The 208,582-nt window shown below is 45.7% G+C and overlaps 1 protein-coding gene across 2 annotated transcripts; it reads left to right on the forward strand.

Annotated features, from left to right (window-relative positions):
* Positions 1 to 997: 997 nt before the first annotated feature.
* Positions 998 to 196,132, forward strand: ADGRG2 (adhesion G protein-coupled receptor G2). Of its 2 annotated transcripts, none has more exons than XM_033949916.1 (30): positions 998 to 1,050; positions 9,667 to 9,786; positions 29,965 to 30,080; positions 40,684 to 41,298; positions 74,402 to 74,449; positions 76,063 to 76,152; positions 80,158 to 80,199; positions 85,449 to 85,526; positions 86,872 to 86,904; positions 88,707 to 88,763; positions 90,036 to 90,103; positions 93,013 to 93,077; positions 116,016 to 116,052; positions 116,176 to 116,201; positions 119,615 to 119,730; positions 123,176 to 123,242; positions 126,372 to 127,432; positions 144,806 to 145,004; positions 148,474 to 148,630; positions 153,167 to 153,310; positions 156,184 to 156,309; positions 158,118 to 158,163; positions 158,486 to 158,589; positions 162,431 to 162,558; positions 171,429 to 171,700; positions 177,582 to 177,681; positions 186,527 to 186,810; positions 190,311 to 190,412; positions 192,026 to 192,196; positions 195,491 to 196,132. In XM_033949916.1, exons 3-30 carry the CDS (start codon positions 29,966 to 29,968, stop codon positions 195,670 to 195,672), a joined length of 4,533 nt encoding a protein of 1,510 aa, XP_033805807.1. In that variant the 5' UTR covers positions 998 to 1,050; positions 9,667 to 9,786; position 29,965; the 3' UTR covers positions 195,673 to 196,132. The 2 variants fall into 2 exon arrangements, with proteins under 2 accessions (XP_033805807.1, XP_033805806.1); XM_033949915.1 differs by lacking the exon at positions 998 to 1,050 and adding an exon at positions 1,210 to 1,382.
* The last annotated feature ends 12,450 nt before the right edge of the window (positions 196,133 to 208,582 follow it).

A 208,582-nucleotide genomic window follows, 5' to 3' on the forward strand; every position in this document is an offset into this window, starting at 1 on the left:
GTGGTCTGAGCATTTTGTCTTTCACTTGAAACTTTTTGTCTTCCTTTGGCTTTTTTCTAGGGGGAGGGGGGTGTTCACTCTTTCCAGGGGCTCCTGTCCAATTGATGTTTCTTCTCTCTTCTTAAGCACCATCCATCTTCCCTCTGCCTCCCTATCTATTCTGTTCATCCTCTTCTCTCTGTGTCCCTGTCCTTATCCTCCCCATTTATTCAGCATCTGCCCCATCCCTCCCCCTGAGATTAGCATCTCCTCCCCCAATATCCAGCACTGTTCCTGTGTTCCTCTCCTCTTTTTGTCCAGCACTGCCCTCTTTGTCCCTACCCTCTCTCCATGTTAAGCATTTCTTCTCTGTCTCCTTTATCCTCCGCTTCCTCTCACCCCCCCCCACCCAGTATCTCTTCCTACAGCTACTATCTGCCCCCTTCCCCCCATCCACTCGATCTCTCTCTCTCTCTCTCTCTCTTTCTCCTATCCAACATTTCTCCCCTCTCTTCTCCTCCCCTAGTCCAGTCTCTCCCTCATCCCCTCTACTCCCATCCTACCAATCCAGTTCTCTCCATCTCCATCTTATCCGTCCTTTCTTCTTCTTCCTCTTCCCCCCTCCACCAGCCCAAGAAGCCCTCTCCCTATTTGCTCCATCCTCCCTTTTTCCCATTGGGTCTAGCAGCACCTCATCCTGTCCATCCCTTCATTCCCCCTCCAGCAATATTTCTCCCTGTCTGTCCCTTCCTCAACCCCCAGATACAGCAACCCTGGCTGGCTGTCCCTTCTACCTCCTTCTCTCGGGAAGGGGTAAAACGGTCCGTGAGGTCCGCGTTTTACCCCTTCCCCCTTCTCTCTAACACCTTGCAGTCAACACTACCGCAGCCACGTTCAAGCTCCGCAGTTTTTTTTTTTTTTTTTGGGGGGGGGATTCCCCTGATTGACGCGCCCGCCCACGCGGAAAAGGAAAGTGACATTAGAGGGGGCGGGGCGCGTCCTTGGGAATCCCCCATAACAGAGAGGTTTGAACCTCCCTGCGGTTGTGCTACTGGCGACTATGGAGACAAGGTGAGAAGAAGAAGGGACTGTGGGAGGGGGAAGGAAGTGGGAGAAGGAGAAGCGCCGGTGCTTGGGCTGTCCTCCTACTAGGGACAGGGGGAGGGGGAGAAGATCTCACCGGGACAGTGGGGGAGGAGACCTGGGCCGGGAAAGGGAGCGGGGGCAGGGACGAGCCGTCCCCGGTCGGAGATCTCCGGGGAGGGAGAGGAGGAAGGAGTCCGTCCCGACTGCTGCCTGCCCTCCCGGGCGGGAACGTGTGGACCTTGGGACTCTCCGGCTGAGCCGCTCCCGGGAGCCGGCGGGAGGGGATCGGGAGAGACGAGCGAGACTCCCAGCGCCCCGTGAGTACAGAGTGGAAGAGGCTGGGACGAAGTGGGAGCTCGATCCTTTTGCGGAAGCATCATTTGGTCCCAACAGAAGAGGGGGAAGCATTTTTTTTTGGGGGGGGAGGGGGAATTAGGGTTCCCTAGCCCCCGCTCAGTTAACTTTAAGACCCTTTCGACTCTCTCCAAGATCTTGATCGTTAAACTTCAACCCCCTCCCCCCCCCAAAAAAAAAGTATATTTTGACACTATACCTTTAAATAGAAACTTTGTTTCTAAATGAGGGCAATTTTCCATTACAACGCTGGAAATTTGTAAATTGTTCTTTCTTCTTACGAGAAAAAGCGGGTTGTGGAGACTACTTGAGTTTGTGTAACTGTGCAAACCTAGTATTTTGTTCAGCAACTGCTCTTTGCAGCCCCCCCCCCCCCCCAGGCGGCTGCCTAGCTTGGCTAATGCTTGAGCCGCCCCCGGAATGATTTCCTTCTCCTTTCAAAGCTCTCTGTCTATTACAGTAGCTGCCTTCGTTTTTTTTTTTTTGGGGGGGGGGGGGGTTTGTTTTGGCTTAACGAGGTCCAGCTGGCTTCGGGTCTTTTCTTTTCACTGGACCGACTTCACTTTCCAGAGCACCAGGTTAGTGAGATTTCACGACTGCTGGCTCAAGTGGTGACCTGGGTTTCCGATGGAAAACCGGATCGCCTATATGTAGCATGTAAGGATTTCCTTCCTCGTGTTGCTGTGGGGGTTTTTTTTTTTTTAACTTTATCCCGAGGCAGAGTTGCACTATTAAGGAAGGGATTGGCTTCTTGCAGACCTGATCAAATGCTCCCTGGTGTCCTTTTGAGTTTGACTTAGAAAACGTCATTTTTACATGTCTAATACCTGTTAAATTCATCTGGTCAGTGGTTTCCTTTAATAGGTCAAATTAACTTGCAGGGACTTTTTTTTTTTTTTAAACAAATGTGTATTTTGGGTGGGTTTGGCTATAGGAGCTAATGCTCTTGGTCAAATTTCACAATTCTTTACATTAATAATAATAATAATAATAATAACTTTATTTTTCTATACCGCAATACCACAAAACAGTTCAGAGCGGTTTACAGGATAAGAGACTGTACATTTACAGCGAAGTTACAGCTTAGTTATAGCGAAGTTACATCGAGGTTACAGCATGTCGAAAAACAGTTCAGAGCGATTTATACAATGTAGGTGCAGAGAATTAGTTAACAATTATATGGTATAAACCAGTGACAATTACAAAATGATCCAATAATTGTTGCATGGGGGGAGGGGAAGGGTAGGGAGGGAGGCAAGGGATTATTAGTTTGGTCGGGGGGGCGGGGGTTAGAGGAATTATACTAAAGTGGAGACTTTTGAGGTTGATAACCTCTATTACATCTCAAGAGAGGGAAGGGGTAAAACGCGGACCTCACGGACCTGACAGACCTGGCGGATCTAAACCCGTTCGGCCTTAAAAATCTGAGGTCCGTGTCGGTCCGTGTCCCTGCCGCTTGTAGTTTCTGTCGCTGACATACCTTGATGAGATTTTAGCGCTGATGGATCCATCTCAGCATAGGGAGGGAAAAGTGTTAGGATCCGTCAGCGCTAAAAATCTCTTCGAGGTCTGTCAGAGCGGCAGAGCAGAAGCCAAGAGAGCGGGGACATAGGTTTTGGACGTGCGTTATGAAAAAGAAGTCTCCATACTCCAGCACTAGTCTCTGGCTCTGACAGACCTCGAAGAGATTTTAGCGCTGACGGATCCGTCTCAGCATAGGGAGGGAAAAGTGTTACGATCCGTCAGCGCTAAAAATCTCTTCGAGGTCTGTCAGAGCCAGAGACTAGTGCTGGAGCGGCAGAGCAGAAGCCAAGAGAGCGGGGACATAGGTTTTGGACGTGCGTTATGAAAAAGAAGTCTCCATACTCCAGCACTAGTCTCTGGCTCTGACAGACCTCGAAGAGATTTTAGCGCTGACGGATCCGTCTCAGCATAGGGAGGGAAAAGTGTTAGGATCCGTCAGCGCTAAAAATCTCTTCGAGGTCTGTCAGAGCCAGAGACTAGTGCTGGAGTATGGAGACTTCTTTTTCATAACGCACGTCCAAAACCTATGTCCCCGCTCTCTTGGCTTCTGCTCTGCCGCTCTGACAGACCTCGAAGAGATTTTTAGCGCTGACGGATCCTAACACTTTTCCCTCCCTATGCTGAGACGGATCCGTCAGCGCTAAAATCTCATCAAAGTCTGTCAGCGACAGAAACTACAAGCGGCAGGGACACGGACCGACACGGACCTCAGATTTTTAAGGCCGAACGGGTTTAGATCCGCGAGGTCCGTCAGGTCCGCGTTTTACCCCTTCCCCACCCTGCATCCTCGCCATATATATAACTATCATTGCATAGTAAACCGCTTCACCGCATTATTCTGTCCCTTGCATTGCATTTTGCTCTATAAGTCTCTCGCACTGCTTTTTTCCCACTATATAAATATCTCTGCTGTATATGTACAGTCTCCTGCATGGTAAATCTACATTGTTCTTCGCTTTATAAACACCTTTACTGAATATGTACAGTCCTCATTGTATCTTCGCTGTAAATGTACAGTCTCTTACACTGTAAACCGCTCTGAACTGTTTGTGGTACTGCGGTATATAAAATAAAGTTATTATTATTATTATTATAATAGATAAGCGAGCAACTCTTCTCGTGACCTTCAAGACAGAGCTTGAAAAACAAGATATCTTAAAATTATATTTTTTGAAAAAGCAAGAGATGTTTTGTGGTCGACGGGTGATAATTTTCCCGGATGTCTCCAGACAAACTCAGTTTAAAAGGAAACAGTTCCTTCAGCTAAAGCCTAAGGTTTTGGCAATTGGAGCTACTTTCTTTTTGAAATTTCCATGCAAATGCCTTATTTCGTATGGGAGTGATAAATATGTGTTTTATGATCCAGTCCAGTTGGAAGATTTTATTAAAGAGAAACCTTTGTTGAAAGTTGAATTTCTAATACTGGCTTTATTTTTGGAGGATGATGTATAATATATATAAATGCCATTTGCCTGTCCCTAGATAGTAGACAGATAGATTTGATCTTTTATTTTTTTAAATACTGGCGACCAGTGATAATGTGGACTAGGACACGGTTGATTAATTGCCTTATATGTTTTGTTGTTCTTTATATGGAATTTGTATTTTTGTGGTCATTCATGAATATTTGTTATTAAGGCATTGTAACGAATAATCAAATAAATAAAGAATTAAAAAAAAAAAAAACCCCAACAAATTTCACAATTCTGAGTGCATGTGAACACTTTCCTTATTTTATAAGTCAGAAATAGATTTTGCTTATTTGCATACTGAGAAGTCTTATCCAGTTTTACATTTCAAAGCCCCTGAAGCTTATCAAAACTTTGCTTATGGATAAGTCACGCAGTAGCCTTTGCAGGTTCAAATGTCTGGACTCTAAGCCTATACTTTCCATGTTTTTCATTCCTATGCATACTGTTAAATTTATTTCCCTCACACCCCCCTTCCTTTCCGCTTGTTTTAATTTTCCACAGCTCGACAGTTGGGGGCACCACCTTTGGCTTGTTCGGAACTACATAAGTACTGGCATTTTTGAGCTGGCCCAGTGCTAGCTACAGGTGCCCAGAGTGGAATCCTACCATAACTACCCTAGTGAGGGGTTTCTCCATCTGCACACTTGGAGCATCTGCACAACGGTTGAAATTGCAGTATGAGGAGAAAAAAAACCCCAACAAACCTCTGCATGCTCCACAAGCATTCTATGGGTAGTTGGGTTTTTGCCAGGTACTTGTGACTTGGATTGGCCTCCAAAGATGGGATACTGGGCTAGATGGACCATTGGGCTGAACCAGTAAGGCTGTTCTTATGTGAATCAAATATAGGACAATGAAGCCATTGTGACATCACTGATGAGTTTGACTCTTAGGCATTGGTGGAGTGAGGCGTTATGACATCATAGTCTCAGCTCTGTAATATTGCTATTATTTGGGTTTATGTCGGGTACTTGTGACCTGGGTTGGCCATTGTTGGAAACAGGATATTGGGTTTGATGGGCCTTCAGTCTGTCCCAGTATGGCAATTCTTATGTTCTTATGTGAGCCAAATATAGGACAATCAAGCCGTTGTGATATCACCAATGAGGTTGGCTCTGAGGCATCATGACATCACAATCTCAGCTCTGGAATGTTGTTGCTCTTTGGGTACTTGGGACCTGGGTTGGCCACTGTTGGAAACAGGATACTGGGCTTGATGGACCTTCGTTCAGTCCTAATATGGCAACTCTTATGTTCTTATGTGAGCCAAGTATAGGACAATCAAGCCATTGTGACATCACTAATGAGTTTGCCTCTTAGGCATTGGTGGAATGAGGCTTTATGACATCACAGTCTCAACTCTGCTACTCTTTGGGTTTCTGCCAGCTACTTGGGACCTGGGTTGGCCACTGCTGGAAACAGGATACTGGGCTTGATGGACCTTCGTTCAGTCCTAATATGGCAACTTTTATGTTCTTATGTGAGCCAAGTATAGGACAATCAAGCCATTGTGATATCACCAATGAGGTTAGCTCTGAGGCATTATGACATCACAATCTCAGCTCTGGAATGTTGTTGCTCTTTGGGTTTCTGCCAGTTACTTGGTAGGAATTAGCGCACACTGTCATGCAAGCAGATAACCTCCAGGATAGCATTTTCAAAAGTGCTCCCGGTTTCACGCGTAAGACCCAAGAGACAGGCAGAGCTCCAGAGTCTCAATGTGTGGATGGTGCAGGAAGGAGGGTTTTAGATTTGTTAGGAACTGGGCGACATTCTGGGGAAGGGGGGGGGGACCTATTCCGCAAAGATGGGCTCCACCTCAACCAAGGTGGAACCAGGTTGCCGGCATCAACATTTGAAAAGGAGATAGAGCTGCTTTCAAACTAGAAACTGGGGGAAGGCTGACAGTCGTTCAGAAAAGCATGGTTCGGAACAAGGTATCTTTAAAAGATATCATCATAAAAGGGAGGACAGAGCATCCCGATAGTGAGATTGAAATTCAAGTCACGGTAAACCAGGTTTCCTTAAATAAAGAGCAGGTTGATTGTAAAGATTGCAAATTATCCATGCCAACCGCTAAGCAAACTGAAAACAGATATGACAAATATTGTTTGAAATGTCTGTATACAAATTCCAGAAGCCTAAAAAACAAGATGGGAGAGTTAGAATATATTGCACTGAATGAAAATGTAAATATAATCGGCATCTCTGAGATCTGGAGGTAGGAAGGTAACCAATGAAATACGGGGTACAAATTATATCGCTATGATAGGATGGATTGAATTGGTGGAGGTGTAGCGTTATATGTTAAGGAAGGCTTTGTATCAAATGGACTGAAAATTCTATAAGAGCTGAAGCACACCTTGGAATCCCTATGGGTAGAAATTCCTTGTGAAAAGGGGAAAAGGATAGTTATAGGACTGTAGTACCATCTGTCCGACCAGGATGAACGGACAGATGCAGAATTGTTTTCAGAAATTAGGGAGGCTAACAAAATGGGTAATACAATAATAATGGGTGATTTCAACTACCCGATACGGACTGGGTAAATGTAACATCAAGGCGTGCTAGGGCGATAAAATTCCTTGATGAAATCAAAGACTGCTTTATGGAGCAGCTGGTTTAGGAACAGGCAAGAGGCGAAGTAATTCTGAACCTAGTTCTTGGTGGAGCACATGAATTGTTGTGGAAGGCAATGGTGCTGGGGCCGCTTGATGGCAGTGATCACAACATGATCAGATTTGATATAATCCCTGGAATAAATTCACACAGGAAATCCAGTACAACAGCATTTAACTTTAAAAAAGGAGACATGAGGAGAATGATAAAAAAGAAACTTAGAGGAGCAGCTGCAAAGGTCAAAAATTTACATCAAGCATGGATGTTATTCAAAAATACCATCCTGGAAGCCCAGACTAGATGTATTCCATGTATTTGAAAAGGAGGAAGGAAGACCAAACAGCAATCAGCGTGGTTAATGAGTGAGGTGAAGGAAGCAATTAGAGCTAAGAGAGAATCCTTCAGAAAGTGGAAGAAGGATGTGACTGAAAATAATTGTAAACAGCACAAGGATTGATAAGTCAAATGCAAGGGGCTAATAAGGAAGGCGAAGAGAGACCTTGGAAAAGAAGATTGTGCTGGAAGCAAAAACACATAATAAAAATCTTTTTTAGCTATATTAAAAGCAAGAAGCCGGGAAGAGAATCGATTGGACTGTTAGATGACCTAGGGGTAAAAGGGGTTCTCAGGGAAGACAAGGCCATAGCATAGAGATTAAGTGAATTATTTGCTTCGGTCTTCACTGAGGAAGATGTGGGGGAATTACCAGTACCAGAAATGGTATTCAATTCTGATTAACCAGAGAAACTCAAACAAATCTCTGTCACAGTGGAAGATGTAATGAGTCAATTTTAGCAAATTGAACAACAGCAAATCACCTGGACCAGATGGTATACACCCCAGAGTGCCATTTGTTAACTGGTGTGTTAGCAATTTAAAAATAATATTGGAGGGGAAGTGCCATGAGTGCAAATTGGACGTGAAAGGGTAACCAGCTAGTGCGTTCATCTTAGCTTGTGCTAACTGTCTACCGGCAAGTGTATGTACATGGACTGAAGCTGTGGATGAATGATTTTGTTTTTGATGTCAGTGGAGTTTTTTTTCCAGACCTGTGATGATCTGTGCTCTATTGAATATTCTGTTAGTTCAAGAGCCGTGCATTAAGGTCTGTTTTTCTCCACTTACGCACTTTGATTTTCTTTTGCTTTTCAGTCTTTTGGATGAATGTATGAAAGCCCAACAACTACTATAACACAGATGGTAATTTTGCCAAGAGATTTTTTTGTTTATACATCTGGGTCCAATTGTGTGGTGTTTTCATTGTTAATGCTACCAAGTTGAACATAAAGCTGCTTGACAGGTGCACTGAAGGTGGAGGAGGGTCAGCGATAGCTGATGCCAAAAATGCTCAGCCCAGTGGATGCAAATTGTCCCCTCCCAAATTTTCCCCTCCCTCGCAAAATCGGCTAGCGTGCCTTAGGGCTCCTTTTACTAAGCTGCGTTAGGGCTTTAACACGCAGAATAGCACGCGCTGCATTGCCGTGCATGCTAGCCCTTAACGCCAGCATTGAGCTGGCGTTAGTTCTAGCCGCGTAGCGTGCAGTGTAGCGCGCGGTAATTTCCTGCGTGTGCGCTAAAAACGCTAGCGCACCTTAGTAAAAGGAGCCCTGTGCTCTCTTGTCAAAGAATGTCACTGCGGTCAGACTCTGGAAGTACAAAATTTAGCCGTGTGGAGGAGCGTGCCGTGCAAAGATTTCGTCTGATACGGCAGGAAGTGGATTTCGTTGAAGCTCTCTGAAGCAGAGCAAGTAAGTCGCAAAGAGCAGCGTGGGGCTGATTCGATAGACTGTGCCTACATTGGCCGGCACCTAAAAAAAAAATGGCGCCGGCCGCATATCGGTCACACTTAGGCGCCGTTTTACAGAATCGCGGCTAGCGGCGCCTCTATAAAAACGGAGGCGAGTGTTTTAAAGGCCTACATTTCAGGCACCAAAGGTTTTTGGAGAATTGTACTTAGCAGCGCCTAACTCGCGCTCCGCCCGTAAAAATCCTCACTTAGGTGTTAGGCGCCACTAAGCGCCAGGTGATTGGCGTCTATCTTTTATAGAATCAGGCGCCTGTGGCCCAATTACTTTTTTTTTTTAAGCAATTACTGAGCCTATTAAGGGTATTTTGTCAATTAAAACCCCCTTTTACGAAACCGTGTTAGGCTTTATTGTTGCCGACCACGGCGGTATTAGCTCCAACACTCATAGAATTCCTAACTCCCTCTTTTACTAAGGTGCACTAACCGTTTAGCGCACGCTAAATGCGAACGCGTGCATGTTAGTCTATGGACGCGTTAGCGTTTAGCGTGAGCTAATTCGATTAGCGCACGCTAATTGGTTAGCACACCTTAGTAAAAGAGGGCCTATGAACGTTGGAGTTAATACCACCGTGGCTGGCGTTAAAAAAAGGCCTAACGTGGCTTCATTAAAGGCCCTGGGTGTCTAGGGATATTATTTAATTTTGCAACAATTTTCAAAGTTTGACCTTCTGTCAGAAGTAAAGTCACTTGATCTGTGAAATCCGTGCATTGAATATTGCCAATTCCCATGGGGCCATTTTGATATTACAAGGCCTGGAGTCTAACAGGGTTGAACGTAACATGTTTTGGGGATAGTTTTATGAATACGTTTTCCTTTAATTACAGGACAACTCGAATCCAGTCATAGACTTTCCAAAGCCACAAGGGTCATGATGTGAAAGTTGCACACCGGCAAAATTCTCACCTCCACAAGAGAGGAGCTAAGGTGGCAACTGTGTCCAACAGGTGAGGTCATTTGGTTTGCACTGGTCCCTTCCTTAGTGACCCTCTATTGTGTCTTCTGGTTAAATCCTTCTTCCTCTTCTGAGATAAAACCGAGACTTCCTTTTTCGACTATTATTCCCCCCCTCCTAGATACAACATCTGTAAACAATGCTGGTTTCAAAACCTGGTAACCACATATTCTAATCTGACTAAGGAATCCAAAACTAGAGAACAAGAGAACATTTTGTGCCTATCCCCTTTGCGCCAATGCCCACCCACAATTGGCAGTCTGTGTACGGTTCCGAGGCAAAGGAAGAAGGAGGGGCTGCTGCTGAGGATGGCCGAGTAATCCATTGTCAGGCATTAAAAGCCGCTCGCATGTATCCTGACCAGCCCCCGTGAATCCAGGGTGCGTTCTGGGATGGACACTTTGGGCCTGATTCTGGAAGCGGCACCTGCTGCGGTAGGCGCATGCAAAATGGGCGCCTAACGCATGTCAATCACCGGTAGGCGCTGTGTCCAAAATCGCTCCTATTTAAAAAAAACAAAAAAAAAACCCGTGCATCCCGATTGGTCCATTAGAAGGTGGTAGGATGCTTATTACTGACTACAATCTGGATACCATTTTTAGAATCAGGCCCTTTGAACTAGAGAATGACACGGTGACAAAATTCATCACCGTTCCCGTCCCCGCGGATAACCGCGGGAAATAATCTCATGTCATTTTCTAGTGTCTATTTCAACCTCAGTCCTTCTACACCAGCGTTCTTCAAAGCAAAGCTTGCGGGTCAGTGGTTGTGGCCATTCATACTCTGATTCTTATGTGAGCCAAGGATAATGAAGCCATTGTGACATCACTGATGTGATTGGCTCTTAGGCACTAGTGGAATGAGGCATTATGACATCACAATATCTGCTCTGGATAGCAGAGACTGTCATTCTTCAGTGTCTATCTCAACCTCAGTCCTTCTACACCAGCATTCTTCAAAGCAAAGCTTGTGGGTCAGTGGTTGTGGCCATTCATACTCTGATTCTTCCCTCTCTTCTTAAAGAATAACAGGAAGATGGTTTCCCGCGGTTATCCACGGGGACGGGAACAGTGATGAATTTTGTCACTGTGTCATTCTCTACTTTGAACCCAATATGCAGGCTATGGGACCCCTGTGGTTGATGCTGAGTCCGGATATTCAATGCAGGGCCATTTCTGGTGACTGGCATTGAATATTTGGTCTTTTTGGCTACTAAAAACTTTGCCAGCCATGCCAATATTTAGCATTGGCCAAAGTGGTCAAAGATAGACCAGCTATGTAAACGGCCTGATTTGGCCACTTGACTTAACTGGCTAGTGATTAGAATTTCACATGACAGCCGAATATCCGTTATCTGCCCAATGATAATATTCAGCAGCCATCTCACACTCACTATTAGTGCTTAGGTGGCTATATGCAATTTAGCCAGCCGGGAGCTGTTCCTGGATGGCTCAAAGCTCTGAATATAGGACGATTTCTCTCTAGGTTTTGGCTATTAAGTGAGGCCTACGGAAGGAAAACCAAAGACCTGCTCAAAAGGCAGGGTTGTAGCCACAATTTGAAAATAAGTGCAGTTCATCCTCCAATATAGATGTGGTCCAACTAAACTGAAGAATGAATGGTTAGTGCACTCAAGGCAAATTTTTATCGGTAGCAGGAGAGTGTGGGGGAGAGTGTGGCGCAGTGGTTAAAGTTATGGCCTCAGCATCCTGAGGTTGTGGGTTCAAATCCCACACTTCACCTTGTGACCCTGGGCAAGTCACTTAATCCCCCCATTGCCCCGGGTACATTAGATAGATTATGAGCCCACCAATTCATACAAGGAAAAATGCTTCAGTACCTGAATAAATTCATGTAAACCATTCTGAGCTCCCCTTGGAGAACAGTATAGAAAATTGAATAAAAAAATATGTTCAAAACACCTGTAAAAGTACCCCGCAAGTGATTTACCCCTTTTGAAAGCTGAGAGGAATGTCAAATCAGTTTTTAGAGTGGTCATGATGGCTGCGGTATATTTACTAGCATGTCCAAATCTTAAGAAACCTCCCTCTATAGAGGGAAGACCATGAGCTTTTCATGCTGTGTGGGCACGGGAACCAGGAGCCATGGGAAAAGCTAGCGAAAGCCGCCAAAGGAGAGCGCCCTTGAAGAAATGCTTAGATCAGGGGTGTCCAACCTTTTGGCTTCCCTGGGCCGCATTGGCCGAAAAAAATGTTTCTGGGGCTGCACAAACATGCAAACGCTGCAGCAAGACAGAGGAGGGAGCCGGCAAGACGGTAAACACCAGGGGGCAGCGGAGGAAAACACCGCATTGCCCTCGACCGGGGCTGCACAATATACTTCACAGGGCCGCAGGTTGGACACCCCTGGCTTAGATGATCTTTTTCTCCTGCTTTCCTGGGTTTACATTATCATGATGCAAAAATACCCCACTCAAAAGCAGTAGCATAACTCCTACCCCCACCAAAAAAGTTTTTTAATGTATGTGGGGGGGATGATTACATGGGTGGGCACACATTTCCGCTTCCTTCCCTCTGTTCTCGCTCCTCTACCAAAATTAAAGTTTAGAATACCAAGCCCCGCCAGCTGAAGAAATCCAGCGTCCTCTGCCCCAAGTCAGAAAAGCACGACAGTTAATGGCGTCGCTTTGAGCCACCAGCATTGGCACAGAAGCACGTTTGATTCTCGCGCATGAACTGAGACGTCCCAGAAACAGCACGCTCATGGTGCCAGGGTCAGGGGCTCAAAGTGCTGTTTCTGACTGTGGCGCTATTCTGCTTTGGGGGCAGTGGGCTCCCGATTTCTTCATTTGGCAAGGCTAATGGTGCTGGGTGGGCCTGAGGGAAAAGTGAAGTGGCCCAAGCCCACCTGTGGCAGTGCCACTGCTCAAAAGCCAAGCTCACTAATTCATGATTACTTTTCACTGCACTAATACCAGGACAATTGGAAAAGTCCTTTCTGTGGTATTTTTTTAAAATTAGAAATGTGTCAAAGCGCTCTGTAATTAGAATCTAGAAGACATGCAAGATGCAGTATAGAACTTTACTTAGTCACCTCCTCACTACCGCATGACCTTAGGATTCTGCTGAGTCAGCACTGTTGCCCTGTGACACATTGATGTCAAAGGGCGCTTGTAGTTAGATTGTATTATAGCATATCAGGTGCTTTCTCACTCTCTGAACTGAGTATCAAAGGACTACTTTCACGTATTACTGTAAAGCCCCATTTGAGAAAGAATATTGAAATTGTAATTGAAAACTCCTGTTCGGGACATTTATAATTCCAGTAGTCTTTTAGAACAGGATCTGCCGATGTAGAACCAGTTCTAAGGCGCATGCACTGCGTAGCTGTGGTGGGAGCATCCATTTTACAAAGATGACCATGGATAACATCAGTGGAGGAAGCACAGCCACATGGATGTCTACATGTTGACATATACACGTGCATGTGGTTATTTCAGAATGAGGGAGTATATGTGCCGAAAAGTGGAGGGGCTGTTTATATAGTATTTTTTTGTGGGTTTTTTTTCTATAATTTTATATTGGCTACTTTATTACTTTATACTTCTTGGTATTTACTTGGTCATGCATTTTTATTTCTTTGTTTTTCTTAGCTTTTATTTGGCCATTCATTTTTAATTTATAGCTACATGAGTTTGAAATATTTTGATGTGCTCGGTTGGTTGTGGAATTTGAATGACAGTTGCTTGGAACCTAGGTCATCCAGAGGGAGGGAGCTGAAGGCTGGAACAGCTTCCTCTGTAAATTTAATTCATGTTTTGATATGTCTGAATTTTTGTTCTCATGATTTAAATTCATGACATTCTACCTACAAGCTAATTTTCTGACACCATTTTGAAACATTTACTGTGTCTGCTGTAGGTAGGAGGGGGGTCAAGAGCCGGTGAAGATCTTTTCCCTTTCTAGTGCAGTAATTGACATTATTACACACGGGGTTCTGAGGCTCTCCCCTCATTTACAATTGATGTGCATGAAACTTTCAATGAAATTGTGGCATAAGTAAATTATTGCTTGAATATAAGTGAGAAGGTTATAGGAGTTGGATTTTGATTTTCTTTCTCATTCCTGTATAGAAGATTTTTTGGGAATTTCCTCTCCAATAAAACGTGGAAAGTTGCTTCAATTTATGAAAAAACAAAAGGTTGATATAGCCTTACTTCAAGAGACGCACTTATCTGGGGAGGAACATATAAAATTGTGTAAATGGTGGGTAGGGGATATAGTTGATGCTTTGGCAGTGAGAAGGAAAGCTGGAGCGGCCATTTTGTTTCATAAGCATCTGCAGGTTGAGAAGAAACATGTATATTGATAGATCCACAAGGTAGATATATTATGGCTCATATACAAGTGGATAGAAAATCCTTTCTTATTTGTAATTTATATATCCCAAATATTTATGATAAGATTTTTTTTTCAAACTCTAATTGTTAAATTGCAGGGTCAGATAAGTTAGGCACAGTTTAATCATTGGGGGTGATTTTAACTGTGTTGCTGATCCTACCATTGATAAATCTTATCATCCTCGGTCCACTAAGAAGGAAGGAATTAAAGGAGTATCTTTGATGTGTGAAAATCTTGAGGTGGTAGATGCATGGAGGATATTACATCCCACAGTTCATGATTATACCCATTTATCTCGGGCTCACTTAACACAATCCCGTTTAGATTATATACTTATCTAATATAATAAAATGGTAGACGCGCATGCGCACTCAAAAATCGTGTTCCCTGATCCGTCGCAGAAACACGAGTGCGCATGCGCGTGTTTTACGTCACCGATCTCTGTTCCTCCTGCACCATGGCATGCCAGCTATGTCTGCCGCCGGCCTCGAGCTCCTGGGGGCCGGCGGCGCGAGCCGCCCGGCCGGTGCTGAGGCCCCGCCTCCCGCTTCCGCCCTACACGGCGCCGCCAGACCCGGCCCTACAAAACGCTGAGGCCCCGTCTTCCGCTTCCGACCTACACGGCGCCACCAGACCCGGCCCTACAAAACGGCCCTACACTCACATGGAAACAGAGGGGATCAGGAGCTAAACAGAGATTTAAAAAACCAAACAAACAACAGTGTACAAGGACAGAGACACACAGACACTCACAGAAGGACAGGGGGCTAAAGAGACAGATTGAAAAAAATAACAAAACACTAAGGAGAAAGAGAGACACAGGTAAGGAGTGCTGCTGGACAGGAGGAGCAGGGAACAGGATCAGGGGGAGAAAGTAAGGAGTGCTGCTGGACAGGCAGAGCAGGGAAGAGTGACTGGGGAGCAGGTAAGAAGTGCTGCTGGACAGGGGGAGGTAAAAGGAAGGGAGAAGGCCTACTGCTGGACAGGTGGAACAGGCAAGGGGTGATGGTTGACAGCCGAGGAAAGAGAGAGACAGAAAGCGGCCAAGGGGAGAGAGAGAGAAAGAAAGAAAGAAAGACACACACATCTATTCTAGCACCCGTTAATGTAACGGGCTTAAAGACTAGTAGATCATAAGACTTTTAGCCAAACTATAGAGGTTACTATAGGTCCGACAGTTATTTCAGACCATGCTCCAGTATGGATCATAATTAAGGATTCTCAAATAAAGGATAAGGCTCCTTGGCGATTTCCTTTGGAATTGTATGGAGATTATGCTTTCCTAGAATATATACATCAACAGTGGAGTGATTATCAAAAAAATAACGTGGAACATAGGAAAGAGCCTGTTCTTTATTGGGAGGCTGCGAAAGCGGTTTTGAGAGGTCATATAATAGCATATCTTAGTACCAAGCGAAAATTGCGGGATCGTGAGATTTTGCGATTAGAACAAAAGTTGGTAAGACTGAGGAGAGCTTATGGTAGTTGGCCTAAAGAAGGAGTAAGGATTAATCTCATGGCTACACAAGTGGAATTGAATGAGCTGCTTCATCAGAGAGCCAAAAAATCTGATATGTATTATAAATTTCAATTATATCATTTAGCATGCATGATTCATCAGGAGAGAGGTTCACGTTATATTCTGACTCTTCGGGATAGAAAGGGTAAATTGTTACATGATGATAATAAGATATCAGTGGAATTTTGTCATTTTTTTGAGACACTGTATTCCATAGGATTCCCTACGGGATTGGATCACTGAATCAGTTAGGAAGAGGGAGCTGGCTCGAAGATAATGCCGCATCGATCGCACTGTGGACTGGCGGTTGAAGAACACTGGGCTGTCGTGGGCCAGACCCCGCCCATCTCTACCCAGTCTCCACCCCAGACCCCGCCCCATAATAGTACTATTTTCTCCATTCATTTTTCACAGATACACAATATAATCTTATTAACAACACATAATGATTAACCACAAAATTAAACTACACAAAGCACACAGCAGATGTAAACTCTCAAAATTGACATAATTCAATCGCTAAATAAAAAAAATAAAATCATTCCCCCCTACCTTTGTTGTCTCCCTCCCTCCATGCTATGCCTTACCTTCTGGCCTGCTCCCGCCTGGCCATTTTATGCCGCCCCCGGTGTTATCTTCAGGCCGACTCCCTCTTCCTCACTGATTCAGTGCACAAAGCTGCGGGCAGCGGCTCCTTGCGCGTCCTGTGCCTCATCTGGAAGCCTTCCCTCTGACATTGCAATGTCAAAGAGAAGACTTCCGGTTCAGGCGCAGGACGCGCATAGGAGCCACTGTCCGTGGCTCTGTGCACTGAATCAGTGAGGAAGAGGGAGCTGGCTCGAAGATAACGCCGCATCGATCGCACCGTGGACCGGCGGTTGAAGAACACTGTTTTGGGCCTGATGCACGTGCTGGCCCTGTGGACCGGCAGGAAATTTCTGTGGACCAGCACCGGTCCACGGACCAGTGGTTGAAGAACACTGTTCTACAGTCCATTTTGACTTTAATGGTTTTTGATATTCATATTTAATTTAATAGATAGCCATTAAGCTTTTCAGTTTCTTTTTCTTTTTGACCCATTTCCCTCTTCTGCTTTCGAGCACTGCCACTGCTTTCTTGTATATTGGCTACATCCACTGTACTGGCTACTTCTAAAATTTGCCTTCCACATTGGACATGCCACATCCTGGTAATTACAGAGATGGTCTGTGTTTATTTTTTTTGGCTGCCTAATTACCTGTTCTTTCTGGTAACCTTTTTAAGAGTTATATAATAACTGTTATTTTGGATACAGTCTTGTTGAGTGCAATCATTTGTTCAAAATGCTCTTTTTAATATTTGGTTTATTGTATTCCTGGCTTACAGCTATGAACTAAGTTTTAGGGGCGTTTTCAAAACACACAAAAAATGTCCAAACTTCAGGACGTTGACGTTTTTCTTGGCAAAACGTCCAAGGGCCGACAAGCGAAACAAAGAACTTAGATGTTTCGTGGGACGTTCACCCTCCCCAATGTCAAACTCAGAAAGGGGGCGTGTTAGAGGAGTGTTTTGGGCGGGTTGCGAGACGGGTTAGACTTGGACGTTTTGTGGCGCTAATCGAACCTTTTGCAGTCTGTCCTAGATGGAACTTAGATGTTTTAGAAGCATCTAAGTGCCAAAAAAGTTACCCAAACTGACCATATGACTACTGGAGGGATTAAGTATTGACACCCCCTCCCCCCCCCCACACACTCTTCCAGTAGTCACTAACACCCTTCCACCTCACCCACCCCCAAAATATGAATAAAATAGTACATACCTTTCTGAAGAACAGCAGCATCTGGTGTTTTAAGTAGCCTGGTGGGTGGGCTAATGAGCCATAGAGAGGTCCCAGGCCCATAAGACACTCTAATAACTACAAGTGTGAGGCCACAGAAATATCCAAGCTGAAAGCGTCCAAATCTAGATCATTTGGACTTGGAAGGGGCTAACACTATAATGGACTGGCTACATAAACATCCCGACAGAGCAGTGGGGCACCTTTGAGGGCACTGCTGTGAATTTCACATAAAGGGTGCCAGATATACATCTTACCCTGACCCCCTTCTAATGTATGTTGATCCCTCCAAAACTCCCCCAAAACCTGTCTCCCATCCCAATAGCACTTATGGCTGTAGTTCTGATCGACAAGTCGATGAAGTTGTCTGCACAATGCGCAGCGGCGGCAAAAAGGGCGGACAGAATGCTAGGAATGATTAAGAAGGGGATCGCGAACCGATCGGAGAGGGTTATCATGCCACTGTACCGGGCCATGATGCGCCCTTGTCTGGAATAATGCGTCCAGCACTGGTCGCCGTACATGAAGAAGGACACGGTACTACTCGAAAGGATCCGGAGAAGAGCGACTAAAATGGTTAAGGGGCTGGAGGAGTTGCCGTACAGTGAGAGAGATTAGAGAAACTGGGCCTCTTCTCCCTTGAAAAGAGGAGGCTGAGAGGAGATATGATAGAAACATTCAAGAGAATGAAGAGAATAGACTTAGTAGATAAAGACAGATTGTTCACCCTCTCTAAGGTAGGGAGAATGAGAGGGCACTCTAAAGCTAAAAGGGGATTCCGTACAAACGTAAGGAAGTTCTTCTTCACCCAGAGAGTGGCAGAAAACTGGAACGCTCTGTTATAGGGGGAAAACACCCTCCAGGAATTCAAGACAAAGTTGGGCAAGTTCCTGCTAAACTGGAACGTACGCAGGTGAGGCTGGACTCATTTAGAGCACTGGTCTTTGACCTGGGGGGCCGCCGCGTGAGCGGACTTTTGGGCACGATGGACCACTGGTCTGACTCAGCAGCGGCAATTCTTATGTTCTTATGTAGATAGTAGTATAGTAGGATTTTTTTTTGGGGGGGGGGGTTCTGTGGTGTGGGTGTAGTGGCCCTGTGAATTAACTTCCTTCTCATACAGTACACTGCTTAGGTAGCAGTAGGTCATGTGTTTCTCATGTCCAGTGGGTGAATCAATAGTGGGGCCAGATTAATATCAAAACTAGGAACTAGTCTAGGACCACCAACCCGTTGCCCAGAGATCCCTGAATGACTTTTACTTTTCTTTTCTTTTTTTTTTATTCTTTATTTTCATTTTATAGTATTGACATAGTTATTAGTCAAAACAAAGAAATAGTACAATACCAGTACAAACTTTTAAGGTGAGACAATAATCAAATAATAGAAATTACATTAGGAAAAAAAACAAAAGAATTTCTTTTCTCATCATAAAGGTAAAGCATTAAACCAAAATATAAAATTTACTGGTTTGTTACATTAGACCTCAATTAAAGGGGGAGAGAGCAATACAATAGCTGAATCCTCTATTAAACAATACAAAGAAATAAGAGATGGTAGCAAGGGAGAACCAGAACCTGGGTTAGGAACACGGAAGACTGTGAAAACCTGCAAAGGGACCTAACGAGACTGGTAGACTGGGCAAATAAGTGGCAAATGAGTTTTAACGTAGAGAAATGCAAAGTCATGCATGTAGGGAAAAAGAACCCGATGTTCAGCTACAAAATGGGGGGAACACGGCTAGGGGTGAGTTACCTTGAAAGGGATCTGGGGGTGATGGTTGACACATCACTGAAACCATCGGCGCAGTGTGCGACAGCCTCAAAGAAAGCAAACAGAATGCTGGGCATCATCAAAAAGGGTATCACAACCAGGACGAAGGAAGTCATCATGCCGCTGTATCGCGCAATGGTGCGCCCGCACCTGGAGTACTGTGTTCAATACTGGTCGCCGTACCTCAAAAAGGATATGGCGGTACTCGAGGGAGTGCAGAGGAGGGCGACTAAACTGATAAAAGGTATGGAAAATTTCTCATACGCCGACAGGTTAAAAACGCTGGGGCTGTTCTCCCTGGAGAAGAGGAGACTTAGAGGGGACATGATAGAAACCTTCAAAATCCTAAAGGGCATAGAGAAAGTGAATAAGGACAGATTCTTCAAACTGTGGGGAGCCACAAGCACTAGGGGTCACTCGGCGAAATTGAAATGGGACAGGTTTGGAACAAATGCTAGGAAGTTCTTTTTTACCCAGAGGGTGGTGGACACATGGAACGCGCTTCCGGAGAATGTGATAGGCCAGAACTCTGTACAGGGGTTCAAGGAAGGTTTGGATAGGTTCCTGGAGGATAAGGGGATAGAGGGGTACAGATAGAACTTGAGGTAGGTTATAGAAGTGGTCAGGGGCAATGTTAGGAAATTCTACTTTACGGAGAGGGTAGTGGATGCCTGGAATGCGCTCCCGAGAGAGGTGGTGGAGAGTAAAACTGTAACTGAGTTCAAAGAAGCGTGGGATGAACACAGAAGATTTAGAATCAGAAAATAATATTAAAGATTGAACTAGGCCAGTTACTGGGCAGACTTGCACGGTCTGTGTCTGTGTATGGCCGTTTGGTGGAGGATGGGCATGGGAGGGCTTCAATGGCTGGGAGGGTATAGATGGGCTGGAGTAAGTCTTAACAGAGATTTCGGCAGTTGGAACCCAAGCACAGTACCGGGTAAAGTTTTGGATTCTTGCCCAGAAATAGCTAAGAAGAAAAAATTAAAAAAAATTTAAATTGAATCAGGTTGGGCAGACTGGATGGATCATTCGATCTTTATCTGCCGTCATCTACTATGTTACTATGTTACTATGTTACTAGTAACCACTTCACAGGTCGCGGACCTGATGGGCCGCCTCGGGAGCAGACCGCTGGGCAGGATGGACCTCTGGTCTGACCCAGTGGAGGCAACTTCTTATGTTCTTATGTTCTTATTAATGAGCTGACTTGAAACAGAAGTTCTCTCAAGTATTCTAAGTTTGCTCTTTAGCAGAAATAAATTTTGTCAACTGCTGAGGTTCAAAGAAAATAAATGACCTTGATAGGTAAATGTGTAATGACCTTGATAGGTCATTACACATTTACAGGGGAATCTGAGTACAAACGTCGCACCTAACTGCAGAACCCTTGGCCTCAAAATAAGAAATTGTTTTCTTCTCTTTTGGGTCATTCGTGACACGTCTGGATACATTCTCACTATTTTAGTCATGAATGGTACATCTTTAAACTTAAAAAACAATTTAAGCATCCATTCCCTGTCAGCGTCGATGGCAAATTGTACAAGTAGCGTAGCAGTTGCCGGTATCTCTTCACCTGACCTCTCAAGGAAATTTGTCAAATCCAAACTATCAGCAGACAAATTCTGCTGGTTTGGTTTCTGAACAGCTGGTCTAATTGGTAAGTAATATATTTTAGTGAGAGGCGGATAAGAGGTTTCGGGAACTTTCAAAACTTCTTTCAAATACTTTTTAAATGTATCCCGCGCTGAAATAAGTGGTAATTTTGGAAAGTTGGTAATCCTAAGATTACTTCTTCTAATCATATTTTCCAACATTTCCACCTTAAAATTAAACATTTCCACTATCTCTTATCCAGACTGAAGCCTGGGATTCCACTGTCTTTATTCTAATTTAATGTCCATCCACTTTAGTTTCCACGCTGGATAGTCTATTTTTCAATTCCAAATTTTCAGACACAACAGAGGTGTAACGTGTAGTAAGTTGCTGCATTGAATCCCCAAAGAGATTTGCAAACTAGATATTGCTTCCCAAGTTGTCTCCATATTGAAAACCTTGGGCCTCTGCATAGGTATCAGTTCAGAACCCAGACCCTCTGATGAACTTAAAGTACAGTGGTGCCTCACACAACGAACGCCTCGCACAGCGAACGCTGCACACAACGAACTTCATGTCTTGATTCATACAACGAACTTCGTTTCACACAACGAAGTCGCCCGAGCTGCGTTACTCACTGCGCTTAACTGCCCTCTCTCACAGCCCTTCGCCTGGCTCCCTGTGCAGTGGCGGACCGTCGGCTCGCCTCCTTTTATGGAGGGGCCCGGCGCCTACTGCTGATGCGTTGGGGGGGGCGGAGCTACTCTCGCCGCTTCCCCGATGCTAGAAAAAAAAAAAAAAGAAAAGTTAAGTCCCAGTTTTTGCCGCTGAGACTCTGCCCTCTCTCACTGTATACAGTCGTCCTTTTAAGATAAACTCAATATTTTTTATATACTGTATATCATGGCTTCTAAAAAAAGCAGGAAGGTGATTTCTGTTGAAATGAAACGGGAAATAATTAGAAGGAGTGAATGTGGGGTAAAACAGTGTGACCTCGTCAAAGAGTTTGGCCTCAGCAAGACCACCATTTTCACCATTTTGACAAATTTATCTTTTTTTATGTCATCTTAGCATATTTTATGCTGCAGAACGAATTATTTTTTTTAACATGTATTGTTATGGGAAAACGCGTTTCACATAACGAACTTTTCGCATAACAAACTTGCTCCTGGAACCAATTAAGTTCGTTGTGTGAGGCACCACTGTGTACCTGACTTTTACTTTTCTAAGTTCTATTCTCTCTTGAAAAGACGTTCCGATCTCAGACCTTAACCTGAACTAGGGTTACCAGATTTTACATATGTATAATCTGGACCCCCTAGGCCCACCAGTTCCACCCATCCCCGCCCCGTTACGCCCACGCCCCGCCCCAACCTCGCCACCAGCCCCATCCCCTCAGCCTGCTCGTCTCGGTCGGGAGGGCACGCGCAGATGCGATGCGATGAGGTCACGCACATGCGCTCGTGCACATGATGTCGCCACGTTGCATACGTGGATGCCCCTCCCGACGCGATTTGCTTTTCAAATCCCGGACAAAGTGCCAGGTTTTGAAAAACCGTCCAGACGCTCGGACGTGCCCGCTAAAGAAGACAAGTCCGGGTAAAAATCCGGATGCCCGGTAATCCTAACCTGAACCACAAGCTTGCTGATAGTGACTCCAGTTCCCTGGACCTTAATTTTGAAATCTCTAAAGGAATTCAGGCACGAATCTCAGCCTGCCTGCCTGACTTTGCTGCCGTCACTTAAACTGAACTTGGCCAAAACTGAGCTTATTGTCCTTCCACCTAAACCTAGTTCTCCTCTCCCCTCGCTCTCTCTCTGTGGATAACACTCTCATCCTCCTGACAACATTGGAGGAGTGGGCGAACAAATGGCAGGTGAGCTTCAATATAGAGAAATGCAAGGTCATGCATATAGGGAAAAAGAACCCGATGTTCAGCTACAAAATTGGGGGGGGGGGAGGCTGGTACTGGGGGAAAGTAACCTTGAAAAGGACTTGGGAGTGTTGGTGGATACAACCATGAAACCAGTGGCGCAATGCGCGGCAGCCTCGAAGAAAGCAAACAGAATGTTGGGTATTATCAAGAAGGGTATTGCAACAAGAACGAAGGAAGTCATCCTACCGCTGTATCAGGCGATGGTGCGCCCGCACCTGGAGTACTGTGTCCAATATTGGTCGCCATACCTTAAGAAGGATATGGCGATACTTGAGAGGGTCCAGAGGAGAGCGACACGAATGATTAAGGGTATGGAGAAGTTTTCATACGCTGAGAGGTTAGAGAGGCTGGGGCTCTTCACCCTGGAGAAGCGGAGACTCAGAGGTGACATGATAGCGACTTACAAGATTATGAAAGGTATAGAGAGGGTGGAGAGGGACAGGTTCTTCAGCGTACTAGGAGCTACAAAAACACGAGGGCACTCGGAGAAATTGAAAGGGGACAGATTTAGAACCAATGCCAGAAAATTCTTCTTCACTCAGAGGGTGGTGGATACCTGGAATGCGCTCCCGGAGGTCGTAATTAGGACAGACTACATTAAGGGGTTTCAAAGAGGGACTAGATAAATTCCTGAAAGATAAGGGGGTTGAGGGCTACAGATAAAGGAGGACACAGGAGCAAAAAGGGCAAAGATAAGAGGGAAGAAGAGGGTTTTCAGGATATAAGTAAGTAGGAATCCAAGGGTTAGACAAAAGATCACTTACAGGTCATGGACCTGATGGGCCGCCGCGGGAGCGGACCGCTGGGCTCAATGGACCCTTGGTCTGACCCAGCGGAGGCAAATTCTTATGTTCTTATGTCCTCCCTGTCTCGTCTGGTCAGCTCACAACCTCGGGGTTATCTTTGACCCCTCTCTCTCTGTTTCTCTGCACAAATCCAACAGACCGCCAAAACCTGTCATTTCTATCTCTATAATATCGCCAAAATTTGACCCTTCCGCTCTGAGCACACTATCAAAACTCTTATCCACACCCTTATCACCTCTTCCTAGGCTACTGAAACTTGCTTCTCATAGGTCTAAACGAAACTAAAACTTAACCTTATATACCGGGTCTTCAACCAAAGGAAGCTCGACGCGGTTAACAATAAATTAAAAAAATAAAGTGAACTGAAATACAAGAGAGTTAGTTTTCAAAATGTTTAGCGAATAAAAAAAGTTTTTAGAAGTTTACGGAAGAATTGGAAGGAACTGGGACACCTCAAAATTAGGGGAAGCGCATTCCATAATTGGGGGGAGTTTAAACGCCAGAGAGCTGCTAAAATTCTTAACTCCATAAATTCCTTTCCTAGAAGGAAGAGAAAGTTCAAATCGATGAATGCCTCTCGCATAGGAAAATCTAGAAACATTCCATAGCAGAGGAACAAGAGGAGCAAAGATACCATGTCAAATCTTAAAAACAATACATAAACTCTTAAACTGAATTCTAAAATAAACCGGGAGCCAATGGAGAGAGAAAAGCAAAGGTCGAATTTTCTCTTTCCATAGATCCACATAATCATCTCTCTTCCCTTCAATCTGTTCAAAATTCTGCTGCATGACTTATATTCCGCCAGAGTCGCTATGCTCGTGTCACCCCTCTCCTCAAGTCACTTCATTGGCTCCCTACCCAGTTCTGCGTACAGTTCAAACTCCTCTTATTGACGTACAAATGCATTCCCTCTGAAGCTCCTCAATGTCTCTCCTTTTTTATCGCTTGCTATTCTCCTCCCCGGGAACTCCGTTCATCGGGCAAGTCTCTCTTATCAGTACCCTTCTCCTCTACTGCCAACTCCAGACTATATTCCTTCTCTCTTGCTGCATCCGTACGCCTGGAACAGATAACCTGAGTCAGCGCGTCAAGCTCCGTACCTGGCAGTATTCAAATCCAGGTTAAAAGCCCAAGTTTCAAGTTTATTACAAAAATTTTTTATACTGCTTAATCAAATTTCTAAGCGGTGTACAGAAATAAAAAGTGTCTTAAGAACAAATTAAAATTAAATTACTAAACAAAACCAGGTTAGGTTAGTAAACACATTACCGCAAAGATGTGCTGAGAGTTGAGTCGGTCCAGTGAATGGCCACCCGGATGGTCTCAGAACTCAAGGATCTCCCATATGAGGAACGGCTGGACAAGTCACAGTTATACTCACTCGAGGAATGCAGAGAGAGGGGAGACATGATTGAGACGTTCAAATATGTCACGGGCTGTATCGAGGTGGAAGAAGATATCTTTTTTCTCAGGGAGCCCAAGGCAACGAGAGGGCATCCGCTGAAACTCAAGGGTGGGAAATTTCATGATGACACCAGAAAATATTTCTTTACTGAAAGAGTGATTGATCGCTGGAATGATCTTCCACTGCAGGTAATTGAGGCCAGCAGCATGCCAGATTTTAAGAAAAAATGGGATTGGCACGTGGGATCTCTTCATAGAAGAAGGTAGGGATGGGTCATTGTTGTGGGCCGACTGGATGGGCCGTGGCCCTTTTCTGCCGTCAGTTTCTATGTTTCTATGTTATATACTAACTACAAACAATTAGGGAAGAAGGGCGAGAACTACAATCTTAACGAAAAAGAGCACAATTAAGGGAAAAACAATAGGTAAAGGTAAAAGGCTATAAAACTAGGTTTAGTCCTTAAAAGGACAGTTGTTATCCAAAAGCATCTTGGAACAAGAATGTTTTTAATTTTGCTTTAAATTGCTTTAGTACGGATTCGATTTGTAAATGATTTAGGCAGTGAATTCCAGAGAGAGGGTGCAGTGACAGCGAAACTGTTGGATCTCAGCGTATTGATTAATATTAATGATGGTACCACAAGGAGATTCTGCGATGCCTGAGAAACTCCCCAACCTCCCTCCTTGTCCAGTTTGTCTGTTTGATTAGAATGTAAGCTCTACAGAGCAGGGACTGTCTCGTGAATGTTTTAATGTACATTTCTACAAATGTCTAGCAGCATTATATAAATAGTTAGTAGCATTAGCTTTACAGGAGAAGAAATTTAAGTTAAAGTTTGCTGTTCGTGGTAGGTAGAATTATTATTATTATTTTGCACCCAGTGATTTTCCTCCTGCCCTGCTGGTCTTCTGTCTCAATCAAAACCAGAGCTGGGAACAGACACCATGAGCTTGACTTCCTGATTTTTCAACCCCCTTTCAGCTTAACTTTAGTTCTGTCAAATAGTGACAATTATTGTCCTGGAAACACACACACTTCTGGGTCCATAATGCAAAGAGTGTAAATGTTTCCCTCGAGGGGGCTGTGAATGCTGACTCCGTTGAAACCCCAGCCCCGACCAGTGGAAGATTTCAGCAAGGATTCACGTTCTGGGCTACCCACGTGGCAGTCACAGCGTTGGCACCGAGCGCCTGGTCCAGATTCCACCCTGGAGGTTTGCAGGGCAGGTTAGAGCAGCATTTTTGTGAGGTTTTATGAGCACAAGAATCCTGCCTGAAGCCAGGGGTGGATCAATTAACCTTTTGAATTTTTTTCCAGCCCTGGCTGTCTCTGATTCTATGAGGATCTTCTTTCCACATATATTTCTAATTTGCACTTGCCTATATATTTTCCTGTGAGCTATAAAATAATGTAAAAAGATTACACAAATGCTAATAAATAAAATTTTGCCATGTTCGATGGAGAACATTAGAATGCAGGGGACGGATTTTGTGACTGAACTTTATTAGAAATCTTTGCCCCTTACAATGTACATCCCTGGAGAGTGGCGTAGTGAGGGTGAGAGACACCCGCCCCCTTCTCCACATGGAACAGTCTCCCAGAAGAGGTGGTGGAGACACAAGTCCAGCTCATAGTACAATCCCTAATACTAGGTCTACTAGACTATTGCAACATCCTCTATCTCCCTTGCCCTGCAACAATGACAAGACAATTACAAACAATTCAAAACACAGCACTGGGACTCATCTACTCATTGAGGAAACTCGACCACATTACAGAGGCATTCCTCAACTCACACTGGCTTCCAATTCCAGCAAGAATACTATTCAAATTCTATTTAAAACTATAAACGGAGATAGCCCAACCTACCTGAACACCTGTGGACACCCATTTTATAGACTTGCCCTTATAGAGTGTTTAAAGCAGGATTGAATTGCTCTATATATTTATTTATTTAATTTTCTCTACTGTTCTCCCTGGGGAGCTCAGAATGGTTTACATGAATTTATTCAGGTACTGAAGCATTTTTCCCTCTCACAATCTATCTAATGTACCTGGGGCAATGGGGGGATTAAGTGACTTACCCAGGGTCACAAGGAGCAGCGTGGGTTTGAACCCGCAACCTCAGGGTGCGGAGGCTGTAGCTTTAACCACTGCTCAAAATGTAGCAAAAGTGAGCCAAGTCTAGGACAATCAAGCCATTGTGACATCACTGATGAGGCTGGCTCTTATTGGTGGAATGAGGCATTATGATGTCACAATACCAGCTCTGGTTATCAGAGGCTGAAACTCTTCACACTATTTATTTATTCCATTTTCTCTACTGTTCTCCCAGGGGAGCTCAGAATTGTTTATATGAATTTGTTCAGGTACTCAAGCATTTTCCCCTATCTGTCCCGGTGGGCTCACAATCTATCTAATGTACCTGGGCCAATGGGGGGGATTAAGGCCCAAATTCTGTAACCAGCGCCTAAAGCCCCTATTTCGGAGGCGCCCAACCAGATAGGCGCCTATCTAAATTGAAGAACAAGCTCAATTACGCTTTTTAATCAGCACTGATTGAAACCTAGGCGCCTATCAAGAAAGCGCGATTCTGTAACAAGGCGCCTCTAAAAATGTAGGCGGCCTTCAAAAAAAATAAGCGCTATGCACGTTAGGCGTGGGCGTGGCTTCGTGTTAGGCGCCTTGTTACAGAATCCCTGCTCTAAAGCGTGCTTAAGCGCTCGCACGGCCGCCTAACTTTTAGTTGTGCCTAGAGCTGGCCTATTTATTGGGCGCCTCCAAAATAGGTGCCGCTCAGCGGGATTCACTAAACAGCACCCAATTTTACTTGAATCGCGCTAAACAGTGCCTAATTAGGCACCTAACTTTTGGACGCATCTTATAGAATTTGCCCTTAAGTGACTTGCCCAGGGTTACAAGGAGCAGCGAGGGATTTGAACCCACAACCTCAGGGTGCTGAGGCCTTGCTTTCAGCACTGTGCCACACTCTCCCCATGCAGGGTAAATATGTGAGTTACATAAGAACGTGAGAGTTGCCATAGTGGGACAGACTGAAGGTCCATAAAGCCCAGAATCCTGTTTCCAACAGTGGCTAACCCAGGCCACAAGTACCTGGCAGGATCCCAAAGAGTAAGATCATTTTTGCTCTTTAGGGATTTTCAAAACTTTAGGATACTCTATGGCAGTGGTCTCAAACTCGCGGCCCACCAGGTACTATTTTGAGACCCTCGGTATGTTTATCATAATCACAAAAGTAAAATAAAATTGTTTCTTGATCATATGTCTCTTTAGCTATAAATTACAATATTATTATTAAGACTTAGCCAAAAGGAAAGATTTATAAACTATAAAGGGTTTTACCTCATGCAAAATTGTCATCCACTATAATAATTCCCTTAGCGCGCATGCGCACTTCAAAGCTGGTGGGTCCGTGATCCGTGGCGCCGTGCCTGCACATGTGCAGTGCCTGCCTCAGCTGATTTCCTGATCTCCAACGCCGGCTGACTTCTGACTACGCTGTGCTTGCCGAGTTCCCAACCCTGTTCCTTTGAAAACGGAGACGGGGGGGGGGGGGGGAGAGAGGAGAAGCGAAGCCGGCAAGCACTGAGTTAGAGCCCTGGGAGCTTGGCCAAAGTCGCTTCCTGGCTAGGGCGGCATTGAAGGAAGATAGAGCAGGGAGGGAGGCTTCAACCTGCTGCTCCTGCTTGCTTTGGGCCTTCCTCACTGCCGGATCCTGCCTTCACGGAAACAGAAAGTAGGTGGGACCCGGCAGTGATGAAGGACCGAAGTAAGCTGGAGCAGCGAGTTGTGAATGCTGCGCTGCCGACGGCTGTGTGAGAACCGGGAGCGAAATGAGAAACGCTGCTGATGGCTGTGTGAAACCGGGGGAGTGGGGAAATGCTGCCAACGGCTGTGTGAGACTGTGGGGGGAATGCTGCTGCAGCACCCTTTTGGGGAGACAGAGGGAATGAAGGAGAAAGAAGACCAGGGAAGGGGGGAGGAGAGAAATGCTGCTATTGCATAGGGGGGAGGAAAAGAAAGAGAAAAGGGCTACTGCTGGACAGGGGGAGCAGGGAAGGGGTGCTGCTGGACAGGGGGGAGGAAAAGAAAGGGAAAAGGGCTACTGCTGGACAAGGGGAGCAGGGAAGGGTTCCTACTGGACAGGAGAGAGAGACAGAAAGAAATAAATACTGACAGACAGCGGGCAGTAAAACAGACAGACTGGGGGCCATGGAGAGAGACAAAAATAAAGACAGACATAAAGAAAGAAAGGGGGCAGGGAGAGAGAAAGAAAGATATACATACAGAAAGAAAGACAGACATACAGAAAGAAAGAAATGCCTAAGTCTACACATCTATTCTAGCACCTGTTAATGTAACGGGCTAAAAAACTAGTTTCTTTAATAAACCATTAACTATTTTTTACTGAGGCTCTCCAAGTACCTACAATCCAAAAGGTGGCCCTGCAAAGGGTTTGAGTTTGAGACCACTGCTCTGTGGTCATGAATTGGTGTACTTTATAACAGTGTTGGAGCAAGGTGGGTTTGTTTGTTTTTTTGTAGGTTCATGTTTCTTGGATTGGACCAGTGTAAGACTCACCTCGAGACACCACAAAGGTTCCAATCTCTAGATTCCCCAGCTGATCATTAACAGAGGAAAGGTTTCAGTCGTTCCTGAACTGCCACAGTTGAAAGCAATGTATTTGTCTTAATCTGGCCTTCCTGGCCAATACAGTTAAATATATAACTAAATGCTTCCGGTCAGTCTGGGCCTCAGGATTGATCACAGCACTTTGGTCAAGGTTAGAAACTTTGCTTCAGAGAACTGCTGAAAGTCCAGCAGGCGCAGGTTGGGTTCGGGAAGAGTGGACAAACCTTCTGTAGTGACTGGTGTCAGTTCTGTGACCTCGTGGGTGTCTCTGATCTTTAAACAGACTTTAATTCTTTTCCAGAATGCCATCCTTTGGGCTGCAGCACTGCTGTGTCGGCAAAATCAAGAGACTTTTCATGGCATTTAAATCCTCTGGAGTCCTGTTGCTTTTCTTCGTTCTAAGTGTACCGCTGAAAGGTAAGGGATGAGTAAAACCCATCTGAATAGAGGCAATGAGTTACATTTTTAAAGCTGCTCTTAAGTCGGATTTGTCTGTAACTCAGAACTTGTAGATTTGAAGATTCTGCTCCCAGCTGACAAAAGGGCCAACTGTCCCCAGTCCAGTGTTCCCTCTAAGGTACAGCATGCACAACCACACACTGTTCTTAATGTGGCCAGGCATCATCCCTGAATCTGGGTAGGAGTCTCTACCACCGGAAATGCTACTCAGTGAAATCAAATGAAGCTGTGACCACGTTCTTAAGTAGCAACATTTCAGAGCTCATATTGTGATGTCATAATGCCTCATTCCACCAATGCCTGAGCTCTGTCCTCATCTGCACAAGCCTCAAACACTTTAGAATCCTAAGTAGCAACATTCTAGAGCTCAGATTGTGATGTCATAATGCCTCATTCCATCAATGCCTAAGCTCTGCACAAGCCTCACTTTAAAATCATAAGTAGCAACATTCTAGAGCTCAGATTGTGATGTCATAATGCCTCATTCCACCAATGCCTGAGCTCTGTCCTCATCTGCACAAGCCTCAAACACTTTAGAATCCTAAGTAGCAACATTCTAGAGCTCAGATTGTGATGTCATAATGCCTCATTCCATCAATGCCTAAGCTCTGCACAAGCCTCACTTTAAAATCATAAGTAGCAACATTCTAGAGCTCAGATTGTGATGTCATAATGCCTCATTCCACCAATGCCTGAGCTCTGTCCTCATCTGCACAAGCCTCAAACACTTTAGAATCCTAAGTAGCAACATTCTAGAGCTCAGATTGTGATGTCATAATGCCTCATTCCATCAATGCCTAAGCTCTGCACAAGCCTCACTTTAAAATCATAAGTAGCAACATTCTAGAGCTCAGATTGTGATGTCATAATGCCTCATTCCACCAATGCCTGAGCTCTGTCCTCATCTGCACAAGCCTCAAACACTTTAAAATCCTAAGTAGCAACATTCTAGAGCTCAGATTGTGATGTCATAATGCCTCATTGCACCAATGCCTAAGCTCTGCACAAGCCTCAAACACTTTAGAATCATAAGTAGCAACATTCTAGAGCTAGAACGCAGGGAGAGGGGAGACATGATTGAGACATTTAAGTATATCACTGGTTGTCTCGAGGTGGAAGATGATATTTTCTTTCTTAAAGGGCCCTCGTCCACAAGAGGGCAACCGCTGAAAATCAGGGGCGGAAAATTTTATGGCGACACCAGGAAGTATTTCTTTACCGAAAGAGCGGTTAATCATTGGAATGAGCTCCCAGGGCAGGTGATCGAGGCCAGCAGCGTGCCAGATTTTAAGAATAAATGGAATGCCCATGTCGGATCTCTAAGAGGGTAGAGTTAAGGGGATGGGTCATCAGAGTGTGATCTTTCAGAGGGTTAAGGGGGAGGGTCAATAGAGTGGGCAGACTTAATGGGCTATGGCTCTTTTCTGCCCTCAGTTTTCTATGTTTCTATGTTTCTAAATACTTCCCCGTGTAATCTCCTTCTGAAACATTATTGCTCTTCTGCTGTGGATTGTAAATGCTTCCGCACGCAGCTACATGGGCCTCTTAACTTGTAGATCGCCTTGAGCCTGTGATCAAGACATCTTGATTAGTTTAGGTGATTAGCTTATCAATGCTTCAGATCAGTGGTTCTTAACCTTGTTGGAGGTACTGAACCCCACCAGTTTCATATGCGTGTTCACCGAACCCTTCTTTATTCCCTTAGTTTTGCCAGAGCTAGACTAGAATTACTCAACTTGGCATTGCAAATCATGCAATTAGGACACTGACTCCCATCACGTTCCGTTATACATGTGAATCCATATTGTACATATTCGTCCGACCACTTTCGTATTTTGCTCGACATAGTTAGTAAGGGATTAAAATATTAAGATAGGTATCACACGACGTACCATCACAACAGTTACAATTCGACTACTGTGCGCATCAAATCCCCTGCAGCACAGATAGGCCAAGCGATGTTGCGTGATCACCTGCAGCCAATTATGGACGAGCGGGGCGTATCATCACGAATCCTAAGCGCTTCGGTCACGTTCAGTCATCTATCAGTTAAATCACAAATTTTGATCAGGAATTGATTGATGTATATAAGGCGTTAGTTACAGATTGATAGATCAAGAAACCGAGTACACGATCATTGACTCTACATTGTCCTTCAACGATCACATCAACTCCCTAGTAAAAAAATGCTTTTTCAATCTTCACATGCTAAGAAAAGTCAGATCCTGCTTCCACCAACAACATTTCGCTGTCCTCGTTCAATCCATTATTCTATCCAGACTAGATTACTGCAACTCCATCTACCTAAGCCTAACAAAGAAAAGTCTTCTCAGACTTCAGCGGATTCAGAACACCGCAGCTAAACTAATCTTCGCAAAAAGCAAATTCGACCATGTCTCCCCGCTTCTGTCTAAGCTTCACTGGCTCCCAGTCATCCTCAGGGTTCACTACAAATGCGCCTGTCTAGCCTTCAAATCTCTTCACGGCATCCTTCCTCCCCTCTTTCCACTATCTTGGCTCTCCTCGAATCCTAACTCCACCAGATCCACTCAAAAATTCAAACTATCCTTCCCCTCTTTAAAAGGCATATCCCACACAGGAAAACTTGGGACATCCCTCCTCTTCAGGATCACCGAGCTGTGGAACAACTTCATTGCCCCTCTTCGGAGTTCGACCTCCCTCCAACGCTTCAGAAAACATTTGAAAACCTGGCTTTTCTCCAAAATGTAACTACTCCCTCCCTCTCCATTATACTCTTTCCTTCCTTTTTACCAAGCCCTTCTTCTTTCCATTGGAGTTCCTTTCTTTATTAATTCCTGTAAACCGTGTCGAGCTCCACTTCTGTGGAGATGATGCAGTATATAAACTTAAGGTTTAGTTTAGTTTAGTTTAGTCTTGATCAAAATCACTGAATAACTGATAGATGATTGAACCTAACCGAAGCGCTATATGAGTCGGAGGTGTGTTTTGACCTCCGCCGAAACCGTGAGACTGACTCACCGAACCCCTGGGGATCAGTCGAACCCAGGTTAAGAACCACTGTTCTAGATTGTTAAAAAAAAAAAAAATTTCAGTAAAAGTTCACTACTCAAGCAATAATTGCATGAGGTAATCTGTAAGCCAAACCTGAATTCTGATTAGCCATGCTGCCAGATAACGCCCTGCCAGGCTCATTTATATTATAAATCAGATCAAAGTCCAGTGCAGGAGTGTTTCCTACAGATCTACTTAGGTCTTTAATGAAAGCATAATTCTCTACCATCATTCCTAGAATATTAATTTATTTATTCAGTTTTCTATGCCATTCTCCCAGGAGAGCTCAGAAAGGTTTTACACGAATTTATTCAGGTCCTCAAGCATTTTTCCTTCTCTGTCCTGGCAGGCTCACAATCTATCTATTATACCTGGGGTAATGAAGGGGTTAAGTGACTTGCCCAGGGTGCTGAGGCTGTAGCTTTAACCACTGCGCCACTCTAGAAATCAAAATGTAGTAAAAGTAAGCCAAATATAGGACAATCCAGCCATTGTGACATCACTGATGAGGTTGGCTCTTATTGGTGGAATGAGGCATTATGATGTCACAATACCAGCTCTGGTTATCAGAGGCTGGAACTTTTTACACTATTTATGTATTGAATTTTCTATTCTGTCTGAAGGTTGTAAGTAACTTCTGCACCAATTGCAGCTTATAAGGTTGAAAGTGCAAGCGATTGTGTAAGATCTTGATAACTGTGCTTTTTGGGACTTGTATTTGCTGTCATCTTATTTATAAACATATTCCAATAAGGTTTGATTTTGCAGTCGTTAAAGTCAAGTAATGTTTTTGTGGGCATCCTGTAAGATAATGGTTTGTTAGTTTGTGCTATGTTTTTTTGTTATTTTAATTGTATTTTTTTTGTGTGTGATATTATGTATGTTGATTGATACCTGCATAGAATTGTTTGATATGCAGGATATAAATTTTTAAATCAATCAATCCCAGGATGGTTTCTCCCCCAGAAAGGTAGCTTGATCTAAGCCTCAATCTATACCAGGGGTGTCAGAGTCCCTCCTCGAGGGCCGCAATCCAGTCGGGTTTTCAGGATTCCCCCAATGAATATGCATGAGATCGATTAGCATACAATGAAAGCAGTGCATGCAAATAGATCTCATGCATATTCATTGGAGGAAATCCTGAAAACCTGATTGGATTATGGCCCTTGTTCCCCACCCCTGATTTAGGGATTAGGATTTGATATAGCACTTGGACAAGGAGGAAGGAGTGACATAGTGCAGGGATCTCAAAGTCCCTCCTTGAGGGCCGCAATCCAGTTGGGTTTTCAGGATTTCCCCAATGAATATGCATGAGATCTATGTGCATGCACTGCTTTCAATGCATATTCACTGGGGAAATCCTGAAAACCCAACTGGATTGCGGCCCTCAAGGAGGGACTTTTAAATCCCTGGCATAGTGGTTAGAGCTACAGCCTCAGCATCGTGAGGTTGTGTGTTCAAATCCCATGCTGCTCCTTATGACCCCGGGCAACTCAATCAATCCTCTGTTGCCCCCAGATGCATTAGATCAGGGATGTCAAAGTCCCTCCTCGAGGGCCGCAATCCAGTCAGGTTTCCCCCAATGAATATGCATGAGATCTATTAGCATACAATGAAAGCAGTGCATGCAAATAGATCTAATGCATATTTATTGGGGAAATCCTGAAAACCTGACTGGATTGCGGCCCTCTAGGAGGGACTTTGACACCCCTGATCCATACCAAGTCAGAGATGCAGGTAGCGTCTGCTTTAAAATTGGTTTCCTTTTTTACAGACTCATATATGGACCCTGAAAGTGAGGGGCATTCTCCTCTGGAAGATCCCCTCTTGGATCTCGGGGGGGGGGGGGCATCCAATTTTGAATTTAAAGAAACCAGATCATGTTACTCCATACTACAGACAACTCCATTGGTTAAAGCTAAGAATTTAACGTTTTAGCCTTTCCTGTCTGTTGCTTCCCTCAGCGATCTTGCTAAAGAAATAGGTTAAGGAGGTGGTATTGTTATCTAACAATGACTCAGTTATTATTTATAATTCTTATTACTTGCCTACAAGAATGTGGAAGAAAAGTCAGGGTGAGGCAGTTGTGTCATGTTGTTGGCTAACCCTAATGACTATTAAGTTGACTCAGTTGTTGGAATCTAGCCAAGATAACATGTCATCATGAGCTGCTCTTCTGGTTATCTTTTCTATTTGACAAAGGAAGTCAAATGTGTTAAGATCACTTTTTTTTTTTTTTTATAATTCTTTATCAATTTTCAAAACTTCAACAGTGCAATACAACTTTCACACGTTCATAATCAACCATTTTTCTCCCACCCATCCAATAATCATTCAATAAACATAAAAACCTTACCCTATTCTGAATATTGATATCTTCCCACCCATCCCAAGTGTGAATATTCAAAAATCAATTTAAAACATAAATAACCCCCTCCCACCCTTCCCTGGATATGTACCAAAGTAAACAAAAAACTGACTCACAGTCAACAAACAATTATAATGATGCCAATGGGCCCCACATCAATTTAGATATATTACCTTGCCCCAAATTCTCAGGGATTTAGATTATTGTTCTTGATGTTTCAAGGGTTACACAAGCCGTTTCTTCAACTGAAGGCAAAGATTTTAGCTGTAGGTAGGAGGTTTTTATTTTAATTTCCTTCTGTCTTCTAAGGTTTTCCTAATTCAAATGTATTTTTTGAGCCAGAATAGTGACTGTTTTTAGATAAAGAAGCTTCTTAGGAAGTGGATGTTATATCGCATTGCCTAATAATTTGTCAAGTGGATATAAGAACATAAGAATAGCCTTACTAGGTCAGTCCAATGGTCCATCAAGCCAATCCAGGTCCCTAGTAGAGTAGCAACATTCCATACAGAATCTCAAAGAACAGCAAGATTCTGGAATCCCAAAGAGTAACAAAAGATTCCAGAACTCCAAGGAGTAGCAACATTCCATGCTACCGATCCAGGGCAAGCAGTGGCTTCCCCCCATGTCTTTCTCAATAACAGACTATGGACTTTTCCTCCAGGAACTTGTCCAAACTTTCTTAAAACCAACTACGCTCTTACCACAACCTCTGCCAATGCGTTCCAGAGCTTAACTATTCTCTGAGTGGAAAAAAAATTTCCTCCTATTGGTTTTAAAAGTATTTCTGTGTAACTTCATTGACTGTCATTTTTGACGGAGTGAAAAATCGATCCACTTTACTGTCCTGATTTCCTTTGTATTTTCTAAATCTGGTTTCCTTTTTTTCTCTCTCTTGATGTTTGCTTTGATTTTCTGTTAATTGCTTATATTGAATGCTAATTGTACTTCATTTTAAAGTTAAAAATAACTGGAAAAAGAAAACCTCTGTACTAGGAATTCCAAAAGGAAGAGCTGCCTCACAAAGCTCCGTTGTAGTGAGATCTTTCGCGCGCATGCTGCTTCCCTTCCCCCGTACCCCTAACGTTCCTGGTGCGAGTAGCAATCCCCAACCTGCTATCGCACTTGCGTGGGCTCTCGCTTTCTCTGATGTCACCTCCCCCATGAATATGCATGAGATCTATTAGCATACAATGAAAGCAGTGCATGCAAATAGATCTTATGCAGTCGGGTTTTCAGGATTTCCCCAATCACTATGCATGAGATCTATTTGCATGCACTGCTTTCATTGTATGCTAATAGATCTCATGCATATTCATGGGGGAAATCCTTAAAACCTGACTGGATTGCGGCCCTCGAGGGGGGACTTTGACACCCCTGCCCTACAACAACCAGCTGCCCTTTTCAATCTAAACAGGACTTAAGGGTATACTAAGCCACTGTTTATTGCCATCTTATCTACTGGAGCCACCTACCAGCATCTGGAGGTTGGGGAGAACTGTAAATGAATAATAAGTAAGCACTGATATGTTTAACATCTGTCAATATGAAGAGCAGATAATCTAAACTGTGTGCTTGCAAGATCCTCACCAACCCAGTGTCTGGAGAGCGGAGGAAAGAACTTGGGATTCTTAGGATAAGCAGCATAAAATCTGTTTTACTCTTTGGGATCTTGGCAGGTACTTGGGACCTGGGTTGGTCACTGTTGGAAACAGGATACTGTCCCAATGTGGCAATTCTTATGTCAGCCAAGTATAGGACAGTCGAGCCATTGTGACATCACTGCTGAGGTTGGCTCTTAGGCATTGGTGGAATGAGGCATTATGACATCACAATCTCAGCTCTGGAATGTTGCTACTCTGGGTTTCTAGCTAGGTACTTGGTCCACTGTTGGAAACAGGATACAGGGATTGACAGACCTTTGGTCAGCCCCAATATGGCAACTCTTATGTTCTTGTGTTATTAGTCAGAACAACCTACAAAAATGTTTGCCAACAACTTTGAATTAGAGGGGAATGTCAGCATAGCTATTGCTAGCAATCAGCATTTGCAGTTGGCATAACTAATGTCAGCAAAGGCCTATGGGAAATTATATCAATCTGACTCTGGCATGTGAATGCAGATAGACCCTCAGTGCATATGCTAGAGTCGGATTGATATAATTTCCCATAGGCCTTTGCTGACATTAGTTATGCCAACTGCAAATGCTGATTGCTAGCAATAGCTATGCTGACAGGGAATACCACATGGGTCAACCTTTAGAAAAAAAACAAACTATGAAGCCTCAAAGCTCCAGCAGCAAAATGCCGTAAATTTTTGATTTGCTACTATTCATGGAGTCCGACTGTATTATTATTGGGTTCTTAAGAAAAAAGAACATCAGGAAAAACAGAGTAAAAATTCCAGCTATTGGAGCAAAAGTTTGTTCTACAATAACCAGATGTCCTAAGTCTGTAATTACTAATCCCTTCCAAGACAAAACGAAAATAATAAAAAAAAAACCAAAACAACAACACCCCACACACAAAAAGCCCAAAATACAGTTCCAAGATGGGAAAAAATTAATAGGTAAATTTCCCCAAATATATAGGGCTCCTTTTACTAAGGTGCGTTAGGGCCTTAATGTGGAGAACAGCGCACGCTAAACCTTAACGCCAGCATTGAGCTGGCGTTATTCTAGAAGCGTACCGCGCGGTTTGGCGTGCGGCAATTTTGAGCGTGCGCTAAAAACGCTAGCGCACCTCAGTAAAAGGAGCCCTAAGCTGTGACAGCGTTTTTAGCGCGTGCAGAATTTTAGCGCGCGCTACATGGCTAGAACTAACGCCAGCTCAGCGCTGGCGTTAGCGTCTAGCGCATGGAGCAATTTGGCGTGCGCTAAGCGTGCGCTTAAAACTGCTAGCGCAGCTTTGAAAAAAGGAGCGCATAAAGTCTAGCAGCACTGAAAAGAAAAACAAAACAGCCTGGTACTTATCTTCCAGCTGTGATTTTCCACTTTTTTTTCATTCTGTCAGAAATGTTTAGGCTCCCTTGCAAGCTACATGATGCAGATTGGCACGTGAAAATAACCAGCTTCCAAAACTGAGTTTTACACATGTACTGTATGTGATAATACCGTATTTCGCCATATATAGGCCGCGGCCTATAAATGGGTTTTACAAACCTGTCTATGGGACGCGGCTTACTTAAATGGGGCGGCCTATCTAAAACTTTAAAATCATCCCACCCACCCCGGTACCTTTTTAAATCATCCCCCCCCCCCCCCGGGTACCTTTTTTAAATCCCTCTTAAATACGTCCCTCGCTGGACGGATGCCGGCTGCCTCCTCAAATCTCCAGTGGTGCAGGGCAGTTGCGATCTTTTCGGCATCCTGCCTGGCCCTGCACCGCTTGCTGAATGGCTGCCGTCAGTTCTCAAGGGTCCCAAGAGAACTGACGGCAGCCATTTAGCCTAGATGCCAAAAAGATCGCAATTGCCCTGCACCACTGTAGATTCGGTGTCAGGTCAAAAGCGCACCGGGACAAAGGCGCGCCCAGACAATTGAGCGCAGCGCAGAAGCACGCGCCGCTCAAAATTACTGTTTTTAGGGCTTCGACGGGGGGGCGTGGGGGAGAACCCCCCCCACTTTACTTAATAGACATCGCGCCGTATTGTGGGGGCGTTGTGGGGGGTTTGGGGGTTGTAACCACCCACATTTTACTGAAAACTTCACTTTTTCCCTGTTTTTAGGGAAAAAGTTAAGTTTACAGTAAAATGTGGACAGTTACAATCCCCCAAACCCCCCATAACGCCGACGCGATGTCTATTAAGTAAAGTGGGGGGGTTCCCCAACAAAACCCCCCGTCGGAGCCCCTAAAAACAGTAATTTTGAGCGGCAGGCACCTCCGCGCTGCGCTCAATTGTCCGTGCGCGCCTTTGTCTTTCGCGCCGTTGTCTATGAACTGTAGATTCGAGGAGGCAGGTAATGTACCGGTAAGATAAGCCGCGGCTAATACCATGGGGCGGCTTATCTACTGGTTTTAAAATATAGGTCGCCGTTTGCTGCGGACTATACATGGAGGCGGCCTATATGTGGGGAAATACGGTACATATGAACAAAAGAATTGCCGTACTGGAACAGACCCAAGGTCCCTTAAGCTCAGTATCCTGTTTCCAACAGTGGCCAACCCAGATCACAAGTACCTGGCAAGATCCCAATGAGTAAAACAGATTTTATGCTGCTTATCCTAGTAATAAGCCATAAGAACATAAGAATGGTCCTTGCATGGGTGAATCTTGAATAGGGATTCTAAAGTAAGGCCAGCACGTCTTCAGGGAAGTCCTCTCTTTGTAGTAGAACAGAATGGGTCATCCCTAGGAGCCCTAATCAGTGAAGAATTATCATTTAACTGGGGAAGTGAATGAGGGGGAACTAAGCCTCAGAAAACTATTTTAATGTGAGATGAAGTCTGCCAGCTCTGCAGATCTTGATGGGGGAACTTAGAAATACAGGGTGTAGAGGCAGATAAAAAAACCCACAAAAATCTGATTTCTGGTTTCTCCTCATTCTTTCACAACTAGAGATCCTCTGGGCTAATTCCAGGCTTTCTTGAACTATGTCATTGCTCTTGCCTGTGACATCTCAACTAGGTGGGGGCTGTTTGATGCTCACCACCCCACCACCCTTTCTGAGGAAAAATATGGAGTGGAAATTGCCTAAGAAGTAGATATCCCCTGTCTCCAGCTGTGCAGAATCCTAAGGGGTATCCATCAGATCTCCAAAGGAGAAAGAGAGGCCATATGAAGACTGTTGGATTTAACAAAATCTTATTATGTTTATGTTCATTGAAAGCTTCTTTACCATTACTAATGACTGGGGAGTCAATTCAGAGCAGTTCATATGAGCTTCTGTAGTGGTGTTACAATACATGAGCTTCTGTAAAGGTGTTACAATACAGAGTTAGTATTTTCTGAGATGGTTTTCAATACAGACACATTATTATCCTGTACCTTAATGGGGTAAACCTATCTTTTAACACTGCTGTGTCTGTGTGTCTCTTTGCCTCTCCATTCATATTCCTCTATCAAGTACTCGCTACATTAACATATCAAATTTCCTCTATGCGGTCATTATGTAGTTGTTATATAATCCAATAACCCACCTGTCTACATTTTCTTATTTAGCTCAAGGACAGTTCCTGGGAGACTACAAAGCTGTTTTTGAGACTCCATGTAAAGAATCGATGACGACGTCTTCAAAACTGAAAGTACCTCGACTTGAAGATTTCACAGTCTGCGTTCACCTAAAGCTCACATCAGATGGCCCATGGACGGCATTTACTTACAAACAGAGAGCAACTGATTCCTCTGGTGAAGATAGCTATGACCTTGGGCTTGCGGGAGACAGTGGGAATCTGATTATATGGATATTTGGCAACCAAATCACCGTTCCTGGAATACTTAGTTTACATACCTGGTATCAGACGTGCATCATTTGGGAAAGTCACAAGAAGAACATGGTATTTTATATCAATGGGAAAGCAGAAATAAATAAGCGTCTGAAAGGTAAACCAAGCCTGGCCGTTGATGGACTGTTATCGCTTGGTTGCTCCCAGTATCCTAGCATGAGTTCATTTGCTTCTGCTGTGGGACTTACTGGCGAGCTCTACTTGTTTAGGATGTGGAATGGGAAGAAGTTTGACTTTGATGACTGTGTTGATGGTGATGTAATCGGATGGGACATGGCAGATTGGGTCTTCGACAACTCAACATTAAAAAAGGACAATTCTCTACAATGCGGTAAGTCATTGTGTTATGTCGTCTCTTTTTAATTTCCTACTGAACACGTTACAGCTGGTTGACTCTTACAGATGCACTAATTTATTTTAGAAAAAACCCACTGAAGAGTCTTATGCAATATTTCTTTAAGGGATTTAGGTCACACCTTTTTTCAGTTGGAGCTCAAGATGAGTTACATTCAAGATACAATAGGTATTTTCCTGTCCTCAGAGGGCTTACAATCTAAGTTTGTACCTGAGGCAACGGAGAGTTAGTGACTTTTCCAAGACCACAAAGAGCAGCAGCAAGATCTGAACTGAGCTTCCCTGGTTTATCAACCTGGTGTTGAAGACTATTTCAGAGTAGAGAATGACATGATGACAGAATTCATCACCGTTCCCGTTCCCGCAGATAGCCATGGGAAACCATCCCATGCCATTCTTTGGTGCATTTCTCAAGCTCAGTCCTTCGACACCAGCATTCTTCAATGCAAAGCTGGAGGGTCAGTGGCTGGGCCCATTCACACTATGATTCTTATGTGAGCCAAGTATAGGACAGTCAAGCCATTGTGACATCATTGATGAGGTTGGCTCTTAGGCATTGGTGGAATGAGGCATTATGACATCACAATCTCAGCTCTGGAATGCTGCTGCTCTTTGGGTTTCTACCAGGTACTTGGAACTTGGGTTGGCCACTGTTGGAAACAGGATACTGGGCTTGATGGACCTTCGGTCTGTCCCAGTATGGCAACGTTTATGGTCTTATGTAATTATTTAGTGTCTCTCTCAACCTCAGTCCTTCTACACCAGCATTCTTCAATGCAAGGCTTGAGGGTCAGTGGCTGGGCCCATTCACACTATGATTCTTATGTGAGCCAAGTATAGGACAGTCAAGCCATTGTGACATCATTGATGAGGTTGGCTCTTAGGCATTGGAGGAATGAGGCATTACGACATCACAATTTCTGCTCTGGATACCAGAGACTGTCATTCTTTAGTGTCTATCTCAAACTGTCCTTCTGCACCAGCATTCTTCAGTGCAAGGCTGGAGGGTCAGTGGCTGGGCCCATTCATACTCTGATTCTTCCCTCTCTCCTTAAAGAATGACATGGAGATGGATTCCCGCAGTTATCCGTGGGGACGGGAACGGTGATGAATTTTGTCACCAACTGTTTCTAATAAAGTCTTGTTTTGGTTGTAAAGACAATATAATGAATTACAGTAGTCCAGGTGTGGTATTAGGACAGATTGTGCTACTATCCTGAAACTTCCTGGGTTAGGACTGGTCTAATTGTCCTCAGCTGTCTCATCTTAAAGAAGAATCTTTTCACTAGTGTTGAACGATATGTTTGAGTCTAGTGTAACTCCCAGTACTTTGGAAGCATCGTCTATCTTTAGTCTCTTGCCTGTGGACAATTCTAGTTCTGGGTTAGGTACAGAGTTATAGTCTCCGAACCATAAGTTAAGGAGGTAACATCTAGGAGCTGAAACTGAAACTCAGTATGCCTCCGGGCAATCTTTATGCTGTGCACGTGAGCCTATAATTTTATAATTATTTGCGTTTTTGGGAGGGGCGGAATCAAAAGTCTCATGGCTCGCCTGCTGCTCAGCTGTGAAATACCTGCTTTGCAACACCAAACTATTTAATGGGGCTAGGACTATAGAAGACTGTGAAGATTTACAAAGGGACCTGAACAAACTAGGGGAGTGGGCGACAAGATGGCAGATGAAGTTCAATGTAGAGAAATGTAAAGTCTTGCACGTAGGAAACAGAAACCCGAGGTACAGCTACACGATGGGAGGCTGTCGTTGAGTGAGAGTACCCAGGACTTGGGGGTAATGGTGGACAAGACAATGAAGCCGTCGGCACAGTGCGCAGCGGCCGCTGAGAAAGTGAATAGAATGCTAGGTATATTCAAGAAGAGTATTACAGCCAGAACGGGAGAAGTTGTCCTGCCGTTGTATCGGGCGATGGTGCGCCCGCATCTGGAGTACTGTGTCTAATATTGGTCGCCGTACCTAAAGAAGGATATGCCGATACTCGAGAGGGTTCAGAGGAGAGCGACACGCTTGATGTAGGGTATGGAAAACCTTTCTTACGCTGAGATTGGAGAAACTGGGTCTCTTTTCCCTGGAGAAGCGGAGACTTAGAGGGGATATGATGGAGACTTCAAGATCATGAAGAGCATGGAGAAAGTGGAGAGGGACAGATCCGTCAAACTTTCGAAGACTACAAGAACAAGAGGGCATTTGGAAAAATTAAAAGGGGACAGATTCAAAACCAATGCTAGGAAGTTCTTCTTCGCCCAGAGGGTGGTGGACGCCTGGAATGCGCTTCCAGAGGGTGTAATAGGACAGAGTACGGTACTGGGGTTCAAGAAGGGATTGGATGATTTCCTGAAGGAAAAGGGGATAGAGGGGTATAGATAGAGGATTACTGTACAGGTCCTGGACCTGATGGGCCGCCGCGTGGGCGGACTGCTGGGCACGATGGACCTCTGGTCTGACCCAGCGGAGGCATTACTTTTGTTCTTATGTGTCGGGCCTGAAACAGAAGCAGAGGGGAGACTGGGTGGAGTGCGGGAAGTGGCCCCGGGCCGCGAGTTTGAGACCACTGTTTTAAAAGCATCTCCCTGTAACACGTCAGGAGCACGCAGTCACTGGGCAGCAATATCGCGGATCGGTTAGATTACATGATAAAGCAGAGGAGGAAACTGCTTTAGGTGTGCGACAGCTGGTGCCATTGCCTGTCTTGCCTGGAAAATCTAGATTAAGATAAAAACCAAAACTTGTGGATTGATATTCAAAAGCACACTATCCAGAGAAGTGTTGCCAATCAAGATATAAGAACATAAGAACATAAGAAGTTGCCTCCACTGGGTCAGACCGAGGTCCATCTCGCCCAGCGGTCCGCTCCCGCGGCGGCCCATCAGGTCTGCGACCTGTGAAGTGGTTTCTGACCACTTCTATAACCTACCTCAAGTTCTATCTGTACCCCTCTATCCCTTTATCCTCCAGGAACCTATCCAAACCCTTCTTGAATCCCTGTACAGAGTTCTGGCCTATCACTTCCTCCGGAAGCGCGTTCCATGTGTCTACCACCCTCTGCGTAAAAAAGAATTTTCTAGCATTTGTTCTAAATCTGTCCCCTTTCAACTTCTCCGAGTGACCCCTAGTGCTTGTGGCTCCTCTCAGTTTGAAGAATCTGTCCTTATTTACTCTCTCTATGCCCTTAAGGATTTTGAAGGTTTCTATCATGTCCCCTCTAAGTCTCCTCTTCTCCAGGGAGAACATCCCCAGCATTTTTAACCTGTCAGCGTATGGAAAATTTTCCATACCTTTTATCAGCTTAGTCGCCCTCCTCTGCACTCCCTCGAGTACCGCCATGTCCTTCTTGAGGTACGGCGACCAGTATTGAACACAGTACTCCAGGTGCGGGCGCACCATTGCGCGATACAGCGGCATGATGACTTCCTTTGTCCGGGTTGTGATCAGTGTTCCCTCTAAGCGGGCGGGTGTTGTGAGCAAACTTTTTTCACCGTGAGCCAAAAATATCGGGCGCCAGCAAGTTATGAGCCAACTCGCCCGATTCTCCTCTCGCCGCCCTGCCATCTGCCGTACGCCTCTTCCGATTGTGCGCTGTGACGAGAAACGTGTGCGCTGCGATGTAATATTTTGTGCGCCAGCGCAGCTTAGCGGGAACACTGGTTCAAATGGTTTTATTTATTTCCCCAAATTTATTTTTGTTATACGCATTGAAAATATTTGATATTGCGTTTAAATCAAAATCTCAATAAACTTGAAACGAGTGCCCGTGAGATTGTGGGAGGGTTAAATACTCAAAACTTAGAAGTTTTTGCTACGCCAGCTTTCTGGTATCTTTACATACAGTGGCGTACCTAGCATATGTAACATCCGGGGCCCATCATTTTTTGGCACCCCCCCCCATCTGTAAGAAAAACATGATTTTTAGTAACAAACCACACGTCACACATGAGTACCTAGGAAAAGGCAGCATCTTACATATTGCAGTGAGCAGTACATCAATACACCCATTGTAAAACTAAACAAGCCAGACCAGCACAGATCAATCCTACACCGTCAATCCTAACAGAAAACACACAGAACACAGAAAACACCTTCGCCTAGTAAGGAATATGTAATCACAAACTAACCCCTCCCTCTTTTACAAAACTGTAGTGTGGATTTTAGCTACGGAGGTAACAGCTCTGATGCTCATAAAATTCTGAGCATCAGAGCTGCTACCACCAAGGCTGGTGCTAAAAACGCTTCACAGTTTTGTAAAAGGGGGGATAAAATAAAAATACATAGACAAAGGTTAAATTGAACCAGCAAGAAGCTGGACTCTGCATACAATGCTTCACAGAAACAGTGACACATGTCTCCTAAAGCAATAAATAAATAGAAATTTTTTTCTACCTTTGTCTTCTGTGGTTTCTCCTTTCCTCATCTTCTTGTAACTCTCTTCCTTCCATCCACTGTCTGCCGTCTCTCTTCCCCTATATGGCATCTTCTCTCCTTCTATGCCCCTTCCAGAAACTGTATGCCTCCCCCTTCCATCTCTCCTTTCACCCCATTGGTCTGGCATCTCTCTCCTCGCCTTCCCTCTCCCACACCTCTCCTCATAGTCTGGTATCTCCCCTTCCCTGATTCTCTGGCATCTCTCTCCTTTCCTTTTCTTCCATCTTTCGCTCCCCCTCCATGCTCTCACATCTCCCCCTTCCTTTTCCCTTAGACTGGCATACCTTCCTCCTACGCTCCAAGCCCTGGCATCTCCTTTAATTCCCTCCCTCATCTTCCTTCTCCCTCCAGCTGGGTACCGCAACACTCTTCCCTGCAGCTCTGCACTTCCCCACAATTGCCATGCTTCGGTTCCTCTTCTTCCTTCCTTCCTCCCCCCCCCCCCCCCCCGCGGGACCCTGCGGCACCATCAACTCTTACTCCCTCTAATGTCGGCCCTGCAGCTCCAGACTTCCTCGCACCTTCTCCCCTCCCCCTTTGGATCGCTATTATTTTAAATGTTATAGCCGCGGAGCTGTATCCATCAGTGGAGATGTCTAACCTCGGCCTGCCCCGGAACTCTTACTGCAACAGTGACTTCCTGTTCCTGCCTAGACGGGCGGCTGCTGCAGTAAGAGTTCCGGGGCAGGCCGAGGTTAGACATCTCCACTGATGGATACAGCTCCGCGGCTATAACATTTAAAATAATAGCGATCCAAAGGGGGAGGGGAGAAGGTGCGAGGAAGTCTGGAGCTGCAGGGCCGACATTAGAGGGAATAAGAGTTGATGGTGCCGCAGGGTCCCGCGGGGGGGGGGGGGGGAGGAAGGAAGGAAGAAGAGGAACCGAAGCATGGCAATTGTGGGGAAGGGCAGAGCTGCAGGAGCTGTTATAGCCGCGGAGCTGTATCCATCAGTGGAGATGTCTAACCTCGGCCTGCCCCGGAACTCTTACTGCAGCAGCCGCCCGTCTAGGCAGGAACAGGAAGTCACTGTTGCAGTAAGAGTTCCGGGGCAGGCCGAGGTTAGACATCTCCACTGATGGATACAGCTCCGCGGCTATAACATTTAAAATAATGGCGATCCAAAGGGGGAGGGGAGAAGGTGCGAGGAAGTCTGGAGCTGCAGGGCCGACATTAGAGGGAGTAAGAGTTGATGGTGCCGCAGGGTCCCGCGGGGGGGGAGGAAGGAAGGAAGAAGAGGAACCGAAGCATGGCAATTGTGGGGAAGTGCAATCCCCCCAATGCGTCCCCTTACCTTACCTCCCCTTACCTTTGCGACGCGTGTGTGCGCTGTGAAGAGAAACTTGTGCGCTGCGATGTAATATTTTGTGCGCGAGCGCAGGCCAGCGCAGCTTAGCGGGAACACTGAATTTTGCCCAGCATTCTGTTTGCTTTCTTTGAGGCTGTCGCACATTGCGACTCATTCAGTGATGAGTCGACCATCACCCCCAGGTCCCTTTCTAGGTTACTCACCCCTAGCAGTGTTCCCCCCATTTTGTAGTTGAACATCGGGTTCTTTTTTCCTACATGCATGACCTTGCATTTCTCTACGTTAAAACTCATTTGCCACTTTTTTTGCCCAGTCTTCCAGTCTCGTTAGGTCCCTTTGTAGGTCTTCGCAGTCTTCCGTGTTTCTAACCCTGCTGCAGAGTTTGGTGTCATCAGCAAATTTGTTAACCTCACATTTTGTCCCCGTCTCCAGATCGTTAATAAATATATTGAATAGTAGAGGTCCCAGCACCGACCCCTGTGGAACTCCGCTCGTGACCCATTGCCAATCTGAGTATTGGCCCTTGACTCCAACCCTCTGTTTCCTGCCTGCTAGCCAGTGTTTGATCCATCGGTAGATATCCCCTTGCACCCCGTGGTTCCACAGTTTTTTAAGTAGCCGTTCGTGAGGTACCTTGTCGAAGGCTTTTTGGAAGTCAAGGTAAATGATGTCTATGGATTCACCCTTATCCATCTGACTGTTTATTCCCTCAAAGAAGTACAGCAAGTACTTAGAGGCACATTCCGGTCAGACTGTCTCTGACTATCTTTATAGACTGTCTCTGCACTTTATGGATAGCACTGGGGCGGAACCAGGGAGGTTCCAGGATTTATTCAGATAGTAGCAATATTCAGTCTGTAATCCGGATAACCTAGGATAGATAGAAGGTCTTCCAGCGCGATCTGGATAACAGAATAACTGCTGCCACTTTCCAGATGATTTCTGGCAGCACCCTCCTTATTCAGATAGTCAGTGCTTCTCTTATCTTTTGACCACAGCAGCCAATATTTAAAAATAATGCTGACTGTGGTGGCTGAATAATGACCCATGTGTTCTCAGCTTCATCCCCGAGACACATTCAATTTTCTGCACTGTTCTCCCCAGGGAGCTCAGAGCGGTTTACATGAATTTATTCAGGTCCACAAGCATTTTCCCATCTGTCCTGGTGGGCTCACCAGCTATCTAATGTACCTGGGGAAATGGGGGGATTAAGTGACTTGCCCAGGGTCACAAGGACCAGTGTGGGGATTTGAACCCACAACCTCAGGGTGCTGAGGCTGTAGCTTTAACCACTGCGCCACTCTAGAAATCAAAATGTCGCAAAAGTGAGCCAAGTAAAGGACAATCAAGCCATTGTGACATCACTGATGAGGTTGGCTCTTATTGGTGGAATGAGGCATTGTGACATCACAGGATCAGCTCTGGTTACCAGTGACAGAAACTTTTCACACTGTTTATTCAATTTTCTATACTGCTCTCCCAGGAGAGCTCAGAATGGTTTCCCTGTCTGTCCTGGTAGGCTCACAATCTATCTAATGTACCTGGGGCAATGGGGGAATTAAGTGACCTGCCCAGGGTCACAAGGAGCAGTGTGGGTTTGAACCCACAACCTCAGGGTGCTGAGGCTGTAGCTTTAACCACTGGACCACTCTAGAAATCAAAATGTCGCAAAAGTGAGCCAAGTAAAGGACAATCAAGCCACTGTGACATCACTGATGAGGTTGGCTCTTATTGGTGGAATGAGGCATTATGACATCACAGTATCATAGTAGATAGTAACATAGTAGATGACGGCAGATAAAGACCCGAATGGTCCATCCAGTCTGCCCAACCTGATTCAATTTAAATTTTTTTTTTTTTTTTCTTCTTAGCTATTTCTGGGCGAGAATCCAAAGCTTTACCCGGTACTGTGCTTGGGTTCCAACTGCCGAAATCTCTATTAAGACTTACTCCAGCCCATCTACACCCTCCCAGCCATTGAAGTCCTCCCCTGCCCATCCTCCTCCAAACGGCCATATACAGACACAGACCGTGTAAGTCTGCCCAGTAACTGGCCTAGTTCAATCTTTAATATTATTTTCTGATTCTAAATCTTCTGTGTTCATCCCACGCTTCTTTGAACTCAGTCACAGTTTTACTCTCCACCACCTCTCTCGGGAGCGCATTCCAGGCATCCACCACCCTCTCCGTAAAGTAGAATTTCCTAACATTGCCCCTGAATCTACCACCCCTCAACCTCAAAATATGTCCTCTGGTTTTACCATTTTCCTTTCTCTGGAAAAGATTTTGTTCTACGTTAATACCCTTTAAGTAGTTCTGGTTACCAGCGACAGAAACCTTTCACACTATTCAATTTTCTCTACTGTTCTCCCAGGGATCTCAGAATGGTTTACATGAATTTATTTTGGTGCTCAAGCATTTTCCCTGTCAGTCCCGGTGGGCTCCCAATCTATCTAATGTACCTGGGCAATGGGGGGATTAAGTGACTTGCTCAGGGTCACAAAGAGCAGCGTGGGTTTGAACCATTCTTTGCACAATATGGAAGAACATTGATCAGCATACAAATCAAAGATCTACATCTTAACATTATATGCGGCTAAACTGTGATAATTTAAGTCTTACAGCAATCTGTAACTTTCCCATTATTCGTCAGTGAGATAGGCAGCTCAGCTTAAGCCTCATTCTCAGGGTGTGAGCTGATGACTGAACAAGATCGTTTTCACTGCTTTACGGAAGGATAATAAGTTGTGTATTGATCTTTATTTTTCATTATCCTTATCGGAAGCTTCTATACTGCTACTAATGACTGGGGAGTCCATTCAGAGCAGTTTTCAAAGACATCTGTAATGGATATTAAAATACAGATTCAGATGGATCCCACTGTGATTGTTGTCGGCCTCCTAGGTTCTTGGCTAGGGTATCACGTGTGCATTTGCATATTACATTATTATACAGTGGTGCCTCGCATAACGAACGCTGCACACAACGAACTTCATGTCTTGATTCACACAACGAACTTCGTTTCACACAACGAACTTCGTTTCACACAACGAACTTCGTTTCACACAACGAAGTCGCCCGAGCTGCCGATGTATTGCATCCTTCCGCGCAGGCACTGCAGGCAGTCGTTAGTCACTGCGCTTAACTGCCCTCTCTCACTGTATACAGTCGTCCTTTTAAGATAAACTCAATATTTTTTATATATCATGGTTTCTAAAAAAAGCAGGAAGGTGATTTCTGTTGAAATGAAACGGGAAATAATTAGAAGGAGTGAATGTGGGGTAAAACAGTGTGACTTCGTCAAAGAGTTTGGCCTCAGCAAGACCACCATTTTCACCATTTTGACAAATTTATCTTTTTTTATGTCATCTTAGCATATTTTATGCTGCAGAACGAATTATTTTTTTTAACATGTATTGTTATGGGACAACGCGTTTCACATAACGAACTTTTCGCATAACAAACTTGCTCCTGGAACGAATTAAGTTCGTTGTGTGAGGCACCACTGTATATGTATGTATCGTATGTATACTACGTTTACACAAGGTTACAGTTAACCATTCTACGTAAGCTATATTTACACCCTTCTAAATAGGTTAACCTAGGGCAGGGGTGTCAAAGTCCCTCCTCGAGGGCCGGAATCCAGTCGGGTTTTCAGGATTTCCCCCATGACTATGCATGAGATCTATTAGCATACAATGAAAGCGGTGCATGCAAATAGATCTCATGCATAGTCATGGGGGAAATCCTGAAAACCCGACTGGATTGCGGCCCTCGAGGAGGGACTTTGACACCCCTGACCTAGGGTTACCAGGTTTTCTCTCTGGACCCGCTCCCAGGCCCGCCTAGTTGTACCCATCCCCGCCCTGTCCCGCCCCCCAATCCCACCCTGGTCCCGTCCTCTGCTGCCTCCCCCCTCCCCATCATTTATCCTGCATTGGTAGATCAGTAGGCTTGGGCGGGAATGGTACCCCTCTGCTCCTGCCCGGATCAGTGGCAAGAGGTTTTACCTATTATTTGTTTACAGACGATGGAGACGTTAGGGGTCTTTTACTAAGGCGCGCTGGCCGATTTAGCATGCAGTAAATATTAGCGTGCACTGAATGCTAACGCGCCCGTTATATTCTAGGGACGCGTTAGCATGTAGGGCTCCTTTTACAAAGGTGCGCTAGCGGTTTTGGTGCACGCTAAAATGCCCCGCGTGCCAGCCACTACCGCCTCCTGTTAAGCCAGCGGTAATTTCTCGGCTGGTGCGCGCCCATCTCGTGGGTGCGCTAAAAACGCTAGCGCGCCTCTGTAAAAGGAGCCCTTAGCGCGGGCTAATATTTGGCGCACGCCCGTTCGGCTAGCGCGCCTTAGTCAAAGACCCCCCCACCGTTTACGAAGAAGCGGAACTTGAGTCTCAACAAATGTTCTCTGGATTTCATCACTCCTCCGATTCAGACATCTCTCTGGACCCGCTCCCAGGCCCGCCTAGTTGTACCCATCCCCGCCCTGTCCCGCCCCAATCCCACCCAGTCATACATAGAATTACACATAAATTATGTACTATTATCTTTAAAACATTAGAAAATAAGACTCCAGCATTTTTATTCAGACTACTTATCCCATATTCAGTTAAAAGAACTTTAAGATCTAGTGAACGGAACCTTTTATCAATTCCTTCGTTAAAAGTTATTAGCACAAGAAGACAATTTATCTTCTCATGTACAGCTCCCCAGATCTGGAATGCGCTTCCCATGTTTTTACGGGAGGAGAAGGTGTTTGGGAAATTTAAAAGCGAATTAAAAACCTTTTTGTTCAAAGACGCATTTGCAAATTAATTAAATTTTATTATAAAGTGTTATTCTAGCGAATTATTTTTCTATCTTTTGTTTTTTTTTAATTTCCTTATGTATTTTCCCTGTATGTTCTTTCTTTACTATAAAAATGTATTTCACCCCCTCTTACCTTTTGTTTACGTTATAATTAATTAACTGTATGTAATGTTTTCGTTTCCTTACATGTATATTTTATTGTACATCGCTTAGAAATCCGATTAAGCGATTCAACAAGCAAACTAATAAACTTGAAACTTAAACTTGAAACTTGAAACATCAAAACAGACTTTAGGAATCTAAGACAAAATGATTTATAAAACCTCGAGAAATTTAGGAATGAAATCACAATAATTATGGGTACATTTAAGAGGGATGAGTTTATGCTTTATAACGATTTCAGGCTTCTCACCTTCAGGGTGGTAATGCCGGCTTTGTCGGTCATTTTGCGTCTCTCCACGAGACCTCGTTCCTGAAGATTTACCAAACAGGATCTTCCTGCGGAGAAGGACCGCGAGTGAGAGAGGAGCTTCTGCTTTCCCTGCACATGGCAACCGGTTGGAATGTAAACGGATAAATCTGCAGGGAGCAGGTCAAGGATGAGTTAGACTTTCTGAGATCTGGCTAAGCCGTTTGTCCTGTCACTTGTCCGTTCCAATTAGGTCCGGCTGGTGTTAAGGGAAGAATTGAATTCCGGATTTCTGAGCTTTTGTTGCTAGCCTGGAGGATGTGGACAGAAGTGAACCGTGTCGCACAGACTGGGAACAATTTCTTTTTCACAATTATATCTTTTGTATTACCTCAACAGTCACGAGTTACAGCATTGTAAAATCTTATGACCACATTGATTAATATTTATTTATTCAATTTTCTATACCGTTCTCCCAGGGGAGCTCAGAATGGTTTACATGAATTTATTCAGGTACTCAAGCATTTTTCCCTGTCTCTCCTGGTGGGCTCACAATCTTATCTAATGTACCTGGGGCAATGGGGGGATTAAGTGACTTGTCCAGGGTCACAAGGAGCAGCGTGGGATTTGAACCCACAAACTCAGGGTGCTGAGGCTGTAGCTTTAACCACCGCGCCACTCTAGAAATAAAATATAACTAAAGTGAGCTAAGTATAGGACAATCAAGCCATTGTGACATCACTGATAAGGTTGGCTCGTATTGGTGGAGTGAGGCATTGTGACATCACAGTATCAGCTCTGGTTACCAGTGACAGAAACTTTTCACACTGTTTATTCAATTTTCTATACTGTTCTCCCAGGGGAGCTCAGAATGGTTTATATGAATTTATTCAGGTACTCAAGCATTTTTCTCTGTCTCTCCTGGTGGGCTCACAATATATCTATTGTACCTGGGGCAATGGGTGGATTAAGTGACCTGCCCGGCGTCACAAGGAGCAGCGTGGGTTTGAACCCACATCCTCAGGTGCTGAGGTTGTAGCTTTAACCACTGCACCACTCTAGAAATCAAAATACAGTAAAGGTGAACCAAGTATAAAATAATCAAGCCATTGTGACATCACTGATGAGGTTGGCTCTTATTGGTTCAATGAGACATTATGATGTCACAATATCAGCTCTGGTTATCTGAGGCTGAAACTTTTCACACTATTTAATTTTCTATGCTGTTCTCCCAGGGAAGCTCAGAATGGGTTACATGAATTTATTAGGTACACAAGCATTTTTACCTGTCTGTCCCAGTGGGCTCACAGTATTTCAAATGTGCCTGGGACAATGGGGGATTTAAGTGACTTGTCCAGGGTCACAAGGAACAGCGAAGGTTTGAACCCACAACCTCAGGGTGCTGAGGCTGTAGCTTTAACCACTGCGCCACTCTAGAAATCAAAATGTAGCAAAAATCTTAGCCAGCAACCAGCAGCACCTCCTCTCTACTACTCATGCTGTCCTCGGCTCTCTCTGATGTCACTTCCTGTCCGTTCTGCTTGAAATGATAGTGGTTCTCAGCCTAGTCTTCTGGACTCTCTAATGAATATGCTTGAGATGGGGGGGGGGGGGGGGGCGGGGTGTTGCCCACGATCCTATCTCATGCATAGTGTGGTTGTGTCTGGAAACCTAGAGGACATGTCTGGACGGCTTTTCAATACCCGGCACTTTCTCTGGGTTTTGAAAAGCGGTGAGATCGGGGCCGGGGGCTGGAGTGCGATGTGATGACGTCGCACGCATGCATCTGGCATGATAATGTCACATCTGCGCATGCACAAATGCACTCTAACCCTGGCCCGAAGAGACGAGGTTTGTGTGGGGCAGGTTTGGGGGCAGAGCAGGGCAGTCCCGGGGCGGGGTCACGTGTCCTCTTTTACCAGATGGAAAAATCTGGTAACCCTATGTAAACGAGAAACCAAAGAGACACTGTGGAGAGATGATGTTCCTGAAATGGACTTTATTATTAAAACACTAGTCTTTAAGCCCGTTACATTAACGGGTGCTAGAATATATGTATGTCTGTCTTTCTTTCTTTCTGTCTCACTCCCTGCCCTTGTGTCTTTCTTCTTTTCTTTCTGTCTCCCTCCCTCCTATTATTTGTCTTTCTTTCTATTTGTCTCTCTTTCTGCCCCCTATGCAGCATTTATCTCCCCTTGTCCACTTTCCTGTACAGTAGCCATATCAGCATTCCCTCCCCCTCCATTTCCTTGTGCTTCAGCATTTCCCCCCTCCCTACTTCCCTGTGCAGCATTTTCCTCCCTCCCCACTTCCCTGTACAGCAGCTGCAGCAGCATTTTTTCCCTGTGTGCAGCAGTTTTTTGTTTTTTTTTAGAATGCGAGAAGGGACAGCCCCCGGTTGTTTCCTTTGATTAAATGTTCATTAGGGTTCGCCGTTCGCCGCACCGTGAGAGCCGGGTGAGAGCTGTTACCCTCAGCTGGTTTTTTTGTTTGTTTGTTTTTGTAGTTGAAAGCCGCCGCCAGCGCTCAGCCGCACAGTGGGAGCCGGGTGAGAGCGGCGACCTGCAGTTGTGTATTTTTTTTTTTTTAGTTGAAAGCCGCCGCTGCAGCTCCTCTCTCGATCCTGGTGCAGTGCGAGAGAGGAGCCGGTACCATTCACAGTGAGAGGCGGGGGTGAGGAAGGCCGCCGCAGCTGTGTAACTTTTTTTTTTTTTTGAAAGCCGCCGCCGCAGCCAGGGCCGCGCATGCGCAGTCGTGTTTCCGCGACGGATCAGGGAACACGACTTTTGAGTGCGCATGTGCGGCCTAGCATTTTATTATATTAGATACTAGCTGATGCCCCGGCGTTGCACGGGTATTTAATTATAGCAATAACACTGTAAATGGATTCAAATAAAGATACTTTATAGTGGTGAATGAAATTATTTTTTTACAGCTTAATAAAAAGTACAATATTCAAATTATAATGTGAAATATTTGACAAAATGAATACAATACAACTAACGCAAAACGTGATTATAAACAACATTTTTAGTTTCACCTCCAGGAGCAAGAACATATAAATTCTTGGGTGAACCCACCCTTGAGCAAGCAACATAGAGTTGTGGGCCGAGAGACCCCCAGAACATATCACCCCAGGTAGTGAGGGATCTGCATACCAAGTTTCGTTCAAATCGGTCCCACAGCTTTTTACATTTTTTCCATTGACATGAATGGGTGAAATCTGATTTTCTGTTTGTAGCTCCGCCCACGTGTGCAGGTGGGCCGCAAGACCCCCAGAACATATCACCCCAGGTAGTGAGGGATCTGCATACCAAGTTTCGTTCAAATCGGTCAAGCCGTTTTTGAATTACTGTGAGAATGGCAGCTTTTTACATTTTTTCCATTGACATAAATGGGTGAAATCTGATTTTATGTTTGTAGCTCCGCCCACGTGTGCAGGTGGGCCGCGAGACCCCCAGAACATATCATCCCAGGTAGTGAGGGATCTGCATACCAAGTTTCGTTCAAATCGGTCAAGCCGTTTTTGCGTGATCGCGGCACATACACACACACATACATACACATATACATACCTCCGATTTTATATATATAGATATATTCGGTGGTACCTTGGTTTGCGAGCCTAATTCGTTCCTGAAGCATGCTCATAAACCAAAGCGCTTTTATATCAAAGCAAGTTTCCCCTTAGAAAAATAGAAAATAAGGGAAACTTGGATGATTCTTTCCACATCCCATAAAGACCCCCCCACCCAAGGCCACTGGCGCTGCTCACTCCCATCCCGGGAACCGACTTCACACACCCCTCCCCTGCGGCCCATCCCTAAACCCTTAATTTGAGCGGACACCGGCATGCACTGACCTACAGGAAATACGTGTGCCGGAGCCGAAGAGCCTGCCGCTGATCTATGCTGGGCTGCTGCGGGGCCTTGAGCATCTGCGCATGCTCAAGGCCTACTGGCTCCCACCCTCTCTGAGATTCTCATGAGGACCTAGTTCGCTGGGAGCACTGGACCGAACACGGTCCGTGTTTCCACAAGAGAGTCTTCCTCAGGGGGTCTATAAATGATAGTATGTTTTAAGTTTATTAAAAGTTTATCATTTATTTCAAGGTGGTTATACATTTTAGAATAGGGTAAAAACAAATAGAAACTGACGGCAGAAAAGGGCCACGGCCCATCCAGTCTGCCCACACTAATGACCCACCCCTACCTTCCCCGATGTAGAGATCCCATGTACCAATCCCATTTTGTCTTAAAATCTGGCACGCTGCTGGCCTCAATTACCTGTAGTGGAAGAGTATTCCAGCGATCAACCACCCTTTCGGTGAAGAAATATTTTCTCGTGTCACCATGAAATTTCCCACCCCTGAGTTTCAACGGACGCCCTCTTGTTGATGTGGGACCTTTGAGAAAGAAGATGTCCTCTTCCACCTCGATACGGCCCGTGAGATATTTGAACGTCTCGATCATGTCACCCCTCTCTCTGCGTTCCTCGAGTGAGTATAGCTGCAATTTATCCAGCCATTCCTCATACGGGAGATCCCTGAGACCTGAGACCATCCGGGTGGCCATTCACTGAACCGACTCAACTCTCAGCACATCTTTGCGGTAATGTGGCCTCCAGAATTGTACACAGTATTCCAGATGGGGTCTCACCATGGATCTGTATAATGGCAATATGACCTCGGGCTTACGGCTGACGAAACCTTTACGGATACAACCTATGATTTGTCTAGCCTTGGATGAAGCTTTCTCCACTTGATTGGCAGTCTTCATGCCTTCACTAATGATCACCCCCAAGTCACGTTCTGCTACAGTCCGTGCTAGGGTCTCACCATTTAGGGTGTAAGTCCTGCATGGATTTCTGCCGCCAAGGTGCATGACCTTGTATTTTTTGGCATTGAAACTTAGTTGCCAGGTCCTAGACCAATGCTGTCGGGCATTGAGCTTTTGTCAGGGACTGTGCTTTTGTCTGTTGTGCTCTTGCCTACTACATTGCATGGTTTGGTGTCATCGGCGAATAACATGATTTTACCTCGAAGCCCCTTAGCCAAGTCTCTTACGAAGATGTTGAATAGGATCGGGCCCAGGACCGAGCCCTGCGGCACTCCGATGATCACATCCGTCATTTCGGAGGGGGTGCCGTTCACCACCACCCTCTGAAGTCTACCTCCAAGCCAGTCCCTAACCCATGCAGTCAAAATAAACATACAAGATTAGACAAAACAATGACATACACGATTAGACAAACAGGTACAAGTGGAAAAAAGGGGAGAACTAGAATGATTAAAGAAAAGTAAGATATAAAGGTATAAACAAAAGGGCGGGATTAAAAACAAGTAAGCCCAATACGAGTGGATTTATAAAAGATTTAAAAAAAATTTTAGAATCCTTAAAAGGACATTTACACTTGAAAGGCATCTTTGAAAAGGAATGTTTTTAGAAAAGATTTAAATTTCTCAAGATTCGTTATCTCTCTCTTAGAGCATTTGGTGCCGAATTCCAGAGGGTTGGGGCAATGACTGAAAAGATAGTGTTTCTTCTAGTGTTAATATGGTTCAAGGTTGGGATTGCTAATAAATTTTGCTCTGAGGAACGAAGAAAATGTGATGTAATGTATGGTATCAAAAATTTATTAATTCTGGCTGTCCAGTGTTTCTTGTTTTAAAAGCCAATAATAGAGTTTTATAAATGACACAGTGATGGATGGGAAGCCAATGGGCTTTCATCAGAAGAGGAGTTACGTGGTCGAAGTTTTTGGCCTTATAGATGACTTTTACTGCTGTGTTCTGGATTATTTGTAGACGTTTTAACTCTTGTTTGGTAATTCCATGGTATAAGGCATCAGCTTGTGGGGTTTTTGGCCAACTAAAATGTCTTTTATTTCAGAAAGCCTGTATGATTGGGCATAAATGTATTATGCAATTTTGGTTGCAGGAAGAATCTCCAAGTTTTTGGCGTTGGAGGAATCAATTACATCGCTTATTTTTATTTGAGAGTTGGGAGGTTCGCCTAAAAAAACTCGTCTTTTTATGGAGGTTTGGGATCCTTATATTCAGAATCTTTCACCAAAAATATGAAGTTTGGTTATCAATGATTTATTATGAAAATTAGGTTTACTAATTACATTCCAGTTATTTATTTTAATTCTTTATTTTTGTCAACTTTCATCCAGGGTGAGGGATTTCATTTAGTGGAAGATAGTGGGTAGGGGATGGAATTAAGGGGGGTGTAGATAAGATTGAATTAATTCATATGGAAATTAAATTTGAAAGAATGATTTAAATTTGTATGAAACATTATTGTGATTCTTATTGGATTGAATGTATTTTTGTATTATCCTATTGTACCGATTATTTGATTCTTTCAATAAAAATTGTTATACATAAGGCATTGCCATAATCCAGACAAGAAATATTTAAAGCCAATATATCAAGAAATTTAGTTAGAGAGCGTAAACAATAAAAACATTTTCTTATAACTGTACTTATATGATCATGGAAAGTGAGAAATCCATCCAAAGTGATACCTAGAAGCTAGATACTATGTACTATCTGTATTGGAATAGATTTGATTTTAATAGGAGAGAGAGGATAAATATCTTTCTTGAAAGGAAAGACCATTGTTTTTGTGACATTAAGTGATAATTTGTTCGAGTTTAACCAGTCATGAATCTTGTCGAGCTTTTTGTTGATGGAAAGAATATCGTTTGGATCATCTAAGTTGAGGGGATGTATTAATTGGATATCGTCTGCATATGCGAAGACAGTAAAACCAATTGAATGTCCTAGCGTGATTAATGGAGCCAAGAAAATATTAAAAAGAAGTGGGGAGAGTATGGATCCTTGTGGTATACCGTAGTGGTTTGTGAATGTGTAAGATTTGAAGCTGTTGAATGAGGTGCGTTCCTTGAAATATGAAATAAACCAATTAAGGATTTGGCCAGTAATCCCTATTTCCTCTAGTCGATGAATTAGTACAATAATGTAATGATGTGTATGAAATAAAACCCCAGATATATTAGGTAATATAGCAGTATTTGTCTAAGGTTTATATTCTAATAACAGAAACCTTAAGCAACCTTAGAAATTTACAATTTAACCCACTTAAAGACCTCAGCGGTGCAGCTGTGTGTAGATTTCATTCACAGTTTCATTAGCACCAAAGTCTTCATCGGTCTATTTTGTATAGTTATTTATATATATACTAGCTGATGCCCCGGCGTTGCACGGGTATTTAATTATAGCAATAACACTGTAAATGGATTCAAATAAAGATACTTTATAGTGGTGAATGAAATTATTTTTTTACAGCTTAATAAAAAGTACAATATTCAAATTATAATGTGAAATATTTGACAAAATGAATACAATACAACTAACGCAAAACGTGATTATAAACAACATTTTTAGTTTCACCTCCAGTAGCAAGAACATATAAATTCTTGGGTGAACCCACCCTTGAGCAAGCAACATAGAGTTGTGGGCCGAGAGACCCCCAGAACATATCACCCCAGGTAGTGAGGGATCTGCATACCAAGTTTCGTTCAAATCGGTCAAGCCGTTTTTGAATTACAGTGAGAATGGCAGCTTTTTACATTTTTTCCATTGACATGAATGGGTGAAATCTGATTTTCTGTTTGTAGCTCCACCCACGTGTGCAGGTGGGCCGCGAGACCCCCAGAACATATCACCCCAGGTAGTGAGGGATCTGCATACCAAGTTTCGTTCAAATCGGTCAAGCCGTTTTTGAATTACAGTGAGAATGGCAGCTTTTTACATTGACATGAATGGGTGAAATCTGATTTTCTGTTTGTAGCTCCGCCCACGTGTGCAGGTGGGCCGCGAGACCACCAGAACATATCACCCCAGGTAGTGAGGGATCTGCATACCAAGTTTCGTTCAAATCGGTCAAGCCGTTTGTGAATTACTGTGAGAATGGCAGCTTTTTACATTTTTTCCATTGACATGAATGGGTGAAATCTGATTTTCTGTTTGTAGCTCCGCCCACGTGTGCAGGTGGGCCGCGAGACCTCCAGAACATATCACCCCAGGTAGTGAGGGATCTGCATACCAAGTTTCGTTCAAATCGGTCAAGCCGTTTTTGAATTACAGTGAGAATGGCAGTTTTTACATTTTTTCCATTGACATGAATGGGTGAAATCTGATTTTCTGTTTGTAGCTCCGCCCACGTGTGCAGGTGGGCCGCGAGACCCCCAGAACATATCACCCCAGGTAGTGAGGCATCTGCATACCAAGTTTCGTTCAAATCGGTCAAGCCGTTTTTGAATTACAGTGAGAATGGCAGCTTTTTACATTTTTTCCATTGACATGAATGGGTGAAATCTGATTTCCTGTTTGTAGCTCCGCCCACGTGTGCAGGTGGGCCGCGAGACCCCCAGAACATATCACCCCAGTTAGTGAGGGATCTGCATACCAAGTTTCGTTCAAATCGGTCAAGCCGTTTTAGATTTACTGTGAGAATGGCAGCTGTTTACATTTTTTCCATTGACATGAATGGGTGAAATCTGATTTACTGTTTGTAGCTCTGCCCACGTGTGCTGGTGGGCCGCGAGACCCCCAGAACATATCACCCCAGGTAGTGAGGGATCTGCAAACCAAGTTTTGTTCAAATCGGTCAAGCCGTTTTTGAATTACTGTGAGAATGGCAGCTTTTTACATTTTTTCCATTGACATGAATGGGTGAAATCTGATTTTCTGTTTGTAGCTCCGCCCATGTGTGCAGGTGGGCCGCGAGACCTCCAGAACATATCACCCCAGGTAGTGAGGGATCTGCATACCAAGTTTCGTTCAAATCGGTCAAGCTGTTTTTGAATTACTGTGAGAATGGCAGCTTTTTACATTTTTTCCATTGACATGAATGGGTGAAATCTGATTTTATGTTTGTAGCTCCGCCCACGTGTGCAGGTGGGCCGCGAGACCCCCAGAACATATCATCCCAGGATCTACATACCAAGTTTCGTTCAAATCGGTCAAGCTGTTTTTGCGTGATCGCGACACATACACACACACATACATACACATATACATACCTCCGATTTTATATATATAGATATATAGTTTTATCCTTTTATGTATGTAACTCTATCTTTATTTCTAATACTCATCTCTTTCATGCAGCATAACAGAGGGTTCTTCATTCCAACATAGACTATGTTTCGCCCAAGGGGCTTTATCAAGGTATTTCCCCTTTGTTATATCAGTTCCATGAGTGCTATACCGCTGAGGTCTTTAAGTGGGTTTAAATTGTAAATTTCTAAGGTTGCTTATGGTTTCTGTTATTGAAATAAAAACCAACAACAGCAAGTGTGGTGGTGAGTCTGAAGATCCATGTGGCAAATGTGATATAGTGCGAGAATTCAATGGATGTACGGGTGACTGATGATGTATGAAGATGAATGGAGCTGTGAAAGAGTGTAACCAAAAGTGGTAGAGTGTGTCCAAAAAAGGTAAGTGCTACAGCACGATATGAAACGTGTGCTCTTGCTTGCAGAAGAATAAAAATATAATTGGGAAGGAGGGAAAGAAACAAAGGAGAAAACTCGGTACTGGAAGAAACGAGAGGAAATACATACTCTGCTAGTTCTGATGAGGACCAGCCAGCACGGCTTCAGCAAAGGAAGATCTTGCTTGACGAACTTGCTGCACTTCTTCGAAGGAGTAAACAGGAAGATAGACAAGGGTGACCCAGTCGACATTGTATATCTGGATTAGAGGTCTGCACGGGAACGGGGATCGCGGGGATCCCGCGGGTCCCGCGGGGATCCCGCGGGTTCCCCCCCTGGCCCACGGGACTCCCACGGGGACGCCCCCCTGGCCCACGGGACTCCCACGGGGATGCCCCCCTGACCCACGGGACTCCCACGGGGACGCCCCCTTGCCCACGGGACTCCCACGGGGATGAAAACAACCTACCTAAATTCTGGCGATGCAAGCATGCAGCTTACAAGTCTGGCGTCGGGTCGGGAAATAGCCATGTTGAGCAGTGAGCTCAGCACGTACACAGATGAAAGCCTTGCTTGCTGATTGGTCCGGCGGCCCCGCCCCACCATGCCGCCGGACCAATCAGCAAGCAAGGCTTTCATCTGTGTACGTGCTGAGCTCACTGCTCAGCATGGCTATTTCCCGACGCGGGCATTAGGCTGTTTTTTGTCATTTCGGGTGGGGGATGGCAGCGGCAGCAGCAGCCTGAAAAAGAAATCATCCTGGCTGGGTTCGGTGTCATGCTCCGGAGCTTCTACAGCCTTCCTATCTCCCTCTCCCTTCTACCTGCGGCTCTCTTCGGCAACAACGATCGACACAAGCTTCTGGCGTCGGGGCCTACCCTCTGCGAGTCCCGCTTGTTTCAACTTCCTTTTTCCACAAAGGTGGGACTCGTAGAGGGAAGGCCTCGATGTCAGCAGCTTGTCTTGATCACCGCTGCTGACGAGTTGCTTAAGAGAGCCGCGGAGCAGGGGGGTGTTGCCAGGTGCAGGTAGAAGGGAGAGGGCCAGATGCAGGACTCGTGGGTGAGGGAGGAGAAGAGAGAGGGGAGAGAAACAAAAGGAAATATTTCATACTGGGCTGGGCCGGAGTGGAGAGAGGGTGGAAAGATTCTGGCTACAGGGTGCAGTAACAAAGGAAAAGGGGGGAAAGCTGAAAATGGAGATAGTGACACAAAGAAGAGAAAGGGTAAGCAGGACCTTCTGAATAAGGATAGAGATACAGAGGGGACATGAAGAGGAGGTGAAATAGAGACATAGAAGTAATGCTGAAAAAGTGTGTGTGTGGGGGGGGGGGAGATAAAGACATTGAAAGGGCAAATGGTGAATATGGGGTAAAGACAAGGACAGAGACAAATGAAGATTCTGAAAAAGTGGTGAGATACGGATATAGGTGAGATGGACACAAAGAAGGGTGATGCTGGAAAATAGGTGGAATGGTAATTCTGACAGACACAGAAGGGAAATGCTGGATCAAGGAGAGATGGGGCTCAGGCTGGATGGAATGAGGAGAAATGCCTTGTTGGCCCGGAACTTCCTCTCCTACGTCAGAATTGACGTCAGGGAGCGGAATGCTGGTCAGCGCGACGCTTCTGCAGGGAAAGCTTGGGACAGCGGTGGCTTGGGGACTATTCCCCGATGGCGGTGGCAGCAAACCGAGTGGCTTGGGGGAGGGCACGGAGAAAGAAAGAAAGGGGGCAGACAGAGAGACAGAAAGAAGGGGGAACAGGGAGACAGAAAGAAAAAGTTGGGGGAGAGAATGAGGTCTGGAGGAGAGGAAACATACAGGAGGCTGAAAGAAAGGAAGAAAGATTGGATGCACAGTCAGAAGAAGAAAGTGCAACCAGAGACTCATGAAATCACCAAACAGCAAAGATAGGAAAAATGATTTTATTTTCAATTTAGTGATCAAAATGTGTCTGTTTTGAGAATTTATATCTGCTGTCTATATTTTGCACTATGGCTCCCTTTTACTAAACCGCAATATTGTTTTTTAGCGCAGGGAGCCTATGAGCATTGAGAGCAGCGCGAGGCATTCAGCGTAACTCCCTGTGCTAAAACCTACTATTGTGGTTTAGTAAAAAGGGAGGGGGTGTATTTGTCTATTTTTGTATTTTGTTACCGAGGTGACATTGCATAGAGTCATCTGCCTTGGGAAATGTATATGGCAGATATCTTTGTTTTGTGTTCAAAAGAAAAGGAAATGCATTTCTGGTTTTATTTCTACAGTGTTGAAGTACTTGTTGGCCCTTGCTGTGACTGGTGGGGATCCCCAAGCACCGCCAGCAGAGGACCTCCTCTAGAGATGGTCAGAACTCCCCTCCACCAAGCGCAGCAGTCGCTGGCAGCATCCATGAGCCACTGAGGTGCCAGCATCTGTGACTCAGGGACGCTACTGCTGCCTGCCAAGCTTGGCAAAAGGGACCCCAGGCCAACTGCAAAGGAAGTCCTCAGCTGACAGTTTGTGGGTTCTCATCAGCTGAGTATTTATATTTTATATTTACATTAGAGGTTCTGGTAGAAACCCATTTACAAAGTATGTATTCTTCCCAATTAATATTTCCAAATTAATAGTCTCTTTGCTTATTTGTAAATGGGTCTCTACCAGAGCCTTTAATTCAGTAGCATAATTAAATAAAATAACTATTTCTGAAGTTTATAGGGAAGGATGGTGACGGAGGGGATTCCTCGCGGGGACGGGTGGGGACGGAGGGGATTCCTCGCGGGGACGGGTGGGGACGGAGGGGATTCCTCGCGGGGACGGGTGGGGACGGAGGGATTCCTCACGGGGACGGGTGGGGACGGAGGGATTCCTCACGGGGACGGGTGGGGATGGGTGGGATTTTGGCGGGGACGGGTGGGGACGGGTGGGATTTCTGTCCCCGCGCAACTCTCTAATCTGGATTTTCAGAAGGCGTTCAACAAGGTTCCGCATGAACAACTACTTCGAAAAATTGTGAGCCATGGAATCGAGGGTGAAATACTTAAAAACTGGCTGGCGGATAGGAACAGAGAGTGGGGGTAAATGGACAATACTCGGACTGAAAAAGCGTCCTGAGTGGAGTGCCGCAGGGTTCGGTGCTTGGGCCTGTGCTCTTCGACATATTTATAAACGAACTGGAAATCGGCACGACGAGCGAGGTGGTTAAATTTGCAGATGATACAAAGTTATTCAGAGTAGTGAAGACGCGGGAGGATTGCGAAGATCTGCAACGTGACATAAGCACGCTCGAGAAATGGGCCACAACATGGATAAGTGTAAGGTGTTGCATGTCGGTAACAGAAATCTTACACACGAATACAGGATGTCCGGTGCAGTACTTGGAGAGACCCCCCCCAGGAAAGAGACTTGAGAGTACTGGTCGACAAGTCGGTGAAGCCGTCCGCGCAATGCGTGGCGGCGGCGAAAAGGGTGAACAGAATGCTAGGAATGATCAAGAAGGGGATCACGAACAGATCGGAGAAGGTTATCATGCCGCTGTACCGGGCCATGGTACGCCCCCACCTGGAATACTGCGTCCAGCACTGGTCGCCGTATTTGAAGGACATGGTACTACTCGAAAGGGTCCAGAGAAGAGCGACTAAAATGGTTAAGGGGATGGAGGAGTTGCCGTACAGCGAGAGATTGGAGAAACTGGGCCTCTTCTCCCTTGAAAAGAGGAGACGGAGAGGGGACATGATTGAAACATTCAAGATACTGAAGGGAACTTCGGGGGAGTAATGTTTTGTAAAATACAAACTGGATATGACACTAAACCAAGCTGAAAACAAAAGGAATTGACCCCAAAATATCCACAAAGAAGAAAATTCAGAGAAAACCAACAAAACTCTGTGGAGTGACGATGTTCCCAAATGGACTTTATTTGAAAGTATCAAAGTTCCAAAGGTACACTGAAATCATCCACATAAAAGTAAATCATCCACATAAGAGCCTTAAAGGACCTAGTCCGCTAGGGATACAGGACCCAACACGGTCCGCGTTTCGACAAAAAGTCTTCTTCAGGGGTCCCTGGGGGTCCTATAAAGGTGAGTACGTGGGAAACAATTGTGTGGTGAACAGGAAGTGAGACACTGCTTGCATTTGCAATGGAAAGGGGGGGTCAATGAAAAGCAACAAGCAATAAACAAAAGGAATTGACCCCAAAATATCCACAAAGAAGAAAATCCATTTGCCCTTTCTTTTACAAATGCAAGCAGTGTCTCACTTCCTATTCACCACACAATTGTTTCCCACGTGCTCACCTTTATAGGACCCCCAGGGACCCTCTGAAGAAGACTTTTTGTCGAAACGCGGACCGTGTTGGGTCCTGTATCCCTAGCGGACTAGGTCTTATGTAGATGGAATTATTTTATGTGGATGATTTCAGTGTACCTTTGGAACTTTGATACTTTCAAATAAAGTCCATTTAGGAACATCGTCACTCCACAGAGTTTTTTTGGTTTTCTCTGGATTTTCTTCTTTGTGGATATTTTGGGGTCAATTCCTTTTGTTTTTTGCTACTTAGGATTTCAAAGTGTTTGAGGCTTGTGCAGATGAGGACGGAGCTGAGGCATTGGTGGAATGAGGCATTATGACATCACAATCTGAGCTCTAGAATGTTGCAAACACAAACAGTGTCTCACTTCCCGCTCACTACGGTACACAATTGTTTCCCACGTATTCACCTTTATAGGACCCCCAGGGACCCCTGAAGAAGACTTTTTGTCGAAACGCGGATCGTATTGGGTCCTGTATCCCTAGCGGACTAGGTCCTTTAAGGCTTTTATGTGGATGGAATTATTTTATGTGGATGATTTCAGTGGACCTTTGGAACTTTGATACTTTCAAATAAAGTCCATTTGGGAACATCGTCACTAAACCAAGCTGACCAGGCCAAATCACTGGAATTGCACAAGATAATCTTATGCTTTTGGTCCTCGATCGCTGGGAACTTTACAGGCTTGCTTAGCCCATTTGTATTCTAGACAAAGCAGTTTAAAAATAAGTTAAGAGCTCACGTTTTGTTTCAAAATAATATGATTATAGCCCATTCAGATCTTCTGAATGCCACGAGCTCTTTTTCACTTCAGTTAAATCGAGCATCTAAGCAGGGAGAAGGAATTTATCTGTGTTATGATATTGAATGACATCAGCTGTTTCCCAAACCAGTGGGATGGGGGTGGTGGGGTGGTTTTTCTGGCATACCTCAATGGTGAAACTAAAGCCTCTGTCTCACATTCAGTCATTATTACTCTGCCCCTCGCCAGTCTCGAGCAAAGTCACTCCACCCAGAAGATTCTTTCTCAAGGCAAGAATCTCAAGTGACAGAAAAGCACAATCTTTTCTGTATAATGCCTTTCTCATTTCAAAGAAATGTTGCAATAGCTTTTAAGTCTTATACCCTGGAAAAAAAGTCGTCAGAGAGTTCAACGTAGCTGTCTGAATGATAGGGCGAGCCCCACTGGCAATTGTCACTGGGTTTGACCACAGAAGGTGATGGCTCCCCCTGGCCTCTGTGCTGTGTGGTTTCTGTGGATTTAAAATGCACCACATTCACTCTTGTTTTATGACGAGTGCAGCAAAGGAAAAAGTACAATCCCCTAAGCATGTTGCAGACTAAAGAATTACACAGGGAAACATTTTTCTCCATCTCCGCAGGAGCTCAATTTCCCGTCCCGTCCCTGCAAGTTCTGTCGCTGTCCCTGCCCTATAAGCTCTGCCTTAACCGCACAAGCCTCGAACACTTATGATTTTGAAAGTGTTTGAGGCTTGGGCAGATGAGGACGGAGCTTAGGCATTGGTGGAATGAGGCATTATGACATCACAATCTGAGCTCTAGAATGTTGCTACTTAGGATTCTAAAGTGCTTGAGGCTTGTGCAGGTGAGGACAGAGCTTAGGCATTGGTGGAATGAGGCATTATGACATCACAATCTGAGCTCTAGAATGTTGCTACTTAGGATTCTAAAGTGTTTGAGGCTTTAGCAGATGAGGACGGAGCTTAGGCATTGGTGGAATGAGGCATTATGACATCACAATCTGAGCTCTAGAATGTTGCTACTTAGGATTTTAAAGTGTTTGAGGCTTGTGCAGATGAGGATAGAGCTTGCAGGAATGGGGCAGGGACAGAAAAAGAACTCACCAGGATGGGAAATTGAGTTCCTGCGGGGACAGGGAAAAATTTTTCCCCTGCATCATTCTCTATTGCAGACTACTGGGCGCTTCTGTCTTCTCTATGCACTCTCTCTCACAAACTCCACCCCCGTGGTTTGAACGGCCCAGTCAGATGTGAGTTCTGCACCCCAACAGAGGAAAATATTTCCCTCCCTTGGTCATGAGGAGGCAGAGGAAGGCAGTTTGCATAGAGAAAGGGGATTTCTGCTTTTCACCAAGAAAAGAAGCAGAGGTCGTTCTCATCGGCGAGGAACAGAAGCTGCAGAAAAAGAGCTGGAGCCTGGCACAGGATTTACTAGCGAGCCATTCGGCAGTATGACATCACTTCTACAAGTGAAAGCGTGAATTTCCAAAGGCTTCCCCTACGTGCCTAACCGGGATTCATCCCGTGAAAGGGGCAAATAAGGATGGGCAACTGAAGTCCTGCCTTTACATCTGAAAAAATTAAAACCTTGCAGACCCCACATGGTGCGACACCCCTCCCCCCTCCCCCACCACACACACAGCAACCCTGTGTATTTTAAAAGCTGGGAGCAAAAGTAATGCCCACTCGCTCCTGCCTCTGGAAAACGACAGAGCTTCATCATCCCTACCATATTTCTGCCCAAAAAGGGGAACCAATGTAGCCACCTTACATTAAAGCCGTGCACGAAAGCTCAGCACACAGTTTACTGACACAAATATTTTGCTCCCCCAATGTTGTTAGCAAAGAGCACACAAATTGCCACAGCATTTAACAAGCGTACAACGTCACCTGTCTGCTGCGTTGAGGAATAAAATATCTCCTTCCTGTCTGAACATGAGCAGGGATTGGCAGGAACAGATTTATTTATTTTAAACAGACTGGGCTCCTTCAACTTCCTCTGGTTGCTGACTCCTCCCTCCCTCCCCACCTCAAAGATCTCTCTGGTGACCCAGTGGACCCTGGTCACTCACCCCCACCCCATAGATCTCCTCAACTATCTGTCATACCCTAACCCCATAAATCAATCCTTGTTGTCCCAGTGGATACTGGTTCCTGACTCCCACCCAAAGGATTTCCACAGTGGCTCCCTCCCTCCTCAAATTCCACCAAATATAACTCCAGTGCATCTTTGAAAATCGGGAAGCAAGAGTCATGGCCACTCACTCCTACCTCGGTGACGCCATCTTGAAGAAAGGCAGTGCTTGACCCTATGCAGTTCACCCCAATTGTATTGCTACCCAAAATGAATGGGAGTGGCCTAAGAGATCTGGCTAATCGAAAGTCCATTCCCACTCCCAGTGCAACCCAGAATGCACTGCAAATGGGGCCTAAGGTTCCGGTTGGCCCAGATGCCTAAGGCCCCTCCTTTGGGAGGGGCCTTAAGCGCCTTGGCCAATCAGGGCCTAAGATCCCTCCCCAGTGCATCCCATGCAGGCCTGCTATTCGTGAGAAGGCGGGCCAGTCAGCTGGAGGCAGGAAGGATGCCTCCGGCCGGCCAATGTTTTAAGTTAGGAGGGGTTCTGGGGGGATGGAGTGGGGGTCCAGGAGTGGGCTGGGGGTCTGGCGGAAGGGATGCTCGTGATGTTCATGGGGGAGGTTCCAGCAGGAGGGACTGGGCATCCCTTCTGCCAGCGATGTTTAGTGGGGTTGGGCGGCCGCTAAACTTATCACAACAGGGAGATCCTTTGTCATGATAAGCTCAGCAGCCGCATCTGCTTACAATGTACGCATCATTGTATGCATCTACCGCGGGACTAGGGAGGCACATAAGGCCGCCTAGGCCCGCCTAAGGTTACTTCTGGGCCAAGGCATGCCCACGCCTAGCCTTAGGTGAGCCTAATGTAGGCGGCTTGCCTCTGGGGATTTTTTTTTTTTTTTTAAACGTGCGTCCTGATTGGCTGTTTAGGCAACAGTTGGTTGCCTACAATTGGGATGCCGTTTATAGAATTTGGCTCACTGTGTCTTAATTCTAGAAAGCATGGGACAGGTATGTGGGATCTCTTAGGGAGAGGAGGAGATAGTGGATGCTGTGGATGGGCAGACTGGATGGGCCATTTGGCCTTTATTTGCCATCATGTTTCTATGACAGGGGTAGGGAACTCCGGTCCTCGAGAGCCGTATTCCAGTCGGGTTTTTAGGATTTCCCCCAATGAATATGCACTGAAAGCAGTGCATTCAAATAGATCTCATGCATATTCATTGGGGAAATCCTGAAACCCGACTGGAATACGGCTCTCGAGGACCGGAGTTCCCTACCCCTGTTCTATGATATCACAATGCAGGTGTTAAGAGCCTTAGCCAATAGGGAGAAGAGAAGATAATGGATGCTACGGATGGGCAGACTGGATGGGCCATTTGTCCTTTATCTGCCATCATGTTTCTACGTTTCTGAGGTTTCCAAAAGTATGATGTAAGTGTCCTGGAATAAATACACACATACTGTAAATAGGAGAGGCAGATTTGCATACATACTTTTCAAAGTTTGAGAACTGAAGTAAAGTTTGCAGGTAAATAGCACCCACAAACATACATGCTTTATTTGAAAGCTCAACTCCCACCCCTAAGGCTAGTAGGAAATTTGGCAGTCAAACCATTCATTTCAAAACTTCTAGCAGGGCCGAGTGTCCAAGAGACAAATAAGATCATTTATGAGCCTCCTTGAAATGATAGAAAATTTGTCAAGTTTTTAAAAGCTGTGACTCCCTCACCCCCCTCCCCTCACACGGTTCACTAAATCCACACCCAATAAGGTGAAGTAGTCAGAAGAATGCAGTCAAGCGATAAAAAGTTTGAATCAAAAGCCACGTGAAGAATCGCTGTTTCATTTAACGAGGACTCCGTTTGACTGCCGACGTTACTCCTCTGAAGTGGGCCTGGGGATTGTACTTAGAGAATGACACGGTGACAAAATTCATCACCGTTTCCGTCCCCGCGGATAACCGCGGGAAACCATCTTCATGTCATTCTTTAAAGAGAGAGGGAAGAATCAGAGTATGAATGGCCACAACCACTGACCCGCAAGCTTTGCTTTGAAGAATGCTGGTGTAGAAGGATTGAGATTGAAATAGACATTGAAGAATGACAGTCTATGGTATCCAGAGCAGTTATTGTGATGTCATAATGCCTCATTCCACCAGTGCCTAAGAGCCAATCACATCAGTGATGTCACAATGGCTTCATTATCCTTGGCTCACATAAGAATCAGAGTATGAATGGCCACAACCACTGACCTGCAAGCTTTGCTTTGAAGAATGCTGGTGTAGAAGGACTGAGGTTGAAATAGACACTAGAAAATGACATGGGATTATTTTCCACGGTTATCCGCGGGGACGGGAACGGTGATGAATTTTGTCACCGTGTCATTCTCTAATTGTACTCTCTCGAGGCTGAAGGGGAGGAGCAAACAGACCTCTACATAAGAGTAGGGTTACCAGACTTCCAGATTTCCCCAGACCTTTTGAGAACATGTCCGGACAGCTTTTCAAAACCCGGCACTTTGTCCGGGTTTTGAAAAGCTTCTATCAAATCGCCCGTCGGGCAGGAGGGTATCCGCGTAAGGGGTTAGCTTGAGATAGGTCAGGAACTAGAGAAAATGTATCCAGGAAATTGTTAAAAGTTTTATTAAAGAGGGTGGGTATATTCAGAATCTTTCAACTAAGGCAAGAAGTTTAATTCTTAATGATTTACACTGAAGCTATGATTATTTATCTAAAATTCCAGTTCTTTACTTTTATTATTCTTTATTTTTGTCAACTTTCATTGGGTTTGGGGGGGTTTAGTATGATTCTTTCAATAAAAAAGTTAAAAACTAAATTTTGGGGGAGGATAGGGGGAGAGGTTAATAGGAAAAGGGAAAGGAGGTAGGAATTAGGGGGAGGGTATTGAGAGATGTAATGGGTATTTTGGAAATATATTTTGAAGAAATGAAAGATATTTGATGGAAATTAATATGATGAATTTTAATTTAATGACTATTTTATTGTATTATAATATTGTATATTTACTGATTTCTTCAATAAAAATGTTATAAATTAAAAAAAAAAGAGGGTGGAAAAGGGAAGGCTCTGAATGGCGATTCTATTTGTGAACCTCTTCAATTGTTTTCATTAACGTGGGTGGTATATAAAACTTCTATAAATAAATAAACCAGGCCACTTGTCATACAAGATTGGAAGCTCTCATTTTTTTATGTATAACAATTTTTATTGAAAGAATCAAATAATCAGTACAATAGGATAATACAAAAATACATTCAATACAATAAGAATTACAATAATATTTCATACAAATTTAAATCATTCTTTCAAATTTAATTTCCATTTGAATTAATTCAATCTTATCTACACCCCCCTTAATTCCATCCCCTACCCACTATCTTCCCCTAAATGAAATCCCTCACCCTGGATGAAAGTTGACAAAAATAAAGAATTAAAATAAATAACTGGAATGTAATTATTAAACCTAATTTTCATAATAAATCATTGATAACCAAACTTCGTATTTTTGGTGAAAGATTCTGAATATAAGGATCCCAAAACGTCCATAAAAAGACGAGTTTTTTTAGGCGAACCTCGAACCTCCCAACTCTCAAATAAAATTGCTTTTGTGGGTAAATAATTGGCCCTTATGGAGAATAGATGTGTTAATGGTAAAATAAAAAAATAAAAAAAACTCTCTCCAGAGCTGAGTTGTAGATATAAAAGAGTCTTAGATGAGATTTATTTCAACAGCACAGAGAAGTGAAGGCCAATTTCCGGTCTTTCTTTTCGGGGGCTGAACAGTTTCCTCTTTTTCTGGGCTTCCAACTCAATCGGAACCAGCGCTAGAGCTGGGCTCGTAACTAACAAGGTTCCCTCTTATTTTGCCTTTACATCCCCGTTAGTCTGGCTGAGCCCTGCGACTGGGTCGCAGCCGGGGTCTGAGTCACGTATCCGATGCGATCATTTGGGGGTGGATGCTTTCGAGGGCTGCTTCCTCATAATTGGGCGTGATATTACTCAACAAGTCAAAAACAACAAGGAAAGGAGGAACGAAAATTCTCAATGCTACTACAACGCTGCTGTTTCAGCTACAGCGGTAAACACTCAAACGTTAACGGAGGAAAAAGCCTCAGGCTTGAAGAGAGCCGAGCAATCGGCTCAGCTTCTAGAACAGACATGGGAAATTCCGGTCCTCAAGGGCTGGAATCCAGTCGGGTTTTGAGGATTTCCCCAATGAATATGCATGAGATCTATTTGCATGCACTGCTTTCAATGCATATTCATTGGGGAAAACCTGATTGGATTCCGGTCCTTGAGGGCCAGAATCCAGTCGGGTTTTGAGGATTTCCCCAATGAATATGCATGAGATCTATTTGCATGCACTGCTTTCAATGCATATTCATTGGGGAAAACCTGATTGGATTCCGGTCCTCGAGGGCCGGAATCCAGTCGGGTTTTCAGGATTTCCCCAATGAATATGCATGAGATCTATTTGCATGCACTGCTTTCAATGCATATTCATTGGGGAAATCTTGAAAACCTGATTGGATTCCGGCCCTTGAGGACCAGAGTTGCCCATGTCTGTTCTAGAACATCACCGGCTTAAAAAAAAACCCTCCAGAACGCTGTGGGAAAGTAAATTGAGGATAATACAATCGAATGAGCACCCTAAGAAACCCGTTCCCACAGGGAACCCACGTTTCATGGCACAGAACCCCTTCTTCAGGGCAATGGGGTGGAGGCCTGCAGGCCATATCCGGCCCGTTTAGTTTTTTAATCCGGCCTATCAACCATCCGAACCCTGCCGACTGCGAGCCCTACATACCTCCCTCCAGAGCAGCGTCAGGCCGGCAGCACTCTAAACAGGCTGCTTCGCGGCCTTCTCTCGGGGAATTCCCTCTGCTGATGATGACTTCAGTAACATGGCACACAAAAGGCCCCGACGCGAGAAGGCCACGAAACAGCCTGTTTAGAGTGCTGCCGGCCCGACGCTGCTCTGGAGGGAGGTATGTAGGGCTTGCGGTTGGCGGGGTTCGGATGGGAGGGAAGGATGGAGGGTCAGTGGGGGTTTAGCTGCGCAGTGGGGGCGGATGCTCAAGGGTTCTGCTGCACAAGTGATGGGAGGGAGGGAAGAATAAAAGCTGAGCAAGGGTTCTACTGCACAGGGGGTGGGAGGGAGGGAGGGAGGGATGGAAAGATGCTCTTGGTCCGGCCCCTCTGTCAAATTTAAGAACCCATTGTGCCCTACAAGTCAAAAAGTTTGCCCACCTGTGTTCTAGAAGCTGAGCCGATTACTCTGCTCTCATCAAGCCTGAGGCTTTTTCCTCCATTAAAGTTTGAGTGTTTGCCGCTGTAGCTGAAACAGCGGAGTTGTAATAGCTTTGAGAATTGCTCAAAAAGTCACACAATTCAACACCTGTGAATCTTTTTTTTTTTCCTTTTTCTGTACCTGCCAGACAATCAATCATCTCTTTTCAGTATATTTTCTCTTTCTTTTTGTTTTCCAGCAACACGCAATGACCCTCATCCTTCCACCACTGCAGCGCCCAACACAGGTAAGAAAGACGGCTTGATGATTTCACAGGAAGAACTGAGACAACAGCTGGAAAGGAGGAAGAGACAGATGTGCAATAGCTCATCAGGGTTTGGGGCGCTAAGTCTAAAGAGGGGAATGAGGTGGAGGTCTCGGTCACTGCATCACTTGTGGGGCTGCCCAATTACCCAGCTCCAAGAAAGAGGTTTGAGGCCAGTCCTGGATTCCCGACAACCCCCTTCCTGTTGCATTATGGGACCTGTGGTTCTAATTTCAGTAGACGAATCAGACTGAGACTCCCACAGCGCTTAACTGTTTTTTTCATGAAGAGATTCACCCGATGTGGTTAATAATACATCGAATAGTAATCAGGAAACTTGAACCATATGTTATGGCAATAGTAGGTATAGAATGGGCACAGCTCACAATAAGTTGTGCTCATAAGTAGAAGACACACCCATGTCCCACTCATGCTCCTCCCACCTGTACAACCCTTTGATATTTACATGCTAAGGTAGTTATGTACTCACATTATAGAAGACCGCTGAATGCACAGCTCACACTTACGTGTAATTGCACATTATATAAGCATATGTGCTGGTCTCCTATATAATGTGCGCACAAATGATGCCTAATATTATGATGAGCAGGTCACATTCAAATTTATCTTCTGTTTCAAGTTTCTAATTTGATATACCTCCGATTAAGTCAGCTTGTCAGAGTGCTTTACATGTCCTGGTATGGATTAAATGTACTGTCTCTTTTCTGTGGCCCTCTTTATATTATGAGGACAGCGATAAATCAGTACAAGTCATCTATTTCCATAGAGCTACCGTGCCTTTTTGTGGGTGGGTGGCGCCCTCTTGTGTCAAAACATGCAATCAACAACTGGAATTGTAGAGGGCTTCCAAACTCTTTTACCTTGGGACCTTTGAGTTTTCAGGATATCCACAGTCTAAACCAGGGGTAGGGAACTCCAGTCCTCGAGAGCCGTATTCCAGTCGGGTTTTCAGGATTTCCCCAATGAATATGCATTGAAAGCAGTGCATGCAAATAGATCTCATGCATATTCATTGGGGAAATCCTGAAAACCCGAATGGAATACGGCTCTCGAGAACCGGAGTTCCCTACCCCTGATCTAAACTCTCCATCCCATCAGGCAGCTCTGCTCCTTAACGGCCCCACCAGCCGATGACTTCCTCCTGGCTGAAACACTTGCAACCTGGGCAATTGGTGGCAGCGCCCCCAAGCCACTGTCACTGCCAGTCCCTGCACACGATGTCACCACAATATAAATCAGTGGTTCCCAAACCTGTCCTGGGAGACCCCCAGCCAGTCAGGTTTTCAAGATATCCCTAATGAATATGCATGAGAGAGATTTGCATATAATGGAAGTGACAGGTATGCAAATCTCTCTCATGCATATTCATTAGGGATATCTTGAAAACCTGACCAGGTTTGGGAACCACTGATATAAATAAAACACCATTCTACCGTTGTTAAATTTCATACTGTTACCCTAGGAATATTCCAGAATTTGGTTGTCATCCCTGAGAATAGGGTGAGCATTAGTCAGCATATTTTAGTCAGCATGTTGATGCTTCCGGTAACGCCACTCATGTTTCTTTAAAACAGCGGTGGTAAACCTTTTGGACATCAGCTCTGTGGTTGACGTTCTGACCAATTTGGGGATCCATAAAAAAAAGAATGGCTCTGCCCATGACGGTAAGAAGTCATTTTCTGTTGTTGCCTTCTATGAAGATCTATAGCCGACATCCGTAAAATATATTGTAATCAGCTGTCAAAACACTATTAATGTGAAATTCTCAATGTGAAATTTTTGTTTTGAAGGAGGCGCTATATGCGTAGGCACCAAACAAATTACATTACATTAGTGATTTCTATTCCGCCATTACCTTGCGGTTCAAGGCGGATTACATATGATATGTAAATCTTTTTTTTTTTTGAATTTATATGATATGTAAATCTTTAGTATTTAAAACTCCTGCTTTTATCTTTAGAGTTTTAATTCCTTATTCTACTTCTAGATCACTGAGATCACAAGATCAACATTTATTGGCCATTCCCTCATTAAAAGTTATTAATACGAGGCGTCATACTATTTTTTCAATAACTGCCCCTCAGTCCTGGAATGATCTTCCACTTTATATAAGAGAGGAAAAAAAATTTAGATAAATTCAAAACCAAACTTAAAAGTTTTCTCTTCAAAGATGCTTTTAGTGAATAAATAATTCTATTAACTCTTTTTTTCTAATATTTCTTTTTTAATCATTTTTGTCTCCCCTCCCAATGTTTTTACCTTAATATATTGAATTTAATAATGATTGTAACCACTAAATAATTTTCCTTTTGTCTCGATATCGTATGTATAAATTATTTAACTCAAATGTTTTAATTTCTGTATAAGAATGTTTCTTTTTTCTTTTAATTTAATATGATATATTGTATGTTTGTGTAATATGTTACCCATATTTTAGATATTTTTAACAATTTGTACATCGCCTAGAACTTTGAATAGGCGATTAATCAAACTATATAATAAACTTGGAAACTTATGTCAGGACGTTAGAAGTTCAGAGGTACATTAGAAGTACATCAGGAGTTTGTACATTGTTTAAGTTGCTAAGGATTAGAGAGTGTTGCAGGTGATGCTTGGGACAGTTCTGACTGCGTTAGATTGGTTTTATCTGTTTTTTGAATAGACGGGTTTTTATTTCTTTTTTGAAGGTTTTGTAGTCTGTGGTCGTGGTCGATAGATGGTAGATTTGGTAGTCCAGTGTTGCAGCTCAAGTGGCAAGGAGGTTGTCGTATAGTTTTGTTTGGTTGGAGGGTGAGTGAATGGTGCGTGGGTTCTCCTGTGTCTGGTTGAGGTGGATTGAATTAGTCGACTGTTCCAATAGGCTGGGCTGTATTTGAAGAGTATGCCGTGGCATGCCTCTGTGATGTGGTTGAATTTCTTCAAATCATGAAGAGAATAAATCTGAATAAAGGAATTATGTGAGGGAGCGCTGAAAATTTCTCAGCCCAACCAACAAAGTTGGCGCAGTCTCCATTGAGGGCTATACATTTAGTCCAGCAATTTTTCACTTTTTTCGTTCCATATTTTTCTGATGGACCGAAAAAAGTGGAAAATCATTGGATTAACAGAATCTTGCATGATTATAAACTATCTTTCTCGTCACTCAAAGGAATAAAATCTTTACGATGCCTCTCTGGATCTTTTTCACACGCTTTTACATCTATTTGGAATGAACTTCCCTGGAAAAGCGGAGACTTAGAGGGGATATGATAGAAACTCATAAGATCATGAAGGGTATAGTGAAGGTAGAGAGGGACAGATTCTTCAGACTAGCGGGGGCAGCAAAAACTAGAGGGCACTCAAAAAAATTGAAGGGAGATAGGTTCAGAACAAATGCTAGGAAGTTCTTCTTCACGCAGAGGGTGGTGAACACCTGGAATACGCTTCCAGAGGAGGTGGTAGAACAGAGTACGACTTTGGGGTTCAAAAGGGGATTGGACGAATTCATGAAGGAAAAGGGGATCCAGGGGTACAATTAGAGGGTTACTACACAGTACAAAAAGCTGTAAAGTAATAGAATAGTAGAGTAACATCACTACAGGTCATTGACCTGGGGGGCGGCTTGATGGACCTATGGTCTGACTCAGCAGAGGCAATGCTTATGTGCTTATAACTCTTCCTTTTCGTTCAAGCTCTAGGAAATTTCTAAAAACACATCTGTTTAATAGATCTTACTAAGGCTGTGGATCCTGTTAAAAACATCTTTATATTATTGCTCCTTTTCGAGGACATGCCTGGGGGTCCGGATGGCTTTTCAAAACCTGGCTTTTTGAAAAGCTTCCCGTCAAAATTGGGAAGGGGTATCCGTGCAGACGCAACGCTATGACTGCAAGCACACACGCACGTGACATCATTGCGTCCTCGAAAAGGAGGACTGTTTGGGGAAATCCGGACATCTGGTAATCCTAGGCAGGAGATATAGCAGGTGACAGTCTGCTTGAGAAGGACTCCAGTCACTATGGCCAGGATTCACTAATCTGCCCGATCGGGCCCAATGTGGCCAGGTCCAACAAATTCATCAAACTCCAACATGCAGATTAGAGAATGACACGGTGAGCGATCCCCGCGGGGAGCCGCGGTCTGCTGCGGTTTGCCCGCGGGCTATGGAGACTTTCCAGCCGAATCGCCGCAGACACAGGAACAAAACTTTTCACTGCCCGCAAGAACGGTGAAAAGATTTGTCCCCGCAGGCAAATTTACCCCCTTCATTGTGACCCACGAAACCGCGATTTACCGTGCCTGATCCTTTGTTTCCTCCGGCGTGCCATGCTGTCTCCTCCATTCCAGCTCCCCATCGCCGCGTTGCCGCATTGACTCCGCCCCCTTTTAATGTGCTGGCTCCTGATTAGTCACCTCTTCCTGCTCAATCAGTGAGGGGACAAATCGCTACTGCCACACATGATTTGAAAACCCCATTTAATGGGTTGTAGTGGCGCAGCAGTAGCGATTGTGATTTTGGAAAGGAGCTGCGAGGACTGGAGTCGCTGCTGTCTGCTTGGACCTGAGTCACCGCGGACTTGGAGCTGAAACTTCATTTTAGAACTCGTTCTGCTTGCCTGCCCAGGGTTCCCGAGGGGAGGGGAGGGGGGGATGGGTTCGGTTTGGTTTGGTTCGGTTGAGCTGCTCTTGCAGCACGGAGCTGGTTCTTTTTTTAAAAAAAATCTGCTAGTTTAAATCTGCTAGTACAGGTTGTGTTTTGTTTTTGTATAGTTAAGTAAGTTGTAAAGTTGTAAAAAATGTTTATACGTTAATAAAGATAAGTATATAAAATCATACCTGTTTGAGGCTTTTATGGATGCTGCGGTGACGGTGACGGGGCGGTGAATGGGATGGCAGTGGCGGTGACGGAGCGGTGAAAGGGGTGGCGGTGACGGGGCGGTGAAGGGAACGGTGGTGACGGGGCGGTGCAGAGGATGGTGGGCCGGGGATGGTGCAGTGACGGGGAAAGATTTTTTTCCCCGTGTCATTCTCTAATGCAGATGAGGGCAATCGGAGGAACACCCACATCTGAAGGCACGGATCGCGCAGGCCATCTGTAGATGGTCTGAGCATGTGCAGGACCTCCGGGCCATCGGAGTCGGGTTGTTTTTATCTTCTATTTTTTTTTCACTGCGGCATTAGATTTTTTTTTTAAATAGGTGATCGAGGAACTTTTGGGAGCCTGTGGTTTTAACCCGCTTAAGCCCACGAGTTAAAACCACGGGCTTGCAGTGCGGGAAAAGATGGGAGAGTTGGGGCGGGCAGGCAGGGTGTTTGGGTTCAGGGCTGGAAGGCAGGCGTGTTCGGGGCAGGCAGGCAGGCACGTTCGGGGCTGCAGGAGGCGATCGGGGCTGACAGGGCAGAGAGAAGGGCTGCAGAAGGCAGGGCAGTCGCAAAGGGCTTCAGCGACTGGTCCTCCGGAGTCGCTTTTTTTTTTTTTGATCGGCCAGCCCAGTCGATGTTGCAGGGTTTTGTTTAGTGAATCGCGTCCCTGCCTACTTTGCATGCCGTTGCTCTCATTTGCGTGCGCGGATCGGAGGATGGTCAGAAGACGGGTAAGTGAATCGGGTCGGGGTCGCAAACTGATCGGTTTGCTTTGTGAATCTAGCCCTATGTTATGTAATATCTTAAATTATTTTGTCTCCCTTTAGGTACTGACAGCATCATCAAGGCCAATTCCTCTGATGTTATAGGTGAGACTTTTCTGCATTCAGTCAGGGGGTCCTGCTAAGCAGCTCCGAGCTGTTCAGGAATCCTTCCTCGGAAATCCTGATGGCGGGCGGAGGGGTGATGACATCACGCTTTCAGTTATGAGGGATCTGCGATTGGTCACTCTCTTGAGACTGAAAGCACAATGTCATTGCAGCTCCTCCCACCTCCAGGAATGCCAACGGAGGATTCCCACACCGCTCAAAAATAATAAACTTTTACTTATAATGACAGGAGTTGCCATTCAACAAATTACAAGAAATTGGAAAAATTATTACATTACATTAGGGACTTCTATTCCGCCTATACCTTGCAGTTCAAGGCAGATTACAAAAGAGGTAACTGGACATGTCCAGCGAAGTTACAACAGTTTTGGGGTTTTTGGGGGTTTTTTTTGGTTACAAGGGAGGAGAGATAGCTGGATTAATTCCGGAAGAACTTGCAAATTGGATATTAAATTGACTGTACGTTACTGTGTGATATAACAAATAGATTACAGTTAGAGTACAAATAAGATTACGTTACATTTCAGGGATCTGAATACTTGGTTAGTGTTTTGGGGAGGAAGAGATTATTTAAGTGGAGGTTTTGGGAGAGAATTTATCTAGGAGGAGGGGGAAGGGTTGGGTTAAGATATCTGGATAAATTTTTTGAAAAGTAGGGTTTTGATTTCTTTTCGAAAAGTTTTGAAGTCGCCCGTTGCCGTCAACAGGTTGGAGATGGAGTGGTTAAGTTTTGCTGCTTGCGTCGCCAGAAGGTTATCAAACATCTTATGATAGATTAAGTTACAATTTATGGTGGAATTCACTATGTCATATTTTCAAAATGGAGAGGATATTAGCTATTCAGCAGGGACGTTCTAAAAAAATTCATTGATGTTTGGGAGCCATTAACAAATTATTGTAAGGATTGTTTATAATTAATAATTTATTTCTTCCCCTTTATTTATTGAAGCATAGGGTAGGGGGAGGAGGGAGGGATTAATTTTAAATTATCTGAAATTATAAGAATATAATGGAGGGAGGGAGGGAGAAATAGTATTATGATTTCAATATATGTAAGATTAATAAGTTATATTAAAGTGAATATGATGGCATTATTATGTACTTTGTTGAAAGTTTAAAAATGAATAAAGATTAAAAAAAACAAAACTATTTAGTGGGAATCCTGCACACAGCAGTGTTAATGATTTCACACCTACTCTCTGGTACTATCATCCACAACATAGTGAAATGTAGATTATGAGACAATTAAAGGATTTTGCAATTTTGGTTGCAGAAAGAATCTCCAAGTTTTGGGCATTGGAGGAATCAATCACATCGCTTAGTTTTATTTGAGAGTTGGGAGGTTCGAGGTTCACCTAAAAAAACTCGTCTTTTTATGGACGTTTGGGATCCTTATATTCAGAATCTTTCACCAAAAATATGAAGTTTGGTTATCAATGATTTATTATGAAAATTAGGTTTAATAATTACATTCCAGTTATTTATTTTAATTCTTTATTTTTGTCAACTTTCATCCAGGTGAGGGATTTCATTTAGGGGAAGATAGTGGGTAGGGGATGGAATTAAGGGGGATGTAGATAAGATTAAATTAATTTACATGGAAATTAAATTTGAAAGAATGATTTAAATTTGTATGAAATATTATTGTAATTCTTATTGTATTGAATGTATTTTTGTATTATCCTATTGTACTGATTATTTGATTCTATCAATAAAAATGGTTATACATAAAGGATTTTTTCTTCTCATCAAGGAATAATTTACAGGACAGGAATCAGTTAGGCAGGAAATTCCCTAAGAATTTGTCCGTCCATTACCCCTCTCCTTTTCCGTTCATCACCTCTCCTACTCTGTACAATGATATTCATTGCTTCTACATGGTAACCTTGCCGCCGATTGTCCAGCTCTTCTTACTGTAAACCGCCTAGAACTACCATGGCTTTGGCGGTATATAAGAAATAAAATTATTATTATTATTAACCCCCTCTTTTACAAAGGTGCGTTAGCCATTTTAGCGCAAAATAAATCTACGCGCACTCTAAACATTAATGCGACCACAGACTAACATGCACGCATTAGTGGTTAGCGCATGCTAAAATGCTTAGCGCGCCTTTGTAAAAGGACCCCACTGTCAAAATTGTCTGTCTGACAATTGCCCTTCTATATAGAAAGCCTTACTAGAAATGTTTTAGAGCAGGGGTGTCAAAGTCTCTCCTCGAGGGCCGCCATCCAGTTGGGTGTTCAGGATTTCCCCAAAGAATATGCATGAGGTCAATTAGCATACAATGGAAGCAGTACATGCAAACAGATCTCATGCATATTCATTGGGGAAATCCTGAACGCCCGACTGGATGGCGGCCCTCGAGGAGGGACTTTGACACCCCTGGTATAGAATGGGCAACTCCGGTCCTCGAGGGCTGGAATCCAGTCAGATTTTCAGGATTTCCCCAATGAATATGCATGAGATCGATTAGCATACAATGAAAGCAGTGCATGCAAACAGATCTCATGCATATTCATTGGGGAAATCCTGAAAACCCAACTGGATTGCAGCCCTCGAGGAGGGACTTTGACAACCCTGTTTTAGAGAGATCAGAAAATCAAAGGTGTACTGTAGGTTATATTTTCTCAGTCTATGCTTGTTATTTGCTGAAGAAAACCTACCTTTCAACAGGCAAGCTGTAGTACAGTATAGCATCTGTGAGGTTTTTTTACAAATTTTAGTATTTATATACCACTTATAGTCTATGTCAGTGGTTCCCAACCCTATCCTGGAGGACCATCAGCTAGTCAGGTTTTCAGGGTAACCCTGATACATATGCATGATAGAGATTTGCATGTAATGAAGATGATAGGAATGCAGACCTGCTCCATGCATATTCATTAGAGCTATTCCAAAAACCTGACTGGCTAGTGGCCCTCCAGGATAGGGCTGGGGACCATTGGTCTACTCTAAGTGGTTTACATTCAAGTGCTCGAACATATTTCCCTGTCTGTCGCGGTGGTTGAAGGACCATGGGCTTTGCGCCAGTTTCACAGTTTGAAAGCAGTCTCCCTCAAGACTCCAGCTTCATAGAACGTTTGAGCCATTCCAGATTTCATTCTGAGCACACTTGATTAGGCATTTCTGAACAGGTTAGAACAGGGGTATCAAAGTCCCTCCTCGAGGGCCGCAATCCAGTCGGGTTTTCAGGATTTCCCCAATGAATATGCCTGAGATCTATTACCGTACAATAAAAGCAGTGCATGGAAATAGATCTCATGCATATTCATTGGGGAAATCCTGAAAACCCGACTGGATTGTAGCCCTCGAGGAAGGACTTTGACACCCCTGGGTTAGATGGTCTTTGAGGAGATCGGACGATCTTCATCATACCGAAGCAGGCAAGATGTTGTTCAGGATCTTATCTTAATTAAAACTTGATATACCACTGGGTGGCCTATATGGCGTCACTGCAATGTACATAAAATACAAATTTTTAAAAATATATTAAAATACTACACGTAGTATTGCTAATACGATAATAGGTGAGATTATCTTCATCGTAATAGAAGAGATGGTCTTCATGATACCTGAACAGGTGAGATGGTTTTAGCTCTTCCTGAACAGGTTAGAGCAGGGGTCTCGAAGTCCCTCCTTGAGGGTCGCAATCCGGTCGGGTTTTCAGGATTTCCCCAATGAATATGCATGAGATCTATGTGCATGCGCTGCTTTCAATGCATATTCATTGGGGAAATCCTGAAAACCCGACTGGATTGCGGCCCTCAAGGAGGGACTTTGAGATCCCTGGGTTAGAGGGTCTTCATGACATTTGAACACGTGAAATGCCATTTGCCATACCTGTAAAAGTAAAAATTAGGCCGGTGAAGACCTTTTTTTTTTTTTTTTTTTTGCAGTGGGGGGGGGGGGGTGTCTCATGATATCCATTATCTTCTGCTCAGAGGAAAGATATTGTAAGAGATTCTTGAGGAAGTTAGAAGCCACGGGATAGGAGGGAATGTCTTGTTGTGGACTGGAAACTCTTTAAAAAGACAGAAAATAAGAGAGTGAGGTTAAATGGTCAATTATCTCAATTGAGGAAGGAGAATACTGCAGTACTACAGGGATCTGTATTAGGACCAGTGCTTTTTAACCCACACTGCACCTTGTGACCCTGATGAGCAAGTCACTTAATCCCTCCCATTGCTCCAAATACATTAAAAACAAAGAAACAGACGGCAGATAAGGGACAAGGCCCATCAAGTCTGCCCACCCCAATAGCCCTCCCCTACCTTTCCCTATGAAGAGATCCCATTTTGTCTTAAAATCAGGCACGCTGCTGGCCTCAATTACCTGTAGCGGAAGATTATTCCAGCGATCAACCATCCTTTCGGTGAAGAAGTATTTCCTGGTATCACCGTGTAGTTTCCCACCTCTGATTTTCCACAGATGCCCTCTTGTTGCCGCGGAACCCTTGAAAAAGAAGATATCCTCTTTCACCTCAATACAGCCCGTGAGATATTTGAACGTCTCGATCATGTCTCCACTTTTTCTGCGTTCCTCAAGTGAGTACAGCTGCAACTTATCCAGCCGTTCCTTATACGGGAGATCCCTGAGTCCCGAGACCATCCGGGTGGCCATTCGCTGGACCGACTCAAGTCTCAGCACATCTTTGCGGTAATGCGGCCTCCAGAATTGTACAAAGTATTCCAGATGGGGTCTCACCATGGATCTATACAAAGGCATAATGACTTCGGGCTTACGGCTGACGAAACTCCTACGTCTACAACCTATGATTTGTCTAGCCTTAGATGAAGCTTTCTCCACTTGCTTGGCAGTCTTCTTGTCCTCACTGATGATCACCCCTAAGTCACGTTCTGCTACAGTCCTCGCTAGGAACTCACCATTAAGGGTATAAGTCTTGCATGGATTTTGGCTGCCAAGGTGCATGACTTTACATTTTTCGGTATTGAAACTTAGTTACCAGGACCTGGTCCAGCGCTCCAGTAGGAGTAGGTCGTGCACCATACTGTCAGATAGATCGTGAGCCCACAAGGACAGACAGGGAAAAATGCTTGAGTACCTGAATAAATTAATGTAAACCATATAAAAATGAAACAAATAAATTATTTAGTACTGTTAAATCACATGCAGACTGAGAAGATGCAGGAGGATTTTGGGAGACTGGGCATCCGGAGGGTACATAAACTTTAATGTGAACAATACTCTTTGTTTTTATTTAATGCAGCGAGGTTTGCCTCCCTGGCTGTCAGTAGCCCGGTTAGCATTTCGGCGTCTACCACCTCTCCCCATATGAACAAAACCGGTAGGTGGATTTTTAAATTCAGCCTCTACCTCTACCGTAGCTGCGAAACGCTTTGAGTCGGAATAATTTCAGCAGAGAGAACTGCAACGAGCTAAACTGCTAAGAAGAGGGCGCGTTTTAAATAGGGTAAATGTCCGACACTGTCACCCTCTTTTACAAAGGCGCGCTAAGCGTTTTAGCGTGCGCTTACCTAATTAGCGCTAATCGATGTATAGCATGTGCTAAATTAGCGCACGCTAAACGCTAACCCGCCCATTATAGCTTATGGATGCATTAGAGTTTGGCGCATGCTAAATCGGGTACCGCGCCTTAGTAAAAGGACCTGTGTGTGAAGATGAAAAAATATCCTTTTTGACTATTGGACTGATTTTCGCTTTTTAGTAAATGTCATGCAGGGGGTCTTGGGGTCGGCGGGTGGGGGGGCCAATTAGGGGTTCGGGGAGGTTGATCGTGAGATAGGGGTGTGCCGAGGGCAGGAGGGTCTGGGATCCCTCCTGCCCGTATCTTAGTGGGGGTGGGGGGTAGGGGGGTCGCCTGGGCAGGAGGGCTTGGGCTCCCTCCTGCTCGGATCGGATCGGTGGGGTGGGGGCATCACATGGGCAGGAGGGCTTGGGCTCCCTCCTGCCCGGATCGGGGGGGGGGGGTTGCCTGGGCAGGAGGGCTTGGGCTCCCTCCTGCCCGGATCGGATCGGCGGGGTGGGGGGGTTGCCTGGGCAGGAGGGCTTGGGCTTCCTCCTGCCCGGATCGGATTGGCAGGGTGGGGTGGTTGCCGGGCTCCCTCCTGGCCCGATCGTTGCTGGGATGGGGGGGGGATTCTGTAACCAGTGTTCTTTTTAACAGAGACCGGTTACAGAATCCAGCTTTTAGGTGAAGGACTGGCCCTTCCTTTGCCTAAAAGCCCTTGTTTTGGGCGTTTGGGACTTAGGCTTTTTTTAGTTTGATTATATGGTATAAGTTTAGACATAGTAATAGTCTATCGTTTAAACAGCTGAATGTAGAGGCAGGCCATTATAAAAAAAAAAACCCTCCTTTTAGACTGTTTTTTTGACAATGGACATTTTCCCTGCTTCTACTTTCAACATTTAGGGCCTTAGGCCAAAAGAGGACTTAGACTTAAAAAAAAAAAAAAATTATGCCCCTCCACGTATATTGGTATTAGATCCCTTGTATGGGTCGAATTAGGATAAAAACTTGTATCAAAAAAAATTAAAACTTGTAATGTGACTATGTCAACCTGTAACCCGTTCTGAGCTCTTTGGGGGAAAATGGGAGAGAAAACTAATTAAATGAATAAATATTGGTTGAGAACTGTACGTATAAAACTCATTAGTCACTTCCTTTGCAGGTAATTTCAGTTGCCCAGTTCCAGGCTCAGATGGTAAGTTCAAAGGAAATAGCTGTGGGGAAGGCCTTTAAAGGTTGTGGGGCAGACAGTAGCAGGAAGTAGCAATTACAGACCTAAAAAAATAAAAAGGCATTGGTGAGGGGTAACCTGTATGGAATGATAACCCCTTTATTGGGAAGACTGTGTGGACTACACTGGTCTCTACATGCTACTATGGAGCTGTTATGCGAAACAGAGATAGAGTACTGGTTAGAGGCAGTGGTGTGCTGGTTAATTTTTTTCTTAGTTTCATTTTAATGCGGTGTTCGCGGCAATCGTTGTCAGCCATCATTTTGGGGGGTGGTTCATGGTTTTATTGCAATATTTGGACATTTGTATTGGTACGTCATTGGTTTTACCACTCAATACCAAGACTCCTGAGGTAGACCCTTCTGGGTCAAAACACGATCGTGTCGAGTCTGTTTAATAAATAGGATTGAGCACCATCTGGTCTCCTTCGTTGTTGGGTTAATTTTTACCAACACGCTCTCTCTCTAGGCCAGGGGTGTCAAACTCGGTCACATTAAGGGGCCGAAATCCAAAACACAGGCTAAGTCGCGGGCCAGACCCCCACCCAATCTCCACCCCAGACCCCGCCCCCATAATAGTACTAATTGTAACACCATTTTGCGGCATGGACCAGCCGGCTCTTGTTCTTCAGTGTCCCTTGAAGAAGGCACTATGTAGCAGCGCCAAAACAGGGATCCTTGTTGGGACTCTTAACATTTGTACAATTCAAAAAAGACCCATTTTGGTCGATTGAGACATCCACCTTGTCTTTCTCCTGTTTGTGCAATCATATATACACACAATATAATCTTATTAACAACACATAATGGTTAACCACAAAATTAAACCACACAAAGCACACTGTATGCTTCTCAACATTCATTCTTACCAGAACACAGATAACCCGGAGGCTGTGGTAGGCAGGAGCACGTTACAGGGCTTCAAAGAAGGTTTGGATAGGTTCCTAGAGGACATAGGGATTGAGGGGTACAGATAAGAATAGATGTGGGTTATAGGGATAGGAGTAGAGGTAGGTTATAGAAATAGTCAGGGACCACTGCTCAGGCAATAGGCCTGATGGGCCGCCGCGGGAGCGGACCGCTGGGCGAGATGGACCTCTGGTCTGCCTCAGCGGAGGCAACTTCTTATGTTCTTATGTTCTTAACCCCTATGCAAATACGGGACCAAAAACTAAAACATAAGAGCATAAGAATAGCCTTACTGGGTCAGACCAATGGTCCATCAAGCCCGTATTCCGTTCCCATGGTGGCCAATCCAGGTCACTAGTACCTGACCAAAACCCAAGGAGTAGTAACATCCCATGCTAGTGATCCAGGGCAAGCAGTTGCTTCCTCCATGTCTTTCTCAATAACAGACTATGGACTTTTCCTCCAGGAAGTTGTCCAAACCTTTCTTAAAACCAGCTAGACCCTTCCACGTACTATATAAAATTCATGTGACTGTCCCCGTTATGAATCATCTTGAGATAAGGTTTTGTGAAAACATATAATAACACACTGCATATCACATGAGTGGAAGTCAGATTCTGGCATATAGGATGAATCTGAGCCAAGTAGTTTTGTGAATTTTATGAAATATTCCCCCCAAAATGTTCAAAAGATAAAAATGTTAACTTTATACCCATCCTTCATATGTTCCCGTGCAGAAGAAGGGTAAACTTTTTAAAAAGGTTATAAAAGTCAGTGACGCGAGGTCACGCATAACAGAGGCAGATACGTTGGACAAGGTGACAATGGCATGAAAAATATCTCTCTTTTTCTTTCCAGGATTTAGCCCAACCAATAATAATTTGTGTAATATATCAACTCACTGCGGTGATTCTGGTAAGTACGCTCTTTCTGTGCTAAGCTGGAGAGGCAACATCCACTGATCTGTCACCAATTAACCACCTTTGAGCCAATATTCAAAACAAAGAATGCGTCTCAGCAGCTGACAAATGTATAATTTACTTTTCTGTAAAAAGTTAACCCTTTCAGGACCAAGGGACATATTTGTCCCATAACTTTAAAATCCTATAAATTTTGATTGGGATAGTCTACAGTTCTAAATTTGATATGTACAGATTCCATATGATACTGCCTTTATGTAAACAAACTGGTTCCGACATTCATTCATTAGCGTCGTTGCTAGATTGACGAGAAGATTCACTTGCCACACTGTCCATAAGCCAGAAGTGTGATTTTTTTAAATAAAAATAATGATATTTCACAAAAAAATCAATTTTTTGGCATCTGCAAGCCCTTTTTACCATAAAAATGTCGTCAAAACCACAAAAATTGGCCTACGATCCTTATGGTCCTGAAAGGGTTAAGCGATAGCATTGGGCTATTTAAATTGCTGAACAGCCCAAAATATCTGTATAAAAGTTGAACGGATAGGGGAGGTGTCGAGTTAGGATAAAAACTTGTTTCGAACAAACTTGTCCTTTAACTATGGCAGATTGTAACCTGTTAACTGTAGGCACTACTCCCCAGGAATCCCCGCGAATTTTGAAAAACCGCGAATGCGGTTTTTAAGCAGGGGAGACGGGAGAGGGCAGCTGGAGAGGCGGGAGAGGGCAGCGAGAGCGCCGGCGAGTGAAGGAAATCATTCGCTGTATGCTCCGACCGCCTCTTCCTGTACTAAAGTCGGGCCTTAGCAATCAGGAGCTGCGTGTGGACGTGTGTGGAAACTAACAAGAACCAAAGATAACTACAGTGAAGTAACAAAAGACGACAACGGACCCCCCCCCAAACCCAGTTTAAACAAACTACTTTGCCCCCCTATGTCAGCATTCATTTTTTTCATATCTATAGCTGGAGCATAGGTTGGCCACCAAAAAGGAAAATGTAGACGCTCATGATTTTTTTCCAGTTAAGAGTTACCATCCGCATAGCTACCCCAGTCATAATTAAGAAAAGTCGGCATTTATATCGGTCCATGGAGGGCTTTAATATGCACCAATGTTCCACATACGTCAAAGGGGATTGTTGATTCCAGTATGAGATGAATCTGTCCCCGTATTGACTTCCCAAAGTTAAGTATCAAAGGACAATAGAACAACAGATGGGCTTTGCGCTTTTTGATATCCCTTTCTTTGTGGTGTTATTTTACAGCTCTTTACTACGTGAGTATGAAACTGGAATACTTGAAAGGAAAGAATTTCTCAGCGGCTATAAATGCAGTAAGTATTGAAGGTTCTAAGTTGACTCTATTCCCTTAAAGCCCTAAAGCTGTTGACTACATCTGTGATCGTGCAGGCTGACAAACTCCCGTTTAGTCTCATCCAGATGTGAACTGATCAGAATTTTAAAATCAATTGCCCAAATCCTAGTTTCTCCTGCCTATCTTGAAATGAGCTCACGGGCTCCATGTCTCCTACACGATAACCTATAAGATTTTGCTGTTAGTGTTCAAAACTCGTCAATCACTATCTCCAGCTTACCTCAATCAGCTATTGATTTCATATTTACCATCCCGTACCCTTCAATCCCTTCAACAGAATTTGCTTTTTATTGACAAATTACGTATGACTGTTTGTGAAGCCGTATTTTTTTCATTGGCAGATCTCTCTCTTTGGAATGCTTTTCCCTCTTATCTTCGGTTGGATTCCTCATTAGATAGATTCAGATATGCCCTTAAAACATTTCTGTTTAAAGATACATTCAAATAATTGCACCCTCTTTACAATAATCTCTTCCTCTGCTCTGCCCTTTCACCTAACGTTGGCCCTCTTTCTCTGCCCTTCCATCATGTATCTGCCCTTTCTCTTGATATCTCTTCCATTCAGACTCTGCCTTTGGTGCGCCACTGCCCCAACCCATGATATGGCATCTCTGTCCACTTCCATCTCTTCCTCTTTTCTTCCTCTCCCATTCTCTCGCATCTCTTTCCTCCACTTTCCTTCCTTCTTTCCCTCCCAACCCTATTCCTCCCCCTATGGTCTGGTATCTCTGTCTTCTTCCCTTCCCTTCCATTTCTCTTTCCCCTCTGCTTCCCTTCCCTCCCTCCTCCACGGTCTGGCATCTCTCGCTCCTATCCTCTCCCTTCCCTTCCCTTTCCTTTTCTTCCCTTCCCTGGTCTTCCTTCTTCCTTTTCTCCCTCCCAGTTTGGTGGCTTTCTCCTTTACCCCTCCGTCTCCCTAATTGGGTATGACATTTCTCCCCCCCCCCCCCCCCCCCCCCCTCGCCATTGGATGGGTGCCTCTCTCTCTCTCTTTACTCCTTCGGGCCACCAGCAAAATCAGTTGAACACACAACCTTCGACAGCCCTGGATGCTTTTTCCTCTGCTTCAACTTCCTGTCCTGCAGAGTGAAAGCTTCCGAGGCTGCCAAAGGCAACATGTTTAGTTGACTGATGCTGTTGGTAGCCTGAAGATTGCAGGCGGCAGCATAGGGAAGGGACTAGAGCACCTCCACAAACAAGGTAATAATGATTTATTTTATTAATCAGCGTTAAAGACTTAGCATGTTAATCGCATTATTAACGTGCTAAATCTGCAGCCCTAGTCCCAACAACAGAACAGTGCCTCGTATCCCATCACTTTTTCATTTTCTCAGGAGTATCTCATGAGAAACTTTGTCAAAAGCTTTCTGAACGTCTAGACCAGGGGTTCCCAACCCTGTCCTGGAGGACCACCAGGCCAATCGGGTTTTCAGGCTAGCCCTAATGAATATGCATGAGAGAGATTTGCATATAATGGAAGTGGCAGGCATGCAAATCTGCTCCATGCATATTCATTAGGGCTAGCCTGAAAACCCGATTGGCCTGGTGGTCCTCCAGGACAGGGTTGGGAACCACTGGTCTAGATACACTATGCCAGGGGTGTCCAATGTCGGTCCTCGAGGGCCGCAGTCCAGTCAGATTTTCAGGATTTCCCCAATGAATATACATGAGGTCTATTTGCATGCACTGCTTTCATTGTATGCTAATAGATCTCATGCATATTCATTGAGGAAATCCTGAAAACCCAACTGGATTGCGGCCCTCGAGGACGGATTTCCCCAATGAATATCCACATGTTTATTCATACCTTCAAAGAAATGAGGCAGGTTGGTGAGGTAGATTCCTTTTGCTGAACCCATGCCGACTCTGACCCATTAAACCATGTTTGTCTACATGTTCTATCATTTTATTCTTTAAAACAGTTTCCAGTATCGTGCCCAGAACTGAAGTCAGGCTTACCAGTCTGGCTTTACCCTCACTTCCCCAGCCCTAAGGATTCCTTATACTGATCCCAAGCATTTTAGGACTCTAGTACTCTGTAAGCCTCCATCACCTCCACTGGAACCCTTGAGACATGTTTCAAACTTGCATTAGCACAACCATCTTTCTGTGGGACTGATAAAGGACCAAGCCGAGGATAAATTTTAACCTGCTTTCCGGAGAGAAGCAGCTTGGGAATGTCTGTGTCTTTGTCCCTTCTTCCTTGCTAGAGAATTTTTGGCCCACTTGTGTACACAAATGCTGTATTATTTCTCTGTGGAATTTCTTGTTTCAGTCTTTTAATTTTTCGTGATTTATAATGCTCCCCCCCCCCCCCTGCTGCTGACAGCCTCGTACATGTGAGGAACGTCAGACTCCTTTGCTGGTTAGGAGACCTTCCTCCCATTATCTTGAAGGACCATCCGAGTCCTACCCCCATCCCATCAAACACGCTACAGAATGACCCACAGGGCTCGAGCGATGGTTAGATCAGTGTATCACAAACTCTGTGCCTCCTGAGATTTCAGGTGTGCCGCGATACACTGGGGAAGAGGAGAGTTGCCAGCGCCGGCTGACTGTCTACAGGATATTCCTCTTGCGAAGAGACGCACATCCTGTAAGCCGTCTCCCGACGCCGGCCCCTCTTCTCTCTGCCGGCCCTTCTCTCCAGCGCAGGTCCTTCTCTCGGTGCAAGGCCCGTTTGAAGGGCCTTTGCGCAGGAGCTAACGGTGGCGCGCCAAAGCCAAGCATGCGCATGACGGTCATCACGCCGACGCCAGCGCTCTTCTGGGTGTCTCGAGCCGGGGACGGTAGGTTTGGTGTGCCCCAGCTCGAAAAAGGTTGCGAGAGTCTGGGTTGGATTATTGACCTCTTTCATCTCTCTAACAGCTCAATCAGCTACTCAACAAGTCTGGCATCAGCATGATTCCACCTCAATGTTTAGCGCTAATAAAGTAAGTATAATATTTTGAGAGCTTATTGTGTGACGTATAATAATGATATCCAAGGTTGAGCCGATACATTATCTTAAATAAATCGTTGTACGTTGAGTAAATCCCTTTTTCTTTCATTTGAAAATAGAGAGAAATATATTTGTTTTCTTTATATTTTCGTTTAGTTCAAAATTTTTATTGAATTTTGTAATTTAAAAACGAGATAACCATGAATTGATACTGAACATTCAAGGCGAATATATGAAATCTAAACAAAAGAAGTCGAGCTCTCCAATTACATCAAGTTTATTATTGATTCTTAATGAATCGCCTATTATAGATTACTAGGCGATGTACAAAACCATAAAACATATAAAATAGACAATGGTGATAATGTAAAAACTAATTTTTGTTATAAATTAAAAAAGAAAAAAAAAAAAAAAGACAAACAAAAGTACTTACATATTAAAACAAATATTAGTTTTAAACAACAACAAAAAAAAAAAACATACAAGAGTTGTGAGGAAAAATAGGGGAGAAATCATATACAATAAATCACAGTCAAATGAATGAGCACAAGGGCAAAAATGATATGAGAAGTAAGAAAAAGGGTGAAAAAAGAGAAATACGGTGGAACCTCGGTTTGCGAGTGTTTTGCGAGACGAGCAAAACACTCAGCAAACTTTTGTCTCGCAAAACGAGCTCTCACTAGGGTGGCCCAGGGGTGGGTGGGTACCTGTCTGTAGGTGTTGCAGCCCTTGCAGCGTGGTGGTTTCCTTTCCCCCGGATCCCCGTGCGGCTCTTCTTACTCTTCGGCCATGTCTTTGCCTTAACCAGCGCCTCCCGGCTTCCGATTCAAGCCGGCCATCCTCCAGACGCGCGCGTAGGACCTCTGAACCCCCCCTGCGTGCTTGTACGTGGTTCGCGTGTTGTTGGAGCGGCGCCGGCTTGATGGGGGGAGTTCAGAGGTCCTGCGCATGCGTCTGGAAGACGGCCGGCTTGAATCGGAAGCCGGGAGGCGATGGTTAAGGCAAAGGCATCGCCGAAGAGTGAGGAGAGCCGCACGGGGACCCCGGGGAAAGGAAAACCACCACGCTGCAAGGGCTGCAGCACCCACAGACAGGCACCCACCCACCCCTAGGCCACCCTAGTAAACCTTGGTTGTGGAACAAATTGTTTCAGTTTACATTGTGGCCTATGGGGACATATGCTTTGATATTCGAGTGCTTTGGATTACGAGCATGCTTCTGGAACAAATTATGCTCGTAAACCAAGGTACCACTGTAATTTTAATGTTTTCTTTAATTGGTGTTCAAGTGTAGCTTGCTGAGATTGTATCGCTTTGAAACCATGCATTAAAATACCCGTGTAGTTTGCGACCGTGCAGCCTGACAGTTGCCTCTTCAAACTGATTCTGCGCACCTTGCCTCTTGCGGAGTAAATAAAACTTCACACGATGCAAACTGTACGCGCGTTCCACCTGCAGGGCTTCCACCAGCAATCAACACAGAATAATGCTGATCATTTTGCTTTGATTATTAGCCAGGAAAAAAAAAAAAAAATTATGTGCAGAGATGTGGGGTTGCTTTCTGTGCCCCGATATTTCAGCACGGAATGAAGTCTCGTTCAGTGCCCTGCTCCCCCATATCCCTCTTCGGTTTAATCTGGAAACAGACCGGGCAATTTTTAAAGCCGAGATTTCCACAGAAAAGTCTTTGAATATTGCCCCCCCCCCCCCTATTTTCAGAATCTAGTTCTGTAGATTGCAATAAATAAATTTGTGCTATAAATATCAATGTAGAGCTCAGTAATCATAGCAACATAGTAAATGACGGCAGATAAAGACCAACCTGTCCGCCCAACAATACATGCTCCATAAATTAATTTAATTTAAATGGTCCTTTTTCTTAGATATTTCTGGGCTGGAAACCCAGAGCACTATCCAGCAGTGTGCTTAGGTTCCATCTACTGGAAAGTTCTTTTTATTATATAGACTTATACCAAAAAAAGCATTACAATTCAATACATTACAAAGTGACAGCAGCAAATATCATACAAATAATACAAACATAAACTGACATTTCACTATCCCCACACCAAACCTGTACATATGAAAACTAAACATCCCCAAACCCTGTACACAAAATGACTAGAAAACCCCCCCTCCCTCCCAGCAATAAATAAACATAAATACAAAAACTCAGTTAAAACAAAAACTGTAACACGCATCAGGGAGGCCGAAGCCGCACCCCCTTCCACAGTAAACGCCACTGCTGTTCACTCCTCCTTTTTCTCTCTGCTTCTGCAACTTGGCACACTGCCCGCACCACATCCATCGCCACTGTGTCCGGTGCCAGCTGTCGCTGCCTCAGCGACATCTGGCAACGTACCATCCAAATGAAATACTTCAGTATGGATAAAATAATAAAAAAAGTTTCACCATACACCCTCTTCCCCCCCCACCCCCATAAACCCAATCCGTATAACTCAGACTTTCAAACAAACCCACCTGAAACCCCAAATCCCTGGCCACCCTCCTCCCCACCTCAACTGAAAAGGGGCAAAAACACAAAAAATGTTCCATTGTCTCTAACACTCCCTGGCACTCCCCCCTTGGACACTCCCTGTCAGTCACAGGTCTACACTTTAGATTCGCCCGGACATACATCTTGCCATGCAGTGCCAGCCATGCCACATCGAAGTACTTAGGGGGCAGGCGTGGCATCGCCACATAACGGAGTGCCTGCTGTTGACGTATCCCCGGGCAATCCTTCAGCAGAGGTTCCACCGCATAACACTGGTGCAGCACTCTTTCCGTCCAAGTCTTCCTCCCCTCCACCACTTCATCCACCGTTACCCTCCAACTCCTAACTAAACGGGCCATGTCCGCCTGACCCGGCACCTCTGCCAAAACCCCCACCACCCGCTTCTTCCCTATTTCCACTCCCCCCAGCCAGTCTTTCCAAAACACTGTACCCCACGTTTGAACACTTTCTACCCATGCCACCCTTTCCTGCTGTCCCCTCACCAACCCCCCCCCAAATAGAACTGGAGGAAGAGGGAGGAGAAAAAAAGAATGGGGTTCACCATCCCCAAGCCCCCTTGTTCTTTTGCCAAATAAGTTACCCCCCTCTTTATTGGATTTAAGCGGTTACCCCAGAGGCACTGAAAAAAAAGACTGTACATCGTAGCGTGCAACCCCTGCGGGAGCAAACACACATAACGAAGGAATAGGAACAAAGGAACCAAATAAACTTTCATTAGACGCACCCGTTCCAGAAATGTCAGCTTCCAAGCTTCCACCTTCTGCCGCCCTTCCTGGATTTTTCCCTTCCAATTCTCCATTTGATACGCCTCATCCCCACTGAAGACAACCCCCAGCACCCTTACCCTCCCCTCTGGAGGCAAGAACCCACTTGTACTCTCCACCTCCCATGCAGGATCCCTGAGTTTCAACAAATGACTCTTTTCCTGGTTAATGCACGCCCCTGTGGCTCCTGAATACTCTTCCAGTTTTTTCTCCATCCACCTAAACTCTCTATTTGAAGACACAAACATAGAGATGTCATCAGCATATGCCACCTCCCTGACCTTTGTGCCTTCCCCCATATCTATCCCTGTTAAACCCCCACCCTTCTCCAGCCGCTGCAGCAATGGATCGATGGCAAATACATATAGCAATGGACTTAAGGGACAGCCCTGTCTCACCCCTTTCCCAATGGAGAAACGCTCCCCCCTCCACCCATTTACCAAGGGAAAGGTTGCTGCCTCCCTATACAGAGTCTTCAACCCCTCCACAAACTGCACAGGAATCCCATACTTTGTAAGAACCCCCCACAAATATTTGTATGGCACCCTATCAAAGGCTGTGGCTTGGTCCAAACTAACAAGCACCCGCCCCCCCTGGATCCTCCGACCCCTCTCAACTGCCTCTCTTACTGTTACCACTGCTTCTATCGCCCCCCCCTCCCCTGCACGCCACACATCTGTGCTGGTGCCATTACTGATGCCGCCACCTCTCCCAGTCTTGCGCACATCATCTTTGCTAAAATTTTCCTATCTGTATTAAGCAAAGAAATCGGCTTCCAATTTCCCACCCTTGACCCTTCCTTCCCTGGCTTCGCAATCAAAACCAATACCGCCTCCCTCATGGACCTCGGCAGAACAGGCTGACAGCTAAGCTCCGTAAACAGCCGCACCAAGAAAGGTATCATCTGCTCACAAAATGTCTTTTAAAACTCAGCAGTCAACCCATCTGGACCGGGTGATTTCCCTCTGGTCAGGCCGGCTAACGCCCGTCTTACCTCCTCCACCATCCAAGGGCCATTCAGTGCTTCTGCCTGCTCCTCTGTTAACCCTCCCCCCACACCCGGGGTCCCCTCTATATATTCCTCCCACCCCTCCCTTTCCTCTTGCCCAACTTCAAAGAGCCCCCCAAAATGCTCTCCCACCACCCTCAATATCCCTTCTCGTGACTCCTGCTCTATCCCCTCATTGTCCCACAAACTCCCCACCTTCCGCCGCCTGACCCTCTCTTTGCATGCCCTGAAAGGGTCCGGTGAGATGAAATGCCCATAGTCCCTCTCCCACACTAAAGACCTATATCTATCGTACTGTAGTGCTTCAATTTTTCCCTTGAGTACCTGAATCCCCTCCCCCTTTTCACCCCCTTCCACCCTCCAATTTAATTCCTTCCTCAGGGCTACCAGCCTCCCCTCCCTGTTTTGTGATGCCCTCCTACTTATTTTCTTGAAAAAACCCTTGATCCTACCCTTCACAACCTTCCACCATCCCCCCAATGACCCGTATGCGCTTACAGTAGACAGCTGGTCTGTCCAGAACTCTCTAAAGGCCTCCTGTACACTCTCCTCCTGGAGCCATGCATTGTTGAGCCTCCACAGACCCCTACCCATAACTGGGTTCTTCCCCCCTACCTGTATGCTCACCAAAGCGTGATCTGTAAATTCAACATGCTGCACTTGGGGAGGGTCCTGACAGTCTTCCCTCCTTACAAAAAACCTGTTGATACGACTGCGGCATTTCCCCCTGCCAAATGTAAACCCCCCTTGCTTCCCAAAAACTGTATAACTATCAACCAGCCCTGCCCCCTCCCCCACCTGTTTCAAAAATAATTCATCATATCCTAAAGAAAATTTCCTCCCTTCCCTATCCTCCTGCCTCACCACTGCATTAAAATCCCCTCCCCACACCACCCTCCTGGCCGTGTATAAATATGGTCTGATCCAGGAGATTAGAGCTTTACGCTCCCACTTCCTCTGAGGACCGTAGATGTTCACCAACCTTACCTCCTCTCCCTCCACCCTTACATCCAATATCTGCCCCCTCCCCCCACCCAATTCCACCACCCTATGCACTTCCACCGCCCTGGAGTTAAACAGAATTGCCACCCCCCCATAAGCCTCCTGGGCTAATACCCAGTATGACGGCCCCCATTTCCAGTCCCTTTTAGCTTTCCACAATAAACTTGGGTGGTCAACCCTTGTTTCTTGCAACATGATAACATCCAATTGTTTGGAAGCCAGGAACTCATAAACCAGAAACCGCTTTCTCTCCGTTCGGAGACTAGCAACATTCAAAGTTGCAATATTCAAACCGGGACCCCCCATCATGACACTAATTTAGATTTCTTCCCCCCCTTCTCTCCGCTCCCTTCTTCCATTCCCCTCTTCACCACCACCCCTGGCGGGACCGCCTCGCCCTCCGCCAGAATCAACTCTTCCCCAATTCCCTCCCTTTCCTTATCTTCCCCTTCCTTAATCACATCCCTCCCCACCAGCAAAACATCCCCTCCATCTACTTCCATACCCTCCTTCCCACCCACCTCTGTATTTAGAAAAGCCCCTCCCCCATCCCCTTCCTCTCCCACTGTCTCAATCCGCAACCTCTCCAGAATCACCACCGGGTATTCCTGCTGCCCTCCCTCCCGACCTTTATTCCCTTTCCTCTTCTGGGACACCCCACCTCCATCCTCTTCCTCCTATGCCAATACACTAAACCTATTAGTATCCTCAACCCTATCCCCCCTTCTTTTCCTCTGGTGTTTCCCCACCTTCTTACTACGTACCTTTTCCCATGTACCCTCATCCCCACCCCCACCCCCACCCTCTCTCTCCCCCTCTGCTTCCTGCACCAGCCCTTCACCCTGCTTCACCTTTTCCTGGCTATCTTCCTGACCACCCTCCTGATCCCGTTCCTCCTCCTGGGCCCGTTCCTGAGGTTCATCCCCTCCCCCATCATTTTCCTCTCGCCACCTGTTATGTGCAGCCCTCGGACACTTGCTGAACGGGTGCCCCAGACATCAACACAAGTTGCACCGAATGAGGTCACACTCCTCCCCAATATGCCCCTTCCCTCCACATTTTACACACATCAGGGTAGGACACACCATACTTAGATGCCTAAACGATCCACATCGAAAACATACCCTGGGCTGCCCCTTGTAAAAACATTGGATGCGCTCTCTCCCAATGTATGCCACTGGTGGAACATGCTGTATCACATTACCCACTTGACTTAGCTTCATGCTGGCTGTCCATCCATCAGCCCAGACCCTACTCGGGTCCATGATCTTCACTAATGGAGTCCGAAGCACCCCATACCGATTCAACCAGTATGTCAGGTCTGAACTGGGGATGGACTCATTTCTCACCAACACTGTCACTTGCACAAGGTCAGGCTTACTCACAGGTATGGCTTTAAATTCTGCCCACTGCTCCCTCCCCCTCACCCCCTCATATTTTTCCCAAAATAACTCTAAACCCCTCTGTCTCTGGAAACTGATGTCATATTCCGGAACCATTACCAGATGAATACAGGCATACAGGTCCTCAGGGATGAAGCCCAACCCCAGAACCATTCTCAACACCCTGTCCCTTGTTGGCATATTGCCCACCCCCACCCACTTCAACTGAACCACATTTCTTCTCTTGAAAATACCCCCCTCTCCCCCTCCCCCGCTACCCCACCCCCAACCACCATTCCCATTCCCTCCACCATCCTCCCTCCTCCCCCCACTCTCCCCTTGCACATTCCCCCTCCCCCGATTCCTACCCCCCTGCCCCGATCCCCCAGCCACCACATCTGCAAAAGATATTCCCCTTTCCGGGCACCATGCCCACCACCAACAGGTCCCCCACCCTCTCTCACCCCCTCCCCCACACCCCCATTCACATCCATAGGGATCTGTCCTGCATTCAGTTCTTTCAACTTAGAACAAGGCAAAACTTGCTTTGTCCATTGCTGCCGTTGTGGCAGCACAGCTTCATCACCTACAGCCACCTCCTGCTGTATTTCTCTCTGTAGATTCTCAGGTTCCAGCTCCTGACTCCACTCCACTCCTACCAACACACTGGAAAGCACAGTTACTTACCGTAACAGGTGTTATCCAGGGACAGCAGGCAGATATTCTTTACGCATGGGTGACGTCACCGACGGAGCTCTCAGTACGGACCTTTTTAACTAGAAAGTTCTAGTTGGCCGCACCGCGCGTGCGCGAGTGCCTTCCCGCCCGACGGAGGAGTGCGTGGTCCCCAGTTATGATAAGCCAGCTAAGAAGCCAACCCGGGGAGGTGGGTGGGACGTAAGAATATCTGCCTGCTGTCCCTGGATAACACCTGTTACGGTAAGTAACTGTGCTTTATCCCAGGACAAGCAGGCAGCATATTCTTTACGCATGGGTGACAAAGAGGGAGGAGGGATGGTTGGCCATTAGGAAAATAAATTTTGTAACACAGATTAGCCGAAGTGTCCATCCCGTCTGGAGAAGGCATCCAGACAGTAGTGAGTAGTGAACGTGTGAACTGAGGACCAAGTGGCCGCCTTGCAGATTTCCTCGATGGGCGTGGAACGGAGGAAAGCCACAGAAGCAGCCATAGCTCGGACTCTGTGGGCCGTGACAGCACCTTCCAGTGAGAGACCGGCCCGAGCATAACAGAACGCAATACAGGCAGCAAGCCAATTGGAAAGCGTCCGTTTGGAAACAGGACGACCTAGACGATTAGGGTCGAATGACAAAAAGAGCTGAGGAGATGAGCGGTGAGCCCTGGTACGGTCAAGGTAGTAGGCAAGGGCACGCTTACAATCCAGCGTGTGCAGCGCCTGTTCCCCAGGATGAGAATGTGGTTTAGGGAAAAAGACGGGCAACACAATGGACTGGTTGAGGTGAAAAGCTGAGACCACCTTTGGAAGGAATTTAGGATGGGTACGCAGGACCACCTTGTCATGGTGAAAAACCGTGAATGGTGGGTCGGCGACCAGTGCATGCAGTTCACTAACCCTCCTGGCAGAGGTGATGGCAATTAGGAAAAGCACCTTCCAGGTAAGAAATTTGAGCGAAGTTGTGGCAAGAGGCTCAAACGGAGGTTTCATGAGAGCTGATAAAACCACATTCAGGTCCCAGACGACAGAAGGAGGCTTCAGAGGTGGTTTGACATTGAAGAGGCCTCTCATGAACTGGGAAACCAGTGGATGAGCCGTGAGAGGTTTTCCGAGGATAGGCTCGTGAAACGCAGTGATGGCACTGAGGTGGACTCTGATGGAGGTAGATTTGAGGCCAGCATTGGACAGCGAGAGCAAATATTCCAGTACAGTTTCCACCGCTAAAGAGGTGGGATCGTGATGATGCCGTAGACACCACGAGGAGAACCTGGTCCACTTCTGATGGTAACATTGGAGGGTGGCCGGTTTCCTGGAGGCGTCCAAAATGAGATGGACAGGCTGCAATAGATTCTCAGGAGAGGTCAGCCCGAGAGAAACCAAGCTGTCAGGTGGAGCGAAGACAGATTGGGATGTAGTAGAGATTGATGCTGCTGTGTAAGTAGAGTAGGAAACACAGGAAGAGGAATGGGCTCCCTGGAGCTGAGCTGGAGCAGGAGGGAGAACCAGTGTTGGCGAGGCCACCGAGGGGCGATGAGAATCATGGTGGCCCTGTCCTTGCGGAGTTTGGACAAGGTCCGCAACATCAGAGGAAGTGGAGGGAAGGCATACAGGAACCGATCTCTCCAATCGAGCAGGAATGCATCTGGGGCCAGACGATGAGGAGAGAAGAGTCTGGAACAGAAGTGGGGCAGCTGATGATTGTGAGGTGCTGCAAAGAGGTCCACCTGCGGAGTGCCCCAGCGAGCAAAGATGGAGTGGAGTGTTGGAGGGTCCAGCGTCCACTCGTGAGGCTGAAGGATGCGGCTGAGATTGTCGGCCAGGGAGTTCTGTTCGCCCTGGATATAGACAGCCTTGAGGAAGAGATTGCGGGCCGTGGCCCAGGTCCAGATGCGGAGAGCCTCCAAACAAAGGAGGCGAAATCCGGTGCCGCCTTGCTTGTTTATGTAGTACATGGCGACTTGATTGTCTGTGCACAGGAGAAGAACCTGAGGACAGAGAAGATGCTGGAAAGCCTTGAGGGCGTAGAACATGGCTCTGAGTTCCAGTAAATTGATGTGATGTTGACGCTCCTGTGGGGTCCAAAGTCCCTGGGTGCGCAGATCTCCTAGGTGGGCTCCCCATGCATAGGGGGAGGCATCTGTGGTGATGATCATGGAGTGAGGGGGCAGATGAAAGAGCAGACCCCTGGAAAGATTTGAGGAGTTCAACCACCATTGGAGAGATTGCTGAAGAGATGATGTCACAGAGATGGGATGAGAAAGAAGATCCGTAGTCTGTGACCATTGGTTGGCGAGAGTCCATTGAGGGGTTCTGAGGTGAAGACGTGCCAGAGGAAGGACATGTACTGTCGAGGCCATGTGACCCAGGAGGACCATCATCTGTCGGGCAGGAATGGAGGGATGCCTGAGGACCTGACGACAGAGACGGAGCAGGGTCCACTGACGATCGGAGGGAAGAAAAGCCCTCATTAGTGTGGTGTCCAGAACTGCTCCGATGAATTGAAGTCGCTGGGTGGGAAGTAGATGCGACTTGGGGTAGTTGATCTCGAACCCCAGGAGGTGGAGGAGAGAGATGGTGTGATGAGTAGCCTGTAGCACAAGTTGAGACGTAGGTGCTTTCACCAACCAATCGTCGAAGTAGGGGAACACCTGGAGGTTGTGAGACCTGAGGAAGGCCGCTACTACTATAAGGCACTTGGTGAATACCCTGGGTGATGAAGCGAGGCCAAAAGGTAGCACCTTGTACTGATAGTGGCGGTGTAGTACCTGGAAACGCAGGTAGCGGCGAGAATTCGGATTGATTGAGATGTGAGTGTAGGCCTCCTTGAGGTCCAGGGAACATAGCCAGTCGTGTTGAGAAAAAAGAGGGTAGAGGGTGGCAAGGGAGAGCATTCTGAACTTCTCCTTGACAAGATACTTGTTGAGGTCCCTGAGATCGAGAATGGGACGGAGGTCTCCCGTCTTTTTGGGTACCAGGAAGTAGCGGGAGTAGAATCCCTGACCCCTTTGTTCTGGAGGTACTTCTTCGATGGCATTGAGAAGGAGGAGGGATTGAACCTCCCTCAGGAGGAGGGGGGTTTGAGATGAGTGCGAAGCAGACTCTACGGGAGGGTTGTCCGGTGGAAGAGTCTGGAAGTTGAGAGAGTAGCCGTGGTGGATGATGTTGAGGACCCACTGGTCCGATGTGATGACCTCCCAACGGCTGAAGAATATAAGGAGACGACCTCCGATTGGTTGTGGAAGAGGTGGCGAAGGTGGAAGACTGGCTATGCCCTGGAGAGAAGAGTCAAAAGGGCTGAGAAGGTTTAGCAGGAGGGAGAGGCTTGTTGGTTTGATTAGACTGAGAACGAGCCTGTGCCTGGTGCTGGTGCTGCCGGGGCCGCCGAGGTTGTTGAGAAGGCGGATTGAGCGGCCTGGCTGAGAATCTGCGCTGATAGGAGGATTGAGGCCTGAAAGGTCGGGCAGGCGGAACCTTTTTCTTGGGTTTAATCAGCGTGTCCCACCTGGTTTCATGTGCAGAGAGTTTCTGGGTGGTGGAATCTAGGGACTCTCCGAAAAGTTCATCCCCGAGACAGGGGGCGTTGGCCAGACGATCCTGGTGGTTAATGTCCAAGTCTGAGACTCTCAGCCAGGCCAGGCGGTGCATGGCTACGGCCATGGCAGAGGCACGGGAGGTGAGCTCGTATGAATCATATATAGAGCGGACCATAAATTTCCGCAACTGAAGGAGGCCAGAGATGTGTTGCTGAAAAAGTGGAACCTTTTGCTCCGGGAGATATTTTTGGAGGGCGGACAGCTGTTGAACCAAATGTTTCATGTAAAATGAAAAATGGAATGAATAATTGTTCGCCCTGTTGGCCAGCATGGCATTCTGGTAGAGCCTCTTGCCAAACTTGTCCATGGTTTTACCCTCTCTGCCAGGAGGGGTAGAGGCATAGACACTGGAGCCCTGAGTCTTCTTTAAGGTGGATTCAACAAGAAGGGACTCATGAGGCAATTGGGATTTGTCAAACCCTGGAATTGGGATTACACGATAGAGGTTGTCCAGCTTGCGGGGGGCCCCCGTACTGTAAGGGGGTTCTCCCAATTTTTGTAAAAGGTCTCCCGTAGGATGTCATGTACGGGGAGCTTGAGGAACTCCTTAGGAGGTTGTTCAAAATCTAAAGCCTCCAGGAAGGCTTGAGATTTTTTAGAGTCTGATTCCAGAGGAAGGGATAAGGCTGCAGACATCTCCCTGAGGAACTTTGAAAAGGAGGATTGCTCAGGTTTGGAGGTGGCATCGGGTGCTGATGGATCCTCATCAGATGAGGAGAGATCCTCCTCGGTACCGGGGGGGGGATCTTCCCATAAGTCTGGGTCCCGGACCTCTGGGTGTGCATGCCGAGTCACCGGGGTGGAAGGTGCGGTATGGTGAGTCTTGGATAAAGACTTCCCTGAGCGCACCGAAACGGTACCGGGAGAAGAGGACCGGCATCGATCCCGGTCCCGGGAAGTATGGTGCCCTGCCCGGTCCCGAGGAGGATCCGTCGTGGTATGGGAGTGAACCACAGGATGGGCATGAAGTTGCTCGGCCGAAAGAATCGGCATGGAGGTGTTAATTGGTACCGATGGGGTGGATACCGGGGGCTTGGTACGGTGCTCGGGCCGGTCTGATACCGAAAGGAGTGGTGCCAGGATAGTGGGTAACAGGTGCTCGAGCTGATGCTGCAGCTGTTCCTGGAGTTGAACTTGGAGGATGGCCGCAATACGATCATCCAAGGGTGGCACCGGAACCGCTTTCTTTTGCTTCGATTCCTTAGGTGCCGCTCCACGCCCCGGCGATGAGGAGGCCGATGACGAGGCACTCACCGAAATCGGGGCGGAGGGCTTTCGGGGTCGGCGCAAGGCCGGCAAGATCGGTGTCGCCACTGTGGCTGGTGGACGCTCTAGGGAAGAGGGAGGCTTCTTAGCCGGCTTACCTGGCGCCAGAGACGCCGATGTGGGGTCGGGCGTCGTCGAAGTAGACGGTGCCGATTTCGGTGGTACCGCTGTCGATGCCGAGGAGTCCATCGTCGACCCGGTGCCGAACAAAAGGTTTTGTTGGATTTGTCGGTTTTTAAGCGTCCGCTTTTTAAGAGTGGCACAGCGGGTGCAGGAGTCCGCCCGATGCTCCGGACCCAAACACTGTAAACACCAATTGTGTGGGTCAGTGAGGGAGATCGGGCGTGCACACCGCTGGCACTTCTTAAAACCGGCTTGCGGGGGCATGAAGGGGAAAACAGCCTCCGCAAAATCGAACCCCGATGCCTGTATAATGGCAACAGGCCCCGCCGGGGCAAAGTCGAAAAAAGGGGAAAAAAATATAAGTTTTTTTTTTTTTTTTTTTTATAAAGCAAAGAAAAAAGAAACCCGAAGGCAAAAAGGAAGAAAAAATAGAAAAAATCGCGAGCGGGAAGGCAAAAAGTGATTTCAACGGCCGTTGAAAAAACACACGCGTCTTCTTCGCTCCGCGAAAACGAAGAAACTGGGGACCACGCACTCCTCCGTCGGGCGGGAAGGCACTCGCGCACGCGCGGTGCGGCCAACTAGAACTTTCTAGTTAAAAAGGTCCGTACCGAGGGCTCCGTCGGTGACGTCACCCATGCATAAAGAATATGCTGCCTGCTTGTCCTGGGATAAACACCTCTTTGCTGTACTCTGCACTTTGAATTAGGCTGAGTTCCTTCAACAAAGCTCAGAGAAGACTCCACCCTTTTCTCAGTCACACAAAAGATTCCACCCACCAGTTCTTGGGAACTCCTCCCCTGAGCTGCATTCTGGGATTTTCCTTGTCGATGAAACTCAGGTGTTTCCAATCCAGGCTGCTGCTCAATCAGTTTCAAATCACATTCCTCCTCCTCCTCCTCCAAGAATTTTAGCAAGTTACTGGGCAAACTAGTCTCAGCTGCCTGCTGTTCCAGCACTCCCTCAGGTGCTTTTATTAAAGTTTGCGGTAGCTCAATTTCTGTTTGTGGTTTCTCAGTCCCTGTTAATACTTGCTCAAACTCTATATGAAGTTTTTCAGTTCCTGCTTGTTCCAGGTAGTTCACTCTTTGTGTGGCTTTCTTTTTCCTGCGCTCCTTTGTCCGCCCCTCCTCCACTCTGGTTTCTGCTGTGTCTGCACTCTTTTCCCAGCTGTACCAATTCAGGCTGTCTCCCAACTTTTCTCCAGTAGCCTCTGTGGTAGCTTTTTCTTCCACTGCTGTGGGAGTTTCCTGCACTTCTTCCAACTGTCCTGCTTCTGCACAGGGTTCTTCTGCAGAAACTGCTGCCTGTAATTTCCCCTGGTGTCCCTGCAGCCCTGCCATTCTCTCTCTGTTCCGATACACTTCAGCCATGGGGTTAGACACATCTTTTGTAATACCAGCCATCTCTGTTATGCAGTTCTCCACCTGCCGCTGAAGGTATTGCTGTTCTTTCTTATACTTTTTCTTTTGCTGCTCTGGAGCCAGCTTATACAGAGTGGACACCATACGTTGTTTCTTTTGTAAGTCCTGCAGCTTTTTCTCCAATCCAGCCATCCCCTTAACTGTTAGTATGGCTCTTGTGGCCAAATCCATGTCCTTCTCCACCTCATCCTCCCCACTGAAAATATCCTCTGACCCTTGTGAGTCCTCCATATCCTCCACCACTGTAACAGCCTGGGCTTTCTTCCTGCCCATCTCCACCTCCAACTCCCATGCCCTGCCAGACCCCTGTTGTACCTTCATGCTCCTTGGTATCAATTCTGGAACAGGAACCCTTCCTCTAGGAGCTCTGGGGTCTGGCTCTTCTGGCCTCCTCCAGCCTGATGGCCCAGGCTTTTCACCATCTGGTTCCCTCCTTCCTTCCATAGTAGGCCCTCCAAACCAGGACCTTCCCTGGGAAGGGACACCAGGCTTCATAGCTCTGCCTGGGGCACAGAGCTAGGCCCAGCTCCCACCTTCCACAGGCCTCTGGTTCTCAGTTGCAGCTCTCTCTTCAGCTCCTCTCACAACCACAGTCACACACAGACTGGTTCTATCTACTGGAAAGTTCTTTTTATTATATAGACTTATACCAAAAAAGCACTACAATTCAATACATTACAAAGTGACAGCAGCAAATATCATACAAATAATACAAACATAAACTGACATTTCACTATCCCCACACCAAACCTGTACATATGAAACTAAACATCCCCAAACCCTGTACACAAAATGACTAGAAACCCCCCCTCCCTCCCAGCAATAAATAAACATAAATACAAAAACTCAGATAAAACAAAACTGTAACACGCGTCAGGGAGGCTGAAGCCGCACCCCCTTCCACAATAAACGCCACTGCTGTTCACTCCTCCTTTTTCTCTCTGCTTCTGCAACTTGGCACACTGCCCGCACCACATCCATCGCCACTGTGTCCGGTGCCAGCTGTCGCTGCCTCAGCGACATCTGGCAACGTGCCATCCAAATGAAATACTTCAGTATGGATAAAATAATAAAAAAAGTTTCACCATACACCCTCTTCCCCCCACCACCCCCATAAACCCAATCCGCATAACTCAGACTTTCAAACAAACCCACCTGAAACCCCAAATCCCTGGCCACCCTCCTCCCCACCTCAACTGAAAAGGGGCAAAAACACAAAAAATGTTCCATTGTCTCTAACACTCCCTGGCACTCCCCCCTTGGACACTCCCTGTCAGTCACAGGTCTACACTTTAGATTCGCCCGGACATACATCTTGCCATGCAGTGCCAGCCATGCCACATCGAAGTACTTAGAGGGCAGGCGTGGCATCGCCACATAACGGAGTGCCTGCTGTTGACGTATCCCCGGGCAATCCTTCAGCAGAGGTTCCACCGCATAACACTGGTGCAGCACTCTTTCCATCCATGTCTTCCTCCCCTCCACCACTTCATCCACCGTGACCCTCCAACTCCTAACTAAACGGGCCATGTCCGCCTGACCCGGCACCCCTGCCAAAACCCCTACCACCCGCTTCTTCCCTATTTCCACTCCCCCCAACCAGTCTTTCCAAAACACTGTACCCCACGTTAGAACACTTTCTACCCATGCCACCCTTTCCTGCTGTCCCCTCACCAACCCCCCCAAATGGAACTGGAGGAAGAGGGAGGAGAAAAAAAGAATGGGGTTCACCATCCCCAAGCCCCCTTGTTCTTTTGCCAAATACGTTATCCCCCTCTTTATTGGATTTAAGCGGTTACCCCAGAGGCACTGAAAAAAAAGACTATACATCGTAGCGTGCAACCCCTGCGGGAGCAAACACACATAACTAAGGAATAAGAACAAAGGAACCAAATATACTTTCATTAGACGCACCCGTTCCAGAAATGTCAGCTTCCACTGCTTCCAGGCTTCCACCTTCTGCCGCCCTTTCTGGATTTTTCCCTTCCAATTCTCCATTTGATACGTCTCATCCCCACTGAAGACAACCCCCAGCACCCTAACCCTCCCCTCTGGAGGCAAGAACCCACTTGTACTCTCCACCTCCCATGCCGGATCCCCGAGTTTCAACAAATGACTCTTTTCCTGGTTAATGCACGCCCCTGTGGCACCTGAATACTCTCCCAGTTTTTCCTCCATCCACCTAAACTCTCTATTTGAAGACACAAACACAGAGATGTCATCGGCATATGCCACCACCCTGACCTTTGTGCCTTCCCCCATATCTATCCCTGTTAAACCCCCACCCTTCTCCAGCCGCTGCAGCAATGGATCGATGGCAAATACATATAGCAATGGACTTAAGGGACAGCCCTGTCTCACCCCTTTCCCAATGGAGAAACGCTCCCCCCTCCACCCATTTACCAAGGGAAAGGTTGCTGCCTCCCTATACAGAGTCTTCAACCCCTCCACAAACTGCACAGGAATCCCATACTTTGTAAGAACCCCCCACAAATATTTGTATGGCACCCTATCAAAGGCTGTGGCTTGGTCCAAACTAACAAGCACCCGCCCCCCCTGGGCCCTCCGACCCCTCTCAACTGCCTCTCTTACTGTTACCGCTGCTTCTATCGCCCCCCTCCCCTGCACGCCACACATCTGTGCTGGTGCCAGTACTGATGCCGCCACCTCTCCCAGTCTTGCGCACATCATCTTTGCTAAAATTTTCCTATCTGTATTAAGCAAAGAAATCGGCCTCCAATTTCCCACCCTTGACCCTTCCTTCCCTGGCTTCGCAATCAAAACCAGTACCGCCTCCCTCACGGACCTCGGCAGAACAGGCTGACAGCTAAGCTCCATAAACAGCCGCACCAAGAAAGGTATCATCTGCTCACAAAATGTCTTAAAAAACTCGGCTGTCAACCCATCTGGACCAGGTGATTTCCCTCTGGTCAGGCCGGCTATCGCCCGTCTTACCTCCTCCACTGTCCAAGGGCCATTCAGCGCTTCTGCCTGCTCCTCTGTTAACCCTCCCCCCACCCCCGGGGTCCCCTCTATATATTCCTCCCACCCCTCCCTTTCCTCTTGCCCAACTTCAAAGAGCCCCCCAAAATGCTCCCCCACCACCCTCAATATCCCTTCTCGTGACTCCTGCTCTATCCCCTCATTGTCCCACAAACTCCCCACCTTCCGCCGCCTGACCCTCTCTTTGCATGCCCTGAAAGGGTCCGGTGAGATGAAATGCCCATAGTCCCTCTCCCACATTAAGGACCTATATCTATCGTACTGTAGTGCTTCAATTTTTCCCTTGAGTACCTGAATCCCCTCCCCCTTTTCACCCCCTTCCATCCTCCAATTTAATTCCTTCCTCAGGGCTACCAGCCTCCCCTCCCTATTTTGTGATGCCCTCCTACTTATTTTCTTGAAAAAACCCTTGATCCTACCCTTCACAACCTCCCACCATCCCCCCAATGACCCGTACGCGCTTACAGTAGACAGCTGGTCTGTCCAGAACTCCCTAAAGGCCTCCTGTACACTCTCCTCCTGGAGCCATGCATTGTTGAGCCTCCACAGACCCCTACCCATAACTGGGTTCTTCCCCCCTACCTGTATGCTCACCAAAGCGTGATCTGTAAATTCAACATGCTGCACTTGGGGAGGGTCCTGACAGTCTTCCCTCCTTACAAAAAACCTGTCGATACGACTGCGGCATTTCCCCCTGCCAAACGTAAACCCCCCTTGCTTCCCAAAAACTGTATAAATATCAACCAGCCCTGCCCCCTCCCCCACTTGTTTCAAAAATAATTCATCATATCCTAAAGAAAATTTCCTCCCTTCCCTATCCTCCTGCCTCACCACTGCATTAAAATCCCCTCCCCACACCACCCTCCTGGCCGTGTATAAATATGGTCTGATCCGGGAGATTAGAGCTTTACGCTCCCACTTCCTCTGAGGACCGTAGATGTTCACCAACCTTACCTCCTCTCCCTCCACCCTTACATCCAATATCTGCCCCCTCCCCCCACCCAATTCCACCACCCTATGCACTTCCACCGCCCTGGAGTTAAACAGAATTGCCACCCCTCCATAAGCCTCCTGGGCTAATACCCAGTATGACGGCCCCCATTTCCAGTCCCTTTTAGCTTTCCACAATAAACTTGGGTGGTCAACCCTTGTTTCTTGCAACATGATAACATCCAATTGTTTGGAAGCCAGGAACTCATATACCAGAAACCGCTTTCTCTCCGTTCGGAGACTAGCAACATTCAAAGTTGCAATATTCAAACCGGGACCCCCCATCATGACACTAATTTAGATTTCTTCCCCCCCTTCTCTCCGCTCCCTTCTTCCATTCCCCTCTTCACCACCACCCCTGGCGGGACCGCCTCGCCCTCCGCCAGTATCAACTCTTCCCCAATTCCTTCCCTTTCCTTATCTTCCCCTTCCTTAATCACATCCCTCCCAACCAGCAAAACATCCCCTCCATCTACTTCCATACCCTCCTTCCCACCCACCTCTGTATTTAGAAAAGCCCCTCCCCATCCCCTTCCTCTCCCACTGTCTCAACCCGCAACCTCTCCAGAATCACCGCCGGGTATTCCTGCTGCCCTCCCTCCCGACCTTTCTTCCCTTTCCTCTTCTGGGACACCCCACCTCCATCCTCTTCCTCCTGTGCCAATACACTAAACCTATTAGTATCCTCAACCCTATCTCCCCTTCTTTTCCTCTGGTGTTTCCCCACCTTCTTACTACGTACCTTTTCCCATGTACCCTCATCCCCACCCCCACCCTCTCTCTCCCCCTCTGCTTCCTGCACCAGCCCTTCACCCTGCCTCACCTTTTCCTGGCTATCTTCCTGACCACCCTCCTGATCCCGTTCCTCCTCCTGGGCCCGCTCCTGCGGTTCCTCCCCTCCCCCATCATTTTCCTCTCGCCACTTGTTATGTGCAGCCCTCGGACACTTGCTGAACGGGTGTCCCAGACATCCACACAAGTTGCACCGAATGAGGGCACACTCCTCCCCAATATGCCCCTTCCCTCCACATTTTACACACATCAGGGTAGGACACACCATACTTAGATGCCTAAACGATCCACATCGAAAACATACCCTGGGCTGCCCCTTGTAAAAACATTGGATGCGCTCTCTCCCAATATATGCCACTGGTGGAACATGCTGTATCACATTACCCACTTGACTTAGCTTCATGCTGGCCGTCCATCCACCAGCCCAGACCCTACTCGGGTCCATGATCTTCACTAATGGAGTCCGAAGCACCCCATACCGATTCAACCAGTATGTCAGGTCTGAACTGGGGATGGACTCATTTCTCACCAACACTGTCACTTGCACAAGGTCAGGCTTACTTACAGGTATGGCTTTAAATTCTGCCCACTGCTCCCTCCCCCTCACCCCCTCATATTTTTCCCAAAATAACTCTAAACCCCTCTGTCTCTGGAAACTGATGTCATACTCCGGAACCATTACCGGATGAATACAGGCATACAGGTCCTCAGGGATGAAGCCTAACCCCAGAACCATTCTCAACACCCTGTCCCTTGTTGGCATATTCCCCACCCCCACCCACTTCAACTGAACCACATTTCTTCTCTTGAAAATACCCCCCTCTCCCCCTCCCCCCTACCCCACCCCCCACCACCATTCCCATTCCCTCCACCATCCTCTCTCCTCCCCCCACTCTCCCCTTGCACATTCCCCCTGCCCTGATTCCTACTCCCCTGTCCCGATCCCCCAGCCACCACATCTGCAAAAGATATTCCCCGTTTAACCCCTTTCCGGGCACCATGCCCACCACCACCAGAACCCCCACCCTCTCCCACCCCCTCCCCCTCCCCAACACCCCCATTCACATCCATAGGGATCTGTCCTGCATTCAGTTCTTTCAACTGCAGTTCTTTAGAACAAGGCAAAACTTGCTTTGTCCATTGCTGCCGTTGTGGCAGCACAGCTTCATCACCTACAGCCACCTCCTGCTGAATTTCTCTCTGTAGATTCTCAGGTTCCAGCTCCTGACTCCACTCCACTCCTTCCAACACACTGGAAACACCTCTTTGCTGTACTCTGCACTTTGAATTAGGCTGAGTTCCCTCAGCACAGCTCAGAGAAGACTCCACCCCTTTCTCAGTCACATTCTCAGTCACATAAAAGATTCCACCCACCAGTTCTTGGGAACTCCTCCCCTGAGCTGCATTCTGGGATTTTCCTTGCCGATGAAACTCAGGTGTTTCCAATCCAGGCTGCTGCTCAATCAGTTTCAAATCACATTCCTCCTCCTCTTCCAAGAATTTTAGCAAGTTACTGGGCAAACTAGTCTCAGCTGCCTGCTGTTCCAGCACTCCCTCAGGTGCTTTTATTAAAGTTTGCGGTAGCTCAATTTCTGTTTGTGGTTTCTCAGTCCCTGTTAATACTTGCTCAAACTCTATATGAAGTTTTTCAGTCCCTGCTTGTTCCAGGTAGTTCACTCTTTGTGTGGCTTTCTTCTTCCTGCGCTCCTTTGTCTGCCCCTCCTCCACTCTGGTTTCTGCTGTGTCTGCACTCTTTTCCCAGCTGTACCAATTCGTGCTGTCTCCCAACTTTTCTCCAGTAGCCTCTGTGGTAGCTTTTTCTTCCACTGCTGTGGGAGTTTCCTGCACTTCTTCCAACTGTCCTGCTTCTGCACAGGGTTCTTCTGCAGAAACTGCTGCCTGTAATTTCCCCTGGTGTCCCTGCAGCCCTGCCATTCTCTCTCTGTTCCGATACACTTCAGCCATGGGGTTAGACACATCTTTTGTAATACCAGCCATCTCTGGTATGCAGTTCTCCACCTGCCGCTGAAGGTATTGCTGTTCTTTCTTATACTTTTTCTTTTGCTTTTCTGGAGCCAGCTTATACAGAGTGGACACCATACGTTGTTTCTTTTGTAAGTCCTGCAGCTTTTTCTCCAGTCCAGCCATCCCCTTAACTGTTAATATGGCTCTTGTGGCCAAATCCATGTCCTTCTCCATCTCCTCCTCCCCACTGAAAATATCCTCCTCTGACCCTTGTGAGTCCTCCATATCCTCCACCACTGTAACAGCCTGGGCTTTCTGCCTGCCCATCTCCACCTCCAACTCCCCGGCCCTGCCAGACCCCTGTTGTACCTTCATGCTCCTTGGTATCAATTCTGGAACAGGAACCCTTCTTCTAGGAGCTCTGGGGTCTGGCTCTTCTGGCCTCCTCCAGCCTGATGGCCCAGGCTTTTCACCATCTGGTTCCCTCCTTCCTTCCATAGTAGGCCCTCCAAACCAGGACCTTCCCTGGGAAGGGACCCCAGGCTTCATAGCTCTGCCTGGGGCACAGAGCTAGGCCCAGTTCCCACAGGCCTCTGGTTCTCAGTTGCAGCTCTCTCTTCAGCTCCTCTCACAACCACAGTCACACCCAGACTGGTTCCATCTACTGGAGTCTCCATCAAAGCTCACTCCAGCCCATCTTAACCATCCCAGCCATCGAAATCCTCCCCAGCCTGTCCTCAACTGAATGTCTATATACGGGACACAGGCCTTGCAAGCCTGCCCAATACTGGCCTTAGTTCCTTCAATATATACCCAATATTTTCTGATTAGAGATCCTCTGTGTTCATCTCACGCTTGTTTGAATTCTGTCACCGTTTTCTTCTCCACCACCTCCCTCAGGAGCGCATTCCACGCAACAACCACCCTCTCCGTAAAGAAGAATTTCCTTACATTGCTCTTGAGTCTCCCACCCCTCAACCTCAAATTATGTCCACTGGTTTTACCATTTTACCTTTCTCTGGAAAAGATTTTGTTCTACGTTAATACCTTTGAAGTATCTGAATGTCTGAATCATATTTCCCGCATCCCTCCTTACCTCTAAGCCAGGGATAGGCAATTCCAGTCCTTGAGAGCCAGAGCCAAGTCATGTTTTTAGGATATCCACAATAAATATGCATGAGATAGATTTGCATCTCAAGAAGGCAGTGCAAATCCATCTCAAACATATTCATTGTGGAGATCCTGAAAATCTGACCTGCCTGTGGTTCTCGAGGACCGGAATTGCCTGCCCCTGTGTGACTAGATGCATTTACTTCATTGAAAGAAAAGTGTCAAGTGTGGAATAACTTGTAAGTTTGGCTCCACATCGTTCTCGCCTTGGTTGGGCTGAGAACTTTTCAGCAGCTCCTCTCCTATTGTGATGTCATAAAGCCTCATTCCATCAATGCCTAAGAGCCAACCTCATCGGTGATGTCACAATGGCTTGGTTTCTCTATACTTGTGCCCATTTACTAGACCAGGGGTAGGCAATTCCAGTCCTTGAGAGACAGAGCCAGGTCAGGTTTTCAGGATATCCACAATAAATATGCATGAGATAGATTAGCATCTCAAGGAGGCAGTGCTTGCAAATCCATCTCATACATAGTCATGGTGGAGATCCTGAAAACCTGACCTGGCTCCGGCTCTCGAGGACCGGAATTGCCTACCCCTACTCTAGGCTATACACATTCAGGGCTTCCAGTCTCTCCTCATACGTCTTCTGGCGCAAACCTCCTACCATTTTCGTCGCCTTCTTCTGGACCGCTTCAAGTCTTATTATGTCCTTTGCCAAAGGATTTATTTGCTTAACTTTGAGAGCACTGGTCTTGACCTTGGGGCTGTTGCGGGTCCCGGAAGTGACGTCAGCAAGTAGAGGAGCAGGGGAAGCGGAGAGAGGAGGAAGGGTTCCGCGCCCTTAGCAAGACGGCGCCCAAGGCAGTCCACCACCCCTTACTATGCTATTGCTTTGAGCCTAGCGGCACCTAACTGCAAATCAGGCATGTTTCGGGGTACAGAAAGACTTACGCACTGCTGGGCACGATTCTCTAAAGAGGTGCCCCACAGACATTTCGACACCGGGGCGCACTAAGCCCGGTGCCGCGGCCGGAAGGGATCCGGAAGCGTGCGGATGTCGACACGATGACGTCACGTGCATGCATGACATCGTCACGTCGACATCCGCACATAACTTTTAAGCTCCAAAAATTAAGATGAATTTTTAGCTGAAGACGCTCCCAAATTTGTCTGAAAATAGGGTGCAGATTTAGAAGATCCACTTCTTTGAACCCCGAGGCAATAATTCACGTTTCACCTGCACATTGTAAAGTTTCGGCATGTCACATTAATGAATCCCATTTTTTTTCCAGCCCCTCAACAGCCGGTCACTCCACGTTCATGTCTCAGGTGAGCCAGACCCTCTCTTTTGCTTGCTAATTTCAAACCTGTGGAGAAATGACCCTTCAGTGTCTGAGATTCTCTATATTTTCAATTATCTAATTCAGTAACTGTCATCTCTTTCTGTTGTAGGGAGTCTGCATTGAAAGTGATGGCAGGTATGTCTCTAGGTCCCGTTATAAAAAAGGGAACTATTCCTACTGAACGATAATCACAAAGTTGATTGTTTAGTCTGATATAAAAAGGTGTAGCCTGAAATGTGTGCTGATTTTATTACTATGGTAGGGAAAACGGAAGAAAGAATGATATGAATAGCTTGATACTCAAAGACAGATTCAGTGTTCTTCCACTAGAACAGGGGTGTCAAGAGTCCCTCCTCGAGGGCCGCAATCCAGTCGGGTTTTCAGGATTTCCCCAATGAATATGCATGAGATCTATTTGCATGCACTGCTTTCATTGTATGATAATAGATCTCATGCATAGTCATTGGGGAAATCCTGAAAACCTGACTGGATTGCGGCCCTCGAGGAGGGACTTTGACACCTCTGCACTAGAAGCTGCAGTCAGGTCAGGCGATAAGACCAATAACTCACTTGTAAGCCAAATAAATTCACCAAACTCAGTCATCACAATGGCACAGCTTCCAAATTACCTAGTTAGAACATAAGATCATAAGAATAGGCATAATGGGGCAGACTGTCCATCTAACGCAGCTTTCTGCTTCCAACAATGGTCAATCCAATTGCAGCAGTGGCTTAGAAAGGAGGGAGGGGGGAGGGCAGAGGGGGATGAACCGCCCCAAGCGTCGTTTTTGTGGGAGGGGGCTGGCGTCTATCCTGCTCCCTGCCCCCCCCCCGCATACCTCTTTAAATGTTTGCCAGCTCAAGCAGTATCTTCTATTTGCTGCCCGTGCCGGCATCTGCTCTCTTATGACATCACATCCTGGTTGCAAGACCAAGATGTGACATCAGAAGGGAGCTGGTGCTGGCACGAACAGTGAGTGGAAAATGCTGCTTGCACCGGTGAACCTTTCAAGAGGTATGCGGGGGGAGAGGGGGGGTGGAGGGCGCTCAATCAGCGGGGAAGAGTGAGGGGGCTGGAAAAAATAAAGGGGGCAGGCGCCAACCTCCCTCACTACGCCACTGCCTGGCAGAATTCCAAAGTGTAGCAAGATTCTATGCTAGGAATTCCAAGGACAGCAGTGGCTTTCCCTATTTCTGTCTCAATAGCAGAATATGGACTTTTCCTCAAGGGATTTGTCTAAACTTTTTTTAAATCCAAGATATGCTAACCATGGGACACATCTGGTAAGTTCCAGAGCTTGTTAACTCTTCATTGAGTGAAAACATATTTCCTCCTGTTTGTTTTAAAAAGTATTACCAGTGCCCTAGTCTTAGTATTTTTAGAAAGAATGAACAATCTCCCAGGAGGAAAGTTTTAGGCCAGTCCTGGATTTTTCACAGCCCCATCCTGGTGCATTATCAGACCTACAGAACCAATTTCAGTGGGTAGTTTAAAATCAGGACCAGCCAAAAAGTCTCCCTCTTAGTACTGGTAACTTTACCGGACGCCTCTAAGTGCTTTTTTCGGCTACCTGTCTGCTGTGCTAAGTGCTTTTGCCGCTACTGCCACTCGAACCAGTGTCCCATGAGGAAGGTGTTAGATATGCCGAAACTGGGATCCTTGTTGGGACCTTGCTTATGAACGAATAAAGGCTTGTTTTGGGTTGGAAGGATGTCTCCCTTGCCTTTTTTTTCTTGGACCATCTTCTTGTCTCTTTATAAGGCTTTAGATACGTTGAACAGCCTCCTAATACAGCTTGAGGTCAGCATTAAGAATCCATAGTGCTGGGGAAACGAGGGTAAAGCCAGAAATCTAGGAGGGTCTGTGGTATGAACATAAGAACATAAGAAGTTGCCTCCACTGGGTCAGACCGAGGTCCATCTCGCCCAGCGGTCCGCTCCCGCGGCGGCCCATCAGGTCTGCGACCTGTGAAGTGGTTTCTGACCACTTCTATAACCTACCTCAAGTTCTATCTGTACCCCTCTATCCCTTTATCCTCCAGGAACCTATCCAAACCCTTCTTGAACCCCTGTACAGAGTTCTGGCCTATCACCTCCTCCGGAAGCGCGTTCCATGTGTCTACCACCCTCTGCGTAAAAAATAATTTTAGAGCATTTGTTCTAAACCTGTCCCCTTTCAACTTCTCCGAGTGACCCCTAGTGCTTGTGGCTCCCCACAGTTTGAAGAATCTGTCCTTATTCACTTTCTCTATGCCCTTAAGGATTTTGAAGGTTTCTATCATGTCCCCTCTAAGTCTCCTCTTCTCCAGGGAGAACAGCCCCAGCGTTTTTAACCTGTCGGCGTATGGAAAATTTTCCATACCTTTTATCAGCTTAGTCGCCCTCCTCTGCACTCCCTCGAGTACCGCCATGTCCTTCTTGAGGTACGGCGACCAGTATTGAACACAGTACTCCAGGTGCGGGCGCACCATTGCGCGATACAGCGGCATGATGACTTCCTTCGTCCGGGTTGTGATACCCTTTTTGATGAACGTTGGTAAAAAAAAAAAAATTGGCAGACGGAATGGGCCTTGTGGTTTTGATCTGCTATGATGCTCTTTGCTCTCCATGAAGTGAATTTAAAATAAGTTCTTTTCCTTTCTTTTAAGAAATGTGATTAGTTTATCTTGGATATAGTTTTTCAGTCACCGTCCAGTAACAAAGTAGAGACATTTAATTGTGGCTTTGGTAATAAAATAAGACTCCCAAATCCTCTCCCACTAGTCCAATGCGTTCTGAATTTCAATGGTGTCTTCAAAGCAAAGAAGGAAAATGTGACTGGTTTTATTTTTATTCAGTTTTCTATACCGTTCTCCCAGGAGAGCTCAGAACGGTTTACTCAAGCATTTTTCCCTGTCTGTCCTGGTGGGTTCACAATCTATCTAATGTACCTGGGGCAATGGGGGGATTAAGTGACTTGCCCAAGGTCACAAAGAGCAGCGGGGGTTTGAACCCACAACCCCAGGATGCTGAGGCTGTAGCTTGAACCACTGCACCACACTCACTATATCCTTTAGAGCTGCATGAAAGAAAACGATTAACCAGGAAGTATCGCTGATTGGTGGCAATAACCGGCCATTCCCTAACTGGCTAGGTTAGGGGCAGTCCAGTGGCGCTGCAAGGGCAGAGTTTAGATGGAGCTACAATTTAACCCGTTAGCAGTGATATTTTTTTGGCCTACTAACTGACTAAGTAAGTGCATCAATTTAGGACAAGAAAACGGCTGTCCTAACTTTATATGCCAAGTTAACCAGGTACTGGTCTGAATTGGCTGCTCTCCGATTAACTTCCAGGTTGGTGGTTGCACCTGGATATTCAGTGCCAGAAGCCACACATGCTCTGAAATTGAATATCCAGGTATAGATCAACTCACATCTGTAAATGGCGTGGAAGTCGCTTACCACTTCCGATTGACTATTACCCCTCAGGATTATCATTAAATAAGATGGTAAAATGGTTGATCAATACTACAAAATCAAAAGATTGATTGAGATGCTTTTAATTTGCAGCACAATAAATTTCACAGATCTGATGAGGCTGAAAATAGGAACAGATGTCTGTAAAATCATAGCAGATATCGAAAATCAGTTTCGTCTTATAAGCAGGCCGAATATAACAAGCATTGGTGAGTATCATCCAGTCAGATCTTGAAGTTTTTATCACGTTAATTTTAGGCTATGTATGTTTATATGGAAACCATCTAGAAATAGACAGTGTACACGGTTTGAAAATAAATAAATAAATAAATACATTTTCTGCTCAGAAGATTCCCATCAACACGAGCGATCTATAATGTCTGTATGCCTGATTTGGGGTGGGTTTTTTTTTTTTTACTTCATATTTTCTTTAAACTCGTGGGGCTGATGTTCAGTTTGGGGAAGTATCCAGATAAATGCACCACTTATGGGGTCCTCAGCAAACTTTTGTGGATGGGCTCCCCTATGCTAAGGGTCACCCATAATCCAATGCCCTCTTCCCCAGTCCAGCAGCTCCTTCTCTCCCCCCCCCCCCCCCCCCCCCATGGACCAGCAGCACAGCTTATCTCTCTACCAGCCAAGCTCCTCTCCTGGGGATAAAAAGTGACATAAAGGCGTGGAGTCACTATGAATCTGCACCACCGTTGGCTCTACCGGTCTCTAGCCTTCTCCTGCAACTCCACCCATGCCCCATCCAAGCTCTATCCATGAACATGCCTAAATCCAAATCATGAAACATGCATGCATATTTTCAGGACACTTACCAGAGATGCTTGCATATTAGGCCCTATAATTTGAAAAGTAAAAGTCAGGGAGATGACCTATATATGAGCCGAACCATGGGTGTGGCATTTTCTCTTTCTTTCTCTACCCACTCAACCTGAATTCAGCATCTTCCTTTTCCGTTCCACCCTCCCCCCTTTCAGGATCCAGTGTCTCATCTCCCATTTCCCTCCTGTTGCCCCACGGTCAGAATCATCTCCGATTTTTCTTCCCCATGTGGCTACTGTCTCTCTACCTCTCTTGGGGTGGCTGCAAAGGTGCTTTTCATCAGCTTGGGGGTCTTCCTGTAGAGCATTGTATCGCAAACTGTGTGCTTCCTGAGATTTCAGGTGTGCTGCGATGCATTTGCGAGGAGGAGAGTCGTCCACGCCGGCTGACTGCCTACAGGACGTGCCTCTCGCATCTCTCCTCCTCTCCCCGCAAGTCCCGGATCCCTCCACCGAAGCGGGTCACGGCCAGAGGGGTCTCTGCGCACTTCCAGGTGCCTTCCGGCCAGGGCACTGCATTTAGTGTGCCACCAGCCAGAAAGTTTGCGAGACACTGCTGTTGAGGCTCACACTCAAGGGCTGCTGTGTTATGCCCTTCCCCCTCCCCCTCTCCACGGGGCATGCATCATGGGAACTCTTGAGGTCCCTTCCAGACTTATTTCTGTGATTGTTCACTGCTGTCCTTTTTACTTGGTTAGTATTTTGGGCTAGGTTAGGGGTTCAGTTGGTTAGCCTAGAAGGACCTCAGCAGTTAGACTTTCAAAACCATGAGCCATGAGTAGGGTTGACTTAACCATTAGGTGAACTAAGTGGTTGCCCAGCGCAGAAGCTTCTGGTGGGGGGAGGGGCATCAATAACAGCTTCAGTCAAAGTAAAACATTAGATCTGACAACTCAAGGACTGTAGGGTGTCGTTCTGTGTCCAGAAAGGATGGACAGTTTTCAGATAGTTCATTTACTTCTACAGATGATGGTTGGAAATTGTCCTCGTTATGTAAATAACTACAAAACAAACGGAGAAGTCTGTTTTCTGCGGAATTGTTCCGGGAAGGCAGGCGCTAGGGTAGGGGTGGGTAACGAGGGCCACAATCCAGTCGGGTTTTTAGGAGTTCCCCAGTGAATATGCATGAGATCCATTTGCATACAATGGGAGGCAATGCATGCAAATAGATCTCATGCATGTTTATTAGGGAAATCCTGAAAACCCGATTGGGTTGCGGCCTTCGTTGCCCACCCCTGCGCTAGGGAAATCATGATTTTGAATCTAATCTTCAAAATCTGGAGGTGGGGGAAGGTGAGAGACTAGATTTGATAGCAGGAGTGTAGCGGACATGCCAATCTGAGTGGGCCTGAGCCCAGAGTGGGTGGGCGCACACTATGTTGTGAAGCCAAACCAGAACTGGCAGGGATCCCCAAGCCATACCAGGTGAAGAGGTCCTGCTCTGGTGGCCCAGAGCACTCCTCTACCTACTGAAGTCAGCGGCACTCTTTAGGGGCCGCCACTACGCCGGCCTTCCTGTGCGTGCGCAAAACCCAAGTGTGTGCGGGAGAGGGCTAAACCGGTGTAGCAACGGCACGCAGAGAGTGCCACCGGCTGGAGTGAGTGCAGGAGCAGTCAGGGCGGTCTTCAACTACTAGCCTTAACAAGGTTGCCACAATTTTGGGTGGGAAAAGGAGGGCAAAACTGAAGATTTCCCTACAGTGCCCAGGACATACCCCCTGTTGTGAGTAGTCTTTAACTTTGGGGCCAATGCAGAAAGTTAGAACAGATGGAAACGTGTGGTTAGTGTTGACATCTGCCCACTGTGTTCTGGGCATGTAGTGGAGGAAAGAATTAGTGCAGAAACTAATCCCACACAAGCCGCAGATTTAGACACTAGCGTGTGTCCAAAGGAAACTTTTAATGAGTCTGTTAGTTATGCCACTCTGATGCAGAGAACTGCTACAGAGGCAAAACATGGGATTATGGGAAATGAAGAAGGGTAGCTCATTTTTCTGCAGTAGCCTCTGGGGGGGAGGGGGGGTCATGCCTTAATCCCTCTAGTGGTGAACTGGTCAGTGTGGGCGCCTTTATAGCATCTAGACCAGGGGTATCAAAGTCCCTTCTCAAGGGCCGCAATCCAGTCGGGGATTTCAGGATTTCCCCCATGAATATGCATGAGATCTATTAGTGTACAATGAAAGCAGTGCATGCAAATAGATCTCATGCATATTCATGGGGGAAATCCTGAACACCCAAACTGGATTGCTGCCCTCGAGGGGGGACTTTGACACCTGTGATCTAGACACTTTTAAAATAGGTCTAGCTCCATAAATCTAAAAAAAAATTCCAGGACCTTTTGTTAAAGGTTTGATTCTATACCTGACGAGCGTTCGAGTCCTAAGCCCGTCCAAAACACGCCCCCCCTTAAGATTTGGACGCACTGGAGACAAAACAGCCAGAAAGACGTCTAGAAAGTCTGTTTTGAGAATGTCCACTTGGACGTTTTGACTAGTAAGATGTCCAAAAGCTGGTTTATGCTGTGTTTTGGATGTCGATCGTTTTTTTGAAAATGAGCCCCATCGTTTAAATGTGAGCCTAAAATAGATGAGGAGTATGGTTTAATAGGAGGCAGCAGATAATGGATGAGTAGCTCCTGTTTTATATATTTTGTTTGTCATTTTAAGTTATTGATTTATATTGTTCTTGATGTATGTATTTTTGGTAACCGCTTAGGCGGACTTTTAAGTTTTCTTTAAATTAAAGGGTCCATAATTCTAGGACTGAGTAAATGTGCGAAGTGCCAAAGAAAAGTTCCCGATGTCCTCTTCCTTCCTTCCCGTAGACCATTGCTGCTGCTCCACTTTCACCGCGTGTCCGTCCAAGCTGGAGGACTTGAACAAATACTTCTGGTGAGTAAAAGCTAAGGGGGAAATTCTAAAACTGGCACCTAAATATAGGCCCCGTAGGCGTCCTTACCAGCGCCTAAGTTAATTGAAGAACGCCATTAGAAACGTCAAAAAAAATGGCGAGGCTGAAGTGCATGCTGGCACCTAAATAAAAGGCGCTGGAATTGCACCTACATAGGCCGCCGAACGCCAAAGTTGGCATAGCCAACGCTGGAAGTGGCTTTAGGATGCTTAAACCACCTACGTAGGCATGATTCATGCAAAGACAGGTACCTGAAATGTAGACCTGGAAAACTCTGGCCTACATTTACGCCACCTATCTTTCCTGTAGGCACGATTCTGATGCCAATGCACGACTGACACACAATCGGCGCCAGTTACAGAATCCGACCCTAAGCGCCCCCGATTCAAAGCAATGGCATGGAGGAGCAGATTGGATTGGCCACGTGGTCTTTATCCGCCTTCACTTTTCTCTGTTTCGTTATAACTTTGAGAGTTATGTTGCTGAAGCGGTCTTTGAAAATGTTTCTGGGCCGACTTCCTAAACGTTATCCTTGAAATTTCACTGAGCTCAGAGCCACTGGTACAATAGCATGACAATCCTCCATGTCTTGACTGGACATCTGCATTCCTTTCTTCATGTACGTTCAAGAATAGTGTTCTTCAATGGGAGGCCTGGGGGGGGGAGCAATGGTGGCTCCTGGAGACCTTTGGGTGACCCCCATGATTATTCAGGACCTTTGGGGTGACCCCCATGATTATTTTTTGGGGGGGATTGTTTTGTTTTTATTACTGTCTGCCTCTGTACTCAAGCTCATGACAGAAGAGGGAACGTGGATGGAAGAGCCGCATGTTTCAAGGACAAGGCGTTTCTCAATAGATGAGAATGCATTTGGAAACCCCTTCTTCCTTGAGGAATTCCCCCTTCCCCCCCCCAATGAAAAGGTTGAAGGCAGGCTGGTAGTAATGAATGTCTTTGACACACAGTGATCAGCAGTGTCGCGGTCTCCCATTGGGTCATATTTGCCAATTCTCCTTCAGCTTACTTGGATCCAAAGTGGCCCCAGCTTAAACCTATGTCAATAGCGATATATCAAAATGGATTAAGCTTTTCAAAACCCGGCACTTTGTCCGGGTTTTGAAAAGCTTCTAACGCGCAGATGCCCTCCCAATACACGAACAGGTTAAGGGGTGGGGAAGGGGATGGGGGCGGGATGCAGGCAGAACTGGGCGGGTCTGGGGGGCGTGGCCATGGGTCCAGATTTTCTTTTGGGAAAATCTGGTAACCCTAAACCATCCCAACCCATGAGTGAATACAACTGTTCTAGAATTTGCCTGGAAGTGTGGCCTAGTGGCTAGGCCTGCAGCCTCAGCACCCTCAGGTTACAGGTTCAAATCCAGCGCTGCTCCTTGTGACCCAAGGCAAATCACTTCACAGCCCCAGGTACATTAGTCAGATTGTGAGCCCACCAGGACAGATAAGGAGAAATACACTTTTCCCTCCGTATGCGCGGTTTCGAATATTCACGGTTTGTAGCTTGCTGGCTCCTTCCCCCAAATTACATCAGCTTGTATAGAGAAATCGCTGATTCCAAGCGTTTACAGAGAAAATCGCTGATTCCCAGCACTTTCTTCACCATTTTTTGCCTCGCCTTCAGGAACAGGCCAGGTCTCCCACCATGTTATTTGCGGTTTCACCATATTCACGATGGACATGAAATGAAGCTAAGGGGGGGCAAGTTCAGGACCAATGTCAGGAAGTTCTGCTTCACACAGAGAGTGGTTGACATCTGGAATACTCTCCCAGGGGAGATTATTGCGGAATCGACAGTCCTAGGTTTCAAAAGCAAACTAGATGCATATCTCCTTGAGATAGGCATATAAAGATATGGTTGGCTATAAAATAAGCCAGGCGAATACCTAGCAGGGCCTCCGCGTGTGCGGATCGCCGGACTTGATGGACCGAAGGTCTGATCCGGAGATGGCGCTTCTTATGTTCTTATGTTCTTATGTTTTTAATAGAAAGCAGCGAATAACATATGAAAAAGTTATTTACGGTTTTTCTGTATGTGCGGTTCTCTTAATCCCCTATCACAGCGAATATGGAGGGAGAAGTGTACTTGAGTACCTGAATGTAAACTACTTAGGCCTCCCAAAAACCCACTTTTGCTTTGTGAATCCCACTAAATAGAAGTCTGCTGCCGAATCCTTTTATGGTGCTTTTTAATTATACAAATATTGGAGTTTTCTAGGCACTGAGCAGCCTTTTCAGCAGTGATCAAATTCTGTGGCAATTTCTGCATTCTCAAATGTCACGGAGATTAGAAACCTCATTATTATAGTGGGAAAACATATGTTTTACGTAGTGTGGAATACAGATAATTTCTTTTTTTTAAATTCTTTATTCATTTTAAAACTCTCAATAAGTGCAATACAAGATGAAAACAGTTAATATTCTATCAGAAACTAATTCAAATCAAATATCCCACCCCCCAAAAACCCAACAATTATCTTCAGTTTTAAGAAAACAAACATTATCCCCCCCCCCCATCTTGAACATGTATGTTCAAAGGGAAAGAGTAATATTCATTCTTTACAATATTTTGTTAATGGGTCCCAAAATTCTCTAAATTTCTTAAAATGCCCCTATTGAATAGCCTATAGCACGCTCCATTTTTAAAGATATAGCATAAAGAGTTCCACCAAAAATTATAACATAGCCAATCCCAATTTTTCCAATTATTTGTAATATGCTGTATGGCAACCCCTGTAATAATAAGTAGTAACTTATTATTATTAGATGAAATTTGGCTCCTCGCTCTCATTGATGTACCGAATAGCACAGTATCATACGATAAAGCCACCTGATTTTCCAGTAAATTATTTACTTGACTCCATATGGATTCCCAAAAACTATGTATCAGTGGACAATAGAATAATAAATGATCTAATGTTCCAGCTTCAAGATGACAATGCCAGCATCTATTAGACATAGAGCTATCCAACTGTTGTAAACGATCTGGGGTCCAAAATAATACAGATAATTTCTAACATTTCTTGATTCCTTCATTGACTTGAGTACATGAAGATCGGGCATGAATATTAATAGATCTTATATTTGATTTTGTATAGCTATAAAAGGGGTAAACAAATGACCTGTGAACCCATGGGAACTACACCTTCTATGACTTCTCCCAGAATGCCTTCTTCCAATGTTTCCTCAAGCAATTATGAAAGTATTCCCACCACATCAGCTCCTCCTTCCAGTGGTACCTCAAACAACTATGAAAGTACTCCTACCACGTCAATTTCTCCTTCCAATGGTACCTCAAGCAACTATGCAAGTACTCCCACCACGTCAACATCTCCTTCTCCTTCTAATGGTACCTCAAGCAATAGTTCAAGTACTCCTACCACATCAGCTCCTCCTTCCAATGGTACCTCAAGCAACTATGAAAGTACTCCCACCACGTCAACTTCTCCTTCTAATGGTACCTCAAGCAACAGTTCAAGTACTCCTACCACATCAACGCCTCCTTCCAATGGTACCTCAAGCAACTATGAAAGTACTCCCACCACGTCAACTTCTCCTTCTAATGGTACCTCAAGCAACAGTTCAAGTACTCCTACCACATCAGCTCCTCCTTCCAATGGTACCTCAAGCAACTATGAAAGTACTCCCACCATGTCAACTTCTCCTTCTAATAGTACCTCAAGCAACAATTCAAGTACTCCTACCACATCAGCTCCTCCTTCCAATGGTACTTCAAGCAACTATGAAAGTACTCCCACCACATCAACTTCTCCTTCTAATGGTACCTCAAGCAACAGTTCAAGTACTCCTACCACATCAGCTCCTCCTTCCAATGGTACCTCAAGCAACTATGAAAGTACTCCCACCACGTCAACTTCTCCTTCTAATGGTACCTCAAGCAACTATGAAAGTACTCCCACCACATCAGCTCCTCCTTCCAATGGTACCTCAAGCAACTATGAAAATACTCCCACTACGTCAGCTCCTCCTTCTAATGATACCTCAAGTAACAATGCAAGTACTCCCACCACATTCGCTCCTCCTTCCAGTAGTACCTCAAGCAACAATGCAAATACTCCCACCACATTGGCTCCTCCTTCCAATGGAACGTCAACTGAACATCCTACCGCTTCCACAACACCAGTTCCTGGCAGTTCAGGTGAGTATGAATGGTTATGAAATCGCTGCCTCAGATAATGCAGAATTTGTGTCTGTGCTAAACTTTTTTCTTACTGAAAAGCAATCAGGCAGTTCCCGACACCCCGATATTTTCTACCACTAGTATTTCACATTATCAGGTGACATAGAGCAGTTTGTTTACATTCACTTTGTAGACCAATGGTTCCCAACCCTGTCCTGGAGGGACCACCAGCCAGTCGGGTTTCTGGGATAGCTCTAATGAATATGCATGGGGCAGATTTGCATACCTGTCACCTCCATTATATGTAAATCTCTCTCATGCATATTCATTAGGGCTATCCCAAAAACCCGACTGGCTGGTGGTCCTCCAGGATAGGGTTGGGAACCAATGTTGTAGACGGTTCCTAAAGGGGAGAATGGACTACAGACATGGACAACTCCGGTCCTCGAGGACCGGAATCCAATTGGGTTTTCAGGATTTCCCCAATGAATATGCTTGAGATCTATTTGCATGCACTGCTTTCAATGCACTAGCATGAACATGAAAAAAAAAAGGTCTGGGGCGTGGAATTAATAGTAAATGGTTCAGGAGTCCTGAGTTGGTGGTGTCAGGTCAAAAGTGCGCCGAGACAAAGGCGCGCGCAGACAATTGAGTGCAGCGTGGAGGTGCGCGCCACAGAAAATTACTATTTTTACGGCTCTGACGGGGGTGGGGGGGAACCCCCCCACTTTACTTAATAGAGATCGCGCCACGTTGTGGGGGGTGTGGGGGGTTGTAACCCCCCACATTTTACTGAAAACTTCACTTTTTCCCTGTACAGTAAAAAGTTTACAGTAAAAAGTGGAGGGTTACAACCCCCCAAACCCCCCACAACGCCGGCTAGATCTCTATTAAGTAAACTGGGGGGGCTCCCCAACAAAACCCCCCGTCGGAGCCCCTAAAAACTGTAATTTTCTACGGCGCGCGCCTCCGTCTTGCGCTCAGTTGTCGGCGCGCACCTTTGTCTTTCGCCGAGTTGTTTATGAACCGAGTTGGTTTATACGTTTCTGTTTTAGCTGTTAACCGCAATGATTAATTTTCAGCCAGCAGCTGAATAAACCTAACTCAATATTAACTTGAAATGCTGCTTCTGAATCTATTGAATCAGTAAAAAATAACCTGCTGGAATTCTTTACCCAGTCCATACAGAGATATTTCCTCTTGTCAGACAAAGACTGGGCGTCAAAATGGCAGATGACGTTTAAAGCGAGCAAGTGCAAAGTGATGCATGTGGGAGAGAGCTATGTGATATTGGGTTCTATGTGATATTGGGTTCTATGTGATATTGCCCAGGAAAAGGATCTAGGTGTCATTGCTGAGAATACGTTGAAAGCCTCAGCTCAATGTACGGCAGCTGCTGAGAAAGCAAATAGAATGTTAGGAATTATCAGGAAAGGAATGGTGAAAATGCTATAATGCCCTTGTATCGCTCTATGGCAGGGGTCTCAAAGTCCCTCCTCGAGGGCCGCAATCCAGTCGGGGTTTTCAGGATTTCCCCAGTGAATATGCATTGAAAGCAGTGCATGCACATAGATCTCCTGCAGATTCATTGGTTTACCACACGCTGAACAATTTCGGGATTTATGATATCAGTTCAATAGCTCTACTATATTAAAATATATTTTCTAAATACAAAGAGCTATATTTTTTACAAATTTATAAACTAAAATTCCACACATTCATGAATTACTTCTATTTATTTTATACTTTTAAAAAAAAATTGTTCATATCATATAAATGTAATGTAATGTAATTTATTTCTTATATACCGCTACATCCGTTAGGTTCTAAGCGGTTTACAGAAAATATACATTAAGATTAGAAATAAGAAAGGTACTTGAAAAATTCCCTTACTGTCCCGAAGGCTCACAATCTAACTAAAGTACCTGGAGGGTAATAGAGAAGTGAAAAGTAGAGTTAGAGGAAAAATAAAAATAAAATAAACATTTTAACAAGACAGCATTGATCTAAATACTTTGGAAGGTAGAAGAGAGGAGAGAAAGGAATAGAAGCAGAAGGGGGAGCCGTTGAACAGTAGAATTCTGGAGAAATTTAAATGATAGAAATAGAACAAAACAAAGACAAAAGGCAAAACAATAGATAAGATGAAAGATAAATCATAAGCTGGAAAGAAAAATAAAATAAAACTTTGTCTTCAATCCACGGTTTCAGCGTCAGTGATGAAGTGGAGCAAGTAAGTTTAGGAGGAGCGATTGACGTTTCCAGAAAGGGCTTCTTCAGGGAAGAGACTTGGCAGACAGTCCCAGGATGCCTATGTCTCCTCCCCTGCGATGTTCTCCCATCCATGCATTCCCTCCCAGACACACTGCCCGTGCCCCAGCCGCTCCAAGGATACATAAATAACTTACTAAAACTTTCACAACCTACCCAACCAACCAAGTAATTCATGAATGTGTGGAATTTTAGTTTATAAATTTATAACAAATATAGCTCTTTGTGTTTAGAAAATATATGCATATTCATTGGGGAAATCCTGAAAACCCGACTGGATTGCGGCCCTCGAGGAGGGACTCTGCTCTATGGTATGGCCACGACTTGAATACTGTGAGCAGTTCTGGTCACCGTATCTCAAAAAAAATATATAGCGGAATTAGAAAAGGTACAGAGAAGGACAACGAAAATGCTAAAAGGTTTGGGATGACTTCCATATGAGGAGAGGCTAAAGCAGTTAGGGCTCTTCAGCTTGGAGAAGAGATGTCTCAGGGGGATATGATAGAGGCCTATAAAATAATGAGTGGATTGGACAGGGTAGGTGTGAATCGCTTGTTCACTCTTTCCAAAAATACTAGGACTAGGGGACATACAATGAAGCTACTAAGTAGCAGATTTAAAACAAACCAGAGAAAATATTTCTTCACACAATGTGTAATTAAACTCTGGAATTCATTGCAGGAGAATGTGGTGAAATCAGCTAGCTTAGCAGGGTTTTAAAAAGGTTTGAGATGGCTTGGGGAAATGCACTTCTTATTCCTAGGTTACGTAGCATAGAATCTGTTTTACTATTGGGATCTAGCTAGGTATTTGGGACCTGGGTTGGCAACTGTTGGAAATAGGATGCTGGGCTTGATGTCATTGTGACATCACTGCTGAGGTTGGCTCTTAGGCATTGGAGGAATGAGGCTTTATGACATCACAATCTCAGCTCTGGAATGTTGCTACTCTTTGGGTTTCTGCCAGATACTTGGGACCTGGGTTGGCCACTGTTGGAAACAGGATACTGGACTTGATGGACCTTCGGTCTGTCCCAGTATGGCAATTCTTATGTTCTTAAGTGAGCCAAGTACAGTATAGGACAATCAAGCCATTGTGACATCACTGATGAGTTTGCCTCTTAGGCATTGGTGGAAGGAGGCTTTATGACATCACAGTCTCAGCTCTGGAATGTTGCTACTCTTTGGATACTTGGGACCTGGGTTGGCCACTGTTGGAAACAGGATACTGGACTTGATGGACCTTCGGTCTGTCCCACTATGGCAATTTTTATGTTCTTATGTGAGCCAAGTATAGGACAATCAAGCCAATGTGACATCGCTGATGAGTTCGACTGTATGTATTTGAAATAAGAAAAGAAAGAGAACCCTCAGACTTTTTATAAACTTAATTTTCCTCAAATTTAGATTCAATTCATGCGGCAGATATAAATTAAGAATCACGGAGAGGCTGATATTCTAATCTGCCAATTGACAGCTACTTTTTGTGCTAATTAGCCACAGGATTCAAATGAGCTACTGGTTCTTCCAAACCACATAGCTAAATAGCACAGGATAATGATCAGATTCTCAGCTGTGGCAGCACAGGTTAAATTTTAAAAAATGACCCCCCTCACTAGGGTTGCCAGATTTTACTAGAGTAAAATCCAGACCCACTAGATCAGCGGTCTCAAACACGCAGCCCACGGGCCGCATGTGGCTCTCCAGGTTTTATTTGCGGCCCGCGGTCTGGAGGCCATCATTCTCTTCCTTTTGGAGCAGCAGCCAGCTCGTTCGCTCAAAGCCGCGGGTTGGCGGCTCCTTGCACTATCCACTCCTGCATCAGAAGCCTCTCTGATGTCACAACATCAGAGAGGCTTCAGACACAGGCGCGGATCTCGCAAGGAGCCGCCACCCTCGGCTTTGAACGAACGAGCCGCCAGACACGCTGCTGCTCCAGTGGCGTACCAAGGGGGGGGGGCGGTCCACTGTTCTCTTCCCTACAGGGCCGACCAACTCTGGCGGCCCGACGTCAATTCTGACGTCGAGAGGACGTTTTGGCTAGCCAATCGCTGCCTGGCTGCCTGGAATGTCCTTTCCAACATTAGAATTGACATCGGGCAGCGAGAGTTGGTCGGCCCCGTGCAGAAGAGAAGCAGGGAGATGGCCTGTTCCCGATAGCGGCAGCAGCAGCAGCCTATTCCTCGGCGGCGGCAGTGGCATGGGGGAGGGCAGGAAGGAAGGAAGAAAGAAAGAAGGTGGGGTGGGGACAGGGAGCCAGAAAAAAAAGCAAAAAATGGGGCACGGAATCAGAGAAAGACAGACAGAGAAAGAAAGAAAAAGTTGGGGGAGGGAATGAGGTCTGGAGGAGAGGAAGCATAGAGGAGGCTGCAAGAAGGGAAGAAGTATTGGATGCACAGTCAGAAGAATAAAGTGCAACCAGAGACTGATGAAATTACCAAACAAAGGTAGGAAAATGATTTTATTTTCAATTTAGTGATTGAAATGTGCTAGTTTTGAGAAAGAAAAGATATTAAACTTTAAATGTGAGGGCTGCAGAAAAAAATAGAGTACTTGGAGGGCCGCAGAAAAAATAGTTAATGTCTTATTAAAGAAATGACAATTTTGCGTGAGGTAAAACTCTTTATAGTTTATATATCTTTCCTTTTAACTGTTAAAGGAAAGTTTTATAAACTATAAAGAGTTTTACCTCATGCAAAATTGTCATTTCTTTAATAAGGCATTAACTATTTTTTCTGCGGCCCTCCAAGTACCTACAAATCCAAAATGTGGCCCCGCAAAGGGTTTGAATTTGAGACCACTGCCCTAGACCCACCCTCAGGCCTGCCCAGTTTCACCAATCCCTACCCCATTATGCCCCAGTCCTGCCCCCAATCCCGCCCTAGCGCGCCCCCCCCCCCCCCGGACGCAATGTAGAGGAGGCTTTTCAAAACCCGGACAAAGTGCTAGGTTTTGAAAAGCCATCTGGACTCCCAAACATGTCCTCGAAAAGGAGGACTTGTCCGGGGAAATCCGGACTTCTGGTAACCCTACCCCTCACACATAGGAGGCAGTATCTATGCAGGGATCTCAAAGTCCCTCCTTGAGGGCCGCAATCCAGTCGGGTTTTCAGGATTTCCCCAATGAATATGCATTGAAAGCAGTGCATGCACATAGATCTCATGCATATTCATTGGGGAAATCCTGAAAACCCGACTGGATTGCGGCCCTCAAGGAGGGACTTTGAGCCCCCAAGGAACTGGGAACCCATGTCAGATTCCAGCATGCCCCCTCAGGGTCTTCAGGCTTACGGTGGGCTAGTGGTCTCACTTAACTCTTCCAGCCAGGGGTCTCAAAGTCCCTCCTTGAGGGCCGCAATCCAGTCGAGTTTTCAGGATTTCCCCAATGAATATGCATTGAAAGCAGTGCATGCACATAGATCTCATGCATATTCATTGGGGAAATCCTGAAAACCCGACTGGATTGCGGCCCTCAAGGAGGGACTTTGAGATCCCTGTATCTAATCCCACACTGCTGACTCGGTCTTCAAGGAGCAGCTAATCCATTAGGTCCTGAAGCATCTGGTGAGCCTGTGGCCTCACCTAAACCTTCCAAGCTCCACACTGAAGATCAAAGCAACTTATTAAGTCCTGTCCTCCCGAGGAAGTCCCACTTCTTAAAACCCTAATGCAGGCCATCCCCTTGGTCCATCTCACTTATTTCAAACCAACCTCAAAAAGTACAGAATCCTGAAGAGGGTAGGAATAATCCTCACTCCCTACTGTTTTAGCAGTGCCATTTTGAAAAATGGCATCCCCAGCCTCCTAGCAGTGCATAACAACATTGCAGAGAGTCAGATGATCTGTTTTCTCAAAATGGCATTGCTGGTGAAGGGTCAGTTCTGCGACCTTTGGGATAAGTCCAGGGTTGAGGGCCGGATCCAAGATGGCCGCTGCTAAGACGTGCTGGGAAGTACGCACCTTTTCCCTCGGATCTTCTTCTTTCTGCCCTTTGTGGAAACTTATGCGACTCAATTTCCGTACTATGCCGAAGAGGAGAGGCAAGAGCGCTTCTGGTGCCTCGCAGCGTTCTGTTGTGCCGACTCTCGGCAACATTGAAGATCTTTTGCGGCGGATGCAGGGAGTTACAAATCCTGGAGCTAGCCTGCTGAGGGCATCGGGGTCAAGCGAGACCGATCTTGCACCTCCTGGGCCGGATACCACCTTGAGCCCAGACATATGAGCCCCACCCCCGCAGACGCGAATCACTAGCTCTCCAGGGAGTGAGGCAACCCCCGGAGCTGGGGGCGGTCCTTTCTCCAGAGGCAGGTTAAAGCACAGTGGAGAGCGTGGAGGCAGAACTCCCTGTACAGGGGAGTTCTACAGAAGATTTGGAGGCTTTGCCAGCAAGCGGTGGTGGAATAAACCAGACGGAGCAAAGCCAAGGAACTCTTCTTCAGGGTGAGCATTTTTACTTTCAACAAAAATTTTCGGTTCATAGACAACCCCGCGAAAGACAAAGGCGCGCACCGACAACTGAGCGCAAGACGGAGGCGCACGCCAAAGAAAATTACAGTTTTTAGGGGCTCCGACGGGGGTTTTGTTGGGGAGCCCCCCCCAGTTTACTTAATAGAGATCGCGCCGGCGTTGGGGGAGTTTGGGGGGGTTGTAACCCTCCACATTTTACAGTAAACTTAACTTTTTCCCTAAAAACAGGGAAAAAGTGAAGTTTTCAGTAAAATGTGGGGGGTTACAACCCCCCAAACCTCCCACAATGCCCCCAAAACGCGGCGCGATCTCTATTAAGTAAAGTGGGGGGGTTCCCCCCCACGCCCCCCCCCGTCGGAGCCCTAAAAACAGTAATTTTCTGCGGCGCGCACCTCCGCGCTGCGCTCAATTGTCTGCACGCGCCTTTGTCCCGGCGCGCTTTTGACCTGACACCAAAATTTTCTATATGGGAGAAGCCCACTCAGGTGACTCTGGAATCACTATGGGATTTAGTGGCTAATTTTGCTAAGATTATTAGCCCCAATTTCCATTATATAGAGAATAAGTTAATTCAACACACGAAGGAGCTTAAAGATATACAAGAAGATCAGACTGCTTCAAAAACTTTAGTTCAAAAGCTCGACCAAGATGTTATAGCAGTGAAACAATTGCAAAGAGGCCCTAATTAAGGACAATGTAAATCTCAGAAAGAAATTGGAAGTGCTTGAGAATGCTTCAAGAAATAATAATTTGAGACTTATTAATTTTCCAAGAATGACAATGGTAACTCCTAGGGAAAAGCTTAGGAGATACCTGGTAGAAATTTTACAAGTTTCTGAAGAGACACTACCTCCGTTTTCTCAAGTTTATTACCTCCCAAATAAAACTGGGCCTCGTCTACAGAAAAAATCTGATCAAGCAGAGGAGCGCAGAGAGAGGGGGGACATGATCGAGACGTTCAAGTATCTCACGGGCCGCATCGAGGCGGAGGAAGATATCTTCTTTTTCAAGGGTCCCACGACAACAAGAGGGCATCCGTTGAAAATCAGGGGCGGGAAACTACGAGGTGACACCAGGAAATTCTTTTTCACTGAAAGAGTGGTTGATCGCTGGAATAGTCTTCCACTACAGGTGATTGAGGCCAGCAGCGTGCCTGATTTTAAGGCCAAATGGGATCGGCACATGGGATCTCTTCACAGGGCAAAGGTAGGGGAGGGACATTAAGGTGGGCAGACTAGATGGGCCGTGGGCCCTTATCTGCCGTCTATTTCTATGTTTCTATGTTTCTAAGCAGTGTTAAATGTGTCAGAAATTTTGGAGGCGTCTGATAAGGATATGGTAACACCGTCCACATTGATATTGACTGTAGCTCTCTCAATTGATATAGGATGGTTATTGAGGCTTTTCTTTAAAAATAAACAAAAAGAGTTCCTAGGACTAAAAATTCAAATGTACCCTGATCTTTCAAGAGAGACTCAAAAACGACGTCGAGAATTTCCTCCTTTGAGACCAGGGGTCACTTTGTTAGGGGCAACTTATTACCTGAGATACCCCTGTAAGTGTATTATACGCCACCGTTCAGTTAAATATGTCTTTTTTTTTAACCTCATCAATTAACAGCTTTCTTGGCTACGTCCCGAATAGATGGCGGAACAACAACGACAAGTGCTCAAGAGGTTTAATAAGTATCTCCTACCTCAGAACTATGTGTAGCATATTTCCTAATTAATTATAATTTACCTTTTTTCTCGCTTATAAGAATTCTTGGATCTTAAGTTGAGGACTTGTGCCGTGTTAGATGAATCTAATATAATAAAACGCTAGGCCGCGCATGCGCACTTCCTATGTGAGCGCCGGTTTTCCGTGAGCTGCAGCGACACATAGGAAGTGCGCATGCGCGGCTTACGGTCTGTCCTGCTCCCTGTTGAAAGACATGCGCACTCGCGCCGCGTGTTCGTGAATCACAAAAGCTTCCCTGCTCTCCACCTCACAATACGGCCCTACCGGCCGAAGCGCGAGCGAGCTGCGGAAGTGGTGGTGGTGGTGGGCGGCCTCAGGTATCAGTTTGACGTTAGGATGGTGGGGTGGGGTGGGGAGGCCTGCGGAGCCCAGCAACTTTCCGCTGCCCGGGACCCGAGTCATTTGCCGCTCCACCCCCTTCCCTTCACGCGGGCCCGACTGGTGATTTAAGCAGCATGTGCAGCAGTCTTCACAGGGCAGGTGCACAGGGAACTGGTGTGAGGGGAGGGAATGCTGCTTCGGACAGACAGACAGAGGGAGGAAGGGAGACAGAAAGAAAAGAAGAAAGACACAGGGGCAGGGAGATATACAGAAAGACAAACAGACAAAGGGGGCCAGGGACAGAGACAGACAGAAAGAAAGACAGCGGGAGTCGCGTCAGGAGGGGTGCGGGATGGTAGTGGGCAGCCAAGGAAAAAGAAAGACAGAAAGAAAGAAAGACAGAAATACAGAAAGCGGCTAAGGAGAGAGAGAGAAAGAAATAAAGACAGACACACACACATATATTCTAGCACCCGTTAATGTAACGGGCTATAAGACTAGTTTATTAATATCCTTTTAATTTAATTTCCTTTTAAGGACTATCAAGGCATAAGTTTTATACCTTGTGAGAATTGTTCTGTCTAACCAACTTTCTGTACAACTGTTTACTTGATTTGTAAATGTGGAAACTTATAAATAAATTAAAAAAGTCCAGGGTTGAGGGGGGGGGAAGGAAGGTCACAGGGGTAACAGGGGGGCTCACATTAGAATTGTAAAGCACAGAGCTTCCTTGGGAGGTAAGGCTTAGCAAGAGCTAAATCTTTTTAATGTTCCACCCTGGTGGGGACTTTTAAATTGGGCTACTAGCCCACCGGGACCTTAAGGACCACTGGGGGAGTCGCTAGCATGTTCAGTGGCCCACTTAAGACACTGCCTCTGCCTCCTCTTCCACTGGCATCTTAGTAAAAATAACCACATGTTAATGAGGTGTTGGAGGTTTTTATAAGATCTCCTGTCAGAATCACCATGGACGTCAAAGCTGTCAAAGCAATCATGAACAGTGGACAAGTGAGCTTCTATAGATTTCCTTTTGCCGGGCTGGAATGGGACTGGCATCTAACGAAAATTCTTCATAATATGCACGTGTCTATCAGATGTTAGAGGAGTTCCATCTGGGAAAATTTTTCAGCATTAGTATATGCATGTGTTTATCTTGAGGTAGAGGAGCTCCCTCTTGTGGAGGCTTGCGATAAGACTTTGCATTCACTGCATCTGACCTCACAAGGCTGGGTGTGATCACAGACTCTCATTTCAAAGGATGGGACTTGTCTTGACACAGGCCGATGTGATGTGTCAATACCTATATGGATGGAAGATGTAATGTCAATAAGCTGTGCTTGGTGTCAGGTGATATTCCATCAGCATGAAGGAGGGTGGGACTTCTAGTACCAAGCTCCACCCCTTCCCCAGAGCAGCTCTTGCAAATAAAGGAACATTCATTTTTAGTGAGCAGTCTGGAGTGGACTTCTTGCCCTGGAATCAGTTAAACTGCCTGAGTCCAGCTTTAAATCTTACTCTGGACAGCAGCCAGATCCCTACACAGAACAGACACTGCAGAAATCGGATCTTGGAGAGAGACCAAATCAATCACTTCTTTCAGCAGAAACTGCCTCAAATTTCACTTGTAAAGAACACAGAGCATCGTTTTTATGACTCACAAGCAGACAGGAAGAATTTATTTTCTGTTCAGATTGTTGGAAAGCAGAGCGTAGAGCCTCTCTTTTCCTAGAAACATCTGATAATTCCTGAACAGAGTGTACATTTTCTGTTCTTGCAAACCGATCTTGCAAAAGCTGATAATCACCTGTCAATGCAACAATTTCAGCATAGAAGCAAGCAGCTTGAAGGAAAACAACTTTTTCTTCTAAAAAGTGTTTTAAGTCCAGTAAGGAATCCAATTGCAGCCTGTGGCACTGTTTACACAACCCAGACAAGCCTGACACTGCAGTGTCTGCTGATGCCAAATATCAGAAGAGACAGACCCAGGGGACTGAGTAGCTAAGCTAATCAGTTTTGATAGTCGAGTAGTTCAAGTTCTTCCCTGAGAGACACACCGGCATCCACTGAGCGAGAAGTTCCGTTTGTAAGACATGCTTCAAAGCAAAGAGAGAGCAGACCAGCTCAGCTAATGCATCACAAGAGATTTTAGGTGTAGTCTTAGCCAGGTCCTGCAAAACAACTGAGTACGCAGAGCTTCTACTACTGTTTATCATTTCTACAGCGCTGAAAGGCGTATGCAGCGCTGTACAGTTAACATTCAATAGGCGGTTCCTGCTCTGAAGAGCTTACAATCTAATTTGGACAGACAGACAGGAAGTCTCAGGGTTGGGGTGTTTCTAGCACAAGGAATGATACGATGGGCTTAGGTAGCTGATGGTGAGTAGGAGTTAAGAGTTGAAAACAGCGTCGAAAAAGTGAAGACTGCTACAGGGAGCAAGACGCACTGATTCCGGCAGCATGTTCCAGCTTTACGGTGCGGCGGGAAAGAAGGCACGGAATCTGGCATTCATGGTGGAGGAGAAGGGTACAGATAAGATAGATTTACCCGATGAACAGAGTTAATGGTGGGGGAGCATAGGCGGAGATAAACAAGAAGAGATATTGAGGGGCTATAAAGTGAATGCACTTGTCAGTAAGAGGAGTTTGACCTGTATTTGGAAATGGACGGGGAGCCAATCAAGTGACTTGAGGAGAGGGGTGATGTGAGCGTGGCGGCTCGCCAGGAATTTGAGTCATGCGGCAGCATTTTGAACGGACTGAAGGGGTGAGAAAGGGATGAGCGGGAGAAGCAAAAAAGCTGCAAATGAGATTCAGGTGTCAGGTTTGTCTTCGGCGGTTTTGTCTATGAACCATTCAGGTGTCAGGTCAAAAGCGCGCCGGGACAAAGGCGCGTGCAGACAACTGAGCGCAGCGTGAGGCGCGCGCCAAAGAAAATGACTGTTTTAAAGGGCTCCGACGGGGGTGTGTGTGGGGGGAACCCCCCCCCACTTTACTTTATACAGATTGCGCCGCGTTGTGAGGGGTTTGGGGGGTTGTAATCCCCCACATTTTACTGAAAACTTCACTTTTTCCCTAAAAAACAGGGAAACATAAGTTTCCAATATAAAGAGGGAGATTACAACCCCCCAAACCCCCCACAACGCCGCCGCCGCGATCTGTATTAAGTAAACTGGGGGGGGGTTCCCCAACAAAACCCCCCGTCGGAGCCCCTAAAAACACTCTTTTTCTTCGGCGCGTGCTTCCGTCTTGCGCTCAGTTGTCGGCGCACGCCTTTGTCTTCGACGGTTTTGTCTATGAACCGAGATTCAAGATAACCATCTGGTTTTCTAGAAGCGTTTCTAGAAAAAGCTGTCTGTTCCATATCGGGAAAACAAGACCAGAGAGGAAGTAGCCATCTCTAATCACAAACACACAGCGAAGAATTCCAAACGACAGAGAATATGTTCCCCAGGACGATTTCCCCAAACCGTAGCAGGTAATACTTGGTGCAATTATAAAACAAAAAAAAGCACTGAGAGAGTACACTTCTCCCTCCGTATTCGCGGTTTCAATTATTCACGGTTTTTAGCTTGCTGGCTCTTCCCCTCAAATTACATCAGCTTCCATAGAGAAATTGCTGATTCCAAGCGTTTACAGAGAAAATCGCTGATTTCCAGCACTTTGTTCACCGTGTTTTACCTCTCCTTCAGAAACAGGCCAGGTCTCTCACCATGTTATTTGCGGTTTCACCATATTCACGGGGCAGCCAGAATCCATGCAAGTCTTATACCCTTAATGGCGAGATCCTAGCAAAAACGGTAGAAGAACGAGACTTGGGGGTAATCGTCAGTGAGGACATGAAGTCTGCCAATCAAGTGGAGCAGGCTTCGTCCAAGGCAAGACAAATCATGGGCTGCATACGAAGGGGTTTCGTCAGTCGTAAGGCGGAAGTCATTATGCCATTGTATAGATCCATGGTGAGGCCCCACCTGGAATACTGTGTGCAATTCTGGAGGCCGCATTATCGCAAGGATGTGCTGAGACTGGAGTCGGTGCAAAGAATGGCCACCCGGATGGTCTCGGGACTCAAGGATCTACCATACGAAAAACGGCTTGACAAATTACAGCTATACTCGCTCGAGGAGCGCAGAGAGAGGGGGGGGGACATGATCGAGACGTTCAAATATCTTACGGGCTGCATCGAGGCGGAGGAAGATATCTTCTTTTTCAAGGGTCCCACGACAACAAGAGGGCATCCGTTGAAAATCAGGGGCGGGAAACTACGAGGTGACACCAGGAAATTCTTTTTCACTGAAAGAGTGGTTGATCGCTGGAATAGTCTTCCACTACAGGTGGTTGAGGCCAGCAGCGTGCCTGATTTTAAGGCAAAATGGGATCGGCACATGGGATCTATTCACAGGGCAAAGGTAGGGGAGGGACATTAGGGTGGGCAGACTGGATGGGCCGTGGGCCCTTATCTGCCGTCTATTTCTATGTTTCTATGTTTTTAATAGAAAACAGCAAGTAACATATAAAAAAGTCCTGCGAGCTTGTACGTGGTGCGCGTGTTGTCGGGGCGGCGGCCGGCTTGACTCGGGAGTTGAGAGATCCTGTGCGTGCTTCTGCAGGATGGCGGCCGGCTTGAATCGGAAGCCGGGCGGTGCTGGTGGACGGCAGAGGCATTGGCCGAAGCGGGAAGTCACCACACTGAAAGCGCTGCAGCACCCACAGGCAGGTACCCACCCCTGGGCCACCATAGCTGAGAGCTCGTTTGTCGGGACGGTGCTCGGTTTGCCAGACAAAGGCTTGCTGAGTGTTTTGCTCGTGTTGCAAAGCACTCGCAAACCGCGTTACTCGCAAACTGAGGTTCCACTGTATTTGAATAAGAAACCTAAAACTAAACTAAACCTTAAGTTTATATACCGCATCATCTCCACGGAAGTGGAGCTCGGCACGGTTTACAAGAACTTAAAATAAAAGAAGAGAAAGGAAAAGTCTAAAAGACATTTGGAGCACTGAGACAATGCAGCAAATTTCTGCCACTCAGTGGCCACGGATTTGGACTTGGAGGATGAGATGTACAGCATCGGCATCTATGAGGCAGACTTGGTTTTTTTTCTGTTGTATAGAATTTTCTGGACCCCTGTTCGGTTGCAAAAGTTAGATAGTTCTAAGTCAAATAGATGCTGGCACTGTCATCTCGATATAGGGACACTGGATCATCTATTATTCTATTGCCCCTTGATACTTAAATTTTAGAGATCTATATGAGGTCAAACAGTGGCTACCCTAGCATATGTGACACCCGGGGACCATCATTTTTTGACACCCCCCCCCAATCTGTACGAAAAACATGATTTTTAGTAACAAGCCACATGTCACACATGAGTACCTAGGAAAAGGCAGCATCTTACATATTGCAGTGAGCAGTACATCAATACACCCATTGTAAAACTAAACAAGCCAGATTAGTACAGATCAATCCTACACCGACAATCCTAACAGAAAACCATGTCTTTCGAACACACAGAACACAGAAAACACCTTCGCCTAGTATGGAATATGTCATCACAAACTAACCCCTCCCCCTTTTACAAAACTGTAGTGTGGACTTTAGCCACGGAGGTAACAGCTCTGACGCTCATAGAATTCTGAGCATCAGAGCTGTTACCACCACGGCTGGCGCAAAAAACGCTCCACAGTTTTGTAAAAGGGGGGATAAAATAGAAACACCTAGACAAAGGTTAAATTGAACCAGTAAGAAGCTGGACTCTGCATACAGTGCACCACAGAAACAGTGACACATGTCTCCTAAAGCAATAAATAAATAGAAAATTTTTTCTACCTTTGTCTTCTGTGGTTTCTGCTTTCCTCATCTTATTGTAACTCTCTTCCTTCCATCCACTGTCTGCCGTCTCTCTTCCCCTATATGGCATCTTCTCTCCTATGCCCCTTCCAGAAACTGCATGCCTCCCCCTTCCATCTCTCCTTTCATCCCCATTGGTCTGGCATCTCTCTCCTCTCCTTCCCTCTGCCACACCTCTCTTCTGCAATCCCTTTCCCTTTTCCCCCTCATTTTCCTTTTCAATTTATTTTCTGCATCTGTCTAGATTACGTTCTTACTACCCTTTCATCAATGTCCTTTTTTACTGTCTACCTAAAGCTTGCCACCTCTTTCCCTTACCCCTCCAGTGTTTCCCTAACTCAATCCTTTTCTCCCCATCATGTGCCCTCCTTTTATTTATCCCCTCCTTCCATCATGTACCCTCTTTCTCCAACCCTTCTAGTACCTTCTCCTCTCTTTGTCCACTTCCATCCAGCATCTGCTCCCCTCTTTCTCTCCTCACATTTCCTTCCTGCATTTGCTCCCTTATCTCTCCCATCTGCACTTCCATCCATCCATACTTGCTCTGGAGTGGACTCAGCAGCCACATGCTGAAGGTCCCGCGATGACTCCTCTGCTAGCTCTGCTCCAGCAGACGCAGGGAGTTGTGGCAAAGTCTCGCAATGATTGCGTCTACCAGGTCCACCCCCTCCGATGTAACTTACTTCTTCCGGAGCAGAGCTGGCAGATGAGTCATCGCGGGACCTTCCTGCACCTCAGGGCGGCTGCCGACTCTGCTGCAGAGAAAGTAAGTCAGAGGTAACGTGACCTTTTATTTTTTTCATCAAAAGGGGACATCTATTAAATGACTGTGTATCCTTTCTTTCATTTCTTTTTTTCTGCACTCAGGCCCAACAATTGTCCCTTTCTATTCCCTCCCTCCCATGTCCTTAGTGCCCCCAGTGTCTCCTTCCCGTATCCATGGTGCCCCCAGTGCCTCCTTCCCATGTCCATAGTGCCCCCAGTGCCTCCTTCCCGTGTCCTTAGTGCCCCCAGTGCCTCCTTCCCGTGTCCATGGTGCCCCCAGTGCCTCCTTATGTCCCCCCCCACTGCCTTCCAGATTTTATCCTAACCCAAAGCCAGCCTGCCCTCCCCCAAAGCAGCCCCCTTTCCCTCTCCCTGACTGTCTCTCTGTGGCCCCCTTTCTGTATTCCCCCCCCCCGAGCAAAGCTGTCTGCCCCCAGCACACCCCTCCCCCCAAAGCAGCCCTCTTTTCCTCTCCCTGACTGTCTCTCTGTGGCCTCCCTTCTGTATTCCCCCCTCTCCGAGCAAAGATGTCTGCCCCAGCACATCCCTTTCCCCAAAGCAGCCCCCTTTCCCTCTCCCTGACTGTCTCTCTGTGGCCCCCCTTCTGTATTCCCCCCGAGCAATGCTGTCTGCCCCAGCACATCCCTCCCCCCAAAGCAGCCCCCTTTCCCTCTCCTTGACTGTCTCTCTGTGGCCCCCCTTCTGTATTCCCCCAGAGCAAAACTGTCTGCCCCCCAGCACACACCTCCCCCCAAAGCAGCCCCCTTTCCCTCTCCCTAACTGTCTCTCCATGGCCCCTTCTGTCTTCCCCCCAGAGCAAAGCTGTCTGTCCCCAGCACAACCCTCCCCCCAAAGCATCCCCCTTTCCCTCTCCCCCTGGCCCCCTGTATTGTTCCCGTTCTTACCCTCCCTCCATCCTGGCGTCTTCTGGCCTGCTCCTCTTCAAAGCAGCCTGCGATCGTGGCCGGCTTTAGCGAACCTCGCAGGCCGCTCTTCAACTCGGTAGCACGTTCCCTCTGACGTGATCCCGTGCGTCAGAGGGAACGTGCTACTGAGGTTGGAGAGCATCCTGTGAGGTTCGCTAAAGCCGGCCACGATCGCAGACTGCTTTGAAGAGGAGGATCAGCGGCAGCGGTTGGTGAGTGAGGACGGGAGGGGGGAAGCTCCAGAGTGTTCCCTGCCAAGGACGCGGGCAGGGAGATAGCTTGCCTGCGCTTCCTCCAGCGGTTGGTGAGTGAGGGCGGGAGGAAGGGAGTGGCCAGAGTGTTCTCTGCCACCGGGTTCTAAAATAGAATCCGGCCACGGATCAGAAAACACGGCCGCAGGGATCACGAAACCCTAAGTGCGCATGCTTGCTTAGGGTTTTATTATGTAGGATACAATGTTTTGTTTCATACAATAATGATATTGAGCCTTATGGGTCTTAATGTCTTGTCAGTTAAGCGATAGAAGGGCTGAAGGGCACCATTTTTGGGCTGGGTTTAGGGCATCAGTTGGTCTTAATCCAGGACAAAATCAACATTTTAATTTGGTAAAATCAGAGGCAACTAAGCTGACCTGAGATACTGTAGTTTTTGTATGATTAAGTGAACCTTTTATTTAATTATTTATATTCTGCGTATTCTACAATTCTATACTGATTACAAATTATTCAGGTACTCAAAGCATTTTTCCTTGTCTGTCCCAGTGGGCTCACACGCTATCTAATGTACCTGGGGCACTGGGGGATTAAGTGACTTGCCCAAGGTCACAAGGAGCAGTGCAGGATTTGAACCCACAACCCCAGGTGCTGGGGCTATAGCTCTAACCACTGTACCACCTGGCTAAAAATACAGGCTAAGAAAGAGAACCTTACTAGGTGCCTGAGAATCACCTTCAAAAGTAAGCAACGTTGTGGAACTTGTCTGAATTGCAGGGGTGTATCTCTCAAGGGCAAAGAACATCTGCATTTGACCTGACCTGACCTGTTTCTCTTCTGCTGCAGGAGGGATTCTGAATGATATAAATAGTTTGCTAAATTCCTCCCACCTTAATGGAACTGTGGTTGACAAGATGGTGGCCCAAATGGAGCAAATTTTATCAGGAAATGAACCGGTAGACCCTGAACTCGCAGGAACCTTTGTGGATGTAGTCAACAATTTTATGAACATCTCATCTGACCTGCTAGCCCCAGTTGCAAACCGGTAAGTAGCATGGCAAACTCGTGTGCCACAGCACAGTGGCGTGCCCTGAAGAGATTCCGAGTGTGCCATGAGATATTCCAGAATTATACTTTATTTTTAAAAATTCCCTTCATAAGTATACACTAGAATAAATGACATGAACGTTGCATGTGCAAGTCTGACAATGTTATGAGCGTGATTGGTCCTTGAAAACTAACAGCAAGTAATTTTAGTTTTTAGGTTTTTTTTATGCCGCGGTTATCCTAACTTGAGCAACGCCTTGCCAGAGGTTGTGATACGAGCGGATAGCGTAGCTGGTTTTAAGAAAGGGTTGGACATGTTCCTGGAGGAAAAGTCCATAGTCTGTTATTGAGAAAGACATGGGGGAAGCCACTGCATGCCCTGGATCGGTAGCATGGAATATTGCTACATCTTGGGTTTTGGCCAGGTACTAGTGACCTGGATTAACCACCGTGAGAACGGGCTCCTGGGCTTGATGGACCATTGGTCTGACCCAGTGAGGCTATTCTTATGTTCTTAACAAAGCAATCGAGGCTTCTTATCTTTGCGAACTTGGATTTTCAGCTTTGACAGAAATTAAATTGCAAAAAAAAAAAAAGAGAACGACTGAACAAATTGCAGCTCTACACTCTCGAGGAACGTAGGGAGAGGGGAGACATGATCGAAACATTTAAGTACCTCACGGGACGTGTCAAAGTGGAAGATGATATTTTCTTTCTCAAGGGACCCTCGGCCACAAGAGGGCATCCGCTCAAACTCAGGGGCGGAAAATTTCATGGCGACACCAGAAAGTATTTCTTCACAGAGAGAGTGGTTGATCATTGGAACGAGCTTCCAGTGCAGGTGATCGAGGCAGACAGCGTGCCAGACTTTAAGAATAAATGGGATACCCATGTGGGATCCCTACGAGGGTCAAGATAAGGAAATTGGGTCATTAGGGCATAGACCCAAGTGGGTAAGCAGAGTGGGCAGACTTGATGGGCTGTAGCCCTTTTCTGCCGTCATCTTCTATGTTTCTATGACTGCAGATGGTGGATGATGAAATGCGTGTTTGCTTGTCGACCATCGAGCCACATTTTGAGTTAGTTTGCACTCAAAAATAAGCACCTCCATCGCAATGATTAAACTTCAATTTCACCGTTGTTACAATTACCCATACATAGCTTACAGAACTTTAAATAAATAACTCTCAGATTTAATTTTTTGGTTGGTTTTGCAAATTTATAATTTCAATTGGAACGTGCTGCGAAAAACATTGGCTTTGTTTAGTATGCCGGAACTAAAAAAAACTTTGAGAGACGCTGCTCTGCGGCAGACAGCACATATCGTTCCACTGTTTACAGCTGAGCAGACCAAGGCACTGAAAGATAAGGATTAATTTTAGAACATTGTACAGCGGGCCAGAGGTGGAGGGACCTCAAGAATTAAGCTTTGCATTTGTCCTCGTTCTCTGTGCAAGGCACTAGAAAACATGACTTTCTTGTCAGTTCACTAACAGAATCAGACAGAAAGAAGCAAAAAATGAGAGCAGATAATGGCCGTGAGGTAGCTATGGTCAAAGCAATTTAAATGGCCAGAAACTGCTTCTGGCGGTTTAAGGAACTAGTCCAGGGCTAACTGGACTTACCCCTCCTTTTTTCAAGCTGCCCTAGAGGTTTTTTGCGCAGGCCGGCGAAGTTAGTGCTCCGACGCTCGTAGGAATTCTTTAATTAGTAAATCGGTTTCAGTTATGAGCTTTAACACGCTCAAAATAGAAAACATTAAAAATTAATTGGGCGATAGGCACTTATCTTCTTATGCGCGATTCTACAAAAGATAGGTGCCTATCACTTGGTAGGCATGTTTAGGGGTGGAGGAGGACTTAAGTGCTGCTAGGCGCAATTCTCTAAAGAAGTTTTTCAACCTTTTTACACCTATGGACCGGCAGAAATAAAAGAATTATTCTGTGGACCAGCATCGGTCCATAGACCAGCGGTTGAAGAACACTGGGATAAGTCGTGGGCCAGACCCCGCCCCCATAATAGTACTAATCATAACACCATTTCTTCCATTCATTTTTTCATATATACACACAATATAATCTTATTAACAACACATAATGGTTAACCACAAAATTAAACTACACAAAGCACACTGACAGCAGATGTAAACTCTCAAAATTGACATAATTCAATCGCTAAATTCAAAAATAAAATCATTCCCCCCTACCTTTGTTGTCTCCCTCCCTCCATGCTGTGCCTTACCTTCTGGCCTGCTCCCGCCCGGCCGTTTTATCCCGCCCCTGGTGTTATCTTCAGGCCGGCTCCCTCTTCCTCACTGATGCAGTGCACAAAGCTGCGGGCATCCCACGCCTCATCTGGAAGCCAAGGCTTCCGGTCCAGGCGCAGGACGCGCGTAGGAGCCACTGCCCTTGGCTTTGTGCACTGAATCAGTGAGGAAGAGGGAGCTGGCTCAAAGATAACGCCACATCGATCGCACCTTGGACCGGCGGTTGAAGAACACTGTTTTGGGCCTGATGCACGTGCTGGCCCTGTGGACCGGGAGGAAATTTCTGTGGACCGGCACCAGTCCACGGACCGGTGGTTGAAGAAAACTGCTCTAAAGGACTTAGGCGCCTATAATGTAAGCCTTTAAAACCCTGGCCTACTTTACAGACACATAAGTTTGAAGGTGGACATGATTCTATAATAGGCATCTAAGTGTGATTGACAAGAGATAGGCGTCTACCTTTTTAGATGCCATTTACAAAACTTCCCCCTTAGAACGCTGCTAAAAATGACCAGTTAGTGCCTAAGCTGAATATTTTGCGGGCATCTCCATGGCAGAGTCAGCACTTAGACGGTTAATTTCAGATATTCAGCACTTAAATATCTAGGATAATTAAATAAACAGGACCACTTAAAATGCAGTTCACCATAGGCACTTAAGTGCTGAAGATTGCACTTAACCAGCTATAGGCTCCTTTGACACAGCTGTGGTAGAGGCTTCTACCATGGGCTGGCGAGATAGATGCTTCAATGCTCATAAGAATTCTATGAACGTTGGACCATTTACCTTGCAAGCCCGCGGTAGTAACCTCTTCCGCAGCTTTGTAAAAGCAAGCGTATGTTTTGTCTGGTCATCTTATTTCTGGATATTCAATGCTGATGCCTTAACATAGCCAGTTATTGACTATCCAGACATAAAGCGGGTGACATTTAGCAAAATGCTGAGCGCCACTTCTGGAATATCTACCCCCATTTGCCCTGTGCAGTCTGCCCATCCATACCATCTGCTATCTTTCTGTGCTTATCCCACTTTTTCTTGAAGTCAGACATGGCCTTTGTCTCCACCTAGGGGTTGTTCCATGCATTCACTACCCTTTCTGTGTAATCTTAAAGGTTGCATTCACAGGAGCAATGCCTTGTTGATAGAAAACAGAAAAACTCCAATATTATAGGATAAGTAGTGTTTCCTGGCCTTTTCACAGATTAATTAACATTGTGGATGCGGTTGGATTAAGAATGGATTTTCCATCTGAGTCTGTAAACCTCACAGCTTCTTCCCTGGCCCTGGCTGTGACCAAAGTCAATGCGACCTCCTTCAAGCAAATATCCTTTGCTATTGAACAGACCTCTGATCTGCAGGTACCATGAACTGCTTTTGGGATTTGGAAGGGGATACAATTTTTTTTTATGGGTCAAGGCTTCACTGAGAGGTTAGTCTTATTTTTATTCAGAGCCTAGATTTAGGAGCAGCAGGAGGTGGTAGACAGATCACAGACCACGAGGGATTCAGTTTGGGGGTTAGAGCATGGGGAAGGGGTAAAACGCGGACCTCACGGACCTGACGGACCTCGTGGATCTAAAACCACACGTCCTTAAAAATCTGAGGTCCGTGCCACTTGTAATTAGTTTCTGGCTCTGACAGACCTCGATGACAATTTAGCGCTGATGGATCCGTCTTAGCTTAGGAAGGGAAAAGTATTAGGATCCGTCAGCGCTAAAATGTCATTGAGGTCTGTCAGAGCCGCGGACCTCAGATTTTTAAATTTACTGGGGCTGCAGGAAACCAGTTTAAACGATTCGTTTTAGAGCCGCTCCAGCACTAGTCTCTGGCTCTGACAGACCTCAATGACATTTTAGCGCTGACGGATCCTAATACTTTTCCCTCCCTATGCTGAGACGGATCCGCCAGCGCTAAATTGTCATCGAGGTCTGTCAGAGCCAGAAACTAACTACAAGCGGCACGGACCTCAGATTTTTAAGGAAGGGCGGTTTTAGATCCGAGAGGTCCGTCAGGTCCGCGTTTTACCCCTTCCCTAGAGCATGCAACCACGTTTAAAGACTAACCCCAGAAGTCTCACCGAGAATATGAGCCTCTTGAGAGACGTAGAAAGCATTCCAAGAATAGCAAGTTTAGAGAAAGCCATATTACCTCTTTTGCATAATAAGATGCTTTTATTAAATTTTTATTTTATATTTGACTTACAGTTAAGCTGCGTTATCATCAATTAACATGTGCTACAGGAAACCAATGTGCATTAATTGGTCAATAACATGCAGTATTGTGTGAACACAGCTTGTTAAAAGTCCCTGAACTAATCATAACCCAGAGTTTAGCCTTATGGCGAGGAAAGTCATCCTGGTGCCCTGCAAAGATTAGGTGTGCAGAGAGAAACATGTAGGAGTAGCAGAGAACTTTATCCAAATTGCTACTAGGGGCAGGAGTGAGAGAGGACAATAAGTAGATCTAGGAGAGCCTTCTGGGGCTTGGGGGTGGGGTGCAGGAAGGGGGAGGGGATTGGAGATGCTCTGGCCCACAACTGACAGCAATGTGGGTGGGGGCCAATGTTGAGTGCCAGCACATGCATAGATAAGTCACCGATTAGGACTGCTTTATATGTGGTCCTATTTGGGATAGCCATGTGGGATCTGTTAGAGAGAGGAAGAGATAATGGTTACTGTGGATGGGCAGACTGGCCGGGCCATGTGGCCTTTATCTGCCATCATGTTACATTGTTTCTGTAACCATAAAGTTCTATGACATCACAATGCAGGTGTAAAGAGCCCTAGCCAATAGGGAGAGGAAATGCAAATGTTAAGAGCCTTAGCCAATAGGGAGAGGAGGAGATAGTAGATGCTCTGGATGGGCCATTCACGTTACCATAAAGTTCTATGACATCACAATGCAGGTGTAAAGAGCCTTAGCCAATAGGGAGAGGAGGAGATAGTGGATGCTGCGGATGGGCCATTTGCCTTTATTTGCCATCATGTTATAATGTTAACCATAAAGTTCTATGACATCACAATGCAGGTGTAAAGAGCCTTAGCCAATAGGAAGAGGAGATGCAAATGTTAAGAGCCTTAGCCAATAGGGAGAGGAGGAGATAGTGGATGCTGCGGATGGGCCATTTGGCCTTTATCTGCCATCATGCTTCTATGTTTCTCTGTTTTAGACAGTGGCAGTGAATATTGCCAGCACTCACAACGCTCCTAGCCGTTCTCCAACTTCACTCACGCAATGTTCCTCTCCGGCTCACTTTAAAAAATGGCTGGTCAGACACAATAATCGGCAGCACTTCCTGGTTAAATGCTTTTTCTATTCAGATGGACGGTTCAGGAGTTGTGAGGGTCTACTAGGGATGCAGTTTGTTAATCGTTATGAACCTTTTCTACGCCTCCTCCTTTGCTATCCCATTCAATCTGGATTTGTAGTTCCTTGTTCTAATTTTATGTTTTATTGTTACTGAACTTCCTTGCTGTTGGCTGAGGAAGGGCCTGCATATTAAATACGATTAAAAACCATAACTACGAGTGTTTCCGAATATCAGTGGCCGGTCCACGTTGCGCGATTTAAGTGGGAAGAAACCTCTCCTGCCTGCTTTCGTTTTGAATATCGACCAGCAGATCTCTGGTGTGCCCAGATCTAAATCATATGTATACGTCACAGGCGTCAAAGTTGGTTCTCGAGGGTCCGCCATCCAGCTGGGCTTTCAGGATTTCCCCAATGAATATGCATGAGATCGATTAGCATACAATGAAAGCAGTGCATGCAAATAGATCTCATGCTTATTCATTGGGGAAATCCTGAAAACCCGACTGGATTGTGGCCCTCGAGGAGGGACTTTGACACCCCTGGTATAGAATGAGGTTAAGACAGGGGTGGGCAACTCCGGTCCTCGAGGGCTGGAATCCAGTCGGGTTTTCAGGATTTCCCCAATGAATATGCATGAGCTCGATTAGCATACAATGAAAGCAGTGCATGCAAATAGATCTCATGCATATTCATTGGGGAAATCCTGAAAACCTGACTGGATTGCGGCCCTCGAGGACCGACTTTGACACCTCTGGTATATGTGATAGGTAGCCAGAGAATCGGAACAGTTAACATATTTCTCCAGGGGAAGCTTTGGAACTGTTGCCTTAATCAGCTGCACAGAACCAAAACCCTTATCCACACTCTTATCACCTCTCGGTTAGACCAGTGGTTCCCAACCCTGTCCTGGAGGGACCACCAGGCCAGTCGGGTTTTCAGGAAAGCCCTAATGAATATGCATGGAGCAGATTTGCATGCCTGACACCTCTATTATATGCAGATCGCCCTCATGCATATTCATTGGGGCTACCCTGAAAACCCGACTGGCCTGGTGGTCCCCCAGGATAGGATTGGGAACCACTGGCTTAGACCACTGCAATTTGCTTCTCTCAGGCCTTCCACATGACCATCTCTCCCCCCTCCCCCTTTCAATCCATTCAAAATCCGGCTAAATGACATATTCCACCAGAACCACTATACTCTCTTCAAGTCACTTCATTAGCTCTCCATCTGTTTCCATATAAGTTTCAAGTTCAAGTTTCAAGAGAGGGACAGATTCTTCAAACTTTCGAATAATAAAAGAACAAGAGGGCATTCAGAAAAGTTGAAAGGGGACAGATTCAAAACGAATGCTAGGAAGTTCTTCTTTACCCAACGTGTGATGGACACCTGGAATGCGCTTTCAGAGGGCGTAATACTGGGGTACTGGGGTTCAAGAAAGGATTGGACAATTTCCTGCTGGAAAAGGGGATAGAGGGGTATAGATAGAGGATTACCACAAATTCCTGGACCTGTTGGTCCGCCGCGTGAGCGGACTACTGGGCATGATGGACCCCAGGTCTGACCCAGCGGAGGCATTGCTTATGTTCTTATTTATAGCTTGATATACCAATCATCACATGCATCTGGACGGTTTACAATATTAAAAATCAGAAAAATCTAATAAAATTTAAGATTTAATTGAAAAAAAAATAAAAAGGGTAAAAATAAAACTATGTCAAATTAAGACTTATTAGAGACAAAAGGTACTGGGGGTGGGGAAGTTTTAATTACAATTTGTAAATAAAAATAAAAAGGAAGGATAGAGGGGTAGGGAATAACGAGAGGAAGACAATTCAAACATCCACTCTGCAACCCCCCCCCCCCAATATCTCTCCCCCTCCACCTCCCTTCCCCCCCCCCATGAATTCTGTTCATTGGCTAAGTCCCTCTGATCAGTACCCTTCTCCTCCACTGCCAACTGCAGACTCCGTCCCTTCTATCTTACTGCGCTGTATGCCTGGAACAGACTGCCTTTTACTTTAAGGGGTCCTTGCTCCTTCCATTCCTTTCGCAAAACTTTAAATTCTGTTTGCAAATCACTCTTATTAGTTTTTTGTCTTTTGATATATGGCCCCTTTTTTGTGTTTCTTTGATTTGTTTTATCACCTGATGTTTTTCTTTCTAATTTTTGTTAACCAAGTCCAGCTCCTCTTTTGGTGATGACCCGGTCTACAAATCCAAGTTTTAGATTCGATGAGGTCAAGTTCCATTTCTAGCAGTGTTCAAATCCAAGCGATAAACCCATTTTTTTTCAAGGCAGCTTTCAACACCTAACTCCCACTCACCGTACGATACCTAAGTCCATCCTATCGTCTCTCAAGAAACTCCCCAACCCTATATGTCCTGTCTGTCCAAATTAGATTGTAAGCTCTACTGAGCGGGGACCGTCTATTGCTTATTAAATTGCTTTTGCCTTTCAGCGCTATAGAAATGATAAATAGTAGTATTAAGAGTTTAATGTGCTGTAATTATAATAGCATTTTTTTATTTACTTTCTTACAATACAGTGAAATATAGAAATGGCTTTTGCCTTTCGTTCTCAGGTCTCTTTAGGAAGTGGGGAAAATAATCGCAGTTCCGCTGCAGTTACGTTGCCTTCGTCTCTCCTGGCTGACTTATCTCCCGAAGATAAGAATTTGGCTTCTAGAATCCAGTTCAACTTCTTTGCGAAGACGACTTTGTTCAAGGTAATTTCTTGACTTGTTTTGTGCAGGCCAGTGTCTCGCAAACTTTCCAGCCGGCGGCACACGAAACCCAGCGCCCCGGCCGGAAGGCGCCCGGAAGTGCGCGGTCGTCGACACGATTGACATCATGCGCATGCATGACATCATCGCATCGATGCATGTGCGGAGGCCCATCTGGCCGCGACCTGCTTTGGTGGAGGGATCCGGGAGGTACGTGGAGAGGAGGCGGGACGCCGGCGAGGAAGACAGTCAATCCGCACCGGCTGACTGCCTACAGGACGCGAGAGGCACGTCCTGTGGGCAGTCAGCCGGCGCGGATGACTCTCCCCTCCTCGCCAGGGTGTCGCGGCGCACCTGAAATCTCAGGAGGCACACTGGTGTGCTATGGCACAGAGTTTGCGATGCATCGGTGTAGGCATTCATAAGGTAAAACAAATGTTTTCTTTGCTTATGTTCAGTTTTAAAGAAGGCGCAACGTAACGAGCCCAGAAGGCATTATCTTTTCATTGTTGAAGTTGCTTCCTTCAAACTTGCCATTTTATTTCAAGTGGGCACCTTGTACGCACCAGATCTTATTGGTCTGTATCGACTGTGATGTCGCGAGTGACGTCACTCTTACACGCATTGTGTGACCTGATCAGATGTGCGCACGAGGGTCGCTGCTTTTCTTGTGTGTCGCAGTGGGGCATGGCTAGTGGTTAGTCTAGACTGGTTCAGATAAAGATGCCTGCCTTTTGAACTGGAGCATATATTGCTTTGATAACTTTGGGGCTTGCTGGCAGCATATAAGAAATTAGATAAAAGTTCTAAAAAAAAAAAAAAAATTTATATCATAGAAAGTTGAATTCCATTTTTCTAAATGCATCTACACTTGCTTACTTTTTACTATAAGGTTTTCTAGGAGGGTGTCATAATTAAAATCATAAAGAAAAACTAGATGACCAAACTCACCGAGTCCCCCACCTTCTCACCCCTTCAGTAGCAGGGGTCAGCGACCTCCGACCCGTTAAGTCATATTTTGATACGTCAGTATTCAGAATCCTGGTACACTCCCTCGTACTAAGTCAACTCGACCACTGCAACATCGCCTATTTAGCAATTTCCCCAAAGAATATGCGACGTCTGCCACTAGTGCAAAATGCAGCGGTCAGACTCATCTTCGGGTTAAAGAAATTTGATCACGTGACACCTTACTACCGGCAGTTGCACTGGCTACCGACGGAAGCACGCGTAAAGTTTAAGTTCGCCTGCCTCTGCTTCAAAGTACTCTAGGGTCTAGCCCCTAAATACATAACGGACCTTTTCACCTTCTCCACCAACAAACACAAGAAAAGCTCACATCTGAACTTCGTTTCCCCCCCCAGTCAGAGGTTGCAAACTAAAAAAAACACCACGAACACCTTCTCTCACATCAAGCAGCATTATGGGGCAAAGACCTAGGACAATTGCTTTCACCCACCACTTACGAGGAATTCAGGAAGCGCCTAAAAACATACATATTCCTGAAGTACCTAGACAACTGACCCGTACACCTCTCTCAATAACGGTTTTCTTGACCTATTCTCATTCTCTTCTCTCTTAAGTTCACTCATTTTGTACCTCTTGTAATCTTTTGTCAACCACATAGAACTTCACGGTATTGCGGTATATAAACTGTTATTATTATTATTATTAATAACCCTTGGGAACAGCAATCCACTCAGAGCCGACGCTGGTGCGAGCAGCAGGTTAGGGTTTGCTGCTCGTGCTGGGAACATGAAAGGGGTTCAGGGGCGGGGGAGGGGTACATGGGGGTGGGGGGGCGGTGGAAGGACACCCCCGCCCCAGGCGCCTCTCGCCCTCGCTATGCCAGGGGTGGGAACCAGCAAGTGCTAAGAGTCTTCATTTGCAACTATCTTGGCGGGAGGGGGAGGGAAGGGGCTCCCTATTTGGTATCTTCTCTCCCACTCCTCCATTCCCCAGCCATTGCAACGAGAGCTGCTGGCCAGAGAGCACACCTGGCCCCGCCCCCATTCTGTCCCCAGTCCTGCCTCATTCCGCCCCCAGCCCCCATACAAACCTCGTGTCTCCTCCCCCGAGCTCAAGGCCGTGCCTGGAGGACCTCTGCACATGCGTGTGACATCATCAAGTCAATGTCCGCGCATGTGCAGACACGGCACCGAGCTTGGGGGCCTTCCAAAACCCAGACAAACTGCCTCCGGGCACCCGGACAGTTCCCTAAAAAGAGGACGTGTCCAGGTTTTTCTGGCAACCTAATGGACATGTGGTTTAGGAAGGGGTTACGAGAGTTTCATCGATCAGTTAAAAGAAAGTGACAACCCAAAAAAGTATAAGACCCCCTGTTATAAAGGGTCAGATATTGTTGGTGTCAGGTCAAAAGCGCGCCGGGACAAAGGCGCGCCCAGACAATTGAGCGCAGCACGCGCTGCCGCGCCGCTCTAAATTACTGTTTTTAGCGCTCTGACGGGGGGCATGGGGGGGAACCCCCCCCCACTTTACTTAATAGACATCGCGCCGCATTGTGGGGGCGTTGTGTGGGGTGTGGGGGGTTGTAACCCCCCACATTTTACTGAAAACTTCACTTTTTCCGTTTTTAGGGAAAAAGTTCAGTTTACAGTAAAATGTGGAGGGTTACAACCCCCCAAACCCCACATAACGCCAGCACGATGCCTATTAAGTAAACTGGGGGGGTTCCCCAACAAAACCCCTCGTCGGAGCCCCTAAAAACTGTAATTTAGAGCGGCACGGCGGCGTGCGCTGCGCTCAATTGTCGGCGCGCGCTTTTGTCTTTCGCGCCGTTGTCTATGAACCATATTGTTTGATTCTTTTCTGAATATTATTTGACCTTTTCTCCTTCTGAATGCCTCCTTATACAGAGTGGCTCTGAATGGAATAAGTCTCTGATCAGCTCTGTTATCTCTTCGAGTGTCGCTAACCTCACCCTGACTCACCTGAAAGAGAATGTCACTGTGATTCTGAAGACAAACAGACATCCGAATCAGGTACGGAGCCGTTGAACGAGCAATGATTTTGTCGCGGCTGGACTACTGCCATGTCCTGTACCTGGGAATAACTAAGACCAGATGCAGGGGCATTGCAGGTGGAACATCAAGATATGAGCATATTACTCCCATATCTCCGACAATTGCATTGGCTGCCACTTGCATTTAGAATTCAATACAAAGCAATTATGTTATGTCATCAATTTCTATATGGTATGATTCCTGAATTTTTTAAGAGTCTGATGCCTGGGTATCCATCATTAAGATCATTGCGTTCTAAGAGTTCGGCATTACTGAAAACGAAAGCTAATCCTAAATATGCGAAAATGAATGCCATGACTTTTACATGTGCAGGGAATAGCCTGGTTGGTCAAATCCGAAAATAAGGAGATAGGGAACTCATTCAGAAAAATGTTTAAAACATTTCTTTGAGCAATTGATCTAATGTGAAGATTAAATCTGTCTGTTTTGCTCTTATTTTGTTCTGACTTTTTAATATTTTATGTATGTAACTTTTTGGAAACTGTTTTAGAAAAAGAAGGTATAAAAATTTTAAAAATACAGTGGTACCTCGGTTTACGAGTGCACCGGTTTGCGAGTGTTTTGCAAGATGAGCAAAACATTCGCAAAATCGGCGCCTCGGAAACCGAGCGCGCTTCGATTTGCGAGTGCCCCCCCCCATGCGAACTGGCACCCTCCCCCCCGCCACGCACAGGACATGCTGGTGCCGGTACCGCTGCGGAAGCTACAGAAAAGTAAGAAGAGGGTTCGGGTGAGTTGGGGAGACCTCAGGTCGCGGCGGGGGGTGCCAGATTGCAGGGGGGGAGGGTGCCAGTTCGCGGGGGGGGCCTTCGGGGAGAGCAATGCCGGTTCTCGTGGGGGGGGGGGGAGCAGCGCTACTGGCCTCGGGGGGGGGGGGAAGTTGAGGGGTGGAAACATATCAAAGCAAGTTTCCCTTACTTCCTATGGGGAAACTTGCTTTGATATACGAGCATTTTGGATTACGAGCATGCTCCTGGAACGGATTATGCTCGTAATCCAAGGTACCACTGTAAATACTTATGGAAAATTGGTCTGAGGCCAGCAGAGGGCGATAAATGTAATTACATGAGGCAGAGCCTTTGAGCACGGGACAGGACAATTCATCACTGTTGATTCATTGCGGCCATTCAGCACAGCCATTTCATCACTGAATTGGCTGCGATGAATCATCCATGGCAGCACCTGACCTCTTGTGGGATCTATGCTTTGACACACAGCTCCTGATTGGTGAGGCCCGACTTTAGTGCAGGAAGAGGCGGTCGGAGCATACCGCGAGTGATTTCCTTCACTCACCGGCGCTCCGGCTGCCCTCTCCTGCCCGGTCATTCGCGGTCAGAAAATACTGCAAATGACTGGGACCGCGAATCGCTGACCGCGAATGACCAGGGGGAGCACTGTATATCAAATATAAAATATACTTGGACATGTCTGGGTTTCCAGACGGCTTTTCAAAACCCGGCACTTTGTCCGAGTTTTGAAAAGCTTCCAGCGCGGGACCATGTCGGGAGGGCACCTGCGCATTGGCAGATGCAACACGGTGACATCGCGTGCCTGCATGTGATGTCATCCCATCACACTTGCCCTCCCAACACGGCTCCGAGCATGAGAACAGGTTGGGGGGGGGGCGTGGCTGGGGGGTTGGGTGGAACTTGGCGGGACTGGGGGGGCGGGACGGGGCCATAGGTTCGTATTTTACAATAGTAAAATCCGGTAACCCTAACCGTGTGTCATATCAATATCGCCTCTGTGCCTTTATTTTCACGCAGGAAAAGAACGCTGTGCATTGTGTGTTTTGGAACTTTAGCGCCGATGGTATGTACATGGCATTTCCTCTCTCTGGTTCCTGGTTCCTCTCTGTACATAATAACATATTAACCTCTCCTTGCACCTGGATCCTCGACTGTTCCTTGACTATAATTTATTAGCCTAATTGTTGTACCTAGGTTCCCTCTGTTTCTATCACCCTCCCGGTTTCTTTGTTACCCTGTTCTCAGAAGCTGTGTTTGTGCTACTGTTACCCGCCCTGAGCTTTCTGGGAGGGCGGGAAATAAATTGAAATAAAGAAATACATAAAATCTCATGTTTCTCATGTATTTCTGATCTTCGTGAACTCTGCCTGGCTCTCTTCTAACAGGGGGACGTGGGGACTGGTCTTCCGAAGGCTGCACGGTGGCCTCTTCAAGAATCGATCAGACAGTCTGCAAATGCAACCACCTGACCAGCTTTGGAGTCCTTCTGGTAAATCTAATGTTTCTGGATGATACAGTGGAAACGGACACAACTTCCGTAACGCTTATGATCTTTGGGCTAAAAAAAATGGGAACACATTACTCCCTACTACAAAAAAAACTCCACTGGCTGCCCTTGGAAGCAAGAGTGCAGTTCAAGTTTGCCTGTCTCTGTTTCAAATCCTTTCTTGGCTTGGCCCCCATATACTTGGTTCCCCATTTTATCTTAGATTGCTCACCCAGACCCACACGCAGAGTTCATCTGTTTAACCATCCAACACTAAAGGCCTGCCGTGACAAAAGATTCCTGAACTCGCCTTTCAAGCAGGTCTACAAAATGATTGGCTGGGCAATATCATCTGGCGCTCCTCATCCTACCTAAATTTCAGAAAATTATTAAAAACAAACCTGTTTAACCGATTTGTATCCTAAGGCCTCTTATGCCCGATTTCTTTTTTCCCTAGATCTCTTATGCCTTCCTCTGTATCCTGCTCACCTATACATATTGTACCTATATATTGTACCTGCATCCTGCTTACCTATATAAATTGTATCTATATTCGCTGATTGTCCAGCCCTTCTTAATTGTAAACCGCCTCGAACTACTACAGCTTTGGCGGTAAATAAGAATAAAATTATTATTATTATGTGAGGGGGGATTTAGATCCGACCGGTTCTTGTCTTGTGACGCTGTCGTGAAAACCTAGTTCGGAACGAGGCTGCATCCCACCTGGTTGCTTATAACGTAGCAAAAACATTTAGATGCCGCAAAACCATATGGACCCTTGCGGTTAGCAGTCAATGAAGGAAAAACTGGACATCTTGTCAGTGAATTATAAAAAGAACGGTCGATCATAAAGATCGATCATACAAATAACAGAATCGGCCAACAGCGATCCAGTCGGTATCTTTAATGCATCCAGGTCATACTCAATTGGCAAGACAGGCATTAGAATTTGCATGATATTGTGGCTACTTCTGTATGCCTATTTTATAAAGGCAAATGGGCACCCGTGTAGAGCAGGAGGAATCTTCGCCTTCTGCTGCAGAGGGTTCATAGTCAAATGCGCGTGGCCAAATGCGTGAAGACATCTGAGCGCAAGACAAGTGAACGTGCACGTGATTGTGTGGTTAACATTTTGTGCGCTGAATTGTCTTGCGCTCGCTTGTCTTACGCTGAATTTTCGTGCGCTCAGTTGTCTTGCGCTCACTTGTCTGCGCGCAATTGACCACATGCATTTCTCTTGCGCGCATTTGACTTGCCACCGCTGGGGAGGGGGGCAGAGGAATCTTCGCCTTCCGCTACAGAGGGGGGTTCATAGTCAAATGCGCGCAAGACAAATGCGTGCGGCCAAATGCGTGAAGACAAGTGAGCGCAAGACAAGTGAATGTGCCCATGATTGTGTTGTTAACATTTTGTGGCCTCGGTTGTCTTGCGCTCACTTGTCTGCGTGCATTTGACTTGCCACCGCTACCGAGTGGGGGAGGGGGCAGAGGAATTTTCAGCTGGTGCTTTTCCAGGCGTTAAAGCATGATTATTTTTTTTTTTTTTTTAGATTTGTTATCTGCCTTTTCATGAGGAGATTCACTCAAAGTAGTTTTCAATACATTGAATAGTAATCAAGTACAGTGGTGCCTCACACAACGAACTTAATTGGTTCCAGGAGCAAGTTTGTTATGCGAAAAGTTCGTTATGTGAAACGCGTTTTCCCATAACAATACATGTTAAAAAAAATAATTCGTTCTGCAGCATAAAATATGCTAAGATGACATAAAAAAAGATAAATTTGTCAAAATGGTGAAAATGGTGGTCTTGCTGAGGCCAAACTCTTTGACGAGGTCACACTGTTTTACCCCACATTCACTCCTTCTAATTATTTCCCGTTTCATTTCAACAGAAATCACCTTCCTGCTTTTTTTAGAAGCCATGATATATAAAAAATATTGAGTTTATCTTAAAAGGACGACTGTATACAGTGAGAGAGGGCAGTTAAGTGCAGTGACTAACGACTGCCTGCAGTGCCTGCGCGGAAGGATGCAATACATCGGCAGCTCGGGCGACTTCGTTGTGTGAAACGAAGTTCGTTGTGTGAAACGAAGTTCGTTGTGTGAAGTTCGTTGTGTGAAACGAAGTTCGTTGTGTGAATCAAGACATGAAGTTCGTTGTGTGCAGCATTCGTTGTGCGAGGCGTTCGTTATGCGAGGCACCACTGTACTCTTAAGTATTTTCTCTATCTGACCTGGCAGGCTTACAATATATCTGTGTGGTACCTGGGGCGACAAGTTTCAAGTTTCAAGTTTATTAGAGTTTTAATATACCGACTATCAAGCAAATATCTACCCGGTTTACATAAAATTTAAGAAAATTTTTCTAAAAAAAAGAGGTACAAGTAATTATAAAATATTAAAAATTAAAATATGTGGTGAACATTAATGACTTTAACATAACAAACTGGATAGTGAGGGCAAAAGGGGAAAGGGTGGGTAAAGTTACATTGTAGAGAGAAAAATGGAAATAGAAGGGTTGGGGTTATAACAAATAGGGTAGGGAAAAATGTATGTGATGTAGAGTAGTATGTAGAAGTATGATAATAAAGAGAAGTTTAAACGGAAGAAAATGCGTCAAGAAATAGGAATGTTTTTAAGCTGTTCTTAAATTTATCGAGATTTTGTTCTTCTCGGAGAATGTTAGGTGAGTTGCCCAGAGCCATAAGGAGCAGGCTAGGATTAAACTCACAATCTAAGGATGCTGAGACCACGGGCCAGCCCCCACTAGGTCACTCAGCCTCCTACACACCAAGGAAGGGTCATCAGCTACCACTGCCGTAGCTGGAGGAGGGGATGGAAACTCTTCAGCCAATGCTCCTCTCTCTAGTCCTCAGGTGACAAAGGGACCTGGACTCCCCCTCATGGAGGGGCATTTTCGATAGGACGTCTAAGTCAAATGTGAACGTTTTGGAAAAAAACATCCAGAAATCCAGTAAATGTCCATTTCCCCAAACAGCCAGACGTCTATCTTTTATTTTTGGAAAATGACTTATGTAGACATTCTGGTCCTTAGGACGTCTATCTTTTATGGCCATTTTCAAAAGTGAAAATGTCCACCTGAAAAACGCAGAACTACCTTGTCTGATCGCAGCAGAGGAATCCCCATCAGCTGAGCCGGTTACGGGGATTCCAGCTGATGGGGATTCCCTCTGCCAGGATCAGATGAGCCGCGGAGCCCTCTACCCCTCCCACCCCATACATTTCTAGACCCCCGACGTCCCCGGATCCTCCCTGACATCCCCCCCCCCCACATCCCCCAACATTTCTGGACCCCCCTCCCACATCTCCAGACCCCCCGTACCTTCCAAAGACAAATCAGCAGGAGGGAAGCCCACTCCCTCCTGCCTACAGGGTCGCATGCTGAGAATGAGACCTTTCCCCTCCCATTGCATCTTGGGATGCAGTGGTAGGGGTCTAAGGTCCTAATTGGCTCAAAATCATTCTCTTGATTGAAAAAAAATTTCCTCCTATTGGTTTTAAGAGTATTTCCCTGTAACTTCATCGAGTGTCCCCTAGTCTTTGTCATTTTTGACGGAGTGAAAAATCGATCCACTCAGGATTTTGTAGACTTCAACCCTATCTCCCCTCAGCCGTCTCTTTTCCAAGCTGAAGAGCCCTCACCATTTTAGTCTTTCCTCGTACGAGAGGATTTCCATCCCCTTTATCATCTTTTGTACACTGCCTATGATTTTAAGAAAGAACGGTTAATAAGCTGTGAAATTTGTGGAAGCTAGTGTATGTTAAAAAAAAAAAAAAAAAAGGACCTCTTCGATGCTGATAACCCTTTCATGTTTGTGTTCCAGGACCTGTCTCGAAACTCCAATAGTATACCTCCCGAACATGTCCTCATTCTGACATTCATCACCTACATAGGCTGTGGCCTGTCTGCAATTTTCCTTTCTGTCACTCTCGTGACCTACATAGCTTTTGAGTAAGTACCTGAAAAGTTGGGGCACCCTTACCAAGCCCCCCCCCCCCAGCACACACGAGTACTATATGGATCCACCCGCTGCCCTCAGTTAGTAAATCCCCCATCCAGCACTCTCACGTGGCTGTTGTTAAATCATATTTCAGAACAATACAGATTCATAGACTGGGCACCTGCTTGCAGGGCTGAATTCGTTCACGGTTGAAACTTATTAACCTTTTTTGTGCCTTAAATCATGTCAATCTGCAACTAAGGGCTCCTTTTATCAAGCCGTGCGAGTGGTTTAATGCTCGTAATAGCGTGCGTTAAAACCGCTGGCCGCTACCACCTCCTCTTGAGCAGGCGGTCGTTTTTGGCCAGCGCCGGGGTTAGCGCATGATGAAAAGTCGCGCGCGTTAACCCCGCTAGCGCGGCTTGATAAAAGCAGCCCTAAGCCTTTAAGGGGGGGGCTCTTCATTCCAGTTTTCTGTTTGGGTGGACTGTTTGGAGTTGGTTGAAAAAAAAAAAAAAAATTCAAGTGTAGGATTTGTTAGAATTATGTACTCATAAGAATTCCTTTGGCAGAGGCACAAAGGAGGGGGTGGGGGGACATGCACAGCTTTGGCTATCAACACCTCCCTTTTACAAAACTATAGCGCGGTTTTAGGCACCTGCTGAGGAATTCTATGAGCGTCGGAGCTGTTATTGCCATGGCTGGCACTAAAAACCGTTCTATGGTTTTGTAAAGGGGGGGAGGAGAAGTAATTTAGCCCGAAGAGCAAGGAATCAAAATAAGATAAGGGCTTGAATAACATCACTGCTGAGTTTGCCTCTTAGGCATTGGTGGAATGAGGCTTTATGACATCACAATCTCAGCTCTGGAATGTTGCTACTCTTTGGGATTCTGCCAGGTACTTGGGACCTGGGTTGGCCACTGTTGGAAACAGGATACTGGGCTTGATGGACCTTCGGTTTTTCCCAGTATGGCAATTCTTATGTTCTAATGTGAGCCAAGTATAGGACAATTAAGCCATTGTGACATCACTGATGAGTTTGACTCTTAAGCATTGGTGGAATGAGGCTTTATGACATCACAATCTCAGCTCTGGAATGTTGCTACTCTTTGGGTTTCTGCCAGGTACTTGGGACCTGAGTTGGCCACTGTTGGAAACAGGATATTGGGTTTGATGGGCCTTCAGTCTGTCCCAGTATGGCAATTCTTATGTTCTTATGTGAGCCAAGTATAGGACAATGAAGCCATTGTGACATCACTGATGAAGTTGGCTCTTAGGCATTGGTGGAATGAGGCTTTATGACATCACAATCTCAGCTCTGGAATGTTGCTACTCTTTGGGATTCTGCCAGGTACTTGGGACCTGGGTTGGCCACTGTTGGAAACAGGATACTGGGCTTGATGGACCTTCGGTCTGTCCCAGTATGGCATTCTTATGTTCTAATGTGAGCCAAGAATAGGACAATGAAGCCATTGTGACATCACTGATGAAGTTGGCTCTTAGGCATTGGTGGAATGAGGCTTTATGACATCACAATCTCAGCTCTGGAATGTTGCTACTCTTTGGGTTTCTGCCAGGTACTTGGGACCTGGGTTGGCCACTGTTGGAGACAGGATACTGGGCTTGATGGTCCTTCAATCTTTCCCAGTATGGCAACTCTTATGTTCTTATCGGCCTCTTTTACAAAGCCGCATTAACGGCCCCGAAGCCCATAGAGATTTAAAGGGCTTCGGGGCTGTTGCCGCGCGGCAGCCGCTAGCACGGCTTTGTAAAAGAGGCCGTATGTTTATGTCTATTAAAATGTATTTATTTATTTGTTCATTTTAATAGCCCATACTCCCAAGAGCCCAGAACGGGTTACAATAAAATAAAAAAGTAAAAATTAGGTACATGGAAATTCCCTAACTGTCCCGAAGGCTCACAATCTAGCTAAAGTACCTGAGAAAACAAATTATTAAATAATAAAGATTGCTTGTTAATACAGGGTCTTTTCTTGAACCAAATGCATGGAATTTGTTCATAGTGCTATGTTTATGTTATGTTCAATATCATTTGTTATACCGCCTACAACAGGGCTGCCCAAGTCCGCATGTAATAGCGTGCGCTAATTTGCCGGCCGCACCGGCCGCCACCGCCTCCTCTTGAGTAGGCGGTAGTTTTTCAGCTAGCACGAGGGTTAGCGCATGCTAAAAAGGTGCGTGCGATAAAGCCGCTAATGCAAAAGGAGCCCTTAATGCAACTTGGAATGTAAACCGCTGAGGTCTGTAATATGGTGTAGGCCAGGGCTGCCCAAGTCCGGTCCTCGAGATCTACTGACAGGCCAGGTTTTCAGCATATCCACATTGAATATACATGAGAGAGATTTGCCTGCACTGCCTTCTTGGTTCAAAAATCTCTCTCATGCATGTTCATTGTGGATATCCTGAAAACCTGGCCTGTCAGTAGATCTCGAGGACCGGACTTGGGCAGCCCTGGCCTACACCATATTACAGACTTCAGCGGTTTACATTCCAAGTTGCATTAAGGGCTCCTTTTGCATTAGTGGCTTTATCGCACGCACCTTTTTAGCATGCGCTAACCCTCGTGCTAGCTGAAAAACTACCGCCTCCTCAAGAGGCCTCAAGAGGAGGCGGTGGCGGCCGGTGCGGCCGGCAAATTAGCGCGCGCTATTACATGCGTTAAACCTCTAACGCGGCTTCGTAAAAGGAGCCCTAAATATTTAAGAAAAATGGATTCCCAAAGAGAGATGAAGAAAAAAAGAAGTGTACTGTAGATAAAGACAAAGGGTTCATAGACAACCCCGCGAAAGACAAAGGCGCGCGCTGACAACTGAGCGCAAGACGGAGGCGCGTGCCGAAGAAAATTACAGTTTTTAGGGGCTCTGACGGGGGGTTTTGTTGGGGAGCCCCCCCAGTTTACTTAATAGAGATCGCGCCGGCGTTGTGGGGGGTTTGGGGGGTTGTAACCCTCCACATTTTACTGTAAACTTAACTTTTTCCCTAAAAACAGGGAAAAAGTGAAGTTTTCAGTAAAATGTGGGGGGTTACAACCCCCCAAACCCCCCACAACGCCCCCACAACGCGGCGCGATCTCTATTAAGTAAAGTGGGGGGTTCCCCCCACACGCCCCCCCCCCCGTCGGAGCCCTAAAAACAGTAATTTTCTGTGGCGTGCGCCTCCGTGCTGCGCTCAATTGTCTGTGCGCGCCTTTGTCCCGGTGCGCTTTTGACCTGATACCAAGACAAAGAAATGACATCAAGGTACAACTAAGAAGCAGCAAACAATAGAAGGATCAAACTTAGCCCATCGCACAAAAGAAAGGTAGAATAAAGCAAATCAAATCCCATTCAGTCTCCACATATACCGCCTATACAGCCCAAAAAGATCAAAGTGGTTTACAGCACAACTCAATCAAACTTGTGAAAAGAACTCCATTAAAAATAGGAACGAAAACTTGGATGTGCTGATGGACACAATAATGAAGTCAACGGCACAATGCGCGGCAGCCTCAAAGAAAGCAAACAGAATGTTGGGTATTATTAAGAAGGGTATTACAACCAGGACGAAGGAAGGCATCATGCCGCTGTACCGCGCGATGATGCGCCCGCGTCTGGAATACCGTGTCCAATATTGGTCGCCGTACCTAAAGAAGGACATGGAAGTACTCGAGAGGGTTCAGAAAAGAGCGACAAGAATGATAAAAGGTATGGAAAACATTTCATACGCAGACAGGTTGGAGAGGCTGGGGCTCTTCTCTCTGGAGAGGCGGAGACTCAGAGGAGACATGATAGAGACTTACAAGATCGTAAAGGGCATAGAGAAGGTGGAGAGGGACAGATTCTTCAACCTATCGGGAACCACAAGAACAAGGGGGCACTCGGAGAAACTGAAAGGGGACAGGTTTAGAACCAATGCTAGGAAATTTTTCTCCACTCAGAGGGTGGTGGACACCTGGAATGCGCTTCCGGAGGATGTAATAGGACAGAGTACATTACGGGGTTTCAAAGAAGGATTGGATAAATTCCTGATGGATGCGTGGATTGAGGGATATAGATAGAGGCAGAGATAGGAGTATGAAAGGGTATTGAAAGGTTTTAGACAAGATCACTTACAGGTCATGGACCTGATGGGCCGCCGCTTGAGCGGACTGTTGGGCACGATGGACCCCTGGTATAAATATAAATTGATACAAACTGATACAAATTAACGCAGACTGCAGTCCCAGATTGAATGACTCAATTTAAAAAGGCCATTTGACAAAAATGTGCCTTTAAGTGTCTTTTAAAATTTTGGAGTGATTCTTCCTTTCTTAAATTTCTTAAAATTGTTCCGTAATATTGGAACTAAATTAAAAAAAATGTGACCTTTCTAGTCGCGACAAGATGATCCTTCGAAATATGGGGAACAGCTATTCTGTTATCATTCAAAGATCTCAATAAAGGCCTAGGTCAGGGGTGTCCAATGTCGGTCCTCGAGGGCCGCAATCCAGTCGGGTTTTCAGGATTTCCCCAATGAATATGCATGAGATCTCTGTGCATGCACTGCTTTCAATGCATATTCATCGGGGAAATCCTGAAAACCCGACTGGATTGCGGCCCTCGAGGACCGACATTGGACACCCCTGGCCTAGGTGCTTAAAACAACACTGGGTTGGAAAGGGAGAGTGGGGCGCAGTGGTTAAAGCTACAGCCTCAGCACCCTGAGGTTGTGGATTCAAACCCCGTGCTGCTCCTTGTGACCCTGGGCAAGTCGCTTAATCCCCCCCATTGCCCCAGGTACATTAGATAGATTGTGAGAGGGAAAAATGCTTGAGAACCTGAATAAATTTATGTAAAACCATTCTGAGCTTCCCTGGGAGAACAGTATAGAAAATTGAATAAATAGTGTGAAAGGTTTCTGTTTCTGGTAACCAGAGCTGATACTGTGATGTCACAATGCCTCATTCCACCAATAAGAGCCAACTTCATCAGTGATGTCACAATGGCTTGATTGTCCTATATTTGGTTCACTTTGGCTATATTTTGATTTCTAGAGTGGTTCAGTGGTTAAAGCTACAGCCTCAGTATCCTGAAGTTGTGGGTTCAAACCCACTCTGCTCCTTGTGACCCTGGGCAAGTCACTTAATCCCCCCTATTGCCCCAGGCACATTAGATAGATTGTGAGCTCACCAGGACAGACAGGGAAAATGCTTGAGTACCTGAATAAATTAATGTAAACCATTCTGAGCTTCCCTGGGAGAATAGTAAAGAAAATTTCTTATTATGTCCTTCCCTCGTTTATTGAATTACCCGTAAACCGTGTCGAGCTCTATCTTTATGGAGATGATGCGCTGTACAAACTTAAGGTTTAGTTTAGTTTAGTTTAAAATGGAATAAATAGTGTGAAAAGTTTCTATTTCTGGTAACCAGAGCAGAGACTGTGATGTCACAATGCCTCATTCCACCAATAAGAGCCAACCTTATCAGTGATGTCACAAGTCACTTAATCCCCCCATTTCCCCAGGTACATTAGATAGATTGTGAGAGGGAAAAATGCTTCAGTACCTGAATAAATTCATGTAAACTGTTCTGAGCACCCCTGGGAGAACGGTATAGAAAATTGAATGAATAAATATGACATTAGGAACTCAAACAATGCCCTATGTGCCAACATCAAAATCATTACCTGACCTTTCAAACTTGCAGCTGTCTATACTGATGCAGCATTTTGGGAATATTAGTGAAATTTTCCATTGCTTTCCCTGGATGCTGAGGATTCCTGACAGGATTAGGGAAAAGGATTGGGACTTGTTTACCGCCTTTTTGTCATTATACAAACACAACTCAAAGCGGTTTACATCCAGGTACTTCAAGCATTTTCTCTATCTGTCCTGGTGGCTCACAATCTATCTAATGTACCTGGGTAGTGAAGGATTCAGTGACTTGCCCAGAGCAGCACAGGATTTGAACCCAAAACCTCAGGGTGTTGAGGCTATAACTCTAACCAATGCACCACACTCTCACACCCTATGGCTGTATAAAACGTTTGTATAATGCTATTTGTACAGTTATCAGTATCCACATGACACAGTCATCTATGGGCTGAAGGTGAAAGTTCCCCCCTCCCCCTAGGAGCTTCCTATCTCAGAAAAGAAAGATTAAGGAATGTACACAGATCAGGGTCAAACAGCCTTCTCAGGCTGATATACAGGTGATAGTGGAGCTTAGAGTCAGTCCCTTCCTTAGGTACTAAGGGGAAGCTATGCTGGCATCTGACTTAAACTTGTAATTTACCTCTCTTAACTCTGCCCGATTTTCAACATGGAGACAGAATTACTCCAGAAACGTTTTGCACTGACATTTGCATTTTGGGGTGCACAATTTCCTGGGTTAACATATGTACATACATTGAAAGTTTCAAAAGTATATACAGTGGCGTACCTGTGGGGGGCGGTCCGCCCCGGGTGCACGGCCCAATGGGGTGCACAGCTGGGGAAAGGCTGCCATTGCCGTCATCAGAAAGAAGCCGGCGCCAGTTCTCCCTCCCTCCGAATTTACCCTGCTTCTTTTCCCGCGAGCCGACCAACTATAGCCGTCCGATGTCAATTGTGACGTTGGTGAGGACGTTCTGGACCAGCCAATCGCTGCCTGGCTGGCCCAGAACGTCCTCTCCGATGTTAGAATTGACGTCGGACAGCCAGAGTTGGGCGGCCCGCGGGAAAAGAAGCAGGGCGAATTCGGCGTCGGCCTGTTTCCGATGGCCAGTGGCAGCCTTTCCCCGGCGGTGGTGGCAGCATGGTGGCGGTGGTGGCATGGGGGAGGGCAAGGAGAAAGAAAGAAAGGGGGGGGAGGAGACAGGGAGCCAGAAAGAAAGAAAGGGGGGACAGGGAGCCAGAAAGAAAGGGGGCAGGGTGAAAGAAAGAAAAAATGGGGCATGGGGAGAGAGAGAGAAAGACGAACATAGAGAAAGAAAGGGGGCATGGATAGAGAAAGAAAGAAGGGGACAGGATGAAACAAAGAAAAAGTTGGGGGAGGGAATGAGGTCTGGAGGAGAGGAAGCATACAGGAGGCTGAAAGAAGGGAAGAAATATTGGATGCACAGTCAGAAGAATAAAGTGCAACCAGAGACTGATGAAATTACCAAACAAAGGTAGGAAAAATGATTTTATTTTCAATTTAGTGATCAAAATGTGTCCATTTTGAGAATTTATATCTGCTGTCTATATTTTGCACTATGGCCCCCTTTTACTAAACCACAATAGCGTTTTTTAACGCAGGGAGCCTATGAGCGTCGAGAGCAGCGTGGGACATTCAACGCAGCTCCTTGCGCTAAAAAATGCTATCGCGGTTTAGTAAAAAGGGAGGGAGTATATTTGTCTATTTTTGTATAGTTGTTACTGAGGTGACATTGCATAAAGTCATCTGCCTTGACCTCTTTGAAAACCCGCGGAATATAAATGATAATTAACATTTTCTCTGCGTACAGTGTGCTTTGTGTTTTAAAAATTTTATTGTTTGTAGATCATTTTGATTTGGCCACGAAGGTAAGGGGGAGGGAGGGAGGGGAGCTGCTGAAAGACATCTAGTAATCATTGCAGGCTTGACTGCAGGGAATTATTTTTGTAAAATCATGTTTTGTTATGTGACTGGCATTATTTAGACTTTAATTTCTATGAATGAATAGAATGAAAATGATATAAACATACTTGCTTGTTTTTATGTGCGTGGGCTGAAGGAAAGTGGAGAGAGAGAGGGCTGAGGACGCTGAAGGGAAATGGGGAACAGAGAGTGGGGAAAAGACGCTGATTTATAAATTGACAATTGTACAGAATATTGTTTCTTTTTATACTTTAATATAATAAGTTCAATATAAAACAATTCAAGGCTTGTGTGGATGGAATCAGGTGGTTTGTGGGGATGAGGACCGAGCTTACGGGGATTAGTCTAATAAAATGGTATTTTCTTATTTCTCATTATTTGTTTTATTTTTATTTGTTAATTTGTAAAGTGGTGAATGTTATGTATCAGTTTTTTCAAATTTACATCTACTGTCTTTATATTTTGCACAGTATTAGAGGACATGTATTACTGATTTTGTCGTGTTGCATTGTATGCAGAGTCTGGTTTCTTGGCAGTTCAGTTTAACTTTTGTCTACATATTTCTATTTTTAGTTTGTGATTATTCCATATTGGGCGAGGGTGTATCTGTCTGTGTGTATGAAAGGGACATGGCTTTCTGATAGCATCGACTGTACAGGATCAATTGACTGTGCAGGATCTGGTTTGTTTCGTTTTGCAATGTATTCTAGTGCTCACTGCAGTGTTTAAGATGCTGCCTTTTCCTAGGTACACTCTTGTGCGATATGTGGATTATTACTAAAAATCATTTTTCATATAGATGAGGGGGTATCAAAAAATGATGGGCCCTGGGTGTCACATATGCTAGGTACGCCACTGCGTATATGTGTAAGTGCAAAACTTTCCCCCACCTCTTTAAACAGCAGATACAATTGCGTGTACCCATCGGCTGTACGCAGGGAGGTTTGACTGCGTATTGAGTGAGCGATTTTATAACTAGCCCATGTCTTTGCCTAAATAGCACTGATTTATCCACAGGAATGCCTTTAAACATTACCCCCCACCAAATGACCCGTACCCTCAGTTCCAGAAGAAAGAGCCAGCCTAAATCCGGACTGCACCCCGAAGTTCTGTTTGCTACCCAATGTCCATCTGTCTGTTGGATTGTAAACTCCATGGATCAGGGACTGTGTAGTGCTGAGTCTAACCTTATGCTAAAATACATGTGTATCAGTCTGGCAGTTGTGGTTTGGGTTTTAAAGAGTCTGTAAACTTACCGTACAAAGTCTTTCATTCGTTCATCTGTTGCTTTTGTCTTTTTAAAGGAAAATTCGGCGGGATTATCCTTCAAAAATCCTCATCCAGCTGTGTGCTGCTTTACTGATGCTCAACCTGGTTTTCTTGGTGGATTCATGGATTGCTCTATACAATGATATTCCAGGACTGTGCATCTCCGTTGCGGTTTTCCTGCACTACTTCCTCTTGGCGTCCTTCACCTGGATGGGCTTGGAGGCCTTCCACATGTATCTTGCCCTCGTCAAAGTCTTTAACACCTATGTTCGGAGATACATCCTTAAGTTCTGCATTGTTGGCTGGGGTAGGTATATTTTGCGCACCTTTCTTTTCTAAAAGAAGGGACTGGATTTTGCCAGCAACCGTGGTATAAATGATTTCATGGATAGAGGTTGTCAGTGGCTTAGTGAGGGTGAGTGGCGCCTCTCCCCCACTCTCTTCTCTTCTCCCCGCCCCCTTACCTGTTTTGTTTTTCCCCGGCGCGAGCAGCATCACAAACTCGCTGCCTGCATCATGTCTGCTCTACCTCTGACATCACTTCCTAGGCACGGGACCTGGAAGTGACATCAAGGAGAGCCAACACCAGTGCAGGTAGCAAGTTCGTGATGCTTCTCGTGCCGGGAAAATAAGAGGTACGAGGGAAGAGAAGGGGAGCACTCCCATGGCGAGAAGAGGGGTCAGGAAGGAGGGGGTGGAGAGGAAGACAGGTGCTAGCGCTCCCACCAAGATGGCACCCGGGGAGAACCACACACACCCCCTCCCCCGCGCCCACCTTTACTACGCCACTGGAAATGATCATGGGTGGGCATTAGGCAGTGAGGATGTGAACACCACTTTAGTTCTGGTTTTAAGAAAAGTTTGGACAAGTTCCTGGAGGAAAAGTCCAATGTCTGTTACCGAGAAAGATATGATATGGGGGAAACCATTGGTTGCCCTGGATTGGTAGTGTGGAATGTTGCTACTATGAGGATTCCAGAATCTTGCTACTCTTTGGGGATTCTGAATGGAATGTTGCTACTCATTGGGGTTCTAGAATCTTGCTATTTTTTAGGATTCTGAATGGAATATTGCTACTCCTTGGGTTTTGGCCAGGTACTGGTGACCTGGATTGGCCACCGTGGGAACGGGCTACTGGGCTTGATGGACCATTGGTCTGATCCAGTGAGGCTATTCTTATGTTTTCCTGTCAATAGCTTGTGTTGCTTCTGCTGACTGAGTAGGCTTGACTCCACTGTGAAGGGGCCGCACCCCTGGAGTGGAAAAGAGTCTGAAATCCTCATATTGTCCAGTGACTGCAGTGAGCGAGTTCAGTCAGTCAGAAAATGTCATTCAACAGTATAATTCCAGGAGAAACAATGGCCACAGATTAACAGCACTCAGACCTTTCAACTAACCTTGTTGAAAATGAAGGCTAATCCTAAATATGTGGAAACGAATGCCATGACTTTCACAGGTGCAGGAGTTGTTGCGGAATAGCCTTGTTGGTCAAATTTGAAACTGTAGAGACAGGAACTCATTTAGGAAAATGTAGTAAACTCAACTATTTGTAGATGCATTTCTTTGAGCAATTGACCTTATGTAAAGATTTAATCTGTTTGTTTTTGTTCTTATCTTGTTCTGATTTTTACAATATTTTATGTATGTAACTTTTTGTAAACCATTTTGGAAAAAAAACGATGTCGAAATTTTAAAAACAAATAAATAAATAACCTCCATCCTGAGCAGTGGCACTGGCAGCCAGGGGGCGCTGTGGCATGTTGTAATGGAATGGATAGTGTGCAAGGAAAAAATTTGGATACGTTGTAGATTTTTTTCTACATATAAGCTGCCAGCTTTTCATATGATTCTGGGTAAATCTAGCTAGTAATGCACATATAATAGATAAGGCCATGCCCAATTAGAAGCCTATGTAAAGTTTTGGTACACAGAGATATAAAAATTTGTATATGGATTGCAGCAAAGGCCAGAAAAAAACTAGAGATAAACAGGAAAACACCAGAGGTTATTAGGAAGGAAAAGTATAATAATATTTTCTTTATGTACTTTGCTGGATTAAGCAAGGCCATGGGGGACATTAGATATATGTATACATAATACATAGAGGTATTAAACTGTCTCCATGTTTCTTTCTGTCTCTCTTTGTGTCTTTGCACACTTCTCCCTCGGTATTCGCGGGGGATAGGGGCAAAGCCAGACCGTGAATTGAGAAAAACTGCGAATATCTTCTCGTCCGGCTCTGACCCACGCCCGCCTCCCTCCCGCCTTCCCCCCTGGCATCCCAGCCTTACCTGGTGGTCTAGCAGGCTTTTGGGGCAGGAGCGTTCTTCCTACGCTCCTGCCCCGTGCAGATCACTCATAGGAAATGGCTGACGTGAGCTCCCGTAATCTCTCAAGACTGACGGGAGCTCACGGCAGCCATTTCCTATTGGCAATCTACACAGAGAAAGTGGAGTTTGGAAGAGAAAGAGGGATAGTGGGAGATTAGGTGTTGAAGAGATGGGTTTTCAGTTTTTTCCGGAATATGGTGTAGCTAGGTTCCGTTCTGGCCATTTCAGTGAGGTCATTCCAGGTTTTACTTCTAGAAAGGTAAGCAGAAATTCATTGAAAGTCCAGATATCCCCCTGGTCAGCACCAATTAACTGGGTAGGAGCTTCTCTCAACAGTTAACTAGTAAAGAATATTGATCCCCCCTATGACTAATTATGTGTAATTAGCGTTACCCACTTACAATCTGACTTTGTAGTCAGACCAAATGGACTTTGCTGGACTTTATCTGCAATCATTGACTCTGTTACGATGTTGGGTACTTTGAGGAACAGCTAGTTTAAGTTTCAAATTTAATTTAATTTTGATATACCGCCTATCTAACAGTCTAGGCAGTGTACATACAAATTTATTAAAGCAAAACAAAATACCGTATTTTTCACTCCATAAGATGCACCTGACCATAAGACGCACCCTAGATTTAGAGTAGGAAAACAAGAAAAAAAACATTCTGAACCAAATTGTTTACTAATATATACCAGGCTCTGCACCCAGCCCCCCTCACTCCCTGCCAGGCTCTGCACCCAACCCCACACTCCCTGCTAGGCTATGCACCCTGCCTCCCCTTTCTTTCCAGGCTCTGTACCCTATTCCTTTTATTTTTCATGTATATACATACAATATACACAGCAGATATAAATTCTCAAAACTGACACATTTTGATCACTAAATTGAAAATAAAATAATTTTTCCTACCTTTCTTTTCTGGTGATTTCATGAGTCTCCTTCCTCCCTTTCTTTCTTCACTCAGGTCCAACAATTGTCCCTTTCTATTCCCTCCTTCCTATGCTCCAAGTTCGTGCCCCCTCCTCCTCACTGCCTTCCAGGCTTTCTCCTCCGGCCTCCCTCCCTTCCATGTCTTGAATTTGTGCCCCCTCCCCCTCACTGCCTTCCAGCCTTTGTTCTTTGTCCTCCATCCCTCCCTGCTGCGCCGAAGCCTACCTTCCTCCCTCCCTGCCGCTGATTCCTTCTCCTCTGCCCCTGGTCTGCTGCCACCGCTTGCCGCAATTCCAGGAAGGGAAGGTCTAGTGTGCAGCAATTGCACGTCGGCAGCCCACAAGCCTTCACCAGATGTCAGTTCTGATGTCGGAGAGATGGTCCGGGTCAGCCAATCAGCTGGCCCTTCCCTTCTCTCCAACATCAGAACTGACGTCAGGGGAAAGCTTGTGGGCCAGCGATGTGCAATCGCTGCATGCTGGCCCTTCCCTTCCTGGAGTTGCGGCACAGCGGCAACGAGCAGGGAGCAGTGGTGGTGGTAACGACAGGCAGGCAGGGAGCAGGCGGTAGTCAGCCCACGTACCCCCAACAATGGGGCATTTAAAAAGGTACAACAGGGTGGGAGGGAGTATTTTAAAAAAATTTATCTTCGCTGCATAAGACGCACCGACATTTCCACCCACTTTTGAGTGGAAAAAAAGTGCGTCTTATGGAGCGAAAAATACGGTAGGTATAAAATAAAATTGTCAGTGGGACAGAAAAATACAAACAGAAAACACATACTTGCTACAGGAGGGAGGAGATGCTAGTTACATTAGTTTCCTATCAAAAAACAACAACAACAGAAAAAAAGGTGAGACAGAGTAGGAGAGGAGAATGGGCTAAGTCTTGAAAAGGTAATGGTCTTAACCCTTTCAGGACCATAAGGATCGTAGGCCAATTTTTGTGGTTTTGACGACATTTTTATGGTAAAAAGGGCTTGCAGATGCCAAAAAATTGATTTTTTTTGTGAAATATCATTATTTTTATTTTAAAAAATCACACTTCTGGCTTATGGACAGTGTGGCAAGTGAATCTTCTCGTCAATCTGGCAACGACGCTAATGAATGAATGTCGGAACCAGTTTGTTTACATAAAGGCAGTATCCTATGGAATCCGTACATATCAAATTTAGAACTGTAGACTATCCCAATCAAAATTTATAGGATTTTAAAGTTATGGGACAAATATGTCCCTTGGTCCTGAAAGGGCTACGAACATAAGAATAGCTTTACTGGGTCAGACCAATGGTCCATCAAGCCCAGTAGCCCGTTCTCACGGTGGTCAATCCAGGTCACTAGTATCTGGCCAAAACCCAAGGAGTAGCAGCATTCCATACAGAATCCAAAGAATAGCAAGATTCTGGAATCCCAAAGAGCAACAAGATTCTAGAACTCCAAATAGTAACAACATTCCATGCTACCGATCCAGGGCAAGCAGTGGTTCCCCTGTGCCTTTCTCAATAACAGACTATAAACTTTTCCTCCAGGAACTTGTCTAAATCTTTCTTAAAACCAGCTACACTATCCCCTCTTACCACAACCTCTGGCAACGCATTCCAGAACTTAACTATTCTTTGAGTGAAAAAAAATTTCCCTGTAACTTCATCGAGTGTCCCCTAGTCTTTGTCATTTTTGACAGAGTGAAAAATCGATCCACTTGTACCCGTCCTACTCCACTCCTGCCTCTTGCATGGATTCTTAGTTTTGATTGTCTTGGAAAACTCAATGGGATAATTAGAACGTACTCTTTAGGCACCCTCGAGAACATTAAGATCAGAAGATAAACATCTTCTTGCAATTCCCTCTTTGAGAACCATTAATACCCGGCAGGATACGATTTTTCCGGTGATAGGCCCTCAAACATGGAATTCATTGCTAATATATGTAAGAGAGGAACCCAACCATGACAAATTTAAAGTAAAACTCAAAAGTTTTCTTTTCAAGGATACATTTGATATATAAAAGCAATGAGACCACTAATTTTAGATTTGACCTATCCTATCGTTATTTCCCTCTAAGTCTCTTTTTTTTACTTATTGTAGTTCTTCCCACTACCCTGATGTTTCATATTATTAACCGTTTGTCTATCGTTGGGTCTTTTGTCCACCTAAACAAATTGTTTTGGCATATACTACAATACAACCTTGGATTGCAAGTAACTTGGTTTGCAAGTGTTTTGCAAGACAAGCAAAACATTTTATTAAATTTTAACTTGATATACAAGCGAGATCTTGCAATACAAGTACATACAGTATACACACATCACAACTGAGCCAATGGTTCTTCTCTCTGACGTTGTAGTGACTGTTCTAAAACGAACAAAGTCTTGCAATACACAGCTGAGCCGATGGTTCTTCTCTCTCTGACACTGCAAGAGTGTAGTGACTGTTCTAAACGAGCAAAGTCTTGCAATACGAGTACATACCGTATACACACGTCACATCATCACAACTGAGCAGATGGTTCTTCTCTCTCTGTTACTGCAGTGTAGTGTCTGTTCTAAATGAACGAGGTCTTGCAATACAAGTATGTAGTATTTTGTATTAAAGTTTTTGGATTGTGGAACCAATCGTCTGAGTTTCTATTATTTCCTATGGGGAAATTCACTTTGATATACGAGTGCTTTGGATTACAAGCATGCTTTTGGAACAAATTATGCTCGTAAACCACGGTTTTACTGTATTTCTATTTTAATTTTGTTCATCGCATTGAAATTATTCGATAATGCGATAAAATCAAACTTTTATTACACTTGAAACTTAAACTTGAACTACGGTCCTGTGCATGCGATGACACAGATTTAGGTCGCAACTGTAAACGGAAGCGATCTACTATTTTCTCACTGTGTACCGTACTGAATCTCTGACCTTCACCCCTGTCCAGGTCTACCAGCGATAATCGTGGCCATCATAGTAGCCATAAATAGACAGTTCTACGGACGCGGGTCATATGGAAAATTTCCAGGTGGATCATCTGATGAATTGTAAGTAAACCCCTGAGGGATGACAATCAAGTTTTATTAAGCTTATGTATAATATGCCAGGTATTAAATGGTTTATAGTCCATATGGCAGCTGGTTCCTCTATTTAGGGCTAAGTTTATGTTTCTGTTTACTTTTGATTTAATTTTAATGCATATACGAGTGTTATATACGGACCCAGCTGGCTGTGCACTCCTCTATGGCGTGCACCCGCAGCGGTCCATCCCCACCCCCAGGTCCGCCACTGCCTTTCTGCTGCTTCAGGGATGAATCCCACAGATCTGATCTCATTCCTTACACACCATCTCGCTCACTCCATCCTTTACGACAAAACCTACTTGTGGTTCTCTCATATTTTAAAATGTCATTGGAATGATGTATGGAGTCCATTGACTACTTTTGTTGCATTACAGCAATGGTCATGTTTTTCTTTTTCATTAGATTTCCTTACACATCCAGGGAGGGTGGGTGGGTGGGGGGAAGGAAACGTACTTTGAGGAGTTAAATTATTTAGTTATATTATTGTAATCACATCATATATATTATTGTATTAATAATTAAGGTGAGGATGGGAGAAAATGACTGTTTAATGTAATAATTGTATAGTTAATAGTGCGTTTTATGCAGTATTTTGATTTACCAATTGTATTGCACTATCAAAGTTTGAAAATCAATAAAGACTTTTTTTTAAAAATCATGGGGGGCAATTTCACAGCAGTAGATCCCAAGCTTTGGACTGACTTCACGCTTTGATCTGAGATTGTAATGTTATGAGAAATTCAAGACTGGCCTGAAAATGCTTTTTTATTTTCAGGCAGGCTTCCATGCTGTAACCTTTGGTCTTGTTCTCCTATGTATTCGTACTTACCAGTACTTGGTGAGGGGGTGGCTCAATAAAATAAGGTGCTAACTGATTCGGGCTGGAAATGGGGGAGAAATTCAAGTGTATGGTAACCTTAATAAATGGACCGAACTCTTGGAATTTTTTTCCTATGTTGTGATAAACAATTGACATATTGGCCCTGATTCTGAAAAGTGCCGTCCCGATTTTAGGCAGCTGTAGGCGTCCTACAGCTGTCTAATCAACCAATCGGGATGCACGTTTTTTTAAAAAAATGCTCCCCAGGCAGGCTGCCTGTATTGAAGGCGCCTCCGGGAGCCTAGGGAGGCCTTAGGATTAGTGGGGATGGGCGGACCCGCTATGCCTCAGGCCTGATTGGTCCAGGCTTCTAGAGCCTGGGCCAATCAGGCCTTAGACTTAGCGGGGATGGGCCGGGAAGGGGCGGGCCCGTCTCATTTCGACGAGGCAGGCCTGTCGGCTGGACGGCAGCAAGACCCGTCCAGCCGACCAACATTTAAAGGTTAGTTGGGGGGGGAGGTTAGTTGGGGAGGAAGTTAGGGGAGTCATGGGGGGGGAGGCCTATAGCATGGGGGGGTCCAGAGGGGGTCTGGCTTTCCGGCAGGAGGGGTTGGGCACCCTCTTGCCTGCTGGAAAGGGTGCAGAGGCGAGCCACGAAGCTAGTAAAAGGTATGGAAAATTTGAGCTACAAAGAACGACTCGAAGGACTGGGACTGTTCACCCTCGGGAGGAGGAGACTGCGAGGAGATATGATTGACACTTATAAATTACTGAATGGATTCGATAAAATTGAGCAAGAAACACCGTTGTCAAAAGTGACACAGACAAGAGGTCATGGACTGAGGCTGAGGGGCAGCAGACTCAGGACAAATGTCAGGAAATTCTATTTCACACAGCGAGTGGTGAACGCTTGGAATGCTTTCCCAGAGGAGGTGGTGACGGAGGCCACCATTCTGGGTTTCAAGCGTGAGTTGGATGCACACCTCCTTGCAAATCACATTGGGGGATATGGGTAATCGGGGTCTCCATCTGGGGGCACCTGGCTTGGCCTCCGCGTGTGCGGGTCGCCAAAATAGATGGACCTGGGGTCTGATCCGGTGAAGGCGTTTCGAGTTAGTATTGGGGTTCAAGAAGGGATTGGGCAACTTTCTGAAGAAAAGGGGATAGAAGAGTACGGATAGAGGACTACTACACAGGTCCTGGACCTGATGGGCCTCCGCGTGTGCTGGGCATGATGGACCTCTGGTCTGACCCAGCGGAGGCAATGCTTATGTGCTTATGGGCTTATGATTGGGAGTTTGGGGGGGGGGGCGGCGTTCCGGCAAGAGGGGTTGGGCACCCTCCTGCCAGCGATCGGACAGACGGCCGCTATACTTATCCCTTGCCGCGATAAGTGTAGCGGCCGCGTCTAATCTAACCCGATTCTCTAACCGGCGTCTGTAACACGGACGCCGGTAACAGAATCGGGGTTAGTGTAGGCCCGATTCTGCATAGGACACCTCTCCCAGGCGTCCTATACAGAATCAGGGCCATTCTGTTTTAATTTGTTATTTTCTGTCCTATAGTGTTTGTTTCATCTGGATTTGCCTATATCAAATAAAACCAAAGCAAAGAAAATTGACCTCAGGAAATCCACAGAGAAAAAAAACCCCAGATACTTGATAACTTGATGCTTGAATAAAACTTAGGGCTCCTTTTTCGAAGCCGCCTTAGCGGTTTAACGTGCCTCCTCTTGAGCAGACGGTAGTTTTTGGGCTAGCGCGGGGGTTGGCGCGTGATGAAAAGTCGTGCGCGCTGAAGCCGCTATCGCAGCTTCGTAAAAGGAGCCCTAAATCCCAGCTGTTTAATAACAATTATTTTTCTGCTCTGGTAGGATCTCTGCAGCTTTCTTTTCTTCAATGTACATGCAAATAAAAGGAAGTTAGTGAGTCTCTTCTGAAAAGGAGGAAAGCAGAGCTCAGAACTTTACCCAGGAAACTATTCCTAGGCATTACTTCTTATCATCATAAGAACATCAGAATAGCCTTACTGGGAGCAAGATGGCGGCGGCGGCATGACGCTGTGAGAGCTGGAGCTCCGTCTTGCCTTGCTTCTTACTCGCATATTTCCTACTAGCACATTTCCTTTAAAATTTATTCTCTAATATGCCTCATAGTAAGCGCAAGGGCATTCTCCGAGCTGACCCCGCCAAGCTTGGGCAATTGCAGATGGACCGGTTTCTCACGAGCTCACCGGTCGTTTTTGGTGGGGGGGAACTTACCCGCTGCAGCACCGACGGATGGAGACGCCGGAGCCATGGGATTTGAAACATCACTCTCCCCCCCAAGCAGCCAGACGACCACCGAACCCGGCGCAGGGTCTGCGAGGAGCGCGAGATTGCTGAGAACCTGAGTAGCTCGATGCTTTCTAGCGGCGGGGGTGACCACGCAAGCCCAGGACACCGAGTCAACATCGATCTAAAGAGCGGAGGGAACCGACTCCTCAGAAGTGACTCTGAACAACATTTGGAAAGTGCTTCAGAGACTCGAAGCTGCAGCTACTAAATCAGTTGTGAGTAAACTTGATGACTTATCTAATCTAGTTCAAAATAACCAGCAAGAAACAACAAGGAAATTTGACCAAGTAAATAAAGAAATATCTTCATTACAAGCTATATCTGCTAACATGGTTAAGGACAGAACTGTTATTCAGAACAAAATAGAGCAATTGGAAAACTTCAATAGAAGATTAAATTTAAGGGTATTAAATTTTCCTAAACTTTCTCTTTCTTCACCAATTGAAGTTTTCAAAAGATACCTTACAGAAAATCTTAAAATTCCTCAAGAATTGATTCCACCTATAAATAAGATATATCATCTTCCTAGAAGACCAGAAAATAATACTGACAAACAGTTGGATAAACCACAGGAATTGGATTTAAAAGAAATTGGATTTAAAAGATATCACTGGGATTTTAGAAACTTCACAGGAAGAGATTCAGTTCCGTGGTACTCTCCTAGTCTCATTGGTCTTTGAACAAGACTTAAATATGATTATGAAAACTTTTTTTCGTTTCTCCCAAAATCTTTTTTTGGGAGAAAAAATATGGATTTTTCCTGATGTTGCAAAATCTACTCAGGAACGCAGGAAGTTATTTTTAAATATGAGAAAAGAAACAATAAAATTGGGAGCTACTTTCTTGTTAAGTTATCCCTGTAAGTGTCTGATTCGATATGCTGGTACTAAATATGTTTACTTGATGCCGGAGCAGCTCTGTAACTTCTTGGACACTACAAAGTTTACCTAAGTGTGATGGCTGTAATTTCATTTTATTAGACTGGTTTGAAACATGTTAAGCCTTTTTCCTTTTAATTAGTTACATTGGTTGAGAACTCCTTTTCTCTGTAAAATCTTGCTTTGTTAGGAGGTTATTGTGGTCTAAGAAAGGATAATTTATTCACAACATTGAATTATTTTTTACTTTTGTTACTTATGTTATTAAGAATTTCTGGATTATGTTGTGTAGCAAATGGATAATTTTCTTGTACGTATTTTCTCTGATTAACTGTAACAAGAGGATTCTTTGGTTAAAAATTTTGAAATTTATAAATAAATAAAAAAAAAAAAAAAAAAGAATAGCCTTACTGGGTCAGACCAATGGTCCATCAAGCCCAGTAGCCCGTTCTCACGGTGGCCAATCCAGGACCCTAGTACCTGGCCAAAACCCAAGGAGTAGCAACATTCCATTCAGAATCCAAAGAATAGCAAGATTCCGGAATCCCAAAGAGTAACAAAAGATTTCGGAACCCCAAGGAGTAGCAACATTCCATACAGAATCTCAAAGAACAGCAAGATTCCGGAATCCCAATGAGTAACAAAAGATTCCGGAACCCTAAGGAGTAGCAACATTCCATACAGAATCCAAAGAATAGCAAGATTCCGGAATCCCAAAGAGTAACAAAAGATTTTGGAACCCCAAGGAGTAGCAACAATCCATACAGAATCCAAAGAATAGCAAGATTCCGGAATCCCAAAGAGTAACACAAGATTCCGGAACCCCAAGGAGTAGCAACATTCCATACAGAATCCAAAGAATAGCAAGATTCCGGAATCCCAAAGAGTAACAAAAGATTCCGGAACCCCAAGGAGTAGCAACATTCCATACAGAATCCAAAGAATAGCAAGATATAGGAACCCCAAGGAGTAGCAACATTCCATACAGAATCCAAAGAATAGCAAGATTCCAGAATCCCAAAGAGTAACAAAAGATTCCGGAACCCCAAGGAGTAGCAACATTCCATACAAAATCTCAAAGAACAGCAAGATTCCGGAATCCCAATGAGTAACAAAAGATTCCGGAACCCTAAGGAGTAGCAACATTCCATACAGAATCCAAAGAATAGCAAGATTCCGGAATCCCAAAGAGTAACAAAAGATTTTGGAACCCCAAGGAGTAGCAACAATCCATACAGAATCCAAAGAATAGCAAGATTCCGGAATCCCAAAGAGTAACACAAGATTCCGGAACCCCAAGGAGTAGCAACATTCCATACAGAATCCAAAGAATAGCAAGATTCCGGAATCCCAAAGAGTAACAAAAGATTCCGGAACCCCAAGGAGTAGCAACATTCCATACAGAATCCAAAGAATAGCAAGATATAGGAACCCCAAGGAGTAGCAACATTCCATACAGAATCCAAAGAATAGCAAGATTCCAGAATCCCAAAGAGTAACAAAAGATTCCGGAACCCCAAGGAGTAGCAACATTCCATACAAAATCTCAAAGAACAGCAAGATTCCGGAATCCCAATGAGTAACAAAAGATTCCGGAACCCTAAGGAGTAGCAACATTCCATACAGAATCCAAAGAATAGCAAGATTCCGGAATCCCAAAGAGTAACAAAAGTTTCCGGAACTCCAAGGAGTAGCAACAATCCATACAGAATCCAAAGAATAGCAAGATTCCGGAATCCCAAAGAGTAACACAAGATTCCGGAACCCCAAGGAGTAGCAACATTCCATACAGAATCCAAAGAATAGCAAGATTCCGGAATCCCAAAGAGTAACAAAAGATTCCGGAACCCCAAGGAGTAGCAACATTCCATACAGAATCCAAAGAATAGCAGGATACCGGAACCCCAAGGATTAGCAACATTCCATACAGAATCCAAAGAATAGCAAGATTCCGGAATCCCAAAGAGTAACAAAAGATTCCGGAACCCCAAGGAGTAGCAACATTCCATACAGAATCTCAAAGAACAGCAAGATTCCGGAATCCCAAAGAGTAACAAAAGATTCCGGAACCCCAAGGAATAGCAACATTCCATACAGAATCTAAAGAATAGCAAGATTCCAGAATCCCAAAGAGTAACAAAATATTCCGGAACCCCAAGAAGTAGCAACATTCCATACAGAATCCAAAGAATAGCAAGATTCCGGAATCCCAAAGAGTAACAAAAGATTCTGGAACCCCAAGGAGTAGCAACATTCCATACAGAATCTCAAAGAACAGCAAGATTCTGGAATCCCAAAGAGTAACAAAAGATTCTGGAACCCCAAGGAGTAGCAACATTCCATACAGAATCCAAAGAATAGCAAGATTCCGGAATCCCAAAGAGTAACAAAGATTCCGGAACCCCAAGGTGTAGCAACATTCCATACAGAATCCAAAGAATAGCAATATTCCAGAATCCCAAAGAGTAACAAAAGATTCCGGAACCCCAAGGAGTAGCAACATTCCATACAAAATCCAAAGAATAGCAAGATTCCGGAACCCCAAGGTGTAGCAACATTCCATGCTACCGATCTAGAGCAAGCAATGGCTTCCCCCATGTCTTTCTCAATAACAGATTATGGACTTTTTCTCCAGGAATTTGTCCAAACCTCCTATCGCATTATACTTATTCATTTTGCTTTTTAAAGATAAACTTCAGCAAAACATTTTATTTTTACTTCAAAATGTGCTTGTCCTTCAACTGCAGATAATGCAACTGGCGCTCGGAAGACTAGAGACCAACATGACATGTTTCTCAAGAAACTTCCTCGGGGATTAATGCCCCTAGTAATTAACTTTCATTCCATACAGCACAGTGGTTAAAGCTACAGCCTCAGCACCCCGAGGTTGCGGGTTCAAAACCCCACACTTCACCTTGTGAGCCTGGGCAAGTCACTTAATCCTCCATTGTCCCAGGTACATTAGATAGAGTGTGAGCCCACTAGGACAGACAGGGAAAAATGCTTGAGTACCTGAATAAATTCATGTAAATTATTCTGAGCTCCCCTGGGAGAACAGTAGAGAAAATTAAATGAATAAATAAAACTGTTACCAGTTAAGAATGTTGCTGTTACATTGTTTCAGAAGCTGTTTAGCCACTCCCCTACAGCCTCTGATAAGAGCTAGTATTGTGACATCATAATACCTCATTCCACCAATAAGAGCCAACCTCATCAGTGATGTCACAATGGCTTGATCATCCTATACATGGCTCACTTTTGCTACATTGTGTCGCAGTGGTTATAGCTACAACCTCAGCACCCTGAGGTTGTGGGTTCAAGCCCATGCTGCTCCTTGTGACCCAGGGCAAGTCACTTAATTCCCCCATTGCCCCAGGTACATTAGATAGATTGTGAGAGGGAAAAATAAATAAATTCATGTAAACCGTTCTGAGCTCCCCTGAGAGAACAGTATAGAAAATTGAATAAATAAATCTGTTACCAGTTAAGAATGTCGCTGTTACATTGTTTCAGAAGCTGTTTAGCCACTCCCCTAGAGCCTCTGATAAGAGCTGGTATTGTGACATCATAATGCCTCATTCCACCAATGCCTAAGAGCCAACCTCATCAGTGATGTCACAATGATTGTCCTATACTTAGCTCACTTTTACTACATCTCAATTTCTAGAGTGGTGCAGTGGTTAAAGCTACAGTCTCAGCATCCTGAGGTTGTGGGTTCAAACCCACGCTGCTCCTTGTGACCCTGGGCAAGTCACTTAATCTCCCCATTTCCCCAGGTACATTAGATAGTGAGAGGGAATAAATTCATGTAAATTGTTCTGAGCTTCCTGTGGAGAACGATATCGAAAATGGAATAAATAAATAATGAAGTGAGACTGAGCTTTTTATAAAAGACCTTTATTTGTATGTAACTTGTCATTCAGAGCTCAGAATAATAGAAAATTCACGAAATACCAGGTTGATAGTAATGATACCAGATAAGAAAAATAATTTTTTTAAAATTTATTAACTTTATAAACCTCCCATTACAACAGGTTTAAGAGCAGTTTACCTTAAAATGTTCTAAATAACTTAGTTAAGATTTACAATAAGAACCAGCCTATTCTTATCTTACCATTTAGGAAATTATTGAAAATTCACCTATTTGATAAAGAATAATGTTGATATTTAAGAAGGTATTTTTTTTTATTAGGCTCTGTATTTTAAATGCACTTTTTATCTGATGTATTTAATGGATGTACAGTGTTCCCCTGGTCATTCGCGGTTCGCTGTTCGCGGTCCCCGCCATTCACGGATTTTTCTGACCGCAAATGACCAGGCAGGCGAGGACAGCCGCAGCGGCAGGAGAGAGCAGCCGGAGCGCCGGCGAGTGAAGTAAATCGCTCGCGGTATGCTCCGCCCGCCTGCGTGTCAAAGCAGCCTTCTGATTGGCGAGGCCCGACTTTAGTGCAGGAAGAGGCGGGCGGAGCATACCGCGAGCAATTTCCTTCACTCGCCGGCGCTCCGGCTGCTCTCTCCTGCCTCTCCGGGTGCCCTCTCCTATCTCCCGCGCTAAAAACCGTATTCGCGGCTTTTCAGCATTCGTGGGGGGTTACTAGAATAGAAGCCCCGCGAATATCGGGGGAGTACTGTAGCAGTTATAATAGGTGTGTTTTTTGAAATTGTATTTTTTAACCGAAATGTTTCAGTTCTTCTGTTGTGAGCTACCTAGAACTGCTGGTGGGGCGGCATACAAGAAAATAAAATTATTATTATCATTATTTTGTTCTTTGTTAGCTGCTGGATCAATAACAACATCGTGTTCTATATCACCGTGGTCGGCTACTTCTGTCTTATATTTCTGGTGAACATCAGCATGTTCATAGTGGTTCTTATTCAGCTCTTCCGAATTAAGAAGAAGAAGCAATTGGGCGGCCAGAGGAAGAACAGTCTCCAGGACCTCCGCAGCGTGGCTGGCCTGACGTTCCTGCTGGGAACCACCTGGGGATTTGCCTTTTTTGCTTGGGGTCCGGTCAATCTTCCCTTCATGTACCTATTTGCTATCTTCAATACCTTGCAGGGTGAGTTTTTTTGGTTCTTCCCCGCTGTAGAGCAGCGTCCCGCAAACTTTTCAGCGCCGCAGCACGCTAAACCCGGTCCGCGGCCGGAAGGCATCCAGAAGTGCGCGGATGTCGACGCGATGATATCCCGCTGTGCGTGATGTCATCCCGTGCGTGCATGATGTCATCACGTCAACCTCTGCATGTGCGCGGAAGCCCTCCAGCCCCGATCCTGAACCTGTCACTTCGCCAGTGGGGGATCCTGAAGGAGGGCAGGTGTGGAGAGAGGAGAAGAGACACCGGCTGACTGCTTACAGGATGTGCCTCTCGCCGCAAGAGGCACATCCTGTAAGCAGTCAGCCAGCACTGGTGCCTCTCCTCCTTGCCGGCGTCTCAAGGCACACAGTTTGCGATACACTGCCATAGAGTATGCGTATTAATAGTGATATTACATACTAAGATGCTTAATGGGAAATAGCTTATCTAGTTACTGGGAAATAAAATCTCTCTTTATTCACTAGGAGGTCAGACCTTGTAAAAAGCCTGACATTTGTGATCAAGTCTGGACAGTGTCAGGTGAAAAGCGCGCCAGGACAAAGGCGCGCCCAGACAATTGAGCGCAGCGCGGAGGTGGGCGCCGCGCAAAATTAATGTTTTTAGGGCTCTGACGGGGGGGGCGTGGGGGGAACCCCCTACTTTACTTAATAGACATCGCGCCGCGTTGTGGGGGCGTAATGGGGGGTGTGGGGGGTTTCTCTGTTTTTAGGGAAAAAGTTCAGTTTACAGTAAAATGTGGAGGGTTACAACCCCCCAAACCCCCCATAACGCCGGCGCGATATCTATTAAGTAAAGTGGGGGGGGGGTTCCCCAACAAAAACCCCCGTCGGAGCCCCTAAAAACACTAATTTTGAGCGGCCTGCGCCTCCACGCTGCGCTCAATTGTCTGGGCGCGCCTTTGTCTTTCGCGCCGTTGTCTATGAACCAGTCTGGACATTTCTTAGCCTATTTGGAGGTAGTTTCATAACAAGGTGTCAACATCCAATTAAAAAAACCCCAAATATTTATTTTACAGCTGTTTCATAAAAGACAAATCATAATTGCAAGAATGCACCTGGATACAAAAAAATATGAAGGAGAGAACCAAATAGAACTCAACAATCACATCATAACGTCGTTATCCATCCAGATAGAAAGACATGTCAACTTTGTCTTCGGTGCACACCAAAAATAGAGGGAATACAAGATTTTTAGCAAAAAATTATTTTACAAATGTGATTTATGTTGTGAGAGCTTCATCCCAACTTCAGATGTCATGAGGTCTCTGATAGAGAATGACACAGGGACAAGTTTGTCCCCGTCCCTGCAGGAACTCAATTTCCCCATCCTGTTTCCGTGAGTTTTGTCGCTGTCCCACTTCCATTCCTGTAAGCTTTGCCTTAACCACACAAGCCTCAAACACTTAGGATTTGAAAGTGTTTGAGGCTTGTGCAGATGAGGACGGAGCTCAGGCATTGGTGGAATGAGGCATTATGACATCACAATCTGAGCTCTAGAATGTTGCTACTTAGGATTTTAAAGTGTTTGAGGCTTATGCAGATGAGGACAGAGCTTAGGCATTGGTGGAATGAGACATTATGGCATCACAGTCTGAGCTCTAGAATGTTGCTACTTAGGATTTTAAAGTGTTTGAGGCTTGTGCAGATGAGGACGGAGCTTAGGCATTGGTGGAATGAGGCATTATGACATCACAGTCTGAGCTCTAGAATGATTCTACTTAGGATTTGAAAGTGTTTGAGGCTTGTGCAGATGAGGACAGAGCTCAGGCATTGGTGGAATGAGGCATTATGACATCACAATCTTAGTTCTAGAATGTTGCTACTTATGTTTTTAAAGTGTCTGAGGCTTGTGCAGATGAAGACGGAGCTTGCAGGAATGGGGCAGGGACAGGAAAGGAACTCGCAGGGACGGGAAAATGAGTTCCTGCGGGGATGAAGAAAAATTTGTCCCCGTGTCATTCTCTAGTCTTCAAATTCTGCATCAGGGATCTCTCCGTGTATTGTCAGTGATGTCTCCTGAGTTTCTGTTCAGCTGTCTCCCACTTGCTGAAAGTCGACTCCATATTTATTTATTTTTTATTTATTACACTTATAAGCCTGCATATCAGACATCTATGCAGATAACAGCAATACGTACATAATTAAAACAAAACATGACACACATCATTATAAAATAGCAGCATACAGTAATCAACCTTAAACCTATACCTTAAAATAACTAAAACCAAGCAATTAGAAAATGGCCTAATTTGAAAAGGCCAGGAAATCAGAAATCAAACGGATGGAATCTGTCCCGTTTTGAGAAAAAAAATAAATGGTCACGTTATGTATACTCCACAGGATTTTTTAAGAGCCATTTCCATGTGTAAAAATTCTTTATACAGAAATTGTTTAATAAAATGACTCCTTTCCAGTGAATATTATTTGAAGGCATAGGCGTCAGAACGGGGGAGGCCTACCTCAAAATTGGCGGTCTGTGGTTGGTGCCCACCCTCCCACCTGTTTCCCGACGTTGTACATTATATCTTCAGGGCAGTCGCCACACAGCATCAACGAGCAAGCCTTCCCTGGAACCCTTCATTCTACTTCTGGGGGCAGACACTGCATGACGGCTGCCCTAAAGATTTAACGTACAACGCTGGGAAGAGGTAGGGGGTGGAGTCGGGAGCTGATGACAGGCTGTGCCGCAGCTGAGGCTAGGGCAGAGCTCCCAATCCCCCCAAACCAAACACCGGTCTGCTGCCTATGTTTGAAGGGACCCTGCGGAGGCTGTTGAAAAAAAAAAAAAAAAGGGCAGAAGGATAGTTAAGTTCTGGACTCATTGCCAGAGGATGTGGTAACAGCGGTTAGTGTATATGGGTTTAATAAAAGTTTGGACAAGTTCTTGGAGGAAAAGTCCATAATCTGCTATTAAGATAGATACGGGGAAAACCATTCCTTATCCCTGGGATTGGTAGCATGGAGTCTTGATACTCTTTCCGGGATTCCGGAATCTTGCCACTCTTTGGGATTCCGGAATCTTGCCACTCTCTGGGATTCCGGAATCTTGCCACTCTTTGGGATTCCGGAATCTTGCCACTCTCTGGGATTCCGGAATCTTGCCACTCTCTGGGATTCTGGAATCTTGCCACTCTTTGGGATTCCGGAATCTTGCCACTCTCTGGGATTCTAACAGGTAATTGTGAGCCCTGGATTGGCCACTGTTAGAAGCAGGAAACTGATCTAGATGAACCATCAATCTGACCCAGTATGGCAATTTTTTATGTTCTTATGGAGCTGCTTGTTTGGATCTTGCTAATGTCAGCCAGGAATAATCAGGATGCTCTTTGCTCAGACCAAAATCCCAATGTGGACATTGGATTCATGCTGCGTGTTATGGAAGAACCGCAGAAATGATTCAGCCTTCCCCAAGAAAGGCCTTCTTCTACATGGCTAACTCTGTTCTGTTTTTTTTTTCTTTTCTAGGGTTCTTCATTTTTATTTTCTACTGTCTAGGGAAGGAAAATGTTCGCAAGCAATGGAGGCGGCATCTGTGCTGTGGCAAATTCAGGCTGGCTGAAAACTCTGGTAGGACTCCTGGAATGTATGTTCAGTGTTTGGAAGACTAAATTTGCTTTACTAATTGCTAACAATCATAAAACTACGAGCCCGTCTGCTGGTGACCTCCTAACCAGCAGCCATTTGCAGACTACAAAGTTGCTGGTGGTAAGTCCAGTTCCCTTATTCCTGGTGTCCAGGTTAGGGGTATCAGATGTCGTGTTTACCCAGATATGTCCTCTTTTTAGAGAACTGTCCGGATGGCACTTTGTACTGAGAGCTTAAGCATTTATGTATTACTAGTCTTTAAGCCCGTTACATTAACGGGTACTAGAATAGATGTCTGTCTGTCTGTGTTTCTTTATCTCTCTCTCCTTGGCCCCTGTCTGTATCCTTCTATCTCCCCCCTCCCCCCGAGCAAAGCTGTCTGCCCCCAGCACCCACCTCCCCCCCAAATGTCTCTCCATGGCCCTCTTCTGTCTTCCCACCCCAGAGCAAAGCTGTCGGTCCCCAACACACATCCCCCCAAAGCAGCCCCCTTTCCCTATCTCTCCATGGCCCCTTCTGTCTCCCCCAGCACACCCCTCCCCCCAAAGCAGCCCCCTTTCCCTCTCCCTGTCTCTCCATGGCCCCTTCTGTCTTCCCCCCCCAGAGCAAAGCTGTTTGCCCCAAACACACCCCTCCCCCTAAAGCAGCCCCCTTTCCCTCTCCCGCTGACTCTCTCTCTGGCCCCCTTTCTCTGTCTGTCTTTCTGTTCCTCTCCCTGCCCCTGTGTCTTTCTTTCTTTCTGTCTCCCTCCCTCCCCCTGTCTGTCTGTCATTTTTCCCCATTTCCCTGTGCAGCAGCATTTCCATCCCACTTCCCTATGCAGCAGCAACAGCATTTCCCTTCTATCCCCCCCTTTCCTGTGCAGAAACAGTAGCAGCATTTTCCCCCACCCCCCCTTTCCCTTCTCTTACCTTCTCTTCCCTGCTCCGTTCGGCCCCTCCCCCTTCTTTTACTGCCGTTGTTCTGCTCCATCCGGCCTGCTCCTGACCCTCCCACCGCCGACAAACCTCGGGGCTCCAGCCGCGTAGGCAGCACTTTAAACACGCTGCTTTGCGGCCTTCTACTGCCGATTTCCTCTGCTGCGTCTGTCTCCGATGATGTCATCAGAGACGCGGCAGAGGAAATCGGCAGTAGAAGGGCGTGAATCAGCGTGTTTATAGTGCTGCCTACGCCGCTGGAGCCGGGAGGTTTGTGGAGGGTCAACGGCCGGAGTGGGGCTGCTGTCCACCACTCGGTTGCTACCACTGGTGCTGCCTACGCCGCTGGAGCCGGGAAGTTAGGAGAGAGAGAGAGAGAGAGCACAGTCGCGCGCCCTGAGGTTTAGAATGTTGCCACAGAAGCACACCTCAGGACGCCAGCGCTCACGAATTTTCAAGAGCGCATGCGCCTCTAGCATTTTATTATTATTGATGCAGGAGTTCCAAGCTGTGAAAGTCTTTATAAGTTTGTGTTGAAATCTTTTGGCCAAATGCACGTTAGATTTTATTATGACTGTTTTGAGATTTTGAGATGTAATCCGCTTAGGTCTGAAGCGGAATCAAAATTGTTTTTTTTAAATAAAAAAAGTAATGGATTATCTTGTTTCTTGTTTTCAGACTGGAGTCGGACTGCCACAAACGGTTTACGGAAGCAGGCGCTGAAACAAGGAATGTCCAATAGCTCAAACACCTCCATCCAGTCCACATGCAATGGCAACTCTACCGGTTCCACCAATTCTTCCACACGGCTAGTGAACAATGATTATTTCACCCATCAAAATGGGAATGGTATGTATCTTTTGACAATATTGCTTTTCATATTCAAATCCTGCATTCACTTTAATGATGATTATTCATAACATAACAAATCATTTATATACCGCGAAACCTCTCAGTTCTACGTGGTTAACAAATGTAAACACTATATATGCACAGGGAATTATATACTTAAATTACAAAATACTTATCTATAAAATTTAGCAAATAAATGAGTTTTCAGCACCCTTCTAAATGTTTGATACATAAGAATAGCCTTACGGGATCAGACCAAAGGTCCATCAAGCCCAGTAGCCCATCCTCACTGTGGCCAATCCAGGTCCCTAGTACCTGGCCAAAACCCAAGGAGTGGCAACATTCCATTCAGAATCCTAAAATAGCAAGATTCTAGAATTCCAAAGAGTAACAAAAGATTCCAGAACCCCAAGGAGTAGCAACATTCCATTCAGAATCTTAAAATAGCAAGATTCTGGAATTCCAAAGAGTAACAAAAAATTCCGGAACCTCAAGGAGTAGCAACATTCCATACAGAATCCAAAGAATAGTAAGATTCTGGAATCCCAAAGAGTAACAAAAGATTTCGGAACCCCAAGGAGTAGCAACATTCCATTCAGAATCCTAAAATAGCAAGATTCTGGAATTTCAAAGAGTAACAAAAAATTCCGGAACCTCAAGGAGTAGCAACATTCCATACAGAATCCAAAGACTAGTAAGATTCTGGAATCCCAAAGAGTAACAGAAGATTCCGGAACCCCAAGGAGTAGCAACATTCCATTCAGAATCCTAAAATAGCAAGATTCTGGAATTTCAAAGAGTAACAAAAAATTCCGGAACCTCAAGGAGTAGCAACATTCCATACAGAATCCAAAGAATAGTAAGATTCTGGAATCCCAAAGAGTAACAAAAGATTCCTGAACCCCAAGGAGTAGCAACATTCCATTCAGAAACCTAAAATAGCAAGATTCTGGAATTCCAAAGAGTAACAAAAAATTCCGGAACCTCAAGGAGTAGCAACATTCCATACAGAATCCAAAGAATAGTAAGATTCTGGAATCCCAAAGAGTAACAAAAGATTCCGGAACCTCAAGGAGTAGCAGCATTCCATGCTACCAATCCAGGGCCAGCAGCGGCTTCCCCCATGTCTTTCTCAAAAACAGACTATGGACTTTTCCTCCAGGAACTTGTCCAAACCTTTCTTAAAACCAGCTATGCTATCCGCTCTTACCACATCCTCTGGCAACACATTCCAGAGCTTAACTATTTTCTGAGTGAAAAAATATTTCCTCCTATTGGTTTTAAAAGTATTTCCCTGTAACTGCATCGAGTGCCCCCTAATCTGTCATTTTTGACGGAGTGAAAAATCGATCCACTTGTACCCGTTCTACTCCACTCAGGATTTTGTAGACTTCAATCATATCTCCACTCAGCCGTCTCTTTTCCAAGCTGAAGAGCCCTAACCTTTTTATATGAACAGACCTTAGTTATCAAATTGATATCGCGCATGTGACATCATCGCGTTGTGGATGCCCTCCTGCCCGTCGCAATTTCAAAACCCGTACAAAGTGCCGGGTTTTGAAAAGCCATCCGGACCCCCGGACATGTCCTCGAAAAGGAGATCATGTCCCGGGAAATCTGGATGTATGGTAACCCCTAGACCAGGAGTGTCCAACCTGCGGCCCCGTGAAGTATTTTGTGCGGCTCCGGTCGAGGGTGATGCAGTGTTTTCCTCTGCTGCCCCCGGGTGTTTACCCCCTTGCCAGCTCCCTCCTCTGTCTTGCTAGAGCGTTTGTGTGGCCCCAGAAAATTTTTTCAGCCAATGCGGCCCAGGGAACCCAAAAGGTTGGACACTCCTGCCCTAGACCATCTGATATTGTTATAGACAAAGTCAGCACACAACAGGGGAAAAAACAAAACCACAAATGAAATGCCAGAAACCAAAAAGGTGGAATTGTCCGGAGAAGAATGATGTGCACTAAAAAAGTGTCCACAAGCTAATCTGTAGATGTAGACATCTTTATTCTTCCAATATCATCATGATACAATCAATGATTCAATGACTCGACACGTACATGTTTCGGCCAACAAGCCGGCCTCAGGAGTCTTAAGAATCGCAAAGCAAAAAATAAATTTGCTGGCAAAACACACGGACGCTGCCAATATTCAAAAAAGAAATCTGAAATAGAGAATGACACGGTGACAAAATTCATCACCGTTCCCGTCCCGCGGATAACCGCGGGAAACAAATCCCATGTCATTTTTTACCTCAGTCCTTCTACACCGGCATTCTTCAGAGCAAAGCTTGCGGGTCAGTGGTTGTGGCCATTCATTCTCTGATTCTTATGTGAGCCAAGGATAATGAAGCCATTGTGACATCACTGATGTGATTGGCTCTTAGGCACTGGTGGAATGAGGCATTATGACATCACAATATCTGCTCTGGATACCAGAGACTGTCATTCTTCAGTGTCTATCTCGACCTCAGTCCTTCTACACCAGCATTCTTCAAAGCAAAGCTTGAGGGTCAGTGGTTGTGGCCATTCATTCTCTGATTCTTATGTGAGCCAAGGATAATGAAGCCATTGTGACATCACTGATGTGATTGGCTCTTAGGCACTGGTGGAATGAGGCATTATGACATCACAATATCTGCTCTGGATACCAGAGACTGTCATTCTGTAGAGTCTGTTTCAACCTCGGTCCTTCTACACCAGCATTCTTCAGAGCAAAGCTTGCAGGTCAGTGGTTGTGGCCATTCATTCTCTGATTCTTCCCTCTTTCTTTAAAGAATGACATGAAGATGGTTTCCCGTGGTTATCCGCGGGTACGGGAACGGTGATGAATTTTGTCACCGTGTCATTCTCTAATCTGAGAAACGCGTTTCGCGTTGAATAGTTCAAACCGACCAAATTCATGATTAATGAGAGACGCCATGAATTTGGTCGATTTGAACTATTCAACGCGTTTCTTTCAGATTTCTTTTTTGAATATTGGCAGCGTCCGTGTGTTTTGCCAGCAAATTTATTTTTTGCTTTGCGATTCTTAAGACTCCTGAGGCCGGCCTGTTGGCCGAAACATGAAAGTGTCGAGTCATTGAATCATTGATTGTACCACGATGATATTGGAAGAATAAAGATGTCTACATCTTCAGATTAGCTTGTGGACACTTTTTTAGTGCACATCATTCTTCTCTAGACAATTCCACCTTTTTTTGGTTTATAGACAACGTCAGAACATAAAGGTTTCAGCAAAGAACCATTTTGTTTCAGTATGAAAATGGCCACTTACCTTTCGCGCTTTATTTTGAAGGTCCTTTCTTCGCCGAGAGGAACAACATTACTTTCAACTTGCAAAACAATGGCTCACGCTTTCAGAATCTCCCAGACCACCAGCTCTGTGAAGAGGAGGAGGACGTGAGCCGCAGGAGAACGCAGCCCTCTGTCCGCAGGACTTCCAACAAGGGGAACATTCACTTCAGTGACCAAATCTGACTTTCAGTCCAAAGCTCCTGATGGCACAGAGGAGAATGCTGCAAAGTGTTTACATAACGGAGAAGACTGGATGCGGGCCTCGATCTGCTGTGGCCTCCCGACAGAAACCTTCACCAGGTTCTCAAGCGTTGCTTAAAGTGAACCGAGGCCTTAAGATTTGGGGGAAAGGCAATCTGTAAACACAAGATGAAATGAGAAATACTTCCAATGCTTTTCCTATTGGGAACAAACATAGTCCTTCTTGTAAAGAACAGATCCCGTTTCCTCAGCCTCTTTTTTTAAATCATGTCAGTTATAATTTCATGTTAATACAGCCGATGGTAACATCAGGTAACTTTACAGCAGGGGTGTCCAACCTTTTGGCTTCCCTGGGCCACATTGGCCGAAAAAAATGTTTCTGGGGCTGCGCAACCGCTGCAGCACGACAGAGGAGGGAGCCGGCAAGACGGTAAACACCAGGGGGCAGCAGAGGAAAACACTGCATCGCCCTCGACCGGGGCCGCACAAAATACTTCACGGGGCCGCAGGTTGGACACCCCTGCTTTAGTGTCTTGCAAAATGTGCTTGAAAATAAAGAGAGAAAAGTTATCTTTTTAATGTGTAATTTGGTTCAGTTCTTCCTGCTTAGAGGTTTCAGTTATATGAAGGAACTGTTCCCTTTGTCTATAATTCCATGTCTTTCCCGAACGTTTTTGTATTTATTTCTAGTGTAAATTCAGTTTGCTTTTTATAGAACAGACGTCTTTTTAATATCATTGTTCAGAACTCTAGGAGAAGTTTGTTGGTTGAATCAAGGAACTGCTATATCTCAGTAAGAGGCCCTTTTATGAAGCAGAGTTTAAAAAAATAGGCTTGCTTTTCTGAAGTAGGCTGTGATAACTGTAAGGCTGATTTTAGCTATTCTGCATGCTGTATTAGAGTTTTTAGGGCTCTTTTACAAAGCCGCTTAGTGATTCTCCTACGGCTAATGCACAAAAGCCATAGGAACTGTCATTTGTAATTTCCCAATTTCTATTTTGTATTTCTTATCTTTTCATTACTTTCATTCTTTAATTTTTTTTTTTTTTTTGAGGCTGGGTTTTGATAAAAATTTATAGTAGTCGCAAGATTAAAGGTATGTTATTTATTTACAAACAACCCGCCTTTAAGACGCATGATTAATAGCGATTAAAATCTTTTCTCGAGAGGCAGCCCTACTAAAAAGTGGCCTTAAAGCACCCCTATGCGGTTTTTTCCCGCACGCTAAGGTCATTTTTAGTACAGCAGTAAATTATATATTAATAGTCACCCGCTAATGTTGCCATTGGTGCACGGCCATTAAAAAAGGTTACACTTCGCCCTCCCCATTCGCGGTTTCCGCACTCGCGATTTCACATAATCACGATTTTTTTTTGGGGGGGAGGGGGGGAAAACCCTCATATTTTTTGCCTTCCACCCGGCATCCCGGCCTTACCTGGTGGTCTAGCAGGATTTCGGGGCAGGAGCGATCTTCCTACGCTCCTACCCGTATAGATCACCAATAGGAAATGGCTGCCTTGAGCTCCCGCCGTAGTCTCGAGAGACTACGGGAACTCAGGGCAGTCATTTCCTATGGGCGATCTGTACGGGGCAGAGGTGTAGGAAGATCGCTCCTGCCCCAAAGCTCGATAGACCACCAGGTAAGGCCGGGATGCCGGGGGAAGGCGGGGGGAAGACGGGGGTGGGTCAGAGCCGGATATTCGCGGTATTTCCCTATTCGCGGTCCGGCTCTGCCCCTATCCCCCGCGAATAACGAGGGAGATGTGTAGCGCACGAGCCATTATCATTGCCTGTTTGTAGGCGATAACTGACTGCCGCAGACATGTGGACTCTCCGCCCCAGTCATGTGATTAAAAATATTTTTTTACCTTGCAGTGTGCGCACACTGCCCCCAGAACATAGCGCAGGATGCCTTAGCGTTTACCACAGCTTGGTCAAAGGACAGCGCATGCACCCGATTAGCACGTGCTAGCTGGAAATCTACCGCCTGCTCCAGAGGAGGCGGGAGCTGCTAGCACGCGTGGGATCTTAGCACACGCATTAAGGCCCTAGCGCGCCTTCGTAAAAGGACCCCCAAGTCTGTGCTAGGATCAAGCTGCGCTTCTGAATGCCACCACTGGACATTGACCTGGTATTTTGCATTAGCAGAGAGAGATTTTTAAATGTCAATATTTGGCAAAGGACATGCTGCGCCCCTTCCCAAGCTGTAAAGGATTGTATTTGACACCTACTCTGCGGCTTGAAATTTATGACTGAGGAAAGCAGGATTGCACAAGATTTGCATTGTGCAAGTAGATCTCATTATTTAGGGGCCCTCTTACTAAAGGGGAGAGTGTGGTGCAGTGGTTAAAGTTACAGCCTCAACACCCTGACACTGTGGGTTCAAACCCTGTGCTGCTCCTTGTGACCCTGGGCAACTCACATGATCCTCCACTGCCCCAGGTACCTTAGATAGATTGTGAGTCCAACAAGACACAAACAAACAGAAATTGGCCCTTGATACTCCACAGAATCAAAGAGCAACCAAAACGCTGTGGAGAAGATGTCCAAGAGGCAGGCATCTTGGACATCTTCTCCACAGCGTTTTGGTTTTTGAGCCCACCAAAGAAAACCAAAAAAACTCTGTGGAGTGACGATGTTCCCAAATGGACTTTATTTGAAAGTATCAAAGTTCCAAAGGTACACTGAAATCATCCACATAAAATAATTCCATCCACATAAGAGCCTTAAAGGACCTAGTCCGCTAGGGATACAGGACCCAACACGGTCCGCGTTTCGACAAAAAGTCTTCTTCAGGGGTCCCTGAGGGGTCCTATAAAGGTGAGTATGTGGGAAACAATTGTGTGGTGAGCCGGAAGTGAGACACGTACTCACCTTTATAGGACCCCTAGGGACCCCTGAAGAAGACTTTTTGTCGAAACGCGGAGTGTGTTGGGTCCTATATCCCTAGCGGACTAGGTCCTTTAAGGCTCTTATGTGGATGATTTATTTTTATGTGGATGGAACTATTTTATGTGGATGATTTCAGTGTACCTTTGGAACATTGACACTTTCAAATAAAGTCCATTTAGGAACATCGTCACTCCATAGAGTTTTTTTGATTTTCTCTGGATTTTCTTCTTTGTGGATATTTTGGGGTCAATTCCTTTTGTTTTTTTTGAGCCCACCAAGACAGATAGGAAAAGTTTTTTGAGTACCTGAATAAGTTCATGCAAACGACTGTGAGCTCCCCTGGGAGAGCAATATAGAAAATCGAATAAATAGTGTGAAGAGCTTCAGCCTCTGATAACCAGAGCTGGTATTGTGACATCATAATGCCTCATTCCACCAATAAGAGCCAGCCTCATTAGTGATGTCACAATGGCTTGATTGTCCTAGACTTGGCTCACTTTTGCTACATTTTGATTTCTAGAGTGGTGCAGTGGTTAAAGCTACAGCCTCAGCACCCTGAGGTTGTGGGTTCAAATCCCACACTGCTCCTTGTGACCCTGGGCGAGTCACTTAATCCCCCCATTGCCCCAGGTACATTAGATAGATTGTGAGAGGGAAAAATGCTTGAGTACCTGAATAAATTCATGTAAACCATTCTGAGCTCCCCAGGGAGAACAGTAGAGAAAATTAAATAAATAAGTTCTAATGCACATTTACATCCTAATTCTATATATGATTCTAAAAAGTGCATATGCAGATTTGGGTGTGCACCCAATTTGCATGCACAGTTTAATTGCTGAGTGTTAATTAGCACCAATAACTGAATGCTAAGGATCAATTATTGAACTAATTGACCTTCATTTAAATTGACATGTGCATCTTTAGGTGCCAGGATTCGCACATAAAATTTCAGTGTAGCTTTGAAAAGGGGGTGTGGCCATGGCATGGGCGGGACTTTCTTGAAATCTGCATGCAGGATTACAGAATAGGAGGGATCTGCACCTCATTTAGTTGCAGGGATTTACCCCCGAGTTTAGCTGGTGTAAATTCCTCATGCCCAGCATTGGATGCAGATCCTGGCACGAAGAACTGATCTACAGAGAGGGCCCGACTCTTGAACGCCATTTATAGAATGGCGATTAACGCTAATTTTAGCATCGCCGATTTTGGCAGCATAGACAGGACTTAGGCCCTCTTCTACAAAGGCGCGCTAACGTGATCTAAAAAGCTTAGCGCACCTTGGTAAAAGAGGGGGTAAGTCTACAATATCAGATAGATATCGATAAGCAGAATGCACTAGCTCAGTGGTTCCCAAACCCTGTCCTGGGGGACCCCCCAGCCAGTCGGTTTTCAAGATATCCCTAATGCATATGCATGAGAGAGATTTGCATATAATGGAAGTGACAGGTATGCAAATCTCTCTCATGCATATGCATTAGGGATATCTTGAAAACCCGACTGGCTGGGGGGTCCCCCAGGACAGGGTTTGGGAACCACTGAGCTAGTGCATTCTGCTTATCGATATCTATCTGATATTGTAGACTTACCCCCTCTTTTACCAAGGTGCGCTAAGCTTTTTAGATCACGTTAGCGCACCTTAGGAAAAGAGGGCCTTAATGGTCCATATTCTATAAACAGCGCGCTAAGTTAGGTGCTCGTCCTACCAGCGCCTAACCCAAGTGGAAAAGCTGTTTAAAAATGAGTTGAAAAGAAAACGAAAATGCAGGTGCCTGCGAAACCAGCGCCTAGGTTGCATGTACGGGGGGCACCTTAGAATGCCTACGGTCGAAGTAGGCGTGGCTAACACCGGAAACGACCTTAGGCGTTCTCACGCGCCTCTGTAGACACGATTCAAAGTCAAACACACCTCGACAACCCTGGCCTACATTTCCGGCGCCTACGTCAGAGGTAGCCACGATTCTACGAACGGGTGCCGCCGCGTGACTGACGCGTGACCGGCGGCTGGTTTTTAGGCAGCCGCTGATGCCGACGCCATTTGTAGCATCCGACCCGAAGTGCTTTTAAGAGGCCGTGAGGGCCTGAGTCTATAAAGAGTGCCTAGGTAAGACGCTCCAGGGCACCCTAATCACGGTGAAGCAAAATCCATGCACAATTTAAATGCTTTTTAATGGGTTAAATGGCGTGTTACCACCCATTAAAAGCCATTTTTTAACTACCAGTTTAGATGCGCGTGGATGTCGGCACAGTGCCCAGTGACACCTTCTAATGCCTAATGAGGCCTACTTGAAAAGTAGGCGTGGTTAGGGGGCGGAGAATAGGCGTGGTAGACTTGCAATAGGTGTTGCTAGGCATCAGAATTAGGATGCCCAGGCAACGCTGGGTGTGATTCTCTCAGTGGCACCTAGCAATTGATTGATAACCATTAGTTTCAAGTTTCTTTAAAAGTTACTATAACCCCTACTCGAGACTTCTAGGCGGTGATGTTTATAAAATCAGGCCCTAAGTGCTTCTGCATTAACATTCTGCAAGCTAACATCCTCCAAAAGATCAAAAAAACATTAAAACATTCCAGGTTGTTTGGGCACCCTTTTGGAATTCTCCTACATCCCCTGCTCCCAGTTATTTACTTAGGCCCCCTTTTACTAAACCGCGCTAGCGGTTTTTAGCGCCGGGAGCCGCGCTGAATGCCGTGCGCAGTTCCCGACGCTCACAGGAACTCCATGAGCGTCGGGAGCAGCGCGGAGCATTCAGCGCGGTTCCCTATGCTAAACACCGCTGGCACGCCTTAATAGAAGGGGGCCTTAATTTGTAACCATGGGCTCCTTTCAAGAAGCCGCGGTAGCGGCTTTAACGCACGCGACGTTTAATCACGTACTAACCCCCCCGCGCTAGCTCCAAAACTACCGCCTGCTCAAGAGGAGGCGGTAGCGGCTAGCCCGGCCGGCGGTTTAGCCCGCGCTATTACGCACGTTAAACCGCTACCGTGCCTTCGTAAAAGGAGCCCTATGTTTTCCGAGGTTCCTCTGTTACTGGGCTTTTCACCCTTTGCCACGGTACAATGAGTAGAGTCCGTGAGGTTTTAATTTCCTATGGTACACATCCGGTGGGTGGGGGGACGGGACGGGGGGAAGGGGGGAAATATTTTCTTGTTCTACCACTTACTGCTTCTTGTCTATTGTCGTTGGTTTTACTTGTTTATGATGCATCTTTTTTTTTCATGCACAATATAGATGATGTTTAAAAAATAAAACCCAAAAACAAAAAAAATCAGTTTCTACACCGCATAACCGTTTTGTTCTATGCGGTTAGCAAAAGATTAACCCCCCTCTTTTACAAAGGCGCGCTATGTTTTTGAGCGCGTGCTAAATATTAACACGCGCTAAACGCTGACGCCTGCATGTTATCCTATGGACGCGTTAGCGCATGCGTTGATTCAGCGCGCGCTAAATCCACCCTAAAACGCTTAGCGCGCCTTTGCAAAAGAGGGCCTAAATAATAAAGCGGCAATTAAACGCGAAAACAACCTGAACGTTAACGGTTAGTTGCAGAATAAAGTGGTGCGCTTGATCTAGGCTTAGCGCATGGGAAAGTCGAGGGCTAAGCCCAGATTCTAAACCCCTTTAGCAAACCAGCCCCTTAGTTTGGGACCTTGATGACTATCTCACCCGCTCCTGGCATTGCCTCTGTTTCTAAATTAATTTACCTTTTTTTTTCTGTTTATTTTTCAGTACAATCTCCCAATTGCATCTCATTTCAAGTCAGCATGGACCTAATTTACAAATAGTATGGATGTGTTTGTTTATGAATGTTATACCTGTTGGCTGTGTTCCCTCTAAGCCAGTAGTCTCAAACTCGCGGCCCGGGGGCCACATGGGCCAACCAGGTACTATTTTGCGGCCCGCGATCTGTACTAGTGCTGCCCACTCTTTGAAGTGTTATCCAGCTTCCCCCCTGGTCTCCTGCTCTTACTTTCAGATAATTACTGCAGCCTGCAGAGAGGATCGCTGGTGCTGTAGCGTTCCTTGAAGGCTGCTGTCATCCTCAGCAGCATGTTCCCTCTGCCACGACCCTGCCCATGACGTCAGAGGAGGGGGGTAGGACCTTGACAGAGGAGACGTGCTGCGGAGACCGATGGCAGCCTGCAAGGAATGCTACAGCACCAGTGATCCTCTCTGCAGGCTGTGGTAATTAGCAGAAACTAAGACTGGGAGGCCAGGGGGGGAAGCTGGGGGATGCTGCAAAGAAGGGGGGCGGGGAACTTGCCATCCTTCGGGGGAGGGGGAGGGGAAAGATATATAAACTATAAAGAGTTTTACCTCATGTAAAATTATCATTTCATTAATAACTATTTTTTAATTAACTATTTTTTTCTGCGGCCCTCCAAGTACCTACAAATACAAAATGTGGCCCTGCAAAGGGTTTGAGTTTGAGACCACTGCTCTAAGCTGAGCTAGGAGCATTGCTTGCAGATTTTACAGGGCTGCTCACAAAAAAATATTTGCAAATCTGTGTTGTTGTTTTTTTTAGAACTTGTCACTCACACGAAAAAAAATTTGCACGCACCTAGCCAGTCCTTTCAGGGAGCATTGCTGTTGGTTAATCTGCCTTGGCCTTTTTACATACAAAAGTAATTTAATTTCTGTGTATTTATTATCTGCAAATTACTGAAAAATAAATTTGTGGTAAATATTTTTCAGATGTGTCCCTTTCTTTCACAAGAAGTAATATACTACTACTAATTATTTCTATAGCGCTACCAGATGCACACAGCGCTGTACAGGGTCGCAAAGAGTAAGAAAACAGTCCCTGCTCAAAAGAGCTTATAATCTGAACAGGCAAGACAGACAAAGAGGATGTCATGGATACAGTTAAGGGGAACGGTTAATCAGCTGGCTGGGTTGGAGGGCAGAAGGGGAGTACAGGACAATCAAGCCATTGTGACATCACTGATGAGGTTGGCTCTTATTGGTGGAAAGGGGCATTATGACATCACAATCACAGTTTTGCTTCCCAAAGACAAACAGGATGTCATGGATACAGTTAAGGGGAACGATTAATCTAGGTGGGTTTTCGGTCTGGGCTTGACGGACAAACTCGGGTAATTTATTCCAGGCATAGGGGGCAGCTAGATGAAAGGAACGAAGACTGGAATTGGCAGGTGAAGGAGAGAAAGGTAACGCTAAGAGTGACTTATCTGAGGAACGGAGTATCCGCATAAAAGGCGCAAAGCGGATGAGTGTTAATCCTTAAAGAAGAGGCTGGATGTGGAAATGCAAGTTAGCAAGGTGTAGGTACAAATTCCGAAAGCCCATTTTAGGAAAACTTTTGTTTACTGGGGAAAACTAAAGATATCAAGCATAGCTATCGGAGCTTTTCATAATTTTTCCTTAATTTTATGTATGTATTTATATACCAGTTATAGCCTAACGGGTCCTTTTGTTAAGGTGCGCGAGCTGTTTTAGCGTGCGCCAAAAATTAGCACGTGCTAAACGCTAACGTGTCCATAGGATAACATGCCCGCGTTGGCATTTAGCGCATGTTTAAAAAGCTTAGCGCACCTTTGTAAAAGAGGGGGTTAGTAAAAGGACCCCTAAGGGCTTCTTTTATCAAGGCGCGCGACGGGGATTAGCGCATCGGACATTTCATCACGCATTAACCCTCGCGGCAAGCCAAAATACTAACGCCTCATCAATGGAGGTGTTAGCGGCTAGCGCGGCAGGTGGTTTAACGTGCGGTATTCCACGCGTTAAATCCCTACCGCACCTTGATAAAAGGAGCCCTAAGCGTATGAAAACTAGCGAAATATGTTAACAATATATCGAAAAACAGTAGCGCGTTTTTAGCGCCTGCCGTGGCAGTAACAGCTCCGATGCTTATAGGAATTCTTTGAGCATCGGAGCTGTTACTGCCATGGCCGGTGCTAAAAACCACACTATTGTTTTGTAAAAAAAAAAAAAAAAGGGGGGGGAGGAAATAAGAAACATGAAAGCAAATATTACAAAAATTATAAACTAAACAGCATAACAAAATATTCACATATAAAAATAAAATAAAAATCTTGAGGAATGCCACTTAACAGAGGACTGTCAGGAAGCACTTTCTGAGATGTTCAGTTTTTCTGCTCAGCAACAGATTCCCTTACGTTTTCATCATGTGGGACTCCGTGACACGCAGCCACCTGGTCGGAGGACTTGCGGTGTTCGCTTACGGCATTACAGGTGCAACTGGTTTTGAAGAATTTGCGTAAGTTGTCTTCTGATGTACTCCATTGGGAACTTCAGCTTAAATTTCTTCTCCGGCTGTACATTTCGCCCATGAGAGCGTATCGGATGGGAATTACCCCAGTGCATAATCGTCCCAAATGTGCACAGGCTCAGGCAACACTGGGACATATGTTTTGGTCCTGCCCGTGGATCATGCAATTTTGGATTTGCTTGGGTCACTACATGACCTCATTATGGGGCAGGCGATGGTTGCCTTCGCCCAGAGCACTTTTTGGGTTTTTTCAGATATCGACTCCTAAACCCAAAGGACTGGCGGGATTTATAGCTAGAGTGATGTTGAGGGGCAAAAAAGCTATTTGGACTAATTGTCTGTCATCTGACCCTCCGACGTATAGTCATTGGAGATCTTTGATGATCATTCAAGCCTCTTTGGAACGTAGACACTTTGTAGCTCTTGATAGGGGTCCAGGACGCCGCTTTCAGGCAATTTGGGAACACTTTTTGATGGATCTTACTCCTCACGCCCACAGTAGACTTTTGAATGTTTGATTTGGAGTTGTGATTGTTTGAATGCTCATGCTTTGAGTTGGGAGGGTGGTGGGGGGGGGGGGATAATTGGGAGTTATAATGTGCAGATATATAAGAAAACAGTTTTATTTTGTTAATTTTGTATGCGTGCACTTTGTTATTTAATAAATATATTTTAACATAAAAAATCTTGAGGAAGATATATACATTGCTGCAGAATACACATCTCCCTCGTTATTTGCGGGGGATAGGGGCAGAGCCGGACCGCGAATAGGGAAATACCGCGAATATCCGGCTCTGCCCAACCCTCGCCTTCCTCCCGCCTTCCCCCGGCATCCCGGCCTTACCTGGTGATCTAGCGGGCTTTCGGGGCAGGAGCAATATTCCTACGCTCCTGCCCCATGCAGATCGCCAATAGGAAATGGCCGCTGTGAGTTCCCGTAGTCTCTCGAGACTACGACGGGAACTCCCCACAGCCATTTCCTATTGGCGATCTACACGGGGCAGGAGCATAGGAAGATCGCTCCTGCCCCGAAAGCCCGCTAGACCACCAGGTAAGTCCGGGATGACGGGGGGAAGGCAAAAATATGGGTTGTTTTTTTTCTCCCTTCCCCCCCAAAATTGTTTTCCCCCTTCCCCCCCCAAAAAAATCACGATTATGTGAAATTGCGAATGCGGAAACCACGAATGGGGAGGGGGAAGTGTATTTTGTTACTTTTGTATGCGTGCACCCTGTTATTTAATAAATATATTTCAACTTAAAAAATCTTTAGGAAGATATATACATTGCTGCAGCATATACATTTATGACTCCATTGACAGAATACTAAAAAAGAGAAGGGGAAGGCACAATAATGAGAGTAATGTCATGTGACCAAGGCCCTTTTTTACTAAGGGCTCCTTTTACGAAGCCGCGCTAGCAGGTTTAACGGGTGCGACTTTTCATCATGCGCTAACCCCCCCGCGCTGGCCGAAAAACTATCGCCTGCTCAAGAGGAGGCGGTAGCGGCTAGCGCGGCCGGCGGTATAGCGCGCGGTATTATACGCATTAAATTGCTACTGCGCCTTTGTAAAAGTAGCCCTAAGGTGCGCTAACCGATTAGCGCGCACTAACCGCTAACACGTGCATGTTAGTCTATAGACGCATTAGCGTTTAGCACCCGCTAATCGGTTAGCGCACCTTAGTAAAAGAGGGGGTAAATTTATGTGGGATTTGACACATACCTTACCCCCTCTTTTAAGGTGCGCTAAGCATTTTAGCACGTCTTTAGCGTGCGCTAAATCAACACGCGCACTAAACGCTAACACGTTCATAAACTAAGGGCTCCTTTTATGAAGCCGCGTTAGCGGCTTTATCGCACGTGACTTTTTTTCACGTGTTAACTCCCACGCTAGCCGAAAAACTACCCCCTGCTCAAGAGGAGGCGGTAGCGGTTAGCGCGGCCGGCAGTTTAGCGCACGCTATTACGCGTGTTAAACCGCTAATACGGCTTCGTAAAAGGAGCCCTAACGTGCATGCGTTAGCATTTAGCATGTGATTAGCGTGTGGTAAAATACTTAACACACCTTAGTAAAAGGAACTCTTAGGGCTCCTTTTATCAAGGCGCGCTACGAGGGTTAGCGCGTTGGACATTTCATCACGCGCTAACCCCGCGGAAAGCCTAAAAACTAACACCTCGTCAATGGGGGCGTTAGCGACTAGCATGGCAGGCGGTTGAACGCACGGTATTCCGCGCGTTAACCGCCTACCGCACCTTGATAAAAGGAGCCCTTAGTATCTTTCACTGTCAACTTATTACATCAGTGAAGCTACTAGACCCGCCCAAAGGTATAAACTATCCTTCCCCTCTCTACACGGTATTCACTATGCAGGCAAACTGGGAAAATCCCTTCTCTTCAGAATCACAGGTCTTTGGAACGACCTTACTACCCCGCTGCGGAACCTGGGCTCCCTCCAATTATTCCGCAAGCAATTGAAAACCTGGATTTTCACTAAAATGTAATTCTATCCCCCCTTACTCTTCTCTTCTATATATAAGTTCATGTAAACCTTTTTTTGCCTTCTCTTCCTATATTTTAAGTTCTTGTTTTTTTTTTTTTCTTTTTAGCTATTTCTGGGCAAGAATCCAAAGCTCTGCCCATTACTGTGCTTAGGTTCCAACTACTGCAGTCTCTGTCATAGCTCATTCCAGCCCATCTAAACCATCTCAGCCATCAAAGCCCTCCCCAGCCCATCCTCAACCAAACGGCCTTATAAAGACACAGACCGTGCAACTCTGTCTAGTACTGGCTTTAGTTCTTCAATATTTACTATTATTTTCTGATTCTAGATCAGTGGTCTCAAACACGCTGCCCGCGGGCCGCATGTGGCTCTCCAGATTTTATTTGCGGCCCGCGGTCTGGACTGGATCATTCTCTTCCTTTTGAAGCAGCAGTGTGTCTGGCCGGCTCGTTCCGTTCAAAGCCGCGGGTTGGCGGCTCCTTGCGCTATCCACTCCTACATTGGAAGCCTCTCTGACATCACAACATCAGAGAGGCTTCAGACGCAGGCGCGGATCTTGCAAGGAGCCGCCACCCGTGGCATTGAACGGAACGAGCCGACCAGACACGCTGCTGCTCCAGTGGCGTACCAAGGGGGGGGTCCGCACAGCTGGCCACCCTCCACTGTTCTCCCTAGAGTGCGGCTCGTCTAGAGCAGTGGTGCCCAACCTGCTTCTCTTCCCTTCTCCCCGCTGCCATCAGGGAACAGGCCGGCACCGTGCTCTTTGATCTCCCTGCTTCTCTCGCCGCCCGACGTCAATTCTGACGTCGAGAGGATGTTCTGGCTAGCCAATCGCTGCCTGGCTGCCTGGAACGTCCTTTCTGACGTTAGAATTGACGTCGGGCGGTCGGCCCCGTGGAGAAGAGAAGCATGGAGATCTCGGCCTGTTCCCGATGGCGGCAGCAGCAGCAGCAGCAGCCTTTTCCCCGGCGGCGGTGGCATGGGGGAGGGCAGAAAGGAAGAAAGAAAGAAGGGGGGGGCAGGGAGCCAGAAACAAAGCAAAAAATGGGACACAGAATCAGAGAAAGACAGACATAGAGAAAGAAAGAAAAAGTTGGGGGAGGGAATGAGGTCTGGAGGAGAGGAAGCATACAGGAGGCTGAAAGAAGGGAAGAAATATTGGATGCACAGTCAGAAGAATAAAGAGCAACCAGAGACTCATGAAATTACCAAACAAAGGTAGGAAAATGATTTTATTTTCAGTTTA

The sequence above is a fragment of the Geotrypetes seraphini genome, chromosome 6 (assembly GCF_902459505.1).
Source record: "Geotrypetes seraphini chromosome 6, aGeoSer1.1, whole genome shotgun sequence".
Classification (NCBI taxonomy): Eukaryota; Metazoa; Chordata; class Amphibia; order Gymnophiona; family Dermophiidae; genus Geotrypetes; species Geotrypetes seraphini.

What these genes read in the sequence shown, in the direction of transcription:
- ADGRG2 (XM_033949916.1), top strand. Translation starts at nt 29,966, where the DNA reads ATGCCATCCTTTGGGCTGCAGCACTGCTGTGTCGGCAAAATCAAGAGA. An exon ending in AACTCACTGCGGTGATTCTG is followed by an intron (nt 88,764 to 90,035) that starts GTAAGTACGCTC and finishes GTTATTTTACAG; the next exon opens with CTCTTTACTACGTGAGTATG. An exon ending in TATCTTCAATACCTTGCAGG is followed by an intron (nt 186,811 to 190,310) that starts GTGAGTTTTTTT and finishes TTTCTTTTCTAG; the next exon opens with GGTTCTTCATTTTTATTTTC.